The sequence below is a fragment of the Miniopterus schreibersii genome, assembly GCF_964146895.1.
Source record: "Miniopterus schreibersii genome assembly, chromosome: 20".
Classification (NCBI taxonomy): domain Eukaryota; kingdom Metazoa; phylum Chordata; class Mammalia; order Chiroptera; family Miniopteridae; genus Miniopterus; species Miniopterus schreibersii.
Genome location: NC_138122.1, coordinates 26505024 through 26781487, shown reverse-complemented (window position 1 = coordinate 26781487; position 276464 = coordinate 26505024). Strand labels below are relative to the sequence as shown.

General features: G+C 59.5%; 4 protein-coding genes across 30 annotated transcripts in view; 3 read left to right on the top strand and 1 right to left on the bottom strand.

Annotated features, from left to right (window-relative positions):
• Nucleotides 1-2851: 2851 nt before the first annotated feature.
• Nucleotides 2852-5721, top strand: UBC (ubiquitin C). Its single transcript, XM_081123237.1, has 2 exons — nt 2852-2914; nt 4044-5721. The coding sequence occupies exon 2, from the start codon at nt 4049-4051 to the stop codon at nt 5648-5650; it is 1602 nt and encodes a 533-aa protein (XP_080979363.1). The 5' UTR covers nt 2852-2914; nt 4044-4048; the 3' UTR covers nt 5651-5721.
• Nucleotides 5722-23320: 17599 nt separating this feature from the next.
• On the top strand, nt 23321-64454 carry SCARB1 (scavenger receptor class B member 1). Of its 2 annotated transcripts, XM_081122799.1 has the most exons (13): nt 23321-23686; nt 42655-42812; nt 43910-44051; nt 44824-45027; nt 46183-46278; nt 47507-47622; nt 49155-49321; nt 53068-53186; nt 54475-54548; nt 57925-57976; nt 58945-59091; nt 60977-61116; nt 63563-64454. In XM_081122799.1, the coding sequence occupies exons 1-12, from the start codon at nt 23561-23563 to the stop codon at nt 61103-61105; spliced, it is 1530 nt and encodes a 509-aa protein (XP_080978925.1). In that variant the 5' UTR covers nt 23321-23560; the 3' UTR covers nt 61106-61116; nt 63563-64454. The 2 variants fall into 2 exon arrangements, with proteins under 2 accessions (XP_080978925.1, XP_080978924.1); XM_081122798.1 differs by lacking the exon at nt 60977-61116.
• A 61848-nt stretch (nt 64455-126302) lies between these two features.
• NCOR2 (nuclear receptor corepressor 2) lies at nt 126303-270279 on the top strand. 26 transcript variants are annotated; one of them, XM_081122406.1, is made up of 49 exons: nt 126303-126592; nt 143703-143749; nt 165092-165291; nt 169658-169785; nt 170823-171000; nt 174746-174925; nt 177520-177633; nt 182600-182656; nt 188339-188391; nt 195346-195412; nt 196866-197038; nt 197406-197499; nt 200061-200239; nt 203336-203390; nt 204693-204791; nt 211869-211972; nt 213376-213548; nt 215722-215784; nt 227200-227342; nt 234423-234570; nt 236706-236756; nt 237446-238040; nt 243096-243216; nt 244113-244284; nt 247076-247237; nt 248224-248345; nt 249065-249167; nt 249395-249499; nt 249773-249876; nt 250669-250819; nt 252668-252808; nt 253141-253227; nt 253899-254197; nt 255552-255903; nt 256929-257150; nt 257695-257946; nt 258592-258741; nt 258917-259078; nt 259171-259357; nt 259864-260405; nt 261500-261649; nt 261795-261940; nt 262329-262522; nt 263257-263406; nt 263983-264128; nt 264798-264851; nt 267217-267435; nt 268387-268566; nt 269125-270279. In XM_081122406.1, exons 3-49 carry the CDS (start codon nt 165187-165189, stop codon nt 269304-269306), a joined length of 7614 nt encoding a protein of 2537 aa, XP_080978532.1. In that variant the 5' UTR covers nt 126303-126592; nt 143703-143749; nt 165092-165186; the 3' UTR covers nt 269307-270279. The 26 variants fall into 26 exon arrangements, with proteins under 26 accessions (XP_080978532.1, XP_080978537.1, XP_080978531.1 ...); XM_081122411.1 differs by having other exon boundaries at nt 257692-257946; nt 263980-264128; XM_081122405.1 differs by having other exon boundaries at nt 211866-211972; nt 244116-244284; nt 259171-259348; nt 263980-264128.
• Nucleotides 270280-274842: 4563 nt separating this feature from the next.
• The window catches only part of RFLNA (refilin A), a 9281-nt gene continuing 7659 nt past the window's right edge, over nt 274843-276464 (bottom strand). Inside the window, exons 2-3 of the mRNA XM_081122722.1 lie at nt 275574-275683; nt 274843-275190 (exon numbers count right to left, since the gene is read on the bottom strand). Of these exons, the coding sequence (XP_080978848.1) occupies nt 274872-275190; nt 275574-275683 (429 nt within the window). The 3' untranslated portion in view covers nt 274843-274871. The remainder of the gene's footprint in view (nt 275191-275573; nt 275684-276464) is intronic.

The following is a 276464-nucleotide window of genomic DNA, read 5'->3' as shown; positions in this document are numbered from 1 at the left end:
GCCAATCAGGCCCCTGTTGCTGGGCCTGTGTCGCTCTCCCATTTGTGGCAGCTCCGAAGCCACTGTTTCTGGGGCGTCTGCAAAAGGACGGATCTGGGGGGGGCGGGAGGGGGGGAGGAAGGAACCGAAAATGGATCCAGTGACTCATCCTGCTTCTGGCACCTTCTAGCGCGCTGCATTCTAGGTCAGGGGACTTTAGGGTGAGGAGCGTGACATGAGGCCTGATTCCTGAGGACCCAGTGGGGCACTGGACCTCAGGAGCCCTGCTCAGCAAATAGAGCAGCCGTTGCCACCAGGACAACGACAAAAACCCCGTCGACCAGGGGTTCTGAACATGGGCATGACTGACATTTGGGGCCAGGTGACTGTGTGTTGCCCGAGACTGTCCGCGGCAGGGTGTTGAGCCGAATCCAGGGCCTCTACCACTGGCTGCTAGTGGCACCGTTCCCCATGGCTCCCCAGTACCCCACCCAGTTGGGACAACCAAAGCAGTATCCCCAGACACTGCCAGCATCCCCAATCCCTCCTGGTTGAGAACCCCTGGCCTATACAGAAACATCCGTCACCTCTCTTTGGGGAGGTCATTTTCTCTCCTTACCTCGGTGCTCTTGGATCAATGTTTACTTCTATTTACTGGAACAAAACACACTGTTGGGCTTCGGTTAGGGAATGCGGGGGGTATTTCAGAATTTTTTTTCTGCCCACCCCCTTATAATCACGTTGTTTTTCTCTTTGGAGATAACCCTGGGCCCAATGCCCACCTCTGAGTGGGTCTCCTTCCTCCCCTCCTCTCCTCCCTCCCCGGCCTCTGAAATCAGGGCTGTTTTTCCTCTCTACCTTTGGACTCTGAGAAAAGCTATGTCTCAACAAAGCGCCTGACTCAGCCTTTAAACAACATTAATCACAAGGCTCGCAGCAAAACAACAGCCAAAAAAAAGCAAACACAGGGTGTGGTTTGGAGCTGGGCCTGGTCACCTTAGAATCTCCACTGTTCCTCTAAAACCTTCCAAACTTCTTGAAATTCAGGAAGAAATAACCTTATAAAGAATCTCAATGTTTTGTTCCTTTAAAACCTCTCGCTGGAAATGTAGAAAGAAGTGATCTTTGTAGAAATCTCTATTGGAAGTCACTGGGGTCTCCTGCTAACCGGAAAAATGACTGTTTATCCATTTTAACTCCCCAGTAATCAGTTCATTCTCTTTGAAAAATGTTAAAAATAACAGAGGGTAAAGTCTATTTTCAACTGCTCAGACCTTTTTCATAAACACAAACATACATTGGCTGCCAAAGAAAATATAGTTTTGTTTTGGTTGGGTTCACATTTTAAGCGTGATGTTGAAATAATATAATGTTTACCGTATAAACCAGGAAGATAGTCTTTTGTTAATGGCAAAATTTTTTGTAGTCGCTTGGGGATTAGGCCAGGGGAATGGGCCCACGGTTAGTCATTTTTTTGCTACTGCTTTAAAAAAAAAATTTTTTTTTCTTCTCAAAGGCCTTATACAGGGTAGAAATGAAAATACGCCCTTTCTTCCTCATTTTCAGGAGTAGGAAAAGTTTCTAGAAGAGTCCAGAAGGAAAAGTGACTAAGGAAATGAGGACAGGAGGGGGAATTTTTCCTGCAGGCTTTTAAAAAACCTGTTCTACATGTTCACCGCGTTCATATATCTAAAAGCACTTAAAACTACGCTGAAGAAATGACGCATAAAGACCCCAGAATAGGTCATTGTAAAAAATGAAAATGACCTCTTTTCACCTTTTTTTCCCCAAAAGGAATTTGTGGAATTAAATTTCATAGTTGGGATATTACACGAGACAATGTTTCCCCCTTAGAAACACACGGGGCTGAGCGTCAGCTCGTGTCTCTTACAAAGTCAGGCTGCAAGAAACCCCAACCCAGCTGACATGTCCAGGGCAAGGAACCTCCGGGAAGTAACAACAGCCCAGCTTTCAGGTCCCGCTCAGGTCGTTTGTACAAAGCTGTGTTCAAGTTTCCACCTTTCCTTTTAAAAATCCAATCCCACGTCCCCGATGGAAACATTTTTTGAGCCCTTCCTGCGGTGCCAGGCCCGGAGGCCAGCGCGGCGGAGGCGGCCCGGCGGCCCTGAGCTCAGATTTGCAGCGTCACCCGCCTTGTCCCGCTGCCCGCCGGGGGGATGGGCCGGCCGCCGAGTCCGGGGAGGGAGGGGGATGCGGGGCTGAGGCTCGGGGAGCCCTCGCGACGGGCCTGGGGGGGCGTGGAGAGAACGTTGGGGAACAGACACTCTCATAATCGTCAATGTGACCCCCAAATAAAGACTCCTTTCGTTTCGCGGAGGAGGAGGGGGGGAGGGGAGCGCGCCCCCGACTCTGCACCAGGCGCAGGGCCGGACCCCTGTCCGCCGAGGGTGGGTCCCCAGAACGGCGGGGAGCATTCGTGTTGAAGGCAGCGGGGAGTCGGGGTCAAGAAGCGGAACAAAAAACACACGCGGGGTCCCCATCCGCTCCGGGCGCCTGCAGAATCCGCTCCAGGTTTTCGCTCCCGCCGCCCGCGGGCTCCCATCCCCCCCTCCCCCTCCCCCGAGTCGAGCGCCGGCCACGTTCCAGGACGCAGCGCGCATCGGCCGCGCGCTGATCCCTCCGCGCGGCCACTCGGGAGCGCGGCCCCTTCCCCGCGCGACTCAGCCCACAGCTCCCGCCCTCACGCGAGGACGTGCGAGGGGGGCAGTTAGAGGGCGCTGCGAGCTAGCTGTCCCCGCGGACGGCGGAGGCGCCGAAGGAAGTAGTCCCTTCTCGGCCTTTCCGCGGAGGGATCTGGGTGCGGCCGCCGGACGCTATATAAGGCGGCGCCGGGCGGGGCGCGGGCAGATCGGAGCCGGCCGCGAACCCAGTTGTCGTCCTTCTCTGCGCGCGCAGCTTCCTTCACCGTCTCTCGGTGAGGACGGGCGGGGGCCTCGGGGCCGCCGGGCTGCGCGGGGGCCGGAGGCGTGTTGTCCGCCGCGAGCTGCCGGCAGCCGGGGGTCCCGGCTCACCAGGTCCCGCGAGCCGGGCGGCCCTGGGCTGGGGGGCGGGGGCGGCGCAAAATGGCGGCCGGGGCCGTCCCGCCGGCGGCCTGTGAGGCGGAAGCGGAGGGTGCGGGGGACCGTGGGTGGAGGAGCGCGGCCGGCGCTGAGGCCTTAGCCGCGGGCGACCGCGTTTTTTTTGGGGGGGGGTGGAGGGGACCAGGTAGAGCGGCATTTGGGGGGGAATTGAACGTGAAGTGTGTCCCGCGGCCTGGCCGGCTGCAGGTCGCGGTTTCTCGCCGCCCTGAGGGGCCGCGCGGCTCCGAGCAGCCCTGCACCCGGGGCGGGGCGGGGGCGGGCGCGTGACGTCACCCCCTGTGCGCTCACAGTGGAGGGTGGGCCCCCGCCGGCGTCCCGGAGGCCCCGTGAGGCGGCGGGACGCGGGGGTTGGGCCCGGGGCGGTGCTTAGACCTGACCGGAGACGGACGTCCAGCGGGTGAGTGAGGCCCGGGGTCCGCCGGGTCCCGTGTCCCCGCTGGTCTCCCGTGAGTGCCTGGAGCTGGGGTTTTCACTTTGTGCAGAAGGTTCCATTTCACCCCCTGAGGTTTCTTAGGCAAGTTCGGTGTTGATTTGTTTCGTTTTTAAATACGTGTTTTTATTGATTTTAGAGAAAGGAGGAGAGAGGGGGAGAGAAAAACATCCATGACGAGAGTCATGGATCGGCTGCCTCCTGCACGCCCCCTGCTGGGGATCGAGGGGCCCGCCACCTGGGCATGTGCCCTGACCCTGAATCGAACCTCCATCCTCCTGGATCCTAGGTCGATGCTCTCCAGCCGCTGAGCAACGCCTGGCGGAGCTGGAGCTGTTTGTTTTCTAATGGGGTGGCAGTGGTTAAGGTCATACAGGTTTCAGGTGCACATTCCTGTGATATGTGATCTGTGCATTGCGTTGTGAGTTTTTGTCTTAGTCACTTGACCAATAGAAAATGACGTGTAACCATTAGAAATGTGTTGACCTGCTGAACTCTTGGGTTCTTTGTTTTGTTTTTGTCTTTACTAACAGACGAGATGCAGATCTTTGTGAAGACCTTGACCGGTAAGACCATCACCCTCGAGGTCGAGCCCAGTGACACCATCGAGAATGTCAAGGCCAAGATCCAAGACAAGGAGGGCATCCCCCCCGACCAGCAGAGGCTGATCTTTGCCGGGAAGCAGCTGGAAGACGGGCGCACCCTGTCCGACTACAACATCCAGAAAGAGTCCACCCTGCACCTGGTCCTGCGCCTCCGAGGTGGCATGCAGATCTTCGTGAAGACCCTGACCGGTAAGACCATCACCCTCGAGGTCGAGCCCAGTGACACCATCGAGAATGTCAAGGCCAAGATCCAAGACAAGGAGGGCATCCCCCCCGACCAGCAGAGGCTGATCTTTGCCGGGAAGCAGCTGGAAGACGGGCGCACCCTGTCCGACTACAACATCCAGAAAGAGTCCACCCTGCACCTGGTCCTGCGCCTCCGAGGTGGCATGCAGATCTTCGTGAAGACCCTGACCGGTAAGACCATCACCCTCGAGGTCGAGCCCAGTGACACCATCGAGAATGTCAAGGCCAAGATCCAAGACAAGGAGGGCATCCCCCCCGACCAGCAGAGGCTGATCTTTGCGGGAAAGCAGCTGGAAGACGGGCGCACCCTGTCCGACTACAACATCCAGAAGGAGTCCACCCTGCACCTGGTCCTGCGCCTCCGAGGTGGCATGCAGATCTTCGTGAAGACCCTGACCGGTAAGACCATCACCCTCGAGGTCGAGCCCAGTGACACCATCGAGAATGTCAAGGCCAAGATCCAAGACAAGGAGGGCATCCCCCCCGACCAGCAGAGGCTGATCTTTGCCGGGAAGCAGCTGGAAGATGGGCGCACCCTGTCCGACTACAACATCCAGAAGGAGTCCACTCTGCACCTGGTCCTGCGCCTCCGAGGTGGCATGCAGATCTTCGTGAAGACCCTGACCGGTAAGACCATCACCCTCGAGGTCGAGCCCAGTGACACCATCGAGAATGTCAAGGCCAAGATCCAAGACAAGGAGGGCATCCCCCCCGACCAGCAGAGGCTGATCTTTGCCGGGAAGCAGCTGGAAGATGGGCGCACCCTGTCCGACTACAACATCCAGAAGGAGTCCACTCTGCACCTGGTCCTGCGCCTCCGAGGTGGCATGCAGATCTTCGTGAAGACCCTGACCGGTAAGACCATCACCCTCGAGGTCGAGCCCAGTGACACCATCGAGAATGTCAAGGCCAAGATCCAAGACAAGGAGGGCATCCCCCCCGACCAGCAGAGGCTGATCTTTGCGGGAAAGCAGCTGGAAGACGGGCGCACCCTGTCCGACTACAACATCCAGAAGGAGTCCACCCTGCACCTGGTCCTGCGCCTCCGAGGTGGCATGCAGATCTTCGTGAAGACCCTGACCGGTAAGACCATCACCCTCGAGGTCGAGCCCAGTGACACCATCGAGAATGTCAAGGCCAAGATCCAAGACAAGGAGGGCATCCCCCCCGACCAGCAGAGGCTGATCTTTGCCGGGAAGCAGCTGGAAGACGGGCGCACCCTGTCCGACTACAACATCCAGAAAGAGTCCACTCTGCACCTGGTCCTGCGCTTGAGAGGAGGTGTCTAAGTTCCTCCTTTTAAGCCTTCAACCAGTTTAATTGCACGTTTCTTTGAATAAAGTTGTTGCATTCACAAGAAGTGTGATTTCTTTTTTTCCCCCCTCTATCAGTGTTAAGGAAGTTTTTCTTAATTTAGAATGTGGTGTTGAGGGACCAAGGTTTTCCAAGTCTAACATAATTTTGTGGTAATGAGGAATAATGTAAGTGTAAGGTGGCCTTAAATAAGATGGGTAAGAATGAGGTTGCAGTTAGGATTTTTCACATGTACACACAAATGTAGGTTTACTAGGAAACTACTGACTAAAAATCTGAATTTGGATGTGGTAGTAGGTGCCTGAGAATGGGGGAGTTTCTGGAATACCAGAAGGTGAAGGGTGGGGTGGTTGACAGGAATGCAGGAGAAATCAACTTTAATATGTAGCTTTATTTAACGTCAGTTGTATAGAAAATCATTGGGCCAGACTTTGAAGGAAGGGTAGTGTGCATTATGCTAGTGGCTACTTTGAGAAGAAAAGCTATTGGAATAATTGATCAAGTGTGTGCTTCAATTTCATGGGACTACAGATGCAGGTTCTTGTATAACTTAACTGGTAGTGGGTGAAGCAGAAGTAGTTGGCCCTTGGTCTTCATTTACAGACATTCATAGTAGTGGCATTTGCCCAATCAGATGATGCTGGTAAGTGGTTCTTTATATCAGTACTAGAACCAAGGAAGGAAGTTGCAGGGAAGGTGGTTTAATATAAGTAGGCAGCCCCGAAAGTCAGCCGCCTTAAAGATTTTCTCCAGAGAGCACCAGCCCTTCCGCTCCAATTCCTGTTTTAGGGTATCACGGTGTAGAGAAATTTTGCTCATTAAGAATGGCCACAACGTGGGGAGTTAAAAACCTCAAATCACTTGAAAATAACCACTGCCGGACAAGCATCGCAAAGTTCCTGAGTTGACAAGTTTTTAGAGTCTGCAGGTACAAGTGGTTCAGTAGCTAGCAGTAGTTGAAAGTGTGGGACTGGGTCATTTCGTTGCACCCTGATGTCCCTTACGACAAGTGGAGACCCTACCTGCGTTCCCCAGGGCTGGAAGGGTCTTGGGATTGGAGCACCAGAGCGTTAGTCTAATGAAGCTGTGGTGTTTCAGGGTGGGGTTGCTCAGCTGAGCTCACTGAACACGGCTCCTTGAACTACAGTGCTTCCTGTCACCAATCACAGAAGAACCAATACATTAAAATCCAGGTGTAGAGGACCGTGCAAGCTTGCTCCCAGGAAGAGTGAGTTAGGAACATGCTTGCCTCATTGTTTATAAGGTGTGTGTTGTGTGTTACAAAGCCAAAGATAACCCATCTAAATTCTTAATCAGCTACCCATTTTTACTTCCCAGTGATAAAAAAGCTTTTAATTAAAGTTGCAGTTTTTTGGATTTTTTCCCCTGTGCAATGTACACACCACATTTATTATATACACATGTATACACACAAACGGCCATTCACAAGTTTCTGAGCTTTTTTTAATAGTCCATGAAAAGAGTATATGCTGCTGTTTTTGCTCAGTTTCAACTTGCAATCAAAATTCAATAAATTTGATTCCTTGGTCATAAAAACTTGCTTTACATATTATTTACATGTCACCAAAATCTACAGCAATACCAAACGTGACAAGGACTTGACTCTGGTACCCTCAGCTTTCCTTTTTTTGAACTAGTTCTGAACATTTTTTTCACACCAGTATATCTGGACATGCCTCATTCTTGCTAATACTCTAGCCTCCCATCCACCCAGTCAGGATGCACTTGGCAGTTTTTCTATGCGTATACAATTCCCCGCTCACAGAAGACAGCATACCGCACCTTGCCTTTTATGTAATTTTCTCGAGCAAAGAAAGCAACAGTCCCTAGTGAACATTTACAGGACCCGCCAACAAATACAAGCATGTCCGGAATTACAGCGATCCAATGATTAATGGGAAGGGTTTCTGCCATGGAGGAGTCCTCAGTCTAGTATTTAAATAACAGATGCTAGATGTGATCAGTTTCAGAGTGGCTGGTAAATCTGCAAGCACCCCCAAGTTTGGTTTCACACTTGAATTAATACTATGTAAGGGTTCACTTAGGTAGATGCAGTTGTGTGAGCCTCGAATAAACCAGAAGAAAATTTAGTTGTTTAAAAGTAGTGTTCCTTTTTATGTTTTATGTGAAAGCACAACAAAATCCTCACCAAGCTACTTACACATACGGCTTTCGCAGAGGTGAATTGTTTACAGATCGGCAAGAGCCTTTTGACTTAAGGATGTCATTTTGGTCTGCAGCGTCCATTTCTGCCGGAAGAGGGAGCAGCTGGGACGGACTGGCTTAGGCAGGCGGCCTGCAGCGCCCCCTAGCGGCTCCAGGTAACTTGTTTTTCCGCGTGAGGCAGGCCCCTGGAGGGCCTTTCGCAGTGCTCTTCTCTACTTGGTCATCAGCAAACTGCGTCGGTCACATCCGGGGGCCAGCCTGTGAGTTTAGAGACAAATAAGAGAAAATCATTTTGCCCAGAGGGCAGGGGTGGGCAGCAAGTCACTGCTGTGAGGAACTGACTTAAACACATCCTCGTTAGGATTGGAAACAACTACTTTTATTTTTTAAAAAATTTCAAATGTGTATTCTTATTTATTTACTAGATTATGCTTAGATGGAAGGAACCTATTGTTTTACACATACCAGCAGGTGTGGCTCAGTTGGTTGAGCGTCCTCCCGAGCACCAAGAGGCCACCGGTACTATTCCTGGTCAGAGCACATGCCCGGGTTGCCAGCTCGACCCCAGTAGGGCCATGCAGGAAGCAGCCGATTGATGTTTCTCTCTCTCCTTCGCTCTCTAAAAAATCAAAAACACATTTTTAAAAAAATGAAGTAATGCACGTGCATGTAAAAAATTAAAAATGGGGCAGAGTAGAATTTTTCTCATGTCCTTGGCCCTCTGTTCTGTCTCAGGCTGTTGGGGCGGCTGTGACAAAGCACCATAAGCTCGTGGCTCAAACAACAAGCGTTTCTCGCAGTTCTGGAGGCTGGAGGTCTAACATCAAGGTGCTGGCTGATCTGTGTCAGGTAAGGCCCACTTTCTGGCTCACCAATGGGGAATCGAACCCACAACCCTGGTGTACAGAATAGAAAATCACATCCCTTACGAAGTGTCCCCCCGATATTTCCAGTGCCCACCTGGCACCATGCACAGTTATTACAGTGTTATTGACTATGTCCCCTATAATTGGCATCCCCATGACTGTTCTGTAGCTATCAACCTGTACTTCTCAGTCCCTTCACCTTTTCACCAACTCCCCCACCCCCTCCCCTGCGGCAGCCATCACTCCGTGCTCTGTGTCTATGAGTCTGTTTCTGTTTTGTTTGTTCATTCATTTTGTTCATTAGGTTCCACGTGAATGTGAAATCATGTGGTATTTGTCCTTGGTGGCTGTCTTTTCTATGTATCCTCATATGGCAGGAGAGGCAAAGGAGCTCCTCCATGGGGTCTCATAAGAAGGGCACCAATCCCATTAGGAGGGCTCCACCCTTATGGCCTAATCACCTTCCAAAGGCCCCATTAATTTAAAACACCCAATTGAATTTTGGGGGGACACAAACATTCAAATTGTATCAGTTCCCTTGCCCATGATCAGCAGTTTCTTGTATACCCTAAATATTCTATGCATTCGGGAGGCTACTTGCATGACCCTTTTTCTAACTACATAAACTGAAAGCATACCATACATACTCTTTTTTAACAAATATCTTTATTGATTTCAGAGAAAGGAAGGGAGGCGGAGAGAGAGAAAGAAACACCAATGATGAGAGTCATTGATCGGCTGCCTCCTGCATGCCCCCTCCTGGAGATCAAGCCCGCAACCTGGGCATGTGCCCTGATGGGGAATTGAACCTCAATCTCCTGGATCCTAGGTCGATGGTCAGCCGCGGAGCCACCCCAGCCAGGCCATACATACTCTTTCTACCTTGTTTTTTTTCCACGTAAGAATATTAATTTTAGCCCTGTCAGGTGTGGCTCAGCGGTTGAGCGTCGACTTAGGATCCAGGTGGTTGGGGTTCGATTCCCGGTCAGGGTGCATGCCCAGATTTAACACCACAGCCACTATTCACATGTGGCTATTTAAATTTAAATCAGAACAGAATGAAATTATTTTCTCAATTGCACTAGCCACATTTCAGGTGCCCAACAAAAAGATTTGACTGGGGCTGACAGACTGGACAGCGCAGATACAAACCAATCCCATCCCTGCAGAAAGTCCTGTTGGACAGTGTGGGGGCAGAGGGGCCATAATTTAGTTAAGCAATCCCCAATTGCTGGAGATTCAGGTTGCTTCTAATATTTTGCTACCGTAACCAGTGCAACAAGACTGTTCTTGCCCATAGGTCTTTGCTCATGAGTACTTGTATAGCTGAAACATAAATTTCTCGAAGGGGGCTTGCTGGGTCAAAGGTCATATGCATTTTACATTTAGCCAGGCTTTTTCCCAATTCCCCTCCAACAAGGTTATCCAAATTTACACTTCTGCCAGTGTTAGTTAGGCAACAGTACCTGTCTCTCACACCCACACCCTCGCTGGCACATGGGCTTCTCCAGCTCGGATCTTCTCTCATCTGCTAGGTGGAAAATGGGAGCTAATAATAGTTTCAATGTAGCTTACAGTTGTTTTAATAAGAACCTCGTTAATTATTTCATTTGACAAAATCACTTTCAATGTGGAAAACCTTTCTTGAAGCTTTTTATGTCTCACTGGGGGACTTTGTCCTCTGGGAGGGCGTCTTGTTGATACTGGTTGCCTCATCCATCATCTGTGTTGAGCTGTGTGCTGCTAATTATTAGCTATGGTGGGTACAGAGGGAGAGGCAAAATCAGATACAGAGTATCCAGAGCTCTGACAACGGGTAACAGTGTCTCACAGGACATTATCAGGTACAGCTTGTTCATTTACCTGGACTAGTAAGGGGCTGTCACTGGCCCTTCTCAGTGACTGGTTGACCAATCTATTTTTGGAATCCAAGATTCAGGCAGGAACAGACATGGAACTGTTGACTTAGCTGAAGTATGTAACATTTAAGAATGATGATGATATGTTATGTTCATAGCAGCACTGTTCCAATAGCCAGAAGGCGGAAACAACCCAGCGATAGACGATAGATGAATAGATGAGCAAAATGTGGTCCCTCCCTACGGCGGAATATTGTTCAGCCATGAAAAGGAAGCTCTGACACAGTGAACCTTGAGGACAGCATGCTAAGTGAAAGAAGCCAGTCACAGAAACAAATACTACATGATTCCACTTACATGAGGTTTATAGAGTAGTCAGAATTGTAGAGACAGAAGGTAGAGTGGTGGGTACCAAGGGCTGGCAGAGGGAGGACTGGGGAGTTCGTGTTGAATGGGGACAGAGTTACAGTTTGAGAAGATAAGAAAGTTCTGAAGATGGGTGGTGGTGATGGTTGTACAACACTGTACTTAATGCCACTGAGCTGGACACTTGGAAAATGGTTAAAATGGTAAAAAAAAAAAAAAAAAAAAGTATGTGCAAGGCATAGAAAAGTGTTTAGGAGGTAGGTGGAGACACAGGAGATGGTCAGAGTCTTCCACTGGGGAGGACTTTTAAGTGCCTAGGAGATGAGCCATCCAGCGATCACCCAGCGTGCAGGTTTTTCTGAGCACTCAAGGGCATGAGGGTGCAAGGGGGGAGGGGCAGAAGAGGACCCTGGTTGATAGTTACACAGTCGAAGTGGGGCTCCGTGACTCGAAACCCACATCACCTGCTAGCTGTACACGGGAGTGTCTTGGCCCCCCCACTTCTCTCCGAGGCTGGCCCAAACTTCACCAGCCACAAGAAGGGGTGATGAGGTGGCTGAGCATCACAGAAAGGTGAGCAAGGACAGCCTCTCTTTCCTTTCCTTCCCTCTCTCCCATCACTCCCTCCCTTCCTCCAGTTCTTTACTGTGTTTAACAGGCATAGGGGTTTATTTTGGGCCGATGGAAAAGTTTGGGAACTAGAGATGGAGGTTGCACAACATTGTGAATGCCACTGACTTGTTCACTTTAAAATGGTTAAGTTTTGTGTTGTTTCACTTCGGTTTAAAAAGGGAAATAGCCTGGCGGGCGTGGCTCAGCAGTTGAGCATCAACCTAGGATCCAGGAAACCGAGGTTCAATTCCCGGTCAGGACACGTGACCGGTGTGGGCTCGATCCCCAGCAGGGGGCGGGCAGGAGGCAGCCGATCAATGACTCTCATGAGTGATGTTTCTCTTTCTCTCTCCCCCCCTCCCTTCCTCTCTCTGGAATCAATAGAAATGTACTTAAAAAATAAAAAGGGAAGTAAACCTGTCACCAAAACATACCTACTGTGTGATCCCACTTATACGAGGCACCTAATGTAGTCAGATTCATAGGTGGAGTGGTGGCTGCCAGGGGCTGGGGGCGGGGGTAGGAGTTGCTGCTTAATGGGGACAGAATTTCACTCTTGCAAGATGCAGACATCCGGGAGCTCGGTTGCACAACCTCGTGGATGGAGTTAACACTCTGTGCACTTAAAAATGGTGAAGACGGCGAACTTTGTTATGTTTTTGTTTTACCACTTAAACGTTTTTAAAAAACCAAGCAGAAGCAAATGTCATTATTTAAGGTTTGTTAGAGCTGGATGCTAGGTCCATGGTGCTCACTGTGTCACTCTGTCGTTTCACGAACATGCAAAATATTCCACAATCAGGAAACAATTCTGAAAGCAGTTCCTTAGGATACATGAGCCAAAAACTGCGATCTAGGAATGTTTTTAACTTTTATGCAAATCTTTAAAAGACTTTAAAAGCAGCAAAGGGGACTTAATTATCTTTTTAAAATTAAAAGCATTCCTTATACAGATATGTGGTTTAAAAAATTCAACAGTATTGTTTTGTTGTTGTCTGTTGCTCACTAAATCATCCCAAACATCGTGGGGATCGAACCCCCAACTCGGGCATGTGCTCTGACCGGGAATCGAACTAGTGACCTCTTGGTGCATGGGACGAGCCACACAGCTGGACAAGACTTACTCCTTAAAATATATATATATTTTAAATTGGTTTTTAGAGGGAGAGGAAGGGAGAGGGAGAGGGAGAGAGAAACATTAACTTGAGAGTGAAACAAGAGAACTCTTAGCAATGGGATGGGGAGGGAGGCCGGAAACGAATGAATGGAGGGAAGAATCACTCCAGGGCCCTGGTGTTACATAAATCATGGGGGAAAGCCGGTGTCACGGTGTCACCTTCCTCTGAAGGAGCGCCTCGCTATCGTGTTTCAGGAACTTGAGTATCTTGGAGCCAGTAAACACCTTGGTGAAATCAATTCCTTCCCACCTGCCGACCTTTCTCACTTCTCTGTGGGGCAGGGCGGGGCCGGGTCCCCACGCAGGGCAGCCGATTGCACCAACTTCAGCTCAGATGACACTTTTGAGCCCAAATCAAGTGTGAGGTCCCAGGGAGGCCTGACGCTCCAGATCTCAGCAGCCGGGAAGAACGTTGTGGGAGACAGCCTGGGGCTTGCCTCAGGGAGGGGGCCCTGAGGGCCAGGCTCAAAGCCCGTGCCCCTGGGCGGCCTTGTCCCCCTCCCCCAGCGGCCCAGGGGTCTGTCCTCGCTGGGCCTCACCCCACTGCTTCCGAGTCAGATTCGGTCTGGGGAAGGAGCGAGGAAGTTGTATTTCTGTTTCATTGCTCCTCACCTGAGGATGTTTTTTTCATTGATTTTTAGAGAGCGGGGAAGGGAGGAGGGTGGGCGGTGGAGACAGAGAGAAACATCCCCGCGAGAGAGACATTGGTTGGCTGCCTCCCATGCGCACCCCGACCAGGCCAGCACCCCGACCAGGCCAGGGATCAAACCTGCAACCCAGGCACTTGCCCTTGACTGGGAATCGAACCCACCGCCATTCAGGGCTCAGGCCGACGCTCTAACCAATGAGCCACGCCGGCCAGGGCAAGAACCTGTATTTCTTTTCTTTTTTTTTAAAATATATCTTTATTGATTTCAAAGAGAGGAAGGGAGAGGGAGAGAGAAAAATCAATGATGAGAGAACCATTGATTGGCTGCAGCCCACAACCCGGGCATGTGCCCTGACCGGGAATCGAACCCCTGATCCCCTGGATCCTAGGTTCAACTCTCAACCGCTGAGCCACGCCCGGCTGGGCAAGAACCTGTATTTCTAACATGGTCCTAGGTGGCCGGCAGCTGCTACTCTTGAAGAAGCCACAGCCCCATCTGCACGTGGGGATCCCACAGGGAGTTAACCCCCACCCCCACCCGTTCCGGATCCCAGGCCCCAAGACTCTCCAGAGGTGGGGCCCAAGGTTGGCACGCTGTGCTGTGTAGCCCCCTGGACCCTGGTGGTTGGCCAAGTTTGGGGTCAACAGCCCAATCCCTCCTTGTCCGTCAAATGTCAACGCAGACAGCAGTTTTTCTGAAAGCCCCCCCCACTCCCCCAGATGCGGTCAGGTTCCTCATTCATTCGTTCACTCACTCATTCCACAAAGCACGGTGCCTCCTGCATACATTGGGGCTGCTGTGAGGATGGGCAGGGTCTTTGCCCTTCTGATGCTTTCATGCCAGTGGACAACCAGACTGGACAGTGTCCCAGTTCAAGGAAAATGGAACAGGATGGCTTGCTAGGGAGCGTTACTTTAGGTGGGCTGGCCAGGGGAGACCTGCCTTCCCGTGCAGACCTGTGAGGAACATTTAAAGCAGCGAGCACAGCACGTGCCAAGGTCCTGGAGTGGGCACGAGCTGCATGTGTCAGAAGAGCCACGAGAGGCTGCATTTCCGGGAGTGAGGGCCAGCAAGGAGGGGAGGGGAGCCAGGGCCAGAGCCGCAGGGCCTGCGGTCCGGGAGGGGTCTGAATTTTTATGCCAGGGAAGGGTGGAAGCAGGAAGTTATGGGATCCCCTTTGCTTTGAGAAAGGTCTGCTCCTTGACCTCTGTAAATACCCTCATGGAAGAGGATTCCTTCTCCTGAAAGCATTTTCCTCAGGTGTCATCACAGACTCACTGGTGTGAGAGTAATATCTTTGTCCCCACTGGTCCAAGACCTGGATGAGGCCGTGGCTTGTGCATTAGGGGCCCTGTTGCTCATAACAAGTGCTCAGCAAACTCAGTTACACGAGCAACCCTGTGGGGGAGCGTCCAGGGGTCCCCTCGGCACTGCCCATCCAGGCCCAATCCCAGGTCTAGGAGGCTGGCAGCCGTGTCTAGAATGGTGTTGCCATTCCTTGCTTTCCAAAGAATATTTTTAGGATCTGCTTCTACCTGGGTCCCAGCCACCTCTGGCACACACCTCAGGCCAGTGCCAGGAACAGTTCTGGGACCCTCAGGAAAGAAATGGGCATCTTTGCTATAGTTCTATAGTTGAGAGACTTTTTAAAAAAAGGACAGGGGCCTTTTCTGTCTAAAGCATCCTTTGGCCTGGCTGCACTGTGGCTGGCCTCCTGCTCTGACACTGTGGACCTGTCCCCAGGCTTTGATGGGTCGGGGCCCAGGCCGAGGGGGTGGCAGAGGAGGGGACAGGGACAGGAGCTGCAGTTTACTGGGCAGGACAGAAAAAGTTGCTCTGGCAGGAAAAACAGAAAAACAGATGGGGACTGGCTGCCCCTGGGACTGTTTACTGAGGCCGAGGCACAAAAATTTGGTTTTTATTTAAAAAGCCTGGGTACCTCAGGCCCACGCACAGGGAGAGTTCACGTGGTTCTCTGCAGTCAGGAAGAGAAGCCCAGGTTTCAATAAACCAGAGCTCGTACACTTCAGACCTGGGAACAAAAACCCTCAGAAAAGAAGGAAAGAGAAAAACAAAAAAAGATGCAGAAAGAGGGAGGGAGGAGAGGCACTGGGACTGTGGGCCTTCTGTGTAAGCTGCTGCCACAATCACCCCACCCACATGGCCCACCTCTCAGCTCCTTGGACACTCGAAGTTCCCCCCCACCCCAGGGCCTTTGCACGTGTTGTGCCCTCCACCTGGGATGCTTCCCGGTTCTTCACGTGGCTGGCTCTTCCTCCTTCAGTTCTCTGCTCAAACGTCATCTTCCCAGAGGAGTCCCACCTCATCTCACTCTTTATCAAACCACTCTTTTCTTTCTTTTTAAATATGTTTTATTAATTTTAGAGAGCAAGGGAGAGGGACAGAGAGATAGAAACATCGATGAGAGCCATTGATCGGCTGCCTCCCTCCTGCACCCCCCCTACTGGGGATCGAGCCCAAAACCCAGGCATGTGCCCTGACCAGAATCAAATCAGCGACCTCTTGGTTCATAGGTCGATGCCCAACCAACTGAGCTACACCAGCCGGGCTCAAACCACCCTTTTCTCCCTCCGCAGTGATCATGATCTGATATTTCGTTCGCTTATTCTCAGACTTGCTTTCGTGTCTGTCTCCATCCACGAGAGTGCAGAAGGGGCCTCTCTCGTGATCGCCAGCACTGTCTGGGCACATGGAAGGCGCTCGGTAAAGATTCGCCAAATGAGCCAGTCAGTAGAGGTGTTGATTGTGGCTGCTGGCTGCTCGCCACAGGGCTTTGTGTCTGGGATCATTGAGATGCTTTTGCCTGGAAGTACTCAAGAGCACCGACTCCAGGGGTTTAACAGCAAAGACATTTGTTTTTTCCCCACCAGGGGACGTCCTGAGATGGGGCAGTGATGCTGGCCATTCGGACACGCCGAGGGGAAGCGGGAAAGTGCTTCAAGTGAAAGGTGAGTCAGTGTAATGAGAGACCACGTTCCATAGCTTTTCTTACAGCGCATTGTTACAATTGTTCTATTCGGAGTTACTGTTCCTAATCCCTTCCTGTGCCTGTATGGAAAAAACACAGTATATAGTTCAAAGAACAGCGCATACAGTTTGCTGCTATCTGTGGTTGGAGTCCACTGGGGATCTAGGAACGCTAGGCCCCCAGGACTAAATCAGAATTCTCGCCCTGGCCAGTGTGGCTCAGTGATTAGAGCGTCGACTACAGACTGAAGGGTCCCAGGTTCAATTCTGGCCAAGGACACGGGCCTCGGCTGCAGGCTCGCCCCCTGACCCAGGGCGTGCCGGAGGCAACCAATTGGTATGTCTCTCTCACGCTGATGTTTCTCTCTCTCTCTTGCCCTTCCACATGGAAAAATATCCTCAGGTGAGGATTAAAAAATAATAATAATAATTTAAAAAAAGAATCCTTTACCGGGGCCTGAGAAACAGGAGACAATAACTCACTGTACAGACATCAAGAGTGAAAGAGGTGGTATCAGTGATGCTGCTGGGACAGGAGGAATGAAGGGGGTGGGCGTGCTGTCTCAGGGGCCTTCACAGAGCACCTCTGCTTATCTGCTCCCTGAACAAGCTGAACATCTTACCGCAGGGGCCAGGGCCTTTGCACAGAATGATTACTTAGCTAGAAATGTCCTCGGGAACCTGTCTGTCTTGCTCACGATGCTATCCCCTGGCATACAGTAGGCCTGGCATCAAGTGGGTGCTTAGCAGGTCTATGTTGCATGAATGAATAAATGAATGAGTATATGCATCTCTTCTCTAAGGAGGTACAGCCAAGCCTCCTGGGTCCTGGGACAGGAACCACACTCATGTCTCCCACTGCTGTGGGCTGAGGGGACGGCTAAGGCCTCTCTGCTCTTGTGACCTGGCAGAAACGGAGTTGTTTGCTCACGGCTGTGGCCCGAGGGTCCCCACACACTTGCACCTTTGTCCTAGAAAGTAGTTTTGTGCTGGAGGCTTAGCTCTCGACAGAGAGGCTGTGTCTCAAGTCTGGAGAGCTGGGGGCAAAGGTGATGTTCAGCTGCCAGCTCTTAGAGAGGGAAGGCGGCTGGAGACACACAGGCCGCGGGTGATTTTCCAGGAAGTGGTGATTTGTTGGCAGCTCCAGAGACCTCCGGGAATAGTCAAAATGTTGTGGGGTCATTTTGTGTGAGAATTAGCACCTTGATTAAAGTCTATCAGGGCACACTCCTGCCTCAGGGCCTTTGTACTGGCTGTTCCCTCTGCCTGGTAAGCTCTTCCCCAGACTTCTGCCTGGTTCCTCCCTGCACTTCCTTTGGGTCTTGACTCAAATGCCATCTCCTCACAGAGGCCCTCCCCAACCACCCCCTTTCAGGAGGATAAAAAAAGTATCCTCCTCAGCCAGGGTTAAAAACTGTCTTCTGGGTGGCAAAGACTCCCTTTCAGCTGAGTCCCCTCCCCACCAGTGGCACTTACTCTGTTCTGTTTCTCCCCTAGAGCATGCATCCTCCTCAAACAGCATCGTCCAACAGAAATGTGATGGGGGCCACAGAGGCAATGAGCATTTTTTTTTTAGTAGCTGATTTTAAAAAGTAAAAGAGAAACAGGCACCGTGGCAGATGTGGCTCAGTGGTTAGAGCGTCGGCCTGCACGCTGAAGGGTCTTGGGTTGGATCCCCAATCAAGGGCACATACCAGCCCTAGTACCGGAGGGAACCAGTTGATGTGTCTCTCACACATCGATGTTTCTCTCTCTCTCTCTCCCTTCCACCCTCTCTAAAAATCAATGGACTAGCTGGCTTGGCTCAGTGGTTAGAGCGTCGGAAGGGTCCCAGGTTCAGTCCCAGGCAAGAGCATGTACCTCAGTTGCAGGCTCGATCCCCAGCGCTGGTCGGGGCACGTGCAGGAGGCAACCAATTGATGTGTCTCTCTCAAGTCTGTGTTTCTCACCCCCCCACTTCCACTCTCTGAAAAGCAATGGAAAAAAGTACCCTTGGAGAGGGTTAAAAAAAAGTATCATCCTCCAGTGAGGGTTAAAAAAAGTATCACCCTCAGGTGAGGGATAAAAAAAGTATCCTCCTCAGCCACGGTTAAAAACAGTGTCCTGGGTGGCGAGGCTCCCCGCGGCTTTCCCTCAGCCCCGCCTGCCCCCCCCCCTCCTTCCCTCCCTCCCTCCCTCCCTCCCTCTCCACTTCCTCTTCTCCTTTCTCCCCTCCTTCCTTTTCCTCAGCAGGAAACCGAGGGATTTCTGTTGGGCTCCAGAGCCATGTGACCCCGCTCTGCCCCTAGCCCTGTCACTTGGTGCAGGACATCCCGAGTGTTGCCCTGGGGCTGATAACGCCCCTCCCAGGGTGAGGTGGCGCGGGCGCGGGCGGCTGCCCTGACGTTGGCACCTTGCTAAGTGTGTAACCCAGGGAAACTGACGAGTCCTCCTGATGCCCCCAGGGGTGGGCACCTGACGCCAGCTGCCTAGATAAGGAAGCTGGGGCCCAGAGTGATCAAGCAACTTACCCAAGGCTACCCAGCTAAGCAGCCTGTCAGGGGATGCCGGTTCATAACCGCTGGGCTCTGGCAGCTGATGTTCAACAATACCTATCGATTAAGGACCTACTGTGCGCCAGGCACTGTTCTGGGAGTTGGGGACGCAGCAATGGACCAAACAGACAGGTGTCTGGTCTCATGAAGTTTTTTCATTTTCCAGCGGAAGGGAGCCAATAAGAAAAGACGTGTGCTAGGGGGTGTGTTGGGTGGTGATAACTGCTGTGGGGGGAAAATAAGGCAGGAAAAGGAACTAGAGAGCCTTGTGGGGTGTGGTTGTAACTTAAAGAGGGTAGAGAGGAAGGAAGTCCCTGCAGAGAGATGATATTTGAGTGAGGACTTGAAGGAAGGGGGAGCACATGGAGGTTGGAGAGAAGAGTGTCCAGCAGAGGGACCAGCAAGTGCAAAGGCCCTGAGGCAGGGGCAAGGTGGCTGGTGAGGAACACCCAGGAGGAGGTCAGGGAGATGACGGTGACCTTCTGGGGGGTGGTGAGGACTTTGGCTTTTTTTTTTTTTTTTTTAAATATATCTTTATTGATTTCAGAGAGAGGAAAGGAGAGGGAGAGAGAGAGACAGAAACATCAGTGATGAGAGAGTCATTTTTCAAGCCCGCAACCCGGGCATGTGCCCCGACTGGGAATCGAACCCCAATTGCCTGGATCCTAGGTCAACGCTCAACCGCTGAGCCCCGCCCCGCCGGGCAGGACTTCAGCTTTTACTCCAAGGTAGGAGCCATGGGAAAGCATTGTTTTGGTGTTTTTTTTTTTAAATAATATTTTTATTGACATACAATTCATGTAGCACACAATTTGCTCATTTATTTATTTAAATCCTCACCCGAGGGTATTTTTTCCATCACTTTTCAGAGAGAGGGGAAGGAGGATGGGAGAGAAACATCGATGTGAGAGACACATCCATTGGTTGCCTCCCGATTTCGTATGGACCAGGGCTGGGGATGGAGCCTGCAACCGAGGTAGGTGCCCTTGGCCGGGAATTAAACCCAGGACCCTTCAGTCCACGGGGCCGATGCTCCAACCACTGAGCCAAACTGGCCAGGGCTGTTCACTCATTTAAAGTGTACAATTTGGTGGATTTTAGTCTATTCACAGAGTTGTGCAGCCATCACCACAACCTACTTAAGGGCATTCTCATCAGCCCAAAGATGCCTCATACCCCTTAGCAGTCGCTCCTGATTCCCTCTCCCCTCTCCCCCCCAGCCTCGGCAAACACTGATTGGCTGCTTCCTGTCACTATGGATTTGCCTGTTCTGGACATTTCCTATCGATGGAATCACACACGATGTGGCCTTTTGTGACTGGCTCCTCTCACCCAGCATCACGTCCTCAAGGTTCATCTGCATCCTGGCATGTGTCAGCGCTTCATTCCTGTTCATGGCTGAGTAATATTCCACTGTGTCCTGTTCCATGTTTCACTTATCTCTTCATCCACTGAAGGACAGTTGGGCGGCTCAGACCTTTTGGCTGCCGTGAACAGTGCTGTGAATAGTGCTGTGACGAGCATTCGTGAGCACATTTTTGTGTGGACATAGTTTCCATTTCTCTAGTACAGACCTAGGTGTGGGAAGTCTGGGCTTGGCCTGTTGAGGGGCTGTTTCCCACAGCGGCTGCACCCCTTGGTACGCTGCCAGCTGTGTATGTAGGAGGGTTCCAATTTCTATTATTACTATTATTTTCATTGTTTTTCAGAGATAGTGAGTGAGAGAAAGAGAGAGAGAGGGAAAAACATCAATGTGAAAGAGACACATATCAATTGGCTGCCTCCTGCATGATCCCTGACCGGGGCTGGGGATCAGGCCTGCAACTGAGGTACATGCATTTAGTCAGCATTGAACCCGGGACACTTTAGTCCACAGGCCGACACTCTAACCACTGAGCCAAACTAGCCAGGGCAGGAGGGTTCCAATTTCTGCACGCCATTGCCTGCACTCTCTCTGGGACAGGCCAGGCAAAACCCTGTCACGCGAGGGTTTTGAGCCCAGGAAGACTGCCACCCGATGCGGCTCTTGTGGGGTCCCTCTGACGTCAGGGTGGAGACTATTATACTGTATTCATCTCTCTCTCCAGCATCCTGGCCTCTCCTCCTCCGGGCAAGGCCTCTCTCTAGAACATGACGCAGTCTTCCCCTTCTTAGGCCGCCCCCCCTTCGTTGGAAGTGCCCCCCCTCATGGAGGGAGGTCACGGGTGGTCATGTGTCGACCATCCTTTCTCCACCGCCTCTCCCTCTCATCAGGTGACAGCGTGGTGTGACATGAGGGCCCTCCTGCCGCAGCCTTGGGGCTGTCTTGGGCAAGCACCACGCACGCACATTTGGACCTTGGAGACTTGGTAATAAATAAAAGTTAGACTGGGTGAGATGTTCAAGGCGAGCGGGTCCTTGCTGAGGGAGTGGGGGGTGGGGTGAGGGGGAGTCAGGGCCAGTGCAGAGCCCAGATTTTAATTCATTGGCTAATTCCCAAGAACTACAAAAGTAAAAAAATATATATAATTAAAACAATCCCCATAGCTGAAGGCCTTTCGGAATTTGATGCGATATACTAATCAGTGCATTACAATTAATAAATTAATTAGCTAGTTGATGGCCACAAGCTTTATTGAGTAACGACTGATGCTTTGTACAAGGGCATTCTGTTTCCCAACCCCCTTCACCTTCACAACAGCCCCTGGAGGGAGGCCTGTATCATCCCCATTTGACAGACAAGGAAACTGAGGCACAGAGCAGGCCAAACCACTTGCCCCTGGACTTTGGGGAGTGGGAACCCCTGGAGGAGAGATTTTTTGGGGATCTGTTCCCACCTGGTGCCACAGCCTCTCCCTAGCCACTCTGATCTAGGTCTGGGTTGGGTCTCCTGAGGGGGAGACGTGCCAGGCAAGCCTCTCTGGCCACGTATACAGTAGGTGCTCAGTAAGTACTGACTCAGGCCAGGGCAGATCACTTAGGACAGGCCTGGGAGAAGGCTGCTTCCTTCCAAGGTGGAATGAGAGCGTTTCAGGAGGCCTCACTCTGAGCCCTCAGGGTCCGGCCTGCCTTACCCAGGTGGCAGGGACACTGCCCTCCCATCCCCGTGGCACCTGGGGGTCCCTGGCCCTCCTGATAATCTCACCTAGAGACTGAGACCTTGGGCCTGCATCTGGGGTCCAGAACTGGGTGCGTGTGGGGCCGCCGGCACTGGCAGGCAGGCAGGCAGGCGCGAGGCTGCAGGGGAGCCCCGGCCAGTGTGCTCAGTGGTTAGAGCGCTGGCCCACCCACCAAAGGGTCACAGGTTGGCTTCCCGGTCAAGGACATGCACCTGGGTTGCAGGTTCATCCCTGGTGCCCACTGACTGAGGCATGCGCGGGAGGCAGCCGGTGGATGTGTGTCTCACATGGACGTTTCTCTCTCCCCTCCCTTCCTCCCTGGAAAGCAGGGGAGAAGATATCCTCGGGTGGGAATTTAAAAAAAAAGACTGCGGGAGCCTGCTTTCACTCCTCGGAGCCTCACTACCTGCGCTCACCCCCGCCGTCGTTAGAAAGCACAGCCTGCGACGCGCGGTTCCACCCCCGCGGCGGCTCCCTCGTCCGTGACGCGCCCCCCGCGCGCAGGGCGCCCAGCCCCCGCCCGCACCCGGGAGGCTCCGCGCGGTTCGTGCTGCGCGCGGGGGGCGCGAGCGCCGCGGGTCCCTCCCAGGCCCAGCTTCCGTCCGCAGCACCCCACTTGGGGGCCGCGGCCCGAGCGCCCAGCGCACAGGAAAGGGTGCCAGGCCAGGTGGCGCCGGGCGATAAGGCGTGGGGTGGGCCGGGACGCGCGGCGGCGGGGGGCCTTGCCGATAAGGCGGCCCCGCAGCGCAGTCCCCAAGGAAGGAGCCGGGCAGACACCGGGGGGAGCAGATTCCGAGTCCAGCGTGCACAGGACCCCGAGGCGGGAGCCCTCGGCGGTGCCGCGGCAGCGAGGCTGGACTGGGCCGTGTGCGCGTGGGGGGCGGGTGCCGCGGCGGCAGGAGGCTGCGGAGGCCCCGGCTGGGGAGCCAGGACCTCCCCCGCAGTTGGGAAACTCCCAGCTAAGCGGGCACAGAGACGACCGTCAGGATGGGGGAAGCGAGGGGGGGCGGGGGCGGGAGACCCGAGGGAGCGCGGGGAGAAGCGCGGGGAGGGGTGCGCAGGGGAGGGGTGCGCTGGGGAGCGGAGCGCCGGGCGCAGGGGGGAGGGGAGAAGGTACAGGCGGGGGACGGGGGGAGCCTGGCCCGGCTGAATCCCCGCGCTCGGGACGCGGGGCCCCCGCGACCCCCCCTCCCGCGCAAACGGAGGCGGGGCGTGACAGGCCCGCCCCTCGGACCGTCCGATCGGCGCCCCGCCCCTGCCGGCCCCGCCCCGCCGGCCCAGGCCGCGCCCCCGCTGTCCGCTGGCGGCGCCTGCCCGAATCCCGGTGCCCCTGGCGTGCCGGGGGCGGTCCGGCGGTGCCCTCGATGGCGCATAAAACCGCTGGCCGCCCGCCGGGCCGCTCCTCCGTGCGCCGCCGTCCCAGGCCCGCCGTGCCGCCGCGCCCCGCGTCCCCGGAGTCGCCGCCCGCCTCCGTCGCCTCTGCCCCCGACCCCGCTCCCGCCAGGCGCGGAGCTCCGGGAGCGCCGCGTGGCCCCGGGGCGCGCAGACATGGGCAGGAGCGCCAGAGCGCGCTGGGCGGCCGCGGCGCTGGGCTTCTTCGGGCTGCTGTGCGCCGTGCTGGGCGCCGTCATGATGGTGTCGGTGCCCTCCATGATCAAGCAGCAGGTCCTCAAGGTGGGTGAGGGGCGCCGGTGGGGCTGGAGGGCCCGGGGGCCCAGGAGCGCGTGGGAGGGGCCTCTGCCCACGTCCCCAGCACCCTCCCCGGACCAGGCGGAGGTTGGGAGCCGAGGGGAGCACCTAGGAGCTTTGCTGGAGGCGTGTTGGGGAGCCCGAGGGACAGGCCACGCGCGAGCCCGACCTCACCCTCGGGGCTGCCTCGGGGCCCGGCCTGGAGTGGGGCCACGTCGTGGCGCTGCGCGGGAGCCCAGGCGCCCGGGAGCGCGCTCGCCCGCCCGTGGCAGCGTCTGCTGAAAAACTCGGGCTGCACTTTCCAGTGAGCCCACGAGGACAGGAACCCGACACTCATGTGCTGATGAGAGGCTCCCATGGGCGCCCCGGCCTGGCCGGTGCTCAGCAGAGCGTTCCCGCTGCCAGCCTCCCCGCAGGGACCCTTCGCCGCCGCGCAGCGGCTCCCCCCTCGGCGGCTCCCTGTCGCGGGTGGGGAAGGATCGGCCGACTTTCCCCCCAGGGCTGACGCCGAGGCGGGCACCGGCGCGGGGCTGAGCCAGCGGGGCCCGCGGGGAGCCCGCCGCCGGCCGGCGCTCCTCCGACCTGCCCTCACTTGCACAACGCTGCCCTTTCCGCCGGGCGGGCAGGTGGCCTTCCGACGGCCGGGCCTGCCCTGCTGTCCGAAGGAGCCTGGAGTTACTGAGCCAGCCCTGCCCGCCGGGGGGAGCAGGGGCAGCGATGGGTGGGCACTGCCTCTCGCCGAGCCCCCTCCCCGCCTCTCAGGCGGGGCCAGGAGTGGAGGCGCACCCACGGCCCCGTCCGTGCCCCGCGGCAGCCCGGGAGGTTGGGAAACGAATGAATGAATGAGCGGAGGAAGGAGCCCATCTCCTTAGACCTGGCCCCCCTTCTCGGGACCCCGCTGGCCGGCCCTGAACATGGGGCAACCGGAGGCTTTTCTCAAGGTCTCTGGGGGGCAGTTGTCTGAGTCACCCGGGCCACACTGGGTCTTTCTCTTTTGATTTTCAAACCTTGTCCTGTGAAATCCTGTAATCTGATTGCGTGGAGATCCCGTACTGAGCACCGAGCTCCGTTGGTTTTTCTTTTTCTTTTTTGGTTCTTTGGGGCCAGCTGGGGGTGGGGTGGGGTGGGGGAGGGGTTGGAGTGGGGAAGGAGAGCTTGGGGGGAACCTCAGAACATAGCATTGCTATTTTCAGGCCCTGTAGTCAGTTACACTTTTCAAAGTTGAGTCAGAGCATAGAATTGCTACGCGTCTGTTACACTCTTCAAAGTCAGAGAGTTTTCTCTCTCCTGAAAGCCTTCTGTAAACTCCCGCCGATGTTGTGGTTTCTGTACTGTGTGCACCCCGGAGAGACTGTCACTCAGGTGGCAGAAGCACCGGAGCCTTCTGCTTTGGGGGGATGGGGGCGTTTATCGGTGGGGAAGTCACTTGTTAGCTCTGTCACTCGTGGGCTTGTTTCAGGGGGTTTCTTTCTGCAGCTGTGGGTTGGGCTAAGGATGCCAGCTGTGTGTGTGCATGGGTGTGTGCCCCGACCTCTCACTCCTGCCATTGTCTTCAGCTGTCCTGCAGCTGGGATTTCTGGGCTTAGAGCTACCCGGCATCCTCCCGGACGGTCTCAAAGGCCATTGGCTTGGGGCTGAGTGGCGTGAAGGCCTGAAGGCGGCGAGCCGGGCCCAGCCCAGCCCCTTCTTGGACAGCCCCCCTGAGTCCCCGCCAAGTGCTTTCCCGAGGAAGAAAGGGTGCCAGTGTTCAGGGGACCGTGCGGGTGGGACACCAGGGGAGGGAGGGGCTGCCCGCTGCTGTTTTCTTTGGCTACACACCGCCATGTGCGACTTGAATGGGAGGCTTGTGCTTTGATTTCTGTGTTTTTATGTTTTTCGGCTACTTTTAAAAGAAAAAAAAAATCAAATGGAGGGAAAAAAATATAACGTTCCCCCCATTTTGCTGTGCTCCTCAGACAGGACCTCCATCGTCAGCGTCTCTCTCTCTAGACCCTTACCCATCTGCACGTCGCAGCACTTGCTCACACATACTCGTGTGTATCTTTTACATACCTTGAACTGTATTCTACGTACAAATACCCTGCAGCTTGCCTTTTAATTTCTGGATACAGCCTGAAGGTTTTCCGTGCCCGCACATACAAACCTGTCACAGTTTTGCTTCCCGGCCTTCCTTCGAGTGGCCAAACACTTTCTTACCTATTTCTCTGTTGACTGATAATTTCCTTTGTCACAAACGACTGTACAGTTTGGATTTACACTTCTGCCAACAGCATGAAAGGAGCTACTTCCCCACATCCCTGGAGATCAACCATTTATTATCATCGTATATCTGTTTTTTCTTTTTTGACTTTTAGAGAGAGGAAGGAAGAGGGAGAGAGAGAGAGAGAAAAAAACATCGACGTGAGGGAGAAGCATTGATCGGTTGCCTCCCACATGCACCCTGACTGGAGATGGAGCCCGAAACCCAGGTATGTGCCCTGATCCAGAATCGAACCCACCACCTCTTGGTGCACAGGACAGCGCTCAAACCAACTAAGCCACACTGGCCAGGGCACCATCGTATATTTTTTTGGCTACTCTGGTGGGTTCGATGTTCATTTCTCAGGTTGCTGATGGGGTCGAGTTAGGGTCGCGTATAGCTTTGCAACCCCGGCAAGTTCCTGGACCCAGCTGGGCCGTGTTCCAGGTGGGGGGACCTGGGGCTGGTTACTTCACCTGGTAGGAGTCAAACCTGGTTTGCCACCTGGCGAGACTATTGAGTGCAAAGGGGAGTGCATGTGTGAGGAAATGCCCGGGGTGTACCTGGGTTCCCATTTGAGCCTGATCACAGCCTTGCCAAATAGGCGGGGGCCGCTGTGTTATCCCTCCCTGCAGATGAGGAAACTGAGGGAGCGCAAAGGTGAGCTGCTGGCTGGGGCTGACACAGCTGTGGTGGTTTGGGAGCAGGAACCCCAGTCACCAAGTCTGGGCCCTGGGAAATGAAGCGGGAGCTCTTCGTGGGATGGATTTCCCGGCAAAAGACAGGAAGGAGGAGCTAGATGGTTCATATGTTTTATTTTATTTTTTAAAATATATCTTTATTGATTTCAGAGAGAGGAAAGGAGAGGGAGAGAGAGAGAAACATCAATGATGAGAGAGTCATTGATCGAGCCCACAACCCGGGCATGTGCCCTGACCGGGAATCGAACCCCGATCGCCTGGATCCTGGGTCGACTCTCAACTGCCGAGTCATACCCGGCCTGGCGGCACATACGTTTTAGCAGGGATCGGTCACAAAAACACATTGCTGATTGAGAAAAGCTCTGCTGCTATTTGTGATTTTAAAAAACAACAACAATCCACAAACAATATTCTGTATTTTCAGTGGGTTAATATTAGTGCCTGTAATCGCTCAGACTGACCAAAGTGGAGGAGGGGACGGAGCTGGGAATGTGGCCCAAGTAAACTTGGGCTGTATCTGTAACGCTCCTACTTTATTTTTTTTCCTAAACAAAGAGGATGTTTTCGTGTATTACACATTTAATTAAAAATTAGTAGCACCTGGCCAGTGTGGCTCGGGGTTGAGCATCGATCCAGGAGATCGCGGTTCGATTCCCGATCAGGGCACATGCCCGGGTTGTGCGCTCGATCCTGAGCAGGGGGTGTGCAGGAGGCAGCCGATCAATGACTCTCTCATCATTGACGTTTCCATCTCTCTCTCTCCCCCTCTCTCTGAAATCATTAAAGACATATTAAAAAAATTAGTAGCAAATCTGTAGCTTCCCCCAAAGAATGGTCAAATGGATCAGACCCGAACACAGCAGGCACACGGCAGAGCCCTGTGTCCTGAGGTCTCCTGAGGTTTCCCCAGGAAGCCCTGGGGGGAGAAATGAGATTCATTTCTTCTCTTTTACCCCGAATGGGTAGGACTGAACAAGAGGTGTTCAGACCTCGCACACCTCAAGGAACATAATCACGGGTCACCGTGTACCGGGCATTGTTCAGACAGACTCCCCATTAGTCCTGGGGGAATTCAGTGACATGCGTCTCGTCATCATCGACAGTTGGGAAACAGCTTCAGGTAGTCACTTGCCTCAGGTGGCCTTGCTGGTATGTGCATGCCTGTGTGACAGAGAGAAACTATCCCAGAAGCAGGGAGGTCGGGGACTTCTGTATCCACCGCCCAGACTGAGCCTGCCATGCGTGGCTCATCCCACAGGTGGCTGGGTAGCTCGCCCCTTACTGTTCCCCTAAAAGACGGCCCCGTTATGTTACATGTGTATTCGTGGGTTCTCTGTCTCCCCCATGAGGATGGGAGTCTGCTGGGGCTGGGGCTGTGCTGTCATTGTCACTGTGGTGTCCCCAGGGGCCAGGCTGGAGCTCACGGTGGTCTGGCGGCGTGAACAGAGGGAGGGTAAGTGCTGTGAGGTCAGCTTGTTCCCTTACCTTCTCCCCGCTCCCAGCCCACACTCAGACTGTTTTGCCACCGCCAGCCGCCAGCCGGGGCCACGCCCTGCCTCTTCTCTCCGTGCCCTTTGGCAGATCTCTGCCCATCAGTTAAAAGGTGAGGGCAAGTGACAGGTAACAGTAATGGGCGGCTCCTTATGCCAGATGCTGCTCTAAGTGTTTACGTGTATTAACTCACTTCTGTTTAGTATATAAATAGCTACTGTCACCTCTGTCCTATTGAGGGACAGGGAATCACAGACTCTTGAAGTCACCTGCCCCAGGTCACACAGTCGAAGTGGTAGAACCAGGGTTTCTATCCAGGGATCCCGGGTAGACCCAGCCCTCCCTTCTCTGCATTTCCAAGCAGCTTGACTTGATATTTGGAGGCAGGGCAGGGCTCCCCCATATTCTCTGCTGGGTCTACTTCCCAGTTTCCTTTCTCTGCATGGCCAGTGGGTAGTGGGGTTCACACCAGGCCTTTTTCCTTGTAATCTTCCACACCTCCCTTCAGGGGGTTGTTCTAGGCTCACAGATGTCAGGGGAGCTGGGGAGGCCGCCTCTCCATCGCCTGTGGTGCCGGGCTCCCATCTGTCCTGCGTCCTGCAGCAGGGCCTGCTGCACCTGGGCTCCAGGAGGCCCCGGGGTGAAATCTCGGAGGGCAGTGCCGGTCAGACTGACGGCTGGCTGCACCCCAGATGGCTGGGTGTTTCCTGCAGGCCTGGTATCTGGCCGCTTAGGGAAAGCTGTGGAGCTAGTTCGTGGCTCTGGAACTGGGCCATGGCTGTGGCGCTGGTCCGTGGCCGTGGCCAGGGTGGGGGGGGTGCTCCCTCTGGGGGCTGGGAGGTCTGGCTCTGTTGGCTCATAGGTGTGCTCCAGCTTCGCTGTTTTTCCTCCTGGCCCAGGACTTCCTATTCCTCCAGCACCAAGAGGGCCGCTCCAGTTTGCTCCTTGGGGAACTGAAGCACACGCCTATTTTTAGTGTCCCTGAGTTGAGTTTATTTTCGTTTCCTACTTTGTTCTTGGTGGATTTGCTTCTCTGCTTCATGGTGTGTGCACCTGCGCACGTGTGTGTTGATGCGTGCACGTGTATTGGTGCATGCACACACATGCCAGCTGTGTGTGCATTACCAGTCACCCGTGAACCTGTGTAGCCATGTGCACATGCATGTCTGTATGTGATCACACACCAAAGCACATGCACACATGTTGACTATTGCAACACATGCCTCCGTACTGGTATATGTGTATACACGGACACACATGTACACACGTGTTAACGTGGGCCCTGTGTTGGTGAGTGTGATCAATACATGGACACACATGTACACGTGTGTTGGAGTGTGTCCGTGTGTTGGGGCGTGTGCATACCTGTGGTGGTGTGTCCCAGTGTGGTCTGGCCTTCCCAGGGCCAGTGCTTCTCATTCTGGGAAAAGTCCCCAGTTTTTCCTGGAAAGACTGAAACTGGCCGTGCTGGGAGATCCACTGTGATTACCTAGAACTTTCCAAGCTCAGTGACCTGGAACCACCTGGCTCTGGCCTTCAACTTGTAGCAGCCGGGTCAGAGGGGCTGCTGTCGAGGACTTGCTCAGCGATGAGTTTCCCAGGGGTGTGTCCTGGCACAGGTGTATCTGCTCTGCCCAGGTCTGTGGGGCCTCTTGGTGGTAATTGGTGCCCAGAAAGCTGTTCCTGAATCCTTGGTCCCTGGAAGAGGGGCCCCAGGGGTCATGGCCACCTCCCAAGTCTGGTTTCCAGTATGAGGCTTACACTGCCAGACTTTCCGGCTCATAATCTCAGAATTAGAGGATTATTAGAGGGTGAGGAGTGCTCGGCCCCAGCCTTTCGCACCATGAAGCTCTTAACACCTTCAGCCCCATAAACACATTTATTGTGCAGAGAATTCAACCGTAGGGCTCTGCCAAAAAACACACAAAACCCCACCAAAACAAAACAACCAAAGGCCAAGTCCTTTTATGTAGCTCATCTCCCTCCTCCTTGGTCAAAGGCAACCTTGGCCTCCGCTGGCCTGGGGAGTGGCTGGCAGGACCTGAAATGCAAAGAGAAACAAAACAATACAAAAGAAGTTCATTTGGGGCTTCAGAGCCCGAGCCCAAGGAGCTGGGGATGTGCAGCTGGTCCGGCAGATTCGATCCGATCCTGGTTTGCGGCTCGGAGCCTCCCTGAGCCCAGAGGCCAGGACCCCGTGGCCCCAGCAGGAGGTCTCCATTTTCTGTTCCCTTCTCCGCACCCCCCTGTTTCTTCCTGTTCACCCATCGGTCGGGGAAGGGGAAGGAATGGGAGTGGCCTGACCCTTGCTCTCTTCCTGGCATTCTGGGCAAGGTTCCTCCCACCTTTTCTGAGGCTCCTCGGAGGGCACTTGAGACACCACATGTGCCCCCCGCCTGTCGGGCTGCCCGCTGTGTCTCAGCTGTCTGTCTCCCTGACCTCTCGGCCTTATAGGACGTCACGGGGCCCAGACACCCTCCATGCGCTCACGCGTTCCCTGGCCGAGCTCGCCCAGTGCCGCTCGGTCGAGGCTGCCTTCGTCCCAGCCACTCCCAAACTGGTCTCCTGGGGCCCACACCTTTCCCCTGAATCCCAGCGGCTGACTCCAGCTCCGTATCTCCGCGCCGCGGTCAAAGGCAGCGCACCCTGGGCAGCGCCGGGCTCCGCATCGCTCCCACGCCCGGCCCTCTGGCCTCCACCCATCTCAGCGCGGCTCCCACGCCTCCAGCTGTCCTCCAGCGCCCAGGCGGACGTCTCAGACTCAGCCTTGACCCTGCTCTGCTACCCACGTCAAACCGCCAGGAGCTTGTTTTTTGGTGGTTGTTAATCTTCAGCCAAGGATATATATATATTTAAAACATGTCTTTATTGATTTCAGAGAGAAGAAGGGAGAGGGAGAGAGATGGAAACATCAATGATGAGAGTCAGTGATTGGCTGCCTCCTGCGCGCCCCTTGCTGGGGAGCGAGCCCACAACCCGGGCCTGTGCCCTGACCCGGACTCGAACCTCCATCTCCTGGATCCTAGGTTGACGCTCAACCGCTGAGCCACGCCGGCTGGGCACCTGAGGGTATTTTTCCATTGATTTTAGAGAGAGTGGAAGGGAGGGAGGAAGGAAGGCTGGAGTTGAGAGAGAGTCATTGATGTACAAGAGACACATCAATTGGTTGCGTCCTGACTGGGGCCAGGGATTGAACCTGCAACCCAGGTACGTACCCTTGACCAGGAATCGAACACACGACCCTTAGGTCTTTGGGCTGACGCTCTAACCATTGAACCACACTGGCCGGGGCTGTTTATTGTTTTTTGCCTGTTTCTCCCCATGAGAATGGTGGGCCCGGGAGGGCATGGACCTCAGTTTTGTCTGTCTCTGTGTCCCAAGTGCCTGGAACGAGGCCTAGCGCAGTTGTAGGTCCTCAGATATTGATTGAATGGACGTTTAGAAGACGAGGCTGGCTTCACTGGGAGGCTCGTGACTCGTGACAGGCTGTGGTCCCGTGCAGGGCCTTGGGGCGGCTCCTCTTCCCCCCACCTGGGCCCCACTCGAGACCCAGCTGCCCCTGCCTCTGGCGCGCTGACCAGGCTGCCTGCTCTTTCCTATTTGTGCCACTCGGCTGTCGGTTCTCCCTGCTGCAGCCAGAACGCTCTTTAAAACGCAGATTGGATCATTTCACGACCCGATTGAAACCTCGCATGTGGTAAAAAAACCTGTCTGGCCTTACGGCCTGTAGGTACCTTCTTCACAGGCCCGTGCCTGCCTCACAGGCCTTCTCCTTCAACATCCCGTGTTCTTTCCCACCTCAGGGCCTTTGCATAGGCTATTGCTTCTCCCTGGAATGCCCCCTCCCACCCCCTCCCCCGGTCTTATGCTTGATTCCTATTTTACGTTAGCAGAAGTAGGAAAGGGCGACAGGCAGCAAGAATGGTCAGTGCGCCCTTTGCCCCAAAATGTCCTTCATGTCTTCACATTGCCCCTCAGTGGCTCTTACAGTATTAGCGATTATTTTGTTTGACTCTATCCAAGACCTCTTGAGGAGGTGGTAGCTTAATGGTTCATTGTTTTTATCCGGAAAGCTTTTGTAAACACTCCAGTGGTTAGATCCAGAACTTGGCTTTAACTCAGAGCCATCTTTTATCTTTCCTTTGGGGAAACCAAATCCAGAGGGGAGCAGGGACCTAAGTAAGATCACAGAGCAAATTAGCATTGGGTGCTGCAGGACGTACTGTACTGTCGAGCAGGGGAAGTGGGAAGCTGGGTGGAAGCCCAACGGGTGGAGGAGGGGGCTTGGAAGAGGCCCAGGAGTTTCAGGCACAAGTCACTACAGGTGATCTTCAGGCAGAAAGTCCGTGGGCCCCACGTCTGCACCCCTGCCGCCCACGTCCTGGTGGCGGGATTGGGAAGAGGTGTTTTTTGTTTTTTTTTTAAACTGGGAGAGGTGTCAGGGCTGGGTCTTGCCAAAATTCAGGCTTTGTCCTCCCAGGGTGGGAGGCTCCTGGTGCGTGCTGGGGGGAACGGGGGCCGGCACGGATGAGCCTGAGACGCCACACTCTTAATCAAAACCTGCCCAGGTACTGATGGGGAGGAGTTGCTCTGGAACCGTAGCCAGCAGGTATATTCTGCAATGTGACCCAGCACACCTGTCAGCAACAGTCCTGATCGGATGGCTGCCAGCCTGCTGGCCCTTGCCCCACACCCCGGGGCACACCCTTCTTTACCTGGGACGGTGCAGAGGTGTGGTGGGGAGGGGCCTACCTGGGCTGCCAGGCCCCTGGGAGCATCCCTTTGGGAGCTGGGAGGTGCCCTGGGTGCCGACATGGGCACCTTCCACCTGGTGAGAGGTACTGACCAGCAGCACCTCCATCTACCTGTCGCTCCAAAGTGAAGCCCCCTCCCCTTAGCGGTCACTGCCCCCCCCAGCCACCCGTTACCTTCTGTTTCTGTGGATCCGCTGCTTCGTACACGTGGAATCACACTGCGTGGCCCTTCATGTCTGGCTTCTCTCACTCAGCATCGTGTTTTCAGGTTCATCCGTGTCGTAGCAGGTGTTGGTGCTTTGTTCCTTTACATGGCTGCGTGATATCCCCTGTAGGGGTGGACCCCATTCTGTTTGTCCATCACCTGGGGGACGGGCACTGTTTGCACCTTCTTTGTTGTTGTTTTGTTTTGTTAATTCTCACCCCAGGATATTTTCATCCATTGATTTTTAGAGACAGTGGAAGGGAGGGAGGAGGGGAGAGAGGGAGAGAGAGAAGCATTGATGTGAGAGAGACACATCAATTCCTTGCCTGCCGCACACCCCCCGATCGTGGCTGGGGATCGAACCTGTAACCCAGGTACCCATCCTTGACGGGAAATCAAACCCGCTACCCTTTGGGGCGCAGGCCGGCACTCTAACCACTGAGCCGCGCTGGCCAGGCTTCCGCTGTGTCCTTTTACCTCCCCCTGTTGCCTGAATCCCACTCATGCTTCTCCCCTGCTCACCCTGGCACCCATCCCTCTCCTGGGTGGCATGCGCTGCTGGGAGCCTGCACACTGGAGCCAGGCGGGCATAGGGTCAAATCTCAGCTCTGCCTCCTGCCCGCTGTGTGACCTCGGGCAAGCTCCTCCAGTCTCTGGGCTCTGTTACAGGTCCTATAAAATGAGGTGAACCGAACAGTCCCGTAGGGCCGAGGTGAGGATCGTGCCCGGGCTAGTAGGTGGCCAGTGCTGTGAGCTGGGTGTGGCTGCCAGTGGGCCACCTCTGCTCGTGCCTGCTCCCTCTGGCTGAGGCCTTTGGAACCTCCCCACGTCGCTGTGCGTGTATCTGGCTCGTCGCCTCTTGCTGCCGCCTGGGTTTCTGAGCTCACAGCCCTCCAGGTACCGCGCTCCTGCCTCCACAAGCAGCAGGCGTCCTGGAGCCCTCCAGCGGACGGTTCCTCGCTGGGGACTGCGGGCAGTCCCTGTGGCGTCCGCTCCGGCCCTGATCCCATCGGGCCTTCTGAATGTCCCGGGGTGCGATGGGCGCAGGCCTGGTGTCTTGCTTTGAGTTGCATTTCTGAGTTTGTAAATTGGAGTCTTTTCCCTTCTGTAACTCGGTGCTGGGGGTGGGGCGTCCAAAGCTCAGAGAGTCTGAGGATCTTGTTGGGGGGGAGGTCACAGCAAACCAGGGTGAGACCCCAGGCCTCGTGTCAGAAATCAGGCCCCCATGACCGAGGCCAGGCGCAGGGAGCAGATAGAGGACAGGAGGTCAGGGCTGTGGGATGGGGTGAGAGCGTGGCCGGTGTGGCCACCGTGGTGTGGAACTGTGTGCGTGTGTACTAATTTACTAGGCCCGGTCCTCCCGTGGCCGTCCCCCGTGTGTCTCCGTGTCCTCTTATGAGGACATCTGTTATCGGATCCAGGGCCCCCTGTAAATCCAGGGTGACCTCATCTGAAGTCCTTAACTAGTCACATCCAAATAAGGTCACACGCTGAGGTCCCAGATGGACATGAGTTCTGGGGGACACCGTTCAGCCCCCGCAAGCAATGTGAGTGCCGGACCCTCACACCCCACACCCTGGTTCTTGGGCTCCCGGGGAGGTTGCTTTTCTCCTGAAAGCCAGTTTCCCCTTCTGCAGACGGAGCTGGTTTTCCCAGCTCTCACAAACTAAAGGTCAGCGTGGCCTCGGATGGTCAGGTCACTTGTGACAGGTGGACTGGATATGCCCAGAAAGCCCCTGCTGGTATCAGAAATAAGAGGGAGAATAAAATAGGGGTGTGATGGAAAAAATAGAAACTGTGCAGAAGGGTACAACCTCAGAAAAAAAAAGGCACAACATGAAGTCACTGCTCCCTGGCCCACAGCGGGTCCTAGTCCCAGAGGGAATGCGGTTAATAGTTTCCTCTTGAAAAGGTGTTTGCGTCCACAGGATACCCCCTCCCAGGACATACGGCCCATGTTCCCTGTGCCTGTCTCCACCTTGGGTTGGCATCTTGGTGGATCTGGGACATAAGTCACCTGCATTCGGGCAGGCGGGAGGGTGGGAGGGCCTCCCTGTGCGCCCCCCCGCCCCGCCTTTTACGCAGGACGCGGCGAGGGACAGAGCTGCACGTCCCCGTTACCGCCAGAGCCGGGAGGAAGGCCAAGGGAGGCCTGGGAGGCCATGGAGGTTGGGGTCCAGGATGCAGGCAGTGGAACTGAAAGGAGGGAACAGACTTGAGATTTCTTTCGCAGGGAGAGTCAACAGGGGTGCTGCTGGGCCCGGCGTGGGCTGTGAGGGAAGGAGAGAAATAGGACGGTCCTGGACTTCTGTTGGAGGGATTTCGTGGACAGCGGGAGCTGTTTCCCAAGATGGAAAGACTTGGGGTGGGCAGTGAAAGCAGACGGAGGGTGTGGGTCTTTAATCTGGCCTTAAATCCTCGGTAGGACAAGTCAACCACCAAAAAAAAAAATCGCACAACCACCCGATTTAAAAATTGGCCAAAGACTCAATAGAGATTCTCCCAAGAAGACAGACAGCTGATTCGCAAGCTCCTGAAAAGATGCTCAGCACAGTAGCCATAAAACTGCCAATCAAAGCCGGTGAGAGAGCACCTCACACCCGTCAGGGCACTGCTGTCAAATTAAAAAAAAAGCAAGTGTTGGCTGGCGAGGATGTGCCCTGTGGGTGGGGATGTGAACCCCACTTCTAGGCACGCACCCCAAGGAACTGGAAGCCGGGGCGCTGGAGGAGGTATCTGCACACCCACCCGTGTTCGTAGCAGCAGCATTCACAGTAGCCAAGGGGTGGAAGCCGCCCAGGTGTCCACTGACGGTTACGCTAAATGTGGTCCTTCCACACAAGGGAATATTATTCAGCCTTGAAAAGGGAGGAAATTCTGACATGTTAAAACGTGGATGAACCTGGAGGACATTTGGCGGGGTGACATCAGCCAGGCTCAGAAGGACAAGCACGGGGGGGGGGGGGGGGGCATTGCTTAATGATTACAGAGTTGCAGTTTGGGAAGGTCAACGTCCTAGACTTGGTGGTGATGGTCGCATAGCACTGTGTCATTGACGCCACTGAACTGTGCACTTAAACACGGTCAACTTATGTTACGAGTATCCTACCCCAATTTTAAAAAATTGTGATGGAGGACTGACCCCAGGTGGCAGTCAAAATATTTTTCCTGCCACCCGAGGATATTTTTCCACCGGCCCTTTCAGTGGGAGGGATTGGCTGTGTGCATGGTAGACCCTGTGGCCCAGACCCGTGGCGGTGGGGAAATTACAACACACTGAGCCTCTTGCAAAAGATTAACCTGGAAATCTTCAACCGGTGAGCTGCAAAAATTTTTAAAACATGCACTACCTGACTGTTTTAGCCAGGGGCACTGACCTCTTTCCCCTCAGATTGTCAAGTAAACAAAACAACAGCAGCCAACACAAAAATAGCCTTCCGGTGTGAGCGAATGAAAATTATACCTTTTTTTTTGTCAGATTGGCAAAAAATATATTTTTGGTGTGCTTCAGAATTTTAGTAATTAGTTTATGTGCCTTGAGGTGGGAAAGTTTGGAAATCGCTGCATTGAGCCTCTGAAGGAGGCAGCCCCGAGCTTCTGACTCCCACAGGTGTGGACAGCGGCTGTCCCGTCTTCCGCGACCGTGGCAGGCTTGGCCGTGTGCTCCGGGACCCGGGCCAGGGCGACAGGACGGCGCGTTGGACCGCGGTCCTTGTGGTGCCTCGGCGCCCGGCGGCATCTTCAGAGCAGGCTGGGCCCGAGCCTTTTAATTCTCTCCGCACTGCCCCCGGGGAGGAGGGGGCGATGCCCACGTCCCCCTGTGGCAACCGGGCCCGGGCGGGGACAGGGCTCGGCACGCTCCATCCCTGATGGCACAAACAGCACGTGTTTTCGGCTTTCGGGCCGGGCAGGTTCTGTCTCAGCTGCTCGGTGCGTCCGTGACCGGGCGTGGCCGTGGCCACTCGCTGACCACCCCGGGGTGACCACACCATACGGCCAAGCTTCGTTTCACTTGGTTTTATCCCACAGCAGCCACCCGTGTGGTCTGACTTCTTGTTTTATTTTTGTTAATCCTCACTAGAGGATATTTTTCCCCCCAATGCTTTTTTTTTTTTAGAGAGAGAGTGGGAGGGAGGGAGGAGGACGGGAGGGGGGGAGAGAGATGTGAGAGAGACACATGATTGGTTGCCTCCTGCACACACCCTGACCAGGGCTGGGGATCGAACCTGCAACCCAGGTACATGCCCTCGATAGGGAATCGAACCCGCGCCCCTTCCGTGTGCTGGCTGACACTCTACCCACTGAGCCACGCCGGCCAGGGCGCTCTGGCTTCTCTTGCTCAACCGTGGCTTTGCTGTGAGTCGCCCACGCCCCGGGAGCCACGCCCTCCCACAGCTCCGTGTGTGCGGGCTCCGTGGGGTTGATCCCAGTTTGGCGCTAAGCAGAAAAAAGCCGCTGGGGACGCGTGTATACGCCCCGTGTGGACTCGTGTTTTCATTTCCCTGAGGTCACAACTAGGGATGGAATGGCTGGGATGTGGGACACGTCCAGGTTGCGTAACAATACCCCAAAGCGCTGGTCGCCACCCACACTCCAGCCAGTGGCAGGTGAGCCTCCCGGTGCTCGAGCACCCACGTCAATGGAGACGCCGATGCCCCTAAGCCCTTCCTCCTGTGTGTCTGGGTCACTAGTGAGTAACTTGTCCTCTCCCCCACTAGCTGCTCAGCTCCTGTTGGATTAACTTTGCCCTCCCAGCACTAAGCACCAGTTCTGAGCATCTAATCTGCTCATGCAGGGTTGGAATGAATGAATGAATGAAGGAAGGAAGGGAGGGAGGAAGGGTGGGTGCTGTGTATTCATCCTGCGTTACTGTAGGGCAGGCACTGCAACCTCAGACACATGTAAGCGCCATGCGGCACAAAGGCGTGAGGCAGCCTGGTGTGAGGCGACAGGGAGCGGCGGGGCTTGCGGCAAGCTGCCGAGCCAACCCCGCCTACTGGGCAGCTGCTGCTCACACAGCCCTGTGGGGATGGGGGCCCAGTGCTGGCTCATCTTCCAGCTGGAAACCCCAGATTTATCCGCTGTTTTTAAGATATTGCTGACAAATTCAAATATTTGGAAATTCCCACTGGCCGCATCTGACCTTGGGCTAAGAGTTTGTGGGGTTGGCTTCAGGAAGATAGAAGACTCAGCTGTGTTGTGTGGGTTTTTTTGGGTGTGTGTGGGGGGGGTGTTGTTTAAGAAATCTTAAGTGATTTTAAAAACTTGTTATGAAAAATTTTAAGCAGGAATGAAAATCGAGAGAACCATATAATGAATGCTTCCCGGGTGCCCCTCACCTGCTTTCACAGACGTCGGGTCACGTGCCTTCCAATCCATCTCCCCTTTCCCGAGTGACATCGGTGCACCATCCTTGTCTTGGACACGGTGGCTCTAAGTGTCTGGAGCAGCAGATTCCCCGGGGGCCTTGTTAGAACATAGATGGCTGGACCCCATCCCTGGAATTTGATTTTTTTAAAATATGTTTTTATTGATTTCAGAGAGAGGAAGGGAGAGGGAGAGAGAGAGAAACATAAATGATGAGAGTCATTGATTGGCTGCCTCCTGCACGCCCCCGACTGGGAATCGGGCCTGCAACCCGGGCCTGTGCCCTGACCGGGAATCGAACCAGCGACCTCCTAGTGCCCGGGACGATGCCCATCCCACTGAACCACGCTGGCCGGGCTGGTGATGAGTTTTTGAAATGATCAACCTGCTTAATGGTTCGGGTATTCCCTGGAGCCTGCACCCCCAGAGGCCCCTGCCCCTTGCGCGTGGTTCCCTTTCGGTTGGGGGGCTGAGGAAGTGTGTCTCAGTGGTTAGTTGGTCCCTGCCCAGCTAGGAAGCTTCCTGGGACCCCTAGGGCTCCTGAACCCCTGTGACCTCTGGCCTTCGCTCTCCCCCATCTGTCCCAGGGACGCCGCGGGCTCTCGGAGGCCTGCTTTGGGGAGAGCTCCCAGTTGCGGAGGGCGGAGGCCACCCTCCAGGGCCCCGCAGCGCCCCCCTCGCGCTCTGGCTGAGCTCTGTGGGGTGTGCCCGCTTGTGTCCCACGCCCTGCTGCCCTTTGGTCTCCGAAGTCCGGAGGAGGCCTTGGTGTGCCTGCAGCCGGAAGGGGCTTGCTCTGCAGGGGTCTCAGTGTGAGAACAAAGGGCCCCCCAGAGTGTATCCTGCCCGGTGTCTTTTTTTAAAAATTATTATTTTTTAATCCTTACCCAAGAATATTTTTTTTGTTGCTTTTCTGAGAGCGTGTCCTCAATTGGTTGCCTCCTGCAGGCACCCCAGTCGGGGCCACGGATTGAACCTGCAACCGAGGTACATGCCCTTGGCCAGAATCGAACCCGGGACCCCTTCAGTCCGAAGTGGATGCTCTAACCACTGAGCCCAACCAGCTAGGGCCTGACCAGTGTCTTATTGAAGCAGCTCAGGCTGCAGATGTAGGAGGGTTCCCAGAAAGGGGTGGGGTGGACCCCGCATCCTGGCCAGAGATCGGGGTCCCTTTGCCACACAGCATAAGACCTCATAAGTCGTTACGGATTTGGATTTTATTCTGAGATATATAGGGAGCCATGGGAGGCGTTTGAGCAGGGGAGTGACCTGACCAATGTATCTTTTAAAAGGATAAGTTGATTCCGTGGAGGGAGTAGGCCAGGTACTGCATTGGTCCAAGCAAGCGGTGCACGGGGCCCATGGTGCTGGGGAGAAGTGGGTGGATTTCAGGTGTGTCTGGGAGACAGCAGCCACGACTTGCTGACGGCAGGGTGTTGGGTGGGAGGGAAATGGGGGAGTCCGGGATGACTCAGCTCCTTAGTTTCAGCAACCCACCCCATTGACTGTTCAGTGTGCTTGAGTTTCCTTCCAAAAACTTTTCTTTCTTCTCGGCGGCTTTTAAAATCTAAAAGAAGTCGGAACATTAGCCAAGGGTGTGGTCCAGTCCCAGGTTGAATCAGCCCTGGCTGCAGTGCTCCCAGAGTTCATGGACCCCCCGGGGCTGGAGGTGCCTCTGGGGCCCTTGGATTCAGGGGGTGGTGGTGAGTGAGTTGCTGGCCAGCCTGGGGTGGGCAGGGTGAGGTCCTGGTTCCTGTCCCAGGACCAGGGCCTCGTACGGGCGAGCTGGCTCTTGGCCCTTCTGGTCAGAGGTGTTTCCTCGGGAGCCTGTTTTCTGTTATCGGGCAGGGGGTGAGGGTGAATTCGGTTTTGTAATTCAGTGGCCAGGTTGGGTTAATGATTAACTTCAACGTGTGCTCAGGGCCCCGTGGGCTGTGTGTGGACCCTTTAGTCCATTTGAGCCAAACCCTCTAGGGCTGTCTCTGTCTTTTTAAAAACTCTTTTTTTAAACTGGGCAGCCCTCCTGACTGCCCAGGGATGGGCGGGTTGGATAAGAGGGTCACACTGACCCTCTCTCCCAGTCTCCCTGTTCTGGGCCGTGACCTCTGGCCTTGGGGCGGGGGCGGGAAGCAATCAGATACCTAGGAAGAAGGCCGTGGCATTTTCCAGTACTTGGCCGCTTGTCATGCCCGAGTGCCGTTCCATTGTCTGGCTACACGGCAGTTTACTTGTTGTGGCCATTCGGGCTATTTAAGACAATGTTCTTAAGGCGTGTTTGTTGCTGGCAGACATCTAGGTAAGTCGTGCTGCTGATGGCTTCCTTCCTGGCCTTTGCACAGGCTGAGTCCAGGGCCAGGAACCACCGCCCCGGCCCCCCATCTTCTTTTCCTGACAAAGCCCAGCTTGTGTCTTCAGTGCCCAGTTCACAAGCCCCCTCTTCTGGGCAGTCCTCCTGCCTGTCCAGCGATGGGTCGGATAAGAGGAGTTGGCGTCCAACAAGGGGCCGCCTTGGCCCTCTCTCCCAGTCTCCGTGTTCTGGGCCGTGATCTTTGACCTTGGGGCCGGGGCCAGGGATAGAATCAGGTATTTAGGCAAAGGCTGTGATCCCGGCCAGGGCACCTTGATCTCCTCAGCTGCCTGGTCCCGATGCCTCTGTTCTTGTGTGATCGAAAGAAAGCCACCCTGCACGTCAAGAGCATTGCCAAGCCCGGTCCCCACCCGAGGTGGGCTGGGGGCAGCAGCCGGGGAGGAGGGGTCGTTCGCGTTATGCCTGGTGACCTCGTGGGTGACCAGACGTCCCGGGTCATGCACTTGACCTCTGAGAGCTCATTTAAACCTCACACCAGCCCCGTGAGGCGGATGTTATCGTCACTCCCGTTTTATGGATGAGAAAACTGAGGTGCCCAGAAGATCAGTGACTTGTCCGCCGTCCCGCAGCCCAGCATCGGGTCCTCAGACACTCCCTGTGGGCGGTGAAAGCCCGGAGCCCCGAATTCCCTTCTGTTGGAGAGAGAGAGAGACACGTGGCTTTATCTGGTGACTTACTGGTTTGGCCGATTTGTCCCCAAAGCAGGGTGAGGAAAACACAGTAGGATTCCGGGATTCCAGAGGCTTCTCCGGACCCAGCTGCCTTTGCCAGAAAACGTGGCCGGGAAGAGAGTCAGGCACCGGAAACCGTTTTGGTTTTTGGTTTGTTTGTTTGTTTTTAAACCGCTTGATTGAGGTGCGATTGCCATAAAGAAAAGCTGTAGGTCTTTAGTGTACACAGCTTGGTGAGTCTGGAGACAAGCGTAGGCCTGCGAAGCCCCCCACAGTCTGTGCGGGACGTGCCCGGCCCCCCAGGGGTTTCCTCTGCCCCTTGGTTTATGACCGTTGTGTTAGCGTTTTTAGCTCAGCAAGAGGAATGAGTCCTAGAGATTCACTGTGCGCCCCAGAGCCCGTGGTGAAGCCCTGCGGTAAATATTTGCTAAGAGGGTAGATCTTACCTGTGCGCCCTTAGCACACAAATGCACACACAGAAAGGAGGCAGCTGGGATTGTCACCTTTCCTGCCTGCGGAGTGCGCCAAGGGAAGCCAGGACAGGCGGGAGCCCTCGTTACCAGCCACGCGGGTGGGGGCGCCGTGGAGAAGGCGTGATGGGACCGCCTCCCTCTGTCGCTCCTCCCGGTGGGCCCGTTTCGGGTTAAAATGTGAGGATTCCAGCCCCCGTCGGTTTGGCTCAGTGGTTAGAGCGTCAGCCCACAGACTGAAGGGTCCCGGGTTTGATTCTGGCCAAGGGCACGTACCTGGGTTGCAGGCTCCATCGCCTGGTCGTGTGAGTGCAGGAGGCATCCCATCGATGTGTCCCTCTCGCATCAGTGTTTCTCTCTCTCTCCCTCTCCCTTCCACTCTGAAAAGCAATGGGAAAAATATCCCCGGTGAGAACTAAAAAAGAGGAAATGGGAGGATTTCCACCCTGGGTAACACCCCTCCCTGCCAGCAGCCTGCAGGCCGAGGTCCGATCAGGCCGTTGTTACCAAAACACAGGCAACACCTGCACGATTAGCTTCCCTGTTACCTGCATCACGTGAACGCCCTTCCCCGGCGCGCTGCGGGCCCGGGGAGCAGGCCGGCCCCGGCAGCCGTCCCGGAGCTGCGAGGCGGGCTGGCGGGCGTAGGGCCCGGGTCGCCCCCTCACCCGCCTGTTGTCTTGTCCCCAGAATGTGCGCATTGACCCCACCAGCCTGTCCTTCAGCATGTGGAAGGAGATCCCCGTCCCCTTCTACCTGTCTGTCTACTTCTTCGACGTCGTCAACCCCAACGAAATCCTCCAGGGCAGGAAGCCGCGGGTGCGGGAGCGCGGGCCCTACGTGTACAGGTAAGGACACGGGCGGCCCTGGCTGGGCGGGGCGCTCAGAGCAGACCAGGTGTGGGGGCTGCTGTCCTGAGTCCCAGAGATTGTTGTTAATCTTCACTTGAGGATATTTTCTCCATTGATTTTTAGAAAGAGAGGGAGGAAGGGAGGGAAGGAGGGAGGGGGGAGGGGAGAGAGAAACATGGATGTGAGAGAGACACGTCGATGGGTGGCCTCCCGCACGCATCCCGACCAGGGCCGAGAATCGTGCCTGCCACCCAGGTACATGCCCGTGACTGGGAATCGAACCCGTGACCCTTCCGTGTGTGGGCTGACTCTCTAACCACTGAGCCACACCGGCCAGGGCTGGGCCCCAGAGATTATTCGCAGGCCAGGCGCAGAGGGGGAAGTGAGGGCGCTGAGAAGTCCTGTGTGGAGCAGCGAGGCAGCTGCGACGTGGGCGAGGGAGAGCACACACACACACTGCAAGCAGGGACCTGCTCCCCCAACCGGGGCCCTTGGAGGGTCTCACAGCTCTCCCCTCGCCATTCAGTCATCCAGCACATTTATTGAACACCTACTACGTGCCAACCACAGTCCCAGGCATGAGGGTAACAGCAGGGACTAAGACAGACACTCATTCAACAAACGTCCGTTGAGCACCTAGTGAGTGTCTGTGACTGTCCTCGGCACAGGGGACCCAGAGATGCACCCTAAGGCCCTGGGCGCCTGCAGTCGAGTGGGGGAGGTGGGATGAAGAAAAGTAAAATCCTACCTTAGTGTCAGGGGGAAGGGGCACCTGGGGGTGGAGAGGGGTCTGTACTTTAGGTCTGAGATGACCGGGGTGGGCTCTCTGAGAAGGCGACGTGTGAGCAGAGCCCTGATGGAGGCAGGTTGGCCAGGCGGAGGGAATGCGTTGGGCTTTGGGGTGCGCTCTGGGGTAACCGATGAGCCTTACGGAAGCTTTGTCGCCGTGTCCTGCGGTGGGCAGACGGCGGGAGGAGGGACCTGGGGGTGGCCAGGCTCGGCTGTGGCGTGCGCAGACATCAAGGGCCCCCCAGGAAGCCTGGAGTCGCCCCACTTCCCGGCAGGCCCACTGACCACCAGCCTTCTCTCCGCAGGGAGTACCGGCACAAGAACAACATCACCTTCAACAGCAACGACACGGTGTCCTTCCTCGAGTTCCGCAGGTTCGAGTTCCAGCCAGACAAGTCCAGCGGCTCCGAGAGCGACTACATTGTCATGCCCAACATCCTGGTCCTGGTGAGGCTGCCCGAGGGCCCCCTCACCCCGCCCCACCTGCCCCACCCTCTTCCCAGCTTGCCCTTCCCACACCCCTCCCTCGTCCCTGCCCCCTGCCCAGCCCATTATAGACTCAGCTCCCAGGGTATTTATCCGGGCTGGTCACCTAGGCACCCTCTGCCTGGCAGGTACCCAGATCCCAGACCCCCCGGACGATGGCAGGTGTCAGCAGAAACCACATGGTTTGTGCAAACAGTCCAGTCGCAGGAAGCCCCTCTTATCAGGGAGCCCCCCCCCTGAAATCCAAGTTCCCGGATGCCAGCCAAGGCCAACCTCGCTAGGGCAGCCTCGGGCCGTCGTGTTAAGGGCTCCCTGCTAACCCTCTGCGTTAGATGTGTTGGTTTTATGCTCTGGGAGATAGGCCCGTTTGGGTGGCTACAGCCTTGCACATCCCAGGTTCAAGGCCAGCAGGGGGACCGTCCCTCTCTACCCCACAGCCTCAGCAGATCCCGTGGGCTCTGACGGGCCACACCAATCACTGCTGGAAGGTGGCCGGTTTCTGATTGGCCAGGCCTGAGCTGTCTCGGGCTGGGGGCGGACTTAGCATGAATCCAAGAGCATACCTGGCCCTGTTCCCAGAGGGTCAGGGACCCCCTCACGTCCGCTGCAGGGTCCCTCCCTCTGCCCAGACATTTCCCTGGGTGGGCTCTTTGCCTTGAGGCCTGGCTTCGAGTCCAGGGGGATGGAGCAGCTGTGCCTAGCCCCTGACCCAGGCTGTCCCCTTGCTCTGCAGAGTAGTGCTGTGATGGTGGAGCAGAAGCCCATGGGCCTGAAACTGCTCATGACCTTGGCATTCATGACCTTCCGCCAGCGCGCCTTCATGAACCGCACCGTGGGTGAGATCATGTGGGGCTACGACGACCCCCTCATAAGCATCATCAACAAGTACTTCCCGGGCACGTTCCCCATCAAGGGCAAGTTCGGGCTGTTTGCTGAGGTAAGTTCAGGGCCTATGTCTTGTCCTCCGTGACTCATCCTGGAAACCAGTTCCCGGCTTGCTGTGGGAGCTGGCTGGGGAGCCCTGGGGGCTGGGGGTTGTACATGGCAGAAAGCCTAGCTCATCGTGGCTTCAGTAAAATAGAGGATTTTTGTCTCATGTACCTGAGAACTCTGATGGTGGATTCAGGTACGGTTTGATTCAGGCTCAAATGATGTGATCGGGGCTGAACTTAGACAATCGACATCTGTTGCCGGAAGACATGGGAACAGGTGCCCATCAGGCAGGTCGTATGTGCCAACCGTCGCATGGATCCGAGCTGCCCAATTTTTCTTATTCTTGACCCCTGGTAACCTGGTGGGGTCAGTGATAGATCTCCTGAGCCATGACCTGTTGTAGAATCCGATTCCTGACCTCTGACCCTGACCTTGGCTCCCAGAACAACAGTTTTTAATGAGCCCCCAGGGTTGCTCCAGCTTCAGCCTCCTCTTTGGGCTCTGCTGATATCTTGTTGGGGGGAGTGGGAGGGAGAAATGGTGATTTTGTCCCTGGTTCATTGTGCCGAGGCCTGGGGCTCGGTGTATAGAAAGTGTATCTGTCAGGACAGGCAAGTTATGCTGCGTAATGAGAGCCCCAGAATCTCAGTGGCTCAAGAGTGAAGGTTTGTTTCTTGCTTGTATCGGGCATGGGTGCCCCAGGGGGCCTCTGCTCTGTGTGGTCACTCAGGGACCTAGCCAAGGGAGGCTGCCATGTGACACTTCCATGGTGAAATGTGGGTGAAATGTGCACGTGCCGGGCGTAAAGCTGCCCCCAGGAATGACATGCCACCTCTGGTTCTCTTTACTGATTGAAGGGGTGACATGGCGTTGCTTTGTTTTAAGTGTGTGTTTGGGGGGTGGGGAGACCCTATTACTCACCTGACAGGAGAACCAGACTCTCCTTGAGCCGGGAAGGGGAATGGACACTTCCCAGAGGGACACTGTCATCAGGAGGGCGTCCCTCCTAGAGAGTCCTCAAGTCCTCCTTCTCTTGATCCCCAGGCGTGGGGATGCGGGAACAGCCTGTAACAAAGCCCGCAGGCTCGAGGGCTGGCCCCGGGGTCCCTTTCCCTTCCATCCTGAGGCTTAAAGATTCTGTTCTCTGCTGTGTCCGCAGCTCAACAATTCTAATTCCGGTCTCTTCACCGTATTCACGGGGATCAAAGACTTTAGCCGGATCCACCTTGTGGACAAGTGGAACGGGCTCAGCAAGGTGAGAGCCAGAGGGAATGGTGTGGGCCGCCTGGGCCACCTCCCCGCAGCCCTTCCTCCTCTTAACACTCGGGGGCAGTCACATCTGCGAGGGGGACATTCGGAGCTGGGGTGTCACCTGTGGTTAAGGCTCAGAGCTCGTGGTTCTGGATGGGTGTGGCGGAGAAATCAGACATATTTAGCACCCAGTGTATACTAGGAACTGAGCGGTTATCCCGTGGTTCTTTTATTTTTTTCAATTACAGTTGACGTTCGATATTATTTTATGTTGGTTTCAGGTGTATAGCATAGTGGTTAGATAATCATATACTTTACAAAGTGTCCGCTCCAATATTTCCAGTACCCACCAGGCAAAAGACATAGTTACTACGCTGTTACCGACTGTATCCCCTGTGCTGCACTTCACACGCCCGACTGTTGTGTAACTACCAATCTGTACTCCTCAGTCCCTTCCCCTTTCTCACCCAGCCCCCAAACTCTCCCTCCCTCCCATCTGGCAGCCGTCAGTCTGTTCTCTGTGCCTATGAATCTGTGTCTGTTTTGTTCTCTAGATTCCACGTATAAGTGAAATCATGGTGTTTGTCTTTCTCTGACTAATTTGTTTCATTTAGCACAGTACCCTCTAGGTCCATCCATGCTGTCGAAACGGTTATATATATATAATTTTTTTTAGTCTTCACCTGAGGATATTTTCTCCATTGCTTTTCAGAGAGAGTGGAAGGGGGGGCAGAGAGAGAGAGAGAGATTGGTTGCCTCCTGCATTCACCCTGACCTGGGCTGGGGATCAAGCCTGCAACCGAGGTTTATGCCCTTGACTGGGAATCGAACCCGGGACCCTTCGTCTGCAGGCTGATGTTCTTACCACTGAGCAGCACCAGCCAGGGTGCAAATGGTCAGATTTTATTCTTTCCCCTGGGATCCTAATTGACAAAGACATTTCAGAAACATTGCACTGATGATATCACCATCCATAGCATCAAAAGATAATATTGGGTAAAATAAAATAAAATTACATTAGAAACAGAGGAAGACACATTTTAAAAAAGGAACACTAGAGACAGGCACGAAGTGTTTTATCTCCCCTCACACACTGGGCTCCGGCCACCGAACCGCAGAGGAAACCACGGCTCCCAGCCCGGGAGTGCGCTTCCTGTCTGTGTACCGTATTGGGCTTCATCTTCCCGTTTCCACTTACTCCCTCTGTGCTGTGTCTGAATGCTTCCCTGCAGGTCAACTTCTGGCACTCAGACCAGTGCAACATGATCAACGGGACGTCCGGGCAGATGTGGGCGCCGTTCATGACTCCCGAATCCTCGCTGGAATTCTACAGCCCCGATGCCTGCCGGTGAGTGGCCTCCTGGACCTCCTGGCCTCCCGGCCTCCGGGCCTCCTGGCCTCCCGGCCTCCGGGCCTCCTGGCCTCCGGGCCTCCCGGCCTCTGGGCCTCCTGGCCTCCCAACCTCCGGGCCTCCTGGCCTCCGGGCCTCCTGGCCTCCCAACCTCCGGGCCTCCTGGCCTCCGGGCCTCCCGGCCTCCTGGCCTCCCAACCTCCGGGCCTCCTGGGCCTCCTGGGCGTTGAGACCTTTGGGTGCTTCTGTCTTGGCCCGTCTTTGGAGTTGCAGCCACGGAGGTGGGCTCAGGGCTGAGCAATTCCGGCGGCCCCGGCGGAGGGCGAGCACAGGCAGTGGGTCCTGTCTGTTCTCCTTCGCCTGGGACTTCTCCAGTATGAACTTGAACTCCTCCGCCTCCCCAGCACACCTTTCCGGAGCCCATGGTGGGAGATGCTGGGGATGTGGCAGTGACGAGCTGGGCCAGGTCCCTAATCCTCAGGAGCTATATCCTGGCAGGGGCACCCAGCCCAGCGTGCCCACAGCGAGTGTCAGAGCGAGAAGGGATTTTGCTCTGCGTGTATCCACTTTTTACAAGTAGAAATTCCAACCTAGAGAAAAATTGCAAGAAAAGTGTTACTAGCCCCCAGTACCGCCTTCCCCCAATTTCACCGGCCCTGTCTCTCTCAGGGTAGGTTTTCCCTGGGCCATTTGAGAGTAAGCTGGATGCCTACACACATCAGCGGGTATTTTGTAAACACAAGGATGTTTTCTTTCGTAACCACATTGCTGTCTTAATGACAAAATTTAGCATCAGTGTAATACCACCAGCTGGACCCGTGCTATCCAATAATAATGTAATAACGAAAGTACCATTTCACAATTTTAAATTTACTACTGGCCACATTTAAAGAAGTAGCAAGAGCCCAGCCAGTGCGGCTCAGTGGTTGAGCATTGACCCAGGACCCAAGAGGTCACAGTTCAAATTCTGATCAGGGCACCTGCCGAGGTTTTGGGCTCGATTCCCAGTGAGGGGTGTGCAGGAGGCAGCCGATTGATGTTTCTATCTTTCTATACCTCTCCCTTCCCTTCTCTCTAAAAAAATTTTTTTTTTTTTTTAAAAGTAGCAAGAAATAATAAGTGAAATTTTTTTTTGTGTGTTAACCCCCACCCAAGGATATTTTTTCCTTTGATTTTTAGAGGGAGTGGAAGGGAGGGAGAGAGAGAGAGAAACATCAATGTGAGAAAGAAACATTGACTGCTTGCCTCCCGCACAGGCCCTGACTGGGGCCAGGAGTCGAACCTGCAACCCAGGTACAGCCCTTGACTGGGAATCGAACCCGTGACCCTTCCATGCACAGGCCGACGCTCTAACCACTGAGCTGCGCCGGCCAGGGCTGTCTATTCTGTTCTTGTTTCAAAGCTCCGTGATGGCTGCTGGGACCCGAGGGTGGCAGAGCAGGTCGAGGGAAGTGGCTCAGTGTGGATCAGGACCTGGTGGCAGCCACCAAGCTCCAGGTGTCACCCTCCTCCTTGTGTGTCCCCCACAGGTCCATGAAGCTCATCTACAAGGAGGCGGGGGTGTTCGAAGGCATCCCTACTTTCCGGTTCAAGGCCCCCGAAACCTTATTTGCCAACGGGTCCGTCTACCCGCCCAACGAGGGCTTCTGCCCCTGCCTGCAGTCCGGCATCCAGAACGTCAGCTCCTGCAGGTTCAGTACGTGTCACCCAACCCCGGTGACCCGAGGGCCCGGGAGCCAGACTGGTGACGGCTTATCTGCCGTGTGCCTCATTCTGCCCTATGCACTCTCCGTAAGCCCAATAGGCCAGAGATAACGAGGGTGGTAGAGATAATTTGGGGGGGAAAAAGCCATGTTTATTAGTTGCTGTCATAATACTTTGCCACAAACTCGGAGGCCTGGAGTGAAAACCACAGTTGTACACAGTCCTGTGGTTTGGGAGTCTGACATCACGGCTCCGTGAGCCCATCCTGCAGCCACATCTCTGACTCGTATCGCCCGAGTAGCCTGTGGACCATGCTGTGTCCACCCAGATAACCTGGGCCATGTTCCCAGTTCCCCTGAGCTGCGTCCCCCCATGTTAATTCTGCCCCCCACACCGAGATGTTCAGCGTGAGAATGAGGCTCGCGGTGGGGGACCTGCCCTCCATCTCAGGAGGAAAGGAGGCTGGTTCGATTGTTTTGGAAAATCTCACTTGGCCACCTGCAGTTGTGGGGTTGGGTGTGACCGTCGGGCAGGCACAGTGTTCTCTGGCCTCAGTTGCTTGATTTGGACGCTTGGACATCAGCTCCATTCCCCTCTCCTCACCCTCCTCTGGTTGGTCAGCAAGCCTGGTGGGCTCTGCCTCCGGATTAACCCCCAGCCCTTCCTCCCCACTGCACCCCCGCCCCTTCGCAGTCCAGGCCACAGCGTCTCTGGCCACTGGGCCGGGCCTCTTCGCTTGGCCCCCGTTGCATTGTTGCTGCCCTGGCACAGTCCATCCCCGACTGTCCAGCTTGGTCGTCACTGACCTTGTGTGGCTATTTCCATTGGAATGGGCTTGAATGAAATAAAACGAAACAGGCAGTTCTTGGTCGCACTGGCCACATGTCACACGGTCACCACCCACACGTGCCTTGTACAGGGTGCGTGGCTCAGAGAGACATTTCAGCATCGTAGAAAGCTGACTGGACACCGTTCCGGAGAGCAGCCCGAGGGACCTTTCACAGTCACGGCGGCCGCTCAAGCCCTCGCTTCAGATGTTACCGTCTCCCCGGGCACCCGTAACACAGGCCTTGGCGCTCTGTGCTCGGCAGGACCTGGCCCCTCCGGCCTCTCGAGGTCATTTCTTCTCATGCTTCCCCCATATATTGTCCTTCAGTCCTGCACGACCACATCTCAGCACCTCTCCCCAAAGGGCCTCAGAAGGGAGAGGGAACGTAAAGATATTTATGTAAAGTTTTTTTCTATTTTGTTGAAATAAACACGTAGACAGAAAGGTGCTCCAATGGCAGGTGCAGTTTGAAATTCCACAAAGTGAACATGGCCCTGTAACCAGCATCTTGATCAACAGAACAGGAGCAGCCCGGACTGCTCCCCAGGTCCCCTCCCGGTCGCTGGCCACACCCTTGCCTGCCTTTGGACTTTGTGTGAATGGAATCAGAAAGTGTATAACCGCTTTTATCTTTTTCTGGCCTCTTCTGCCCATTGTCAAATTGGTGGGGTCAGTCCCTGTTGCTGTGGGTATTGTTGGCGTCTTCTTCATAGCTGTATAGTATTCCATCCTGGGAGCATGCCTCAATTTCCTCACCTCCTTTACTGGTCACAGGCATCTGGGATTTTTTTTTTTTAAACATGATCTTAGCTCTGCTGGGGACATTCTTGCGTGTGTCTTGGTGCACTTATTTCTGCATTTCTGTGGCATTTTATCTGAAGATAAGAAATACCCACCTATCTCCCTTTCCAAGTCTTGAAAATCTGGACCCAGAGAACTCTGTCCTCAAACAGCGCCGTGTACGGAAGGGCCTGGGACTCGCCCAGTAGAGTCTCTTAATTGTAGTCTGCAATGATTCCAGGCAATTAGATATGGTTCAATGTGCCATAAAACAATAAATTAATTAGCACGTGTAACCTGGTCAGGTTTGTCTCAGACTGTTTGAAAATAAAATAGAAACATATGCTTGAGTGCTGTTAACAATCCAGGTGGGCCCTGTCCGGTGTGACTCGGGTTGAGCATCGTCCCATGCACCAGGAGGTCACCTGTTTGATTCCTGGTCAGGGCACATGCCCAGGTTGTGGGCTCAATCCCCAGTAGGGGGCGTGCAAGAGGCAGCCGATCCATTTTCTCTCTCTCCTTTCCTCTCTCTAAAATCAACACAAATATAGCCCGGCCGGGCGTGGCTCAGCGGTTGAGCATCGACCTAGGATCCAGGCGATCAGGGTTCGATTCCCAGTCAGAGCACATGCCCGGGGTTGCAGGTGCAGCCGATCAATGACTCTCTCATCATTGATGTTTCTGTCTCTCTCTCTTTCTCTCCCTGAAGTCAATAAACATATATTTTAAAAAATAAAATAAATAAAGTCAATACAAATATATATATTTTTAAAAAGCCAGATGGACTTATTGTCCATCGTCTGGACAGGTGGTGGCAAATAGTCCCTGTCCAATTCCTTCTCCCCGTGGCCTTGGAGACACGGCCAAGGCCTGGTTGAGATCCAGCACCTTCAAGGGCCTCTCTTGGTGACCGCCTCCCTCACCGAGGGCCCTGGAGTTTTGCCAGCTGTGAAAATGGGGTCCTCGCCTTTGCTCTAATGGTCTCCTTTCACACGGGAGATGGGATGATGGGAAGCGGGGTTGTCCAAATTGTGGGACCTTGTCCCTTGGGGTGCTTGAGATGATGTCAAAGGTTCAAGGCGGTGGCCTTAAATTTTTCCCCCTCTTTTTTAATCCTTACCTGAGGATATTTTTTCCATTGACTTTTAGAGAGAGCGGGAGGGAGGGAGGGAGAGAGAGAAACATTGATGTGAGAGAGACAGGGATCGGTTGCCTCCCCCGTGTGCCCCGACCAGGACGGGGAATGGAACCTGCCAGCCCTTGTCCATGACCTGCCTGCTCTGGGTCCTCGGAAGGCCTTGAGAGGCTCGCTCATTCTTTTCCTCGCCACTCACTGCCCATCAGGCCTGTTGTGCATTGTCCTGAGCTCACGAGGGTGTGCTGGTGTTGGTCTCGCTCGGTCAGTTGGTGGAGAGGTTTGACCTCGCGTTTCTGGGTGTGAATTTCCCACTCGGAGGCCCGAGTCAGTGCCTTTCACAGGCTGGCGTCCATCCTGCGGACCGGCTGCTGGGCGAGAGCGAAGCAGGTGTGTCTCCTTCCCTCCCCTGGACGTTGGGGAGACCTGAGCGCAGGTGTGCACACCTCAGCCCGTCTGATTGTGGCTGCATTGCCTGCAGAAGACAGTCGAGGCTGCTTGGCTTGGCGATCGAGAGGCTCCTACCCCCATCCAAGTTCAAATCTGGCCTGGACTTACCTTTGTACCCACAGTTCCCCTCCACGGCGTCTGCTTCATATGCATGTCCCACCTCCTGCATTTGCTTTTGAACCCCCTTTCTCCTGGAATGCCACCCCCGACCTCAGCCTGGCGTCCGCAGCCATCTCTTCCTTCCCCAGGTTGTACCCACTCCAGAATCAGCAGCTCCTGTGTCACCATTCGCCTGGCCCAGAGCTTGCCCCCTGCTGGGTTCCCACGCCCAGGGCCTCCCTGGCACGTCTCAGACTGAATGAAGGAACCCTCTGTCTAGTTATTGTCGTTTGCATCTTGTCATCATCACGGGGTGCTTGGCAGATGGCGGCTGCGTTTCCGTGTCCGTGCATCCCCGCTTCTGGCTCCGGGATTGGCATGAAGCCTCCAGATATGGCAACACCCTCTGCTTGTCTGACACCCCTCTCTGCCCTCTGCCTTCCAGATGCACCCCTGTTCCTCTCCCACCCTCACTTCTACAATGGCGACCCGGTCCTGGCAGAGGCGGTGCTCGGCCTGCACCCTAGTGAGAAAGAGCATTCTCTGTTCCTGGACATCCACCCGGTGAGTGCTGCCCGTCAGCCTGTGGGGGGAGGATTTCCGGTTGGGGCATGGTTGGCCCCATCCCCAGGCACCAAGCTATTGGGGGTGGGGAGGAGGATGGGAAGCCCGGCTTTGATAACTTCTAGAATATTAAACCATCAGAGATCTCTACTTTGCCCGGACTCCATAGTTCAGGAACTTGATTATCTCTGTGGAAAGGAATCACGACTGTAAAAGGACCATAAGACAGTATATTAATTAGGGATTATCAGCCTGCAGATTACCCACAGCCAGCCCTCTGGCTACTGACGTACCATAAAGATGTTTAGGTACCAACGAAAACATCTTGCAAATAAATTGACTTCCGGGGAATTCCAGGAAGAGCGAGGTCTCGTCCATTCTCACCGGGGACTCTCACTTGAGGGTGCGGGTCCCCCCATCCCACGCTGGGAAACAGGCAGTTAGTCCAGTCCCAGAGGCCAGAGAGAGGCTCCCAGCTGTTTCGCAGCAGCCTCGGGCTGGCCGGCCTCCCCTCTCGGCGCAGGTCCGCGCGGAGGCAGGGAGAGGAAGTGGCCTTTCTTTGCTGAGTTTTTCTGGGCTCCGTGGGAGGAAGGTCCTGAGGGCAGTCTGTTGCTTATTGGGCATTAGCCCCAGAGGAGGACTCCCCTGGGAACTGCTTCCGTGGTCGCCACCTTTCTGCTCCCGAGTCCTGGGGAGGTTGGGTGACGGCGGTGGGCTCCTGGGGCCTCATTTCTGTTCCCTGAGGTGCTGGGAGCAGGGGGGCGCTTGACCCGCTGCGATGTGACCGGCGGCAGCTGGAGGAACATGCCAGGGAGGGGAGGAAGTGCCCAAGTCCAGTGGAAGGACACACAGTCGGGTCACAGAGGGAAAGGCCCATGGGTGACGTCTAGGAGGACCGGGCACAGGGTCCCAGCGGTCACACAGGTCGCCCTTAATTCCTCCAGCCACGAGTTGAGACAGCAAATCTTTTTTATGGAATTCAGAGGGTGGAGGGCGGGCGGTGACGGAAAATGTCACTCTGCTTGGGGAAGCCACACTGTGAGAGGGCGGACTAGAGGCATGAGGGTTTTTCCATCCAGGGAGAGGCCTGCTCTCTGGAGGGGCCCCCGGAGGTGTTTGGGAAGCACGTGTTTACCTTTTAGGGTTCAGAGTGAGTTGAGGAGACCCCAGAACATGGGCCTTGGAGCTGGGACTTGCCCCCGTCTCCAGCAGGACCAGGGAGAGGGGCCTTTGCAGGGGGTCCCCAGACTCCAGGCAGGCCAGGCCCTCACTGTGTGTGTTACCACAGGTCACCGGGATCCCCATGAACTGCTCGGTGAAGCTGCAGCTGAGCCTGTACATTAAGGCCGTCGAAGGCATCAAGTGAGTGGGGCTCGCTCAGGGATTGGGGACTGGGGACTCCAGCCATCTCCCCTGGGACAGAGGCCCCCCCCCAAGATATGGCACCTGGTTCCTGCCATTGGTCCCCTAACAGGAGTCATAGCTCTGTACCAAGGCCCCACCCGCATCCTGACATTCCTGCCGCAGAATCCCTTTGAATGTCAGCCGAGCCCTGTGCCTGCCGCTCAGCAGAGTGGCAAAAATTAATCCCTGGCAAAACCTAGTGTTTGACAACGGGAACTTACTAGACAGTGTTTCTTCACTGTGATGGTTCACTTTATGGGAGGAATTTTTTAAGCACTGATTTTGGTTTTTTAATTTATTTTTATTTGGAATAACAGCTTTATCAAGGTTTAATTCACATACTATAAAACCCACCCTTTATTTTTTATTGATTTTTATTTTTTTAAAATACATCTTTATTGATTTCAGAGAGAGAGAGAGAGAGAGAGAGAGAGAGAAACACCAATGATGAGAGTCATTGATTGGCTGCCTCCTGCATGCCCCCCACTGGGGATGGAGCCCGCAGCCCGGGCATGTGCCCTGACCGGGAATCGAACCCCGATCGCCTGGATCCTAGGTCGATGCTCATTCACTGAGCCACACCCGGCCGGGCTAAAACCCACCCTTTAAAAATCTACAGTTCAGTGATTGTAGGAGATTCACAGTCATGCAACCATCACCCCAATATTGGAACATTTCCATCAACCCCAGAAAGGAACCCCATACCCCTCAGCCCCAGGCAGCCACCAGTCTCTCTTGTCCTTACATTTCCTATAAACGGGATCCTGTGCTACGTGGCCACCTGCGTCTGGCTGCTTTCACTCAGCATCATGTTCTCAAGGTTCATCCACGTTGTAGCAGGTGTCGGGGCTTCAGGGCTTCATCCATTTTCATGGCCGTGTAATATTCCACCGCCCGGCCAGAGCACGTGTTATTTATCAGTCGACGGACATTTGGGCTGTGTCTAGGTTTTGGCAGTCGTGAACCGTGCTGCTACAGCTGTTCACGGACGCGTTTCTCTGTGGGCACGTGCGCTCACTTCTCTTGGGTTGACGCCTAGGAGCAGATTTGCCGAGTCAGATGGTAACTGTTTTCTGGTCTGAGGAACTGCGGGCTGTTTCCCGCGGCGGCTGCGTTCCCCCCGCCGTGCGGGCGGCTCCGGCTTCCATCCTCGCCAGCTCTCGTCACGACGTGACGTTTTGACTGAGCTGAGTGCGGGAGTCCGCAGGTCACCGTCACCGCGATGTCAGTGCCTGTACTTGGGAGCACGTTTCAAATAGTTCCCTTTAACAACTCTCACCCTAGAAAGGTTCCTGGGTGGCAGGAGTGTGGGCTTCTGTGCAGCTCTGTGAACCGCCTCAGCTGGGAAGAGCAACACGTGGTGAGCCACAGGGGATAAATACGACCCTCGTCTTGCTTTGTGTTTTGTAATCCTCACCTGAGGATGTTTTTTTCCATTGTTTTTTTTTTTTTTCTTTTTTTAGAGAGAGAGAAACATTGATGTGAGAGAGACACATCCATTGGTTGCCTCCCCGATGCGCCCCAACCAGGACTGGGAACGAACCTGCAACCCAGGTACATGCTGCCCTTGACCTAGAATCAAACTGGCGACTCTGCTGCTCAGGCCGACGCTCTAACTACTGAGCCACACCGGCCAGGGCCTCGCAGGAGCTTTCATCAGCACATATGGAGGCTGCTCAGGGGGTTAGTGCTTGAGGGATTTGTGGGCTGTGATGGACACCGTGCCACCCAGGCCGGATGGAGCTCCTAGGCCCAGGCATTCCGCACCTCGTCCTGTGGCTCAAACTCACCTGGGCAGGCAGGTGACAGAGCAGAGGGCGGGCTGGGTGGGGCTGGGGCCTAGGGCCTGGGGCCAGCCCCCGCCCAGCCTCTGCCCAGCCTCTGCCCAGCCCCTGCCCAGCATGAGGGGAAGGGGCTCCATGTGTTCTCATCAGTTTCCAAAATCTGGATTTTTACATGAGCTCCCTCAATTTTCACCTGTTAGGAGTGAATTAAAATTCTTGACAAACGCTGTCCCTGGGGGGCTGGATTCTGTCTTTTGAGGGCCTAGGGCTGCGACCCTGATTTTCCTGGATTGTGTCTCGGTCTGCCAGGAAGGGGGTGCCACACAGCAGCCCCATGGTCCCTGCCCGCAGGAGCCCTGGTCTAGAGGGAGCTGGTCTCCACCGCGGCGCTTACCGCCACCTGGAGGGCGGAGGAGGAACTGGCCGTGGGAACGGTCTGGAGACGCAGCTGCCCTGAAGCAGAGCAGTGACCAGGACTGGCCCGGGGGACTTCTGGGCTGTGCGCTCACAAGATCTCTATCTCGTGATGCAATGCTATTTGCACCGAACTCATCAGTTTTCACGAACGTAGATAAAAGAGGCCAACGTGTATTATTTCCACGGTGTTTTCCGGGTCTCGGCTCTGAGGGAGATGCTGTGTGAATCCATTGCACTGCACAGAACCCTGCGCAGTGGCGGAGGGCCTGAGAGACTCGAGAGCTTTGACTCAGGACTTGGCTCTTTGCGCCGGGTGTGGTCCCTGTCCCCAGGGTCAGCGCCGCGCGTCTCCCCTCTGTGCGCAGACCCCGGAGTGGGAGAGTTCGGAGTATCCAATAGCAATGAGAATGAGGAAGAGAACTGGGGGCGCTTTTTCTAGACTGGGCGTTTTTGTAAGCACTTTGCTCACGTGGTTCAGGCCTCACCAGAGCCCTGCGAGTTCTGTTAGGGTCCCCATTTTACAGAGGAGGCACAGAGAGGGTAGGTAGATGCCCGAGGTCACACAGCAAGCTGGTAAGTGGCTGTGCTGGGTCCCTAAGACCACCCACTGTTGTGACTTATTCCAGCGAAAGGGGTGAAGTCTTGGGGAGTCACACAGGACACCAAATTCCCCAGCAAGGAGTTGAGACAACCCGTGTGAAATGTCACCAGGGAAGCCCCTTACAGACTCAGGGTCCAAGGTGTTATCAGGGGCTGGTCACCCAGGCATCCTAGCCTGGCATGTCCCCAAACCCAAGACTCTCCGGAGGACAGCAGGTGTCAGCATCAACCACACCCTTTGTCAGCTGGGTGCGCTGCCATCCTGAATAAAATTGGGGCTCTGTTTCTAAAAGGAGCGACTAGGTCACGGGCAACCCCTGCCACTCAGGTGTGAGTTCCTAATTGAAAGAGATCTCGTCCGATTGTTAGGTTGCTCCCTGCCGGGAAATGCCGATCCCTCCCTCTGGCCGGCACCAGCACCAGCACCAGCGGAGTCCTTCGAGCCCCTGGAGCTCACGACCGCCAGTCCACACCCACCCGGCGGAAAACGCCCTGACGAAACTTCTCACTGGCTCTGTCTCGCTTATTTCCAGACAAACCGGGAACATTGAGCCTGTGGTGTTGCCGCTGGTGTGGTTTGAGGAGGTGAGGCTGCCTCGCTGTCCCTGTATGGGGCTCCCTTCGGTGTGGCCTCTGCAGTGGGGAGCCCGAGTGGGCATCGGAGGGAGGGGGGCCATTAGTGGAGGGGGAAGGCTGGGCTTGGGGAGCCGACCGTGTGGCCTAGAACAAGCCAGAGAAACTTCACACTCTGCTGGCACTTGCCGAAGACAGAAGCTTCTAGAAACTGTAAAAGCCCAGCCTCAGGGTGTAATCATTTTCTGAATGTACCCTGACTGCTTCTCCTGAGACAGGGGAAATTGGTTTTCAGGGTGTCAGCTTTCTTTTCTCTGGTTTTTCAGGGTTCCTTCTGGCCTAGCTCCTTTTAGTCATTGATTGATTGATTTTACAGAGAAAGAAGGAAGGAAAGAGAGAAACAATTTGTTGCTCCACCTATTGATGAATCATTGGTTGATTCTTGTATGTACCTTGACCAGGGATCGAACCTGAAACCTTGGTGTGTCGGGACCGTGGTCTGACCAACTAACTGAGCTACCCGGCCAGGCCTGGCCTGGTTCATTTTAAACTAGGGTGAGCTCAGGGCCAGAACAGGCGGCCTCCGAACGTGAAGTTCAGATGTGGGCGGGTGGGAGGCAGAGCTCTCTCTGCTCCACTCAGCCTTCCAGGGCCGCCGGGCTCCTTCCGTCCCGTGGGCCCACCCTCTGACGCCCTCTGAATCCATCCGGTTCCGTGGGTGGGGAGAGTGATGGAGAGAGCCCTGGGGGAGGCTTTCACCCGCCAGGTGCGGGAGTTAACATCACTGTGCCCACGTCCCATTGGCCAGAATGCAGTCACATGGCCCTGCCAACTGCAGGGGATTCTGGGAAGTGTAGTCCCCCTGTGTGGCCCTGGAGTAAGCGGAGGCCTCCAGCCGGCTGGGGATGGGGATGAGGAAGGGGCCTGGGGTGGCATCTGCAGGTGGCCCGGCCACGTGTTGTGTCTTCCTCTCTCGGCAGAGAGGGGCCATGGAGGGTGAGACCCTGCAGACGTTCTACACCCAGCTGGTGTTGATCCCCAAGGTTCTGCACTACTCGCAGTATGTCCTCCTGGCCCTGGGCGCCGTCCTGCTGCTCATCCCTGTCGTCTACGAGATCCGCAGCCAAGTAAGTGGCGGCCCGAGCAAGGCCCAGGCCAGGCAGCCCACTGCTTGCTTCTGGGGGAAGGAGGGGCTCGGATGGGCCCCCCCGAGTCGTCCCTTCCCGCTGTCCCCGCGGACGGACGCCATCTGCCCGGAGCTCACCCCGGGCAGCGTCGGGGTCTGTGCTGGGGGCAGGGGAGCTGTCGCTGGGTCCTTGCATCTCCTGCCTCCTGCGTGCCACCTCTCTGCTGGTTCTGGGAGGCCTGAGGACCCTCCCTCGGAGGGGCTGCCGGTGGGCTTTGGCTTAGGAGACCTTCATTCATTCATTCATTCATTCATTCATTCACGACACCCCTTTGATGAGCAGCTGTTTTTCGAGGCATCGTGCACAGTTTGGGGGACACAGAAATGGCTAGAACATGAATCTGAAGACCCGGGGGCAAGACAGACTTTACTTTGTCACAGGGCGACAGGCCTGCGATCTTGGCGCCCCAGGGGTGGTGGGGAGGGGTGAACAGCTACTGGTGGAGAGGGGACGCTGCTCAGTGGCAGGGAGTCTTGAGAAGCCATTTGGGATCCACCTTGGTGGCCCCCGCCTTGTCCTGGGACCCCAGTCTTTCTTCTCATTCTCAGGGCAGCCTGCGCCCTTGCTCGCTTGCTGGGGCAGCGATGACCCCTCCCAGGTGCTCGGCCTGGGCTCTCACACCCTTAACCCTTTGCCTTCCAGCACCCCCTCCCGTGGGGGAAAAGGTTCCCACTGGTGCGAGCGAGGGTCCCAGCTCTCGCCACGTCGAGGTCCCTGGTGTTTGAGCCCCGACGAACATTGGGTGTCACAAGACCGCTGGGGGCCTCTGTGCTCTGCCACTGCTCCGTGACAGCCAGGCTAAGCGGGGCTCTCCTGTGAGCCGAAGGGAATTCCCTAAAGTTTCCTTACTTAAATTACCCTGGGAAGGTGGAAGGGACCAGAAGCCAGAGCTCCCACACATGGGGCCTCCCAGGGGACCAGCGGTGAGGGGCTGGGCCAGGGGAGGAGGCCGAGGCAGCCCGTGTCCTTGTCCCCTCTGTCTCTCCCCTAACCGTGCATCGGGGGGGGCAGGAGGAGAGTGAGGACTCCATGAGACATGCTGGTTTGGACCCCTTCCCTGCCTCACCCCCAGATCTGTGTCTGGCCCCCAGACCCAGTGAGATTGCCATTGATGAGTCAGCTGGGGCTCCCTCCCCGCAGGTTTCATTGGAGGCCACATAGGTGAACTTCACCCCATTATGTGTGTCTCCGCTTAGCCTTAACGTTGCTGTTTGTCTCGTGCGCTGGTGAACTCAACATATTTTATTTTATTATTTTAAAAATATATCTTTATTGACTTCAGAGAGAGGAAGGGAGAGGGAGAGAGCGATAGAAACATCGACGATGAGAGTCATTGATCGGCTGCCTCCTGCAGCCCCCACTGGGGATCAAGCCAGCAACCCGGGCATGCGCCCTGGCCGGGAATCGAACCAGTGACTTCTTGGTTCATGGGCTGATGCTCAACCAGCTGAGCCACCCCAGCCGTGCAAATCAAAAGTCTTTTAACAGAAAAATCTCTGTTTCTGGTTGATTTAAAACACCACCTGCACCACCCGCTGCTTCCTGGCCAGTCCACCTGCCCCGATTTCTAAATGTGCCAGTGGACAAACCCTTTCCAGCTTGGCCTGCCCGCCCGGCCAAGCGTGTCTCCTGAAGATACCGGTATTTCCGTCTCTGATGAAGGGTGACATGACTCCCCCACACCTCAGCCAACCCCAGTCACTCATGGGGTCGGACTCGAGAATCCTGCATTCCACCCTGTGCTTCTCAAAAAATCAAAGAGCCACTTAAAACCTTTCCCATCCAGCTGCAACGTCTACTGTAAATCAATTTGGTTGTCTTCTAGGAGAGATGCTATTTATTTTGGAGTAGTCATAAGAAGGGCTCCAAGGATCCGGAGGCCGTACAGGCCTATTCTGAATCCCTGATGACTTCAGCTCCCAAGGGCACTGTGCTGCTAGAAGCAAGGCTGTAGGTGGCTGCCAGGTAACACCCCCCCCTCCTGCCCCTCCCGTAGCGAGTAGTACTCCTGGGGCCCCACACAGTTCGCCTCTGACTCATTTCTTCAGCCTGAACTCCACCTGGAGTGTCGCCACACTGAGAGCATATGTTTGTGTATTTTGTTTTGGGGGCGCCACCCTTCTTACTTTCCAAGCGAGCCGATGGCAGCTTCTTCCACCCGGATGCCTAGAGCTCTGCGGGCTGGTATCTTTGCAAGGTTGTGTTAGCAAAGGTGGAGGACGGCTGCCTCTCAGATCAAACCTCTGGTGCAATAGCCTCCTCCGGGGATGTTTGCTAAAAATGCAGCTCCTGCAGGGCCGGGGTGGCTCCGTTGGTTGAGTGTAATCTGTGCACCGAAAGGTCTCCTGTTCAATTCCCAGCCAGGGCACGTGCCTGGGTTGCAAGCTCGATATATATGTATAATTTCACCCCATACAGTTTTTAAAATTTTTATCTATCTGTCTTAGAGAGAGAGAGAGAGACATGATTTGTCGCCCCACTTACGCATGTATCATTGGTTGATTCTTGCATGTGCCCTGACCGGGGATCGAACCCTCAACCTTGGCCTGTGGGGAGGACACGCTAACCAACGGAGCGACCCGGCCAGGCTGTTGTTTTGGTTTCTGAATATCGTGCCGCCCCCTGGAGCTCCTGGGCCCGCTTGGGTTTAAGTCGCTTTCTTGAGCCACAGAGCCCAGGGTGAGGCAACACCCTGCAGTTTGGGGCCAGCTGGCTGCCTCGGGTTCGCCTGATTGCCAGGCTGGAGGAAGGAGGAGAAGAGAGCATGCAAAGTGTGGGCAGGCCTGTGCGTGCTGGCAGATGGTGCGGGAGGAGGGGGAGGGAAGGACAGACAGCTGTGTCCCCAGCCAGGCTCTGGGGGGCTCCTCCTGCAAGCTGAGGATAAGAGAGGAGGGCCCACCAGGTCAGGGATGAGCATTAAGGTGACCCCCTGATCCCCAGGCTTGGGGGCAGGGCACCCCCCTTTCCTTCCTCTCCCAGGAATTCCTCAGGGACACCTCATCATATGCAGTTTGGCCCCTTTGGCACCCCTGTCCCCTTCCAGTCATGATTCCCTTCTGCAGAGACTTGCTTAGTACTCTCGGGGTGCAGGGTGGGGTCGTCAGGCACAGGGAAGGGGTCAGTCGCTTCAGCCCGGGGAGCGCTGGTGGCCATGAGGTCAGAGCCCCAGGGCGCACCTCCCTGGACGCAGCCAGGGTGTCCTGCCCCCTCCCTTCCCCCAATAAAAACTAAACTGAGATCTCTTGCTTTGGCCGACAGAATCCAGTGTTCAAGTTACTGGGGAAGTTTTTGACTTAGATTCTGCTGCTCTGCCTTCTGGAGGCAGGTCAGCCTCCACCGCAGAGGCCGCCCTCTGCCCCGTCACGTATACTTGGGGAATGGGGTGTCCTGTGGGCTTTGGTTCGGGGGCCGCGCCTGGGAAGCGGCCGGTGGTCTTGGAGACCTGGAGTCCCTGCGGGCAGCTTCCAGCCGGGGCTGAAGATCCACCTGGGTCCGGGGGAGGCCCCACACCTTGCCCTGCGCCTGGGCACCGGGGTGGCCCCGAGGGGCCACCTGGCGAGAGAGAGGGCAGGAAATGCGGCGGCCGCGAGCCCAGAAGGGTGTTTTGTGTGAGGAAGAGAGACAGCCCTCGGTGCCACACCGGCAGCTCCAGGGCGGGCGGCTTGGCAAACGCACCGACAAGCTCTGGCAGCGAACGGACACGGACGGGGCTCCGGGAAGGGCAGCCCCTCGGCGAGTGTTCCGGTCCTTTCTCACCTGTCTGCCGTCCAAAGGCCCGCAGCTAAACACGCGAGCAGGGAGCGGGGAGGGCGAGCAGGGGCCCGCCTCACGCTCTGGTTCCCTGAGAGTTTGTGACATGCGTTTATGGGGAAAAATACGTTTCCCTTTTGACTTTTGACAGGGCCTCTGTCACGTCGTGGCTCTTTGGGCCCACGTTGCTGACACTCTGGCTGCCCCTGGGTGTCTCCTGCTGCCCCGGTGGCGCGAGTCTGGGGAGGGGCGTGTGGGGGGGGTCACACCCTCCCTCAGGAAGCCTGGGATCTGCCCCAGAGTCCAAGGGACAGGAGTCCTAACCTCTGCTCTGTCCCGTGCACAGTGGGGGACTTACTCTCCCTCCCCCACTCGGTGAACAGGCACCAGGGACGTGAGCATTCAGGGTGCTCAGACCACGGCTGCCTCCCGCTCGCCCCTGCTGGCGATCGGGCCCGCAACCCGGGCCTGTGCCCTGACCGGGGATCCAGCCGTGACCTCCTGGATCCGAGGTCGATGCTCAACCTCTGAGCCACGCCCGCGGGCGGCTTTTCTCATCTTGAACTAGATAGATGGGTGCTGCTCACGGGGGGGGGGCAGGGCAGGGCCGGGGATGTGGGCGGGGCTGGAGGTGGTGACCCGGCTCCCCCTTTCTCCACAGGGCCCCGGAGATGCCCAGAGCCAGCCCAGCCCCACCACTCAGCCAGCCCGGCTCCCCAGCCCCTGCCGCTCCAGCGCCCTCTCAGCCGACAGCCCTCCGGTCCCAAAGTCTGAGCCACACGCGTGTCCGCACACTGCACACACCCCTGACACGTGTATGCGTACGCGTACGCAGGTGTGTGCAGACACGCTCGGGGCCGGGGATGCTGCTGAGGGGACTCAGAGAGAGGCTCACCAGCAGGAACTTTCTGGAGCCTTCCGGAACCTTCTCTGCAAGGCACCCACAGCCATGCGGGTGAACCTGTTCAGCCGCTGGGCCACTTGTCCCCAGCCACCCTCTCCACCGGTCTGCAAACACCACGGCCTCCGCTCGGCTCACCCGGCAGGACAGGGCTTTTACTCCTAGGGTGACCGCTGTCCGAAAACCCAGCCCAGAGTGCAGACTTCTCATGCCAAAGCCAGTGGACAGGGGCCATGGGCTCAGGGCTCAGCCAGACCCAGAGCTGTGGCCTCTGTGCCCATCTGAGCGGGGGCACAGCCCCTTCACGGGCCTCAGAAGCCAGCGAGAGTGAGATGCCCCGTTGGGTGTCGGGGCCCCTTCCCCCCAGGGAAACTGACATCGTGCTGTATCCTGCGCCAGCTACTCCTGGCTGGGGTGGCAGGAGGCTGTGCCCCGAGCTGCCCCCCATGAGGGCCCCCATCCTTTAGGTGCCGGCCCGAGGTGGACAGGTCTGGGCCCTGCAGCTGGACGTCCCGCCAGGTGGGAGGCCCGTCCGCCTGCGGCTTCTGGTCTCCGGGGCTGCCCCGTCTCTTTTCTACTGGAAGGAAAATGAGTTTTATCATCTTTTAAAAATAATTTACTATTGAAGTAATAAACCTTTTTAAAAAGTGGACACTCGGGTCCGTGACGGTCTGTTTGCTGGTGGGGGTGGGGGGTGGGGGGCAGCTTCCTGGCACATTCTGGGCTCTTCTCAGTCAGTGGGTCTTTCTTGGAAGCTGCGTCTCTCAAGGGCTGAGCTGCTCGCCTGCCTCTCTCGTTTTACAGTTTCAACCACGGGCCTGGACACATGGAGCACCTTTCTGGGCTCGCTCTTCTTGCTACATAAATGGCAGAAAGTAAGCGGTTGAGAGAATGGGTGGGCGCTCTGCCTCTTACTAGCTTTACTAGTGATTTTAGGCAACTCCCTTGACTGCCCCGTGCCTCAGTTTCCCCACCTCTAAACTGGGGATAACAGTACCTGCCTCTTAGAGCGGCAGTGAGACTCAGTTCATACCCGAGATGCTTGGTGCAGCTGGCACACGGAGGGGGCAATAGACATTTGCCATTATTAATATTTTTGTTGTCAGTCCTCACCTGAGGATATTTTTTCCATTGATTTTTTTCAGGGAGAGTGGAAGGGAGGGGGGAGCGGGGAGAGAGAGAGAGAGAGACATCAACAGGTCGCCTCCTGCTCATGCCCCAACCGGGGATCGAACCCGAAACGGGGGTACGGGCCCTGACCGGGAGTCAAACCCACTACCTTTCGGTGCCCCGACTGGCTGCGTGGTCTCCACGGTTCCGATGACCACACGGTCCCTCTCCGTGGCACCTAGGCTGTGTCCAGTTTCCCCGTCGCAGACGCGCTCAGCGTTCTCGCTCTTCCCCACGACCCCTGAGGCACCGCGCCAGGCGTCGGGCCGCGGCGGCACCCAAGCACGGCTGCTTGGAGGCGTTTCCCGGGGTGAGCACTCGGGCGTCGCCGAGGGTGCCACAGGGCCCTGCGCCTGCAGCCGCCCCCAGAGCCCGGGTGGGGATCGCGCAGGAGAAAGGGCCACACGCGGAACCCGAGGCGCTCGGGCCCGACAAACTCAGAGACCTGAAGCAAGCACACAGGGCGGTCTGAACGGACGACTGCTCGCCAAGCCCGTCGTGGCGGGCAGTCGCGTCCCGGGCAGGCGTCTCTCTTGACAAAGGTCCGTCTAACTTACGAGGCCTGTCTAGTGTGTTTTCGCATCTGCGATAACCTATCTTTGAAATGTCAGAGTAATTTCCTTTCTCCAGACCCCTCGGCACAACCTCCCACCAGAGACCACAGGACCCCTCATTGTCAGCCCCGGATACCATCTCCACGTGCCACAAATGCTGGTTATTAACTACCCAGCACCCACCGATGTAGAAGCAGCGTCTCTCTGTTCTACTTTTCACCCAGCCCCAGGCATTTTCCCTGCTTTGCATTCTCTGCTCCCCATAATTTACACCCATGGTGTCCACGTAACCTCCTTCGGTCTCCTTGGAGTCTCACGTGTAAAATAAGCTGTAAAGCTGCCGTTCTCCGGAGCGTTTTCTCAGTCCCTTGAGATCGCTTCTTGGCCAGAGGCCGTCAGCGCGGCTCAGAGAAACTCGGAGACTCTCTATGGGTTTTGTGCGTTTTTTGCGCAGACAGGGTGGGCTCCCAGCTGGTGATGGGCAGCTGGGGTTCTGTCCCCATAAACCCCTATATTCATTCCTGAGCAATATTCCTGGCGCGGCCACTTGGGGGCGAGCTGTGCACACAGGTTGTTCAGAGGCCTGATTGAAGAGGTGCTGCGGGTGACCCCTTATTAGGGCTCCTTAAATTGGGACTGAGTGTCACCTGAGGCCACAGCCTGGCTCCAGGAGCTTGTAACCTTAAGCAATTGCATTTTATGCATGTATCTGGGCTTTTTTTTTTTTTTTTTTGTAATCCTCACCTGAGGATATTGTTTCCCACTGATTTTTAGAGAGGAAGGGAGGGAGAGAGAAACATGGACGTGAGCGAGACACGTCCGTTGGTTGGTTGCCTCACCCATGCTCGGACCACCAGGGCCAGGGATGGGACCTGCAACCCAGGTAAGTGCCCTTGCCCGGGAATCGAACCCGCGACCCTCCAGGGTGCAGACCGATGCTCTAACCCCTGAGCAGCCCCGGCCAGGGCAAAAGAGCACTTTGGGGACCGGGAGCTGCATGTGCAAAGGCCCTGAGGCCCGAACCGGAACCGAGCGGGGCGTGGCTGGAGCGCAGTGAGCTGAGAGGGACGCGAGGCTGGGGGCTGGGCGGGGCTGAGTGCGCAGGACGCTGTGGGTCGGGTGGGAAACACGGTGGGAAACCGCCGGGGGCGTGTGTGTCGCGGTCGCGCGGGGACCGCGCTGCGCGCAGGTGCGGGTGCGGAGGGAGCCGGCAGGAGGCGCTCTGCGGGCTCCACAGCCTCCCTGGCCCCCGGCCCGCGCCTTGGGAGCCTCGGGCGGGGCAGGAGGCCGAGGCGAGTTTCACGGGCGGGGAAACTGAGGCACGGTCCTCGCTTCTCCTTCCTTCTTGCCCCCTAGGGGAGGCCGCTGCTCCTTGCTTTTCCCTCTCGAGGCCCCAGGTACCTGCCCTTCGCGCTTTGATCTTCATTTGGTTTCCACGCTCCCGGGGTGCGGGCGCCCTCTGCGGGGTCCCCCCGCGTCCCCGGCGCCTGGCGCAGCGCCCGGCACCTCCAGCGCGTGCGCGCGGGTCTCCGTCGCATAAGTGATGGGGGAGCAGCGGGGCTGTGGGTGTGGCCGCAGGAGGAGGGCGCGGGGCCCGCGTGGGTGTGGCCGCCCCTCCCCGCGTCCCCGCAGCTCCCGCTCCCGGCTCCCGCGTTCAGGCCCCAGAGTCCCGCCCCGGGTCCGCCAGAGGCGGGCAGTGGCCGCCAGGGGGCGCTGTGGGCCCGCCCTCCGCAGGCGCCGGAGTCCAGGGAGCCAAGGCCCGCGCCCACCCTGAGCCTGCAGAGGGCTCACAGCCGCTGGATTCCGAGGCTCTGGATATGTTAACGGTAAAAAATAAAATAAAAGAAAATAAAACCTAGATGGACCAGGGCCGCACAGACCGTGCGCCCTCGTGTATGTTTACATTTAACTAGGTAACAGTTTCCACGCATAGAAGCGCCCGGCGCCCCGTGCCAAGTGATGGCGTTTGTGCAAATATACTAACAAACAGCATCCAGCCAGGGCTTTAAAATATATATATATTTATTGGCTTTTAGAGAGAGAGAAACACTGATGTGTTGCTCCACTTACTTGTGCATTCATCGGTTGACTCTTGTACGTGCCCTGGCCGGGGTTCGAGCCCAGAGCGTTGGTGTATGGGGACAATGCTCTAACTGACTGAGCTTCCCAGCGCCGGGGCCTGCCCAGGACTTTTGAGTAGGGGCCACTGCTTTGGCGGGGACTGTTTTTCTGATGTTCCTCTCTGGAGTCTCGGGAGACAGCTCCGAGGGCCCAGGCCTGTAGGCAGTGTCCTGGATGTAGGCAGTGTCCCGGAGCCTGGAGTCCTGACCGTTTCCAGATTTCACTGCAAGCGCGACAGCCTCCAGAAGTCCTCGGCTGAGGCCGGAGGGGGCCTTCGAGATGGGGCTGTTTGTTTTCTGCTTTAAGGAGCAGATGTCTGAGCAGCGTTGGCCTTGATGCGAATTTCTGCAAACCAGATCATTTACCTCCTGGACGTCCATGACGCAATGGGCTTCCCCTCCCCGGGGAACACAGCTCAGCAGATGGGTCCGGAACAGCGTGGCGTGGAAGGCATGAGGGCCGCGGCCAGCCCCGAGGTGGTTTTTCAGAACCGTGGAACATCCTTCTGGTCTCTGGGACACTCCGTCTGTTTCCGTGACCCGCCCCATCTGCCCTTCTCTGGGCCACAGGAATTTCTTCCGTTGTAGGGGATGGAGACTCCCAGATGGGGCATCTCTGGCCCTGCCTTGGGCTGTGCTCGGCCCTGTGGTCTCTGGCTCCAGCAGGGACAGCTGTTTGGGTGAAGGACGTGGCTCCTCCCACGATACCAGCCGAGGGGATGAGGCAGGAGGCAGGGGTGGGAAGCTATCGCTGTTTGCTCAGGAGGCCTGACTACACCGTGTCCCCTCCGTGTCCAACAGGAGTTCTGCTTCCCGCCTCGTTCATGTCACAGGCCGTTGTTAGGACTGTAAAGAAGGGCGGTTTATGCCCTTGGGGCTGGAAATCATCAGAGAAGACTTTGAAATGTGTCACAAAGTAGTTTGGGGACAAACGGTAACATCCAGGACACAAGTTAAGTGAATCCCCACTTAATGTCCCGATAGGTTCTGGGCAGACCAAGCGTAAGGAGAACCGTTTATTGTGGGCTAATTGCGATAAACCGGCGTTAGGTCCCTACAGCACCTCGTCAGCGTGGTAACTGAGCCAGGTGAGGTTCCAAACCCAGGACCTGACGAGGGCTTTTGGAGCTGGGCTGTCATGCGGGTGTCACCAGGAGGTGTCGCTGCCGAGCACCCGGTGCGAGTACTTGCACCTGTCCGGCCTCGAGAGGCTTTGGCTTAATGCGTAGAATTACCTGCTTCCAGCGATGCATGTAGAGCGGCAGAGGGGCGCCCGGGGGCCCGCGGAGCCGGGCAGCAGGTGGACACCCGGGAAGGCCGGGGGTTTGCTCGCCCAGCGGCAGGGTGGCCGGAGCTTGGCCGGGGAGCCAGTGGGTGTGCAAGGCCCTGCCTCTTTCCGCGCTCACAACGACCCTCAGGGGGGCTGCCGTCCTTCCTCCCATTGCACCGCAAAGGTGACCTGGCCTCGCCAGGCGGCCAGCAGGTACGGGCTGGCTCTGCGCGGAACTCAGGGCAAGAAGGGGGGTCAGAGGCGGGTAAAGGGCCAGTGAACTCCAGGTGTCTGTCCCCTGGGGGCCCATGGCCAGGGAGCCGCCATGGTCTGTTGTCTCTGGCCACGATCCCGGGGCAGGGCCAGTTCTAGGGTAACTCCGGGCCTGTGTGGGGTCACCTCCCAGGGGACAGCAATGGCCTTGAGCCAGACCAGAAGGTGCAAGCTAGTGGCCTATAGACCTGTTGACTTTGGCTCACACGGTGTTTAAAAAGAGGGAGAAAATCCCCCAAGGAGTGGCCAATAGTTAAAAAGCAAGGGATTTCACATAAAAACCTGCATTTCAGCTCCTTTTGCAAAGTCAGAAAGTCCTGGCCTCACTGGGCCCTCACGCCTGCCTGGAAGCTGTCCCCCGGGGTGGCTGTGGCTCTGAGGAGGGACGTACGTTCTGCGTCACATCCTGGGCCAGCCTCACTCACTAAATGCGGCTGCGACCTGGTGGCATGTGAGCCGGTGACCCCGCACTGAGCATGAACTCTTGCAGGAGGCTTCTAGGAGCTGGCGGAGGGCCCGTGGGCTGCGTGTGTCCCCCATTGTCCCACAGCCCAGTAGAGGTAGAGCTGGGCAGTGAGGTGCGAAGCAGGTTGAGGGGGAGACTTCCTGGAGCCCCTAAAAGCTCTCCCACCGCCCACCTGTCCTCGGGACTGCCCGCGTGTCCATCCCCACTCGTTCCAAAGCAGCTGTCGCCCGGTCCCCGAGCACCTCACCCGGAACCGTTCCCTCCGAACTCGGGGTGACTGTTTCTTCTGCCCCGAAGGACCCAGAGAGGTTGCAAAGTGGGATTCCCTCCAGAAACTTCCCTCGACCTCTCTGCCCCGGACAGAATTAATTTCCTGAAAAGCCATCTCCTCCCGTCCCCTCGGTGCTGAACAGCAAACCGAGTGCGGGGCCGGGGCTGGGGCTGTTCACTGCCGGTGGGTGAGGTGCCCTCTGATTCTGAGAGGGGCGGGAGAGGGGCTGGGGGGCGGGCGGAAGGCTGGCGGGCGCCCCGAGGCCCTCGCCTCCCTGCCACCCCCCAGCTTCGCCGTTGCCCAGGCGGGATGCACGCAGGCCCCAGACGCCCATTTGTCTTCCCCCATTTGCAAGGGCTGAATGTCAGCATCTCCTGACAGGGCCGAACGCAGCGACTCCAAGCGAGCTATTTATGGGCCATTTTTTTCCGGCATAACTTGCATATTATAATTAAGAGATAATGTCAGTGGAATAGAACATTGTCATCGGGTAATGGTCCCCCGCTGCTTCCCAAATGTCAAGGCAAAGTCACAGCATTTATCAAAAATAAATGTTGGCGGGAAGACGCTACGTTTGTTTGCACAGCAGGGACATCAATCCCGGGACAATGATATTGCAGCGTCTGCACCGCTCGTCCCCAGTGATGGATGCCAGGGGACCGTGCTGTCTGGCGGAGGTGGGGTCTTGCTGGTGTCTGGGGGTCTTGCCGGTGTGTGTGTGGGGGGGTGTCTTGTGGGCCAGGCAGCCACATTTCGAGCGGTTGGCGGGAGGGTTCAGCCACTGCTGGGACCAGCAGATTCACTCCCCACGCGTGGGAGGTGGCCCTCGGGGCGCCCTGGTTCCCCGTTGGGCGAGGCGGCTTCTGCAGTGGGTGAGGGCCCGCTGACTGACGGTTGGCAGAGGTCCCCCTTCCTGCCAACGCACGGTCCCCGGGGCAGTCGGCATGGTGATGGAGGGGGGGACCCCGGAACAACCTCAGTTTCCGCATCGCTACCCAGGAGGGAGCCAGCGTGGGAGAGGGCAGCTGGGCCGGCCGGCCAGGGGTGACTCCCGGTGATCCGGGGACCTGGGGACCACTGGCTTGGCACAGGGACCTCACCCTCTCCAGGCAGCCTCACGGTCATGCTGAGTCGCAGGATCGGCCGGCATCTCTTCGCACCGCTGCCCGGAGCGAATTTTCTCAGCTGCGGGTCTGATCAGGCAGCCGAGGCCGGAGTCCCCCCCGGGGCCCTCAGGATCCAGTCCCGGTGGCTAAACAGCGGGCACGGCTTTCCCGACGTCCTCGCTGCCCCGGGTGAGCCTGCTGGTCCGAGGAGAGAGACAGGCGCTCAGCCAGCTGGCAGGTGCCCGCAGGCGAACGCGCGGCTGTGGCTTTAAGCCGCCGAGCCCGGGGGCATTTGTTAGGCGGCACATCCTGGCGGCAGCTGACCCGTACACCCGGCGCGACGAGCCGCTGCTGCCGGCAGGGAGGCGGGGGCCCGGGGATGCCGCGAGGGTTCGAGTGGCCGAGCCCCCGGAGGGCCCGGCTGCTGGAGTCCCGCCGCTCGGCCGTCCGCCCGGCGCCGCACCGAGCTCCTACTGCGCGCCTGCCGGGGTGCGGGAAGCTGGAGCACAGCCTCTGCTGACAGACGCCTTTCCTCGGGTTTCAGCGGGCGGCTGAGGTGGGGTCCCGTCGCCCCGGGGTGCATTCCCGCCCGAACTAATCACGGCAGGGACGGGACACCGGGCTCGGGTTGGCCGGGCTCGGTCACATGTCCCCTCCCTGCAGTTAGCGGGGGGAAGCGATGACCCCACCTGAACCCCCCCGAGAGGACGGAGGAAGGGCTGTTAAACCTTGAGAAGGGGAACCGGGGCCGGGCAGAGAAAACCCCAGCGATGATCACACAACCCTCTGGGGTCCTGCAAGGACCTTGCGGCAGCTCTGCGGTCCCTCCCCTGCCCCCGACGTTCCGGGGAGCTCCCCCCGGCTCTGGGAAGATCCGACGTGATTTATCCCTGGCATCTGTGCCGCCGCTGGCTGCGCGGCGCTTCTCGGTGGAACAATAAGTTGCGGGGCCATTTATCTTGCCGGCTGCTCCTGATAAAACCGGCAGCCTGGGCCGACGGCGCCTTTCACCAGCACGACCAGGGTGTTCATTTAGAAACCGGGAGACCTTGCAATTGGCTTGAATTGAAGGGGTGAGCGGCGAGGGGCTTGGCTGGGTTTGTTCAGAGCGGAGACACCCCACCTCCGGGAAGGTCGCAGCGGTGGGCAGACCCGGCCTGAGCCCCAGGCGGTGCCCCCCCGTTTGACTCTGGGAAAGCTGCGTGACCTCGTCCGGACTTCGTTCCCTCCTCTGTGAAGTGGAGACGGATCGGCCAGTCCTTTTTCATGGCTGAGTAATATTCCGCCAACCAGCTAGACCATGTTGTTTCTTTGCCAGGTGATGGGCTGTTCCCGTTCGCTGGCTGTTGTGAACAGAGCTGCCAGGGACATTCCTGTGGGGTCCTATCTTTTCATTTCTCCTGGGACTGTCGACATTTGGGGCAGGATCATTGCTTTCAGCTGTCCCCGGGCCTTGTGGGACGCTTAGCAGCATCCCTGGAGCCTACTAACTAGATCCCAGCAGCACGTTACCCTCAATTTGTGACAACCAAGAAATGTCTCCAGATGTTGCCCAGTGTCCCCTGGAGGCCAGCGTGCCCCTGGTTGAGAATCACGGGTGTGGAGTGAAAATATCTAATCACAGAACCGCCCTCCCCCCCGCCACACACAACACAGTGCTCTTGAGGTGAAGTTTAAAAATGACCATTCAGTTCCCACTTTACAGATGAGGAAACTGAGGCACAGAAAGGTGGGTCCAGGGTCCCATGGCTCCGAAGACCAGGGGCCCGGAAGGGTGAACCCCTCCTTTGGGAGGAGAGACTCCGATCGGGGCTCTATTTATAGCTCCCTGGGAGAGGAGGCCCGCGGGCTGTTTGCAGGCCTCTGCCCTGCCGTTTCTCGGGGTTAGCCAGCCCGGGCAGGCAGCTCCGTCCACACTCCGCCGGGCCAAGGAATGTCACCGGCTGTGGCTCGGCAGGGCCGGGCGGGGGCAGGGGAGGGAGCCGCGTCTTGGCAGCGATGACAAATAGAAAACAGATTGTGTTTCCCTTTGCTTCCACCCCCAGCCGGGGGAGGGGATGAGCCGGAACCCAATTACCCACTTACAATGGACGCTCTATTGTGGGCCGGGGCAAGGTCAGGGGCAGGCGGGCGGGGCACAGTGTCCCTGGCAGGGCCGCTGGCTGGGTTCCCGCCGACCTGGCTTCCTCCTGCCAGTTCCCGCCAACCCCCTCCTGGCGCACAAAGACCCAGCGTCCCTTGTCCAAGCCGGGCTTTGCTCTCCAAGTAACCTTCACGCGCTCACTGCCCAGGACCTTCCGTAGGAGCCGGTGGCCCTCAGAGACCCCAGGCCCCAGGAAAGGTTTCCGTCACTCGCTCGGTCCTCCCTCCCCGTCTCTGTGTCCACCTACTATCTGCTTAGTGACCTGGAAACGTTTGGGCAGCCAGCCAGCTTGGCTTCCATGGAGATTCATCCGCTTATTCACTATGTGTTAAGCACCTACTAGGCGCAGGCACTGAGGTATGTTCTTTCACCAACTAGCTGTGGTGCGCCTACTATGTGTAGGCGCTAGAGATGCTTTTTCGTCCATTTATCAAGTACTTGTGGTAACGTGTTTACCCACGTGTTTGCGCAGGTGTTTATCAAGTATCTGTGGAGCACCTACTATGCGCTAAGCGCCAGGACTATATGCATTTGTTTGCCCGGTGTCTGTGGGGCACCTCCTATGTGTTAGGGATGCTGCGGTGAGGGAGATGGACATGGTCTCAGCTGCCGGGCATCTTGTGGTCCAATGGGATGGCCCTACTGTGTGCAGGGTCCTTGGAGGGCAGGGCTGGAGACTCATGATGGTCGGTGTGGGCAGCAGGAAAACTCAGGCTCGGGTTGAGTTTGTAACTGAGAGGCCTCACCTCCGGGACCTCAGTTTTCTCATCTGTGGAACAGGTGGCGGTGGGACCCAGCAAAGGGGCCCAGAAGCATCCGTGGGCTTCTGTAGGGACAGCAGTTGCTTTCGACGGCTCCGTATCTGTTCCTGCTCCTGGGCATCCCCTGCCCTGGTTGCTCTGGGCATCGGTGCTCTGCTTTCCTCTCCGCACCTGCTTTCCTCCCATCTCGCTCCCGGAGGAGCACGTGACCAAACCTGGCCAATCACATCACCCCATCCCCTGACCACGCCATTGGTTAGCGGGGGAGTCTCCTGATCCAGGCAGGGCCCCGCGGGATTCAGCTCTGGGACCATCTGGAAGTTCACCTGCTGGGGTTGGCAGGTGGATGGGGTGTGGGCCCCTGGTGCCAGGCTGCCTCCCTGAGAATGAAACCAACCCAGAAGGAGGGGACAGAACCCGTCCTGATGGTGCCATGCGGAGCCCCTGGATCCAGCTATGCCTGAAGCTTGCTCAGCTCCTGGACTTTTCAGTAACACGGGCTGGTAAGTTATCTTTTTGCTTGGGCCAGTTTAAATGGGGACTTTATCACTTGGAAACAGGAACACTGACTCCTAAATAGGCCTTTTCTTTCCCCAAATTTCATAAAACAGAAACCTCAGGATGTCGCACTCGGAACAGGGAAAACGAATCCCCTCATTTCCTAAAAAGCTGATGAGAAGTGGATAACGGGAGAGGCTGCACAACCACTCCCGTGTCCTCGGGGCGTGGGACACCCTTTCTCCCCTGGCTCCAGCCTCGCCTCGCTGAGCCGGGGCAGAAATCGCCTAACCATCTGGGCCTTGGCTCTGAAAGGCTTATGAGGAATGGCGCTCGGCCTCGTGGGCGGAAATGGAAATTTCTGAGCTGTTTGGCCTGTCCCTCGGCTCTGCCTTCACAGCTGGCCGGGGCGGGGACGGTGGTGGGAGCTCTGGCTGGTGGGACTCAGAGGGGGCTGACTTTTTCTGTAAAGGCCGAATAGTCCATGTCTCAGGCTTGGTGGGCCAGAAGGTCTCTTGCATACTTTTTGGTTTCTGTCTATTTTGTTTTCTACAACTCTTAAGAAATGTAAAAAAACATTCTTAGTTCATAGGCTGCCCCAAAACAGGCCACCGGCTGGATTTGGCTCATGGCTCTGACTCGCTGACTCCTGGATTAGATTATAGTTACGGGACTGAGCATCCCTTTTCTCCCTCCCTCCCTTATTTTTTTCTTTCTTTTTTGGGACAAAACCCTTGTTCCCTCAAACCCAAGAAATATCCTGGAAATTCTCATGTTTTGGTGTCAAAATTCACACCTACCAGTAGCCCACATCTCCTCTGCCTGCCCCTTGTCTCCACAGGGCTCACCACAGTCTGTAACTCCAGCTTTATTCCTTTGATTGTTTTGGGCATCTCCTAAGTCTAAAATAGGAGCCCCATGAAGAAGGAGAGCCCTGGGCAGCCTGGGGTCTGGGGTGCCTGGCACTTTGGGGCTGATTTCAGTGACATGGGGCTGGACGTGACGAAGTGCAGAGAGGCCGGGCTTCCAGCTGTGTGGCCGCTGGTGGCTGCTGGGGTCCCCTCTGCACAGGGAAGCGGAATCCACGGTCCTGAATCGTGATCTCAGAAAGTAGTGAGACCCCCGTCCCTGAAGGTGTGTAAGCTGAAGCTGCCTGTCTGCCACTTACAAGTTGTGCCAGTTTCCTCCCGTCTTGGGCTTTCTGTGTATGTGTATCTGTAGTAGATGCAAGAGCCTGTTTCGTCCTAAGCGCTACGTACATGTCATTAATTATATTTATCAATCCCAGTTGATGAAATAAACAAAAATCGACATTTCAGCTCAGTCTCTGAGCATCTGTGGGAGACAGCAGCCAGGCAAAGGTGTAGGCGTGTGGGGAACCGTGTTCCGGGTGTGAGAAGCAGCAGGTGCAAAGACCTGCACGACAGGCACGCAGAGACGCGTGAAGAGCTGAGTGCGGGGCTCAGCACAGGTGTGGCGAGGCTGAGCCCCGCCCTTTGGGGTTCACAAGGGTGCATCAGACCCGTTAACGTGAGGTGGGAAAGGACCAGGCAGGTGTGTCCCAGCGGGCTGAAGAGCAGAGGACCTGCCCAGCGGGGCGGGCCTCAGGCATTGAGCATCGACCTGGGATCCAGGCGATCGGGGTTCGATTCCTGGTCAGGGAACACGCCCGGGTTGTTGGCTCGATCCCCAGTGGGGGGCGTGCAGGAGGCAGCCGATCAATGACTCTCATCATTGATGTTTCCATCTCTCTCCCTCTCCCTCTCTCTGAAATCAATAAAGATCTATTAAAAAAACAAACAGAGGAAGTGCATGGGAACAAAATTGCAGGGACCGCCCTAGCAGGTCTGGCTGAGTGGTTGGGGTGTCGGCCTATAGACTGAAGGGTCCCGGGTTTGATTCTGGCCAAGGGCACGTACCTCAGTTGCAGGCTTGACCCCGTTCGGGGTGCATGCGGGAGGCGACCAATCAACGCGTCTCTCTCACATTGACGCTTCCCTCTCTCTCTCAGTCCCTTCCACCCTCTCTGAAAAGCAATGGAAAAAATATCCTCTGGTGAAGATTAAAAAACAAAACAAAACATTGCAGGGGTCTTGTTAATTAAACCAATACCTCAATTCTGGGGACAGAGATATCCAGGTCTTCCTGGGAGATTTTTTTCCTCCCCCGCTCAGTGGAAACGCTCCTCGCGAGGCCTTGGCTGCCCAGCCCTGTGGCTGTGGAAATCGAGCCTGTCTTTTCTGGGCGTGCAGAGGGACCCGCTGCGACTCTCATTTAAGAGCCAGGCACTTCCTGACCAGAAATGACTCAGATAAATGTGTTGGCGGAGGGCGGCAGCTGCCATCCTGGGATTCATTTGCAAGTGCTGGCTCAGGCCCGCCGGCTGCCGGCTGCCCCTGAAGGTCAGGCCTTCTCCCAGCCTCCTGTCCGGGTTGCTCTCGGAGCCTCTCTGCCTGCAGAGAGGGGGTGACTGGCCGGCATGTCGCCCCTGGAAAAATTCTGCTGCTTCTCCCTGCCCTCCCGTTCTAGAGATGGCCCCCGAGGGAGGGCGTTGGAGGGGGCATCCACTCAGTTGTTTAATCATCAGCATTGTTATTATTCAGTCAACAAACGCTGGCCCAGCACCTCCTACGTGCCGGGCACGGAGCTGGGTCTGATGACCGTTAAATAAGGTAGTGCCCCTCCGGCTGGCGTGGCGCAGTGGTTGAGCGTCTACCCGTGAACCAGGAGGTCACGGTTCGATTCCCGGTCAGGGCACGTGCCTGGATTGCAGGCTCCTCGATCCCCAGCAGGGGGCGTGCAGGAGGCGGCCGATCAATGCCCCTCATCACTGATGCTTCTGTCTCGCTCTCTCCCTCTCCCTTCCTCTCTCTGAGGTCAATGAGAACATAAGGTGTTGCCCTTGCTTTCAAAGAGCTGCAGCCTCCCACGAGAGAGGCTGCGAGCTGGCGGTGACTCGCAGTGACCGTCCTCCGGGTCAGCAGCCGGATCAGCCAGGCTCCCTTTGCAAGTGCTAGAAGAAAACCAGACAAACCGCAAAGGAGCTGAGGCAATAGGTCGCTCAATAGCCATCTCGTAACGGAAAAGTCGAGGACACAGCTTCAGGTAGAGCTTGACTCAGGGGCTCCGCGCCGTCACCGGGATTTCCTTCCTTCCCGCCTCGGAACTCTGTTTCCCGTGGTTTAGGAGAGTGGCCTCCCCAGGGCTGTTCACGTCCTAATCCCAGGGAACCCGCGTGGCCTGACGTGGCAAAGGGGACTTTGCAGATGTGGTTCAGTGAAGGGTCCTGGGACGGGCAGATGGCCCTGATTAGCATACAGGTGATGTCATCACAGGGGTCTGCGTCGGGAGAATGGGACTCAGAGAGGTGACAACAGATGGAGAGATGGGAGTCATGCCATTTCCGGAGGGGCCACGGGCCACAGAACGTGGGCAGCTTCTGGAAGGGGCTGGGAGAGGCGAGTCGTGGATTTTTCTCCCAGAACCACCGGGAGAGGCACAGCCCGGCCCGCATCTTGGTTTCAGCCCAGGGAGACCGGAGGCCGCGTTGTCCGAACTGACTTCTCCCTCGGTTTCCAGTCCAGCAGAAGAGATGGGATGTTTTCTCCCTGGCAACTCCCGCCCAAGTCCTGCTCCCCGTTCTGATTGGACTAGCTGGGGTCACATGCCCGCCTCTGAGCCAATCACCTGGCTTGCCATGCTCCGATTGGCCAGGCTTGGGTCACAGGCTCCGCCCTTCGAGGAGGTGGCCCCCCACCAGCACCTCCTGAGCTGAGTCCTGGCAGGTGGAGGAAATCCAGGGTGACGCTCCCACTGAAAAGGGGAAATGGGTGCTGTGTGGCTAAACTAGCAGCTTGTCCACGGCAGAGGCCGGAGAAGTCTCACCCGGCTCCAAGGTAGGAGAGAGCTGGGGGCCTTGGGAGCCTTGGGCCCAATCTTCCGTCTCCTGAGCTGTGTGACCTTGGGTAGGTGGTGCACCCTTTCTGGTCCTCTGTTTCCTCGCCTGTGAAACGGGGCTGTGGCTCCCTCAGGGATCATCCTCGAGCGACAGGCCGGGTTTGAGCCACTACTGTCACTGTCAGGCCAACCCCAGGACGCCGGGCGGTGCTCGGGCTCCAGTGCGGCCGGCTCCTGGGTTTGCTTTCTCGGTGGTCTTGCTTGGTTCGGTCATTAAGCGGAATCTTGCTTTGGTGACTCAGACTCCCAAGGAGATTGAACTTCTGGGCGAATCCCCCCGGTCTGCGGGTGGCTCCTTCCGTTCGTGGTCTCGTGGCTCCCGACCCGTCTGCGTGTGTCTTGCTGGCGTGGGTCCCGCCGTCTTCGTGCCTCAGGGGTTCCTGGCAGAGGGAAGCTGGGACCCGGGCCCACTCGTGGAGAAGGGAGGGGCTTCTCCAGGGCCAGCGGCCTCCTGCTTTGACTCGGCTCAGGTTTCAAGGGTCACATGATGTTTGGATGGGGACAGAATGGCCACAGTGACAAAAAGTCAAATCCACCCCGGCCAGTGTGGCTCAGTGGTTAGAGCATCAGCCTGTGGACGGAAGGGTCCCGGTTCAGTTCCAGCCAAGGTCACGTCCATACCTTAGGTGCAGGCTCGGTCCATGGCCCCCGGTCTGGGCACATGTGAGAGGAGACCAATCTATGTCTCTCTCTTCTCCCCCTTCCACTCTCTGAAAAGCATTGGAAAAAATATCCTCAGGTTAGGAAAAAAATAAAAATAAATAAAAAGATCAAATGGGTTGAAATCCCAGCTCTACCGCTCACTCGCTGTGTGACCCTGGGTAAGTCACGTAACCTCTCTGACACTGGTTGCTTAGTCTGTAAAAGGGAGGTGACCTTCTGTGGGCAGCTATGTGTGTTTTCCATCTATAGGGTGCAGCCACTGAGCATTCCCTGTGGATCCCTGCCCCGTCCAGTAAACGAGTTTTCTATTACATGCACCTGAATTTAATCCTGACTCCTAACTGCACCTCTCTTTGGCCCCTTGTCTCTGGCTCTGAGGAGCGGCACCTGCTGGCCTCCTCCCAGGCCCTTCTGGAGGCTGCACACCTGCGTCTGGCCTCCTGGCCTGACCCTGCCCTCCTTCACCTGTCCGGGTCACCTGAGAGCCTCTGCTTCGTGCAGGGTCAGGAGTCAGCAATTTGTGCCGGAAACTGGCCAGTGGGGGAGGATTCCCGGTCAGACTTTAGACACCACCCCAGGGAATTCTGCACCCTGCTGGGATGGGGCGCCTTGGGGGTCTGTGTCAAGCCTCCACCCTAAGCTTTGTCCTAAAATGACCCCGAGCTCGCCCCCCTCTGTTGAATAATCACCGTCCTTGGAGTGTAAATAGGATGGGATAGGCGCTGCCCCGATTGGGCGATGTGATGTCAGAAAATGGGAAGGTACAGCCATCCCCACGGCCACGCTGTATAAAAGCCGGTCGTAGAGACAGGAGAGAGACTCCCCTGCTGGCTCTGAGGGCCTCAGAGAGCTCAGAGCGGCCCCTGCTGACCACCAGCCAGAATGTGGGGCTCTCGGGGCTGCTTGCAAGAGGAACCCGGCAGAGGAACCCGAGGCCTCACCAGGCTGCACCGTCGCCCCGGCAGGGAGCCCAGCTAAGATGACCAAGTGCGTGTTCTCGTGGTCACGGTCCATCTTTTTCCAGGAGAATGTCAGCCGTGATGTCGAAATGTTGGGGGCTTGTTCCCGCTATTTACTGGGGAACTCGGAGGAGCAGCAGGCAGGCCCAGCTTCCCCTAGTCCGCCTCAGCCACACGAATGGAGGCAGGCGCACGGCAGACACCCCACAGGCCGCCCTCGCCCCCTCCACGCCCCGCAGACACGTGCTTCGCCCGCACACCTGAGCGTGTGCCTCCGCAGGCAGGGGTTCGAACACCCTCCCGCCCCACCTGCTCTGCCCCTCCCGCTGCGGGAGGAGGTGGGACCCGCTCCAGGCTGACCTTGCTCTGCAGAGCCGCTTTCTGGAATTGCTGAGACGTTTCCCACAGGGAAGTGAAAAAACCAAGCTTTGCAAGAGAGAGAGAGAGAACTGGCTGAGCTGGCTGCTGGCTGGGCTGGGCCGGTGCCAGGAGTGGTTCCAGCAGCCACCCAGCCCAGCCCAGCCCCCAGCCCCATCCAGAGGCCTCCCCGGGTGTGGACAGTGGGGCCGGGGACCCTCCCTCTGCTAGCCTCGGAGGGAGGTGGCACTCCTGGGACTCACACCTACTCCCAGCTTGCCCCTCCCCCCCCACTGGGCCCTTAGAGTGGCCAAGACGGACACGTGAGAATGAAATCACGGTGTTTGAGATGAGGCCACCCGGACTGTCCCCGGTTTCTGCCGCGTCCCCTCAGGCAAATTCTCCCAGGCCCGCATCCTAGACATTCCTGAGCTGGCGGCCAATTCAGTTAAACAGTAAGCTGGGAGCCAGGCGGGCCTGGCGGTCACCTCGCCAGCAGCCACTCCCTCCTTCTTGGATGGGAATTCAGCCTCCACGCTGGGCTGGGCCACGAATGTAGATTCCACAGTGGATTTCCAAGTGTTCACGTGAGAGAGAGAAAAAAGTAAATATCTCACTGATAATCTCTCATGTGGATTTGATGCTGAAGTGATGATATTTTGCACTGATTAGGTTAAATGAAATATTAAACTTGATTTCCTCTGTTTGTTTCTCCTTTGGATGTTAATGTGGCTCCTGGGTAATTTTAAATTCCGCACGTGGCCTGGGCCAGCCACGCGTCCTCTGGGACGCCGGCTGGGTGAGGCAGCGAGTGGTCTCTGGGTTCTTTCTTTCTTTTTATTTTTAAATATGTCTTTATTGATTTCAGAGAGAGGAAAGGAGAGAGAGAGAGAGAAACATCAATGATGAGAGTCATGGATCGGCCGCCTCCTGCACACCCCCTGCTGGGGATCAAGCCCACAACCCGGGCATGTGCCCTGACGGGGAATCGAACCGCGATCTCCTGGATCCTAGGTCGATGCTCAACCGCTGAGCCACTCCGGCTGGGCAGGGTTCACGTCTTTCTCAGTGTCATCTAGAACTGGGCCTACTGTGCGCTCTGGGTCTCCGTCGTCCCTGCCTTGACTTGCGGACTGTGAGCCTCTGTCCTTAGCACCGGGACATTCCCAGCCCCCAAGGGACAGCAGCTGCTGGGAGGGTGCGGGCAGGGTGACTCAGTTCCTGCTCTGGGGAGGAGAACTGGGGCGTCTGCTGGGAGCTTGTCACCGTGGCTTCTACCCGGTCCTGTTTGCCCGGGCCCTTCTCCCTGCCGCCCAGCCTGGGCTCCGCGGCACCTCCCCGTTGGCTGCGGAAACGGTTTGCATCATTTGTACCCACGGCCCGGGGGCATCTGAAGTTCAGATTCACTGGCAGGAAGTCAGGCCGGGCCTTGCTCTCCCCATAAAACGCAGATCAATAGGGCATTGATCCAGAGGAGGCACCTCCCTCCCCTGCGCTGCCTCTGAGCTGAGCCGGACCCTCCAGAGCCCAGCCCGGGGGAGGCTCAGACATGGGCGGGGGGGGGGGGTACCGGCGCTTTTCCCGTTTTTTGTTTTTTACAAGCATAAAAAAATTATGATCAAATACACATAAAATGGATCGTTTTCACCGTTTTTAGGTGTACAGTTCAGGGGCTTCAGCACATTCGCAGGGTGGTGCCGCCCTCAGTCTCCAGAACGCTTTCATCCGCCCCAAGGCACTGGCTCTTCATTCTTTGTTAACCTTCACCTGAGCGTATTTTTTCCATCGACTTTTAGAGAGAGTGGGAGAGTGGGTGGGGAAGAGAGAGAGAAACGTTGATGTGAGGGAGACCCATCCATTGGTTGCCTCCTGCATGCGCCCCGACTGGGGCTGGGGATCAGGGATCGGACCTGCAACCGGGGATCAAATCTGAGACCCTTTGGTACACCGGCCACACCGGCCAAGGTGTCACTGGCTTTTTAGACTTGGGGATGGGCAGAGGTGCCTGGGGGGCTGTGCGGTGCAGGATTCACCAGATGGCATCTGTGAATGAAGCCAACAGGGAGGAGAGGACAGGCCAGAGAGGGAGAGACTCAGGCCCAAGGACATTCTCTCAGCCCCTGGATCCAGCCATGTCTGAAGCTGACTCTATTCCCGAAATTTTAGTTACTCGAGCCAATGCATCTCTTTTTATTTTTTTTTTTACTTAAGCCATTTGGATTTGCACCGGCTTGCAAGAAAGACTCCTGACACTATCAGTTTTTCCTTTTTTTCATTCTAAGCAGGCTACAGCTCTGATTCTGTCATTTTTCAGGGATTTTTTTTCCCCCCCCAAGTTCGGCAAGAATGCTGAGCAAGCGGCAGATGTGGGAGCAGCAAGCCGTCTGCTGCCTCTGGCCTTGTGGGTCAGCATTACTTCAGCCAACGGGGAGGGATGGGCCTGGGAAGGGTGGCGTCTGGCAGGACCTGTCCGGCTACACTGGATGTGGCTCTGGCTGGGGCCCGGGATCGAACCTGCAACCCGGGTACACACCCTTGACTGGAAATCAGACCCATGACTCTTCGGTGGGCGGGCTGACGCTCTGACCATGGAACCACACCGGCCGGGGCTACCCACATTTTTTCAGGTGAGAAAACCAAGCTCAGAGAGGTTAGGTAACTTCCTCAAGTACACAGAGCTTTGAAGTAGCTAAGCCAAGGACTCGTCCCATGTCCTCAAGAAAACCTTCCTGTTTCTCACTCATGCCAGGCTGCTTATGGCCTAGTCCGGGACACACACACACACACACACACACACACACGGCAGGCGAGGCGATGGTCTGGAGCCTGTGGGGCTGGGAGGGCCCCTGCACCCGCCCCTGCTCACCCTGCGGCTCAGCTGGATGGCTGCGATTTCCTGGTACTTTGTAATAATTTATGGCAAATCTAATGTGCCTGCTGCTGCGTGAGCTGGCCCGCACCCCCCTCTATTGTCTGAGCCTCCTACCAGGAGCCGTCCTCCGAGGGCCCGGGGATCATCGCTCTGTGATTTATGGCACCAGCGTCCCCGCCGAGCCGGGCTGACCCAGTTGGAGGCTCAGCGCTCGGGAGAGGCGGCGGAGGCGGCAGGGAAAGATCTGGTCGGTTTGTTTTATCCCCGGAGGAGAGCAGGCCTGAGGAGCGAAGGCTTTCAGACGCTCAAACCCGACGGTGGATCACATCTGCTGCCGCTGTGCCCTCGGAGGGGGCCCGGGCTGGGCTGCCGCGGGCTCGGGCCTCTCGCACTGACCCGTTACGCTGACCTCAGGCCTGCTCCCCCGCCGTCTCCGTCTCCGTCTCCGTCCCCGTCCCCGTCTCCGTCCCCGTGATGCTGACTTGGTCTTCCCGGTGCTGGGCTCAAAACCTCGGGGTCATCCCTGCCGCTGGTCCTTTCAGGGGACACACTTACTGTCATCCGGGGACCCGGTATTTCACGTTCGTACGCAGATTGTCTTAGCGAAGGGGTCAGAGCGTGAAAGCGGGAGCTGCGTGCGTCTCTGAGACGCCTCGACTCACTCTCCGCCCCGAGAAACGAGGTTTCCCGCACCGGCCAGGCCCTTTGGTCCCATTCCCTGTCCCCCAGTGCGTCTGGCTGAGGGCACGGCTGTGCCCGGGAGGCGAGAGTTCCCGGCCACGGTGTGTGATCGATGGAGTTAATAAGCTGCGGTTCGCTTCCGGAGCCGTGGGCAGGAGGAGCAGGGGTGGGGGGCCTGGCCGGCATGGCTCAGTGGTTGAGCGTCTACCCACAAGCCAGGAGATCGAGGTTGGCACGTACCTGGGTTGCAATTTCTACCCCCAGCAGGGGGCGAGCTGGAGGCAGCTGGTCAATGACTCATCATGATGTTTCTCCCTCCCTCCCTCCCTCTGAAATCAATAAAAACATATTTTTTGGAAGAAAGAAAAGGGTGTGGAGGCAGAACGCCACGGACTGTGGTTCTGTGTCCTGCCCCCGTGGCCCCTGCGCCCTTTCCCCAGCATGCTCTTGGCCAAGGCCTGCATCTCTCTGCCCCTCGGTCCCTTTTCCTTCGAGGGCAGAGACTCCAGCTACTGCACGTGTCGAAGCTGCCGGCGCCCTGGGCTCGCGGGCAGGTCTCGCCCCCTCCCGGAGACCCTGCTGGCCGCCTTATTTTAAAATCACAGCCCTCCTGACCCAGGCCCTGGGAGAGGCATTATAGGAGTGATTCATGGGGGAGGGAGGCGGGGGGAGGCCGGATGGAGGGCAGGAAAATTTGAGCAAGGACTGTGGTCTCAGCTGGAGGCCAGCCTCAGCTGGTTCCCCGCAGGGCCCTGGGCTCTGGGCTCCAGAGCGCAAACTGCACCCGGATAGCCTGTCTTCTGCCAACTGGGTCAGGGTTTGTGTGTGTTTTACATGCCTAGTGGGTTGGGGTTGTTGTTTTTTTTGCTTTATTATTATTTTTTTTTAATTTTTATTTATTTTTAAAAATATATCTTTATTGATTTCAAAGAGAGGAAAGGAGAGGGGGAGAGAGAGATAGAAACATCAGTGATGAGAGTCATCCGTCGGCTGCCTCCTGCACGCCCCCTACTGGGGATCGAGCCCACAACCCAGGCACGTGCCCGACCGGGAATTGAGCTGCAGCCTCCTGGTTCATAGGCCAATGCTCAACCGCTGAGCCACACTGGCCAGGCTGCTTTATTTTTTAAAAAATTGTGATAAAATGTACATGCTACAGGCTGAATGTGTTTCCTGCAAAATCCATATGTTAGAATCATATATTTGTCCTTTGGCGGCCGGCTGACTTAGCACAATGTGCCTCAGTCTCCCATCTGTAAAATGGGGGTGATGACAGACCTACCCCTTGGAGTGTGTGTGTTTCCTGGGCTTCCGTAACAGACATACCGCAGACTGCGTGGCTTAAAACAGCCAAAATCTATTCTCTCCCAGCTCTGGAGGCTAGAAGTCTGAGACCAAGGTGTCGGCAGCGTTGGTTCCTTCTGGGGTCGCTGAGGACGAACCTGCTCCATGCCTCTCTGAGCTCCCGGTGGCCCCAGCCATCCTTGGTGTCCTTGGCTTGTGGGCGCATCGCTCCCATCTCTGCCTCTCTCATTACCTAACGGTCTTCCCTCTGGGTATCTGTGCCCAAATCTCCCTCCTCTTATAAGGACACCAGTCACTGGCGAAGGCCCCCGCCCCCCGAATCAGCATGATCCCATCTTTAGTGGAGCAAACACCCTGTTCAAATAAGGTCCTATGCCCAGGTTCCAGGTCAGTGTGAATGTGGGGGGCACTTTTCACCCCACACAGTGTCATTTGCTGCCACTGTTGTCCCAGGGAGAAATGGAACCTCCTGCTCTCATTTAAGCCACCGTTGGGGGGGGGGGGTCCCGTTACCTGCAACCCAATAAAACTCGACAGGTCTGTGCACCTCCTGGGTCTGGCAGAGTCCTGCCCCTTCCCACGGGTCCTCCTCCTGCAGGCCCCTCTCCCGTCCTCACTCCCCCCCGCCCCCCGCATTCAGCTGCATAATTCAGCCGGGAAGGGTGCAGGGTGCAGGCGAGAGCCACGGAACAGAGGAAACTGCTCCAGTTCTGGCTTTTTCAACAAGGCGGGCTTAATGAGGCAGTTCAGCAGGACTGTTTTCTCTTTATTCCCCCCCCTCCGTCTTCCCCAGAGTGCCGTCCGCGCCTGGAGCCCGCAGGGCCCTGAGGAGGAGAGGGGACCTGTTCGCCCCCTTCAGGGGCAAGAGCGGGACTCAGGGGGCAGCAGCCGGGCCTGCGTAACACAGCGAGCTGGTGGGACCAGAGCTGGGGGACCCCAGAGCCTCAGGGCCCCGGCAGGTGAGGGGAGCAGGACGGGCCGGGCGGGGACTGCGGCACCTTTTGCATCTGTACCACACCGGGCCCGACGTTGCTGCCGCGTGGAAGTGTTTTCTCTCTGCTGCCGTTGAAAGCCGCCCCGTCCGTGTTCCGTGATGCCCGGGGGGAGCGCTGTGTCTCCCACACACGTATCAGTTGCGTGGCTGCTGCCACAAACTGCCACAACTTAGTGGCTTAAAACAGTACATACGTGCCCCTGGCCGGTGTTGCTCAATGATTAGAGTGTCCGCCTGCGCACTGGAGGGTCGAGGGTTCAATTCCCGGTCGAGGACACGTACCTGAGTTGGACCCTTGCCCCTTTTATCTATCTTCAAAACTGGTAACAGGGCCTCTGGTTTTTTGGGAGGGACTTTTCCTCTCCTGCTCTTAGTCCAGGGGCTTCATGTGGATCTGACCACCATCCTCCCCTCTCCAGCTCTTGGGTAGGCCAAGGGCCCGAGCCTAGCCCATCAGAGCGGCTCATGACCTTGGCCGGGCCAGTGAGAGCGTCCCTGGACTTGGGGTGGGTTGTTTTTCTGTGAGGTGGCTAAGCTGGTATATTGAAAACCTGGCACTGCTGGTGGTTTTCCTGCCTCCAGGTAGGAAGACGCTACTCGATCGTAAAGTCTGCACAGAAGAAAGCAGACTAAGAAACAGAGAAAGGCCAATTCCTATGGACCTTGAGCGCCTGGATCCAGCTGTACCTGAAGCAAGCCAGGCCCTTGAGAGTTTTCAGATTCTGACATAATGATTTCTCCGTTTGGCTTAAGCCAGCTTGAATTTTGAGTTTCTAATTCTTGCTGCTAGGAGTCCCGGCTGGTCCTCCCTTCCCCAGTTTTGAACGCCCAGCCCCAAACCTCAGAATTAACATGCTGTTTTGGGGAGGAGGGGGCACCAAGCTTATGTGGGCCTCACTTGCTTTCCTTCCTCTCCCCTCTCTCCCCCTGCCAGCGATGCTCTTGGGTGATACATCCTAATGTATATTTAACAGTGGTTTAAAATCAAATTAATTTAGATTGGTTAATAAACTGTAACATCCGTTTCTAAATCAAGCTCCGTTTTCCTCTTGAGCAACTAAATTCATGCCTGTTGGTTTAATTTGTTGCTATTGTAATCTTTAACGCTGATGAAATTATGGAAAGGTTTCTAGTGAAATTACCCAGATTTGATTAGGGTTGAACATACTAATATTTCTCCTTCCCAGGAGTCTTTGGAGAGAGACCGGCCGAGAGTACGCGGGCCCCGTACGCCGTGGAGGGTGATCTCAGGACGCAGACTCATCCTGTCCCTTTTCAGGTCACTCTTTGGATGTGCATTTATTGAGCACTGACTGTCTACACAGCCCTGGACATTAACACTCTCCATGGAGCCCGGCCGGTGCGGCTCAGTGGGTTGAGCAGCATCCAAGGCACCAAGAGGTCGCCAGTGCGATTCCCGGTCAGGGCACATGCCTGGGTTTCGGGCTCGATCCCCAGGAGGGAGCGTGCAGGAGGCAGCCAGTCGATGTCGATGTTTTTCTCCTCGACGTTTCTATCTCTCTCTCTCCCTTTCCCTTCCTCTCTCTCTAAAAAGCAATACAAATATATTTAAAACAAACAAACAAAGAACTCTTCATGGAGAGTCTGCAAGAAGAGGTTCCCGGGCTCCTATGCAGGAGCCGTGAGGAATTTAGGGGCACCGAGGGTCCCCTCAACTTTGCCTCCTCCTGAAGGCCCCACCTCCAGCGGCCATGGAGCCTTTGCCCTCTCGTGCTCAGTTCCTGCCCCAAGTAGGTGCCCGCATGCAAATTAGCTTGACCTTGAGCTTGACCCTGAAGAATTTCCTGCTGACAAACTGCACCCCTGCAGGACCCCATGGGGAGCAGGAGCAGGTTGAGGCGAGAGGAGGGAAAGGGTGAAGGTCAAAGCCAGCCCCAGACGTGGCGGAGGGGAAAGAGACCGGGGCAGGTGGGTCTCCATCTGCTCCCTCCGCCCCCCCCCCCCCCCCCCCCCCCCCCCCCCGCCGCCCGCCGAGGCCGCGGCCTGCTGCTCGCTCGTTGGCCACGGAATGCGCCAGCCTCGCCCCAAACAGCACATAATAGCCCAGGAATCCGAAGTGCGTTCCCAGGTTCCTCCTTCAGGAAAGAGTGGGTGGGGGCAGGCCCCGGAGTGGGTGACGTCAGGCCCAGAGAGGCCCCTGGGAGGGCCCCCAGCTCAGATTTCCAGCCACTCCTTGGTTCCCCAGGGTAGCCTGGCTCACCCTCCCCTGCCTGGCATTCTGGCTGGTGATGCCTGAGCCTGGTACCGAGCTCCCCGGGAGGGCTGCCCCTTTCCCCACTAGGATGCATTATATAATGACCGCCCGGTGTTGGAAAGCGGGGTCCCGCAGCCAGACCTCTGCAGGCACTGTCTGTGTCGTCCGCCCCCCCCAACCTGCCCTTCCCCTCCTCCTGACCACACGCCTGCTCCCAGAAACTCAGCCTCAGGGCTCAGCTGGCCCATCGCTTCCTCAGAGAAGCCCCTTCTCCAGCGTCTAAAAGACATGAGTTCACCCATCCTCTGTCTCGCCCGCTCCCTATTGCCTCCCCGGTGCTCAGAACAGAACCTGGCACATAGTAGGTGCTCAGCAAACGAAGGAATGGTAGGAGCACCTTCCCAGGCATTTGCTCATGGGAATCCCACAAAGGGAGCTCCTGTTCGCAGCCCTTTCAGGGCCAGGAACCCAGAGGAGAGGCGGAGAGCAGGAGGGATGGGCCGGCGTCCGCCCAGCTGCTCGGGTGGGGCCCCGGCTGAACCGGGGCCTCTTCCTGCCCCAGCCAAGGACCAAAAGCCCCGGCTCTCCTCTGTCTCCCTCCCCGTGTGCAACTTGAGATTTTTTTGCACAGGGGACTTTCGGAGCCGGTGGTTGACACCCCGACGAACAACCAGATGCCTCTCGTAACAGTAACGACGTCAGCACGGCCCTTCTTGGCCACCCTGGGGAGGGGACCTCCCTGAAAAGGGGGTGCCCCCCCCCTTCCAGGAAGAGCTTCATCTGGCCCCCGGGGCAGCGTGAACAGGTCGCTCCTGGAAGGTATTTCAACATTCAGCAACTGTCGTTATTTCCCCAAGTGAAATATTTAAACAGAGCGTCAAGGAATCCAAGAAAAGAAAATTAGTTTTAGGGGAAACGCACGCAAGGGCACACAGACAGACAGCCCGACGCGCGCACACGCACGCACACACGCACACGCCGAATTCTTTCCCCAAAACATAAGCTGGAAGGATTTTATCTGCTCTCAGAGGGAAAATTCAAGAGGTTTCATTTAAAACTTGGGCGGGCTCAGGGCTTTTCAATGGGGCGATTGTTCCATAGTCGGGGGATGAGATAAGCAAACGTTTTCCAGCCAGTGTTTGCTTTGGCCTCCGACGGTCCATCGGGCGGACAGGCGGGCGGGCGGGCGGGCCTTCTTCCGAGAGCTCCCAGGCCCCGAGCGTGGCCTGGGCCGGTGTCTCCCGGCTCAGAGACCGGGTTTGCGGTAACGGTCCTGCAGTCGGAGGCTTCCAGGGGAAGGCTGAGCCCGGGCGCACGCCCGGAGCGTGGCCAAGGACGCGCTCGCCTCTCCGGGCTGCCTGGGGCCCAGCTGCCAGGCGCCCGGACCCTTGGCGGGCTGGTAAAATCCGCCCAGGGAAGACGTGAGAATAGTCAGCCGTTGTCTGAAAGCCCCCTGAGGCGAGAGCGTCCTGGGATCTGTCGGGAATCCAGGCTCTCCCGCCCTCGGGCCGCCGCCCGGGTGGGAAATGCAGACTGAGCTTCCCACAGGCCCAGCTTCCCCGACTCTTCCTGCCTGAGCTTCGTCGGGAATGAGACCTCGTGCCCAGGACCCCCCCACGCCCCGCCTTTGCGCTCTCCTGGGAGAATGTTCGTTTAATAAGAGAACAGAGCGGCCTGGCTGGTGTGGCTCAGGGGTTAGAGCGTTGGCCTGCGCACCAAGAGGCCGCAGGTTCCACGCCCGGTCGAGGGCACGTACCTGGGCTGCAGGTTGGATCCCCGGCCCCGCCAGGGCGCAGGCTGGAGGCAGGCAATTGGTGTGTCTCTGACATCGACGTTTCTCTCGCTCCTCAATCTCCTGCTCTCTCTAAAAATCAATGGGAGAAAAGAAAGCATCTGATGGGAATAAGAAAAAAAAGAACAGGGCTTCCCAGAGCCCAAATTCAGGGAGAAGGGCAACCGAGTGGGACATCGAGCGGCTGTTGCTCTGGGAGTGACCAGTGTTTTGGGGAGAGCTTCTGATTTGTGGGTGGCTCCCCGGGGCCTCCTCAATTTTGGAGATCAACACCCTCTGGAGAACTTTGCTCGTGGACATCGCGGCATCCCGCCTGGCGAGCCCCCACCGTGTGGTGAGGGGACCAGCCCCGCATTCCAACGAGGAGGCAGGGCTCCTGCTCAGAGGGCAGGGAGCCCCCACCCCTCACCCAGCAAAACCCATCCTTGACCCTGACCTTGCCCCCCTGTGAGGCCCGGGCAGCCGGTGGTGGGGTCTGGCTCTCGTGATGGCTGCAGAGTGTCCCCTCGGCCCCGCTCGGGTCCCCCCCCAGCTGCCTGCCTGCATCCGGAGCAATCCCCACGTCGCCCAGCCGGGAGGCCGTGAGCGGCTGCGGAAAGCGACCGTCGCAGCCGATCCCGCCCTCAGGCCCTCCCCGCGCGACTTTCTCCAGGCGGCCATAACTCATTAAGCCGCAAGCTGGGTGGTTTAGCTCAACGGAAATGTGTTCTCACAGCTCCGGAGCCAGAAGCGGGAACCCGAGGTGTTGGCAGGGCGCGCTCCTGCTGCAGGCTGGGGGAGCCCCGCCTGCTTCCCCCCGCCCGCAGCTGCCAGCAGCCCTCGGCCTGCCCCGGCTTGTATGTCTCCTCCGGGTCCCTGTGTCCTCACGTGGCCTCCTGATACATTCACCAGTCATCGGGGCAGGGCCCCCCCACTCCTGATTCCATCTGCAAAGACCCTGTTTCCCTAAAAGATCTCGCTCGCAGGTTGGGGGTGGACGCGATTTTGGGGGAGGGGGGACACTATTTGACTCAGCTTGCTCCCCAAGGGCCTGCACTGGGCTGAACTTCCTGCGTCCCCCACGTCACGCTCACCGCAACCACGGAGGCAGGTACGGTTGAAATGCACTGATAAGGAAACCGAGGCCCGAGGGCTCACGCGGCCGGGGCCTGGGTCTGCGCGGCTGAAAGGCCGGAGCTGCGACTTCATCGCACGTCAGCCGGGCTCCGGAGCTTTCTCTCGGCTGAGCCGGGGCCGGACCTCGCGGCCTGAACGCTGCGGCTAAGAGCAGGCCGGGCAGGAGCGCCTGCTGCAGACTCGCCTCCCTCAGGCACGCGGGTTTTAGAGCCCCATTTAAAACACGGGGAGCCCGGCCGGGCGTGACTCAGCAGCTGAGCATCGACCTAGGATCCAGGCGATCGGGGTTCGATTCCCGGTCGGGGCACAGGCCCGGGTTGCGGGCTCGATCCCCAGCAGGGGGCGTGCAGGAGGCGGCCGGTCAATGACTCATCATTGATGTTTCTCTCTCTCTCCCTCTCCTTTCCTCTCTCTGAAATCAATAAAGACATATTTTAAAAAATAAAATAAAATAAAACACGGGGGGCCTGGCCGGTGTTGCTCAGTGGTCGAGCCGGTCGCGTGCACCAAGAGGTTGCTGGTCTGGTTCCCGGTCGGCGCACATGCCCATGTTGCGGGTTCGATCCCCAGTAGGGGGCGAGCAGGAGGCGGCGGATCGATGTTTCTTTCTTGTCGATGTTTCTGTCTCTCCCTCTCCCTTCCTCTCTCTGAAATCAATAAAAACATCAAAAAAAACCCCACACACATGGACCCAACCCACTGATGTTGGGGATCCTGGGGATTAAAAGTTTTTCTAGGCAAGTCTGTAGAGACAACACAGGTTGGTGGGTGCCAGGGGCGGGGGAGACGGGGGGCGGAGTGACTTTGTAATAGGAACGAGGTCTCCTTTGGGGGTGCTGAGGATGCTCTGGAACTAGACAGAGGTGGCAGGTGCACAGCGTCGTGACAGGACCAAGTGCCCCTGCCCTGGGCTTGTTAACAGGGTTCATTTCCTGTTATGTGACTTTTACCTAAAACACTGGTTTTTCGGTCTCGGTATCTTCCCTTTACCTGGAGTCTCGCCGCCAGAGCTCATCTTTGGTCTTGAGGGACCGTCCAGGTCGCTTCCTCTGCCAGAGATATTGTGTCCGGAGAGCTCGGCCCAACGCGGGGACGCTCCCCGAGGCGGGGAGAGAGCTCGCAGCGTCCCCCTCGAGGACGAGGGGGGGTTGGCTCCCGGCCGCTGTCTCTTTAGAACCCGAGGGGGTAGGATGCAGGCAGGTGAGTTTTGCTTAATTGTGTGTGTTTTTGGGGGGGGGGGGGGAAGGGATGTAAGAAAAGCGAACGCAGCCGAGGATGCTGAAGTTCATCCGTTTTCCCCGGTTTCCCTGCCGACTGGTCCAGGGCGTCCCGTCCTCGCTCCATCCACTGTCCCCGAGCCCCTGGCCCTGCCCGCGGGGGGGGTCGCGGGGCCGCCGGACTCTGGGCCCCGGGAGCACAGCCCCCCGCCTATTTGCCAAAAGGCCCAATGCAGCAATAGCTCAGTTTTATCGATCGTGTCGAAAGCAGTGATTCAAGAAAGCGATTTCGATTCTCCGGAGGAAGCCGGAGCACTTCCCTGCGTCTGCGTCAGCGTCCCCATCATTTCTGTTGCTGGCTGTCGGGCTGGAGACAGGCTTTCTGTAGGAGGCTGGGTGGCGACGGGTTAGGGTTTGCTCGCAGCCGGGGAAAAACTCGTAATCAACAGTTTGCCACCTAGAAATCGACAGGCAGGAGGGTTTACGGGGTGTGACCGCGGGGGGGGGGGGGTGCGGGCACCCAGGGGCGCACGCGGGCGCCCTCCCTAATCCCTTCGGCAGATCCCCGCAGCCTCCGTCTCGGCGACAGTCACCCCGTGATTTGTGGCGGAGCAGGTGAATTTTTTCGCAGCCTTCCCCCCGTGGTTAAACTTTAATGAAAGCTTAAATCACGGCAGAATTCTCGCGGGTGCCAAGCAGATGAGCTCGTGGAAGGCGCGGCGGGGCTGGCTGGGTGGGTGGGCGGGGGGGGGGGGGGGAGACAGCCCCACCCACCTGCTGTCACAGGGCCTTGGACCCCGGCCCGCAGCATCCTCTCTGCGCAGGAGCCGTGATTAATTCAGCTCCGAGTCCCCGGCGCCTGGCATGGAGCCTGGTACACAGCAGGTGCTTGGTGAATAATTGAATGAATGCTCGAGCCGGGTGAGCCGCCTACCTTTTTTTTTTATTTCAGAGAGAGGAAGGGAGAGCGGGAGAGAGAGAAAGAAACATCAATGATGAGAGTCACGGACCCGCTGCCTCCTGCGTGCCTCCTGCTGGGGATGGAGCCCGCAACCCGGCCTGCGCCCTGACCGACCGGGGATCAGACCGGGAATCTCAGCAGCCTCCCCTGGTTTGTAGGTTGACGGCCAACCACCGAGCCCCTCCGGCTGGCGTGAGCCGCCTGCCTTGAATTGTGTGCCGGGCTCAGCGGCTCCTGCAGATCACCGGTTGTCATGATATTTTCTGTCTGTGCGGGACATCTTCCGTTGGCCTCTCCAGGTCGATCAAGGACTCACCATTGGGAAACTGAGGCTCAGAGAGGCAAAGGGACTTTCCCAGTGGCACGCAGCCTGTTAGGGGTAGATCCGGGGCTCCGCTCTGAACTGTAAGAACCCCAATCTGAGCCTCTGGGCGTCACACATGGCATTTCCCTAGGACACTGAGAGATGCCTGGGGGACGACCCTAACCTCAAAGGGACCAATGGCTTGGAGTCTACCAGAGCCTTCTGAGGTGCCTTTTTAAAAAATTTAATTTAAATTTTTTTTTTTAGGTGCTTTTAATTATCTACATTTCCCAGGAAAGGAAACTGGCTCAGAGAGGTGAAGCCGCTTCTCCGTGGTCACACAGCTTTGTGCAGAGCGGGGGTTCAGACCCAGATCCGTGGGGCTCCAGAGGCTCAGTGAGGCGGCTACAAGGGTGGCGGGGGGAAGGGGGTAGGCTAGGGTGCGGGGGCCGGGGGGCCTGGGCTCGCAAGGACGCCGGCCTTCACTGCGTCCTTCCTGCCTGCGCCTTCCCGAGCCCCTCACGGTTACGAATCCCGTTCATCTTCACGGCCCTGCGGAGCGGGTGCTGCTTTTGACTCTGTTTTATGGGCAGGGAAAGCTGCTCAGATAGAAGAGAGAGCCCCTGAGAGGGAGCCGGGAGGGGCCGGGTTAAGAGACCCTTCAGCATGGGGGGGGGGCGGCTTTGGACTTGGTTCCCGGGTGGGAATGGGCGGGGGCCCCATTCTTGCTGTACCTCGGGGACTCTCCCCGCCCCGCTCGCTCCGTGCTGGGTGATAAAGGAGCCACCGGCCCTGGTGCGCTGAGCTGCCCAACAGCTCACGTGGGGTTGAAACGCTGAAAAACGGACCCAATCAAGCTAACGGCCCCCTGGCTGCCCTGCAGTGAGCGCTTTGTGCTGAGCTGGGGGATCCGGCCGGTTAAGCTGTTAAGCTCCCCACTCTCCAGGGAGCAGCTGCGGGAGGAGGGGGTGCGGGGTGGACTGGAGAGTCCCCGAGGCTGTGGGCTCACGCCAGGCGGCCCGGTGCCCTCCACGCCCGCCGGGGCCACGCCCTCGTGTTCGTGGAGACCGTGTCCTGTGTGTAGGGGGGTCTCACGTTGCCCCGTGGTGCAGGTGAGGAAACTGAGGCTCAGAAGGGAAGTGACCCACTCAAGGTTGCGCGGCTCATTGTGGGTGTTAGCTGCTGCTCCCCCCGTCCCCCTCCCAGTCCCTGTCACCGCTGAAAACGGACACAGGTCAAGCTGCCCTGGTTTCCATATGACTCAAATGCGCCAAAAATGTACCCAGGAGGACCCTGCAGACCTGGCCAACCCCACGGGGCATCCTAGAATCGCCATGCGAATCCTTCATCTAAATGAAGCCGGGAGCTCTGGCCGGGTGGCTCAGTGGTTAGAGCATCGGACTGAAGGATCCCTCGTTCGGTTCCGGCCAAGGGCACGTACCTGGGTGGCAGGCTCGATCCCCGGCCCCGGAGGGGGCACCTGCGGGAGGCAACCAATGCTCTCACGTCAATGTTTCTCTCTCTCTCTCTTCCTTCCACTGTCTCTGAAAGGCAATGGAAAAAATACCCTCGAGTGGCGATTAAAAAAATATTTAAAGCCGGGAGACGGGCACGGCTCAGCCTCCTCCCCTTACAAACCAGCCGCTCGGCTCCGTGGCGGGCGCAGGGCTGCAGACGCGACTCGGAGGCTGGACCGGGCGCCCAGAGCCCGGCGCTGAGAAAATTACCCTCAACCCCGTTCTCCTGGGTTTGAAGCCGACAGGCTCCCAGCGATGACAGGCTCGCCCAGCCTGGCCCTCCCGGTGCCGGAGCCCGTTTGGGCCTCCAGCCGGGTCCGGGCCCCAGTGCCAGCCGCCCTCGCTTGCTCTTCGGCAGGCGGCGAGCTCTGGCCGGGGAGGGCCCTTAGAAGCCGTGTGCCCTGGGCCGGCCTGGGGACAGCGGCGGCTGGCCCGCTGTCTGCTGACTTCCAGGGCCCCTTTTTTCTGAGCTTTCAAAAAACAAAGGCTGCAGGGAGAAGACAGCGCGTCATTCGCAGGTGCCCGGGGAACATGCTGGCAGGTTCTGGCTCATTGAAGCTGGACGAGGCCCAGATCCTGGAGGCCGTTTTGCAGATTCACACTTGGAACAACGCTCTGGGTTTCGCAGGGTGAGTCACTCCCGAGAGACGAGAACTGTGCCGTTGGCAGATCTGCTTAGACTTTATGACAACTCCTGCCCCTCCTCGCTCCCTTTCCGCCGGTTCTCTGGGTCTGCTCAGGGCGGGCTCTGCGTGCGGCCGACGCGGAAAAGCCGTGGCGTGCGCGGGGCGCTTTGTGAGTGACCGAGCACCGCGGTGCCGGGGATGAGTCACCACGCTCTGCAGGGCTGACCTTCTGAAGTCCTTCCAGGTACAGCCGGACCCGCACAGGACGCCGCGCCTGGCGCTGGGAACAGTCTGGACCGAGGCTGGGCCCTGCGTGTCCTTTCTGCACGGCCGGGTCTCAGACAGTCTAGCGTCTGGGTGACGACTCAGGCCTCTCCTGCCCGAGTGGCCAGGGAGCGCTGGTTTCCCCGAAGGGCTCGCCGTGTTCCCAGGAACCGTAGGGTACGTTTTTCAAATGAATCATGTCCCGAGAATTGGAGATGATAAAAAACGGGCCATTTTGACCCCAACAGTCGTATTCTGTACTGTGTGCCGGTTGCAATGGGGTGACTTGGGCGTGTCTGCCGTGAAGTGATGTCCCAGCCAAGGAACTCATAGAACAGAAAATGAGGGGGGAGGGAGAGGGGTGCCCTGGCCAGTGTGGCTCAGTGGTTAGAGGTCAGCCCTTGCCTGGAAGGGTCAAGGGTTCAATTCCGGTCAAGGTGAGTAAGCGGGTTGCCCGGTGGATCCCCGGCCCCCATCGGGACCTCACACAGGAGGCAACCAATCAGTGCGTCCCTCTCACTCCCTCTCTCCCCCCACCTCCCTCCTTCCCTTCCACTCTTTCTGAAAATCGATGGAAAAAATATCCTCGGGTGAAGATTAACAAAAACAAATTTTTTTAGAAAAAAAAAAGGGGAGGGGAGAGTTTTTAAAAAGTGGTCAAAAGGGAGGGTGGAAGCCGGACTGTCTGAGGGTGACCGTCGTTGGCTAAGCTCTGTTTCTTTCCCCGCCTCAGTCTCCCCATCTGTAAAACGGAGTAATAGCAACAGCCGCGGAGGCTGGCCCGGGCCCGTACAGGAATTGGGTAAATGAAGGGGCCCAGGAGTCACAAAGGGCGCCTGCCACCTCTGACTGTGGTTGTCAGCTCTACGCCGGGGGTTGGAATGGGCAGGGCGAGGACATCCTGTCCTTTTATGTTCTGGAAATTTCGGGATTTTACAGCGTCAACACGTGGGTTACACGGGTAAATATTTAACTGGGGGAAAGAAAGGAAAATTAGTAATGCTATTTGTAAAGGGTTAATGTGTGGGACGTTGGAAGGCCCCGGGACCTGCCCAGGGCATTACGGCAGTTTGGGGGCTGGGCTGGGGAGTGAGCACGCGGGCAGGGCTGTGGGCAGAGGCTGCCCTCCCGGAGAAGGTGACGGGGCCGCGGGGCATTTCTCGGGAGTGAGGTGACCTCTCTCGGGTTACCTGATGGCCTCAGGACAGAAGTCCTTCAGCAAAGCAGGTTCCTTCCTGCCCGGTGGGTGCGATGAGCTGAGATTAAGGGCTCAGGTGACGCACAAAGGAACTGTTTCATCGGGAAAATTCCACGACAGGGCCGGGCTTGCCAGGCCTTGAATGCAGGGGCCAGGGACTCCTTCCATGTGTTCACTGCGAGCTTAGCAGGCAAGTAGCAGATTTTTATTGAGCACCTACTATGTGCTGGGCACTGTTCTGGGCACCGAGGATGTGGCCAATAGAGAAATAAATAATGCGAGAAATCCAACTGGTTGTCAGTTCTGGGAAAACCATAGAGTAGTTTGTTTGTTTTAAAATATGCCTTTATTGATTTCAGAGAGAGGAAGGGAGACCGAGAGAGAGAGAGAGAGAAATATCAATGATGAGAGTCATGGATCGGCTGCCTCCTGCACACCCGCTGCTGTGGTTGAGCCCAAAACCTGGGCATGTGCCCTGACCAGGAATCGAACCGTGACCTCCGGGTGCGTGGGTCAATGCTCAACCAACTGGGCCACGCTGGCCGGGCTGGACCTCAGTTTTTTCATCTATCAAGTGGGTTACGTGAGAATTAGGCAATAAATAATCAGTGAAGGGCTGTGTACTCAGCGCAGGTTAGCTGGTGTTGCACACGTCACTCAGTTATGACCCGTAAAGGCCAAGGTGCAAGGAAACCTTACAGCTGCCAGAATGCATGAAGAGCCCCCCCCCCCAGTCTGAGCGGGGGGGGGGGGTTCCCCGAGGCCAGCCCCTTCCCCCCGCAGGCCCCGCCCTCTTTGTTGCCATGGGTCTGTCCGGGAGGCTGGAGGGGGGGTGGAGGTCTGGATCCAGCTCTGTCACTTTCTAGCTGGGTGGCCTGGGGCAAGTTATTTTATCTCTCTGGGGGTCAATTCTGTTATCTGCAAAAAATAGCCATCACGGACCCGGGCCTGACAGGGCCTGTATGTCCGGCTGCTGCGAGGACCGAGTGTCGCCGGGGGCTCTGGGCAGACGGTCACCGATAGGCGTTCAGACTTACTGAGCTCTTGCCGTGGGCCAGCCGCACGCTGTTCTGAGCACGTTGGGAACCGGCCCTGGAACCTCCCAAGGGGAGGTCTTGGCTCTGTCCCCTCTGCTCCTATTTAACAGATAGGGAAACTGAGGCCCCGGGAGGTAAGTCACCCGCCCCTGCAAGGCCTCTGTGTTCCCCAGCCCTTCTCTATTTCACTAAGCAGGAGTCCTCGGGTAACCCCCAGGACTCAGGAGCAGGCATTTATTGGGCACCTACTGGATGCAGGCCTGGTTCTGGCCTCCGGGGCGAGTGGAGGTGAATCGAGGGGGAGCTGGGACCCTCAGAAAGAAATGAGCGGGGCCAGCCGGCGTGGCTCAGCGGTTGCGCATCAACCTAGGATCCGGGAGATCGCGGTTCGATTCTTGGTCGGGGCACAGGCCCGGGTTGTGGCTCGATCCCCAGCAGGGAGCGAGCCGGAGGCAGCCGGTCAGTGACTCTCATCACTGGTGTTTCTCTCTCCCTCTCCCTCTCCCTTCTTCTCTCTAAAGTCAATAAAAACATATTTTTTAAAAAGAAAAAGAAGTGAGCCGCCGGCCCAGAGACCCCCCCACATCCTTTGTCTCCTCTGGGATTTCTGGGTTCTGGCTTAGAGCGGGGTCAAGTGCACCCCACGACAAATGCCCTCCGAAGGCCGGAACGAGGGCCGCCCGGCCTGGCAGTCACAGCTGCTCTGGAGTTTCTTTTGGGTAAATATTAAGTGAAATCAAACTTCAAACTCCCCACCAGCCTGTCTATGTCCTTCTGTGACCTCAACTCCCCAGCCCAGCGAGGCCTCCCCTCCGGCTGCCTCCTTCCTGATGGCAACCTTTGATATGCGGGTCCTCAGAGGGGAGAGGCCCAAGTTCAAGGGCTGGCCTCGGGTGGGGTCCAAGGCATGGGCCCAGGGGTCCCGGTGCCCAGGGAGCTGGGGCATGTCCACTAGAGGTGAGAGCTCCCAGCCGGGACCATGCCCAGCCCCTTGGTCACCCCCAACCCCTCCTCTCGGAGTCTGCTCCTGCCCACTGCAGGCCGTGGAGCCCGGGCCAGGTGCTGCTCCCCTCGGGGCCTCGGTCTCTTCACCTGGAAACACGCTGCCAACCCCGCTCCGCTCTGAGACACCCCCCGCCCCCCTTCACTGCAGGAGCCGCCAGCTCGGCCGCCGGAGCTGCGGGCGGCGGGCGGGAGGGGGGAGCTCCCTTCTCTGCAATGTCACGGTCATCTCAGCACTTTTCATGTTCAAAGTGCTTCCTGGGCGCCAAGTAATTAATTCTCGCCATGCTCCTGAGCAAGGGAATAAATAAATGTCACCCGCGCGGGGTGACTAAGCCCGAGGGGAATCAGGGCTGACAGCTTTGGGCGCCAGCAGAGGGGTCGGCCGGGGACGTTCCCCCGGAGGCCAGGGCTGAAGAGGAGCCGCCTGGAGCGGGGCCAGCGCGGGTGCCGGGGGGGCTCGAGTCTGGGGGGGCTGCGGACGCTGCTTGGCTTTCTTTCCCGTGGATCAGGGGCACCCTCGGGCAGGACTGCAGTTTTCCCGTGTGCCTCCACCTTCCTGTCTGGGAAATGGGACCACCCTGGTGTCCCCTTCCCAGGCTCCCTGGGACAAGTCCAAATACCGCCTTGCTGGCCCAGCCGGCGTGGCTCAGTGGTTGAGCGTCGACCCTTGAACCAGGAGGCCCCGGTTGCCGGCTCCATCCCCAGTCGGGGGCGTGCAGGAGGCAGCCAATCGATGATGTTCCTCTCTCATCAATGTTTCTATCTCTCTCCCTCTCCCTTCCTCTCTCTCAAAAAAAAAAAAAATCAATAACAATACATTTAAAAAGAGGTTGGGCCTGAGGAGCGCCTCCTGCATGGGGTGTCCCCATCCCACGTGCCCACTGGATCCCACCCCCAAAACCCTTGAGGTCTTTTCCTAGGCCTCACTGTCCTCCAGACTCCTCTCCAGGGCTCCACCCCTCCCCAGCTCACCTGCCCTGGTCCAGGGGCCCCGAATCCCCGCAGCTGTTTCAGGCACACCAAGCCCGTTCTCACAGCTGGATCACCCCCTGGCTGTTCCCTGCGCCCGGAATCTTCTTCCCCCAGGAGCGTGAGGGCTGGGTCCTGGCTCTATCCAGGTCTCTGCTCCATGTCACCTCCTCTGAGAAGCCTTCCCTGACTGCCATTGTCCTTCCCCTCAGCCCTTAGTTTGCTTCTGCTGTTGCATTGTCACTGTTGCTCCCCTGTCCACGGCCCCCCCCCCGTCCGGGAGACCATGTCCCTCTTGGCCACCACTGTGCCCCCGTGTCTGGCACATAGTGGGTACTCAACAAATGTTTAGTCTGTTCACTGCTGTGTTCCCAACACCTGGGACAGCTCCTGGTACATAGTAGGTGCACAATAAATATTTGGTCGCTGTGGCCATCAGCCTCGTGCTGGGTGTATGGTGAGTGTCTCATGTGCATTTGTTTTGTTCAAGGCTGTATCCGCTTCCTAGAAAAGTAACTGGCACATAGTAGGTGTTCAATGCATATTTGTTTCATTTGTTATTGGGCCTCCAGTGCCCGGCGGTGTTCAGTGAATGAATGAATGGTTGAACGGATGGAGGTGTACCCTCCCCCAAAGCCCCAGAATCTTCCAGAACAGAGGTGCCTGTTATGGGGTGAGAGGCAGGGCCATGGAGGGAGCCAAGGTGGCCGGCGTGGGAGGCCCACCCGTGCCTCTCTCTGAGGAGCAGCCCCCCAGCCCGCCCGCCCGGTGCGGCCTGCCAGGCAGCACATGGCTCCAGCTCGCTCTGCCAGCTCCGAGGAGGCACCAGACCTGCCACGCTGCGAGGAGGAGGGACCGCAGATGGCTGGCCATCTGGCCACGCAGGAGGCTGGCCGGGCAGGCGCCCCTCGCCCCCGCCCCACGCCGTGCTTCCTCTTCATCTCTGCCTGGTGGGGCCAGTGGGGGCTCCAGGATGGAGAGAGGGGACCCCGTCCCCTCCCAGACTCTGGGTCTCGTCTGAGCACCCCAGTGTGTGTTGGGTCTGCATCTGGACCCAGGGTCCGGCATGGACTTGGCCGTGCAGGTATCAGGAGGAGCGTGACCAGGGTACCAAGGGCCAGGCCAGGTGGGCTCTGAGGACAGGGCTGGGACTGGCCCTGCCTCCTCCCTGCGCCCCCACCCAGCAGGCGAGGCCGGGCAGCCACTGTAGGTCCTCCCCAGGCCACCCCAGACCAGGGGGCGCTGGGGTCGGCCCCCAGGTCTCACCCCTGCTGGAGCAACAGGGAGGCCGGGGACGGAGGCCAGGGGCCCATCCGCGTGCGCACCGGCCTAGGCAGGTGTACCCCTGCGTGTCCGCGATGCCCGGAGGAAGAAGGAAGTTTGGATCTTCCTGGATTTGGACTCTTCCGTGTTTGAGTTACATGTTTTCCTGTCTGTGATTGAGTTCATGGTACAAATGACTATTTATCTATATGTGTGAGGATACACACGTGTATTTGTGTGTGCCTCCGTGTGCCATCCCAGTGGTGTTGACATAGGTGTTCGTCATGCCCCACACGTGTGCACCGCAGACTTGCGCGTGGGCCAGCGTGTGGTGCGTGTGCAGGGAGGGAGCCCGGGCAGGGGCAGGTGCGCCCGTCTTCTGTGTGTGCGTGTGCGTGTGCGTGTGTGTGCATACATGTGCTCACACGTGCGTTCAGTGGCCACAGTGTGCCGACGAATGATCGTGAGTCTGTATGTTCATAGTGAGTGTGTGTAAATGTGTGTACGGGCCGAGAATGTGTTTCGAGGATGTGCATGTATGTGGGTGTGCAAACAGGCGTGTGGAAGTCGCTTAACCTCTGGGTCCCTGTGATGGTGACGGTGGCCCCGCCTCTGCCCAGGACGGTTGTCTTGACGACTAAACGAGACAGAGCCCGGGAAGCTCTCGGAGTTGCCCCAGGCCCTGCTCCTGACGCCCTGTCGAGAGGACTTACGGTCTCTCCCAAATCCTCGGGAGGGCCTGGGGTGGGTGCGAGCTGGCCCAGTCATCCTCCGAGGCCACTCCCTGTTTCTCTCGGTTCTGCCCGAGGAGGGGGGTCTGCGGGGTGGGGAGCGGGGCTCTGCAGGGCATCTCCCTCCAGCTGTGCGGGCCTGTGGACCAGGCCAGGGTAACTCTCATTGCTCATCCACTCACCTGCTCAGGGACACGGGGTAGCTCCCAGCCAGCCCCCTTCCATAGATGTCACCTGGAGGTAAGCAGTAAACTCTGAGAGAGCCCTGCTGGGCTGGCTGGCTGGGCCAGAGTGAGTGAGTTCTCAAAGTCAGACCCGCCTGTCCAGGGCCACCGAGTCCCCTGCAAGGAGCGCCCGCCGGCAGGGCCTGCGGAGTGGGGTCCGAATAGTGATGGAGCCAAGCTCCCCGCCGGCCCCTCCTCACCCCAGAGAAGCCTTCAGGGGGCTGCTCCTGCTGCCCCGCCCCCCCCCCCCACCCTCAGCGGGTGGACATTGAGCCCGATTCATCCGCCTTCAAAGGGCTCCTGTCTGAACCAGGCTCCCCGGGAACCCCCAGCCAAACCCTGGCCCAGGGACACACACCGGGCTCTTGTTTAGACGGAGCCGGCCCAGCTTCCAGGGCAGACGCCCGGCCGGAGCCCCGCGCACCCAGCCCCGGCGTGGCCCCCACGGCCCCGGCCTCCCCAAGGGGACACACGGTCCATTTCACTTTCTCCTCTTGGGACCTGTGCTCCTGCCCAACCAGGTCCTTTCCGCGAGGTGCCTTCCAGGCCCCAGATCTTCAACATCCTCCCGGTCAGGAGCCAGCCTCTGCCACACTCGGGGGGTGCAACACCAGAGGACAGGGGTCCTGGGGCATCTTAGGGTCTGCCCACCTCACTGTTCCTTCTCCACCTCTGGGGGTCCCCAGGCTGTCAGAGCCCCTCCCTGCCCCACCCACACCCACTGCCCCAACTACTCCCCTCCATGTCACTTCCAAATTGATATCTCTGGTGCAGGGCTTTCTTCTGGGTGGACGGTCCACCTGTCACTTGCTGTTGCCACCTGGATGTTGCCAGTGTTCCGGTGGCTAAGCCGGGGGACCAGCCACTGTGCTGTCCAGTCCAGTCCTGGGCTGTGAGATCCTGCGGCCTCACTACGCGCCCCCGCCTGGTGTCGTCAGTGGGTGGAGGGGGCCCAGACTCGTCTGCGGATGAGTGAATGGGTCCCGGCCTTTCCTCGGCCTCCCCTTCCGTCAGACTCTCTGCGAAGAGGCGGGCGGGTGGAGGAGGGCAGCACTGGGTGGGGGGACTCACAGGAGGGTCCCAGGGAATTGCCAGGCGGAGAGGGGAAGGTGGGAGCCGGGTCCTTCTCCGGTTGCTAAAAGGAGGGGGGTGGGCATCCTGCAAATTTGCAGGCCTCCCCACAGGCCTTTTCCCCGTGAGCACAGTGGAGGAGTCCTGCCGCAGCGCGGGCTCGTTAATTAAACGGACAAGCAGATGTCGCCGTTCATCAGGCCCCGCGGCGCCTGCGCGGCTCCTCTCCAGACCCCGCTGCCCCCGGCGCCCCAACTTAATTACCCGGCCCCGGGCGGCCGGCCCCGGAGGAAGAAGCCGGGAGCCTGCGGTTCCCAGAGCTCGGCGGGGTGGAGATGGCCCCGGGCCCTGTCAGCCGGGCCCGCAGCAGGACGCGAGGTGATGGAGACTTTTAATTTTCATCACGCCCGTCCATCCCAGCTCTGTTTTAAATCACTTTAACGGCGGATTAAAAATATATAAGTTGATATTAAAGGACACTCTTGGTGCCTTTATAAGTGTCTTAAATCAGGAGTGCGGCTTAATTGTACGTGGGTGGTTCATGGTTCAGGGAGGCTGGCAGGAGGGGGTTGTCAGGTGAGTCCGCCTCGCGGGGTGGGGAGGGGAGGGGAAAAGCGGGAGCGTGGGAAGGAAGGTCCACAGGGCTCGGAGCTCAAAACAGGCCTCCAGTCAGCAGGTGACGACTGAGCCCTCCCCTCTGGTCCAGCCGGGGTAGCAGCAGGTAGCCCTACCTCCAAACCCTGAGCATTTTCTTCAAGAATGCAGGGCGAGGTCAAGGGCACGGCCTCCTCTCCCGGAGTCCCCACCCCCAGCCTGGGGAATTAGACCCTGGGCCAGGCCATCTGTCTGAAAACAATTAGCAATAAACGCCGGCGAGCTGGGGCTCCGGGTCACGGGGGACGGGGCGGTGGGGGTTATAAATCCAGAAGGCTCCCAGCTGAATCAGCCTTCCTGTCCGTGGGCCAAGAAAAACCCTCCAGGCCCCGCGGGAAGGGAGCTGCCCGGCGCCCTTGCGGGACGGAGACGAGCCTCGGCCGCACGAAACGGCCTCAGCTGGGAGGCGGGCGGGACCATCTGGCGGAGTGCGGCCCGCGTCCGTGTCTGCTGCGTATTGTGTGCGCCCCTTTCTCCAAACGCGCCAGCCTGTGCTCCAAGTGGCGGCTGGCAGCCAGCTGGGACCCTGGGTGGCTGGGTGGGGCACTTCCGAGCCCGGAGGAAGGAGGCTGGCGAGTCCGCAGGGCAGGGGCCGCTCACCCCCCCTACCCCTCACTTGGCTGGGTCCCCACCCCTCTTCCCTGCTTGGCCTGTGTAACGTTCCCCTGTTAGGGCCCTCAGCCTGCTCAGATGTCACCTCCCCTACACGGGAAGGGGAGCCCACTTTGCCAAGCCCGGCTGAGTTTATCTCCATACGGTTTGGCTCACAGAGCTGTTTTTTAATTTTGGTGATTTGAATGCATTGCTAGTGCATTAAAAAAAAAAAACCCAGGAGATTCTACATAAAAATCTTGGACATTCAGCTCCTTTTGAAAAATGAAAACATCTGGAGGCCTGTGTCGTCAGCGTGGCCTGAACCAGCCGGGTGGGGGTGGGGAGGGGTAGCTGCCCCTTCAGCCCCCAGTGGCTTCTCTGTTCCGTGGTTCACTCATTCATTCACCCCTCAGTAGTGCTGGCACCTGTCACTGAGCCAAGGGCTTTACAGGGCCAAGCGGGGGGGAGGGGGCACGGGACAGACATGCACAGCGAGGATTCCAGGGGTAAACCTCCATAGACTTGCATGCTAACCTCCTCAGAGTCGGCACCCCTGAGCGTGCAAACGGAGATGCTCTTTCTTCAAGAAAATTCTAGCAAAGCCAAGGTCAGCTGTGTGCCCTGCAGGCAGGCAGTGCAGCGACACTGGGCAGATCCACTCCCAAGATAACTAACTACTGCTCATCGCTGGCAGATGTTCCTCCTAGGTGGTTTTCCGCCTCACCCCCTGCCCTGCCAGACATCCAGATGGTCCCTGTCCTTTGCGCGGGCCAGCTGCTAAGCTCCCTGTTTCCAGTAACCACACCTGGTTTTCCCTTGGAGCCCCCCACCCCATGACCTGACTCAGTGTACTTGTCCGTCCGGGCCGTCAGATGGGATAACTGGGAGAGTTTAATGAAGGGGCAGTTTCAGAGGTGGAGACAGGTGTATGTGGGGGAACCAAGAAGAAAGGGTGCAGGGCCGGGCCCAGCAAGAGCAGGGAGCTGTTACCATCTTAGCCGGGAAGAGGTGGGGAGGGAGCAGCTCCTGGAACCCAGAGGGGCCTGAAGCTGCAGGAAAGGGGTGGTCAGGCCAGAGTGACCTCCAGGAGCTGGACATAGTCCCTGTAACAATCCCCCCAGCCTCTCTCTCCTCCCGCCCCCCAGTGTCCTATCTGTGCTTCCCATTGGCTGAGCCCAGCAGGAAGCATGGTGCAAGGGATCCTGGGAAATGTAGTCCACACCCTCCCCGGGCAGGGAGCAGGGAGGGCGGGGCGGGGCCATGGCAAGATGAGCAGCAGACTTAAAATGAGGCTGCGGCAATGGAAATGGAAGTGGGAATGGTAAGGGGACAATTAAGTTGTAAGCGGATTCTCACAAGGACCCACTGGACACTTGGCTTCCTTTGTCCCACTGCCCGCTGTCCTTGGCTTCTGGGCCACCTTTGTCCCTGAATCCCCACTTTGGCGTCACATCACCAATTGCACCAGCCGTCTGCCTCTGACTCGGGGACTCTGGGGCCCTGGCATCGCCTCCGGGAGTGGTTTTGGCCGTGGGAAGGCCCGTCGTTTCCAGAGCTTTCTCCCAGCCGGCCAGCTCCCCCGGCCTGCCCCCCAGGGAGCCCGGAGCTCTGGCTGGTTCCCTGTGAACACAGCTGGCACGGTGTCAACAGGCCGTGCTGGGGGACTGCCTGCCAGGCGGAAGAGGGTGGAGCGAATCGGAGTGTGTTGGTGCAGAGGAGCGGCCCCCGAAGGTCCACATTCCTGTCCTCAGCTCGACGTGGCAGAAGGGACTTTGCAGATATGATTAGCGTGAGGACCTGGAGATGAGGAGAACAGCCTGGGTTATCAGGACGGGCCCGACCTGTGGCCATGAGTGTTCTTGTAAGAGGGAGACAGAGCTCTGGCTGCTGTGGCTCAGTGATTAGAGCGTCAGCCTGCATACTGAAGGGTCAAGGGTTCAATTCTCGGTCAAGGGCATGCACCTGGGTTGCAGGTTCCACCTGGGCTGTGGTCAGGGCACGTTCGGGAGGCAATCAATCAATTAGTCTCTCTCACCTCAATGTTTCTCCCTCCCTCTCTCTCTCTCTCTCTCTCTTTCTCTCTTTCTCCCTCCCCCACCTCCCTTCCACTCTCTCTGAAAGGCAATGGGGGAAAAAATATCCTCGTGAGGATTAACAAAGACAAAAAAGGGAGGCAGAGAGACTTCACAGCAAAAGAGGAAGTAGACGTGACAATGGAAGCCAGCGGCTGGGTGGCTCAGGAAGAGGTGCTGAGACAGGAGTGGGGGCGGCCCCCAGAATAGGAAGGGCCTGGAGCCGTGGTTCCCGAGAGGCTCCAGAAGGGGCCGGCCCTGCCAGCATCTCCGCTTAGCCCCGGGAGACTGATCCTGGACCTCTGGCCTCCGGCCTGCAGAGAATACGCTTGTGTTGTTTAAGCCCCTGAGTTCGTGGTCATGTGTTACTGTAGCAACTCGAGACCAGCGCAGGTGGTCACAGGAGCTGCAACCTTCAGCCGAGGACACGGCCACTGCCCAACCTCGGCCCTGGGGGAGAGCCAGGGCATAAATCCCCAGCCTTTCCCTCCTCCACCCTCCGGTCTATTCTGATGCTCCCCATTGGGTGACCCCACCAGAGGCTGGAGGGTTGGGGTCTGTGGATGCAGCGCACATGGGTCCGCCCTGCAGACGTGGAGAGAGGAAGGCGAGGCTGCGATCAATAGAGAGAATCACCGTCACTTTATGACTGAGCGTTAGGCTGAGAAAGGTCAAGTTTCTTGCTGAGGACACTCAGCTAACAAGAGGCAGAGGCAGGGTTTGAATCCAGGACCATCTGGCACCCGAGTCCCAGCTCTCCGCCAGACACCGGGAGTGGGGTGTGTCTGTGTTGGGGGCCCAGCCAAGCGAGAACACGCCTCTGTGTGTGTGTGCATGCGAGTGTACTTGCTGCTTTGACACCCACCCGCCACACCTTGTCCCCGGGCACGTGTTTCTGTGGGCGCTCCCTTTCTTCTGATCTGTTACCACCAGCAAGAGTGACGAAATGACATTTTAATTAAACAAGACCCATCTCCCACCTTCTCTGCTCGCTCTCGCAGTGCCTCTGTGGGTAGCTTGGGGTGTGATGGTGAGATGGCTGCTCCCTCCGCAGGTGGCGGGGGGCTGGTGTCGGGAAGCAGACACCCCACCCTGTGCGGGGAAGCGGGGCTCCTCCGTGGGTCCTGCGAGGCTGCGTGGGCTCCTGGAGTCCCTGGAAGCACCTGATACAAAGTAGCAGATGGGCCATGTACGTGCTAATGGGTCTGTCTGAAGCGGGAAGTGCCAGGCCTTGTCTATCAGTGTCATTGCGAGAATGTTTCCCTGGCTCTGCGGTTTGGGGCGATTTCCTTGAACTTGAGTGGAAGGAGGGAACAACTGCATTAGATTCCATTTCACCCTCCCAGCGTCCAGAGAGCTCTGGTTACAGCCAGCAAGAGTGAGAGAAGGGCCTGGGGTGGAGCTGGGATCAGGAGCAGCTTCAAAGCCCTGCACGTGGCCCTTGGGCCCAGTGGGGACCTTCTCTGCCTGTCACTCGGGCCACCTGCTCGGGGCTGAAGCCTGCAGCCTATCCCACAGTCCCAGCTGCTTTTCATTTGGGGCTTTAGCAGATGCTAGTCCCGCTGGTGAAAATGCTGTTCCCTGCTCTCCTGAGGAAAACTACTACTGACCCTACTCATCTCTTGGGCGTTAGGACAAGGCAGCTTGCACTGAGGGTGGCTTTGTTGGGATGAAATACGGAATCATTGCACCCACTTTCCAGATGAGAAAACCTAGGCCCAGAGAGGCTGGCCTGGCCCAAGAGCATGGGGTGCTGAGTGGGGGAACCTGAGTGCTGGGCGGGGCAGTTCCCATCCCCACTGGGTCTTGCCACCTTGGAAGGTGCCTCCCACTATCCAGAGCCCCCAGGCACCGGCATCCCAAGTGCCTCGGTGACCCAGCATGCACTTGGGTGGGACACAGCCCTGGGCACCGTGACTGTCTTTCTATTTATTGCCCTGGTGACTAATGCTCGGTCTTCCCAGCAATGCTCTTGGAGGCCAGCAGATTTTTATCTTCAGAGGTGGAGATAAAAGGCACCTGGCTGTGGACAGGTAACCGCCAAGCACGTCCACCTTCTGCTGAGGCCCTGGGGCTGGGGCAATGGGGCAACAGGATGCAGGCTGGCTGGCTCTGCGTGACTACCGTCCTGGGGCTGGATTCCTCACCCCGTCCCCCCCCAGGCTCCCCGCAGAGAGGGGAGGGCCGTGCGCCGACCTGCTCAGACGCGGAGGGCCAGGCTGGGCCCTCGCCCAGAGCTCTGGTCCGTCTCTCATCAGGGGAACAGCAGCTCCCTCTGTCTTCCTCACAGGCTCCAGCGTCTCTGGAATCCTCCTTCCTGGGCACCGCAAGGCGGGGGGGTGGGTGGGGGGAGCTCCAGGCAGCTAGAGGCAGGGCTGGGACGGGCCCTGGAAGAGAAGAGAGCAACGGAAGGACAGACGGAGGCCTCCGGTGGGGTGTCCTGCCTCCCGCACCCCCTCTCCTTCCCAAGGCCTGCCAGGTGGGCCCTGGGCCCTGGTTGGATGCCTGCTGCCTCCGGCTCCTCCTGTTTGCTCCAATTATCATTTCCCATTTCTTAGGTGAATGTTTTAGCTCAAAGGCACAGCAATTAGCCAACGACTGGGAGTTTAATGAGTCTGGACAATAGCAGGGAAGGTTTTCGAGGGGGAATCTTTAGAAAGGCCTGGTGGCTGCCGCCCTCCTTGCAGCCCCTCAGCCCCAGGGGGAGAGGCTGTGGATGGGACATGCAGACCCGGTGAGGGCACAGGGTACCGCCGTTCTGTCCACCAGCCCAGGACCGGCCACCACTCCAGACTTCCAACAGCCGGACCTCCTGTCACGTCCTGCCCCTCTGGGTCTCTACCGAGAAATACTCTCCCGAGAAATACTCTCCCGTCCACCCTTTTCTTGGCTGTGCCTCACCTGTGCCTCGCACCCAGTAGGTGCTTAATAAATGCTTACTAATTGAATGAATGGCAGAGATTGCAAACTGGTGACCCCTGGGTGAGATCCCGCATAGACATGTTGAATTGAGCCAGTGCGAATGAGCTGCTAACATGGATGGTGAGGGTGTTTTTCCTGCATCTAAACATCCAGCTGCTACAAAAGTTAGGATTTCTGGCCACACTGGGTCATGTTCCCTTGTAGCAACAATTGTTGGAGGTTGAATGTGGCTCCCCTGTCCGGACAGGGTGTGGCTGCCATGTGCCACAGTCTCTACCCCTCCCTATCACCTCCCACCCAACCGCACTAGCCCACGAGCTTCGTACTACTCAGTGCTCGTGATTTAGAAAGTCTCCCCCGGTGGCTTCACACAGCAGGGTTTCTTGCTCACGTAACAGTTCAGGGTTCAGGGTTTGGGATTTGCGGTAGAATTTAGGTGGAGGGGGGCCCTCCTTCCTTATGTCATTCACGCCTGTCGTCTTGTGGTTCTACCATGTCCCTGAGCTCCAGCGCTATTGCAGTTTCCAGATGGTGCAAAACAAAGGGACCAAGGTGCCTGGGGGGGGGGGGGTTGGAGGGTCCGCCTGCCAGTGGCCCTCACCTGCCATTGGCAGAGCTCAGTCACATGGCCCCTGCCCACTGCAGAGGAGGCTGGGAAATGCCATCTTGCTGTTTGCCCAAAGGGGAAGAGAGCAGGTTCTGGCAGCCTCATGCATGTTCCCCAGATCTAAGGTTTGGGGCCGTCACCTTGCTTTCCGAATGCCCGTGGCTGAGGCTTTGCAGCCCAAAGCCCAGGCTCGTGCAACGCAAAGCCTTTGGCTCCTGACCCTGAGCAGCTTTGCTCTCCTCCCCTCTTCCTCCCGGGCGGTGGATGCCAAGCGCGAGGCGAGAAAGGAGCCGCTGGGATCAAAAAGACACCGGTTGGTTAGGACGAGCATCCTGCCAAGTCAGCTCCTCTCCTAGGCGTTTGCCCAAGAGCAGTGGGAACACATGACCCACGTCTTCGCACACACAGCATGCGTGGCGGCTCCATGTGTAACAGCTGAAAATGGGAAAAAGCCCATGTCCACCCAAGGGAATCAGTCCCATTCAGCAATAAAAGGAACCTCAACATCACTATACGAAGGTGGGCAGCCTTTTTCTGCATGGGAACTACTCTTTTGATATTTTTCAGCCATGAAGAAATGTAAAAACACAGGCACTCTCATTCATCAATAGCGGGAAAGTCACTTTGGAAGACAGTTTGCAGTTTCTTCGAAAACGAAACATACTCTCACCACACGGTCCCACAATCACACCTCTTGGCGTTTGCCCAAATGAACTGAAAACCAATGTCCACACCAAAACCTGCACATGGGTATTTATAGCAGCTTTTTTCCAGGTCACCCAGAGTGGAAGCAGCCAGGATGTCCTTCGGCAGGTGATGGATAAATGCACTGTGGTCCATGCAGACAATGGAGCCTTGTTCAGCACTAGGAAGAAAGGAGCTATCACGTCAAGAAAAGACGTGGAAGACCCTTAAATGAGTATCAACAAGTGAAAGAAGCCCATCTGAAAAAACTGTATCCTGTACGGTGTCAACTATGGGACATTTTAGGAAAAGGCAAAGCTCTGGAGACAGAAAGACCAGCGGTTGCCAGGGGCTGAAGGGGAGGGAGGGAGGAATTGGGAGCACATAGGATTGTCAAAACCCACAGAAGGTACAACATCTTAAGGAACTTTAATCTAAACTGTGGGTTGTAGTTAGCAACAATGTATCAATACCGATTCATGAATTGTAACAAATGTACTACAGTGATGCAATATTTTAGCAACAGGGGAAACTATGTAGCGGAGTAGGGGGTTGGGGTGGGGGGGTGTACGTGGAACTCTCTGTACTATCTGCTCAAATTTTTTGTAAATCTAAGGCTGTTCTTAAAAAAATTCTGTTAATTATTTTTTGAAGAACAGAAAATACAGAAAATAGAAGCCATTCTTAGCTCACAGGCCTTGGGAAAGCAGGTCTCCACCGCCCATGTCAAGGACAGGAGAGGCCAACAGAGCACAGCGTGTGACCCCGCTTCCGTTAAACTCTAGGGAAGCCGAACCTGTTCCATGCGACATAGAGCAGATTGAGGGTGGCCTGGGCGGGTGGGAGTGACCTCATGGGAAGGCACTGGGAGCTCCGGGGAATGACTGAAATGTCTGTGCTGCGTGGGGCGGCAGTTACACGCAGTCATCAGATTCTTGGAACAATGCACTAGGAGCGGCTGCGTTTTATTAAAACACCCTGGGACCCCCGGACCGCCCGCTTCCCGAGGTCTGGCTGTGTCTGTCCGTGAGAACCAGCCCTGGTGGGCTGCGTGGATGGGCTGAGATTCACTCAGCGTTCGGGGCAGGCAGGCGGAGCAGGCTGTGGCCGGTGGGGGACTTTTGAACTTGGGGATGAGTCAGGCACCACCACGGGATGCCCAGAAGAGGAAACAGCCGGCAGAGGCTGGGAGGCAGGAAGGTCCTGGCCAGTTTGAGGAAGCAGCTGGGTGTGGCCCGAGATGAGGTCGGAAGGTCAGCGGGGCAGCTGAAGGTTTTGCCATCTTGTCCCCAGCAGAGAGAAAGGGGTCAGGTGCTGTGTGGTCACGCGTCCTTTGCATTCAGATGCACCCCTGTAGCCAGAGTCCCCCTCGTCCAAGGTGGTGACCCCAGGCCTTCGGGTCCCTCTGTCCTGAGGCTGGAGGCAGAAGTCTCTGATCCAGAGACAGGCTTGGAGGTGAGCTGGTCCAGGGAAGGAGTGTTCTGTCCCCTCCTCGGGAGGAGGGGACAGAGGGTAACTATGTGCCCACCGAGGCAGGAGTAGGTTTGGGGCAGTTTCTACAAAGATGGGCATTTGGAAGGTGTGTTCGTCTCCTATAAGCAGCACAAATGTATCATCTTACAGTTCTGGGCATTGTGGGAAAAAGACCAGCTTCCCTGAAGGGTTCTCTGAAGGGAAACCAAGAGCTTCGCCGCCGCCTCCCCGCACCCCCGGCCTCCTGCCCCTTCGGCAACGTGGGGAGCGCCAGCTTCAGAGCTTGGCTGCCGGGCGGCGCTGTGGAGGCTGCAGGGTCCCCAATGTGGCCATGCAGGGGCCCGGGAGGGGGGGGCACCCTGCAGACGCAGGGCCTTGCTGGGCATGTTGCTGTGAACCCCCAGCCCAGCCCCATCACTTGCACTCACTCCCCTAGCTCACCCTGTCCGTTCGCCCTGCGCCCTGGGCAGGGGGCTGCGTGGACAGACCCTAAACCAGGCCGCGGGGGAATTCCGGGCTGTGGGAAGTGAGAGCTCCATAAAATGAGGTGAGAAGACAGGCTGACGGAGGGGTGCGGCTGCTGCTCTAGAAAGGCCCCTGGGGACCCCTGTTGGACGTGATCTTTGACCCAGGGTGTGCTGAGGGGGGGGACTAACGGCAGGACCAGGGCCTGCAGCAGGACCCCCAGGCTGTCCCACAGCTCCTGGTTCAGCCCACCTCCCCGAGGGCCCCCACCTCCCCCACAGCCCTGCTCTCCAGGGCCTCCCAGGGCGTCCAGCATCCTGGCTTCTGCTCCTATCTCTCTAGGATTCCACTTGAGTTTTTACACAAGAAGCAGCGAATTCCTTAGGAGGAAAACACTTCTCAGAATCACTCCCCCAGGGAGAGGCCGGAAGGGCAGCTTCTGGGCAGCCACCCCCCACCCTCCCCACCCCCTCCACCCCCGGCACAGATGGACGGATGGACAGATGGCGGGGTGGGGGCGCTGGGAGAGGCCGAGGGAGGCCCGTGGAGCAGAGTGGGGGCCGCACAGAACTCCGCACCCCAGCACTTTGCCATCTCGCTGGGACCCGCCTGCGGGGGATCCCCGGCAGCTGGCACCCGGACCTTCCTTCTTGTCTCCCAGGTGCCCCCCCAGCCTCTCTGGGGGGCTCTGTCACCGTCAGCTCGGGACTGGTGCCTAAACAGTGAAGGGGCCTGGGTCTCCTTTTGGGGGGATGGAAATGTTCTGGAACTAGACAGAGACGGCAGCCACACGACCACGTGAGTGTGCTCAAACTGCTAAATTGTTCACTTAAGAACAAAACCAAACGAGTGGCTGTTCTGAAAACTACTATTGTCCCTTTTACGGAGGAGAACGCTGAGGCTCAGGCTTGATGACTTGTCCCAGGAGCTAGAGGCAGCGAGCGGGAGGGCAGGGATTTGAACCCAGGCCGGTTCTGCCTCCAAAGCCCCGCAGGTGACCCCACACCATGAGGGGCTCCCCAGATCTGGGGCGAGGCTCCGTGCCCCTCTCGGCCTCGGCCTCCGCGTGGGTGCATTGGGCGCACTGTGCGGGCCCAGGGCAGATGCTGCAGGCGACACAGCTCCCCCCACTCCTCTCCCTCATGGAAGAACAGAAGGGAGCCCACTGCTTTGCAGGGCCAGCCGGGGCGCTGGGGAAGGCCGTGGTCGCTCAGAGAGGCTCAGCCACCTCCTGGCAGCTGTCCCCACGCTGGGAGAGAGGCCACAGCACTGTGTTCCTGGGCCAGGGTGTGGGCGTTTCCTGACACCCCCTTTTGTGCAAACACATCCCTGGTGACGTCCCCGTTGCCATGACGAGAGGCACCTTCTTCTGTCTAGAGTGACAGTCACCACCTCCCGGGACAGGAGCCAGTGCAGCCCAAGGGCAGGTGAATTCTGCCAGCTCGGGAAGGCCAGCTGCCCGGTGCCTTCGCTTCCCGCTCTCTGCTCCTCCCCAGGGGCTGACAGGAGGGGGCTGTCCTCTTCCAGAGTGGCACCCTGTTCCCCGAGGTGCTCCGGGAGGGGACAGGGCAGCTGACACGGGCTCGTGTGACCTTGAGCCCCAGTTTCTGTCTGAAAAGTGTAGCTCTGGCTGCCTCCCTGAGCACAGCCTGTTTTAGGGGGTTGCTGATTTGTTCAACCAGCATTTGTTGAGCCCTGAGTAGATGCCAGGCACTGGGGTGGAAGCTGGGGACCAGAGGTGAGGTCCCTGTTCTCCTTGCCACAGAGGAATGAACACTAGAGTCCCATCTGTGAGCAGTGAGAGCAGGAGGCGATTGTGGCTTCAGGCTGGGTCGGGGGCTGGGGAAGACCTTTCTAAAGAGGCAGCCATGAGAAAACCTGGGGGACAAGCACTGTGGGCTGAGGGACAGCGCACGCAAAGGCCCTGGGGCAGGAGAGGGCTATTAGTCTCCGGCTCTTGTTTCCTGCAAACCTTGTTCAAGAAGAAAAGACTGAGGCTGAATTCTGAGGGGGCGGGGAAAGGAAAACAAGCTTAGGTGACAGCAGCCCCCCCCAAATATGCCACCCCTTCCCCCTACTCGGCTCCACCTCCGCTCACTCCCTCCCTCCCCCTTCCCATTCAAGCAGCCAGACTCTCTTATCACCAGAGCACACAGCTTCCTTTTCAGCCCCGAGGTCGTTATTTTAACACCTGCTGGGAAAACAGGCAGGCCCTGGGGGTGGGGCAGAGGGAGCCCAGGGGAGGTGCTGCTTGCAGGGCCGGCCCTCAGGCTCAGCGAGTGGGCTGGGTGCTGGCTGGGCCTGGGTGGCCCACATGGCTTTCTACCCACAGCGTCTGGCACTTGTGCCGGGCTGGCCGGAGGGGCGAGGCCTGGCGGGGCCCCTCTCCACCTGCAGACTCTCCTTTCCTCAGGCTTCACCTGTCTGTGTGGCCCTTGGCCTTCTGGAACTGGGCCTAAGCTGCTTTGTGTGGTGGCAGCTGGGTGCCAAGATGGGGAAAAGCAGGAGCCGCCGGTTCTCTTCAAGGCTTAGTCCCAAACTGGCATGGAATCACGTCTACTGCCTCCTACGGGTCAAATACAGAGCCACCCGCTTTCAGGAGACTCCGCCTCCTGCTGGGAGGGGTTTCAGGCACCTGAGGGAGGCCATCTTTGCAGGGAACCCTCACTCCCCTCCGGCCTGGTGAGGCCTTAGAGGCTGCAGAGGACAGCAGGTCCACCTGTGAAATGCCAGCAAGATGCATGGGCTCCAAGGAGTCTTGTTTTATTTTTTTAAAAAGCAGGAAGGGGCTGTGATATCCCACCAGAGAACACCGGGTACTACACTCTACCTGGGAGGCTGAACACACAAATTAGATGTTTATGAGAAAAAACAGTCACTGGAGCTCGAGCACTAGAGGGAAAACAAACACCGTCTCCAAATATTTTGCTGATTTGGCTCTGAGCTCTGCCTGCCCCTGAGTCGGCTGGTTTCTGGCTTGCAAATCCATTATGACAGCACCTGGCGCCTAGTAGGTGTTCAGTAAATGTAAGCTACAGTTTCATTCATTCATTCATTCATTCACTCATTCATTCATTCATTCATTCAGCAAATGCTTAGAAGGCCCCGGCCAGAGGAGGCCGTCTGCACAGTGTTAAGGATCGAGCCGATGCCCCACACAGAGGGTGCCCGGGACAGGTTTCTTAGGAATGAGTGAATGGGGCATGGCCTTTGTCCCCTAAAGCTCCCACCTGGAGAGGAGACCGACTTGTAAATAAATCACTGGAAAAATTGCGATGAGAAAAAATGCAGAACAGTTCAAGGTGTGGGTTTCACCTAAAGGGAGCAGGACTTTGGTAGAATTTCAGGTGGGGGAAGGCTCTGTGGGCAGGACCCGCCCCTGGACCCCTTTAAACAGGACCTGGTAGCCCTTGGCCGCTGCCCGCAGTCCAGGGAGGAGCGAGCGGGCGGGGAGGCCCTCACCAGGGGAAGAGCTTCGGGCTTCGGGCCGCACCCCGGCCCCCACGCCAGGCCCTGGTCAGGGACCCCCGGTTCCCAGGGCAGGAGCTGTGGGCGGCAGGGAGGGGCTGGGCAGCTGTGGGGACGGCGGGCGTTGTATCAGGAGGGCTTCCAGGCCTGTCTGTGGAGCAAGTTAATGACTGAGTGACTCTGGCCATTTAATCAGAGCCAGACATCACCTCCCGGACGTCTGCTCTGAGGCGCTCCGGCATCTGCCGAGGTTCTTCTGCAGCCAGGTGGGGCGGAGGCTTTCTAGCCGCTTCTGGGCTCCCGTGGAGGGGGGCAGGGGCATCTACAGCCACAGCAGCTGGGGTCCCGAGCCGAGGCTGGATCTCAGATCTCCCCTGGCTGCCGAGGACTCTGTCTGCGCCTCTCGAATGGGGCCCCGTCCAGGCGGCCACGCAACTCGCAGGGCCTGGTGCAAAACGCATACCCAGGGTCCCTGGTTGGAAAATGACGAGAATTTCAAGACGGCAACAGTGGACGGCGAAGCCAAGGGTGGGCCCTTCCGAGTGTGGTCCCCTGTGTGATTGCACAAGTGACACACTTGGGAGGCTGGCCCTGTCCCCATCTGCCCCCCGTGGCCGGGGCACGTGGCAGGGTGCGGGAAGCCCAGATGTGCACGGACAAGTTGGCCACACAGGGGACGAGGCAGGAGAGCTTGGATTCTGGGACCTAAGCCGCCTCTCTGGTCTACCGAGTGGGTCCCATCACCTTCGTCTCCCCTCCCTGCCCCCCAGGGGACACAGGCCTGGGCAGGAGAGCAAAGCAAACCTCAGGGGCCATAAAAATACAAAAGGGTGATTGTGTGGCTCTTCCCTTGCGCCTCAAAGCAGGTGTTGCCGAGAGAGCGAGTGGCTCGGCTGGGAGCTGAGGTCAGTGCCTCGCGTCAGGAGGTGCTGAGCAAGTGCTGTTCCCAGAACTGAGCCGCATTGTGCGGGGGGCGGGGGGGGGGACACAGCCCTCACCCCGTGGGCCCCTGCGCCTCCCTGCCCCGGCCGCCCGGCAGGAAGCATCAGTTCTTCCAGCCCAGCAGTGGCCGCTTTGGCTCAGTGGTTAGGCCGTCAGCCTGGGGACTGAAGGGTCCAGGGTTCGATTCCGGCCAGGGGCACGTACCTGGGTTGCCCATGTGTCTCTCTCACATCGCTGTTCCTCCCGCCCGCCCTGCCTCCCACTCTAGCTGGAAAGCAGTGGAAAAATGTCCTCAGGTGAGGATTTAAAAAGAACAAACTTCTATCCCAGGCCCCAGCACTCACCACACTGTTCCCCTGATCAGCGTTTTCTCTCTCGCTCTCCCCGCAGCCTCCTAGAGGCAGACGCCCCGCCTGGCCCACTGCCGCCTGCAGAAACACCCCGTGGCCCTGGCGCTGTGCCGCCTGCGCCCGAGGGGTGGCCGGTTCCATTCCGAGCTGGGGCCCCGATCCCCAGTAGGGGGCGTGCAGGAGGCAGCCAGTCGGCGTTTCTCTCTCATCAATGTTTCTCTCTCTCTTCCTCTCTCTGAAATCAATATTTTTTTAAAAAAGGACAAGTCGGGGAGAATGGCCATTGGGTGCCTAAAGGACACCGTCGCCACAGGACCTAACTGCCGGGTGACCCGCCACCTGACCACCACTGACCACTGTGGCCAGGCCAAGAGGAGGCAGGAGTCCCCCCCTTCCCGTCCCTGGGGGACTCCCCCACTTGCTCACCCAGTGTCCTCGGCTCCTTCCCGCCAGAGAGGCTCCCACCAGGAAGGGACGGTCTGTCCCTAAGTCTCAGGGGCACTGAGGTGGAAAGTCCCCTGACTCCCACCTTCGCCGGGTGCCAGGAGAAATGCGAGGTTCCAGATGGATTACCGGCCGCGGTCTATTAGTTCCCTTAAACCCTTTCTCAGTAATAAAGGGGAGGCTATTAACGTGGGGTGGCTGGTAATAAGCTAATTACGGTGCCAGCCGATCAGGGGCGTGGGGACAGGCCGTGTCCGTGCCCGGGTTTATCGGAGCCAGCAGTTTGGAACCATTCTGGATGTGACAGGGCCGTCACCGGCTTGCTGTGTGCCACCGAGCTGTTACTTACTTGGCAGGTTTGCCGGGGCACGATTACCCAGGTGGACACCCCTGAACCCCTGGGCCCCGAACGCTTTCTTCTACCCCAAGCTACTGGGGAAAATGCGGACGCCCGAGGAGACCGATGGCCGAGTTTTCCTTCTCCATCCTGACTCAGTGACCTTGGCAACGAGGCCGGAGGCCAGGAATGGCTCTCTCCTCGCTGACGGACGGGCCTTTGGCTGGCCTCCCCGCAGGCTGTCGTCAGAAGGCCTCTCGGGGGCTGTGTGGGCTGGAGATTTGGGACAGAGGCTGCACAGGCCAGAGTGTGGGGGAGGGCAAGGCAAGGAAGGGTCAGGGCCATAGGTTCAAGTCCCACCCAGGTTCGTGGGCTGTGACCCTTGGCTCCCACGCGGAGAGGCACAAATGACTCGTGACAGAGTGCCCCCAACGCAGAAGCTGGATGACTCCCCAGCCCCCAGTGGGGTGACCAGCTCATCCCGGTGTGTCCCGGCCTTTCTACCACCTGAAAGCTCAGTTACTGGGCCAGTTCTGATTGGCGCAACTGCATCTTTTAAAAAATATATATCTTTATTGATTTCAGAGAGAAAGGGAGAGGGAGAGGGAGAGAAACATCAATGATGAGAGTCATGGATCGGCCGCCTCCTGCACGCCCCCTGCTGGGGATCGAGCCTGCAACCCGGGCCTGTGCCCTGACCGGGAATCGAACCGCGATCTCCTGGATCCTAGGTCGACGCTCAACTGCTGAGCAACGTGGGCCAGGCTGCAACTGTGTCTTCTACCCACTCCTGAAAAAATCACCATGACTCTGCCCGGCTTGGGCCACATCCTCTATTCGCATCACGTTAGAGACTATTTCATTTAGCTGTGAGAAAAGAAAGTTTCCCTAAGGGAACGCGGAGGTGCTGCTATAGTCACGCACCCCCTAACGACGCCCCTAACGACGTCTCGACCAACAGCAGACCACGTGGCCGGTGTGGCTCAGTTGGTTGAGCGCCGTCCCCATGCACCAAGAGGTCGCCGGTTCGATTCCAGGTCAGGGCACATGCCCAGGTTGCCACTCCGTGCCCAGTAGGGGGCGTGCAGGAGGCAGCCGACTGACGTCTCTCTCTCTCTAAAAGAACAAATGAAAACCTACTTAAATTGCTGAGGCATAAGGTGGGCAGGCACATATGTTCAGACATGGTAGAGAGTTTTCCAAAGTGGTTGAACCATTTCACACAGTGAGAATTTGCCTGGGCTTTTTAGTGTGTGTGTGTGTGTGTGTGTAATTATTTCAAAGGTCGGAGTGGCGGGATCTAAACTCACTTCTAAAAGGAAACGGCACTGTCCTGAGAACAGGACGGCCCTGCAGCCCCAGTGTGTGCTCCATATCGGCTTCAAAGGAGCCGCAGGGGTCACTCATTGGGTTTTTCCCTCGGTGCTGCCGCCAAAGCAAACTGCTGTGCAGGCACAGACAAGCCCCACCCCCTTCGCGCCCGGACTTGTCCCCACACCCCGCCCCGCAGGCCTCCCCCGTGCTGGGACCCAGGCTGGGGGCGGGGGCATGGGTTCCTGCATCCTGCCTTCGAGCCTCTCTGGCTTCCGTGTGCTCCTCTCCGTGGCACTGCCTGGCCTGACACATCGTTTCTCACCTCGAGGCGCCCCCCTCGTGCTGCTCAGGGTCCAACCGCTCTGAACCCTGACCCCGCCTGGCCACAGCCCTACGGAAACCCTTCAGCGTCTCTCTGGGGCTTAAGGGGAAGGCTGGACTCCTTGCTGGGGCGTTCTAGGATGTTCATGCTTGCCAGGCCCATCCAGCCCACCTCAGGGCCTTTGCACGTGCCATTTCTCCAGCTGGAAGTGCCTTCTCCATGGATATCCTCGTGGCTGGCTCTCTCTCTTCATTCAAGTCTGCGTCCCATTGTCACCTCCCCGAGGAGGCCTTCCCTGGCCACCCTCTGTCACCCTCGACTTCCTTTTGCTTTCTTCAACATGAGCTGAAATTACACACAGCATGCTGTATGTACTGATTTGCTTCTTGGTCTGATGCCCCATCGTAGACCATGGTCCTGTGATGTCAGAGGGATTGTCTCAGGTCTCCTGGTGGTAGGTTGTACGATTAAGCAGGAGAGGAGAACTGGAAGCTTTGGAGAAGGGCTCGTTTTCGAAAGAGCTGGCAGATGATATTTCTCAGGGACGTGCAGGAGGCGAGGGGCAAGTCACAGCCATCTGGGGAAAAGCGTCCTAAGCAGAGGGAACAGTCAGTGACCAGGCCCAGAGGCATCGTGGACGTGTTTGAGGAGGCCAGCGTGTTTTCTGACTCCCTAAATCTTGCATGGAAGAGAATGGGCTGCTGTGGTTGAAGGGATTCCATTCCCGGTGTTTCGTGGCCGATCCCCTCGAGGCAGAGCTTCTGGGCAGGACACTCAGGGACACACCGCAGGAACCGCCGGCCCCGCCCCGGGCAGGAAGCCGGTTCCCACTGCTGCATGCACCCAGCCCGACGCTGGCCCCTCTCCCTACTGCGCTGACTCCTTTCGGGAATTCTAGCATCACGTATAAATTCCTGGAATCCATTCAGAATGTTTGCTGCAAGGGAGCCGGGGAGGCACCCTGCTCGGTTCAGGGAGGAGGGGGCACCGAACATGCCCAGCCAAGGCGTCCCTCCATGGCCCACCAGAAAGCTAGCCCCGTGGGAGTGCCGTGCTGGGCCCCGGGGCCAGCCCCATGCATGTTTGCTGAGTGACTAAAAGGTGTCAGAGTTGGGAGTTGAACCAGGTATGTCTGACTCAAAACTGTGCATTTTTGCCTGGCTGGAGTGGCTCAGTTGGTTGAGCACAGAGTCCTGTGCACCAAAAAGTTGCTGGTTCAATTCTTGGCCAGGGCACATGTCTGGGTTTTGGGTTTGATGACCGACCGATGTTTCTCTCTCTCTCTCTAAGCATGTCCTTAGGTGAGGGTTAGAGAAAGAATTTATTAAACAAAAACCTGCATTCTTTCCATTTTAACTCGCGTCTTGCTCGCTCGATGGCCCTCCCCTGGGGTGTGAGAGCCCTTACACTTTGCACACGCAGTGCTGGGCTTGCAGAGGTTCCTGAGGGTGCGGGGAGGTCCGGAGGGCCCTTCTGAGTCAGGGGACCCTGCCACACTGATGTTTTCAAAGTGACAATTATTACTGGCTCTGTCCAGCGGAAGCCATAGGGGACCCCGAGGGACACATGTTCAAGTCTGAGACCGCAGGTGTTGCCGGCTGTGAACAGGCCTCAGGCTTCTGACCCTGCCTGGCCCGGGGACCTGAGCTCTGAGACCGCGATGGTGTAACCACTGCATGTGGGCTCTCCCACCGTGGGACATCCCATGGCCGCCGGCTGCCACCCTGGGAAGGCAGGGCTTGTGTCGACTTCCCAGGCCCAGCCGGGAGGTCAGGCCACCCAGGGGCTAATTCCTGACATTCTCTGGGAGGCTGAGAAACAGCAAATGTGGTGCAAAGATGCCAGAAAGGAGACCTCCTTGAATCTCAAGAAAAAATCCAGAAGCTCACACAGGGACGTCCAAAACCAGATGTCCAAGCTTGAAGAAAAAAAAAAAGAACTTTCGTTATGCATCTTAAACAGTCCACAGGGATATGGTCAACACAAGTCGCCCCCCCTTCAACCCCAGCTCCGGGGCAGCCCTGAGCATTGGCTTGTCAGATGTCCCATTACCTCCCCGAGCTCCCACTGCACCCCCGCCCCCCACTGCCCACTCCGTCCACTCTTCTCATACCTTGTTCCTTGACTACACCAGGCATGTTCCCGCCCCAGGACCTTTGCACTGGCTGTGCCCACACACTGAGGGGCTCCCTCCCTGTCATGCTCTCAGCAGGGCCTTCCCTGACCTCCCGGCCCTGTCCACGCTGCTTTGCCTTTTCTCGGACCACTGGCCTTCAACATTCATTTGGTTTCCTTGTGCATCTATCTCCCCCATTAGACTGTGAGCTCCTGGAGGGCAGAGACTTTGCCCATCTGTCACTGCTGAATTCCCTGCACCTAGCGTGGCACCTAGCACACAGTAGGCACTCCTGAACTAAAGAATACCCTTCCCGAGGCTTCCCTGTGTAGATTAACACGTATGTGCATATTTACCCCTCCCCCCGTTTTGCACAGCAAGGGCCACACTGCACGCCTGGGTCTGCGCCTGCTTTTGTGCTGAACAATGTACTTGGAGCTCTGCCCCCGTCAGGAGGCTCTGCCTGTTCCCCTGCTTGTCCACAGCTGCCCTGGAGGGATGCCCAGGGGCCATGCCGCCTGCCCCACTGACCGCCACTCCTCCGGCTGGGCCTGGGCCACCGTGTGTCCCCCACCCTGCTCTGCTCTGTTCCCTTCTCACTGCGCCCAAGACCAGAGACTGAAGCAGCATCCCACGGGGGGGGGGGGGGGGCGGGTGAACACCCCAGAAGCGGCTTCCTGGGAGAAAGCGGCTTGTTTATCTCCAGAGATAATCAGGCCTATCAGACCGGGTTTGACCTTGGTCCCTGCTTCCTTCTCTCTGAGTGTCATAAACAAAGGTGCAGACATCAGGGGAAGCTGGGGGTGACGATGCAGTTTCGTGCAGCCAGGGTGAGGGTGGCCGGGGGGGGGGGGGGCTCTGAGTGACATCTCAGTGATATTTTGCAAGACTGGGGCCTGCAGGGGCCCCTGGACTCCTCTGTGCAGGAGAGGAGCCCCGTCACCTCCCAAACCCTTTGTGTCCTGAGACCTGCGTTGCGTGGATTCATTTGTTCATCTCTCAGCGCATTTTAATTGAGTGCCTACTATGTGCTGGAGACACAGCAGTGAGCCATCAGATGGGGCCTCTGCTGCATGGAGCTGACATTCTGGTGACAAAAGCCAATATGTCCAAGATAATTTTAGGGGGCGAGAAAGGGTGAAGGAAATGAATTGGGTGGCATGTTAGTAAGCGCCTTGGGGGCTCTAGATAGAGGGTCGGGGAAGGCCTCTCTAAGGAGGTGACTTTGGGCTGGGACCTGAAGTGAGAAGATTGTTGTCTCAGGCAGAGGGGAAAGCAAGTGCAAAAGTCCTGGGGCAGGGATGAGTTTAAGAGTTTGCCGAGTATTTAGGAGGGAAAGGTTGTGTGTGACAGCCCTTCACCCAGTTCTAGTCTGGTCAGCGCCACTTACTGTGTGCTGCCCAATGTCCTTGGGTCACTCCCCTAACAGTCTCAGTCCCCTCACCTATGAAGTGGGTATATTGGAAGTTTTTCCCTCGTGAAGGCTTAATGAGATGTTTGGGAAGCTCTTAGCTGACTCGCATTCCTGGGGGTTCAGGGGCATCCAGAGGGGCTGTTTGGGGTGCAGTGTCCTTGACAGTTTTTCAAAGCTTCTGTTCCCATCACTGGGGCTCCCACTCAGAGCCCACTAGCAACTGGGCTCTGCACAGAGTAGGAATTGGGGTATGGGGTGCCAGTCTAGGGGTGTTGGGGGTGGGCAGAGGCTCAGCTGAGACCACCCCCTTCCAGCTCAGCCCCTCAGAGACAGGGTTTGGAGTACCCATCTGGAATCACTAGCTAAATGAGTCTAGAGATTTAGGTTCTTAATCTCCCTGGGCCTCAGTTTCCCCACCTGTAATTGGGGTCAATCGCAGGACATCCTCCCCCCTCCACCCCTGAGGGTTCCTGGGGGGAGCTGGTGAGCTCCTAAGGACATGGGCTGGTGTGGTGCCCTGCAGCCCAGGAGGGGATTAATAACCTGAGACAGGAGCTGGAGAGAGACCCAGCAGATCCTCTCAGGAAAAATGCCTCCCTCCCTCCCTCCCCTTCTCCTGGCCTCAGTGTTTCCATCTGTGATGTGGTCGGTCCCAAGGGGACCCCTGGGACATTACAAAGCTGCCAGCCACCCAGCCTTCCGGACCCTCTCCTAAGCCCACAGCCTCAGCCTCAGGGCAACCTTGGGGGGGGGGGGCGGGCTGGGAGAAGGAGCCCCTGAAGATATCCCGCCCCTCCCCTGAGCTGAATCTCAAGGAGATGCAAATCCCAGGAGCAGTCTCAGGTGACACCATGGGGGGGGGGGCTGAGGAGGCTGCCTGGTGGGGAGGGCTCCCCTCTGCTGGCACTCTCTCCCCCCTCCCCCAGTCCCCCAGTCTCCCCCAGGCTGAGCCTTCTGCAGGTCTAGCTTTTTGCTTGTGGTTTCTCACGGTCTGCCTGGCAGCTGGTGGGGACGGAGTGGGGAGGGTGGGGACACTGACCTGTGACCCCCTCCTGTTCCCAACTGCACACTGCTCCTCACCCCTCCACATACACTTCCCTTTTTCTAGATTTCATGAGCCCCAGGTGCCCCCCCCTCTACCCCCCAATGAACACCAGCAGCCTGAAGGGGCGAGAAGGGCAAATTGCTACCGGGGAACCGGGCAACCCCGGGCGCTGGCAGGAGGCGGGAGCAGGCCCAGGCCCTGCAAACTGTGAGGCCGCCTCCCACCGCAGCCATTCCCCGCTCCCCCGGGGGCTCTCAGATGTTGGCAGATGGCAGAACTGAATCTGCTGAGACGTCGCTCCAAAAAAGGAAAGTTGAACTGAAAAAAAAAAAAAAAAATTCAAACTCTCCAACATCTTAGGGGAAGGCGGAGAGGAGAGAGGCTGCAGGCCTGGCGCTCCCCTCTGCTATTTAAAAAGATCCCCCGTGGTCTGGGATGGGGCTGGGGGGGTGCAAATGAGGGGACACAGCCGGTGGGGCTCCTGGGGAGCTGAGGGACTGCGTGTGTCCGCGAGTGTCCACGCGTGTGCTGGTCTGGGAGCCTCCGAGCGGTCCACAGCCTTGCAGCATCCAGCCTGTGCACCGTGTCCCTGAATGTCCCCAAGTGGCCGTCCACTCAGGACACACTCTCGGTCCCCACTGTGTCAGAGCAGTGGACACACAGACCCCCACCCCCGGGGGGGGGGCAGGAACCGGACATCGCAGCGCGTGGGCCTGCGGGCCCGTGAGCGCGCGCGGGTCCCAGCGCTGATCCGTGGCTGACCTCACACCCGCGTCTGGGTCCCAGCCCGCGCTCCCCCCGCGTGGGGGCCGCTTCCCCCAGGTCCCCTGAACTTCATCTTCCATCTGCCGAGGCCCAGTGCGCACGGCCCCCGGTGCGTCCCGCGTCCGACTGTGCGCTCGGCTCCCGAGCGAGAGGGTGCTGCCCGCGCGTGGCCCTGCGCGGCTGTGTGCGCGGCCCTCCCCGCGCGTCCCCTCCGCACCCCCGGCCACTCCGGAGTTATCGCTTCATAGAGGAAACGCGCTTCCCGGGAAGCGTCCGGGGCTGGGGAGGAGGGGCGGGATGGAGAGGGGCTTCCTCCCTCCTTCCCCGCGCGGAGAGCGGCTGAAAAGAAACTCGGCGTCGCGCGCGCGGGTGTGCGTCCGGGTGGCATCGAGCGCGCGCGCGGGTGGGTGCGCGCGGGACCGAGGGAGGTGCCGCGGGCCCTTTAAGGAGCCCGAGGGGGCCGGGCCGGCGCCTCGGTGCGGGCGGGGAGCTGGGAGCAGGGTGGCCGAGCCACCGCCTCCTGGGCTCCCGCCCCGCCCCCTTCTCCCCCTCCCGCCGCCGCCACCGCCGCCGCCACCGCCGCCGCCGCCGGGGAGCGGAGCCGCGGGCAGGCCGGGCCGCACTGGAGACCCGCGTCCGCCCGCGCCCCGCCCGAGCCGTGCGCCCGCGCCCTGCGCCCCGAGATGCGCGCCAAGTTGCGGGCCGGGGACCCAGGGCTGGCGCCCTAGGAGGCGGCGGCGGGAGGATCGCGCCCCGGCTGGAGGCCGGGCCTGCTGCGCGCCCCTGGCCCTCGCTGCAGCGCCACTTGCCTGAGCGCCCCGGCGGCCCGAGCGCGCCCTGAGCCTCGGTGCCGCCGCCGCCACCTCCGCGAGGTGAGTTGGGGTCGAGGGTCCCCGCGGAGGGCGGGGGGTGGAGGCGCCGGGCGCGCTTCCGGGGGATGGGGGGTGGAGAGCGAGCGGCGCACGCGGCGGAGTTGGCGGGGCCCCTGCGCTCCCGAGTTGGCGCTCTCGGGGGCTGGCCTGCTGGGGAGCGAGGCGCCCCATCGATACTGCGGCCCGCGTGCGTGGGGGCGCCGGGGAACTTAGGGGAACTCCAGCTCCCCAGCGAGGGGGCGGGAAGGAGGGAAGTGGCCTGGGGGGGGGCGCCCTGGAAATGCGGAGGTCAGCCCCCCACCTTGTGGGGCATGGCCGCCATGCGCCTGCCTCCTCCCGTAGCAGCCCCAGAGTTGGGGGTGACACTGCGCCTTGTTTTTCAGCGGGCGGTGCGGGTTTGGGGAGTCCCTGGAGATGGCACCCCCCCAGCTCCCCGGCCTGGCTGCTATGGAAGAGCGCTTAGGGGGGGTTCCTGCCAGCCGGGGAGGGGTGGCCGTGGCCGCGGGCGCTCCTGGGCATGGGACCAGAGGGCGCTGGGCGGGGGTCCCCCCCGGGAGAGGCGCCTGTTGTTCCCCCTCCCCCGCGGCCGGGGTTCCTGGTGTCTGGGCCTGCCTCCCGCGGCTGGTGACGCCTCATTGGGCCGCCTCCTGGTCCCTCCCCCGGGCTGTGCAGATACTTGGGATGCCACTAGTTTGGGAAGTTGGAATTCAGAGCTGATCCCACTTGGGCTGCACCCGGAGGCCCCAGGCCATAGCTGTGGGGGCGCATCCCCGGGGACCCGCGGGGAGCGGGGGGACCCGTGGGGCGCGCCTTCGCCATCCCAGGCGCTGGCAGGAAAAACCGGGGGGAGGAGGAAGGGCAGGCGGGCGAGCGGGACACGCTGTACCCGGGCGCCGCGGCCGCCGGGGCCCATTAGCGCGGGGCGCCCGGGCTCTCGTTACATTGTAGCCGCGTCTTCGGGGGAGCGAGCGGCGCCCGCGCCCGCGCCCGCCGCGCGCGCCCGCTCCCCGTGCGTCGGGTGCCGGCAGCGAAGGCGGGTCCGGGCCGTCGGCTCTGCCTCCTCCCTTCCTCCCCCTCCTCCCCCCTGTTGGTGAGAACTGGTTTTATTATGATTATGATTTTTTTTTTTCGTGTGCGGATTTGGAGGAAGGATGTGTGAGGGAGGGAGGGAGAGGGGAGAGAAGGTCCTCGTGGGCTGGATGAGGGAGTTCTGGGCAGGATGGGCTATGTTATCGGTGGCCTTGACTTTGCCCTTTTAAAACCAAGATCTGGGTCTGGCGACAGCTTTGAACTGAGGGGCTCTCTGGGCCCGGAGGGAGGTGGAAGGGGGTCCACAGGCCTTGTCTTGCCGGTCGTTGTGGGTGGCCCTTTTTTTTTTTTTCCGATTTAGGGGGGCGGGGGGAGAGCAATGGGGAAAGGAAGAGGTGTGAACCGGGATGGCCAGCTGTTCCTAGCCAACTCTGCAGCTCAGCTCCCTAGGTTCAGTTTTGCTTTGGCCACTTTCCTGGCTGTGTGACCCTGGACAAACTACTTAACCTCTCTGCGCTTCAGGTTTCTCATCTGCAGAGTGGGATAATCATAATAGTACCGAGGTCACAGGGTGGTTGTGAGAACCCAGGGTGACAGTACAGGGACGGTATTTGTACGTGTCACTGTGACCACTGTTGTCATTTCCCCCGGTTCTAAAACTTGGCCTTTAATCCAGCCAGGAAGTCCCATGAGGTTGTGCGTGGGGAGGGGGGGACTTGGCGAGGGGAGGGCGGCTTTCTTTCCATCCCTTTGGCTGTTACCCTTGAGAATGGAGACCGGCCGGTGGTGCCCTCTCTCCATTGAACAGATACCCAGACTGAGTCCGCTGTGTGAGCGCTTGGTGGGGGAGGGGGGCCTGGAGCCAGCTGTGCGGGAGCCAGCTGTGCATGGTGAACCGGTGGCGGGGCTGCGAGGGGCATCTGGGGCGCTGTTTGGCTTCCCCACGCCTGCTGCCTCGTCCCTGCTTGGAAATTTACCGCGGCCGCCGGTGCCCAGGGAGTCTGTGGTGCCCAGACGTGGGGGCGGGAGCGAGTGGGCCGCAGCCCTGGCCTCTTCCCGCTGAGCTATTTACGCTTGCTGGGGATCAATACTATTGACGAATCCATGTAGATGGTAATGTGGCTGTCAGGTCCCGGTGAGGGATGGAGACCCCTCCTGGGGCTGTGCGCACCCCCCTCCCTCGACCAGGGTTTGACTACGTGGGAAGGATTTATTTGGCATAATCTGCTCTTTTCCCCCAATTAATAACACTCATACCACCTCCGAAAGATTTCTGAGAGGTCTGCAAACATGAATTCAGCTGCATAAGAGCCCAAGCTGGGGAGGCTCGATTGTTCTCTGGGCATGGGCTGGGGGGTGGCTGCTGGCACGCACCCGCTGGCTGGCTGGCTGGCTGGCTGGCTGGCGCGTGGGAAAGCGGCCCCAGGAGCCCCGGCCCCCAGCGTCTTGCCATTCAGGCTGGGTGTGGAGGCTGCCAGGCCTGGTTCCCCCCTGACTGTGAGGTGGGGATGTGCCTTGTTCTCTGTTCCCACCCCCACCGGAGGCCTGTGGGTGGAGAAGTTGGTGGTTGGATCAGATTTTGGGGGAGAGGGTTGCACCTACACCTAACCCTACCAGAAGCAGAGGAGCTGGGCTCTCCCCCTTCCCTCTGACAGCTCCCCCAAATGAGAATCCCACATCCAGTGCTGCTCTGACAATAGGGGGTTGAGAGCATGTGTGTGCATGTGTGTGCACGTGTGTGTGCTTGTGTGTGTGCTTGTGTGTGTTCCCTCCTCTGTTTCCCCTTCATCTCTCAGAGCCAGCAGCAGCCTCCCTGGGTAACACCTCGGAGACTGGGCTCCTGAGAGAACAGCTTGCAGGAGCTCGTGGTTCCTGCTCCAGGCGCCAGGGGAGGGAGGGCTAGGCCAGGAGTGTCATCTTAAAAGGCCTTGTCTCTTCCTATAGGTGGGCACGGGAGGGTCCCCAGGGAAGTGATGCTTAGGAAAAGGCCAGCTGGCATCCTTTGAAGATCCTGACGGTGGGGAATGGGCTTTATAGCCTGCCAAGTGAACTTTTAGTCTAGGAGCTGGAAAATATTGTATATATGATACGTGACATATATCTACATGTATCTATGTATATACATATCTATGTAAAGTGCAGTAACAACAACAGCCAACGCATATCGAACACTTACTATGTGCCAGGTTCTATGCTCAACAGGAATCCACTTGTTTATTTTTTGTTACCCCCCTGTGAGGTTACTGCCCTCTCATTTTATGGATGGTGAAATTGAGTCACAGAAAGGTTACGTGACTTGCCCAAGGTCACAGTTTGGAAGTGGTAAACCTGGGGTTATTCAAGGTCATGTTGGTACAGCAAGAATTTGCTGCAGAGCTGCTCAGTGGGGAAGAAATTCTGTGTCTTATTTGAGCACCTAAAGGTCTGTGCCCTCCCCGGGGGAGGGGTAGGGGCAGGAGACTGAGAACCTGTCCCCGGCAGGATTTGGGGAGGGGGCCAGCGCCGGCGGCAAGCCTGGCATTTCTTTGAAGTGTCATTTTATCTTAAACATTCATGCACATTTGGCATTCCTCTTGGCGACAGGGCTGTGTTTATCTGGAAATGAAAACGTGGCTTTGAATTATTTAGCGTGGCGCAAAAGCGGGCTCCAGGAAGCTGCACCGGATGAGCACCTGCACGCTGCCCACGGCCCTGGGGAGCTGTAGCTGGAGGCCTAGAGCCATCCTGGCCTTTTCCATTTCACATGGGAGGGCTCGGGTCGGGGGGGCTCAGGCTGGCCCTAGAGGAAGGGTCTTTTGGTTCATAGTTAAGTAAAGAGTCATTGGAAACAAACAGTAGAGCACAGTCTGGGAGTGTTCAGTTAGCGATTCTCAGGAGGGCAGATGGTGGACGGAGTAATGGAAGTTCCTGTGAGTTCAAGTCCCGGCTCAGCCATGTTCAAGCAGTATGCACAGGGGCTGTCCCAGCTTCTCCTGGGTGCCCTGGTCTATAAAATGGGCCCGTTGCCCACTGCCAGTGGGGTCGTGGGGAGGACCAAGGGGAAGAAAAGCGTGAGCGTTGGGTTTGATGTTCGGCTGTTTGACTTTGGGCAAGTTGCTTCTCTGAGCCTCAGTTTGCTCATCCGTAAAATGAGACCGGTGCCAGTGGTACTTCTGAGCTTTTGTTGTCAGGGCCCGAAATCATGACGTATGTCGCTGGAGCTGCTGTTTTGGGCCACCCCTTAGAATTTGTTCAACCCAGGACCTCTCCCACCAGCTGAAGGGACACGACCCATTCCTCCTTCTGAAGGGCAGCTGGGAAGGATCCTCTCGTGGAGCCATCTCTTACCTGAGCCCCAGGCCTGGGCTTGTTGCCCTCTGGAGACAGCAGGCTCCTCTCCTGATGGGCTGGTCTGTGATTCGCGGATGGGCCCAGCTCCCTTCTGATGCCTTTTCCATTTGGGACCTTGGAGGCCTGGGGTAGACTGGAGAGTGGGGGGCCGTCTGGTGGGGAAGATGGGGTGGGCCTCCTGAGGGCGGGCCGAGCTCCCCTCCGCTGGGGGAGATTCTAGAAAGACCTTCTTTGAAGTCAGACTTGGGTTCAAATCCTGCTTTGATCAATCCATTACTTGCGTGAAGCCTCTCACATTCCTTATCCTTAAGTGGGTGGGTGTGGGGAGGGAAACGGTGCCCACCTCAGAGGCCAGCCTGGAGCAGCGCCATCCAATCTGTGCCCCTCGGTTGAGGAGAATGTCCCAGATCTGTGCTGTCCCCACCGGAGCCACCAAGCTCATGTGGCTGCTGAGCACTTGCAGTGTGGCTGGTGTGACTGAACTGGTAATTCTATTTCATTTTAATTAACTTACATTTAAGTAGACATGTGTGGCCGTGGCTAATGGCCGCCTAATGGCCGGCACAGGGCGGGACGGCAGAGTGAGACTCCGTCCGTCGGAGCCGGGCCTGGCTCTTAGCATCTGATGTGTCTCTTTCTCGAGTGTTTTCCTCTGCCTGGGGCTCTCCCCGGGGCTGCCCCCGCTCCCGATCTCCCCCTCCTCGCTCCCAGCGGCTTCCAGGACAACTCCGTCCCGCAGACCTTCCCGTGGTGGGAGGACGTTGTGGATCCGCCCTGTCCAGGCCGGTCACCGCAGCCGCACGTGGCATCACGGCCGCCCGTGGCAGCGAGCTCTCGGAGTGAGGCTAGAGCTGCCGGGCAATGGAGTCTTATTTTCCTTAATTTTAATAAATTTGCATAACCCCCGTGGCCTCCGTGGCCTCCGTGGGCAGCGTGGCTTCAGCGCTTCGCCTTCTCTGTTCAGGCCCCTGGCTGCTCATCTCTTCTTGGCCCTGCAGGCCACTGTCCCTGAGACCCGGGGCTCTGTGCCCTGCGTCCCCACTTTTGGTGGCCGTCATTTCTTGAGCACAGGAGGCGACGCGAGGCCTGCGCGGAGCGGACACCCCTGCTCCCGGGGGCTGAGCTCAGGCGCGTGGGCAGGGCCTGGCCGGGAGGGACCCTTGGGCCTGTTAAAAAATCCACCCAGCGCACAGAGGTGTCGAGGGCCGTCTGGTGCCCGTCCTGCCCTCCCGTCCCGTCCCCGGGGCAGACGGCACCGGCTCAGTCCCCCTCCGGCGCCCGCCCCGTCGCACTGCGGCCCCGGCCCGGGGGCTGCCCGGTCAGGTCGGCGAGCCCGGCGCGGGTCAGCCCAGCGCCTTCCTGTTTTCAAAGGGTGTGCAGGCCAAGAATGGTGTTTACGGCGTCTCATGGTTGAAAAAATAAAAAAGACGGCGGCTGTTTTGTGACGTGTGAAGCTACGTGAAATTCAGATGTCACTGTCGGCAGATGAAGCTCCGCTGGGACGCAGCCCCGCCCGTTGGTTCCCGGCTGTGTGCGGCCGGGAGTGTGACAGAGGTCGCAAGGCGCGCGCCTCCGTCGTCGGTCTGTGGCCCTTTAGGGAAAGCGCTCGCCCAGCCCTGGCAGGGAGCGGCCTCACGCTTTCTTTTATTTTTAACTTTTGCCTTTTTTTAAAAAAAATTTCACTTTGCAATGACAGTTGACATTCAGTATTATTTTATATTAGTGTCAGGTGTTCAGCATAGTTGTTAGATATTTATGCCACTTACGAAGCGATCCCCTCAGTAAGTCCAGTGCCCACCCGGCACCATGCACAGTTATTACATTATTGACGGTGTCCCCTGTGCTGTACCTTACCGCCCCGTGACTGTTTTGTAACTTCTCAGTCCCTTCACCTTTTCACTCAGCTGCCCAACCCCCTCCCGTATGTCAGCCGCCAGTCTGCTCTCTGCACCTGTGAATCTGTTTCTGTTTTATTAGCTCATTTATTTTGTTCTTTGAATTCCACACATAAATGAAATCACATGGTTATTTGCCTTTCTCTGCCTGACTTATTTTACTCAGCACAATACCCTCTAGGTCCATCCAGGCTGGTAAGATTTCATTCTTTTTTATGGCCGAGTAATATTCCGTAGCTCAGCCTAACCTTCCAGGGTTTTCACTGTGGAAGAAACGGGGGCCCAGAGAGGATTGTGGGTTTGAGGGTCACACTGAGGGCCCTGAGCCCCTCCTCCTGGCTGGCTCGCTGTTCTTGCTGAGTTGTGCTTGTGCTCATGGTTATAATTTGCTGCTGTGGAATTCAGCTGGGAGAGGGGAGCAGTAGGCAGTAGGGCTGACTTTTGCCATGATTTTGGCCTCATATGATGCCTGAGGCCAGAATCCTTTCTGTACCGGGACACATGCACCTTCTGTACCGTGCTCCACAGTTTCTGTAAATTTTGCAAAGTTACTTATAACCCATCTTGTTTCCCTCTTTGCTTTGGCTGGTAGGAAACTCAGAGTCAAATATGCAGCCTGCCTTCAGCAGTGTGGTCTGGTCTGTGCCTTGGTTTTATGTAGTTGGTCCTGACTCCAGATGACTTTGTCCCCGATTTTCCCCTTTGTTCTCTGATTTTATCTTATCACTTGCATTCCTGACAGTCTCTTAGCTCCCGAGGAGCGGACTGGAGTGGGGCAGACTGGAGCGGGCAGGAGTCAAGAAAACACTTTGCAAAGTGTTTCCATGCTTGTTCCCCCACTGAGTGTCTGTGGAGTGGTGGGTGGGTGACTCCTGACAGAAGATTCCAGGAGGAAACCTCTTTACCAAGGTCAGAGTCTGGGCAAGAACTGGGATCTGTGGACGTCCATCAGACTCGGGATGTGTCGTGGACGGTGAAAGGTGTCCCTGTTGGAGACCTGTGTCCCTTGAGAACCACTGGGCCCCAGGGAGGGCCCTGGTGTGGGGCAGGTGGTGAGCTCACCGGGGATGGAGTGTCACATATCTGGGGCCTGGGGTTCAGGGATCTTGGCTTGTTGCCTTGTCGGTCTTGCAGGTGTGTCCACACTGAGCAACAACCTCGATGCTGTGCTGATGCTTTCCGGGATGTTGAGCCAGGAAGGAAGTGGGGGAGAAAGCAAGCGGACGGGAAGGGGGGGGTGTCTGTGAGCCCCCCTGGGGTTCTGTCATCCCTGGGCCCTGCCTCCTGCCTCTGGGGGTCGGCTTGGTTTCTGGTGACCCATGTATGTGTTTCAGGGCTTGTGAACGAGCCTGAGGTCCCGTGTCTGTATCTTGCAGGCTGTGTAGTGCAACCCAGGACAAGTCCTGGAGCTTCTGCAGGGCTCCTCAGTTTACCCAGCAGTGAAATGGGAGGAAGAATGACACGACCTCATAGCTCAGGGGACTGAGGGGCCGCTTGAGGTGGGAGACGGCTGTGTCCTGACCCCTGTCCACAGCTCACAAATCTACAGGGCCAGGTAGGCAGATCTGGCGGGCCTGTCCCAAGTGGGACCCACAGTCCCCCCTCACCCCAGACCCTCCTCCTGGAGTGTGTGGCACAGGCCACAGATGTGGGGGTCGCTCTCGCCCGCCCTCCTGCCCGCAGCCTACATAGCCTCCTCCCTGGTGTCCCAGAGTCTGTCCTGCCCCTGTGGCCATTCTCCGCATGCAGCTGCCAGGTGAGGCCACAGCCCGCAAGTGACCTGACCTTACTCAAGGCCCCACAGGGCGTCTCCCCACTTCTTGCACAAAATACAGACCCTTTTCACCACCTTGGGGGTGTCTGCCAGGTCCCAGCCCACCTCCCACCTCCCGTCTCCCCCTGGCCAAGCTGCCCCGCGGTCACTGTGTGCAGGCAGGTCTGGGGGTTGGGGAGGGGATTTTTCTTTGTGGCCCAGGGGGACCTCTCTGAGAGATGTTGTTAGTTGGAAGTCCTGGAGGCCAGGCCCCAAGGTGCCCATGGAGAAGGGTGCCCTGGAGGCCCCTGCTTGTCCCCATGTGTCCTCATTCTGAACTCTGGGCCGCTGCAGACCCTCTGGGAGCATTGCCTGGTGCCAGAGTGGTGTCTCTGTGGCCATGGCAACCGCCTGGCACCGAGGCCTGCTTGTTAGCCTAACGAGGCCAGCCTGCTGGGCTGAGGGGGAGCCAGGGACACACTGCCCCCCACCCCAGGTCTCTGCTGGGCGTCTCCATCAGGCCCTGGGGCCAGAAGTGGAGCTTGGGGAGCAGGAGCGGGTGTGGGGGAGCCCATAGCAGCAGGGGACACATGGAGTGTTCCATGACCTTGGCTTTGACCTGGGGCTCTGGGTGAGGGGCACGGAGTGAAGACAGGGACTGCAAACTGTGAAGGGCGGTGCCGGAGGAGAAACACGCAAAAGGAACACCTGGAGCAGAGAGAGGCCGCCGGGAGGCTTCGAGCGGGGAGAGGGTGTGTGGGGTAGGGGTGTTTGTGTTCATTTTCCCTGACCTCTTAGTTCCTGCAAATCCAGTGTGGGCGCCTGGCCCCAAGGAAAAAATGTCCCCAGCCTGTCCCCCACCCGTGACCAGCCAGTGATGATTCTCTAGGACCAGGTGTCTCTTGCCACGGCCCTGTCCCCAGGGGACCCGTGTTCCAGATTCTCGGAGCTGCTTCCTTCCCGGCTTCGCCCAAAATGGTCCTGGCCTCGCCCGAAGGCCCTGGGCTCCCGTCCAGAAACCTGAAGCTTGCAATTAAAAGAAACTCGATCCTCAGGTGAGGAGAGCTGCTGCCCGAGGGAGGAGTGGACGCCAGGCCCCAGGGACCGCGGCTCCCGCAGGGCTCGGTCCCGGAGCCAGCGGGGCCGCTGCGGGTGAGGGAGAGGGTGGCACGCACCTCCCAGCCTCGGTCCAGGGCCAGGTGGGTGACTTTTACTTAAAAAAGCCCTGCAGGTGACCTTTGGGTCACCCAGGCCCCCTCCCCAGAGGCAGCCACTTCTCAGCTGGACGTGTGGCCTTCTCAACCACGTTTCCGGGCTCCCACGTGCGTGGCCTGGGGCCCTGTCTCGCCTCCAGGCTGGAAAACCGCAGGTGGCCATGGGTTCCCGCTGACATTTGGGTCAGATGATTCTGTTTGGGGGTCTGTTCTGTCATCGTAGGACGTTTATTTAGCAGCATCCCTGGTCTTTACGCCAGTGGTTTCCCCTTCCTGCATTGTGACAACCAGAAATGGCTCCAGATGTTGTCCTCTGAGGGGGACAGTCACTGCCCCATCCAGGCCCCTTGTGATATGTGAAGGGACCTCAGAGCCTACGGTCTGGAGGGCAGAGAGGCCCCCAAAAGCCTTTTCTTCAGAGTCCATGCCCAGCATATAGACTCCATTCTTTCGGATGCTTTTGTTAAGTACCTACTCTGTGCCCGGAGCTGTCCCTGGTGCTGCGACAGGGCTGGGAACAAGGCAGGCACCTGGCCCCACCTTCCCAGCCACATTGGGTCACCGTGGTGACTTAAGGCCCGTTCCTGCCTCTGTCTTCCCTTCTGTGAAATGGAACCAGGGTTGCAGGTGATCCGTGAGGAGCTCAGTCACCTGGACTGGCTGTTTCCTGGCCTCAGTTTCCCCATGTGGTAGCACTTGCCTCCTGGGTGGCTGTGGGGATTCAGGGAGTCACTTTGCCCCGGGCATGTGGCTCGCAGTAGGTGCTTTGTGACTGCAAGCAGACTGCAGGAATCTGCCGTTGGGGCCACCAAAGTGGGTGGCGCCCGGGGTGTGTGTGTGGGTGGGACGCCGGTGGGCATCCTCTCTACATCTGTCCGGACGGAGCTCAGCTGCCCTCCTCCCGAGGCCCCAGAGGAGCCAGCTCAGTGGAGATCCCTAAGGCGATTAAGTGGGTTCATTTGATCCTGAACGTGAACTTGAGCAGGCGGCTTATCTCCTGGAGATGGAAGCCGGGCGGGCAGCGAGCCACCTGCCCCGGCGGGGAGTGCGGGGTTTTAGCCTCACCCCCCGCCCACCTGGGGCCTGCGCTGGGGGCTTCGGTCCACTCTCCTCCCGCCCCCCCGGCTGCTGGGGCTGCCTGGGGGCTGCGTGCTTTCTGCTCGCATCTAACAGTGGCCGGCACCGGGCCCGTTGATTCATTTGATCTTCTCAATCTCGGGAGCTAGCAACCGTCATCACTTTCCTCGGGTCCCGGGCGAGCAGCTGAGGCTCAGAGAGGTCAGCCAGCTTGCCCGGTGCCACACAGCGTCCCGACAATATTTACATACTCACCCTTGAAAAATCCCCTTTACTTTTTGCCGCTGAAATTCCTCCTTAATGCCGTTTTGACTGTGCACGGAAATAACAACACAAACCAGTGTGATGCCCCTACGTGCGGTGCAGAGGGAAGTGAGAGGAAGGCGGGGCTGCCTGGCTCCCACGCAGGATGAGTAAGTGTAGCCTCGAGAGAAGTGAGAGCAGGATCCTCTCGGTACTGAAAATACGTGAAAGTGACGCTAAAAAAAAAGGTAGTGTTTTGGATTGGTGCTGGCAGGTTTCTTTTTAAAGGGCCAGGTCATTTGAAAGTTGTGTGGGGAGGGTGACTTCGGTGGCGTGAGCCTGTCTCATGGGACAACCCCAAAACATTCCTGCATGTTCTGGGGTGGGGACGCGGCTGTGGAGACCCCTTCTGCCCCGACAACACAAACAGTAACTAACTATGTTGCTCTGTGGAACGGGACCAGGAAGGCCGGACCCTCTCTGTTTTCATATCAATTATAAGACGAAGACGGTAACGGCACCAGGCACTGTGATGAACCCCCCAGCCCCCCACTGTCTGGTGAGGACATCTGCCTGCAGCAGCTTCGCCCTGGCCCCTGAATCCACTCTTGGGCAGGGTTCCTAGGCATCCCCGAGTTGCTTGTCCTTGCTGTCACCAGCATGGGGTGACCTGTCATCCTTCCTGGCTGTCACAGCCTCTCATTTCCCCAGGGTCGAGGGTCACTTGGAGAGTCTGAGAGTCGCAGGTGTCCAGGTGGGACCTCCCTGCTGAGAGTATCCCCTTCAGTGCCCTTGTTTACAGACGGGGAGGCCGCGGCCCAGAGAGGGCGAGGGGTTGGCCTGGGGTCACACAGCACAGCAGGGCCTGGACTCGGGAGGCCTGATGTTTGAGCCCGATAGCTGGCTCTTCCCACCAGCCAGATTCCACGCCATCAGTTATTGAGGTCATCTGTTGTATAACTTAACCATTTTTGACTCTTTGAAGTCTCGGTGTATTCATATATTTTGCTGTGTTGCATTTCTGTATTGTCTGTCCGTGCAGCAGAATCCTATCCAGCCATGAAAAGGAAACCGAGTGTTGATACCTGTTCTGTGCGGCTGAACCTCGAAAACATGACGCTGAGTGAGAGGAGCCAGGCACGCAAGGCCACACACTGTGATTCTGTTTGAATGAGATCTTCAGAACAGGCATAGCCGCAGGCAGAAAGTGATTGGTGGTGGCCAGGGGCTGGGGGGGGCTGCAGAGACCGCTCAGTGGGGAAGGGGTTCCCTTTTCTTGGGGGAGCTGGAAATGCTTTGGAACTAGACAGAGGGAGTGGCTGCACAAGCCTTGTAAATGTGCTAAATGCCCCTGACCTGTTCACTTTTTAACGGTTAATTTTATGTGAATTTCACCGCAATAAAAAAACAGTTTGGGAACTGGAAAAGATGTGCATTTATTGAGCTCTCGCTGCATGCTCGGCACTCCGTGTGGATCTCCTTGCTGAGTTTCTAAGTCACCCTAGGAGATGAGAGGCCCCATGTCACAGGTGAGGAACCGGCTCAGAGATTCCGGGGTCAGACAGCCAGAAAGCTGTGGACCGTCCCGGGTCTCAGGCCACACCCTGAGCTCACCACGCTGTGCTTGGTGGCCTCCCCGGTTGCTGGTGGGGAGTCAGCTGTCACTCCGAGGCCAGGAGAAGGACAGTGCTGGCGGTCACCTTTCGCAACAGGCCTGGTGGCTGGTGGTCATGAAGAGCAGTGCCCAGACACACACAGCCCTCCACTCGGATCCTCCAAGGACAGGGCACTGATTCCCCCCACACAGCCCTCCACCCAGACCCTTCAAGAACAAGGCACGGGACTCCCCGTGAGGCTCACTTGGCTCTCAGCCCCTCGTGTCTGCACCAAATCCCTCCACACGCCCCGGGCACCTGCAGCCCCTCGCATCCCCTGTGTGAAGTGAGAGACGCCAGTGGGCCCCTCCCTCGCTGTCCCCACTACACAGGTGGGAAAACCAAGGCCCGAGGCAGCTAGTGGTGGGCAGCCTCCAGCAGGCTCCCTGAGGCTCCACAGGAACACGGGCTCGGCTCAGCAGGTGCTCAGAGGCCCGGGGCTGGGGGGGTGGGGGTGGTGCTCTTCTGCTGTCTGCCTGGCAGCCACAAACACCGCCGAGGGCCCCTGCTCGCGAGGGCCCCGCGCAGCTGGAGCTGACAGCCCCGAGGGGCACTGGGCTGTGAGTCTGGATATGATCCATGACTTAGGCTGGTTCCTGGGCCCCAGGCCTAGTGGGGGTTCTGTGCCCCTCGCCCCCCACCCCCACCCTGGCCACAGAAGCAGGAACTTTCCAACACAGAGCTGGGCGGGCTGCTGACTGTGAATCAGCGAGGTTCACTCTGGGGAGCTCGCGGGGCCCCGGCGCTGTTTTCGGTTTCCGAGGACTTTCTCGCTCTGACTCAGCGCCGTCCCTGGCCTCCTGGCCTCAGTGACCCCGCTTCTGAGCACCTGCTGAGCCGAGCCCGTGTTCCTGTGGAGCCTCAGGGAGCCTGCTGGAGGCTGCCCACCACTAGCTGCCTCGGGCCTTGGTTTTCCCACCTGTGTAGTGGGGACAGCGAGGGAGGGGCCCACTGGCGTCTCTCACTTCACACAGGGGATGCGAGGGGCTGCAGGTGCCCGGGGCGTGTGGAGGGATTTGGTGCAGACACGAGGGGCTGAGAGCCAAGTGAGCCTCACGGGGACTCCGTGCCCTGTCCTTGGAGGATCCGAGTGGAGGACTGTATGTGACTGGGCACTTCTCTTCATGACAACCAGCCACCAGGCCTGGGTGCGAAAGGTGACCACCAGCACTGTCTTTCTCCTGGCCTCGGAGTGACAGCTGACTCCCCACCAGCACCTGAGTCTCCCATCAAGTCCTGCTGCAGAGGTCGGGTGGGGGCCTGTGCTCAGTGCAGTCTCATCCTGGCCTGGCTCGGGGCCTGGAGTCCCAGATGAGTGGGGAGCACTATAGGGGCCTATAGGCCTACAAGGAGGCCTATAGGGGCCCATAGAAAGGGAAAGGGGGTGCTAGAGGCTGCATGGAGGGCCCTGCTCTCTGTCAGGGCCAGGTCAGCAGGAACCGTCCTCCCGCCTGGGTTGCCAGACTAGCTGGACTGTCCCCTGGGCCCGGGTGACAAATCTCCTTCACTATCTCTTGACCCAGACAATTAATTGCTTCTGGCGATCGATGGCACCTTTGCTCTCCCAGGCAGCGCTCAGCCTGCCCTGCGGCCACTAATGGCCAGACCCCACTCCCGGGCAGGGACGGATCTGTGACCAGCAGCACCCAGAGCCAGGACCCCCCCCCCCCCCAGGGAACCTAGCAGCTAACACTTTGGGGCGCTTGCCTTGGACTCCTACATGCAGAACTCGAGTTATCTTTACAAGGAGCCTGTGATGGGGCTGCTGAGGGGCATCCAGAGGCTTCTGGAAGCTTCCACCCCACCAGTCTGTGCACCATTCCCAGGGAGCCTGCCCTCTGGTCTCCCTCCCGCCCGGGGCTCGGGGCAGGGTGTCTGGTTACAGGCATCCACCTGGGAACCCCAGGGTGAGCTTTCTTGTCTCTGCCTCGCTGCCCCCATCTGCACAAAGGGGCGCGGGGGTCAGGGCAACTTGTGCGGAGGGCGGGTGTAAGAATTAAATCAGTTAATAAGCGTGAAGGGCTTAGCATTGTGTCTGGCGCAGTGAAGCCCCTGGGAGGGCAGCTCCAGGTCCCTGTGGGCTCTGAGTGCTGGTGGCGGACAGACAGGTGGACAGACAGATGGTTTCTCGGTGCTGCTGCCTGCAGGGGCCTGGGAGCGAAGCCCCCGGCCTTGGCCCGAGCTTGGCCCGGAGCCCAGACGCCGCCCCCTCCCTCCAGAAGCGGTCGATATCCCAGCTCCTTCCTGGCGTCTGATTGCTCCCGTCGGCTCTGTCCCTGCAAAGGAGGCCCCGCACCCTGCACCCCGCGGCGAGGGGATGGGTGTGGGGGGGTTCTGAGAAGCATGTTCTCAGGGCTACACTGTGGGTGTAAGAGGCAGAGGATGGGCAGCTGAGGGCAGACGCCTGGCGTCCCCTGTCCCCGCCCCAGCCCAGCCGGCTTTGTGACTGGGGGAGGGTTCCATTTCCCGGTCGGTGAGACGGTCGGGACGGTGCCCGCTGGCCGGGCCGTGAGGTGCCCCAGGGCCTGGCAGTGCGTGTGTGTGACCAGGGAGCTGTTGCTGTTGTGATGAGCGTCGTGCTTGTGCCTGGTATGGGGACAGATCTCCCCGGGAGCCTGGGCGGACGGACTTGGGGCTGGGGTGCCCGTGGGCAGGCTCAGGGGTGCTGACTCCGGGCCCCAGCGTTGGAAGGCTGCCCTCTGCGTGGGGCCACAGCCTCCTGCCCCTTCCCTCCCGCTCCAGGCCTGTCGCTCCCTCCCGTCCACGCCGCCCGCCGCCCGCCTGCTGGCGGGGAGTCAGACCTTGGTGAACTTGGTGATTGCCTCTCTGGCAGCTTCAAGTCGAGCCTGCGTGGGGCTGGGCACGCCTCTGCTGTCACTTGAGAAGGAAAATAAAATATCCTAGTGGCTTCTAAATGGAAGCCTGCCTCCCGCCCACTCCGGCTGCCCGGGCTGCTCTCTGCCACCGTGACAGTGACAACGGGTGACACCTGGCCTCGGGGACCAGGGAGGGTCCCCGTTCACCTAGCGTGAAAGGATGTGCCAGGTGGGCCCAGGTGGCTAAAAGAGTGGCGTTAGGTCCTCCCCTACCCTCTGACCCCCCCAGTGCCCGAGGTCCCCAAATGCAGCCTGTTGTCGCTTTTGGAAGGTGCGACTTCCCTCCGAGGCCTGTGCCCAGGTCTGCCGGGTCCTGGGGTCCAGTTTAGGCTTCTGCAGAGCAAGGCCTGTGGTTTTCTCATCTTGGCCTGGTGTGGTTCACCCTGCCGGCTGTGGCAGCCACGTGGAGGCTCACGTGGGTGTCACTTCCCTTTCTTCAAAGCGGCAGGCGCTGCCTCAGGCCCCTGGGCCCCCCTGGTAATTTTGTAGATCTTGACCTGACTTGACCCCACTGAGGGTGTGCGATGGGGCGGTGGGGGCTGCGGGAAGTACCCTCGAGACTGAGAGGTGTTGGAACTACAGGCCTTGGAGACAGCTGAAGGGAGCGGGCCCATTTTCTGGAGGAGACGGCAGAGCTCAGAGAGAACTGGGGGCTTGCCCAAGGTCACGGCCGTCTGTGGAAGAGCCGGGACCACAGCCAAGTGTTCAGACTCTGTCCGGTGCCCTGCCTACCGCACTGTTTTTTAATTTTCTTCATTTTTTTCTGCAATTGCTAACTCCATAAAGACCATAAACGTACAGGTGCAGATTAATGAAAAATGATAAAGGAGACACAGAGTAGCCAGGCTCCTCCCCAGAGGTGATCAGCGCCCTAACTTTCCCGCGAATCGCCTGCTTGCTCGACCTCTGTGCCCCCCCGTACACGGGAAGGTGAGCAGCGCCTTTCCCAGAGCCCCGTGTGTGTAGGGTGGAGTCGGGCTTCGGTGCTCAGCCCGAGTCTGACCTTCCTCCCTGTGTTCACGGGCCTCTGCAGTTAGTTCCACGTCACCGTGGAGTGCTCCTCGCTCGGTGTGGCTGTGCCACCTTTTCTGTTGGTTCGTCCCTCACTAGCTGATGTAGGTTTGGATCATTCCCAGTTTGATCTGATCGTGAGCAAAGCTGTGATGTCACGTGCGAACGTTTGTGTGGACACAGGTTTTCATTTTCCCTGGGTAAATACCCGGGAGCAGAATTGCTGGGTCCCGTGATCGCCCAGCTGGGTGCTTGGCCCGCGGGGACTGCCAGACTGTTTCCCGAAGCAGCCTCGCGGCTTTGTATCCAACTCGCGCCGCCTGAGGCTCTCCGCTGGTCTGTGTTCTCTGCGGCACTTGCTATTGTCTGTTTTTATTTTAGCACCACATCCACACGGTGGGCAGGGGTCTCTCGGGGTTTTGATTTGCACTTTCCTGATGATTAATGGTACTGAGCGTCTTTTCCTGCGCTTATTGGCCGTCGTGAACTGTCAGCGAGCCTTTCCCCCGTTTTCCTATTGGTTCGACGGGCTCCTGTTTACCCGCGGGTGTCCGTTCTATGTTCTGGACGCTGGCTTTCACTGCACTGGTTCTGGCTTTGAATGGAGACTCAGAAATGCTCAGATGAGGATAGCAGGCCCACCCGCTCTCAGGTGTCACTCACTCGTTTGTTTATAGCGTCCCCTGGGAAGCTCCCCGGGGAGATTCACGGTGACACTGGGCTATGGGCCTGAGTCCCCTGGTAGCCTTGCCCGTATGAGGGCTGCCTTGATGGCCCCGGGGTCCGACTGGACTCCCAGCTCTGTGACTGCCTAGCTCTGGGACTGGGGGTGTGAGACTGACTCTCTGAGCTCAGGGGTGTGCGGAGCCTGTGTCTTGAGGCGTCGTGGAGAAGTGCTTGGCCTGGTGTGCACAGGGTGCCCGGCCTGTGGGCCTCGCCCTCTCTCCCCACACGGGGGTGCGTCCTGTCGGAGCCCCTGTGTGGAGGACGAGATCTTTACTTACGAAACCCCTGTTTTTCCCTGCAGGTTCCCTGGAGCCTCTGAGGACACTGTGTTGCTGGCAGCCGTTTCGGGTAAGTTCCCGTCTGTCCCCCGACTCCTCGCTGCCTCTCGCAGGTTCTTACAGCCGGGCCGTCTTGCGGGCAAGGGGTGAAGAGTCATTGGGGAGCCAGATTCCACCTGGCAGATGTGGCGGGGGGCTCATTGTGACCTTGTGGGGCTGGGGCTGGGACCCAGAGTTGCCCAGGGTGGGGAACGGCAGGAGGGTGTTGGGGGGGTCCCCTGAGGAGGGGATATTTCCTGGCCGAATGCAGTGATTTGAGGGCCCTGCGGGGCACCCAGCGGACATGCATCGTGACCTGGTTCAGGCTGGGCTGCTCCCAGGAGATTTTGGTCCTCGTGCAAAACATCCATTCATTGCACGATTACTTCTTTTTTTAAATATATCTTTTATTGATTTCAGAGAGAGGAAGGGAGAGGGAGAGAGAAACATCAATGATGAGAGAGTCATTGATCGGCTGCCTCCTGCATGCTCGCTGCTGGGGATCGAGCCTGCAACCTGGGCATGTGCCCTGACCGGGATTCGAACCCCGATCGCCTGGATCCCAGGTCGATGCTCAGCTGCTGAGCCGCACCCGGCCAGGCTGCACGATTGTTTCTAAAGCACCTCCTGTGTGCCAGGCCCGGTTCTGGGTGCTGTAAGATGGGCAGGCACCCATCCTCCCTGGCCAGACAGACAGTAAACAAGGCAGACACACAGTGTGTCCTTCGGTGGGAGGTGCTGGGGTGAGGAACCAGCAGAGGGGCTTGGGGAGCGTGGGTGGGCTGGGGTTGCCGTTTCACATGGGGGTGCTCAGGGTGGGCTTCCCTGGGAAGGTGGCGTTTGGGCAGAGATCTGCAGGCGGGGGGAAGGGAGTGTGCAGGTCTCTGCAGGGTGTTTGGGAGGGGGGACAGCCCTTGCGAAGGCCTTGAGGCTGTGTGGAGGGGCCTGCTGGTTTGTAGGAGTTGGCAGGGGTCCTGCGGGTGGGGTTTCTTGGGGCGGGCCTGTCTCCTTTGTTCCTGAGCCGCGCCCCGGGCCCCACAGTGGTGGGTTTCATCTTGCAGGTGGGGATCCCGGGCGACACCGGGGTGGGAGTCCCTCCAGGTGATCAGCCCAGGGGCCTTTGAAGTTGGAAGGCAGGTGGCCTGGCTGGGTGTTTTCCTGCCCTCCCGCCTCTGGTCCTCCATCAATCCCCGAGCCTAATGGGGAGCCCTCCCTCCGAGGCTGAGTTATCTGCTTGTCAGGCCAGAGGCCCACCGAGGACCTGACGATAAAAGGGCTTTTTGTCCGTGAGCTTCCTCCTCTGGGGCGATCCATCACCTCCCAGGGAGGCGGGGGGGGGGGGGGGGGGGCAGACAGATGGGGAGGGGGAGGGGTTCTCTCCAGTGCTCCCAGGAGCCCCCTGGGCCCAGAGACGGGCTTGTCTGGTTGTCTGGGGAGGGCTGTGGGGGGGATGCTGACCCTCCGCCGCAGCGGCAGCCCTGGGCCTTGCTGAGCCCCTTGTCCTCTGGGGAGACCTGGAGGCCGGGCAGGGGGGAGGTACAGGGGTCAAGGGCACCGTGTCTGGAACAATAGCCGACCCGCAGCGGCCGCCAAGGGCGTCCATACTCGCGGCGCCGGAGCCCTTCTCGGCACTTTGTGGGATCGTGTCCTTTAATCCTCAGAGCGACCCGGCGAGGGGGGCCCTGTCGCCGTCCCCATTGTATAGCTGAAGCCCAGGGGAGGCGACAGGATGTCCCCAAGCGTGCGGGCGGCCGAGGGAGGATTCCGGGACCCAGGCGGCCGCCGGAGGCCCTCGGAGGAGGTGGTGTTTGGTGGGGTTCTGATCCCCGGAGGGGAGCTGCGCGAGCCCGGGGGGCAAACCGTGGTGCCCACGGGTGAGGGGTCCGATGTGGGTGGAGGCTGACAGGGAAGGGGGGACCGGGGCGGCCAGGCTTTCTGGGTACCCTGAGGGGGAAGATTTAGGAACCAGACAGACAAGCAACCAGGTGTGTGTGTCATCACACCGCCTGGACTCTGCCGCTCCTGGGCGACGGGGCCCTTGGAGGGGTCCCTAGTTGGAGGGGGCCCTAGTTGGAGGGGGCCCTAGTTGGATGGGGCCATAGTTGGACGGGGCCCTAGTTGGAGGGGTCCCTAGTTGGACGGGTCCCTAGTTGGACGGGTCCCTAGTTGGAGGGGTCCCTAGTTGGACGGGGCCGTAGTTGGAGGGGGCCCTAGTTGGACGGGGCCGTAGTTGGACGGGGCCCTAGTTGGAGGGGTCCCTAGTCGGACGGGCCCTAGTCCCTCCACTGGGCGGAGGAGGGAAGAGGGGAGCCCAGGGCGGCCTCTTTCCTCCCAGCTCAGCCCCGGGCAAGCTGTTCTCCCTTCCCCCAGGGCTCCCTCTTTCCTTCCCCTCCCTCCGCCCACTCCTCCCTAACCCCCCTCTTCCCTTCCCCTCCCCTCCCCTCTCCTTCCCACAACCCCCCTCCCGCTCCCCACAGGCCACCCTCAAATGACAGCAATTAATGGAGCCTCTGATGGCGGGCTGGGAGGAAGGCTGACAGTTGAGCGTGTCTGCCGGCGGCTGGCCCTCTAATCGGGCCCGGGGGACGCCCCTCCCGCCATGGCTCCCAGGTGCCGCCTGCCCCCCTGTCACTCAGGGGGAGCAGGAGCTGGCCCCCGATCTCCCCGTCCCTGCAGCCCACGCCCGGCCATCCTTTTATTATATTTCTTTTATAAGTGGGTGGGCTCTGGGGTGACCCTTGTCCTGCCCCAGTTACCAGAATGTCTTCTCCTGGGGCAGACGGTGCTGCCCTCGGGGCCAACCTCTCCCCACGGGGCACCCACCTTTTTGCCCTTGGCTACCTGGAGCCTTCGGTGGCCGGGGCGGCCACCCGGACCTGGAATTTTGTCTGGTGGGGCCTTGTGCACGTCAGGGGGACAATTCCGGCCAGTCCCGTTCACCGAGGCCTGGTTCTGCAGCAGCATTAATGAGGCCCCTGCTGTATGCCAGGGACTGCAGCTGGTACTTGCCCCCTGGTTCATTTTTCTCCACAATGGCTCTCGGAGGAGCACTATTTATAACCCTGCCTTTGTAGACGGGATCTTGACGGGCAGGGAGGCTAACCCCCGCCCTTCCTGGCCCTGCGCTCATAAATCAGGGGCTTGGGGACCTTGAGGGCCGGTGACAGAACCAGCAGATCTGAACTGGAAGTGGGGAACAGTCCCTGGGCACTGGGTCGGGGTTAGTGGTGCTAATATAATACGTCTATATTTTCCTGTTATGGCCAAAAAAACCCCAGCCTTATGGAGATGTAATTAACCTGTAATGAGAGTCACCCATGAGTTTTGACAAACGTAAACGTTAGTTTAACAACTAACGCAATCAAGATACAGTGTTTCCATCACCCCCAAAAGAATCCTCATCCCTCACCCCACCAGAAGCACCCACCGATCTGTCATAGGACTGTGTAGATTTTCGTAATAAAATGATAAAGTATGTAGTTTTTTGTATTTGGCTTTTTTCTGCATGTTTTTTTTTTAATTGATTTTTTTTAAGAGTGAGAGGAAGAAAGTAGAATGTGAGAGTGAAACATCAATCGGCTGCCTCCTGCATACCCCCTCCTGGGGATCGAGCCCACAACTCGGGCATGTGCCCTGACCGGGAATTGAACCAGCGACCTTTCAGTGTGCAGTACGACCCCCAGCCAACTGAGCCACCCAGCCAGGGCTCTCTGCATGTTTTTGAGATTCATGTGTGTCGTTGCACACATCCGGAGTTTCTTATTTTTTATTACCGAGTAATATTCCATTGTATGAATGTATCACAGTTGGGTCTATCCATTCACGACCAGGTGGGCATTTAGTTTGTTTCCAGTTTGGGGCTATTACAAATAAAGCTAGAAAGTCTTAGTGCCTCTCATTGCTTTTTCTTGCCCTATTGCATTGGCTGAGGCATTGGGTGGCGCCAAGTACCGGCAGTTGGGTTTTTAGTGCTAGCTGGCTGTGGGTGTTTTTACACTCCCATTTTACAGATGAGGTAACTGAGGCTCTGGGAGCTCACGTGACATATCTAAGGTCATTGGGTAAGAGTTGAGTGCTCCTTGCCCTCCCCCAAGCTGGGAAATATCAGCCCTTTTGCTGCTCCGATGTGTTTGCTGGTCCCGAGGGTCACGCCGGAGCCAGAACGACTGGTCTCCCACTAGGGCCTCCTCTGTGGGAGACCTGAGAGTTCGAAGGAGGGTCCACTTCTGGGTCAAACGCTACCCACTGGCGCCAAGACTGGAGTGCATGCCAGGCCTTGCGTGAGCCTGTTGTCTTGGGCAGTGTCACCTAGGCCTTCCTGGGAGCTGTTCTGGAGCAAGGCAGGAGCGTGACATGCAAAAGCCTAGGGACAGAAGTGGGGACAGACCCGGCCTCCTTTCCCCTCCTCCCTCGCCTGAGGAGTGTTCGCTGAGATGGCTTTTCGGGAAGGAGGCCCGCAAATTAAATAAGCAATCCTGTAAATAAATAAGTAATGAAGTTAGCGGGGTGCCTAATTACATCAGATTCATAATTATGGATGGATGCCTGCCCGAGAATGGTACTTATTTCTAATCTCCGGCTCTGACATGTGTCTCTTTCCATCTGATAGTAATCCCTGCCCCCAGCCGCAGGGAGGAGGGGGGCACCGCCTTCCAAGGGTCCCCGTGAGCCCCAGGAACCCAGGTGGATTTGTGTGCATCCTGCAGTCGGGGTTATACACCCACGTAAGGTTTGAAATGGTCGCAAATGACAGCAGTAATGATAACAGTTTATAATAGTAACTGTGTTGCAGTTTGCATGTTATGATTTACTTAATTTCCTGGAACCCCACCCCCCCCCATGAAGTAGAGATTATGATTATCTCCACTTTATAGGTGAGGAAACGGTGAGCTAGGTGCTGTTATTATCAGCCCCGTTTTATAGGTGGGGAGGCTGGAGGCACAGAGAGGTTAAGTGACTTGCCCGAGGTCACACAGCTGTCAGAGCTGGGATTTGAACCGGGGCAGCTTGACTCCACAACACCTGTTGTTCATTGTGGAGATTGCGCAGGCGCCACCTGCAGCCCTTTCTCAGCCCGGAGCTACACTGGATCTCTTGGCAGGGCTGCACTGGTCTCGGGCCAGGCTCCATGTGCCACGTAGGGCCCCCTGGGCATGCAGCAGCTGCTCCGCTCTGGGCAGGTCTGGTCAGGACACGAGGGGTCTGTTCCTGCCTCCCTGCAGCCAGCCTGGTGTCCCTGTGGCCTCCTGGGGGAGGAGGGTACTTAGCAAACAAGATGAAAGGCCTTGTGAATCCCTCCGCCTGGTGGGAGATGGGCAGTGCAGAAATCAAACGTGGTTCTACCGAGCCAAGAAATGAGGGCTGTGGAACAGCCCAGGGTGGGGAGGGGGGCAACTCTGGTTTTGGGGGGCATCACTTTAGGTAGAAGAATCAGGGGTGGTCTCTGAGGAGGTGGCGTTGGAACTGAGGAGGAACCAACATGAAAGGAAGAGGGATCAGCCTTCTAGCTGGGAGAACAGCATGTGCAAAGGCCCTGAGACCATCACGCGCAGGAATGCTGAGGAGCCCGCAGGCCTGGGAGCACCCGGAGTGGTTCTGGATCTGAGGCTGTTCTGTGGGCCTCAGGGGTTGGGCCCTTTTCCCCATTTAAGGCAGAAATGACACATAAAGGCTTTTGCTTCTCCTTTTTGTTCCTTTACTAGTTGATTAATTTACTTTTATTGGGCACATGGAATGTTCCAGACATTTGTAGGCCACTGGGATCATAACGCCTTTGAGGAGTTTAGTGTCCAGAGAGAGAGTGTCAGTGAAACCAGTGCCATCGAGAGTGGGAGGGTCATGGGACAGAGCTCAGGTCCCTGGAGCGCAACGAGATCTGAATTTGCGGTCAGGGCAGGCTTCCAGGACTAGTGTGGATTAAGGTGAGACCCGAGGGTGATTCATTAGGACTCCTGAGTCGTGGCGGAGTCTGGCTGGTTTACGCCGCAAGGGGGAATTGATGGGTGCTCATAACCACAAGGTCCAGCGTAGGATGTGTTCAGGCATGGCTGGATCCAGGGGCTTAAACCATGCCTTGGGGAGATGCCTGTGTGGGCTTTGTTCCCAGGCAGGTTCATGTCACCAGCACAGCCAGACAAGATGAAGCAGAATCACATGAAAGTCCTAGAGTGTCACTTCTTTCCCTTGTCCATTAAAAAAAAATAAAAAATGTTTTATTGATTTTAGGGAGAGCGGGAGAGAGAGAGAGACATATCAATGATGAGAGAGAATCATTGATCGGCTGCCTCCTGCACGCTCCCTACTGGGGATCGAGCCCTCAACCTGGGCATGTGCCCTGACTGGGAATCGAACCGTGACCTCCTGGTTCATGGGTTGACACTCAGCCGCTGAGCAACACGGGCTGGGCCTCTTGTCCATTTTCTGGCTGACTGAGGCCTTTAACACTCATTCATCCGTCTTCAACAGCAGCGGGGAGGTGGCCAAGGTGGGGGAGGAAAGGGTGTCCCAAACTCAGACACAGTCAAGGAAGGGAATGAGGCAAAAGGGAGGGCTGAGGATTGTGGCTAACACATACTGGATATTCTGATTTTCTTTCCCCCAAGAAAAGCTGAAATCTGGATTTTATAAGCAATGTCCTAATTTTCACAAAAACATCGTGTGAGCCAGAAAGAGCTTCCCTGTTGGCCACAGCTGACTGTCATCATTCTGTGGCCTCTGTTCGTAGCTGTGACTTCTATCTGAAAGTATTTTGCCCTCTGTGGTCTGGGCAGATTGTCCCTTGGAATGTACCAGAAGGTCCCAAGGCTTGGGAAGTCACGTTTAATGCCTCTGGAGATGCACTCGCTGAAAGTCGGGGTCTGGGGGCCACAGCTCTTTCTCCGAGAGCCCTCCAGGGTGGCCCGATGTATTCTGAGAGACAGTAAATTTAGACTCGGGTGCCACACTCCCTGGGTCAAACCCCACTCTGCCACCCCTACTGCATGCCCTTGGGCCAGTCACTTCACTGCTCTGTGCCTCGGTCTCCCCATCTGTAACACGGGGATGGTAAAACCCCATGCCTCGGGATTGTTGTGAGGGCTGAGGGGCATGTGGGGAGCCTGTTTCCCAGCGCAGGCTCGTTGGGAGCGTGCGTGCACCCAGCTGGTAGAACCTGCCCTTCCCGGCTTGGGTCCCATCCTGGGAGCCAGCGGGTGGTGGCCTGGAGCATTCCCGAACTCCTCCTCCGTCCTCTGCTGCCCCGGGAGTGGGCTCCCAGGGCCCCGGGCAGGCAGCCGCTGACCCAGCCCCAGCCCCAGCCCCCTGCCAGGCGCTGCTCAGTTAGCTCTGCCGGCCGCCAGCTCGCAGCTGCCTCTGGTGGGGACGGCCCCTTTAAAAAACAAAAAGAGCACACAGAAAGGAAAACAGCCCCGGGGGACAGCGTGCTGCTTGGGGTCAGCTTTGACGCTTGGGTGCCTGCGTGAAGGGACGGGGAAGGCAGGATCCCTCCTGCTCTGTGTCTGCATTCAGGGCGAAGTCGCGGCCTGGTCTGGCCTTCACGCCCCGGAGCCCTTTCCTGTAAGTGCCCGAGGGGCTCGCGGGTGCCTCTCGCAGGGAAGGGGACCTGGGTGCCTCGGGGCCTGTTTGTGGCCGGCTCGGGTGGGAGAGGGCTGGATGCGGGACTCCTCAAGGTGCTCAGGAGTCTCTCTGAAGCCCCCAGCCTGGCTGCCTGGAATCAGGCGGAGAGGAGAGGGGAGGCCGACACAGACCTGGGCGTTTTGTGGCCGAACTGCGAGTATTGACTGTGCTGGAGTGTTGAGTGGTGGCCCCCAGAGGATATGTGTCCACTCGGAACCGTGAACGTGACCTTGTTTGGACAAAGAGCCTTTGCAGACGTGATCAAGTTAAGGACGGAGGTGAGATCATTCCAGCTTACGACGGGCCCTGGATCCGATGACGAAAGTCCTTAGAGGAGAAGACACAGAGGAGAAGCCCTTGGACCCAGAGGAGCGATGGGAGTGACGGGCCACCGGACGCGGGGAGCGGCCTGGAGGGACCCTGTCCCGGCCCCTTCAGAAGGAGCTCGCACCTGCCGACACCTTGCTTCGGGGCGGCGGGCCTCCCGAAGGAGGGAATGAATCGCTGTGTTTTAAGCTGCCCAGTTTGTGGTCTTTCATTTCAGCAGCCCCAGGAAACTAGCGCAGGTGTGAATTTTATTTGAATAACATTGAGAACGTAAAGACCTGTTTGTGGCCTGTGGGAGCTGTGACAGGGCCGCCGGTCCCTGCCACACCCTGCCTTCCGAGCCATTCCAGCCGCGCGGGCCTCCCAGTGGCCCACAACTCCCCCAGGACCTTTCGTCCTGGCTGTTTCTCTGCCTGGGACGCTGTTCCCGAGAAGTGTCCCCACCCCTCTCCCTTACTTAGTCCAGACGCCGGCCTCGAAGGCCACCCGTCCACAGCCATCCGTAGCGGCCGTCGTTACTCGAATTGCATCCTGTCTTTACCTGCTGGTCAGGCCCTCACCTCTTTTTTTTTTTGGTTGCTCCCCAGCCGAGGATATTTTTTCATTGATTTTTAAAAAAAAATTTTTTAAGAGAGAGGGAGGGGGAGAGAGAGAAACGTCATTGTGAGAGAGACACGTCAATGGAGAGAGACCGCACTTGCCTAGACCGGGGCCGGGGATCACACCTGCAACCCAGGTGCGTGCCCTTGACCACAGATCAAACATGAGCCCCTTCGGTGTGAGGCCGACTCTAACCACTGAGCCGCACCAGCCGGGGCTCCTCACCTGTTTTCATTGTCAGCCCCACAAGGGCAAGGAGCTGTCCTGTTCCCTGCGGTGTCCCCAGTGCCCAGTGCATACACTCAGTGCTCAACCCATGCTGAATGTCTGATGGTTCCAGGCCTGGGGTCAGGGCCTTTTATTCAGAAAGAGAGTGAACAGCCGGAACGGTGACCGTGCAACCAAACCACCTTTTTAAAAATGTCAAATCACTTAAAATTAGCCATTTTAAAGTGAACGGTTTATTAGCGTTTAGTACATTGGTTTACAGTGTCATAGAGCCCCCCGCTCTGTCCAGTTCTAGAATATTTTCATCAGTCCTAAAGGAAACCCCATCCCCATGAGCAGTCACTCCCCATTCTCCCTTGGCCCAGCTCCTGGCTCCCCCCCCCCCTTTTCTGTTTCTGTGGATTTGCCTGTTCTGGACATTTCCTAGCAATGGAATCACACAGTATGTGGCCTTTTGTGTCTGGCTTCTCTCACTCAGCATCATGTTCTCAAGGTTCATGTTCTCAAGCTTGTAGCAGGAGTCAGTGCGCCGTTCCTGTTCACGGCTGTGTAATATTCCACCGCGAGATGTACATCAACAGAAGCATCTCCTAAGTAGCTTTTCAGATGAGGGCACTGAGGCAGCCCAGAAAGGGGGTGGTCACCATCCGGAGGATTCTTGCGCTAAGCGGACAACCGTGTGCTTTTTCTGCCGCGAGCCCAGTCTCAGCCCCTGGCTGTGTCTGGAGGGCGCAGCGTGCGGCTGTTTCAGGGTTTCGATGGTTTGCCGTCTCTGTCAAGTCACTCAGCTGCCCAGCTTTCTCCGGGGAAGACACCAGAAGTGGCCGTGGAGTGACACACAGCCCAACCTCGACCCTGCCCGCAGCACAAATAGCTCTGGGGGATTTGGGTGCATTTCTCCAGATTCCCTGCGGGCCTCTGCGAAGGCCTGGGCGCAGGTCCTAGGCCAAAGCAAACAGAGAAGAACAAAAGGAACCGGTGAGTCCTGCCCGGGCTGCCCCAGGCTCCGCTTCCTGGCGGGGCTTGGTGGGGCCGGTTTGGCTCGTTCCTGAGTGTTGTGGTCTCCTGAGGGTCACGGCCAGACCCAACAGGCGGGAAGAACGCAGCGCCTGGACCTGTGGTCTAAAAACGGGGCTTTGGGCCGCTCACTCGCTTTTCTATGTGCCTCTGTTTCCCCACCTCGAAAAGAAAGCTTTGGGGTGGAAAAATCCCTGCTGTGGCTTTCGGGGCAGGTGTTTTCTTGGGAAAATCTGGAGGGCGAGCGGGTGAAAGTTGACACATCTGTGGCCCCCACGGGGGCCTCGTCATTGGTCTCCCGCTCTCGTGTCCTGGCTAGTTCAGTGGCCACGGACCTTCGTTGCATGCCCAGCAGGTCTCCCCTAAGTCCCCTTGCTCATATACCACGTGTCATTGAGGGGGGGGAGCAAGCCAGGCTCACCCAGTTCAAACCACAGCCACTTTCCAGCTGTGTGACCCGGGGCAAGCCACTTAACCTCTCTGAGCCTGTTTCCTTCCTTGCATATGGGGGTTCAGAATTGCACCTGCCTTTCGCTGTGCTTTTGTGCGCATGGATGGGTTAACAGGCAAGTGCTCACACAGCACCGGGCACACAGTATGTTATTATTATCGTCACTTACTCTTAGGAGCGTCCCCCAGTCTATGGAGTTAAGGGACTTGCCCAGAGTCCCCATGAGTTACCCCTCCCCCCCCACTTTCTGTTATTCTCTGACCTCTTCTAACTCTACCCCCCTTGCCCACTGCACTCAGCCCCACCAGCCTCCTCTCTGCTTTTGCAACACACGCGCCTCGGTCCAGCCCCCGGGCCTTTGCACATCCAGGCCTCCCTCCCGCCTGTGGGGCCTCCCCTGCATCTGTAGGGCTAGGGATGCCGTCCTGGGCATCTGACGCCTCCGCCCTGGCCCAGCTCCTGGCTGCTGGGGGCAGGGGAGGGACTCCAGAGCCGGCTGCGGGGACGCCTTGTCGCTGCTGCCCGCCGCCCGGAGCACTGTGGGAAGCCTAGCTGGGCCTGTCAGGCCGCAGATGGGAAGTTGACACCCAGAGCAGCGCAGACTCGTCTGATTCACACAGCCGGCTGCAGCCAAGGTTCAGGCCTCTGGCTGACCACCAAACCATCCGCGCTGGCCGGCCCGCGTGCGTGCGTTCGTGTGGCCGTGTGTGTGTGTGTTTCCACCCTCCGGGCCTGCCACCGAGATGACCCGCGTTTCAGAAAACCGACTTGAGGGTCATGTTTGCTTTTCCTGAGATGACAAGGACAGAAATATGTTCGAGCAGAACTGCCCTCCGGCCGTGTCACCCTGGAGACTGGAGCACGGAAGGGACGGGGGCAGCCGCTTGGGTTTGGGTTTGGGTTTGGTGCGTGGCAGGCCCAGGCCCGCGGGGTGGGGGCGAGGTGGGGGACGCGCGCTCCAGCTGGGAGGAAACGGGTTAAAGAGGGGAATTCGGTCGGGAGCTCGCTTCCCCGCGAGCGAGCGAGGGAATAGTGAAGTGGTTTTTCTACCTTGCTATAAAAAGGCCTCCCAGTGTTTCAGCTCCCCAGTGTCGGCTGGAAGCCCGCCAGGGTTACCATGGCGATGAGGAATTATTACTTACTGCCAAGGCTGGGAGAAAAGGCTCCTACTTTTGGCTCCCCAACAAGAGGAGTGGACTTATGTAATTCCCTGTGTTTATAGCCGGAGTGGCAGGAGGCAGGGAGGACTGCGGAGGCCTGACCTCGTGGGCGGCCCTGCTGCGGGTCGGGCGCCCGCGGCGTGTCCCCGCCGGCCGGCGGGCCCGTCCTGGGGGGCATCGCGGGGGCTGGGGGGCGGCGTGGCCGCCGCCGGGCCCGCGGGGCCTCCCCATCCCGGGGAGCCCGTAGTCTCGCGGGAAGGCGGCGGCTGGAGGGGCCGCCCCCTCGGAGCGGGGCCTGCAGGAAGGATGGCTTGACATTGGACGCGGTGTGGCTGCTGGAAGCCAGCGGAACAGGCTGTGTGGACTCCGCTGACCCACGGCTGGCACGTTTTCTGGTCTTGTCTTTTTTTTTCTTCTTGTGGGAGAGTTACTTCGAGTTGTGTTTGGAGCCGACGGGAGTGGAAGCCCGGTCATGTGCTCGGTAAGAGAAGTTTCCGGCTCGGGGGTGGGCAGGCCGGGAGGCAGGGTGGGCAAGGACGAGGCCGGGGCCCGCGGGAGGGCTGGGACCCGGCCGGGGACCCCGCTGGGGCGGCCGACGGCTCCCCTGGCCGGAGCCTGGTTCCGCCCGATGCGGGGGCCCGGGACCGGGCTGCGTGGACCCTGGGCTGCCGGCGGGATCGGACAATGGGCCGGACACCTTATCGGCTGGAGTGGCTGCAGCCTGGGAAAAGGCACGGAGGGGGAGGGTGGCCTGGCGGGGCCGTGCCTCTTGGCTGCTGTCGGTGAGAAGGGAGACGTGGGGCGGGGACCTCGGGCCACAGGCAGAGCCAAGGGTCTGGGTGGTCCCCGTCTGTTCTTCGGTGTTGGCCCCAGAGGTGGTCTGGGAGGCACGGGGTTTGGGGGTGCAGCAGGGGAGGGGGCCAGGTGCAGGCAGCCCTTTGGTGTCCCAGGCGCCCGGCTCCCACCACGGTGGCGCTTGGCGGGGTGCCCGTGTCTGGTTTGAAATCAGCGCCACCGGCCCAGGCTTGCCCAGGGCCCTGGCAGCCAGGAGCCGGGATAAACACTGGAAAGTTGGAAGGGCTTCCCGAGCTCACAAGGAGCCTTTAGTTGCAGGCGGCGGGGGTGAGGGATCGACGTGTCTCGAGGTCTGGGTGCGCCTGGACTGGTGGGCGGCAGTGGCCCCGCGCGCGGGGGCTCCAGCCTGGGGCCCTGGGGCGTCCGGGTCCAGAGGGCACCTTTCGCTTGCCACGGCCCGGGTTTGAATCCTGGTTCCCTCCTTCTTTCCATCCCAGGCAGCCTCACCTCGCCTGTGTGAGCCTCAGTTTTCTCATCTGTGAGATGGGGGCCGTGAAGGGGGTCACACGGGCGTGGAGTGACGTAAGAGGAGCTGCAGCCCCCTGGTCCACTCGGGAGCCGGACTGCCAGGCTCCTATCCCAGCCAAATGCTTCCTGGCTGTGGGACCTGGGACGAGTCACCTCCTCCAGCCTTAGTTTTCCCATCTGACAAATGGACGTGCCCCACAGGCTGTTCTGTGGCTTACAGGGGTGAATGAACTGTCCCAACCCGCCCCTCACAGACAGCATGACCTTGGGCAGGTCCCGGAGCGTCATGGACCCTCCCAGAGCCTCTGTTCTCATCCCCGCAGTGCCAGCCACCCGTAGGTTTGCCCGGGGAAACCAAGACCAACCTGTAGGGCCCGGCTTGGTTGGTGTCTGCGGTGCCCTGTAAGTGTAGACAAAGGCTTGGGTTTAAGTGAGTTAAACCTCCAGTGATTTTTTTTCTTCCTGGGAACACTCCCATTTTACAGATGCAGAAACCCCAGCCCGGAGAGTTAGAGGTGGCTGGGCCCCTAGATCCCATCTGCATCTGGTCCTGGGCCGTGGTCCCTGGGTCTCCCCCAGCACATCCCTGTTCTGTCTCGTGTTCCACCCAACCTGGGTCAGACACCCAGATAGTACCCCGTGTGGTTTGGGGGCCGGGTGGGCAGGGCCGGCTCTCCCACCGAGGGTGGCAGCCCTGCTGTGTGTGTAAGTGACAGTGGACGCTGGGCTGGTGGCTGGCTCGGGGCCCCTCCTTTCGGGCCAGCAGAGGCCGGTGGGGAGTTCCCCTCACATCCAGGTTGCCCACACCAGCTGCTTGCTGTCCACTGTCCTTCCACCCTTGCTGAGGACCTCAGGAAAGGCCTCTGCACATGCGCCCTCTCCCGGGGGTCCCACGGGTGTCCCCTTGCTGCCCCCAAGTCCTCCTTGGTGGCCGCCCCTGCCCTGCCCTGCCCTGAGGGGCTCAGGACTTGATCCCTCCCATAGGTCACACGGGAGGAGCCTTCCTGGGCTGACGGGTGGCCACACTGCACCGAGGTTACAGTGCACAGGGCTGAACTCACTCGTACTCCACACACACGCTCACCCTCGCAAGTGAGCGCGAGTGAAACGGGTGAGATCTGAGTAAGAGCGACCACCAGTGTCAGTTTCCTGGTCACCCTGTTGACGTTGACCTTTGGCTCTGTAGGGATGGCACTGTTCGGGGAAGCTGGCTACAGGGCACATGGGGCTTTTCTGTACTATTATTATTGTTATTATTTTTGTTAACTCTCACCCAAAGATATTTTTTCCATTGACTTTTAGAGAGAGTGGAAGGGATGGGGAGGGAGAAACTTGGATGTGAGAGAGACACATTGATTGGGTGCCTCCCACACGTGCCTGGACCTGGGCCAGGGATGAACCTGCAACCCAGGCATGTGCCCTTGACCGGGAATCGAACCTGAGACCCCTTGGTGCTTGGGCCTACTCTCTAACCACTGAGCAACACTGGCGAGGGCTTTGTATTATTTTTAACAACTGTATGTGCGTCTACAGTGGTCCCATAGAAAGTCTAGGCCCTGGGGGCCAGGCTGTCCTGGGTTCGAGTGCAGATCTACCCCTCAGTAGCTGTGTGAATTAGAGCCAGTGGCTCCACTGCGCCAGCCTCGGTTTTCTCATCTGTGAAGTGGGGATAAGTGTTGAGTACCTCTTAGGGCTCGTGGGAAGGTTAAATGAGTCGGTGCGTAATGAGTGCTTGGCGGGGGACCAGCTCGTGCTGAGCGGTATTATTGCCGACTGTGATGTGACCGCTGCAGTGTGTCTGGCACTGTCTCATCTATTCCCGCCTCAGCCATGGGAAGGAAGGATGCTCATGATTCCCACTGCTCAGGTGGTGGGACTCAAATCCCAGGCCAGGGCCTGCGTGTGGTGGTTCTTTGGCTGGGTGACCCTGGGGAGGTTGCTTGCCCTCTCTAAGCCTCGGTTCCCTGCTTTTCTCCTCACCTGTAGGCCAGGACAGGTGGCTGGGCTCAGCCTTGACCTCTGGGCCCACCCCTTCGCAGCCACCTCCGCTGAGACCTCTGTTGGTAGCACCCAAAGTGGGACCTGGTCTCAGCGTTGTCTGTGGGGTCTGAGCTCCCTCTCTGAGCACTTTGCCTCTGGGCTGTCTTCTTTCCTCTCCTGCTGTTCCCTGGATAGGTACTGGTTTCTCTCAGACCCCTTCCCTCCTCCAGCGGTGGTGAGAAGGCCTTCGGGATGTGACTCGTTCATTCTAGAGTGAGCTGGGCTATCCCTGGCTGTCTCACAAGCATGGGAAATGCATTTCTAATGCGAGGGTAACCAGTTCTCCACGGGTTCTTGCAAGAGGGCCTGGGGACGGTTGTCCCCCTTACAGCTAGCTGGCTGGTCACTGAGCCTGGGCCCTCTGGTGTCTGGGAGGGCCAGGCAGGGCTTGCTTTCTGCCTGAGGATTCCAGAGTGGACAGGTGGGCACTTGCAAGGCCTGGTGTGCCTGAGCTGCTGAAAGGGAGCTTCCACCGACATGTTGGGGTGATGGAAGCTAGCGTTTGGGGCTAGGGTCTCAGGCTCTGGGCTTTGCTGAGCAGAACCTGGAGGGGCAGGGAGCGGGGCTGGGGGCGGAGGGTGTTCCAGTTCTACGAGTCTCTTTGCTGTTTCTTGGAAGCTCCAGTCCTGGTCCTACCTCAGGACCTTTGCGTGTGCTGTGCCCTATTCCTGAAACACCTTCTCTGAGTTCTTGACACCTTTCGCTCTTTTAGGCCTATGCTCAAATGTCATCTCCTAAGAGAGGCCCTGACCTCCCTGTCCTTACTCCCTGTCATCTTGCCACTGTCCCCACCTGGGATTTATCACAGGCTCATCCGCCATGTCCCTCCAGGATTTTGTTCATTTTGGTTGCCACTGTGTCTCAGTGCTGGGTACATAAGTAGGTGCTGAGCAGACAGTGGTGCCTGGCTCAGTGTCCCTCACAGGCTGTGGACCGGGGCTTGCCCTCTCTCAGTGAGTGGGGCCCCTGCGTTGGAATTCACATGGTGCTCACCTCCCTTCACCGGCACCCTGGAAGTTCTGCATACGGGGTTTGAGAGTGTGTTTTGGGGCATGCCTGGGAAACTTGGGTCTTCCAAAAAACAGTTATGCCCTGTTGTAGGAATCCAGCAGCATTCCCAGAAAGTCTGCATTTCCTAGATAAACTCAGAAAGGTCAGGCTTGCGAGCAAGGAAATTGGGGGGCCCCTAGAGACAAGGGTGATGGGAAGGGGTGCACTGAGAACTGACGAGGTGTGGCAAGCATTCTGCGGGCCTCAGTTTATTGAGTCCTTCTGACAACCCTGTGACAGGGGCCCTGAATCTTGCTGTTCGGATGAGGCACAGAGAGGGTCAGCAGCTCACCCAGAAACACACAGCAGTAGGCACGTCGCATCCATAGGTATTATTTACAGTAGATACTGGCATTTTGAGTGCAGTGGTCCCTGTGCCCAGCGTGATGCTTAGGGCTGTAAGTGGGTAATTCTCTTTCCCCCTTTTGCTCCCTGTCTCACAGGGCAGTGGCTCAGCAGGGGAGGAGGCAGGATTTGAACCCAGGTTCTGAGGTCCGCCCTTCGGGGCAGGGACTGTTTTCTGGGAATCTGGCTCAGGCCCCTTTCTCAGTCTAAGAGAGCCCTGTTCGGTCCAGATCTGAGGCTGGAGATGCCCACTCTTCTGGAAGGCGGGAGTGGATTTCTCCTCTTGGCTCAGGAGCTGAAGGCAGGAGGGGCTGCCCCTTCCTGAAGTCTTGTATTTGCATCACAATGAGCCCTTTGTCCCCGGGTGCAGCCTTCTTCCCAGGCTAATAACATAATTCCCGGCCTGTGAAGTCATAATGGGCCCTTTCTGCGCTGGACGGCCAGCTGTGTGGGCCTCGGGTGGGGCTGGTGATAAGCGGAGAGGCTGCGATTGCCGGGGCGGGACGCACCCCTTCACCCCTCGGAGGCAGGGCCTGCTCCCCTTGACACTGGAGCAGACTGCAAGCCTTGAGAAGTGTCCAGCCCCTGCATGGAACCACTTCGAGCCGCTTCTTGGGCTGTGAAGTGGCGGTGAGTCATCGCCACTGGCCCCGTCCCCAGCGACGTGGGTGTGAGTCCCTTGTTTCCCTTGTAAAGTCCAGTGGCTCGGTGGCAGGACCACTCGGAGAGAGCGGTTCCAACCCTGGCACGTGGCTTCGGTTTCTGTGCCTCTGTTTTCTCATTTTTGTGGACATTCTGCTGGGACTTGGCTGGGGGGGGGCGGGGTGCAGGCAGGGAGCCAGCAGTCAGTAGAAGAGCCATGTCGGGCAGAGCCGAGGCCCCCAGAGCACACCTGCACCTGTTCACCCCCAGCTCGGTACGTGTGACCTGCTTGGGAAAAAGGGTCTTTGCGGATGTATCTCGAGGTGAGATTACCCTGGATGACTGGGTGAACCCTACATTTAGGGATCAGTGAGTGACCTTATGAGAGACAAAGAGAAGACACACAGAGGGACTGGCCTCCTGAAGACGGGCCGAGACTGGAGTGATGTGGCCATAAGCCAAGGACGCCTGGAGCAGCCAGAAGCTGGAGGAGGCAGGAAGGATCTCCCCCGCCCCCCCACCCCCGGTCTTCGGAGAGAGTGAGGCCTTGGCAAGGCCTTGATTTTAGATTTTTGGGAATGTAAATTTTTTTTCTTTTTAAATATATCTTTTTTGATTTCAGAGAGAGAAAGGGAGAGGGAGAGAGAGATAGAAACATCAGTGATAGTCACTGATGGGCTGCCTCCTGCACGCCCCCGACTGGGAACCGAGCCCACAACCTGGGCATGCACCCTGACTGGGAATCGAACCTCGATCTCCTGGATCCTAGGTCCACGCTCAACCGCTGAGCCACGCCCGGCCGGGCTGGGAGTGTAAATTTATGTTGGCTACAACTAGTGCTGATTGGCCAGGCCATGGGGGTGGACCAGCCTCCCCCAGAGTCCAGGACCAAGGGTGTGCAGGTGGTAGCTCAAGGAACATCGGCCTGTGGTTTGCTACAGCCAGCTTGCCCCCCCGCCAGGTTGGGGTCCTGCCCAGCCCCCCTTTCATGGCCAGTGTGTGTCCGCTGGGGTGGGGGGGGTGTCACCAAGGAGTTACAAGGCAAGTGGGTCCAGCTCCTCCCGCTCACTGCCTGCTGTAGTTTGGGGCCTCTCGGGGCTCCCCTCCAAGGCTTTGGTCTCTTTGGAGAACGTTCCCGCCTGCCCCTGGCTACTCCTCTTCTTCAAGCTCCCCCGGGCTTTGCTGGCCCTTTTTGTGGCTTCCAGCTGACCACAAGTCACAAGCCACGGTCACATCTGGCAGCCCGTGGGGCTGTGTTTGGGTGATTTATTGGGTTGGGTGTATAGTTAGTTTTTAAAACGAAAATTGCGAATCGAGCGATGTCTCCCAGTGGGACTTCCTTCTCCTGAAAGAATCGGAAGCTCTGGGTCCCCCGAGCAGCAGTCACCTCCTTCCGGTGCCCCTCACACACTCTGCCCCCACCTGCCTCTCTCCTCGTAGCCCAGACTCGCTCCAGTGGGGTGGTCGTATCTACAGCCCTCCTTTCTCCTCCCCCCTCCCTCCTTCCAGCCTGGGACCTTGTGGCCTGGAACCCAGTTCTTGTTTCCTCCGCAGACTGATAACCACACCCAGGGAGGTGCTTAAGGCCCCGCTGCCAGTCCTGGGCACCTCAGCACCTGTCGTTGTCTCTACTCCTGGCTGCAGAGGCCGGGGGACCTTTGGGATCTTGACTTCTCCATCATCACACACTTACTGACCAAGAGATGCCCTGGGGGTAATGAGCTCTCTGTGCCCGCGATCCAGCACTGGACCGAGCGGATCAGAGTGGGTCCTTCCCCGCCACAGCCTGGGCGTCTGGTGGGTGCGGGGCTCAGGCCTGTGGGAGGGGGCCCCTTGGTCTGTTGGCGTGCTGGGGGTTGGGAAGGCGGATTGCATGGGAAGGCCGCTGCGGGGCGGGTGGGCTCCAGGCCCTGGAGGCCGTGTCTGGGACCCTGCTGCGGACGACCCTATTCTTACCAGCGGAAACATTTGTTCTTTTTTACATGTGGTGAAGGAAGCTTCCCCAGAGACCTGCCCTGAAATTCTCAGGACGACCCCGTAAATTCCTCAGAAAGCTGTTCTCGAGGGCCTGCGTGCGTGCACAGAGGAGGGGGCGGGAGGAGGCATTTCCGGCAGCTGCACAGCTGTGGACACGGTGGCCAGATGTTGGTGCAGGGAGGTCGGCGGGAACCTGGGGCCGCTGCCTTCCTTCTGAGGGCCGGCCCCGCTCCCCTCGGGGTCTCGGCGGGAGGCGGCCGCGATGGGATGGAGGCTGGAGACGGGCAGGCAGAGAGAGGGCGGGCGGCTCAGGGCCTGGCCTGCAGCTGCCGGGCCCAGGGGCCAGGGCCCGGGGCCAGGGGCCAGGAGGAGGGGAAGGATTGTCGGATCAGCGTCAGGAGGGAGAGCCAGGAAAAAGCCGGGCAGTGCCTGTGGGACAGACACCCCGTGGCCCTGTGCGGAGCCCTGTGACCTGGTGTGCTGGGAGGGTTGTCATGGCTGTGGTTTCTCTTTCCCTCTCTTCCTTTTAAAATTAAATGGGGGGGAAAAAAGAAGTCGAGGAGGAAGTGATTTTGAGCAGATCCCCGTGGCGGGGGAGCAGGGCCAGGCCGCCTTGGCCGCAGTCCAGCGGACACAAACGTACCAATTAAATTGAAAACAAACGGGCCTCCTGGGCGGCTCCAGCCAGCCCCACTTCCCTTCTGCTCGCCTCGGAGGGGCCCGTGGTTTTGGGGATCGGAACCGAGCCGGGCTGCTGCTTTCTGGCTGTGGGATCTTCAGCAATCTGCGCCTCAGTTTCCCGGCCTGTTGAATGGGACAGTCCTGTTTGGTGAGGGACAACGGAGCCGCCCCTGCGGGTGGCCAGCTTGCTGATAGTGAAGGGATATGAGGAGCCTGGGAGGGTGAGAGGCAAAATCGGGGGCAGGGGGGTCATCCCAGTGGCAGAGATTGGGGTGACGCAGCCACAAGTCCAGGGCCACCTGGGGTCACCAGGGGCTGGGAGCGGGAGCTGGCCCTGCTGACACCCGCCCAGACATGCCGGCTGTGGGCCCCCCGCCACCGCCCACCCCAGCTCTGCCCCCTGCAGGTTGGCATCCTCACGCGGTGCCCAGAAGCTCCGCGCTTTCCTGCTCCGGGCTCCGAGCCCCCGCGGCGCGCGCCTGTTCCCGGTTCCGCCAGCAGGAGGCGCGGGGCAGGCTCTCATTGGCTCAGATTGGGTCACGTGCCCGTCCCCGGCCCTCTCACTGGCTCAGGGCGAGCAGGAGCCTGATTGGCCAGGCCCGGGTCACGGGACTAATTCTGGAGCCGGGAGCGGAGCGATGGTGGGTGGGAGCCGGGGTGCAGCCCGGGCCCCGGGGAGCGGCGGGTGTCGTCCCTCCTCCGGGCGCCACCGTCTCCATCTCCCGGCCCGGCAGCTGCGCGCGGTAGACCCGCAGGGGCAGGGCACCCACGAGGGCAGGGCACCCACGAGGGCAGGGCACCCACGAGGGCAGGGCGGCCGCGCAGGGAGGGCAACGCCACGCGCGAGGTCCCTGCGGGGAGCCGGGGACCTGCTGGTCGCCTGGTCACGTGAATCGCGTGGGAGCCCAGCAGGCGCGCCCCTGTGCCGTCCCGCGTGTTTCATGTTCCTGGGTGGGGGTGGGGGTGGGGGGCCTGGGGGACCCACCTTTCCAAGGGGCTGGGTGTGGGGCGCTGGGGCGTGGGCCAGGGAGCCCCTGTGACCCCGCGCAGGGGGAGCGGAGCAGGGGCCCGGGAGGGTGGGGACCCGGAGGCCTCTGAGGGCCCCCTCGGCCCGTGTCTGGAGCGTTTTTCTTCTCTCTGGGCCTCGGTTTCCCCGCTGCCACGCAGCGGGTGTTTCGGGAGGTGGTTTCCACGTGGACGCGGTGGTTTCTCTCTCCTTCCCCCAGAGCCGTTGGTGGCCCAGGTGGCTCTAGTCCGTGTCCTGGGCTCCCCCCCCTTGTGGCCCTGGGTGTCCCAGTTTTCCGGTTCCAGCTGAGTCTGGGCCAACCTCCTGTGTGTCCTGCTCCCGCGTCATAGTGTCACCCTTACGCAGAGGGTCACCCCGAGGCCTGGGCAGGCCGGGCCTTGCCCGGGGTCACTGTGACCTGTGTCCTGCCCGAGCTGACAGCATCCACTACGCCCCCCACGGTGCCTCGGTGCCTCCCCGGACAGGGCCTCGGCTGCTTCCCACGAGCTGCCGGGTGCTTTGGAGAATTGCACCCGGTGACTCAGGGGCCCCCGGAGGCCTCGGCGTGAGGTCGGCGGGGCCAGGGGGGCTTGGGAGCCATTGGAGGTGCCCACAGAGTTGGGGTTCCATGGAGTAAGGCTGGGTGTGCCGAGTGGCTTGGGACACCTTGGGGATGGCGAGTGCAGTTCCTATGTGGTTAGGTTCCTGCTTCTGCTGAGTGAGGGCCTTGGTAGTGGGGTGGGCGCCAGTCTCCCTGATGTGGCTTCTGGGCAGCCACCGGCCTAGTCTGTGGCTCAGCGTTCCTCCAACACCACATCTTCCGTGGCAGGGAGGAAGATCAGGAGGACCTGCGTGTCGCGCTCCCTCCCAGGCTCCGTGGCTGACCTCGCTTCTTTTCTGGTTTTCTCACAGGTGCCTGGGACAGGGCTGCCTGCGAACAGATGACGAGGACTGGCTTTTAATCCTTGGTGGCCTCTGAGAGGGAGCTCATCTGGACGACCACCGTCATGTCGGGGTCCACGCAGCCCGTGGCGCAGACGTGGAGGGCCACCGAGCCCCGCTACCCACCCCATGGCATTTCCTACCCGGTGCAGATCGCCCGGTCCCACACGGTAAGGGGTGCTCGGGGCCGCCTTTGGGGCATACTTCCGTCACCGAGTCTGCCTGATTCCTTTTTCTCCTCGGAGTCGGGGTCATTGTGGGATTACACATGATGATTTGTGTTTTGTCCCTAGGGCAGTGCCTGGCACACTCAGCCCGTGTGTCCACTTGCTGTGTTGTTACTGTCACAATTAGCCGCCTGGAGGGGCTTCCTCCCCAGGGGGGCCCTGGTTGGTGCCTCCCTTCCTGCTGAGTTCACACCCCTCTCTTCACCTCTTCTCCATAGGCCCAGCCTCAGGGACTCCTCTTGTCCCCGTAGCCCCTGCCCTCCCGCTGACCCTCCTGCCCTTTGCCCTGGCTGGGCCCTCTTCAGTCATTTGGGGTCACCAGCTAACCCCAGACACCTCCTGCTGGGCCAGCAGTGACGCAGGATGTGGCTGGACAGGACCCAGCAGTCACCACCCCCTCCAGGCAGGAGGCTGCGGCAAGGGGGAGTGGGGGCCCTGGTGGCAGCAGTGGGGCCCTTCTCCCTGACCATCTGCCTCATGCTGGGATGGTCCAGCTAGGGGCTCTGCTTGTGCTCTCCTGGCTTGTGGCCTGGGCTGGAGTCATTTCTCTTGGGTGGTGGGAGGGGACTGTTGGGTCTGTAATTGGGAATCCCCTTCCCCCAACTGTCAGCTCCATGTCCCCCAACTCCTCCCACCAGCTCACTTTTCAGGCAGGCAAGGTTTGGGAGATGTCCTCCTTTATGAGTCTTTAGGAGACGAGAGTGGAGGAAAGGGGAAATCGAGGCACAGAAAGACAGATGCCCTGTCCAAGGGCCAGCTGAGAACCTGAGTGTCCTGGCTGCTGGGACAGGAGCCAAGACAGGTCTGCTGGGATGTGGCGACAGGGCTAGGGCCCAGTGACACATCAATTGGTTGCCTCTTGCACACACCCCAACTGCCGCCGGGGATCGAACCTGCAATCCAGGTACATGTCCTTTGACCAGGAATCGAACCCTTGACCCTTTGATGGGCAGGACGATGTTCTGTCCACTGAGCCACACCTGCCAGGGTGACCGAGGTGGTGAGATGGTGAGCGTCCGATCAGTTGACGTGTGCTGGCGCCTTCACTGAACGCCTGGGCAGTTAGCACCTGCTGCTGTGATGTAGCGACAATGGCAATGTGGGTGATGACACAGCCATGAGTGTCCTCTTCATTCCGCCCAAGGACACACTGGGCTCTTGCCCTAGAGGAGGGGTGGCTGACCTCCCCTGTAAATATTCCAGGCTTTCCAGGCCACGTGTCTCTGTCACAATTGCTTGTGGCTGCTCCCGTTTTCTCGCGAAAGCTCAGCCCGGACGTAAAGCTGTGGCTGTGGCCAGGAGCCAGTGACACGTGACAAAACCAGCCTGGCTCTGGCCTTGGGTTTGCTGTCTTCTGCCCTCGATCAGCGCTTATCAGACTGTGGGAAACACCCGTCTGTTTCATTTCCAATCTGTCAGAAACGGATACGTGGCCCTATTGCCCGCAACCCAATTTGTGGACTCGGGTTGGGGGGCTCTGGGCAAGGCCAGCAGGACACGGGCCAGCTGTGTGCTTGGATGTGGCGGTTGTGCTGATGAGCCGCAAAGGGTCTGAATGCTCAACTCTTCTGCTCCCACCTCGTCCGGCAGGTGGCAGTGTTGGGGACCTCGCCTGGGGCCAAGGGTCGTGGGCCTGGGAGCCAGCCTGGGCTGGAGGGGCACCTGCACGGTGTGGGGGAGCAGGCTGGTTGGAACGCTGGGTTCTTTGCCTGTATCTTGGATGCCGTCTGGGGTGGTCTTTCCCTGAGCTTTATGGTCCCTCGTGCTTGGAGACGGCTCCAGAGGGATGGTTTGGCCTCCCACAGCGAGCCTCTCGGGAGCCCCTGTGCTGGGAGCCTCGTTCATTCACTCCCTCACTCCCTCACTCACTCAGACAGTCAGCAAATGCTTCTCAGGCATCTCACGTGCAGGGCTCATCCCTGCCCGGCAGTGTAGCTGGGAACAGAACAAGCAACCCCCCGTCAGGGTGCGGATGTTCCTGTGGGGGGAGTGGGGGGGGTCAGTGAGCGGGGGAGGAGGAGGGATGGCTGGCTGGGTAGGAAGTTGGGGGTCCAGGGAACGAGGGCTTACCAAGAATCCGACGTTGGACTTGAAACCTGGAGGCAGCTCCAGGGCCAGGCATGTGAAAGTCTGCCTAAAGAATGTTCCAGGCAGAGGGAACGGCACGTGCAAAGCCCCAGAGGTAGGAGCTTTCTTGACTGGAACCTCCGTCACTGCAGGAGGGGTCTTTGAGTCCAGGGTCTGGGAATGGACCCAGTGCTTCCTTTGCCTGCTTCAGACGTTTCCTCAGCTCCTTCTGGGGTAAGGAGCACCCCTTGTCTTACCCCAGCCACAGAGAAAGCCCTCTTCCCAGCTTTGCCCCCCTTGTGCATCTCAGAACCTACCCTCCCCCCCCCGTGTGACCCAGGCAAGTCACTTTTTCCCTGTGCCTCAGGTTTCTCATGTTTGCGTAGGGCAGGGGTTAAATTAACATATATGTAAAGCATTTTGTGGCAGGCACACAAAGTAGGCAGTTTATGAACGTGGGATACTGTTGGCATAATTCCCTTTTTGTTACAGGCGGAGAGCTCTGCTCTGAGATGTGGCAGGGAGGCTGCCCCCTGAGGGCCTGGTGATTTCAGGCTCACGTGACCACAGCGAGCCCCACCTTGGTCTCAGGGTCTCCCTGGTTCTTGCCTTCCCGTAGTGCATCCGGGTGCCCTTGGGGGCTCTTGGGCTCAGCCCTGGAGACGGGCTTTAGGCCCTGGGGTGGAGATTAATGTGGGCACCGCAGGAGTGGCCCCTCAGGTGCTTCTTAGTGGGACTTTGCCGATGAACTCGTCCCGCTTGGCTCCTGACCTGGGAAACAGGCCAGAGAGCTGGTGCAGCGGCCTCCCCGACCCCGCAGTGGGGCCCCATGTGCCAAAGTGCCCCTTCCTCCTCGTTGGCAGCTGTGGGCACCGACTTGCCCGGCCCCTCCCGAGGTGGACTCTGCCTCTCCACCGCTTTGTTCATTTGCTGTTGTGCGAAGGAGCCAGCGGGAGAAACTCCCTCCTGGCAGCGGCACGGCTTGCTTTCTCTCACACCTCTGTGCGTGCGGGTGAGAGTTCTGCCCGGCAGCTTCACCAGAGTCATCCTGGAGCCTCCCCTCGCCCCTGCCCTGCCTGCGCGTGGGCCCGGGCCTGCGAACACCTGGTCTCTGTGCCAGCCGTCCCGGTGGGGGCGCAGGAGCCCTTCTGCCTCCTGGAAGCTGCCCTCGGTCTTAGGAGACGTTCTGGGAAAGGTAAAGGGATCGGAGGCAAGGAGCACGGAGGCCTCCTTTTATCTGCGTCGGTCGCCTGCTTCAAAGACGAAACAAGCTCAGGGGGTTTGCGTTAGGCCCTGCCGTTGGGTGTTCACAACCCAGCCTCTGAGGTTGACGGGGTCCCGTGGATTCCAGTTCTCAACCTCGTAAGCTTCTGGCCTCCCAGCCACTTACACGCTTGTTTTGGAGGGTCTGACACACATACATTCTCAGCCCGGTTACCTGCTATCAACTGATTTGTTTTGCAGAAATAACTGCTTAACTAAATACACCAGAGAGCAGAAGAATGACTTGCTTTTTTTATGGAAAATTGGGAGAATGGAGAAAAGTGCCAAGAAGAAAATAAATCGCCTGCACCCCCGCTCTCTCCTAGGCCTCACCCGTGTCAGGCATCGCTAATGGGTTGCCACACGCAGTGTACTGGCTGTTCAAGGCAGACAGAGCGAACCGATTTGGATTGGCACATGGGGACGCCTGTCCCGTCTTCTTGTTGGAAGGATGTGTTTCTGTTTGTTTCTAAAAACCGACAGTCGGGGTGCATCTGATTTGTTAATGTTTAGTTTTTCCTGGGTGATCACTGGTAATGAATGGAGTTTTACTAAAGCGGGAGGGTTTTGCATGAATTTCATCTCTTTCTGACTTTGAGTTTTGCTTACATATGTGACACACGTGTGGGGTTTTCCTTCATTTGGAGCCTGGGCTTTGAGCCTCACAGACGGAGCCTCCCTGTCGCACAGGGACCCCGTGTTCACGTAGTGCCCAAAGTAGACACCAGGCTGTACTTTTCTTCCCAGTCGTCCCTGCTAACACCCAGGCTCAGTCGTCTCATCCGGGAAGCGGGCAGAATCGCTGAGCCAAGTGGGGGACTGAGTGCAGCGCCCACCCAGAACACCCATTAGCTGGAGGTGCCATTTCTCCTTGTCAGCTGGCCCCAAGGATGCCCTTGGACACACTGGGCCTTGAGGGCCGGGTGAGGATGTGGATGGGTCCAGCGTCATGCTCACCCCCTCTGTCCTCTTGCTGCAGGACGTTGGGCTGCTCGAGTACCAGCACCACCCCCGTGACTACACCTCGCACCTGTCCCCCGGCTCCATCATTCAGCCCCAGAGGAGGAGGCCCTCACTGCTGTCGGAATTCCAGCCCGGGAACGAAAGGTGAGAGGAGAGGCTCCTGTGCCTGCTCAGAGCCGTGGAGCCGTTTCTCAGGTGGAGAAACGGAGGCCCAGGGAGGAGGAGCGGAGCTTGCTCGGTTGGTGTTAGGGTGGTCAGGCTGTGTTTGCCCTTGTCCTTGGGGAAGGTCAGGGATGTGCAGCGAAGAGCCACGTGGCCCTCGGACTTCCCACCGTGGGTCTTTAGTGTGACCTCTGGGTGTTTGGCTCAGGCAGGAGGGGGTGGCCACCAGGATGTGGGGCAGTGGGGCTGGTTCGCTGGTTGGAACGGACACGTCCACACCTGGGTGCTCACTAGAGCCCCCTTTTCTCTGAGTCCTCTCTGTGCCCCAGCTAGCGGGTGAGGCCCTCTGGTGTCTGCCTGCTGTGTGCGCTCAGCCAGGCTGGGTCCTCTCCGGGACAGTTTCCTCCTCTGCAGACTGGGGGGGCCTTAAGGGGAGCCAGTCAGGAGCGATTGGGCTGGACAGCTCCCCGCTCTGCACCTGGCAGCTGGCGCCTTTGCAGCAGGAGTGCTGTGATCAGCCGGTGATGTCTGCCCGGGGGTGAGGTGCAGGTGGCATCCTGTGTGTTCGCAGACTGCTGTGATTGGCTGGTGATGTCTGCCCTGGGTGGGTGAGGTGCAGGTGGCACCACGAGTAATATTATCTGTGTTGGACCCACAGTGCTTTTCGGACTTGACTGTGCCCATGAGTCACCTGGGATCTTGCTTAAGTGCAGAGTGTGACTCAGCAGGCCTGGGGTGGGACTCAAGATTCTGCCTTTGTCACCGGCTCCGGTAGGGGGGCTGAGGCTTCTGGTCCCTGGGCCACACTCAGGAGCGAGGGGGTGCGGAACCAGGGTACATCCCCTCCTGATAAACGTGGTTAGTGGATGTTGACTCGCAGGAAGACAAGTCTGGGTTTGAGTCCCATGTGCCCTGGACAAGTGGGCACTTCTCCTGCAGGACTGAGGACGGCACGGTGCCCAGTAGGTGCTCAGCAGGGAGAGCAGTAGACGTGATGCTTGTGCCCTCACCTCCCGCAGGTCTCAGGAGCTTCACCTGCGACCCGAGTCCCACTCGTACCTGCCCGAGCTGGGCAAGTCGGAGATGGAGTTCATGGACAGCAAGCGCCCTCGCCTGGAGCTGCTGCCGGAGTCCCTGCTGCGGCCCTCACCCCTCCTGGCCGCCGGCCAGCCTGGGGGCTCGGAGGACCTGTCCAAGGTAAGGCCTAGCCCCCCGGGAGCTCCTAAGGATATCTGGGTTTTGTTGCAGTTGGGCTGCGTGCAGGGGAAGGAGGAGGCGTGCTGGGCTTGGGGACTGCTTGGGCCAAGGCTGGGCAGAGGCTGGGCAGCGAGAGGAGGGTCAGGGACAAGGTTGGCTCTGTGGGGCACTGCTTGGCTGGAGAGGGACAGCTGCCATCTGCGTGCGCCCAGACTGCAGGGCCAGCACGCCTCCGATGTCCTCTTTAAAAGAGAAAGTTGAGCCGAGATGCGGGGTGGAGGCTGTGCATAGGTTAAGCACCTGTGGTTTGCTGCTGTGGGGGGCAGGGTTCTGCTGTTGACTGCAGCTCAGAGCAGGAGTCTGCAGGCTCCTTTGACCTCCATTTACCCGGAGGGAGCCAGTTGAGGTGCTTCTGGCCCCCAGGCTCACCCAGCTGCCTGGGGTGGGGCGGGGCCTGTGGCCAGGCCGGGTGATGGATGCCCCTCCAGGGAGTGCGAGCAGTTCCATTAGGTTTCTTCACCACCTCGGGGACACACACTGGCTCATTAACGGCCTCGGGCTGCTGGGTGAGGTCAGGCTCGTCTGTCTGACTGCGGCACTGGTGGGCGTGGCTGGGGACTGGGCGCCAGGCAGGGGAGGGAAGGTTCCCCTCGGGCCTGCTGGATGACGCCCGGTGGGACTGAACCGTGGGATTTCAGGCTGAGGCAGGTCCTTTCCTTGGGAGCTGGCACACAAGGGTCATCCCGCTGGGTTGGTGATGGTGGTGACAAGCTCACATTAAGCGAGTGCTGGCCCTGTGTCAGGCAGCGTCTTCTCAGCTCCATGAAGTCCGACCTGCGATCCCCTTGGATGCTCGGAGTCCCAGGCTCGGTGGAAGCCACTTGCCCATGGCCATGGGGACAGGGGGGAGGGCACTGAAGCCCAGCCCTGCCCACCGGGCTGTCCCGCTGTGGCTTCCCCTCAGCTCTCCCAAGCAGGCCGCTGCCTCCCTCCCCCCAGGGCCTGCTGCCACCCCGCCCCCAGCCCTCCGGCCCCCGAGTCTGCTTCCTCCGTGGTAGCCTTGGCCGCTCAGCCTCCTGGGAGGGACGCTGCCCTAGGAAAAGCTGCTCCCTGAAGTGGGCCTTGGACAAGCAGGGGAAGGGGTGTGTGGAGAGGCACAGGGCCACACCAGGGAGGCTGTCCTTCCTCCCCGGGGACCGGAGCCTGTGGGCTGTGCCCCACGCTGATGTCCAGTCTGCCAGAGAACGGGCCAGTGGTCGTCTCTGGCCCCCCACAGACTGGCTCTCCAGAATGGGGGCTCGGAGCCCTCCTCTGGTTCTTGTGAGGGCCCGAGCCTCACCGGGCTCTGGGTCCATCTGCTTGTCTATTTCCTCGTGGCTCCCTGGGGGGCCCCTCTCCCTCTGTGGGTCTTTTTCAATCTCTGTGTCTGTCTATCAGTCTCTCTGCCTGGGGGTATGTCTCTGTGTGTCTGTCTTTCTCTTTCTCTCTCTCTGTCTGACTGCCTGTCTGTCTGTCTCTCTGTGTGTGTCTGTCTGCCTCTGCTGGGTATGTGTGTATGTCTATGTCTGTCTGACTCTCTTCTCTCCCTGGACCCCGGGATAATGGGGAGGGATGGGCCCCGCGTTGGGGCCTGGCTGGACCGGCTGCTGTAATTGCTCCAGGCTGCTGAGAGCGTTGGAAACTCTGAGCACATTTTGGGCGGGGAAGGGAGCCCGGGAGAGCAGCTCTGAGAGCCCTCAGATGTTTTCTGCGTTTGCCGTGTGGAATTCAGCTGGCAGCTCTGGATGGGAATTCGATGGGATTTCTTTTCACTCCCTGCAACCCCCAGTTGTGTTCCTTTTTCATAGAAAAATGTTCTGTTTTCTAACGCTTGCTCCCCTGCCCTTGGGCCTCTGGAGTCCTGTGGCCTTAGAGGTTTCCTTTGGAATTCACCCAACTATGTTTTAGGGGACTTTAGAATTGTCCCGAACAGGACTGTTTCTGAAAGTCTCTCGGCCTGCTGGGGCTCTCTGTTGGCTGAAAGGGACGGAAAGCCCATGTCGGGCTGACTCGAGTCAGCCCTGAAAATCCAAGGGTTGGTGGACTTCAGGCACAGCTCACTCCAGGTGACGTGGTGTTTATTACCAGGTCCCATTTTTAAGTGGAAGAGAAGGGGGGGAGAGAGAGAGAAACATCGATGTGAGAGAGACGCATCGATTGGTTGCCTCCCACACCCGGTCCCTGTTGGACAGCAGTGGATGTGTCTCACATCGAGTTTCTCTCTCCCCCTCCCTCCCTCCCTCCCTCCCTCTCTAAAAATCAATGGAAAAAATATCCTTGGGTGAAGATTAACAAAGCAAAGCTAAGCCTGGACCTTAGGGAAGACACTTCTGCCCGCCGGAGTTTACGGAAACGTTTCCGGCGCCTGTTCTAACCGATGCCGGCGGTTGCCAGTCGCCTCCTCACGCTCGCACTGCCTCTACCAGCTTTGGGGGTGGAAACCTCCTTTTTGCTGATGTTGCTTTTGAGAATTATTCCCAGGTTGGGCTCACATTTTCAGGGTCTCCTGCCCCCAAAGCCTTTCTTTCCACAGCCCTTGTTCTGTTTACCGCCCTTCTCGGTCCTGGTGGAAGATGAGAGGGGGGAGGAGATGTTTCCTGCAGCAGATAATGCTGCTGGGGTCCAGGAACCGTGTCCCCACCCACCTCCCGACTCCCAGGAATCCCGAGAAATGAACAAGGCTGCCATGTGTCCTAGGGGCACGGAGGGAGGGTGGACCTCGGCAGGGGAGGGCGAGTCCGACGTCCGCTGGCACTGAGGTGCAGAGCCAGGCACACCGGCAGAGCGGACGGCTTGTGCAAGGCTCCCAGGTGCTAGAACGCACAAGCTGCTTCTGATTTGGTGTTGGAGGGAGTCGGGTGCCCGTAGTCCCTGGGTCCCGGTGGGGGGGGCAGTTGGCAGCCACCGTCGCTGCAGTTGTCCCAGGGAATAATGTGCCCTCTGTCCTCCAGTGCAGCTGCCATGGGGGTGGGGAAGCAGCAGCAGCCTGGAGCTCCTCCCGGGGCCTCCCCTGCCAGCAGCTGCTGGCTTGGCCTTGAGGATGGCCCTGGGCAGGGCTGGGTCCTGCCTGCGCTACCAGGGCTGCAGCCGGGGGCTCCAGGGGCTCATGGGGCGCTTATAGTGCCAGGCTCTGAGCTGAGTGCTCTGCACATGCTGACTCATCCAGCCCCACGACAGACTGGGAGGTGGGAATTGTCCCATTGTGCAGATGAGGAAACTGAGGCAGGGGTAGTGCATGATGTGCTTGAGGTCACGGAGCTGGGAGGAGTCAGTGGGGATGGGGATCTGAATCCAAGGCCTTAGAGGTGAGCGATAATAAACTCTAGTTGGTAGAATGGAATCAATGAGTAACCCAGTGAAGGCTTCTCTTGTTTGTTTAACATTTTTAAAAACTTTATTACACAAAGAGTAACGCTCAGTTAATGAAAAAGCAGAAAAATACTGGTAAATTAAAGAAGACTGGGATTTCTTGTTTTCGTTGTTAACCTTCACCCGAGGATATTTTTTCCATTGATTTTTAGAGAGGGAGGGAGAGAGAGAGGAACATCCATGAGAGACACATCCGCATAGCCAGGTCCGTTTGTTTACATGTCGTCTGTGGCTGCTTTTCTAGTAAAATGTCAGGGTCGAATGGTCGCAGCAGAGACCCCGTGGTCAGCAGAGTCAAAAATATTGACCGGGATGCTCCGTTTTCTCTCCACCACAGGACCGCAGCCTGACTGGCAAGCTGGAGCCAGTGTCTCCTCCGAGCCCCCCCCACGCCGATCCTGAGCTGGAGCTGGTGCCCCCGCGTCTCTCCAAGGAGGAGCTGATCCAGAGCATGGACCGGGTGGACCGAGAGATCACCATGGTGGAGCAGCAGATCTCCAAGCTAAAGAAGAAGCAGGTGCGGGCAGTGGGGGGGCAGGCCCGCGGTGGCAGGTCTGAGCTCCTGGTCCCGCAGCCACGACCGGGGTGGTAACATTAGTCGCTCTGAATGTGCGTTGAACACTGTCTGCGTGCCGGCACGTTTTTATGTCCTTTACGTTTATTGGGCAAGGTGCTGTTTGGTATGGCTGCCCTGCTGTGCGGTGGAACTTCCTGTGCGGACGGAGATATTCCGTGTCTGCGCCGCCAGGTGTGTGACTGTCTGCCACTGGAACTGTGCTCGGTGTGGCTGAGGAACTTAACAGTGTAATTTGAATCAAATGAAATTTACACCTGAAGAGCCGCACAGCTTCTGGGCAGACACATGGAACAGTGGGTGGGAGGGAGGTCAGGATTTGCAGCAGGCTGTCCAGGTTCAGGTCCCATCTCTGCCTCGTCCTGGTGATGTGGGGCTGGCAGGTACTTCTCTGCTTCACTTGCCTCCTCCATCACGTGGGGGAAATATCACCTGACAAGGGCCCTGGCTCTGGAATCCTAATGGGCTAGGCCTCCTAGCTCTGCCTCAGTTTCCTTGTCTGTAAAGTGGGCACAGACGTGACACCCCTCCCCCCCATAGGTTGTGAGGAAGGAACAGGGTAATGCCCTGAAAATCAACCCTCACTGTGACTGTTGAAACCAAAGTTAACATAAACGCTTGTAATACTGATTTTATAATTTCATTTTTAATACTGATATAAAATGGATTGATAGTCTGCCTTTTCCCAGCTCTTTACATGTGACCCTCTCTGGCACCTTCAGGTCTCTGCTCAGATGCCCCCACCACAAACAACCCCCCATTCTCCCTGCCTTTTCCAGGAGCCCTCACGTCAGCCCTCCTCTCTCCCAGGGCCCAGCAAACCCAGACTAGCTGGGCTCACTGCCTGCCTTTGTAAATAAAGTTTTATTGGCACACCGCCACGCCTGTTGGTTTACATATTGTCTGCGGCTGCTTTCCTAATACAACATCAGAGTTGAGTGGTCACAACGGAGACACTGGCCAGCAAAGCCGAAAATATTTACTATCTGGGCCTTGACAGGAAAAGTTTGCTGCCCCCTCTGTCCTGTCTCCTCACTTGATGTCATCACCATGTGAAATAACACCTGCCCTGCTCTCTCGTGGTCTTCTCCCCATCACGTCACAGCAGGGTCCTTGTCTCCCTGTTCACTGCTGTGCCTCGGGGAGGGCCACCTTCACCGATGGGAGAGAATCTCCGCCCACCCTCTCTGGCTGTGTAATTCTTCCTTTTCTTGGCTTCGTTTGTTTCACACTTTTTTGGAGAGATTTCGATGCCATGCCAGGGGCTGGCTGCTCTTTTGGACGCCACCACCGGGGGTCGCTGTGGGGCTGAGGCAGCTGGGCTCCCCCAGCCAGGCCTTTGCCTGGTAGGACCCAGAACTGGATTTTCTGGTTCTTTCCACGTTGCTCTCTCTTGGTGGCGTTTTGGGTTTATAATGGTTTGCTGCACCGTCACAGGCAGGCTTTGTGAGCATTAGAGCAGAGAACCGTGTTCTAATCTCCTTCAAGATTTCCCGTCAGATTGCACACGTGTGTGATGGCCTCCTGTGTGGCCTTGGGCCAGTGTCTTTAGCTCTCTGGCCCTTACTTTCCCATTTGATACAAAACAGCAGCACGAAGGAAAGTGCTTAACGGTGTCTTATTGGGAGGGGGGTCGGCTGTGAAGACCTCGGCAGATGACGATGGCGGTGACCATGGAAACCAGTTGCTGAGTGCTTTGCTGACTCGAGGGTAGAAAATGTGATTATCCCCATTTTCCAGATGAGGAAAGTGAGGCTCAGGGAAGGTTACAGAGCAGGGACATTGTGGGAATAGAGTTCCAGTCTGGACAGTCTGGCTCCAGAGCCTACACGTCCTCTCTGAGGATGACTGTCCTTGTGATGAACATAAAGGGCTTCATAATAACAGCTGGCTTTTCACCCCGGCTGGTGTGGCTCAGTGGTTGAGCGTCGACCCAGGAACCAAGAGGTCACGGTTTGATTCCAGGTCAGGGCACATGCCCAGCTTTCCGGCTCTGTCCCCAGTAGGGGGTGTGTAGGACGCAGCCAATCGATGTCTCCCTCATCAATGCTTCTCTCTCTCTCCCTTTCCCCTCCTCTCTAAATTCAGTAAAAACATATTAAAAAATAATAATAATAAATAACGGCTGGCTTTTAGCGAGTCCCAGTCTGTGCCGCATACTCACTAACACCCTCTCCTCGCCGCAGCCCTGTCAGGGCAGCACAGCTGCAAGCCCCATTTTACAGACGTGGAAACTGAGGTGCAGGGGTTAAGCTGCTTACCCTTCCCTGGCTGCTAGGTCCCCAGGGCGGGAGGGACCCTGGGAAAGGCGGGCTGCAGAGCCCGGAGGCCGGAGCTCGCCCTGGGCCGGGCCCTTCGCGCTGGGGGAGCTGGGGCCCCTCCAGGGCTTGGAGTCCCTGCGGGTGACTCAGAGGAAATGGTTAGCAGCCTGACTTCCTGCGCGGCCACCAGCTCCTCTTCGCGGGCCGCCCCCCGCCGTGGGGCTGCCTCCCCTTCCGCCGGCCCGGCGCTCACCGCCCACCGCGCTCTCTCCACAGCAACAGCTGGAGGAGGAGGCGGCCAAGCCGCCCGAGCCCGAGAAGCCCGTGTCGCCGCCGCCCATCGAGTCCAAGCACCGCAGCCTGGTGCAGATCATCTATGACGAGAACCGGGTAGGTGTCGCCGCCTCCCCGCCCGCTCCCGCCTGCCCTGTGCCGGCTGCCAGGGGCCCCTCGGAGGATCCCGCCCTCCCCCGGGCCCGGGGTTCCCACCGTGACCTCCTGCACCCGCAGAGATGTGTGCGCGTGAGCGGGAGGAGACGGGCTGGCCAGCGCGCACCCACTTGGGGCAATGTGAAAATGTGGGCATCGGGCTGCAGGAGGGCATCGGGACCGGCCCAGCGGGGGCTGAGCAGCCGCCCAGGCACTCAAGCAGGAGGAATCCCTGATGCTGTGACTAACGGTAGCGGCAAACACAGAATGAACAGCTCCTCCTTCCGACGGGCCGGGTTTTTTAGGTAGTAGTCTTAGGAGGGTAGGTACAGTAATTGTTTCTGTTTAACACGTGGAGGAACTGAAGTCCAGAGAGATTAGGTGACTTGTCCAAAGTCACACAGCTAGTAAGTGGTGGACCTGGGACTTGAACCTGCTGCGGTTCATCAGACCCCAGGGCCTGATTCGTCAGCACTGGCCTCTGCTGACATTCAGCCCTGGACAGGGCCTTTGGGATGGTTGGACACAGGATCTATAGCAGGCTGTGGGGGCTTCTAGGGGTCCCTGGGGGGCAGCTACTGGGTGTCTGGAGGGGGCTTAGTCTTGGGGAGGAGCTCAAGGTACCCAGAGCAGAATGTCTCCAGGGGCTGATCCCCAAGGTCTGAGCTGTCCTAAAGGGGAACCTGGTGTCTAGTGAGGTGGTGAGCTCCCTGTCATCCCAATCAAGCCACTGAGAGCTCAGCTTCAATGATTTACAGTTGACTTTTTCCAAGGGTGCTCTAGGTCTGTGGGTGTTGAGTTCCCTCCCTGTGTTACAGATGAGGCAGGAAACTGAGGCCCAGACAGGGACTGTTCCTTATCTGAGGTCACATAGTCAAGTGTGACTGATGGGGGATCTCCCCTCCCTGCCTTGGCCTTCCTGTTCCCCCTCTTGCCCAGGGCTTCTCACCATCCTTCCCAGCTGTCTCTGCTGTGGAATATGCTCTTGGCTACTGGATCAGTGCACAGAGTTTAGATGGGGGTTGAGACGTACCTGATGTCCTGGGGCCTGGGAACATGTGACTAGTGCCTATGGCTGTAACTCCAGGCAGGAAACTATTGGATCATCTAGTTTGCTATGTTTCCGCCTCTTGAAGCAGCAATAGTTGCAGGATGAGACTGAGCCTACTGCGACCTGGGAGCTGGGCCTTGTGGGGCTGGTCACCGATCCCACACCCTGACTGTACACCCCAAGTAGCACATAATAATCATTAACAATAGGAGAGGTAAGAGGCCACATGTACTTGAGCCAGACATCTAAGTTCGGCTCCCATCTCTACCACTTCCTGGCTCTGTGACCTTGGGCAAATCACTTAAACCTCTCTGTGACTCACGTTCCTCACTTACCAAGTGATCACAGCACCCATGTCTCACAGCGGTGTGGAGGTTAAGAGAGTTCATCATGTAGTTCCCTAGAACAACGCCAGGCACCGGGTAAGTGCCGCCCGTATTGCTGTTCTTGCTCAGGTGCGCTGGGCGCATTGCACGCGTCCTATTCATTCATTCACTCAGCAGCCAAGTAATGGGCCGCCTGCTCTCTGCCTGCTACTGTTTCAGGCACTGGGGACACAGCGGTGACCTCAGCCCCAGCACACACAGATGCTTCCTGGTCGGGGACAGAGTATCACACCCACAAGTCCCCATCCCTGGGCATACCCTTGATCTGAGGAGTTTTGTCGTTCCTGTCCCCGATCCCCTTTCTGTTCTTTCATTCATTTACCCCTCTCTCTGCTGCATGCTCCTGCCCCAGGGCCTTTGCCCAAGCTGTGCCCTCTGCCACAGCTCTTTTTCCCCATGGGGCTCGCTCTCTCACTCCTTCAGCTCTTTGCTCCAATGTCCCCGTTTCCGTGAGGCCCATTTTGACCTTCAGTTTAACCCTGCAAACCCTTCAACCCCCATTTCTCTTTCTAGTTTTAATGTCTCCTTTGTCCCTAATCCTCTGGGCATGATTCATATTTAATGTTCTGTTTCCTGGGAATGGAAACTCTGTGAGGGCAAGGGTTTGTGTCTCTTTTCTCTCTCGGCTGTGTCCCTAGCACCTGGACAGTGTCTGGCACATGGTAGGTGCTCAGTAAATGTTTGTTGACCATGTGAAGGGATGGCAGAGGGAAGGGGAGAGGAGACTTCCCCCTGGAGCAGTCCTCGGTTTTGGGGACTGTTCCCAGTGGAGGTTGGGTTGGGGGGATACTCCCTCTGCCTGGGCTGAGCCTCGGGCTGGAGGCCGGGTGGGCAGAGGCCCCTCCGCTGCCCTTGGCAGGAGCAGCCAGGACTCCCCGCCCCTTGGGGGGATCAATAGGATTAAATTTTAATCCTCTCTCCTTCCCTGCTGGTTCCTCGGAGAGGCTGCCGAGAAGGGCCTGTCTGTAAATGCCGCACTGGCTGGAGGACGCAGCTTCCCCCAGGCAGGGCCCGCCTGGCGCTTCTGCGCATTGGACTCGGGCTCATTGTCCATTCGGGGCACACGGACAAGGCGCCAGCACGCAGCGGGGAGCCGGCTGAGCCAGGCTCCTCCTGCCTCCCAGGAGCTGTGTGCGGGGTTGGGCAGGTGCACACAGATGGCGGAGCAGGAGGCCCGGGGCGGGAGCGGCGGGGGTGGGAGCGGCTGCTTGGAGGCCGTGGGTGGGCCATTGGCCCCAGGAGGGCGTTCAGGTGGGTGTCAGCACAGGCAAAGGCTCAGAGAGGGGACAGGGGTCCTGTTTCATCTTCAGAGGGAGTGTGTGGGGGCAGGAGGTGGAGGCCTGGGAGGACGCTCGCCTCGGCTTCGAGTTTAGATAAAGCACATACGCACGCAGCACTAGGAAAGGATGGATAAGTAAGGGACAGTTTGCCTGGTGCTGACACTGTAGGAATTCAGGGCAATGGGCAGTCAAGGTAGACCTCCTGGAGGAGGCGGGGACTTGAGCTAGGTCAGCCATAGTGGGCACTACTGGGATCCCACCACTCCAGCCCTGCCCTGCCTGTGTCTGGCATCACCCCTGTATCTAGTTGCTGCTGATCCTCACAGAGCCTCATGAAGGCGCACAACCTCCTATTCATCCCTCAAAACCCAGCTTATGTAACCCTCCTGTTCCCTTTCCAGAGAGGGTGACTTAGTTCCCATTTCATGCCTGCCCGGTATAGCACACGTGTCCTCTTCCTGAGTGGACAGACCTGCTGTCACCCTCTGGACTAGCTGCTCACTGGACTGGGCTCCTTGCAGGCATCACTGGGTTTCATGCTGTATCTCACCCTGGAGCTTCGTATGGAGTGGGTGCTCAGGGCGTGTGTGTGGAGCCACCCTGTCCCCTCCCCACCCCACACCTAGTCCCTCACTTGGCCTGGCTCAGGAATTCTCCCATCTCTAGTCCCCCACAGCTGGCCCTGTTTTTGCTTCGAGGTGCGGCCAGGGCAGGGTCTGCCGTGACTGTCAGGGTGGCGTCTGCCCCCCTGCCCGGGAGATGCCAGCTTCCTGGGTAGAACCCAGCCCTTGTCTTTCTCCCTCCTCGAAGCCCAGAGATCAGAAGGATTTTTTCCTTACGTCATCTCCCTGTGCCTCAGTTTCATCATCTGTGAAGCGGGGCCGCGTCCTGCATCTGCCTCGCGCTGTGTTTATGTGTGATGTAAATGTTGGTATTGCATGCAGTGTACGCAGCGCTTGGCTCATTGTGGGTGCTCAATAAAGTGGCAATGATCATAATCACGTGCCCCCGATTTCCTGGCCCTGGCCACACTCTGAGCCTGTTGGCCTCTGCATGGGTGTCGGCTCTGCATGAGGGGGCCCGAGAAAAAGGCTCTGTTCAGGGTGGGCTGGGCCTAGGGCTCTAGGAGGAGCTAGTTCTAGGTGCCAGCTTGAGCCCACCCACATGCTCACTTCCTGTCACTGGGGGCTGCCCTCGGCACCCATCCTCCCTGCGTGACACCGGGGACCTGATTCCCCAAGGCTCCAGCTCACCCCCTTTTAGTGGGTCTGGACTTGGGGCTCCTTGGGGGACAGTTCGATTGGGTGATGGTGATATACTTGGCCTGTCCTCCTGCCCACACCCTGAGTTTGGCTGAGTCAGGAGCCCCCCCTTTCTTGGCTCATGAGGGGTGGGGGGCTCAGGGCTTCCATGTGCACGCCTTGGACCCCACTTTCCCCATCACACACTGTGGCCCAGGTCCAGCAAAGACCCTGCTGAAGCGCCTTCCGCAGCCCTGTGTGCATCCCTTTACCCCCGCTGGCCTGACCGCCCTCCTCAGCAGCCCCTGGCGGCCCCGGGGGGGGGGCGGGCAGGGCCTGGTGGAGGGCACAATGCCGCCTTCACGGCCAGCTGGGGCCCCGAGGTCCAGCCTGTTGAATCCACCGCCATGGAGTCCTTTCTGCCACGTGTTCCTGTTTCCCTAATAAGTCCGGGGTTGTGAGAGGGGAGGGAGGCGGGGAGGCCCTGGGGCAGCTGAGAAATAGTCACATGATTGTGAAAGACAAGAATCCTAGAAAGGGTATCTCCTAGCGGCTCTATCTGCCCTCCCGCCCTCCTCCCCCTGGCTGGCGGCTCCAGCTCCGAGGTAACCGAAGACACCCAGCCAGCTTCCAGGGCGCAGGCAGGCACCTCGCTTGGCACTGTGGGCTGGCTGGCGAGGAGCTGTGCCCACTCCTCGGGCCGGGAGCATCGGGCCTGGGGGCCTGCGGGGGATGGGGGACGTCACCAGAGAACTGCGTTTGTTAGAATCGAAACTTGGCGAGCTGGCAGGGATGCCGTGTGGGTGTTTAGGCCCCTGCGTGTTGGTTTCCAGCCCGGGGAGGGCGTATGGGGGCCACCGCCTTCCCACCCGCTGGGCCGGGCAGCTGCCTGCCGTTCCCGGAGGCCTCTATTTATACTCCATTCTGTGTGTGTGTGTCTAATTCCTTGTCTCCTCCATCATCCTGCAGAAGAAGGCCGAAGCTGCCCATCGGATTCTGGAAGGCCTGGGGCCCCAGGTGGAGCTGGTGAGCCAGGGGACGGGGTGGGAGCTCGAGGGGGGGCGGCTGGAGATGTGGGGGCGGCAGGTGGGTGTGGGGGCTGTGGGAAGCGTGGAGGGAGGAAGTCCTGTATTGCCAAGCGCTGCCCTGTCCTCGGAGGAGGCAGGAAGTACACCCTGTGATAAGAGGGAGGGCAGATGGCCGGTGGGTGGGCCGGGCATGTCGGGGGGTGGGGGGTGGAGTGGTGGAGCCTTGGCACTCCTGCTGGGCTCCCACCCTTCCCGCTCAGGCAGCAAGGAGAGCCCAGCCGGTTTGGTCCCACTAAGCATGGATCTGAGTTCAAGTACTAGATCTGCCACCTCATAGCTGTGTGACCCTGAGCGGGTCTCTTAACCTCTCTGTGCCTTGCTTTCCTTGTCTGTAAAATGCACCTAATAGCAACACACATCCCACTGGGGTGTAGACGTGATTAATTATTAGTATTTATAAAGCACCTAGCACGGTGCCCGATGGACAGTATGTGCTGAGCGTTAGCTGTTGTTACTATTACTGTCGTCGGTGTCATTTCACCAACGGGAAGATGCCACCAGTCGGGGCAGAGCCGCGGGGCAGTGTGCAGGCATGCTGTTGACCCACACATGCACGCAGGACAGATGTCAGGTCCTTGTGCCCTCGATGGCTCTGGGGTGGGCGTGGGCATGCCCATGGGGCAGAAATAAAGTCGCATACATTCAGAACTGACTCTCAGCTCGTCTCCACCCTGAGTTGCCGAGTGGCCTTGGAAAGGGCCTGGGTCTTCTCACCTGTGCAAGGGGAATCGGGATTGAGGGCTAAAGGAAATGGCTTGTGGCGCAGGCTCCCGTAGCAAGGCTGGTGGCCCGTAGTGAGCGCTCAGCCAGGGGAACACTGAGGAGGGTGGAGCGGGGTGGCCCAGGAGCTGTTTCCTGCAGTGTCAGCTGCTCCCAGCCAGGGGTTGTCTGCTCAGGCCACCGCTGGATAGCGAGCAGCGGCCTTTCCCGGCCCCAGTCCCTCCTCTCAGAGGGCAGCCACGCGGGCTCTCGGGGGGCGGGGGGGGCTTCTACGGCTCTGGGGCAGGTCCCAGGGCCCCTCCAGGGTCGGGGACAGGCTCCCAGCCTGGGGCACGAGCTCGGGGATGTCTCTAGCAGCTTTTTTTTTTTTAGTAGCCTTATTAAGATGTAATTCACATGCCATACAATTCACCCATTTAAAGTGTATACAACTTAGCGGTTTTTAGCACAGTCACAGACGTGTGCAACCATCTCCGTGATCAGCAACATTTCAGCATCTCAGAGGAACGCTGTGCCCTTAGCTATCACCTCATCTCATCCCCCCACCCCCTCACCCCCACCCCCAGCACGTCCCGTCTCTATGGATTTGCCTGTTCTGGACGTTTCCTATCAATGGATCACACACTATGTGGCCTTTTGTGCCTGGCTTCTCTCCCTCAGCACCACGTGATCGAGGGTCATCCACGTCGTAGCAGGTGTCAGTGCTCCACCCCTGTTCACGGCTGCGCAATATTCCACCGCACAGTTGGGCCACATTTAGTTTATTCTTCATCTGCTGGTGGGCGTTAAGTTGCTTTTGCTTTTGGCTGTTATAAATAAACGGGCTACACACGTTCACATTCCCGTGCCTGTAGGGACCCGTGTTTTCATTTCCGGTGGGTGTCTACCCAGGACCAGAACTGTGGATCATGGTAATTCTATGCTTAACCTCTCGAGGAGTTGCCAGACTATTTTCCAAAGTTGTTGCACCATTTTCTGTTCCCACCAGTAAGCCGCTGCTTTCTTTTTTTTTAAAAAAGGTATCTTTATTGATTTCAGAGACAGGAAAGGAGAGGGAGAGAGAGAGAGAGAGACATCAGTGATTAGAAAGAGTCATTGATCGGCTGCCTCCTGCACGCCCCCGACTGGGGATCGAGCCCCCAACCCGGGCACGTGCCCTGACCGGGAATCGAACCTTGACCTCCTGGATCCTAGGTCGATGCTCAACTGCTGAGCTATGCTGGCCAGGCTGCTTCTTGCCTCAGTTTCCCTTTCTTAACGGGACTGCAGAACTAGAGGTGGTACCCAGCCATTCACAGACCCAGAGGCTCTCCCTCTCCTCTTTCCTGACCTAAGTAGTCCCGGGGCCTCCTGAGTGGGGGACATGATTGGAAGTCTCTGTCTGGGGGCCCAAGGCATGTCATGAGGGAAACAGGGCCGGTGTCCCTGGGAGTCGGCAGGAGTCTGCTGGGCTCAGAATCTGAGTGGTTGTTTTTTTCCCCATTGATTTTTATAGAGAGTCAAAGGAAGAGAGGGAGAGAAAGGGGGGGAGAGAAACGATTGGTTGCCTCCTGCACATGGATCGAACCGACAACCCAGGTACATGTCCTTGACTGGGAGTGGAACCTGCCACCCACAGGTGCACTGGCAACACCAGCCAGGGCCTGAGCGATTCCTCCTGGGTCATCCCCTGCATGGGGTCCCAGAGTACAGGACCCCTCAAGGCTGGCGGCCTAGGATGCTGAGGTCTGATGTCTGGTGGGCTTCCTGGCTGTCACTGGAGTCCCCGGAAGCCAGTGGGCTGTTGGCTTGGTGGCCTTCAGTGAGCCTGTAGAGGAGACTCACGGTGACAGGGTACATGCTGTGTGTCAGGCCTCGTGGACGTGTCGCTGTCCCTTTTCTAGCTGAGGCACGGAGAGGGCAGTGCCCTGCCCAGGGTCACACAGCGAGAGATGAGGTGAAGGTGTCCTGAGCCTGTGGGGTGTGGCCAACGAGTTCTGCTCAGATCTCTCCTCTGCCTGGTCACCTCAAGGCCCAAGTGGCCAGAGGTGTCCTCCAGAGGGGGGCGGGTCAGAGGGGCCCTCTCTGCAGGGGTCACTCGTGCCACCCAGGAATCAGAGCCCAGGAGGGCCTGGGGTCGGGGCTGCACCATTGGGAGTCCTGTTCCCCGCACATGTCTCCCGGCTGCAGCCTCAGGGACAGTGGTGTGGGCTCTGTGACCGCTCCGGAGGGACGTCTGGGCACAGGAGAAATTTGCATGTGGCAGGGACCCTCCATTCCAGCGCCCGGGGGACGGCGGCCTGGCCTGGCGCAGGGCCGCGCGAGGGTGTGGGCAGCCGGCTCCCCCTCCCGCTGCCTTGAGTCATGGCTTCCTTCCTGTTCCGAGGCGTTATTTTAAGAACATGGTGTCACCACAGGGTGAGGGCCGGGCTGACGCTTCACTTCTCAGGGCGCGTCTACCTGGGGTTGCTGACTCTTGGCCGCCCCACCGGCTGGCTGAAGTCAGGCCCGAGGGCGACCCCACCCCCCTCCTTGCCCCGAGCCCCAGCTCTTCTCTCTGAGTCACGGGAGTGTCTCGCTTCTGCCCGGGGGTTTTGCCCAGGGCTTTGCCGTGGGCGCCCCGGTCAGGCACGTCCTCCCCTCTCCCGATGCCTCTGCCCCTCGTTGGCTGTGCCCCCGCCTTCAGGCAGGGAGAGGGAGGTGGGGGGACGGCGAGACAGGCCGGGCCCAGCCTCACACCCAGGTCTGTGGGTGGGACTTTCCGCAGGGATTGGGGCCCTGGTGGGGGGGGTGAACCCTGTCAGGCTGCGAGAGGCAGGGGAAGCCGGGCCCCACTGGCTGCCGTGGCCGTGGGGCTGAGGTCGCCTCGCGGCCGTCGTGTTGGGACTCACCTCATGGGATAGAGGGGGCCCTGCCTGGCCTCCTGCAGCCCCCTCCTGCAGGTGGCTCGGAGGGGGCCTGTGGCTGCGCTGCTTGTGGGTGGTCCCCATCAGCTGGTATCATTGGGAGGCTTGTGGGTGTCACAAGGGGTGTCCCCTTTGTCCCCAGGAAGAAATTCCAGGGTGGAGCCTTGTGTGCCCTCTTCCCCCACCCGGGTCCTGCCTGAGGCTGCAGGACACCCAGTCCCTGTCCTTCCCGTCCTGCTTGACCCCTCACACTCTGTACCTGGTTCTTCTAACGCAGTCACCCATGGCTGTCCCCGAGGTTCCTGCTGCGTGTGTGGGCCCGTGAGAGTGACAGAGGGTGGGAAAGGGAGAGGGTGGCTCAGAGACACATATGTATGCAGGGGGTGCAGGCAGAGAGAGAGAGGTGGGATCCTAGTGCCAGCTCATCTCCTACCAGCTGTGGGCAAGTGCTTTAACCTGTCAGGGACTCAGTTTTTCCATCTGTAAAATGGGAATGAGAATGGAGTTAGTTAGCTACTGCCATGTAACAGGACAGCCCCACATGTAGTGGCTCAAGACAACCACCGTTGAACTGTTTGCCACGAGGGTAGAAGTCAGCTGAGCGTTTCTGTTGATACGAGCCCAGCTCGCTCAGGTCCACGGTCAGCTGGGCGGTCAGCAGGCGGCTGTAGCTCAGCCTTAGCTGGGCCGGCCCTGCTGTAGTCTGTGTTGTCGTCTGCCTCCAACAGGCCAGGCTGGGCTGTCCTCTCCACAGGGACAGGCCACTCAGAGAGGAAGCAGGACTGCAGACACACGTTTCCAAGCCCCTGCTTCTGTTACATTTGCACCTGTCCGGTCGGCCAAAGCAAGGGTGTGGTTGGATCCAGGGAGGCAGGATAAATTGGTGCGGTGATGGTGGCGACAGGGATGCTGGTGCTTGGGCATTTCTGCCAAGCACTGGTTTAAGAACTTGCAAGTACTGCCTGTTTCATCTCCACATCAGACCCTGTGAGTTTAACCCTGGTTATAGATGAAAAACCAGGGGTCCGGATGGCTCAAGTAACTCACCCAGAGGCACAGCCAGGGCATGTTAGGACCAGGCTGTGCCCCTAGGTTGTGCCCTGAGCCCCTGGCGGTGGTGACGGTGCCATGCACGAGGCACTGCCCAGCAACTAGCCAAGCTCTGGACCCATCGCAGACCCCACAGCCACTTGCTGCTTTCCTGTGCATGCCTGCCGCTGTACGTGGGCCTGGCCGTTCGTTTTTCAGTGCTGTGTAGTATTCCGGACGCAAACAAATCCTCACTTCCCTGTTCATCCCCCTGCGGGCGGGCTTTTGGCTTGCTGACGGGTTGCTCTTGGGAGTGGTGCTGTCCCGACATCACATTCTGACGCTCGCCTCCTGGTGGGACGCAGGGCCCCGCGGTTCTGGGGCTTCCGCAGGAGGGCTGCAGGTTGCAGGGCGGACACACGTTCACTCTTTAGCACAGGCGTCTTCACTGCTCCCAAGCCCGCTGCCCGCGCACATTTGCATGAGCCATGCGCCAGCCTTCCTGTCTCCCCCACATCCTCGCCAGTACCTGGCCTCCCTCAGCTTATCTTCTGTCGTTGGTGGCTGACGTGGCCTCTCAGTGGTTTGCACACTGAGAAGCTGAGGAGTACCCCCTGTTGGAGATCACTGCTGACCTCAGCTCCCCCAGGACGGGTGTGATCGTTCCCGAGGCTTCGGCCATCGCTGCCCAGTGCCCTGCAGAACAGCCTCAGTGGCCTTGGCAGGAAGTTGTGGTACCACAGCTGTGCCCAGAGGGTTAGTCTGTTCCTGGCTGGGGCCGTGGGCTGGGTCCCTGTGTTCCGTGTCCTGCCTGCCGGCGGCTGGTTCCCACGCCGGTGGACAGGCGGCTCACAGGTGTCAGGGCCTTGGGCGCTGTGGTCGAGGGGGCTCGGGGGCACTGGCTGCCGGGCACCGGCTGCCGGGCGCCCCAGTGGGGCTGCGGCCCGCCTGGCTCTCACTCTCACGTGCTTCCTCTCCCTCCGCAGCCCCTGTACAACCAGCCCTCTGACACCAGGCAGTATCATGAGAACATCAAAATGTGAGTACGTGGGCCTCGTGCAGACGCCCAGGGCGGGGGCCAGGCTGTCCGGTCTGGGAAGCCTGGGGTGGGACGTAGGTTCTCAGCTGGGGCTAGGGTCGGGAAGGGAGGCAGAAGGGGGCAGTTTGGGCAAGAGAGCCGGGCCAGGCAGGACATAGATGGGGTCCGAGCAGGCCTGGGGCAGGGAGGAGGCAAGGGAGTGGCCCCATGAAGCTTCGGGACACAGACCTCAGGTCGGGGAGGACACTGTGTGCACGGCCTGTAGAGACAAGGTGGAGGGTTGGGAGTCCTCGCCCCGTGTGAGCAGGAGGACCCTGCCAGGCAGAGGAGAGTAAGCTCAGGAGGATGGCATGGCCCCGTGGTTCGGGCTGTGATCCGAGCATACTTGCAAATGTCCTGTGGTCTGCGCAGCGGGTCCGTCTGTGTCATGGCCCAGTATGGGCAGCTGGGAGCCCTTGTCCCGACCCAGAGGCTTTGCAGGTGGCCAGAACGATGGCTCCCTGTGAGGGGGCCTTTCTTGGATGGGTGCTGGGGCGAAACAGCATCAGTTAGGTGCTACATGCGCTTGGCCGCCCGGTCTGGCACAGTGGGGTGCCAGGACCATACTGGGGCCTGGGGGCTCCGTGTCTTCCTGTTGGGAGCGAGGCATCGGAGGGGTGGCTGCAGAAGGGGCTGGCTTTTTCTGGGGGTGCGTGAATGGGAGTGTAGCCTCCCTGGCTGAGGAAGGGCTGTTACCGCTGCTTGTTACCCTGGAACCTGGAAGGTGAAAGGGGTGCAGACCTCACCTTTTGGGGACATGTGGCCGCGAGCACTCCGAGGGGGGGTTAGGTTGGAGGCACACTCTGGAGTCACAGCCTTTGAGAGGGTGCAGGCTTTTTTGTGTGACTTCTGAGGGTGGTGCTTAGCTTGTCCAGTGGGCAGTCCAGCCCATCTTGTTGTCCGAGTATCCCTGGGGTACAATTGCAGGGTGCACATGCAGTAGTGAGCTCCCCATCCCTTGAGGTATGCAGCCTCCTGATGGTGTCCACATACCTGCTGGGGCTGGACTGGTGGTTGGCGAGGTTTCTCTCTTGTAGTTTCTGGACTCACCTGACTGGTCCAGGCTCAGGTGATCAACTCACAGATGACTGTATTTCAGTTTAAAACACAGAGATGAGTCGTTTGAGATTTCTTAATAAGTGGTCAGCTTTATTTTAGAAAAATATACCCATAAGTAAAGTATTTGAATTTAGATGTCCTTAGAATTTTAATGTTTTAAAAACGGTTTTCCATGAAAATGACCGCTTCTGTGTATTAAATTTCAGCATGATTGTCATTAAATCGGTGGAGTCGTTCACTTTAGAAAATGCTGTCAAGATGGCAAATGGGGAGATGGTAGAAAATGTGAGGGGTGGCTTTAGCCAGGAGGATCAGGGCAGGGTAGGGCCTGGCAGTTGAGGGAACACTTGCAGGCTGAGAGGCGGCCGGCAGTGCATATCTCCCAGGCAGCTGGAACAGGCCGTGCAAAGGCCCTGGGGCTGGTGCACTGGCGGGATCCCAGAAGGTCAGCAAGGCCCGAGGGGGTAGGTGAAGGGGAGAAAGGTGCCCAGGACTGGTTTCATTATCTGCACATTGAGGTTTATTCTGGGAAATGACGTGCTTGGATTTTTTTTTTTTTAAAGCTCGAGCAGGTGGCTACAGGGAGAAAGGACTGGGGGTTGGGAGACCTTGGCAGAGGCCACTGCAGCTGGTGGAGCTTGATGCTGTGGGAGCTGTGGGGGTGGGCAGGGGTAGGGAGGTCCTATGGACTCCAGGGTTGGGGGCCTGGGCAGCCCTGCGGATAGACGGTGAGGCTGCGTCCTGAGGTGGAAGCTGACGGTGCAGGGACAGGGTTAGGGCCACGGACATCTGGCCCTTGTGGCTGCTTACTCTCAGTGGCTCAGTTTCCCCATCTGTGAGATGGGATAGGGTTGCTGTTGAGGATTCAGTGGGCCACTGTCCCTGAGGCGCAGAGGAAGGGATCTGTGGTTTCTGTCCTTCCTGTGCAGACACCAGAGCTACTGCTCGTGTGTCCACTCTCCCACTGGCATTTTGTTGTTTTTAAATCTTCACCGGAGGGCATATTTTTTCCATTGCTTTTCAGAGAGAGTGGAAGGGGAGCGTGTGGTGGGGGGTGGGGTGGGGGGGGAAATACGTCAATGTGAGAGAGAGACGTTGATTGGTTGCCTCCCACAAACACCCCAACCGAGGCCGGGGATCGAGCCTGCAACCCAGGTACGTGCCCTTGACTGGGAATCGAACCCTTGACCCTTTGGTGCGCAGGCTGACGCTCTAACCGCTGAGCCACGCTGGCTGGCTCCACAGATGTTTATTAAGCACCTGCCATGCGCTAGGCCCAAATTCTGGGGAAACTGCAGTGGGTGAGGCCTGCCGATCCGGGGGTGCAGACAGGTAATACATCTGTGGACATGGGAGCTTGATAAGGACAGTGAGAGGAGCGGCAGGGCTGTGATGCGGAGCATCTCCAGGCTCCCTGTCGTCCTCTGTCCGCCCCCTGGCCTGGCCTCCTCCCAGCCCCTCCCTCTTGCCGCTGTAATTGCCATCAGGTGGGAGGTGACCCTTCCCCAGAGGACCTCGCCCTGTCACTTTAATTCCTCTGTGTCTGCACGCCAGGGCTGCGGACTCGAAGTTAATTTCACGCTTGACTTCCTGCGGCTCTGGCAATTTCGGATGTGTTCAGGTCACCTAGACCCACCTCCGCGGCTCTCCCACCGTCACCTGCCGCCTCGGGGGTGAGGGAGGGCCACCTGGGCCCCGTGGTGGGGACTTGCCGCAGGATCTTCCCCCCGAGGCCTCAGGAGGGACTCCTCAGACCTCGCCGACCCTGAGGACACAAGGGAGGGGCTGCGGGTGACCCTGAGCAGCGTAGTGGGTGCTCTGTTGAGGGAGGGGCCTGGCCAGAGTCTCCTCGGATGTCCAGAGTTGCCGGTTCCTCGTTCCTGCCTGGTTCACGCTTCTCCCTCCAAGTCCAGGCTCCTCCCAGGCCCCTCCCTCCTGCTGCTATAATTGCCACCAGGTGGGAGGTGACCCTTCCCCTGAGGACCTCGCCCAGGGGATGAGGCCTGTGAGCCCCTCACGGGTTATGCGTTTTTACTGAAGACTAGCTCCCCTTGGCACCCCGTAAATGCCCGCACCAGGGAACTCACGGTGCCGCCTGTGTGTCTGCCCTTCCCGGGCCCTCGCAGAGGCTGTTCCTAGTTTTGCTGGATGGAATCTCAGGAGAGGAGGTGTCTCTGCAGAATGCTGTGTGCATCTCCAATATCAAAACACTTCTCAGTTAAAAATAAACACCCAAAAAATGTTTGCTGGACGGATGTAGAACAAGTGGACACCCCAAGCCAGGCATCTAGGGGAGGCTGACTCGCTTGTGGGTGTCAGACCTGGAAGGAACAGCCCAGCGGCGAGTGCCCAGGACTGTGGGACTATAGCGAATGAATGGTGGGCCATCTGGGCCATCGCCCCGTTTAAAGGGGCCCCCCTGGCCTCCCTTCCCAGCAGGGGGCAGGAGGGAGCACAGCCAGACCCCAGCATTTCCAGAGAAGCTTTAAGTTGAGCTTTTCATGCAGCAGCTCCTGGTTTTAGTCGTGGCCACGGGTCCGGAATTTTTCGAATACTCCTCAGTCCAAACACAACGCTCTCACGTGCCGCCTCCGCCGGGCGGACTGCGCCCTGCGCCTGTTCGCGACCTGCGGATGCTTATCCCTTCTGGCAGTAAGCAGAGGCCTCCGGGTGCCCCCTGGGTGCTGGGCAGAGCACTTGCCCTGGCAGGAGACGCGGACCATGCCCTCCGCCGCCGAGGTAAACGCTGGCAGCTGTCCCGTCCCCTCTGCCTGCACGGGACTTGTCCTTACCGACCTTTCCTTCTGCGACTCGTTAAACGCCGTAGGCACCGCGTTAGTGACGTGGGGCGGCCGGGGCTGGGTGGCTGCAGACAACACCCGATTCTCTCCAGGTTTTGGAGGCCAGAAACGGGAAATCGGCATGTCGCCGCCCCGGGGGGCTCCCAGGGAGGCCCTGCCCGCCTCTCCCAGTCGAGCCTGTGGGCCTCGGGAGTCTCGGCTGCGCAGGGCCTGCGCTGTCTTCCCAGGCCCTCCGCCCTCCGTGCGGGTCTGTCTTCGTGTCCAAACTTCCCCCTTTTTGTAAGGACTCCAGCCACACGGGATGAGGGCCACCCTGATGACCTCTTTCCAATCTGATGACCTCTCTAAAGACCCAATTTCCTGGGGGTCAGGACTCCAGCGCCTTTTCTGGGGAGAGGACACGTGTTACCCCATAGCTCACAGCAGGCCCTCTGCCAGCTGCGAAGTCAGTTACACGTGACGCTCGCCAGGGAATCTCGAATAGGTCGCGTCCCTCTGTTTTTCTATTTTTTTGGTTATTCCTCACCTGAGGGTATTTTTCCATTGATTTTCAGAGAGCGCGGAAGGGGGGGGGGGACGTCGATGTGAGAGAGAGACAGCGGTCGGTTGCCTCTCACAGCCTGGACCGGAGCTAGGGCTTGAACCTGCAACCCAGGTACTTACCCTTGACCGGAAATCGAACCCACGACCTTTGGGTGCCTGGGCTGACACTCTAACCACTGAGCCACACCTGCCAGGGCTGTGTCCTTTTTTTAAAAACGACTTTAAAATAGCTAAACTTATAGAAGACCTGCAAACACAGTACAGAGAATGTCTCGTAGCTCCTTCCCATTTTCCTATGAATGTCCATTTTCTGGTCCAAGATCGGACCCAGGCTCCCACATCCCGCTCTGTCCTCGGGTCTCCGCCATTGTCAGCCTGTGCTGGTTCCTCGGCCTTCCCTTGGCTCTCCTGATCCTGACACTCTGGAATAGGACCGATCAGGGGTTTTGTAGAATGCCCCTTAGTTTTAGTTTGTCTGATATTTCCAGGAGGAGGCGGGGCTTGTGGACTTGGGGAAAAGTCCTGCAGAAATGAGGGAGACCCCCGCCCTGTCCCATCCCATTTGAGTGCAGTGTGGGCTCTCCGGGCCCGTGTCCCGGTGTGAGGTCTGCATGACTGCAGGTGTGGGCTCTCCAGGCCCGTGTCCTGGTGTGAGGTCTGCGTGGCTGCAGGTGTGGGCTCTCCAGGCCCGTGTCCTGGTGTGAGGTCTGCGTGGCTGCAGGTGTGGGCTCTCCAGGCCCGTGTCCTGGTGTGAGGTCTGCGTGGCTGCAGGTGTGGGCTCTCCGGGCCCGTGTCCCGGTGTGAGGTCTGCGTGGCTGCAGGTGTGGGCTCTCCGGGCCCGCGTCCTGGTGTGAGGTCTGCGTGGCTGCAGGTGTGGGCTCTCCGGGCCCGTGTCCCGGTGTGAGGTCTGCGTGGCTGCAGGTGTGGGCTCTCCGGGCCCGTGTCCCGGTGTGAGGTCTGCGTGGCTGCAGGTGTGGGCTCTCCGGGCCCGTGTCCCGGTGTGAGGTCTGCGTGGCTGCAGGTGTGGGCTCTCCGGGCCCGTGTCCCGGTGTGAGGTCTGCATGGCTGCAGGTGTGGGCTCTCCGGGCCCGTGTCCCGGTGTGAGGTCTGCGTGGCTGCAGGTGTGGGCTCTCCGGGCCCGTGTCCCGGTGTGAGGTCTGCATGACTGCAGGTGTGGGCTCTCCGGGCCCGTGTCCTGGTGTGAGGTCTGCATGGCTGCAGGTGTGGGCTCTCCGGGCCCGTGTCCCGGTGTGAGGTCTGCGTGGCTGCAGGTGTGGGCTCTCCGGGCCCGTGTCCCGGTGTGAGGTCTGCATGACTGCAGGTGTGGGCTCTCCGGGCCCGTGTCCCGGTGTGAGGTCTGCGTGGCTGCAGGTGTGGGCTCTCCGGGCCCGTGTCCCGGTGTGAGGTCTGCGTGGCTGCAGGTGTGGGCTCTCCGGGCCCGCGTCCTGGTGTGAGGTCTGCGTGGCTGCAGGTGTGGGCTCTCCGGGCCCGTGTCCTGGTGTGAGGTCTGCGTGACTGCAGGTGTGGGCTCTCCGGGCCCGTGTCCCGGTGTGAGGTCTGCGTGGCTGCAGGTGTGGGCTCTCCGGGCCCGCGTCCTGGTGTGAGGTCTGCATGACTGCAGGTGTGGGCTCTCCAGGCCCGTGTCCTGGTGTGAGGTCTGCGTGGCTGCAGGTGTGGGCTCTCCGGGCCCGTGTCCTGGTGTGAGGTCTGCGTGACTGCAGGTGTGGGCTCTCCGGGCCCGTGTCCCGGTGTGAGGTCTGCGTGGCTGCAGGTGTGGGCTCTCCGGGCCCGTGTCCCGGTGTGAGGTCTGCGTGGCTGCAGGTGTGGGCTCTCCGGGCCCGTGTCCTGGTGTGAGGTCTGCGTGGCTGCAGGTGTGGGCTCTCCAGGCCCGTGTCCCGGTGTGAGGTCTGCATGACTGCAGGTGTGGGCTCTCCGGGCCCGTGTCCTGGTGTGAGGTCTGCATGGCTGCAGGTGTGGGCTCTCCGGGCCCGTGTCCTGGTGTGAGGTCTGCGTGGCTGCAGGTGTGGGCTCTCCGGGCCCGCGTCCTGGTGTGAGGTCTGCATGACTGCAGGTGTGGGCTCTCCAGGTCCGTGTCCTGGTGTGAGGTCTGCGTGGCTGCAGGTGTGGGCTCTCCGGCTGTGTTTCTGGTCGTGGATGTGTCTCTGGTCACTTTGCCACAGCAGGTGTAGCTCATGGGCAGAGTAGAGCCTACATGTGTGGGGGGCTAATGGCAGCTCCAGGGGAGGGCAGGATGCCACAAGCACTTCTCCCTCTTCAGAGCCCCCTTTTCTGCAAACGAAACTCATCCTAATCGTGGGTGGGGAGCACGTCGGGTTGGGAGAGGAGAACGGACTTGGCAGTTGGGGGCTCGCTCCGAGGGGTACGGGCATCTCTTCCCTCGCTGAGAACCAGCACTGGCCACTTCGGGGCTGGCTCTCGGGACCAGTTCAAGGTGGACAGGATACTGAGCCCCTCGGTACTGACCCGCCCCTCTCGCTGTCCTCCTGCGTAGAAACCAGGCGATGCGGAAGAAGTTAATCTTGTATTTCAAGAGGAGGAACCACGCTCGGAAACAATGGGTAAGTTACCCCTCAGCCCCTTCCCCACACCTTGTCCCGGCCCCAGTGGGCCAGGCTTCCTTGGGAGCTGGAGACAGTCCATGCCACGTCAGGCCACACCTGCCGGGACCCCTTGGCTTTGCAGCTGTCCTGTTACCGAGTGCCCAGGCTGGGAAGAAGTGCCAAGGACAGCGACAGAAATGGGAAGAGACGGTAGCTGTCTCTGTGAAGCCGGGGGCTCAGAACACAGCTGCCCCATGGAGGCCTGGGGGTGGGTTGGGGTCGGGAATTCCGTTCTCCTTCCCACCCAACCTGGATGGGGAAAATCTGGTCCCTTGTCATTAGAGGACCCGTTGTGGGTTTCCAGGTGGAGAGAGAGAGAGGTTTGTGGTAAGAGTTGGAGGACTGGCATGGGCCGTGAGCTTTGCAATTGCAGGGAGCTCCCTTATAAATGAGGTTGGCCCAGCAGGCAGTGGCTGCATGGAGACAGACGGGCACTAGCTCCCGCATCCTGCCTGGAGAGCACATGAGAGGGAACCTGTGCAGCTGTGGCTTAAGGTGGCCGTGTCCGTCGTGGGGACATCAGGGCCGAGTGATGGAGGGGGAGTTACCTGCTGGTGTTCTTCCAGCTCTGAGGGGAAGAAGAGCTGATTCAGATGTGCTTAAAGAGTAAAGGCATTTGTGTAGCTCAGAAAGTCCACTGGGTGGAGTTCAGGAGTGGTGCGATCAGGTTTCGCCTTCATTTCTATGCAGTTCTTTTTGCCCAACTCTGTATGTTAATACATTGGCAAACTGGTTTCCCTGTGGGACCTGAATTCCTACAGCAGGTTGGAGTGTTCTAGAGCCACAGAGAGAGCACTTTCTCAGACCATTTCACCAGTCCTGATAGAACCACTCGAGGGCGTGAGTCCCTCTGAGCCAGTTCCTAAACTCACTCTGCTCTGGTCCCAGACCTCAGCTGGGCCCTCAGAGAGAGGAGACACTTCTGGCCCAGATACTCCGTGACTGGGAAGCTGGATGGGCGGTGTTTGGGACCCCCGGGGCCCTGTGGGACAGAGACCAGGAGCATGTCTGTGTTGCCGGCTGCTGTGGACGGGGCCCCGGCCATGTGTAGCTGCTGAGCGCTGGAAATGGGGCTGGGTGACCAGGAATCTAAATTTTAAATGTTACAGAAATTTACACGAACTGAACAGCCACACACGGCCAGCGGCATCCACTTTAGATGCGGCCTTTCTAGAGGGCAGCCAGGCAGGGCGGCCACTACCCAAGGAGGGAGGTACCCAGGCCCTGGGTGGAGAGAAGCCTCTGGGTTTTCTTCAGGGCCCGGGTATGCCCAGGTCTCACGTGACTGTGCATATCTGCTGTGTGACTGGGTGTCTGTGTGACCCCGAGCCCATGTAGAGTGGGCAGCAGTGGGGAGGCTGCAGGCCGGGTGCAGGGGGACCCTCAGCAGTGCCCCCCGTGGTGCCCCCAGGAACAGAAGTTCTGCCAGCGCTATGACCAGCTCATGGAGGCCTGGGAGAAGAAGGTGGAGCGAATCGAGAGCAACCCCCGGCGGCGGGCCAAGGAGAGCAAGGTGCGGGAATACTACGAGAAGCAGTTCCCCGAGATCCGCAAGCAGCGCGAGCTGCAGGAGCGCATGCAGAGGTGAGCGGGGTGCCTGCCTGCTGCCCTCCCTGCCCCTGGGACTCACCGGGGACCTGGGCCAGCTTGAGGCCTGGTCAGCAGAGGCGCCCCGGCCTGTGTGAGACGGAAAGCCCAGCAGGGTGTCAAACTGGCGGCCCCTTGTAGTGTTGGGGTCCCGACATTCCCGGGCCGGACTGGGGGCTCCATGCCCTCCCCGGTACCCCTCGGTGTGGGGCTGTCCCTGTGGGTGTGGGAGCCCCAGCCCCTCCCCGCTGCCCACGGGCTGTCTCAGGGGAAGTTGTGGGCTCGGGTCTGTGCTGAGGTACCGGCCTCCGGTCCCTCCCTGGCTGCCGAGGCCTGGTCCTGAGCGTGTCCCTCTGGTTTCCAGTAGGGTGGGCCAGCGGGGCAGTGGGCTCTCCATGTCAGCCGCCCGCAGTGAGCACGAGGTGTCTGAGATCATCGACGGCCTCTCGGAGCAGGAGGTGAGTCCCCGGCCTTGACTTGATTTGTTCCTGGTGGTTGACGTCAGGGCTTGTTACTGAGGTGTGGGCAGAACCATCGTGGGTGTCAAGGTGCCCGGGGGTAGCCATCCCTGTCCCTCGGCCTGAGGGATGAGCAGAGACAGGTGTTCCTGGCCTCCTGATCCCCCTCTTCCTTCTGTGCCACCCGTTGGCTGAATCCCACTGGAAGCCGGAGGGTGGGGTGGGGGCCCTAAGAGCTATGGTGTCTTAAGTCAGCCTCCTGCTGCCTAGAACCAGGGGCAGAGGGAGAATCCCCACCACACCCACTGTCCACACGGCAGGGACCTCCTGTGAGACCTCCCAGCCCCACCACCTCGAGCTGGGGCCATGCCTGGACACCTCAAGTTCAGCCTGGGTGACCCTGGCTGTGGTCACCGGAGCCCAGAGATGGGCAGTAAGCAGAGAGAGGAGGCCTTTTCACCTGGGGAAGGACTGGTGTTGGCCTGTCCCCTCCCTGGTCGCGTAGGTCAAGTATGTCACGTGCCCACCCCCCATGTCCCCAACACCACAGTAGACGGGGAGCCTTCAAGGAGGAGGGGCTCATGCGTCCTCACTGGGGACTTTTGTCCAGATGGGACTTATTATTGCTCTGACTCAGGGCAGTAGTCAGTGGCTATTTAAGTTGAAATCAACTAAAATTAAAAAAAAATAAAAATCCAAGTCCAGTTGCCCAGGGTTGCTCGGTCGGGCATTGTCACATGCACCAGGAGGCTGCTAGTTCAGTTCCGGGTCAGGGCACACGCCCGGGTTTCGGGCTCAGTCCCCAGCAGGGGGCGTGCAGGAGGCAGCCGGTCAGTGACCCTCTCACCACTGATGTTTCCGTTTCTCTTCCCCTCTCCCTTCCTCTTCCTGAAATCAATAAAAAACATTAAAAAAAAAAAAATCCGGTTTTCCAGTCACGCCAGACACATTGCGCGTGAGTGGCCGCCGTGCGGGACGGGGCGGTGGACTGTTGTACGGGGCAGTGCTGCTGTGGCCCAAGTGTCCAGTAGGACAGCAGAGAGCCTTGGGGACCTGTGTCTGGTTTAAATGGTGGCGTCCTTGGCCCCACCCCCCACCCTGGAGGTCCCGACTCGGCTACCCTAGGGCGGAGCCCAGGAGTGTGTGTTTTTACCAGGCTACCCAGGTGATTCTGATACAGGCAGTAACCCACTCTGGCCAGTAGAAAAGAGCATTCGTTTTAAAACTTTGCACAATACGTCCCTGTTTTAAACATTGTTCAGCCAACAGAAAGCAGAACTCAGGGTGCCTCTGCCCACAGCCCCACCAGCGGGTCTGCCCCAGTTCCCGCCCGGATGCTGTGGCCACGGGCAGGTCCCACAACAGCACAGACAGGCTGGTTTTGCCCTGGAAGCCAGAGGAGGGAGGCCCTTCCCCATGGGTCCCCTGCCTGTTTCAGGGCCTGGGACATCGGGGCTGACTCAGCATCCCCAGGTCCTGGCCACGTGAAAATGTAGCCACTGGCGTCCTCAGGGGTTGTGGAAGGTGTAGCACCCAGAGGATTGAGACTTCACCTCAGGCCGACCTGAGGCTCCCCAGGAGGGCGGGAAGGGGGACTGGGCAGGAGGAGAGAGATCTACCCCTTCTTTGGGGGGGCTGTTGGCAGATAGGGCGCAGGCCTCATGTGGAAGAGACAGGGAGGGAGCCCCGGAGAGCAGAACAGGGTTCTGCTGGTGCCGGTGACCATGGCTGTGGTCCGACAGTATTTTCCTCAGGCATCTGGGGAGGTGAAGATATTGGATGGCTGCTAGGATGCTGGGGAGGCTCAGGGCTCCGCAGGGTCCCTTTTCCCAGCAGGGTCAGGACTGACCTCCCCACCCTCCCCCACCACTGAGTGGAGAGGTCAGATGTGGGAGGCTGGGCTGGTCTCCTTTGAACCAGCTGACCTCGGCCCAGCTGGGTCTTCACCGGCCCCCAGAGGTGGGTAATTGCCGGCCAGTAACGGGCCGCCGCGGAGATCTGGGGAGATGAGCCCAGCTGAGTGGCAACTCAGCCCATTTAGGCCGCCCCGATGCGTTATGGGCGACTCCCGCCAGCACCCAGGTGGGTGCTCCGGGGGCAGCTGGACGCCAGGGCTGGGAGCACATGGTTTTGCCCTCTGCCCACAGCCCCCGCCCCACCCCGTGTGCCCTCTGAACCCAAGCCCCTTAGGCCCAGCTGCACCAAGCATCTCCCCGCGGTGGTTTACGGCACCTGCGTTTCCAGAGGAAGATTCACTGCTCCCCTCTCACGACAGATGGGCCACCGCCACTCTGCGCTGATTTACAGCCCTGCCCACTGTAAACCCGCCTGGCGCTGCCTTTAAACTCTCCCTCCCCCAGCACCGGCTGCTATTACTTTTTTGCTCATCCCTCTCTCCCTCCCTCTCTCCCTCCCTCTCTCTCTGGTTCACGGTTTCCCACTCTCGGAACATCCGTCCCCTGCGCAGGTCCCCGGGTCGCCGGCGTTGGTTGGCGGGGACCCCCCTCCCCGCCCTGGCCCCGTCTCCCCCTGACCGGGTCCTCTGCCTCCCCTCCCTGCAGAACCTGGAGAAGCAGATGCGCCAGCTGGCGGTCGTCCCGCCCATGCTGTACGACGCCGACCAGCAGCGCATCCGGTTCATCAACATGAACGGGCTCATGGGCGACCCCATGAAGGTGTACAAGGACCGCCAGGTCACCAACATGTGGAGCGAGCAGGAGAAGGACACCTTCCGGGAGAAGTGAGTGCGCCCCTGCGCCGGCCGCGCTGCGACTGACTGCGAGCTGACCGGGCGCTTACGCGGCAGGAACGCGTAACCTCAGCGCTGGAGGCCGGAGGTCTGAGGTCGGGGTGTCGGGGCCGGCTCCACCTGGAAGCCCCGAGGGAGGCGGCTCCCCTCTGTGTCTCCTGAGTTCCGTGGTTCCTGCAGCCTGTCGTTCAGTGGCTGGTAGCTGGATGGCTCCTTCTCCGCTTTTGTTTTCATGTGGCCCCTTTTTTGTGTTTTCGTGGGTGTTTTTTTGTGGTCCTCTTTGTGTCTCTTACTCTTCTTTGGAAGACACCACTCGTACTAGATTTGGGGCCCACCCTACTCCAGTGTGATCTCATCTAACTCACTACATCTGGGAAGAACTCATTTCCAAGTAACGCCTCATTTTGAGGTTCTGGGTAGACGTGAGTTTGGGGGACACTGTTTGACTCAGGACGTGGTCTGGAGGCGGCCTCACGTGAGCCGAGGCCACGAGAATCGGAAGCACAGGGCCTTCGGGAGGGTCTCTGGGGCTGGGCTGCAGCCTTGTGCAGGGATACGTGGCTGGCCTCTGGCTTTTTGGTTTTTGTTTTGCTTTGAAAATGGGAATCTGTCGAGCATTCCGTCCCAGGCAGGCACTGTGCCAGTGTTTTCTGGGCATTTTCCTTATTTTTTCTTTTTATCTCTCATAACAGCAATGTCAGAGCGGCCCCATTACATAGGTGAGGAAATGGGCTCAGAGACATGAAGACATTTAATGAAGGCCACACAGCTTGCAAGTGGTAGTGGTAGGATGGCAGGATTTATACTCCCCCCAGATTCAGGGACTCGGCTCAGTGGGAATGAGGGGCTCATGGGGGAGGGGACACAGGGCCAGGGAGCAGAGGGCTTTGGAAGCAGAAGCAGGAGCTGGATGCTAAGAAGGGAGGCTCGGGGCCTCTAAAACATAAAAGCAGAATGACAGTGTTTTGGGGGGACGGATGGAAAAAACCCTCCTCCCCCGTGAGGAAGGAGGGTGGGAAACTGAGGCACAGGCAGAGGCCCCAGTGCTCCACCGGGAAGTGTGTTGGAAACAGTCTCTTCCTGCCTCACCACTGGCCTCTTATCTCCACCTGTGCCTCTGGAGAAGGCCTCATGGGCAGGAGAGTTTCTTCAAGACATGGGGCAGGCTGGGGGCAGTCTCTGCCCCTCCCAGGGGCGGGGGCTGGGGCAGGTTAGCCAGTACAGACCCCAGGACTTGACAGTGCAGGAGGGGCAATTGGGAGGGGCAATGCAGGGAGAGGGTCCCAGGTGACACCGATTCAGCCATCTCCAGGAAGTGGCCCTGTGGGGAGCAGTTCCTGAGGCATGTTTATTAGGGTTTAAGCTCGGAGACGGAAAAGCCCAGGTCCCGGGGTGGCTCCTGCCAGGTCCTCGCTGTCACAGGGATGATTGCTCCACAGTTGAATCAAGTCCTCCCTCCGTAGGAGGCATTATGCACATTCAGGCCAGTGAAGTGACTATAGAACAGTGAAGGATGCTGAGAGTTACTGTTGCATTAGGTATTTAAATCTCCCTGGTATGTTTGGTATTTATGCTATCTCAAGAGGAAAAAAAAAAGGTGTTTCTGGGTGTTTTCTGTGTTTCAGCCTTTTTAGAGATTTCATGTTTCTGTTCAGACCTAGTTAACTCACTATAAACTCGCAGACTGAGGCTGGGGCTGGGCTGACATCTGCAGCGGCCTGTTTGGGGCACTTACCTTTCACAGACTGTGGTCCTGGTTGAGGTCTCATTTTCAGTTGGATTGGTAGCTCAGGGCCTTTGACAATCCCGTGTGGGTGGCGTAGATCTTTGCCACTCCCCCTCTGGGCCTCAGTTTCCACGTCTGTAAACTGGGTGAGCGACAGTCGCTGTTCAGCTGTACCGAGGTGCCCGGTCACAGTCAGTTCTCGGTAATCGTTCACAGAGGGTACAAATGTCGATTGGAGGGGGAGGTGGACAGGTGCCCCAGGAGATTTCCAAGCTCCATTCCTGATCTCCTTAGGGGCCCATCTCTGCTTGGGGAAACCCTGCAGAAAGGATTTGGGGGGAAGGAAGTGTCCTGGGGCAGGGAGAGGGAGGGGACCGGAAGCCTGTCTGTCTGGAAAAGGAGGGTGTTAGGCCTGCCCGAGGCGGGATCCCAGGCGGGGAAGCCCGCCATCCACTCCTGGCTTCCTCCAGGAAGAGAGAAGAGGCCATTCCGGATTTTCCGGTATCTGGTTGGGGAGCGGGGGGAGGGGCCCCTGGCCTCCTGCCCAGCCATCTGGAGGGCCAGGCGCTGGACCAGGCTCCCTCTGGGGGACCCAGGGCCCCTGCCTCTCCAGCAGCCTCTTCTTTCCCTGCGGGAGGCTGCGGAGCCTTGGCATTGTGGGGACAGCCAGGCTAAGGCTGGGCCCATGCCAGTGACTCCACCCAGCATCCCTGGAGCCGGAGCTGCCCTGACCCACATCTCCGCCCCCACGGCCCGCCTGCTCCCGTGGCCCTGACATTTGAGGCTGGCTGAGGTCTTTCCCAGTAATTCTCCCGGCTTCCCAGGAAGCCAGTTGGTGGGGCGCCAGCTCCCCGCCACCCCTCTGGCTCAGTCCCTTCTCGCCGCCTCCTTGGCCGGCCTGCCTCCGGCCCCCCTCCCCGAGGGCACTTGGAGCCTGTGCTCCCCACACTCGAGACCTGACCGGTGTCCTGGCTGGTGGGGGCCCCTCATGGGCCCGGCGAGGCCAGCTTCCCAGGCCCGGCTGGAGACAGAAACAAAAGCAGATTTTAAGAGGTGGGGGGGAATCCCACCAAAGAGCCGCTTGCTATGTCCTCATTTTTCCTGGAAGCGGCCTCCAGCAGGACAAACAAATATATTTTCAAAGGCGCTAAAACCAGTGACTCACTCCAAGGAACGCCCTCTCTTCGCCCTTGGCCCGCCCGCCCAGCCCTTCCCACACCCCCCTGGGCTTAATTGCTCTGAGTGGGGCGGTGCCCGCCCAGCCGGGCCAGCGGAGATGGCAGGCGCCCGGGAGCTCGGCGGCCGCCCAGCCGGGAAGCCCCCCTTGGCCGGGTCTCAGGCCCACCTCTCTCTCCCCGCAGGTTCATGCAGCACCCCAAGAACTTCGGCCTGATCGCATCTTTCCTGGAGAGGAAGGTGAGTCACAGCCCGCCAGCCCGGCCGCCCCGCCCTGTGCCCTACTGGCGTCCCCTCCTTGGGGCAGCTGCTGGGCCAGGGCGAAGGGCCTCCCTCCCCACCCACGAGGCCTCTGCCCGTGAGCCCCTTGCTCTAGTCCTGTATCTGTCAGTCCTTCCCTCCTTCCCTTCTGGGAGAAGCAGCCGCAGGCCCCGCCCCCGCCTCCCGGGCCCAGGGGGCGGAGCTCCGGGCTGGGAAACCCTAGGAGGGAGCCGTGCGCTGGGCTTCCCTGGAGCCGGCGCCTGGTGCGTGGCTGCCAGCGTCCTCGCCAACTGGGCACAGGTTCTGGGAGCCACGGCGTCCTAATTAAGGCTTTATAGGCAAAGTGGCGTCCTTCTAGGGGGCCGGACGGAATGACCTTTCTGGTCCCTTATGCTCACTGTGTATTTGCTGACACCTGATGCCAAGCCAGGCATGTGGCGGGCAAGTCCCCATCCCCTTCAGACACACCCTCACCTGGCACTGACTCTCGAACCCCACCTTGGCCCAAACAGCCTGGGGGCAGCGTCCCTCTCAGGCTCCCTCTTGTGCCCCCCCTGAGGCTGGCAGAGCAGAGCAGTGCCCGCAGTGGCCGCAGGTGGGGGACGCTGGTGAGGGGGGCTGAATGTGGCCCTGTCAGCCTTGGGACCCTGGGGTCACAGGGCAGAGTGGGAAAGGATTCCCACGAAGGTTCACCTCCCGGGGCCGCTGTTCTGGGTGTTGTAAGCGGTGTCCCCCTAAATCTCGTTTCTCAGGTGGGGCGTTCACGTCTCCCCCCAGCTTTGCAAATGCCCTTCAGACTCCAGGAGGGTGGTGGAGTGGGAGCCAGGTTACTTACCTTATAGGGTCCCAGTTGTCCCCAGGTCTGCCTTTAATGAGCTGATAACCAAAGGAGGAGGGGACTGGGCAGTGGGGAAGCGTCTCCCCACCTGAGAAACCAGCGTGGAGAAGCAAGCCCCCTAAGTAGCCTCCCCCCCGAGTTAGTGTTGTCGGTGCAGTCACCAGTAGCAGCAGCAACAGTTCAAACAGGTGACAATTCTATGGTGTGTCCTCTGCTCCGGGCACCGTCCTGGGTACTTACTCACTTGGTCTTCCTGACAACTCTGGAGTACGAGCTATTAGTATCCTCATTTCACAAATGAGAAAACTGAGACACAGGTCAGGTAGCCTGGCCAAGGTCCCGCAGCTGGGACATGGGGAGGCGGGATTTGAACCCAGGGCTCTGGCTCCTGGCTGCCCACACTATGCACCTGCTCAGTGTCCCGTCCCCCCCCCCGCCCGCAGACGGTGGCTGAGTGCGTCCTCTATTACTACCTGACCAAGAAGAATGAGAACTACAAGAGCCTGGTGAGGCGGAGCTACCGGCGCCGCGGGAAGAGCCAGGTGAGAGGCGGCCCGGGCGGGGGCCTCCGGGACTGGTTCCCAGCATGCTCAGCAGCAGGCTCCCTCCCTTTGGGGGCCCCCTCCCTGGGGGCGTCTGGCCTCCCCCAGCAGCAGAGAACAGCCGGGAGGAGCAGCCACTTGGTTCTCAGCCTGGAAAATTCTAGAACTCAGCCTGGTGACCCGTGGGCCCTGGGGTTAAAGGCTGTGTTCTCAGAGCAAGGGCTGGGTTCCTGGGCTGATGGGGGCTGGTCCACAAACTTAGCATTTTAAAAATTTTAATAGTTTTGTGTGTTTGTTTTAATGCATGTTTGAAAGAAAGCTTGGCCGGTACTTCAACCTGTAATTTTTCAGACTTCGCTGCTCGGGGTGAGACTGGAGGATTATTTACTTTAGAGCAAACTCTGGCCCGGCAGCTGCTTTTGTGAATCAAGTTTTATTGGTACACGGCCACGCCCACTTATTTGCATGTTGCTGTGGCAACAGCTGTGTTTCGGAGACTTGACAGAAACCGCAAAGCCTAGAAAATCAACTCTCTGGTTCTTTGCAGAAGTCTGTCGACCTCTGAATGAAAAGAAAAAGGGTTTGGCATAAAAAGTGCTCAGGAGATGAAGGCAAAGATGACGGGGTCATGGCACAGAGCCGGAGGGGGTCATGAGGGTTTGGTGTTTGGGAGAAGAGGGAAGGGAGTGGGTCTGTCCCGCTTCCCAGGGAGCACCCAGCGGGAGGCAGCGCCAGTGCTCGGGAGCCGCGGCCTGTGGTCGGAGGGGCTTGGGCACTGCTGTGCCGGCCAGGAGCTGGTCAAGGCATGTCCTTCCCTACATGGCCTCAGGGAGCCCAGGGGAGTGTGACAAAGGCCAGCAGACTGTGCCCCGTGGGGTCCTGGAGGGGTGAAACTGAGTCGCGGACCCCGAGACATGGCTGGCGTCCGGCGGAAGCAGTCGCGCTTTCCCCGGAGGGCCGTGAAATCGCAGAGGCTGGTCGGCACCCTCAGCAGGGCCTGGGAGCCCGTGTTTCTAACAAGTTCCCAGCCAGGGACACTCTCAGAACCTCAGCCTGCAGGAGGGCTCTGGGAATGCCCCGAGGATAAAGGAAGGGAGCAGGTGGCAGAAGGGAAACAGGCACAGTGCAGGCCCCTGGCTGCCCTGATTGGCCGTCGGGCGCTCTGGAGCTGGGATGGCCTTCGAGGTTTCCCAGGTGGGCTGAGAGGGTCCGGTCCTGGGCCACAAGCCACGGGAACCCTCCATGGGTAGGGCAGCAAACTCCTCTCTGGAAGGGGACCTGGCCAGTCTGTCTTGGACAAATCGTGTGTATTTGCATATTTGCAAACTATAGCACGCAGCACTTGTGACCTTCGTGAATGCTTAACCTCAGCATATTTGCACTGGGCCCCTACATCCATTCAGGTGACACCCCGCCGTGCCACACACTCACCTTTCACCCTGTGCCAGGCAGTGTGTCCATCGTTTGTGGGCTACATCTAGAAAGTGTGGGTGGGTATAAAACTCCCTGATGAACTGCATCGGCTGTCGGGAGTGTCTGGGGTCAGGCCTCAGACCTGCGCCTCCCCTCGGCTGCCCTCCGCCCTGCCCCGAGGAGAGCAAGGCCCGTCCGAGGTCCTTGGTGCGCTGCTGCTCAGCCCTGTGGCCGGCTGGAGGCAGGGGAGGCCTGTACTTGGACTGCTGGGATGGCTTTCTTGTTTGCGGGGTGGTGCTGCCCGCCTTCTGGAAGCTTCTCCGTATTCTGCCAGTGAGACTGGGCCTTGCCATAAACCTCTGGGAGGCTGGCCCCTGCACGCCCACCCCCACCTGAGCCGGCATGCCTGAGCCCTGGCAGGAGAGGGCTGAACCCCCCGATCTCCTGGCTCCTGCGCACTGGGACTCAGCCTGAGTGGCTGGTGAACTTGTGGTCTGGGCCGTGGTCCGAATGTCCTCTCCTGAGGTGAATCACCAGCCGAGGCAGGGCCAGCCCCGAGCCCTGGGTGCCGGCCCAGTGGTTTATAGTTCATGATTCATGGGCGAGGGGGCCGAGCTATCTCAACCGATGGCAAAACCCGAGCCCAGGAATGCTGTGGTCAGTAGTTGGCCTAACTATGCAGACCGTCGGGGAGCCGGGGATGAGGCTGATGCCGGCCAGGCAGCAGGGCAGGTCTCAGAGGCAGTAGTGACCACGAGGCCTGGCCTCCCAGTGATGGGAGGGCCGTGCTGTGGAGGGAGCGTGTCTCCAGGGGTGAGTTGCCACTGGCTGGGTATGGAGGGGAGAGGGGGCGGCTGGGGAGCAGGGCTGGTCGGGTCTTCTCGTGGCTGCGTGGTCTGTGATCTTTTCTATCTGCAGAGCTGGGCAAAGGGCAGGAAACATCCCTCCTGAGCGCCCAGCCCCTGGCCTGCCCCTCCCAGGGCCTGAGCAGGGAAGTCCAGGGAGGGGACGCTTCCTCCCTCCAGCTCCCAGCCTGCCTGCCTCGGCTGCCAGCCCTTCCTGAGGGGCAGGCCCCTCACCCCCAGGTCTCCTGCTTGTTTCTGGATTGACCTCTCTGTTTCGTTTCCCTGTCTCTTCTCTGCTTCTGTCTCTTCCATCTCCTTTCAAACCAGTGCGCGTACGTTCACACACACAGGCACGCACACGCAGACACGCACACACACGCACACAGGCACACGCACACACACGCACACAGGCACACACAGGCACGCACACACACGCACACAGGCACGCACACGCACGCACACAGGCACGCACACGCACACAGGCACGCACACGCACACAGGCGCACACAGGCACGCACACGCACACAGGCACACACAGGCACGCACACGCACACAGGCACACACAGGCACGCACACGCACACACACGCACACAGGCACACACACGCACGCACACAGGCACGCACACACACACACAGGCACGCACACGCACACAGGCGCACACAGGCACGCACACGCACACAGGCACACACACGCACGCACACACACACAGGCACACACAGGCACGCACACGCACACAGGCACACACAGGCACGCACACGCACACAGGCGCACACAGGCACGCACACGCACACACACACACACACACACACACCCCAGTCTGGATCTCTCGCTTTCCCTCATCTCCCCTCCTCTCCCTGACCCTGCTTCCCACCCCTCCCCCAGCCCCCTCCCAGCTCCCCGCTGAGGGACAGGTGACCTTGTTCCGGCTGCTACGACACTCTAGAGGCTACTGGAATAGGGACAGAGTGACCCGGGAAGGTGTGCCAGGGCAGGGCCATTCAAGCGTGGTCCACGGGAGGGAGGGGGCAGCCGCTGTGTAGTTAGTCCGCCCTGGTTCCCAGGGCCTGGCTGCCACCGCCCCCGACGGCTCCCGGGTGAAGTCTAGCAGGGACATGTAGCAGGCCACACGGGGCCATGTTGCCTCCAGGCTGATGGGCTGTGCTGCTCCTGGCTGAGTGCGATCTTCTTGTGTCTCATCCCACCCGGCCACCCGGACAGGGATGGGCGTCCAGCGGGGGGTGGGTCCCTCTTCCCTGGCAGCCTGGGTTGCAGGAGGCAGCAGCTTCCACTCTGCGGGGGGCAGGCCGGGCTGGGCCGGCTTGCATCTGGATTTAGGGCTCGAGCGAGCAGATGTCCCCGGCTCTCCGCCCAGTTGTGTGCTAAGTGGGAACAGGCCTATGGGAGGGAGGCTCCTCCGGGTCCCCAGGCCCCAAGACACATCCCAGGGGATGTTGTTCTCAGCAAGGCAGCTGGGGGGCGAGCCCCGGGGAGGCAGGAGAGGCTGTACCCTGGGGACCAATCAAGCTGGGCTGCTGTTTTGGGAGAAGACAAGCATGGCCTTGTGGGCCGTGATGGGGAAGCAGGGAGACCACGTCAAAGGGAGAGAAAGACTCACATGAATCACATGAGTCCCGCCCAGAAAACTTGAGGCATCAGTGAGACCCCAGGGGGCGAGGGGCTGACAGACCTCGCATCCAGGCACCCCAAGCTGGGCTGCAGAGCTGGGAGATAGTCACCAGAGGGTAGCGTTCGTGTGGGGCCCACACCAGCTTGACAGCTGGCGGTGCGTCCTGGGCCACGTTGGAGTCCTTGTTTCATGTCTTCCCAGTGTCACTGTTCTAGGTGATTCCGCGGTGAACAGTACAAACGAGGTCCCCCAAGCTGACTCCCATATGGGAGGCGGACAGCATACAAGTAAATCAGCATGGTTGTTTCTGTGGGAGCCTGGAGGCTGCTGATGAGGGAGGGAAGCTCTAAGAGAGCTGACCCTGAAGGCTTCCCGGAGGAGGTGTCATTTCAGCTCAGAGCTGAGCGATAAGAAGGAACCGGCCAGGCAGAGTTGGGGGCTTGTCCAGCACTCAGTGCTCCAGAAGCAGGGTCCCTTGGGGATTGGAGCTGAGGTCTCTGGCTGACCATAGACCTGGTCAGGTTTTCTGCAGAGCTGTGCTGTGGTTTGGGGGGCACGTTCTCAACCAAGCCCCAGGCAGGAAGCCCATCGTCAGTCCATCTGAAAAGCAAAGCGGGACCCCTGCCGTGAGTGGCGGAGCCCTTTGAGATGGTGGAGTTTGGCTTTTGGCTCTTCCCCCAGGTCCCCAGGCATCACTTATTGCCAGGGACCAGGGGCCCGGGTGAGTTCTGTGGTCCAGGGACCCCAGCCTCATCCTGCCCTGGGTGCTGCCCATAAATGCAGAGTCTTAGCCTGCCCCAGCCCCACCCAATCAGACCTGTATTGTCCCAGTATCATCAGGTGGTCCGATCCAGTTTGAGCAGTGCTGGTTTGGAGCAGGGGAGGGCAAACAACTGCCCCAGGGGGAGGGGGGCAAAGCCTGTTTTTGTTGATGAAGTTTTATTGGCACCCCCCCCCCCCCCCGGGTTTGCTTACAGTTTGGCTGCTTTCACGCTACCAGGGTAGAGTCGAGTGGTTGTGATGGGACTGAGGAGTAATGGCCCTAAAGTGTTTACCAGCTGGGCCTCAGAAAGCGATTCCCAGCTCCTGGTCTGAAGCACCAGTTCTCACACTTGGGGGTTTAAACCCCCCAGTGCCTGCGTCTCACCCGAGATTCCCACGTGGTGGGTGTGGGCGGGCCTGTGAGAAGGACTTCCCGGAGCCCCCGGGTGCTCTGTGGGTGCAGCCCTTGGGCTGTAAGCGCCAGGGCTCTGAATTGCCCGGGAACCCAGCCCCTGCAGGTGTGCGAGCCAGGGCACTGATAGGTGATGACCTAGCTCTTTCTCCCAAGGTCAGCCCAGGTTAACGGCAGCATTTGCCAGGGGCTCTGCATGGTGCCGGGACTGCTGTGTTTTTCACCCTCCTGGTCCTCAGGACGTCAGACAGGGCAGGAGCAGATGGACAGGACTATGTGCACAGATGCACAGCACAGCAAGGACACATAGTAGGCGCTCGGGAAACCCCAGCATCCTCTGAGGGGCATTCCAAGGATTTTGGAAGGGAGGCACTGAGCACCGTGCCGGGTGCAGGTGCAAACAGCTCCGTGCCAGGTGCAGGTGCAGCCCCCTGGGCTCAGCTGGTGCAGCCAGCCGGGATGCATTAGCACGGGCTGGGAGGCTGAGGCTGGGCCAGCTGCTGCCGGGGCCTCGGTGGGAGCCCCATCTGCTGGCTGTGTCGGAGGTAGACAGAGGCCTGCAAGAATGAGACCCCTAGGTGCCTGGAGACCCCACCAGCCTAGACCCAAAGGACAATGACAGGGGCTCCAGGAGGGACAGCAGGAGATGCTCCCGAGTGAAGCTGCAGCCACGGGGGTGGGGGTGGGGGGTGGTTCTTGGCACAGCTCAGCCCAGGGTGGCCTCAGGAGATGCCAAGCTCCCTGGGGTTGGAAAGCCCCCGCCCTGCCTGGCCCCCGTCCTGGGTGTTGGGTTCCTAGGTGTGCCAAAGCCGGCCAGTGTGTGGCAACCATGCCAGGTGGCCCACGTGGCCAGGGAGCCCTCCTCAGTCAGCAGAGCCATCTCAGCCAAACTACGCAGAGGGGCTGGGCTGGGCTGGGGGTGGGGGGTTTGCCAGCCGAGGTAGCTTTGTATGTTGGCGGGAATGTGTTCCTGGTACAGAGGAAAGATGGGGGGAAGGAAGCCCTCTCCCCATCTTGTCCATTTGCTGAGGTCTCTTTCCCTGTGGTTTGAAAATCGGTGTGACTGTGTCCCTAGTACACACCAAGTAGTGGGTTTGTTTCCACTTGGTTCAGCAGGATGGCCAGATGGTTCAGTTTGGCCGCTGCCCGCAGGGAGGGCTTTGGGGTGGCCCAGAGAACCCCTGAGCTTTGGAAGAAATCAGGCAGGACAGAAAGGAAGTCGGGCGGTGGCGCGGGAAGGAGCCGGCGGAGGCTCCCGCTTCCTCTCCCGTCTTCTGAGGCCCAGAGTGGTGGGCAGGCTGGCCCTGCCCGGTGTCCACCTCACCTGCCTGGCCTGCTTGGGAGGAGATGAAAGAAAGAGGCCCTCAGAGGAGGCTGGTTTGCCTGTGAGCGTCTTTGATCTCCCTGTAAAACGGGGAGAGCGCCCGCCCCTCCTAGGGCCCCGTGGCAGCAGGGTGGCCTCATAGACACAGCCACGTTCCATGGGCCGGGAACGTGGAGACTGAGGCCGGGAGAAGCGCCTGAGCTGTGCCCGTGATGGACAGGGCTGGGGTCAGGGGTGTACCCCAGGTTCCCCGATGCTCGCTCCGCTCTTGCCCGAGGCTGAGCGGGGCACCTCCCGCTGGCGTTCGAGGGCTGTGCTTCCCAGAAATACCTGTGCCAGACGCCAGCGCTGTGGGGTTCTCACGCTTCAGCCTCCCGCCTCCTGGCGCACGTGGAGGCTCCCGGAACACCCCTGCTTTCAAGGGGGAGGAATCCGCGCACAGAGGGGTTAAGATCTTCATTGAGGGTCACAGAGCCACCAAGTGGAGGAGGCGGCGCTTTCTACACCTCGCCCATGGCTCCTGTCCCCTGGCCCTGTGGGCTGTGGCCTGGGGGTCCCTGAGTTCTATGACCCCCCCCGCCTCCCCACATCCCTGCCCCCCAGTACCCTCTGCCCACCCTCTCCCTCCCCTGGCCTGCCCAGCCCAGGTGCAGACTCACCTGCCTCACTGTCCCCCTCCTGTGCTGGCAGCAGCAGCAGCAGCAGCAGATGCCCCGGAGCAGCCAGGATGAGAAGGAGGAGAAGGAGCCCGAGAGGGAGGAGGAGAGGCCCGAGGACGACCGGGAGGAGCTGACCAAGTAAGGCCCGGGCGGGCGGGCGGGCGGGCGGGCGGGGGCCAGGACTGGGCGGCCACGTCTGCGGGGTGCCTGCGGGGAGAGGGGAGAGAGGCGTCTGGGCTCCGTCCCTCACGGCCCCCCTTCCGGAAGCCGGCTCCTCTCCTCCCCTCCCCCTCCCCCTCCCCCCTCCCCTGCCCCCCTCCGCCTGCTCTTTCTTTCTCAAACTCTCCGGAGACCTTGCAGACTGATAGCTCATTTGAGCGCCACTCCTGAGCTAATAAATCCAGGCAATGACTTTGGAACTCTGCCCCCTCCTCTCCTCCCCCTGGTGGGGCTCGTCTCAGGAGACGCGGGAGGGGGAGGGCGCTCCGAGGAGCTGGGAAGGACTAGGTGGGCAGCCCTCACCTCTAGAATTACCGCTGTCAGCGTGAGTCCTTGCAGATCAAGGCACAGCCTCGCCTTGAGCCCCGCAGCTTCCCGTGGGCCTGCCAGGGGCGGAGGGAGCACAACCAGCTGGAGAGTCACGCACAGAAGGGGGGTGGGAGGGGGACCAGCACGGCCTGGTGCCAGGTACCTGGAACGGGCTCAGGAAGGCGGTTTCAGAGAACATCTGGCTCCCCCCCCCCACCCCAGACCTCCAGGGTGGAGACTGGGAGGCAGAGATGGTAACCCCAGTAAACCCCCCTGAGGCGGCTTCTGAGAAAGGCCTCGCTCTGGGTATGGAGGCCACATGCACCCCCAGGCCCCTGGCCCCACCTTCGTGAGACCTGCAGGGGACTGGCCCCTTGCTTCTCCGAGGGGCGCACCGGCCTGTTAGTGCCGCTCCCAGAGCCCGCTGGGAACATCTCCGCGGAGTCCCATGGCTCTGTGCCCCTTGCGGACAGCGGAGAGCTCCCCTCTCGGCTATGAGCCGGCCCTGCACATAGCAGCCAGCGAGGGGATGGAGCAGCCGTCCGGTTACACTGGGGCCGGTTCCTCCTTCGGAGAGGAAAGCCGTTGAGAGCTGCGAGCTCACAGCGCCCTTTCGATAAGGTGGCGTTGCAGACAGCTGCCCGCCGCGTGCCCCCGTCGGGTAAGGAGGCCTGGCAGGGGGCTGCCCGCTGCGCTCAACCAGCTAAAGAAACAGGTCTCGACCTGGCCAGTGGGCTCAGTGGTTAGAGCATCGGCCTGAGCACCAAAGGGTCTTGGGTTTGGTTCCCTGTCAAGGGCACATATCTGGGTTGCAGGTTAGATTCCCGGTCCCGTTTGGGGTGCATGTGGGAGGCAACCAGTCGATGTGTCTCCCTCACATCGCCCTCCCTCCCTCCCTTCCACCTGCTCTAAAAATCAATGGCAAAAATATCCTCAGGTGGGGATTCACAAGAAACGCAGGTCCCTTGCCCCGGCCGCCGGGTGACTCGGTCCCGTCCCCCTCTGGCCTCCAGGGAGAAGACGGACGACACCTCTGGGGAGGACAACGACGAGAAGGAGGCCGTGGCCTCCAAGGGCCGAAAAACCGCCAACAGCCAGGGGAGACGCAAGGGTCGCATCACCCGCTCCATGGCCAACGAGGCCAACAGCGAGGAGGCCGTCACTCCGCAGCAGAGCGCCGAGCTGGGTGAGTCCGGGCCGGGCGGGGAGCTGGAGCACGGCCGTTCAACATGTCCCAGCTTTAGCTGAACCCGCTGTGTGACCCGGGGCAGGTTCCTTAACCTCTCTGTGCACAGCGGTTGCCTGTAACCTTGACTCTGTGTGTGGGAGGGGCCTACAGAAGTGCTTAGGGCATGGACCATGCTCCGGGGCCCTCAGCAGCGGTGATCCCAGGGTGGAGAGAGTTCCCATAAAAAAAAGTCCAGATCGCCAGCTTTGGTTTTGCTGTTAAATCAGGTCGGGCTGCACGTGGCCTCCGTTTCTGTCAGGTAGCAGCTGCTGGCGCAGAGTAGCCACCACCTCCTTTCAGAAGGACCTGAGCGCTAACTGCCCCCCCTGCCCTGACCCGCGGGCGCCTGGGTTCCTGGAGCACTCACCGCTCGCTGTGCGCTGAAGGGTTGAGTAGCAGTTCCACGTTCAGCCACAGGGGGGCAGCCCGCGCGTGCCTGTCGTCTGCACCCGTTTGCTCTTTGGGGTCCACCCTCCTGCCTCTGTGGGGAGCCCCCACCTCTGCCCCGCGTGCTGGGACTGAGGTCCCAGCCACCAAGATGCCTTCCCAGGGTGGGAGTTGATGTTTCCTTTGTCACAGATACCCCTCCCCCCCACAGCAAGGGTCTGTTCCAGGCGCCTGTCCCTTCTTCCCGTGGGAGGTGATTTGTACCCATTTCACAGATGAGCCGTTTGAGGCTTAGAGAAGGGCTGTTGCTTATGTAGAGTCATGGAGTTTGTTGGGATGCAAACCCAGCCCAGCTGACCACAAGTCCCGTGCAGCTCCTTCAGTCTTTGGCCAGCCACCCCTTGGTGATGGCGTGCGAAGCGGCCCAGGACAAAAGGCGTCCGTTCAGGAGTAGACTGGTGTGCCCGACTTCTGGGGAAGTTCTTCGGGACCCCAGGCCGATATTGGGCCTGCACCCAGTCTCAGACTTCACAGCCTCCCCCGGGGCCCCCGAGGGAAGGAAGGGGGAAGTTGGCCCTGGCAGCTGGGAAGGGGGAGGCTGCCCGTGAGGGTAGGGCCTTCTCGCTCCTGAGCTGCTGCTTATAGTCCCCTCCTGCCAGGCTTTTCCTCCCTGATCAGCCAGCCTTTGTCAGGCACACGTTCTGTGCCCGGCCCTGTTCTGGGTGCTGAGTCCATGGAGCTGACGTCCCCCATGCCCACCCTCCTCCCCGGGGTCTTAAGTCAGAGACTTGCAGGGGAGGACCCGGCTCACGTGCCGGGGAACTCAGAGGAGAGGCTCACCCCAGGCCTCAGCAGAGACCTGGCCAGCCCTGCTCCCTCCAGGGCCAGCCATATCCCGTCTGAGAAACACAGGAAACCTCTGTACCAACGAGTCGGGGGCGAGGGGAACAATCGCCCTGCAGGGCAGGATCTCAGTCAGGGCGTCTTACCCCAGAGGACAATGGGCTATGTCTGGAAGTATTTTTTTGTGTGTTAATCTTCACTCAAGGATATTTTCCCATTGACTTTTAGAGAGAGTGGAAGGACGGGTGAGGGTGGGGGGAGAGACAGACAGACAGACATCTATGTGAGAGAGAGACATTGATTGATTGCCTCTCGTACTCGCCCCAACCAGGGCCAGGGATTGAACCTGCCACCCAGGTACGTGCCCTTGACCGAGAATTGAGCCTGTGACCCTGCAGTGTGCGGGCCGACGCTCCAACAACTGAGCCACACTGGCCGTGTCTGAAACATTTTGGGCGGTGATGGTTGGAGTGGGGGCCTCTGCCATCTATCTAGTGGGTGGCGGCCAGGGATGCTGCTACCCCCCTGCAGGGCCCAGAACAGCCCCCTGGCAGAGAATTACCCAGCCTCCAATGAGTCCCTGCTCAGATGAGCTCCCCGCCTGCCTGAAGCCTGAGTTTCTCATCCCTGTTTCCCCCCTGATCCCCATCCTCACAAAGCCACTGTGCTCCCGGGTGGGCCACCTCCGTCCCACCAAGTGCATAAGGTAGCTGTGTTGGTCCAGGCCCTGGGCTGCCTCAGTTTCTCTGTCTATAAAATGGGGTGATTGTACCCCTTGTAGCCCAGCGGGGTGCGTGGAGGCTGGGCTGGGTGCCAGGACAGCCCAGCACAGTGCCCGTAGGCCCGGGACGGAGAAGGCGTCCCTTCCTAGTGGCGCCAACATGCCGTGTCCCCTTTGCAGCCTCCATGGAGATGAACGAGAGCTCCCGCTGGACCGAGGAGGAGATGGAGACGGCCAAGAAAGGTGAGAGCATCGGCGGCCCCGACTGCCCTGCTCGCATCCGGTCCTGAGGCCGTGAGGTGGGGGGGACGTTGACTCAGGGCCCGGATCGGGGGGCCGTGGTATGGTCTGGAGGTGCTGGGGGCAGGCTCTGCTGCTCGGACGTTCTCAGGTCGTCGCTTCCCCTCGGAGCCTCAGTTCTGCCCTCCAGAGCGTGGGTCTGTGTGGTCGCTTTTCAGGCTCCACGGTGCGTCCCCAGGGCGCCGTGTGACATGTGGTTGGTGGAGGGCTCCCGTAGCGCCGGCCCACCGTGACCCTGTAGACGGCGGCGGTGCACCCAGGCGCCTCGGCGGAGGTGCAGGACCACGGTGGGGTCATAAGGTCAAGCTGTCTCCGCAGGGCTGCAGGTGGCCAGCACCTGGGTGCTGGGTGCTGGGGTGCCGACCCCGCCTCCTCCCTCAGCACGTTCATTTGAGCCAGAAGAGCTGGGTCCTCCGCCTCCTGGCTTAGCGACCTGTCCTTGGGCTTCCGTTCCCCCACCGTGAAGTGGGAAGGGTGCCCCGGCTGGCTGTGAGGAACGGAGGACGGGCCCTCGCTGTTGGGCCGGGTCGGAGTTTCGCCCCCGTCCCTGGAGAGCCTCCCGCCGGCCCTCCGGCCCCCGTGCCCAGCAAGGGGCTGTCAGGTCAGCGCCGAGAGGAAGGCTGACGCCGCCACTCCGTTACCTTGGCCCCAGCCCGGGGGCTTGTTCCCGTCCTTGTTTTACTGCCCAGGAGGCAGGGGCAGAGGCTGAGCACTGCCCGGGCCCTGGAGCTGGAGCGTGGGGGAGCTCGTACCTGGGGGGGCGGGAGCGAGCGCTCCCTGCCCTTGTCCCCGAGGCCCCGCTGCCGACACGTGGCTCCTTTGTGTCCAGACCTCCTGGGCCGTGACTCACCAGGGAACAGACAGCCTTTCTCGTGAAGGACCCGGGCAGGCTCTGGGGGCAGGCGCGTGTGGGCGTAGCTGGGCCTGGAGGCTGAGACCTGGCCCACGGGCTGCCTGCCCGCCCTGTGCCCACCCCCACCCCGGGGACAGTGCGCCCAGGGGCCTGGGTGTTTCAGACACTGAGCAGACCCCCCATTCAGGGCTCCTGTCTGGGCGGCCGCACCCTCGGGCTGCTTCCTCCAGCCTCCGCCCTCCGGTGAGGCGAGTCCTGGACCCTCAGCATCATCCGGATTCAGGGGACGAGCCACCTGCCTCCTCCCGCAGGTTCGGAACCTCCCGTCGGCTGCTTGAGGGGCTCACGGGGGCCGTGGGTCTCGCTACCTCACGGCACGGGTGCTTTCGGACGCCCCGAGGGGCCATGCTGTTGGTCTCCTGCGTCCACTTAGGTGGTTTCCGTGGATTTCACTGTGGGTGCAAATGTGGCTGTGTGTGTTTTCTCTCCCTTTAATTTTGGTAAAACGCACGTTAAATTTACTGTTTGCCGTGTGCCGTTGAGTGGCTTGGAAGTCCTTCGGCGTGGTGCAGCGAGCCCCACTGCCGGGCTCCGGCACTTGGTCCCCCGATGGAGGTGCCCCGTCAGCAGTCGCCCCCCAGCCCTGCCGGCCTCACACCTGCCTGTCTGCTTTGTGTCCCCCGGGACCTGCCTTTCTGGGCCTTCACGTGGGTGGAATCAGACAGTGGGTGCCCTTCTGCGTCTGGCTTTTCTCTCAGAAGCACGTCTCCGAGGTTCAGCCGTGGGGAGCGGGTCGGCGCTCGGTCCTTTTCACGGCTGCGCCCTGTCCTGCGGCGTAGATGGACCCCGTGTTACTCATTCATTGGCTGATGGACCTGCGAGTCGTTTCCACCTGTGGGGGTCGTGAACAGCACTGCTCTGAGCATCTGTGTATCGTGCGTGGGTTTTTAACCACACGGGAGGCCCTGGGGTCTCGCTGTTGGCAGTGGCATTGCCCTGGGACCCACCTGTGGGGGGAGTAAGGGCTCCACACGCAAGTTCCAGGCCTTCTGGCTTGAGCTCCCACGGCCTCTTACTCCCCGTGGTGTCGTCTGTCGTCACGGCAGCCCCGGCCCTGCCTCTCTCCCTCCCTGTTGCCGGGGAACAGGGAGTGAGCCAAGTTGGCGGCTGCCCTCTCCCTCCCTTTGGGAAGGGCAGATCTGGGGACCGGGAGGACAGCCGGGGATGACTCACCACTGAGACAGGAGTGTGCCCCAGCGTCTCAAGGTTGGGTCCTCGGCGGCGGCAGTGAGCTCATCCCGGTCCTGCCCACGGAGCCGGCAGCGTGAGAGCCCTGCCGAGGCGCTGCTCAGTGACATTTGTGATAATGCAGCGAGCGCCAGAGGGCCCGTCCGCTGTGAATTACAGCAATCCGCACAATTACCGCCCAGGGTGGCTGCTAATGGCTGTGTGTTCCAGGCAGTGGCGGAGGCGGGGAGGCGGGGAGGCAGGTGCTGGCAGCCCCAGCGAGTCCTTCACGGTGGGCAGGGGTGGGGAGGCTGCGAACATTCGGTGCCTCCTGCCCAGCCCTCAGAAACCCAGGGAAGGACCCAAGAGCCAGCTGTGCACGAGGCAGATGGCACCACCATCCTTCCCAGCATTTAAATCAAACTGCCTCACAGCCTGCAGGCAGGGCTGCCCGGAGCGGAGCCGGCCCTGGTCCCTCTCTCAGGGAGCCCAGGGAGATGAGCGGCCAGTGTCCCTGGCTCTTGGGACTGCTGAGCCTCTCCTGAGCATCAGGGACACAGCCGCCAGCCCAGCCTGAGGGATGAGCTGCACAGGGTCCCCATCCCCGGGAGAAGCCAGACCCCAGCCTCTGCATCGCTTAGGTCTCTGACCTCAGGCAGATCAGTCAAGCTCGCTGTGCCTCAGTTTTCTCATCTGTACAGTGTGAATCAGTGTCAGCCTCTGCATTCATTTCCCGGGGCTGCTGTAACGAAGTACAAACTGACATGCATTCCCTCACAGCTGTGGAGGCCGCAAGTCCAAAATCAAGGTGTCAGCCAGCCGGGCTCCCTTCGAAGCCTCCCTGGGAGGAGCCCGCCTGCCTCCTCCAGCTCTGGCGTGGCCAGCAGTCCTTGGCGTTCCTTGGCTTGGAGACATGACTCTGCCTATCTCCACGTGGCCGTCTTCCCTCTGCGTCTGTCTAAATCTCCCTCTTAGAAGGACCCTCCCATCTAGTATGGCCTCATCTCACTTGCTTATATCTCTAAGACACTTTCTCCAAATAAGGTCATGTCCACAGGTTTTTTTGGGGGGGATACTGTTCACCCCAGCACAGCCCACTTGATGGGGTTTTGGTGAAAGAGAACAGAAGAGCTTAGGGCAGCGATGTCTTGGAGGTAGTGAGTTCCCCGTCACCCTTGGTAACTACGACCAGCTCCCTCACCGTGTGCCTCCGGCCTGGCCCATCCCTGTCCCGGCCTTGTTTTCCCTTGTGTCTGAAATGCAGCTGGGGTCCCATCTCCCGGGGGTGTCATAAAGGTGCGTGAGCCATAGGTGTGCAGGAGGTGCTCAGAAGTGGCAGGACCACAGTGTGGCACACACACTTTGGAGCCTGTCTTCATGGGCACAAGTCCCGGCTCTGCCCCTCTGGGTGTGTGTCCCCAAGCAGGTGGCCGCACCTCTCGGATCCTCAGCTGCACCTTGGAGAAGTGGGTGGGAGGTGAGCGACCTGCTGAGCAGGTATAAACTGACACCTGAAGAAGGTCCTAGGACACTGGGACTCACCTGGCCAGAGAGGGCTCCCCTCTGCCCTGAGGAGTGCACCTTGGGCTGGCACCCAAAGCATGAAGTAACAGTGCTAAGTAACTCGCTCCCTGGGACATCTCGATACCTGTGGGTGCGCAGGAACTGCTAAAACTTTTACGTGTGTTAAGCTGCTTTGTCCCCACCAACCTTACAAAGCAGGTGCTGTTCCTTTTTCCAGAGAAGGAAACAGAGGCCCAGAGAGGCTGTGTGAGCTGCCTCAGGTCACACAGCTGTTAAGTGGTGGAGCTGGGATTTGAACCCAGACTCTCTAGTTACAGAATGGAAATGGGGCTGGTGTGAGGACTGAATGTGTCAGTCTACGGGCCAGGCTGCTGTGAGTGAGGTAGCGAGGAGGGAAGGGCATCCTGCAGAGGGAAGAGCGCGTGCAAAGTTCCTGTGGCAGAGCATTGTGGCTGTAGGAGCTGTTGAAACCCAGAGAGTGAGGGGGAGGCGGGTAAGGAATGGGGAGGCCATCGGGAGGGACCCTGGCCTTCCCACTGTGGGATGGCATTCGACTGTTCTGCTGAGAGCATGGGGAGGGGGACAGGGCAGCCTTCCCGGTGGGCAGGCAGACGACTTCCCTTCCTGTGTGATAGAGTCGGGGCTGCCCGCCCTGAGGCTCTCACCGAGCTGGGACTGAACGTGTGCAGGAAGCTGGCTGCCCGCCCTTGGGCCCAGTGCCACACCAGGCAGGAGGGGCAGGCCGGGATGTGAGGCTCTGGTTCCCCTGGGAAAGGTCAGCCTGGCCTGGCTCAGAGTCTTGACCCAGCCATTTCGGGCAGCTCCTCCCTGTCCTCAGCCCCCCTTCTCTGGTGGGCAGGGTGCCAGCTGTGGAGGGGGTGGGGAAGCCCCTAGGTCCCGCTGTTCCAGACCAGGAATAGGCCCTGGCCTGGCTCCATGCTGCCAGGTCCTGGTGGCCCAGGCAAGCCCTGTCAGGCTGACTGGAGTCCAGGCTGACCCCAGCTCCCCCGAGGAGCTCCAGGCCAGCTACCTGCAGGACATGCTTCTTTTCACGGAGTGAGGGAGAACCCACAGGTGGCTTCACACTTCCTGAGCACTGGTTGGGCTAGTTTTCACGGATGGGGCGTCTAATGCTTGGGGAGTAGAAGTGTGAGCCCCCCCACTGTGGGGACACATCTCCCAGGCTCACAGCGGGGGGCCTGCCGGGGTGTTGCACAGGGTTGGCGGCTGACCTGCCGGGTTTGGGGGTGCCGGGCACTCGGGATGCGGGCATCAGAGTGGGTGACTGAGGAGGGTTGATGTATAGGGGCATTAGGGTTGTTAGAAGGGACAGTGTGGTGTCCTGGGAGACTGCTGCTACCCTTGGGCTGGAGCTAGACTGCTAGGGAGCAGCCACGTTTTGGTCCCGTTGCTTCCGGACCCGAATGCCCCTGGCCCGTGAGAGGCTGTTGCGATGGAAAAAGTCAGGGGGACAGCCAGACCCAGGGGCCTGCTCCAGGCCCCCCTCTCGTTCCTCATCAGCACCTTGAAGGTAACGTCAGGCAGGCGTCAGCCCACTTTCCCCCGGGAGGAAAATCCACGTGAGCGCACAGGTGCCTCCTTCCTCAGGGAGAGAGACACGGTTTACGCAGTAACGAGGCTGCCTGTTACCACGTGGCAGGTGCTCACTGGTGGGCACTTTGCATGAATTATCTGCTCTTCCCGTGGGACCATGGGGGTGGGAGCTCCACATGTGTGAACATGCACCTGCACCCATGTGTGCACACACATGCACACACACGCGTGCACACAGGCATGGCTGCTGCCTTGCAGATGAGGAAACTGAGCCCACAGGCTGAGTGAGAGCTGGGCCAGCACAGCCCGGGAGTCCCTTGCTCGGCTCCGCTCTGCGGAGAACGTGGCGTTGGAAGGCGTCACGCGGCGTCTCCCTGGAGTGGTAGACGCCCCGCGAGATGGCACACAGGTGGCCTCTTTCATCTTTGCGAGTGTGTTTTATTGTGTGTCGGGGGAGGAGCAGCCGGTTCGCAGCGTATCTGTGATTCGCAGACGTAATTGCCAAAACTGATGCTAAGGGAGGCATCACGGGGTATTATTACTATTATTATTTTTTGTTGTTGTTAATCCTTACCTGAAGATATTTTTTCATGGATTTACTTTTTTAGAGAGGGGGTGGGGGGAGAGCATCGATGTGAGAGAGACACATTGATTGGTTGCCTCCCACATGCACCCCGACCGGAGCCGGGGAACCCAGGTATGTGCCTTTGGCCAGGAATCGAACCCGAGACCCTCTGGTCCAAGGGCCGACCCTTTAACCACTGAGTCAAGCTGGTCAGGGCATGGAGTATTTTGAATAGACAAAGACACCCACCCAGAGCCTGGGGTTTCTGAAATAAGGAAGTGGCCTGACTCAGGGCCCCCTCCTTTGATAGTGTTTTGGGCAGAAAAATCTGTTTCGCAAACTGGAGTTTCTTTTGGACGTGGCGGTTGGTGGGAGGGGTGTGGACGGGCCCCTGTGCTCTACGTGGAAGGAGGAGGAAGGTTCTGGGCTGGAGAGGCCAGCGGGCTGGGGAGCACGTGTGCTCCACGGACGGGGCTACTGGTTTCCAGGGAGAACGGCTTGAAATTCCCAGGATGCAAATGGATGGCGATGTAGGGCCCATGGGTGCTCGCAGGGTCACCTGTCCAGTTTACCTGGACTTGGATGGCCGGCTGGCTGTCGTGCAGGTTCCCACCGGGAGAGCTGCCTGTGGCAGAGACCCTGAGAGGGTGGTAGCTTGGCGGGGACCTGGCAGGGACGGGGCTCTGGGACAGTTTGTCACAGGTCCCTGGACGGTGCACACGGAGCTCCCACGAGGGCGGCCAGAGCAGTCGTCGGCCGGGGTGAGCTCCCCGCAGGCCCCGACGTGGAGAGACACCGTCTCTCGGCCACCCGACGGCCACCGCCGGCCCCTCCGCCTCACTCCAGGCCCGGAGTCCGTGACTCAGACCTCCCGCCTCGACTTCCTGTCTCGGTCAATTTCACTTCCTGGTTCCTGCCCCCTGACTCTTCGGAACGAAACTCCTTCCTTAGAAATTAGAAGTGGGGCTGGAGAACCCAGACCGCAGGGGACGTTGGCAGCCGGCTGGGCACCTCTGGGCACCGGTGCAGGGTGTGTGGGGGTGCTCCTGGGGAGAGGTGGGTGCTTCCTCCAGCCTCTCCTGGGACGGTCCCCCGTCCAGGACGTGCTAGAGGGAGAAACGCTCAGGCCCTTCCTCTCTGGGCCACCGCTTCTCAGGAACCCACAGAGGGAGCAGAGGCACCTGTGGGATGCCCAGCCAGCCCCCAGACCCAGATGCAGACGCTCGGAGTGTCTGCAGCTTTGTCCATGGGCTGAGCAGCACCTCTTGCAAGCCTGGCAGTGGCAGGTGCAGTCAGTTAGCAGTGGAGCCAAGCAGCTCAGGGAGTAATAACCGCCCCAGAGATGACAAAACCCCAAGACAGCGGAGTGGCTGGGAGAACAGCTTTGGAGAAGGTGGTTAAGGAAGGCGGCTCAGAGGAGGTGTCCCTTGAGCCCAGAGCGGGAAAAGAGAACAGAGATGGATCTGTGCAAAAGCTATGTCGGCAGAACAGCGAGTGCAGGTGTCCTGGGGCACATCCCAGGGCCGGGCTTGAAGGTCCCAGTGGCTGGAGTGAGCGAAGGAGAAGGTAGGAAGCTGGCCCGGCAGGTGGGCAGGGCCGGCTCCTCGAGGAAGCCTTGGATTTTATTCGAGAGCTTTGGGGCGTCGTCATCGGAAGACTTGAAGCAGAGGAGTGACACAAGTGGATTGGCATTCGTAGCTCTGCTGGGAGCTCCCGGTGGAGAAGGGAAGTCCTAGATCCCTGACACGGTTGGGATCGGCTGCCCTCCCTTGGCACGGTGCCCCCGGGCAAGGGCTGGGGGCGCCAGGCCAGAAATAGGGCATTTGGGAGACCTATGGCCTGTTGCTTTCGGGTTTCCATGGGCAGGATGGAAAAGTCCCAGGGCTAAAGGGACCAGCAGGTCAGTGACCCCAGAGCTGGAAAAAATCGGTCATGACCTGGATCTAGCTCCAAAGTTCAACTCAGTTAACTTTCAACCTCCCGGGAGCTTTGGGGCATCCGTGGCAGGTGTCCATAGGGAGCCGGCTGAGGTGCTTGTCAGGGGTGTCCCGGAAAGGAGGAAAGGGGCCTGGGTCCGAGGGCAGCAGAGAGCCCTTTGGGGACTCCGAACCTGCCCCCGCCCTAGGTGGGTGGAAGTCTCTTTGCTCTGTAGTCTCCTCAGAACCTGAACTATCCCCCACAGCGGCTGAACCAGCTCTGCCCACCCCCTTCCACCCTCCCAGACCCCCGAGTCCCCACGGGGCGGGGGAGGCGGGCAGACTGCAGGTGGATCTGACGCGGGAACGGCGGCGGAAGGCGCTGTTTGCTCCGTCTGCCTGCGGGGCGGAGAGGCTGTTTTTCTGAGCGCTCATCTGTTCTTACCGCTGCTGACGCGCCACCGCCTGGATGGGAAGAGGGAGGGGAGCCGGTGCCAGGCCGCCCGCCCCCTCTGAACCTGGGCTCCTGCCACGCTCGCTCCGCTCCCCCGCCCTGCGGCTCCCGGACCTCCGTCTGGGTCTGGAGGTCACATTCAGCCCCGAGGCGTCTCGCTGGGCCAGGCAGCAGGAAGACAGCCGCCTGGTGAGGCTGCTGGGGCACCGCGGCCGGTGGACTTGGCATGGTGGGAGCAGCGGGGGGGAGGTCCTGGGGGCTCCAGGCCAGTGCTCCTTGCTGAGCACCGTTTGGGGCACTTCGGTGCCCAGAGGAGCTGCAGGACACTGAGCCCTGGTGACGCCTGGCACGGGCCACTGAGCACACCACTGACAACTTCTCGCTCGCTGGCTGCCCTCAGCGGCGAAGGGCACCTCACTCGCCCGCAGCTGTGGGGGGCAGAGGGAGACCGAGTCCGGTGGCAGTGCCGGACCTGCTTCCCCACCCTTCAGCGCCAACCCTGGTCCCTCCCCCTCCCTCCCCCTCCAACCCTCGCTCCTCCCCCTCCCTTCCCTCCTCCCCCCGCCCCCCTCCTCCCTCCTCCCTCCTCCCCCCTCCCTGGCGCTGTTGGAGAAGAAGGATGTGAGGCTGAGCTGAGCTGCCAGCAGACGCCAGAGCCGGCACCGCGGCCGCCCAGCCTCCCGCCTCCCAACCCGCTGCTCCCAGCTCCTCTCCCTGGAGCACCCTCCAAGCCTTATGTTTCCGGAAAACTTGGCCGAGGGGGAGACGCAGATGAGAGGATGTGAGTGAGTGGCCCTGGGGGTGGGGGGCTTTGGGCCACGGTGACAGGGACACGGGGCTGTGGCAGCCCAGGGTCCGGGACTCGGCGGCTCTGTGTCTGTGGGGTCCCACCTCCACCTTTTGCTGACTCCCCTCCCCTGCCCTTGTGGCGTCAGGCTGGGGCCCTCGGGGAGAGGGCAGGACCTGGGTCTGAAGGGAGGCCTTGAGGGCGGCCTCGGGGTCTTGGTGGGCGCGTGCTCGAGGTGTCCTCCAGGTGGAGTGTTGTGGGGGGGCTTCGGCTGGGTCTCGTCCGGGTGGTCTCCAGGGCAGGGTGGGGTCTAAAGCGCCCCCGTGCCTGGTGCCTGCAGTGGCGTTTGAAAAGCAGGAATCAGAGAGGAGCCTGAGCTTTTCTCCCGCACCCCGGCCCTGTGTAGGGCAGTTAGGGAAACTGAGGCCCACACACAGTGGGGTGGCCAAGACCACACAGGACGCTCTGGCCAGGGCTTCTGGACAACTCCTTCCGGTGCTTTTCCTGAGCTCTTGTTTCAGGAAGGCCTGGGGGACACCCCCCCCAATCCCCAGCTGGACTCCCGGCCACCTCCTTATTTATTTGCCCAGCTCAGAAATGCCAGCCTCCCCAGGGTCCAGCCACCCTCTGGGTGCTCACCACCCCACCCCACCCCACCCCAGGAGGCCCAGATGGGAGACCCACCCCTCCCGCCCAGGGTTCCGGCCCGACGTGTTTGCCTGGGCTCTCTTGGCCCCGGCTGGGGAAATATAAATAAACGCGCGTCCCGGTCGCCCTCCGCCAGGTTCTGTGGAAGTGGCAGCTGCTGCTGGCGCAGGCAGAGGGAAAGGTCAGGGGGCCGGCTCGCACTTGATCCCACGCCCTCCCCTCCCCTCCTCCTGTCCTTGAGGAACCCTGAGGCGCCGTGGAGCCACGTGGCCCTGTGGCCTCCGCAGGGGAGCAGGTGGCCTGTCAGTCCAGCGCCACCCCCACCCGCTGGGTCCCGCGGCGAGGGGGGGGCAGAAACCCGGGTCCCCGTGCCCGTGCGACCCCTGGGCCTGTCCCATGAGCTTGTGAGTTGCTGTGGCCCCCGAGTCTTGGTTTCCCCCATCCTGGGGAAGGGAAGCCAGGAGGGATGCGAGGGAACCGAGGCTTTCAAGGGCTGTGCAAGCCCCAGGTCCCTTGGCCACGCAGCACGGTGGTTTCTTCATGTTGGTTTGCTGCTGTTTTATTTTTATTAGAACCTTGTATGTAGCAAGCCAGTAGCACGTGTTTGAGTGGATGGAAGGACGGATGGAAGGGTGGGTGGACGGATGGAAGACAAAATCCAACACAGACTGCCAGCCCCCGGCTCCCGCACCCTGCAGGATTCCCGGTGTGGCCCTCCCTGTCTGCAGCGTGGTTTGATTCAGGGAAAATGGGAAATCTCTCGTTAGTCGTTGCGAGTGTAGCTCTGGGAACCCGAGGCCACCGAGTTCGTTCCCAGCAACGTGACTCAGGCTTCATGCCTGCAGCCCTCCGGCCGGTCCTGCCCTCAGCCCCCGGAGGGCTGGAGCCCTCCTCCGCCCCCTGCTGTGCCGTCCGCGGGGAAGTGGGCCGGCGGGCTGGGCGGCTGGAGGCGTGCTGCTGCCCGGAGACCAGGTGTAAACGGAGAGGCCGCAGCCCGGCCGCGTGTCTGCCAGCCCGTGTGTTCCGGAGCTCTGCGGGCAGATGGGCTGCCACCCAGGGCCGGGCTCCCGGGGCACCGCCTTGGATCCGGGGCCGTGGGGGGGGTGTTTTTCCTGAGCTGGTTTAGGGCATTGGAAATAGAAGTGGGGGTGGGGGTAATAGCTCTGGCCCGAGTTTGTGAGGATTGAGGAAACTTTCTTGGACTGCAGTCGGTTTGATGTGAGGTTTTCCAATTTCTGGGGGCTTCTCCCCACATCAGGAGACGATGAAGCTGTGAGCTCACCGAGAGAGGGGGGCTGTGATTTGGGGACAAGTCCACTCCCAGCCCCTGGACTATCCAGTGTGTACACATCCAGGGCAGTGGGCCTTGAGGTGTCCACGGGGGCCTTAGAGCCCTGGGGTGCCCCAGAGAACCTAGGTGCAGAGGCTCCTTGCCCCGGCTCATCCCCACCTGGACCTCATTGTTGGCCCCCCCCCCCCCCCCAGCCGTTCCTTCCTTCCCCAGCCCGGTGCAGCCGGAAAACAGCCCGGTCTCCTGAGGCCACATCTGCAGCTGCAAGTGCGTGTCAGCTCTGGGTCAGGACAGCGGGGAGGTGGGGGCCTGGGCGGGGTCTGCACCCCAGGCCTCAGCCCTCAGCCCCCAGGCCTCTCCATGCAGCCTCTGGAGGCCAGACCCCCTGCCCTCACTCTCTGGTGCCCCCATTGCTTGTTTCAGGGCCTGAGACCCAAGCAGGGAGCCTCAGGCCTGGTGTGGGGGCTGCTGTTTGCCCGGGGCTCCGTCTGCCTCCCAGGCCATGGTCACAGCCCCTCACCTGCCGCCCTCTCCCCCAGGTCTCCTGGAGCACGGCCGGAACTGGTCGGCTATCGCCCGGATGGTGGGCTCCAAGACGGTGTCTCAGTGTAAGAACTTCTATTTCAACTACAAGAAGAGGCAGAACCTCGATGAGATCCTGCAGCAGCACAAGCTGAAGATGGTGAGCCCCCCGAACTCCCCACTGCCTGCCTCCTGAGGGTCCCAGCCAGACCGGGGGCCTTGTGGAGGCTGCAACTGGGAGCCTCTCTCAGTTCATGCCCGGTGATACCCACAGGACACTGCAGGGTTGCTCTGTGCCATAAACATCCCTCCTGGGTATGGGGACAGGCAGGCATGCCCACTGTATGCCAGGCCGCCCCTCCTCCACCCCAGCACCCCTCTCAGACACCTCTGGGGGCCTGGTGAGCCGGCTGGGGCTGAGGCCGCTGACTCACCCGGGGTTTGTGGTTGTCAGCGCATTGGAATGAAGACCCAGAAGCAGATGAACCCCGAGTGACCGTCTCCCCCACCCCATTTGACTTCACAGTCTTAGGACTGCCTTGGGGAGGGAAGGACAGGTCAGGGAGCAGCCGGCCAAGCCCTGGCCTCTGTGGGCCTTGGGGGAGGCCGAGTCCTTTCGCTCCCCCAGGAGCACAGAAGGGGCGGGCCCACCTCTCTCAGCGAATAAATGGTCTCCAGAGGGACTACTTCCTCCACAGCTGTTACTGGAAATGAGGGCCATTTGGGGCAGCCTCTGCTTTCTCTGCGTCTCTCTCCCATCTGTCTGTCTGTCTGTCTCTCTGTCTCTTTCTCTCTGGCTCTGGCTTTTTCTCTCCGTCTCCCCATCTCCCCATCTCCCCTCCCCCCCCGGGCACACTTGACCTGCCAGGCAGTCACCATTGCAGATATGGGGAAACGGGCTCAGCGAGGCTCTGCAGCAGCTGCTTGGGTTTGAACCCAAAGACCCATGCTCTTAACCGGCGGGCTGCATAGGGAGGGTACACAGCCCCCCCCGGCCCACCCCCATCGGCCCACCTGTTGCCATTTAAAGTTCGCGCGTCCTGTCCAAGAGCCAGTGCAGCCCCTGAGGTCCAGAGAGGGCGAGCAGGCTGCTGCAGTGGCGCCGCCCACGGTGGGCCAGGGCACAGTCACGCGTTCGAATTCTTTGAGCGCTGTGCAGAAGTTAAGGGCACCCCTTCCCAGCCCCGTGTGTTCTGGGGGACACTGGCCGTGCCCCTGCAGTCAGGCCAGCCCCCTGCCTGCGCCCCATTCCCCGCCACACCCAGTTAGGCCATGCCTCCTTCATGGCCCACCTGCTGTTCGGGGGGGGCCCTGGGATGATGGGTCCTGGTGCTCCTCAAGCTCTGGGCAGCACGCCCTGCACACCAAGAGCTGTGCTTTTCCCCAGATTTTCCAGGACTCTGATTTCCACGGGGAAGGAGGAAGACTCCGTGAGAGTGAGGGCACTGGGTACCTGTCCTGACACTTGCTGAAATCCCTTAGATCAGAGAGGGTGCTGAGCCCCAAGCAGCAGGAGGGGCAGAGGGGTGGGGTGTCGGCCAGCCTCTGCATACCCCAACTCAGAATTGTGGGGGGGGGTGCCCCTGAGCATCACCCCAGGCACACAATGATGTCTTCCTGTGCCCTCCCGAGCTCTTCCTCCCTGCCTCCCCGCTCCCCTCCCCCAGTCCCTGCTCCTCCTGGCCCATGTCCGCGGCGTGGCCTGCACAGCCCAGGCTATTGGGTTACTGGCATCTCCTCCCTCCTCTCCCAGCCGCTGGCCCCAGGCCTCACTTTCCAGGTTTCCTCAGGGCACAGCCCCCCCGTATCCCCAGGATCCCCTGAACTCGAGAGCATAGTTGAGGGGACCAGAGACCCTAACAAGGCGGATAGTGAGCTGGGGCTCAGGGCAGGGGGGGTGGACAAGTCCTGGCTTGATGACTGGGCACCTGTGTGACTCTGGGCAGCGGCCTCGCCCCGCTGAGCCTCAGTTCCCTCCTCTATAAAGTGGGGAAGTAGAGGCCCTTATCCTGAGAACTCAGGGCAAGTGCCTGCCTGGGGCGGGGGCACTCAGTGAGGGTTGGCTCCCTTCTGATTACCACTGTAACCCATCCCTGATTATTGCTCCTGTGAATAGCAGTCATATTAGTGTCATCGTCGCCATCATTTTATTTCAAAGCCACCGGCCCCCTTTTCCTCTCCTGGGCCTTGGAGTCACTCTCTTGAAGGCTGCTCAGCCAGAGCAGGGACCCTGGGCCCAAGAGACCCGCGTTCAAATCCAGATGCTGCCACTTACTAGCGATGTGCCTGAGGACTGGTGGCTTGACCGCTGTGCCTCGGTTTCCCCACCTCTGAAACGGGGATAGTAATAGAACTGTGGTGGGAGTGGTTTGAGTATAGGCCTGGCCGGTCTCCAGGGCTCTGTGATGGAGAACCCCCACCGGTGGTGGTGTGGTGGCCCTTTGACATCAGGTGCCTGGTGGCTGGGAGTCACAGGTCCCTCTTTTGTCAGTGGCTGTGGAGTCTGTCGGCTCCTGGACTGACTGACTGACTGGTTGGTTGGCTGGTTAATGGATTGATTCATTCATTTGCTCAGAGCGTCCACCTTGCAGAGTGTTGGAGGGCGGGGCTCTGGGCCAGTGTTCACACCTGGCTTCGCCCTCGCTGGCTGGTGCCTGAGGGTATCTGGCCTCCCTGCTCGGTTTCCTCTGTGAAACGGGTCTCCTAGGACCCTCTGGCAGGCTGCTGTGAGGAGCAGATGAGTTCCTGGTCTAAAGGGCTGTGCCTGGGCCTCAGCTGGTGCTCTGTGTGGACACGATCCTGATTGTGCATTCAGCAAGCCTTTACTGGGCGCCCTCTGTGTGCCCAGGAAGCAGTGACAGGTGCCCAAGGGTCGATGTGTAGGCGAGGCTTTTATCTGCACTGGGAGCTGGTCATGTCTTCCACAGACAGTGGGAGCCATGGAAGGTTTGTGAGCCAAGGGGCAGCCCAGCCCAGGCTGAGGGGCAGGCATGAACAGGAGAGGACCCAGAGGCCAGCACGGGCCCCTTCCCAGCCCCTGAGATTGCCTCCATTGTCCTCATTCCCCGGGTGTAGGTAATGAGGCCCGGAGCAGGTGGGTGCCTGGTGAGACCACAGAGGGACTATGAACCTGGCCTGTAGGAGCCCTTGGCTTCCCTTGTGGGCCTGACTCTGTGTCCCTGTGTCACACAGAACTGCGCAGAGGGTCGTCCTGCCATGGACCCCGGGTGGGGGGCTGTCCGGCTACAGTCAGGCTGATGTACAGATGGACCTTGCTGGTGGCTTAATGGACCTTGATGGAAGAGAGTGATTTGGAGCATGGGGCTGGCCCTTGCTCAGCTGCCCTTGAAGGGCAGACTCCCATTGAGGGCCACAGAGAAAACTGAGCAGACGCAAGGACCTGTCATAGGAAGTTGGGCTTAGCCTGGGTCCCTCTGTCCTGACCGCTGTTGCTCCCGGGCAGGGGTGAGTTCCTCTGCTACTGGAGTATGCAAATGGGCCTTATGCGATGTTGATGATGATGATGCTGGTGCTGCTGAACCCAGTGACCTCTGCCTCCTGCCCCTCCCCCCCACTCTCCCGTCCCCAGGAGGAAGATGGGTCCTTGTGAGTCCTGAAGCAGTCGCCTCTGTCAGGCTGCTGGCCAGACCCTGTCTGGAGCTCAGGAAGACATGTCACCCTGGGCCAGCCCAGGAAGGAGCGGGGAAGCGGAGGGTCAGCGGGTGGGTGTCCCCTTCTGCCTTGCAGCAGGCCTGGCCTGAGCGTGGCCGCTGGCGACGTCAGCAGGAAGCAGGATTGGGCGGGCAGGCAGAGCTGTCCAGGGTTATGTAACACTTGGCATCGCTGTCCTCTCTGGGGCTCCCCCCCTCTGGCCGAAGGTTACCCTTCTCTCCCATCTGTGAATCCAGGCCCTGGGGCTCAGCTTCCGCGTTTCTCCATCTCTGTTTGCCTCCGCCCAGGCCCGGCCTGGCCTTGTTTCCCTCTGTCATCTCTTTCATCTGAGGCCTCGCAGGCCTACGGAGAGAGAGAGATGATCTGGGCAAGGAAATAGTGCTTGAACGTGACCTGCTTTCGAATCTAAGCTCCTCCACTCAGGAGCTGTGCGGTCCCAGGCAAGTGTCTTAGCCTCTCAGAGCCAACGCAGTTAGAGCCGGGCCCTGTGCCAGGGGTGCTGGGAGGACAGCTGAGAGCAGGCCTAGAGGAGCTGGTTCTAGTTTGAGAAACAAATTAACACAAAAATAATTCCACATTGTGGCCTGAAGATGGTAAGATGAGGGACATAGTAGAATGTGATTGATGGGTGGCAAGGATTCACTGATTTTGACAGGGTAATCAGGGAAGGCCTCTTGGAAGAGGTGAGAAAGTGAGTCACTCAGGTAACTGGGAGAAGGGTGTCCAGGCAGAGGGACAGCTAGTGCAGAGGCCCTGTGGCTGGGATGCTGTGCCCACTTCTGCAGGAACAGGGCAGCGAGTTTGTGGTTGAGTGACCGAGGAGGTGAAGGGTGGACAAGCAAGTTGGAGAGGCGGGTGAGGTCCAGATCTAAATTACATAGGGCTGTATGAACAGGTAGGACCCGGGGTTTTATTTCAAGGGCTGTGGGGGATCCCCTAGAGGGTTGGAAGCAGGAAACAGCATGCTGACTGGCTGTGTGTCCAATGAATTAATATCTGGAAAATGCTTGGGATATATTAGCTGCTTAGGAAAATCACCTGTAACTATTATTACTGATACCCAGCACCTACTCTGTGCATACCTCCCGATTCCAAGGTGCAGGGCTGTGCAGAAGGATTTGATATAATTCCTGGGACACTCAGTACATCCCAGCCTCTCAGACCCAAACAGTGTTGACACTATACTGACCCCACTTGGCCTGAGTGACCTGGGGGACCCTCCCAGAGAGACCCTTCGTCCCCAGGAAGACACACGTCCTGGCCAGGCCCACAGGAACCCTTGTTCCCTGGGAGGCTCAGAGCTTCCTGAGTCCCACCCTCTGCCCAGGCAGCCAGTCACTGCCTGCCCCAGCCCTGGGCACTGGAGAGAGTCCCTGCCTGCTAAAAATAGGAAGAAGAGGGAACCCTTAGCCTCACCCACAGAAGCCACTGCCACACAACTTTCTGGCACCTCCATGGGCTCCAGCCGGGGGCCCCCAGGGGGAAGCTTGGGGTTTGGGGCAGCTGTGGGAGTGGGTGAGTGGTGGGGCTGGGTGTTCCCAAACGGGTGATGGACATTGGGCAGGGTGGGGCTGTGGTCCTCTGGCCCAGTGCTGGTGACGGAAACCGTGACTAACGGGCAAATGGATATTTCCCTTTTCCTCCCAGTGTTCCCAGCGGCTGTGCCCCGAGGACCCCCATTTGCTCTGGGAGGAGGCAGGACAGGAAGTGATACTGCCCTGGGGCTGGGCCTTGGGGACCCCAAGGCCTGTTCCCAGCCAGGCCATGGTGAAGGGCCAGGGTGGCACCTGCAGGCGACCTGTGTCTGCCCTGAGAGCGGCTGTGCCAGCCGTGTGGCGATGTGGGCGGCTTTCCCCTGGGGCCTGGCTGGGGAATTGGTGGAGGGAGGAGGTGTGTTAGTTTCTCGATTCTTGTACCAACCAACCAGCCAGGTCGCTTGAAACAGCAGAAATTCATTCTCTCACAATTCGGGAGCCAGGAGTCTGAACCCAGGTGTCAGCAGGGCTTGGCTCCCTCTGCCGGCTCCGGGGAGGGTCCCACCTTGTCCCTCCAGCTCCGACTGCCTAGCTGTTCCCTGGCTCGGAGATGCAGCACTCCCCTGTGTGCCGCTGGGTCCAAATTCCCCTCTTATAAGGACACCAGTCATTGGATTCAGGGCCCTCCCTAATTTAGGCTGACCTCATCTTAACTAATTACATCTGCTGAGAGCTGATTTCCAAATAAGGTCACGTTATGAGGTTTGGGTGGACGTGGATTCTGGGGGACAGTCTCTGGCCCTGGATGAGGGGCTTTGCTGAAAGCTGTGGGCACATCCTGTAGTGCCCAAGGGTCCGTCTCCTTCCTTGGAGACTCCCAAGAGCTCAGGATGAACCCCTACCCCTGTCACATGGGCTGTGTTGGGTGCCCTCTGAGGGTCCAGTTCACTCCCCCAGGAGTCCCTGGTCACCTCGAGACCCCCAGCACACTCTGGCCCCACACATACCCCAACTCTCTACTGTGGGTTTAAGCCCAAGAAACTGCCAATTTTCAGTTGCTCTGTAAGTCGATCAACAAACACCTCTGAGCATCTGCCTGTCTCAGCCTGGTCAGGTGAAGAGATGCCCAAGATGTCTTTTCTGCCCTCCTGGAGTGCCCAGCCCAGTGCAGTGCAAAGAGGGAGCTGCCAATGAGGAGTGACATTTGTACCCAAGCTGCAGGCTGGGCTCCTGGCCCCTGTCTGAGGAGCCAGGCTTCTGGGGACCAGGGCATGGTGCAGGGGGAAGTGAAAGACTCCGCAGTGAAGGCCTACTTTTTGTCCCACCCCTGGACCTTTGCACTTGCAGCCTCTCTACCTGGACTGCCCCCCTCCAGAGCTTTGCCTGGCCAGCTCCCTCTCGGCACCACCTCGGAGAAGCCATCCTGGATCCTCTGTCTAGAGTAGCCCCACCCTTTCTCACCCTGCCCCATCTGACCTCTGAAGCCCTGTGTGCACCCGAGTCTTCTTTTTAAGATGTGTTTGCTGGCCTTCCTGACGAGAAGGGACGTCGTCTTCCCTGGGTCATGTGTCAGCCCTGGCGCAGCAGCTGTGCACAGTGGGTGCCCTGTAAAGACTGGTGGAGTGAAGTGATGAGCTTCCCAAGTTAGCCTGTCTCCCGGGGATCCGTGGGGGGCAGATGGGACGGGCAAGGAAAAGCTCGTTTCATTTAATTTGCTCCACGGACTGATGGAACCCAGCAGGGTGTCCCTTGGGGGCATGGTCACGGCCCTGGCTAGAGCCACCGGAAGGGCTGTAGCGATCATAGGGCCTCTTTGGGGAGAGGCTGCCCTTCCTCGCCTGTTTGGAAGGGTGTCGGGGAAGCCGACAGGGGAGGCTGCACCCCTGAGGGTCTGGGACACGGTGGAAGAAGAAGGCCCTGAGTAAAAAGAACCACTAGCAAGTTTGGCCACTGCCGTGGGGAGCAAGGGGGAAGGGCCCCCTCAACCCTGTGGCTGGGGGCACTGTCCCTCGCGGCTGTGGCGAGGCCTCAGGCCCGGTCCCCAGGCTGATGGCCCAGCCCGAGCCCTGACCTGAGCTCCTCCTGTGCCGCAGGAGAAGGAGAGGAACGCGCGGAGGAAGAAGAAGAAAACCCCGGCCGCGGCCAGTGAGGAGGCCGCCTTCCCGCCCGCTGCGGAGGACGAGGAGATGGAGGCGTCAGGCGCGAGCGGGAACGAGGAGGAGATGGCGGAGGAGGCGGAAGGTGAGGCGGGCCCTGGGGACTGGCCTTGGGCACGTCGGCGTCCTTCTGAAGGCGCCTTGACTGCCCTGAGGAGAGCGGGATGGTGATGGTGATGATGGTGGTGGTGATGGTGGTGGTGATGGTGGTGATGGTGATGGTGGTGGTGGTGATGGTGGTGGTGGTGATGGTGGTGGTGATGGTGATGGTGGTGGTGGTGGTGGTGGTGGTGGTGGTGATGGTGGTGGTGGTGGTGGTGGTGGTGGTGATGGTGGTGGTGGTGGTGGTGGTGGTGATGGTGATGGTGGTGGTGATGGTGGTGGTGGTGGTGGTGGTGGTGATGGTGGTGGTGGTGATGGTGGTGGTGGTGATGGTGATGGTGGTGATGGTGATGATGGTGATGGTGGTGGTGGTGGTGGTGATGGTGGTGGTGGTGGTGGTGGTGGTGGTGGTGGTGGTGATGATGGTGATGGTGGTGGTGGTGGTGATGGTGGTGATGGTGATGGTGGTGGTGGTGATGGTGATGGTGGTGGTGGTGGTGGTGGTGGTGGTGGTGGTGATGGTGGTGATGGTGGTGGTGGTGGTGATGGTGGTGGTGGTGATGGTGGTGGTGGTGGTGGTGGTGGTGGTGGTGGTGATGGTGGTGATGGTGGTGATGGTGGTGGCAACAACAATAATGATAATTGGTTACTCTGCTCCTGCTGGGCACTTGTCCATTCAACCCTCCTGACCCCCGTGAACAGCCCAGGACAGCTCTAATGATATCTGTTGTCCTGACATCTCATCTGCTGTCACATTTTAGAAAAAATGTATATATATTTTTGAAAATAGATTTTTGATCAGAACTGTTTACAAATGGACCAGTATAAGGAGAGCCAAGCTATTGGTCAATAAATATTTTGAAAGTTGAATAATTATAGTGCCTCCCACGTGTCCCAATCACACAACTGTTTTCTGGGTGGGGAACTGAGGCTCGGGCAGTTAAATGTCCTGGCCCAGCCTGCAGTTGCATTGAAGCACCTGTCTTAGGTGAATTCTCCCGTCAGGTGAGTGCTGCTCAAGAGACAGTGAGAGTTAATCATCTCAGTTATACCGACGGACCTGCCCAGGTCTCAGGATTTTGACCACACGAGATCGGTCCCCTTTTTAACACTCGGCTCCACTGTATGACAAGTGTTTGTAGATCCAGGAATTGCCCCAGGCTGCCTGACACAGGCCTTATGCTCCTGATCACTAATTAGTCTGCCTTTGCCCCCACTTGGCATGGAGCCCCTGAAGACCCCAACCCCTATACGCCCACCGCCAAGGCATGGAGCCCCTGAAGGCCCCAACCCCTATATGCCCACCGCCAAGGCATGGAGCCCCTGAAGGCCCCAAGCCCTGCTTAGCTGAACGTCTTTGCCTCTCCTTCCGTTGTCTCCCTGCCCGGAGCTGTCCCTGCTGGGCCCTCAGGCTCCTGGTGATTAGAACCTTCCCTCCGCCTGCCCCTGTCTGGGGGTTTCTTTCTCTGGCTCCCCTCTGCCTGTCCCTGCATTTACACTCCCGATCTCCCACCATGTGGCAGAGGAAGTTGTGCGTCCCCTCTTGGCTCTGTAAGCCAGGCCTGCTAACAAATGCAGGCTTTCCCAGCCCGAGAGGACTCACTAGCCCACATCCTACGTCCCTGTTGAGAGCGGACAACGGGACCATTTCATGGTCTCAGGTTGGGGATGGGTCTGGAGTCTGAGTCTGGCCTCGCCAGCGCTGGGTCTCTCTAGCCGAGTTGGCAGACACCTGGCGAGCATCCGAATCCTATGGAGCCCTGCAGGTCCAGGTTGGTTCCTGGGTTTGTACCAGGAAGAGGGAAGCCTTAGGGAGCAGAAGCCTGAACCCCCTGCAGATACCCCAGCCTCTGTGTGTGGGCAGGATGCAGGCTCTGTGGGAACGTTAGAGGAAACCAGGCCGACCTGTGCAGGAAGAGGGCTCAGCATTAGTGAGCCCTGGAGGGAGGAGGTGCATCGGCTCAAGGACCGGAGCGCTCAGGACAGGGCAGGTGAGCGGCCAGTGGAGCCGCTGTAAGTCCTGCCGCTACCCGCTGGCCCTCGGCCCTGCCTCCCTGACCACACCGTCCCCCCCGCTCACGCCGCCCGGCTCCTAACCCGTCTCTCGCTTCCTTCCAGCCTCACACGCCTCTGGGAACGAGGTGCCCAGAGGGGAAAGCAGTGGCCCAGGTATGAGTGTGGCCGTCTGGCCGGGGGGGGCACACTGAAGTCCCCGTCCTCTGCGAGGAGCCCCACTCCCGTCTGCACGCTTCGGCCTGTGGGCACCTCTGTCTGTGCTCCCGCCACCTGCGCCCACCCTCCCGGGGCAGCAGCCGTTCCCCCTGCTGTTCCCGCCTCACTCCCGCAGATCAGGGCCCTCGGCTCAGCTGTTTGCTGATGTTCACTGGTGTTTCCGTCCATGACTCTTACCTGGTTTGATTTCCCAACAAGTGTGGGGATTTTTAAATGTACCCACTTTACAGAAAATGGGGGAACTTGAGACCCAGAGAAGTGGCAGGGGTGATTTTGTTCTTTTTAAGGCTCAAGAGCCAGGTCTGGAGCCGAGGTCCACACAGTCCCTCGGTTCTCACTCGCTGTGCTCCTGCCGAGTATCAGTCCCAGTGGGAGACGGTGGGGGTGCAGTCGCTGCGGCTCCCCCTTCCTCTGAGTTCATTGCTCCCAGTTTTGGTGCCGTTTTGTGACAATGATGACACAGCGGCAAATAGCCACTAGGCCAGTTACTAGGAGCCTCTGGCTGTTTGGTGTCAGGAGATGGGGCCACTAACCCAGAGCCGGGGGGCGCAGCTGGGGGAGTGGGGAGAGCAGCGCCCACCTCCCCCGCGGCCCCGCAGCTCACGCTCTGCCCTCTGCGCCCGCAGCGGCCGCGAACAACAGCTCGGACACCGAGAGCGTCCCCTCTCCCCGCGCCGAGGCCTCCAGGGACACCGGGCAGAGCGCGCCCCGGACCCCGCCCGCCCCGGGCGCCGAGCCGCCCCCCGAGCCGCCCGCCCCGCCGCCCGAGGACGCCCCGGCCCCCGCCCAGCCTGCCCCGGCCCCCGAAGCCACTGGGCCACCCACGCCCCCACCGGCGCCCCCGGTGCCCGCAGCGCCCCCCGGGGCCCCCCAGGAGGAGAAGGAAGAAGACGTGGGGACCCCGGGGGCTGGAGGGGGGGCGCAGCAGCCGCCTGGGGCCCAGGAGCCCGCCGCCGAGGCGCGCAAGGAGGAGCCGGCCGAGGCGCTGCCCGCGGAGCCTGCGGGGGCCGAGTGCAAGGAGGAGGCCCCAGGGGAGGCGCCCGCGGAGGCCGCAGTGGAGCCCACCCCCGAGGGCGCGGGCACGGGGGACGCCAAGGAGGGTGCAGGCCCTGGGGGCAAGGCCCCGACCGCCAAGGGCTCAGGCGCCCCCCAGGACAGCGACTCCAGCGCCACCTGCAGCGCCGACGAGGTGGATGAGCCGGAGGGAGGCGACAAGAACAGGTGAGTGGACCTGCCAGGCGGCCGCTTCTGTGCTTTCATCCTGCAGATCCTCGAAGAGCACCAGCTGGGCACCGGGGAGCATGTGGCCGATTCTCTGGCCGCCCTCCGGGAGCAGCGGTCTGGTCGGGGAGGCAGGCGCTGAGTGGAGTCCAGATGCAAGGGTTCCATGGGGGGGCAGGGGGGACCTCCCCCAGGAGGTGGCACGTGTCAAGAGCTGAGTCTTGGGGACATGTTCCTACCTTTCTTCCCTCTGCTTTGCTCCTGGCACAGGGTGCTTGTCTCCCCCAATCCCGGGAATGCTAGATTTTAACCACTTTTGGCACAGATGCTTAGGGACCCCGAGGCGCCAGCTGGGAGGGGCAGGAGCTCGTCTGCCTGAGTTGGGGCCCACGGCACGCAGCCGAAGGCAATGGCATGGGCGCCGCTCGCTCAACTCTGGGCCGCGTGAGGAATTGTTTTCTAGTGAGGCGGGCGGGCCGTTTTTATTTTGACTGAAAACAGTGTGGTCTGTTCTCTCTCCTTGCGTCTGTTGGAAAAGTTCTGGGCAGAACGGGAGGGAGGAAAATCTGACTTTCAAATCTGATGCAGTCACTCGGAGCCGCTTCCTCTGCCCTGTGATTCACCTCCGGACAAGTTCTAGAACATTCCATGGGAAAATCAGATTCGGTCAGCGCTCTCTGGGTCTCCTGCATACGTTCCACAGAGTAGTTGAGCCACATCAGCCTCCGCTTCCCATGTCCTAGGGTCCTCAGTGGCCACCATTGGCCCCATCTATGTGGGAAACAGCTGGTCTGGGGGTGGCCCTTTGATGACCAAAGGCCTGGCCGGCAGGCTCCTGAGGGTGCAGAGTTCCCAAGACTCTTGCCCAACAGGTGCAGCTCTGAAAACAGTGCTCACGGCGGCTCAGTCTGAGGGGAGGTCCCTCGGCCATGGTCTGGCCCATCACTCGCTCTGTACCTGGGCAAAGGTGTCAGGGACAGTCATGGAAACGTTTCTGCTTTAGAATGAGTGCTGAGCTCTGGGGCAGTCACACTCATGAGCAGCCTCCTGGAGTCTGTTTTGGGTCCACGTGGCTGTCCAAGGCTGAAAAGCTGGGAGGGTTGGCCTGAGTCCTGCCAGCCCCCCGGGACCCCTCGGGCCAGGCCTGAAGCCCCATAGCTACCTTTCCGCCCCTCCCCGCTCCTCTAGCAGCCGCACCCAGGGACACGTCCTTCCCTCCCGAGCTGGGTCTGGCTTTTGTCCACTCTTCCTGCCGGAATGTCCAGCATTCGATCCCCTGGGAGCAACAACCCTGGGCGGAGAGTCAGGACACCTGGTTTGTCACGCCCTGTGTGACCCAGGCCAGTCCCCCGCCCTCAGGGTGAGTGAGGCTGGACTCAGGCCAACCTGGTGACCTTTTCCTGGCTGGCCACCCGCCACCCAGCCTGGCCGAGAGCTGCGTCAGAGCGGGTCCTGGCAGTCAGGGCCTCCCGGAAGGGCCAGTGGGATGGGTGGGCTCCTGGATGACCTGGGGCCTAGCTGCCTGCCCCCCACCTTCCTTCCCACCTGGCAGCCCCGCAGTGAACTGGGCATCCCTGGACAGACCCAAGACGATGCTGGTCCTGGCTCTTGCCCGGGCCATGTCCTGCCTCTGCTCTCTGTCACTGCCAGGCAGCTGCACTGGGCAGTTTTCCTGGCCCATGACCAGAGATAGTGACTGTGATTACAATGGCTCGAGCTTGCTCGCCCTCCCCTGTCCAGTTCCCGGGGAAGGTGCCCGGTTACTTTTCGGGAGGGGAGGGCCCTCTGAAACCCCTTCCCTGGGACTCAGCTTTCCCATCTGTAAGGTGGGTGTTGGTGTCCCCCCTTGTGAGGATGATGGAGTTACTAGTCGTAAAATACCAGCTTGGTGCTGGGCTCAATAAAAAACTTGCTGCTCTCCTTTGGAACTGTTTTGGGAACCCCCCGAAAGGTGGCTCCAAGAGGGGCCAAGAGTACAGCTTCTTCCACTGAGCCCCTCCCTGGAATTTTGAAAGAATCATAACAGCAATTTCTCTTCAGTTTCTTTATTCCATAAGTGATAAATTGCGCACCAGTGTGCACCAGGCACGAGTCTAGGTTCGAGGGGTGCTGGGAATAGGACAGAGGAGGCCCTGCGTCCAGGGAGCTTACATTCTAGTGACAGCCACTTGTCTGAGCCTGTAACAGTAAAGGAATAAAGTGGATGTTCGTGAGATAAGTGGACGGTGGAAGGATTGGGGAGGTCGAGGGCAGGGGAGTGGGCAGACATTCTGGCATCGGGAGCCCTCATAAACTGTGCCCATGCCTCTGTCCCCACTGGGCCCGTTTCCCATCTGCCCCCTGCCTGGGTGTGGAGCCTGGGAAATCCAAGGCAGGACCCAGGCCTGGATGGGAGGCCCTAGCTCATTGACAGTCCACGGGACACAGGCATTTTGCTTCCTGTGTGTTGTGAAAACTTTATATCTCTACAGGATTACATTTACAGAGATACAGAATTTCCTGTTTTAACTAAAATTTTATAAAGCAAATAATGTAACATTGTTACTTTATTGTTCTTAGGTATAGTACAGTTACTGTAACAACCCCTTGATTTCCTGGCCAGCGTAAACTAAGTATCTTCTTTGTTTTTGTTTTGGTAACAGCTATTGGGTTATAGCCCACATACCATATAATTCAGGCATTAAGGTGTACAGTTCACTGGGTTTTAGTGTATTTACAGTTGTGCAACTATCACCACTATTAATTCCAGAACATTTTCATTAACCCTCACTTCCCCCCCCCCAGAAAAAAACAAAAACCCATTAGCAGTCACTCCTCAGCCCCCAGCCTCTGCAACCACAAATCTACTTTTAGTTTCTATGAATTTGCCTATTTGGGACGTTTCTTATAAATGGAATCACACAGTACGTGGCCTTGTGTGTCTGGCTTCTCTCACTCGGCACCATGTTTTTGAAGTTCACCCATGTGGAGTGTGTCGGTGCTTCTTTCCCTTTTCGTGGCTGAGTAATATTCCACTCTGCGGACAGACCGCATTCTGGTTCTTCGTACGTCCATTTTTGGATGTTTGGGTTGTTTGCCCCTTCGGTGATGGTGGCTGGTGCTGATGCTGTGCCCTTTCGTGAGCCAGTGTCTGTGTGGACGTGGGTTCTCTGTTCTCTTGGGCACACACCCCATGGTGGAATTGCCTGGTCAGAGGGTAACTCCGTGACTTGCCTCTTGAGGAACTGCCAAGCTGTTTTCTAAAGTGGCTGCAGTGTGTTTTTTTTTAACCTTAAATTTACAAATGCCAGTTGTTTTAAGTGGACGCTAATAAGTAAATGTGAGAGGAGGGGCAGCTGGGTTTGGGGGCAGTTGCCCGAGGTGGGGGTTGCCCGGGCAGGTGAGACGGGCGCAGGCCCATGCCCAGGGGAGCCTGCAAGGCCAGCAGCTGCAGGAGAGGCCTCAGGGGGTCCTGGGAGTGCGAGCGGGATCGGAGGGGTCAGGTGAGGTGAGGACCGGAGGCAGGTGCGCCCGGAGGGGGTGGGGGAGGAACGCGGAGGCCGTGGAGCATGGCAAAGTCAGATGACCTTCCCCTGCGCCAGCCCCACCTGCACGCCGTGGGCAGCGTGTCTGTCTCCACCCAGCCAAGCCTGTGGCAGATGCTGGTGGAGGCTGATGCCCTCAGGACCTGCCTGTCACAGGCCGTGGTGCCCCCGCCGAAGAGGGAACCTAGGCTGAGTGTCACGTGTCTGCTCCGCTCCATCTGCTCCTTGTCGGGCATCAGGCACTGGCAGCTGGGCACTGAGTGGCGTGAGCGTGTCCCTGTTTCCCTGGTCAGACCTCGAAGTCAGTGGCTGTGACCGACATTCCGCATGTGGCCTCAGTGTGGCCACCGCGCACAGTAAGGGCTGTGCCAACAGGACCCTCCGTCTTTGGGGAGCTGGCCTTTGTTTTGCCATCAGGCCGAATCCCAGCCCATGGCTGACGTCCTCAAGTGCTGTTTGTCACCCAGCTGGCTCAGGGAACTTGCAGGCAGACACTGGGTTCGGGGTCTCCCCCGTGCACCTCACGATCAATGCCGGTCCAGTTGAGTGCCCCACAAGTGCAGGATGCCCGGAGGAGTCAAGAGCTAGGCCGGAACCTGGCAACCCCGTTGGGCAGATGAGGGAGCCAGATGGGGACCGTGACCCGGCACTGCGCCCAGTGTTTGGTGTCCTGGAAATCTCTGAAAGTCTCCTGAAGGAGGTGGCTCCCATGAACAGTGAGGAGCCACCCACAGGGCTGGCTGTGCCCGGGGGCCCAAACACCACAACCCTATCCTGGAGTGACCCAGGGCCTGCACCTGTTTTGGCCCCACGTGTGCCCAGTGCAGGTGCAGTGGGCAGCTCTGAGTGTAAGCAGCAGATGGGGGCGACCTCGCTGGGAGACGAGGCGCCCGCGGGCTGCGCTCGGCACCACGGCCACACTCGGGATGCTGGTGGACAGTGTCCACACACCAGGTTCCCCACCAAAGCCTGTGGCTTTAGCTTCTCAATAACTGGTGTGTGAGCGAGATCCAGTTAGTGGGACATCCTGGGTAAGCTGGTGGTCTCCCCGACTCCTGTCTCCAATGAGCAGGGTCCCCCCTTCTCCCTGCCCAAGGCCCTGCCCTGGTGCCTGAGCCCCTATTTGGTGGTGAGCCGCCTGCCTGAATCTCCCTCCCTCCCTCCCTGAGCCATCCTCCGGTTGATTCTGTGGCTTCGGCAGCTTCTGAAGAGCCCCGAGTGGCGTGGGCTCTGAGGCTGGGCCTCCCTGGGGCTTCCCTGGCCTCAGGCTGCCTTGGGCCAATGTCGGATCCCAACCCAGGCCTCTGGGCTGGTGTTGGAGGAGCTCGGGCCCTTCTGGGACCCGTGTGGACCAGAAGACGGGGGGCAGAGCGGAGCCCCCTCCCTACTCCCACACCTCGAGACCTGGCTGGTCTGGGCGGATGGCCTGGTGACCGGAGATTGGATGTGTGTCCTCCCTCCCCGTGGTCCAGGGCTTGAGCCAGGAGCGGCCAGCTGTGAGCCACGGGCCTGACGCTCGTCTCCCCCGCAGGCTGCTGTCACCACGTCCCAGCCTCCTTACCCCGACTGGTGACACCAGGGCCAACGCCTCGCCCCAGAAGCCGCTGGACCTGAAGCAGTTGAAGCAGCGAGCGGCTGCCATCCCCCCGATCGTGAGTTCCGGGCTCCCCCATTCTGCGCCCCATGAGGTAGCCACCCTGCCCACCCGACCTCCCGTCTGTTCAGGAAAACAGTGGACCCTGGAGCTCAGGCCAGGGCTGCTCAGCTCGGGCGCTGGCGGGCGGCACCTGCAGATCGGCCCCGCCCCGCCCGCTTCCTGGAGAAATCCCCTGGAGATGAGGCGGGAACAGCTCAGGGTGGGGCTCCCGGAACCAGGGAGCAGGGCCTGCAGGTTTCCTCCTTGCTGTCCCCCCAGCCCAGCTCCCTCAGAGGCCCCCCGCCCCCACCTCACCTGCTGAGGGTGTCCCAGTGCCAGGCACTGGGCTGTGGGAAGGCAGGAAGTCACCCACCCATCCCAGCTGTCACAGTGCCTCCGAGAGAAGGGGGGCCCTACCAGTTGTAAACGTGAGGTCCCTTAAGGAAGGCTGCCCCCCTGGAAGATTGTCCATGCCACGAAGGAGCCTCTTCCCCATGGTGGCCCGGCCTCTGCCCAGCTGCCCCTCTCCAGAGGTGGCCTGGTTTCCCATACGCAGCGGGGGCTGTAGGCCAAAGACTGAGCTGACAAGTGCTTTTCCACTGAGGGGCACAGGGCGTGCTGACTGCACTGCCTGCTCCTGGAGGCTGGGCACCATCTCGTTTGTCAGTCCCCATCTCTCTGCCACCCAGAGAGACCTAGCGCCGGGCTGGGTAGGAAAGTTTACCACCAGGCAGCTGGCTTCATGCGGAGACCTGCCCTCCTGACCCTTGAGCTCTGTGCCCTGGGCACGTCGCTGCCTCCCCCTGGCCTCAGGTCCGGGCTAGTCACACACAGGGGCCCAGGAGGCTTTCCCTGTTCTCTGTGCCCTGCAGACAGCCCTCGAAGACGCTCACTTCTCTTTGCTTCCCTCAGCAGGTCACCAAAGTCCATGAGCCCGCCCGGGAGGACACAGCTCCCCCTAAGCCAGCACCTCCGGCCCCACCTCCACCACAGCACCTGCAGCCAGAGAGCAGCACCCCCCAGCAGTCCGGCAACAGCCCTCGAGGCAAAAGCAGGAGCCCTGTGCCTCCTGCTGAGAAGGAGGGTAAGTGTGCCGGTGGCTGAGGGAGCAAGGGGCCGATGGGCAGGGATAAGGGAGGGGGCACTTGTGTGCCTAGAGCAGCTTTGCAAACTCCAAGCCTGTAGCAGCAGATCAGACCAAGTGAATGAGTGAAACAGCGGGAATGAGGCAGTAGGGAATGGTGGGGACTGCAGCAGTTGGAGACTTCATGTTCTTTCCAAAGGCACCTGTTGGCCTCAGCCAGAGCCACCATGTGGCAACGTGGACCTGAGGTTTTTCTTTCAGAGACCAGACACCTTTCTTTTCACGTGACATCTTCTAGTTTCTCAACATGGGCAACCTTTTTAAATTTTAAGTGCCTTATGCATGCACAGAAACATGCCTGTGCCCCAGCCCTGGTTTTGTGCGGTTCAGTCCTCTCACGAGCTCCTAGAAACACAGAGGAGGCTCTGTGCCCAACTGGCAGCAGCCTGGGCAGGAAGCTCTGCCCCGCCCAGCTCTAGTCCCAACCTTCTTCCAGGCCGAGGTCACTGGGTTCGCCGGGGAGTTGTGGGGTGATTCTCCGAGCAGCTGTGTTACAGCAACTGGCTGGGGTTGCTTCATTGTCACCATAGGAAGCTCAGGGTCAGCAGACAGGCAGGGTGTGCAGGGCATGGGGCTTCGGTGGTGAGCAGGGTAAATCCCTGCTCTGGGAAGCTGCTGTTTTTATAAGTGGGCAGGACATTACGCCAGGGTCTGTGGAAGGAAGCAATGTGACTTTAGAGTAGTCCACACAGTGAGATAAGCAAAAACGGGGAGTGATGAGGGGCCCAGGGACGAGGTCTCTGCAAAGAGGAGGAGTTGGTCATGGGAAAAGGTCAGGGAAGGGCGTTGCAAACAGAAAATAGCCCGATCAGAGGCCCTGGGGTGGAGACAGGCCCGGTGTGTTTGAGGAACTGCAGGATGCTGTGCAGGGGCTCCGGTTCCTGGAACAGCCCCCGTGGGAGACGGTGCTCCCAGCATCAGCCACCTGTGCATTTCTCTCGAGGTCGGGGTACGCTCGTGGTCTTGGGCACACGCGTGAACTTGGCACCCAGCACTGCCTCTCTGGTCGCCTGGCTTCTGAGCGCAGCAGCTCAGCCAGGCCAGTCCCTCGGGCTTCCCTGGGCCCTGCTGCAGGAACAGGTTGTCTCTCCAGGCCCTGGGCCACCTGCCGGGCCTGGCCCGGCCCCAGGCTCCACTTCCAACACTGGAGGCCCCCCTTCCCCACATCAGCACAAAGCAGCTGAGGCACACGCAGGGCTGGATAACTGGAGCAGCGAGGTCCAGGGTGTTCACAGGATTTCCTGGCACCCTGAGGTGGGGGCGGTGCCTGCACCGCGCTCGGGGGTGCTTCCCTGTGGCATGCTAGGGGCACTCGGTCTCTCCTTGGAGAGAAATGACACAGCACGCGCGCCTTCATCCCACCTGTGGTGCCCACAGCAGGCATCATCACGAGTCAGTGCCAGTACTCTCGAGTCGGGGCCTTCAGAGCCTCTCTTTTGTCTGGAGGTGGCCTGAGAGGTGACTGCTACCTGCCACCCTGTCCTAGGCCTGTCGTCTCCGCATCATGTCCCGTCCCCACTTCTTGGCCATTTATCTCCCTGGGATGGGGCCTCAAGCTTGACACCAATTCTCTGGGGAGAGGTTCTGAGCTCAGGACAGATTTCAGCAGGACACTGTGACAGCAGCCCCAAGCCCCCTGGCCCTTGGCTGTGTCTCCGTGGTGTCCCCAGGCCTGAGAATTGGGGCCGGTCATTGCCCCTCTTCCTGTGGGCAGAGTGCGCAGTGAAGGCGTCACATTCTGCAGCTGGCTCACGGAGGCAAAGCCCCCTCTGCCATGCGCCTGCTGTAGGCCTTCGACCAGATGACGTCCCCTCTCAGCCTCAGTTTCCCCTCTGTGCACTGGAGAGTGTGGCAGTCAGCTCCTTGCGGGTGTTGCGAGGGTAACGAGTCAGCGCACAGTAAGCCCCGGACGAGTGCCGCCTGAGGGGTCTCGGGGCCGCGTCGTCCTCTGCTGTCCTGTGTTTCGCAGCTGCATGGAGGTCAGGGGGTCAGATCCTGGCTTAGCTAAATAACTTGTTAGTAACCTCAGATAAGCCCACAGTTATGACTGTGCTCCCCCTCCCCCCACGCAACCTGGTGACAGTCCCTTCCTCACAAGCTCACGCTGGGGAAACCGCATGGCCACCAGCAGGCAGGGCTGCTCCCCAGCCCCCCCACATACGCATCCATGCAGCCATCTGACCACCCTCCTGATGTGTAGAGGTCAGCAGGCTTTTTCTGGAAAGGGCCAGATAGTAAATATTTTAGGCCAGACTCTGTGTGTCGCAACCGCTCGGCGCTGCCGTAGGTGATGAATAAATGGGCAGACGTGACCAGGCTCCAGTACCAATGTGTGTAAACATCAGGCATGGGGCCCTGGGCCAGTTGGACGTCCCCTAGCCTGAGGGTGTGTCCCAACCCCCCCTTGCCTGACACTGGGCCAGGGCCTGCAGGACCCAGTGTTAGGGCTCAAAAGCTCCCTGGGGTCTCGGGCCAACAAGGACCCAAGCCCAGCCCCAGGACACACGCCTGTGCTGAGCGAATGTCCCAGGGCCCAGAGCAGCACCCGGCTCACAGATTTGGGGGGCTTGCATCATAGATGCCCTCCCCCTTCCATTTGGCTGGGACCCTGCCCTTGGCCTGGGCCGTGCTGAGGGCTCAGAGAGGGTCACGTTTAAGTGGGGGCGGCCGTGTCCCTGGGGTTCTCGACTCTGGCTGAGCACAACTGACTGTCCTCTTGTCCCCTTGGCAGAGAAGCCTGTGTTCTTTCCAACCTTCACAGCTGAGGGCCAGAAGCTGCCCGCGGAGCCCCCGTGCTGGACCTCTGGCCTGCCCTTCCCCGTGCCCCCTCGCGAGGTGATCAAGGCCTCCCCGCATGCCCCTGATCCCTCGGCCTTCTCCTACGCCCCGCCTGGTGAGTAGCTCGCCGAGCTTGGGCTTCTCGGCCACCGGGCTGAGTTGGCTGGCGCAGTCATTGGGCGCCAACTATTTGCACATGGTCATTGAAGGCACAGGCGGGGAATCTGTGGAGATCTGAGAAGCCTGTAGGATTGGGGTTGAAATCACTGGTGACAGGGAGCCATAGATGGTGCGTGACTGGTGAGGGGCAGCTGTCTTCCTCCAGTGACTCAGAGCTAATGGGCTGTTGGAGAGGAAATCCTGGGGAGGGGGCTGCTTTGGTTTGTGGGTACAGTCAGGCTGGCTTTGAGGTCATTCCTGGGTTCCCCAGTCCTTCTGGACCCCACCAGCAGCTGATTAGGAAAGGCCGTGCTAAGCAGAACTGACCCTGAAGGACACATGGGCCAGATGAGCCAGGAGAAGGAAAGGCATGCCAGGCAGAGGGAAGAGTATATGCAAAGGTCCAGAGGCAGGAAAGAGTATGTTAATCTTGAGAAACTGAGTCAGGCTGCTGTGGTGGGAGCTCCCCATGAGCCTGGGGAGACCACTAGCACCAGGCCAGGTAACCCAGAAAGCCATGTTGGAGGTTAAGACTTTATCCTGGGGGCAGTGGGAGCCACAGAAGGTTCACAGCACTGGGAGGACATAAACCAGGGGACTTTGTACAAAGACCCCTCTGACTTCTGTGAGGGGAATGGACTATTGGAGGGTAAAGTGGAAATGGGGAGACCAGTCAAGGGGGATGGGCAAGAGTTGAGGGGCTGGGCCAGGCCCTGGGATGTGACTGGGTGGATCCCAGTCTTCCCTGGGGGTTGATGTCTGGACCAAGGACACAGACAGCTTCTGAGGACAGAAACAGGAGCACATAGGGGCACATGTGGATGGTCACCTGCCTGGGTAGGACAGGGCAGAAGTGGGGAGAGGCCTGGTCAGGGGGAAGTCTGTCCAGCAGGGGCATGCCCACGTGTGGGGACCTGTGATGGACAGATGTGTGCCCTGCAGGTCACCCACTGTCCCTGGGCCTCCACGACAGCACCCGGCCCGTCCTGCCACGCCCTCCTGCCATCTCTAACCCTCCACCCCTCATCTCCTCCACGAAGCACCCCAGCGTCCTTGACAGACAGGTGGGTGCCATCTCTCTCCCAGGTGAGGCGGGAGGGGCGGCCCCCCAGGAGCGTCAGTGCAGCCTGGTGCCTGGAAACAGCCCCTTCCTCTCCTGGGGGTTCAGTTTTGCTATCTGTAAAGTGGGGCCACTGGGACCTGTGATGTGTGGATGGGGCGGGGTCATCTCTGTTCATGGCTGGCTGGGGTCTGACCTGGCTGGAGCCTGCCCCGGACACTCAGAACCTGAGGAGGTCACTCTGTGAGGCAGTCAGGTGCACGTGCCCTGCAACCAGACTGTGTCTGTGCCTTCATTTCCACTTTGTGAAATGGAAGGTCGAGTGCACTAGGCACTAGGCTGGCATGTGCTGAGCCTTGGTCTGTGGCTTCCTTCACCTCCCTGCCCTGCCCCGTGCAGCACAGGAGGTGGGTTGGGGAGTGGGGTTGAGGCATCAGCTCAGCCCCTAGACTGCTTGTACCATTCCCCGTAAACCACACCAGGTCTCCATGGCCACTTCGCAGGTGAGGGGACCGAGGCTCTGGAGAGGCAGTGGCTTGTCCACGGCTGCTCTGTGGGGCGTCAGGGCCGGGACTCTAGCCCCAGGCCTCTTGGACCTTCTGTGGTCCCAAGGTCCCCCCCTCGGCTCTCATAAGAGGGGATGTCTGGGTGCTGTGGCTGGGCCGGGGCCTGTGGTGCAGGGACTGGGGGTGCTCTGTGACCCCATGACCTCTGTCCTCGCAGGGACTGTCTGTGCAGCTCCACATCCCGTACTCAGAGCATGCCAAGGTTCCCGTGGGCCCCATCACCATGGGGCTGTCCCCTGCCATGGACCCCAAGAAGCTGGGTAAGGATTGGGGCCTCCCCATCTGGGTGGCCCGGGCTTGGCTCTGGCTGCCCCTGTCAGAGGGACACCTGGGTTATTCAGCTGTCCTTGCTGGGGTTTGAGGGATGGCAGGTCGGCCCATGGGACTCCGGCGTGAATGTGGGGGTTGGCACGGTGGATCCCCCGGGCAGGCTGGGGAGGGACCCTGTCCCAGGGGCGCCTGGCTCACCACTCTTGCTTGTCCCCAGCACCCTTCAGCGGGGTGAAGCAGGAGCAGCTGTCCCCGCGGGGCCAGGCTGGGCCACCGGAGAGCTTGGGGGTACCCATGGCCCAGGAGACGTCTGTGCTGAGAGGTGAGGCCCAGAGTCTGCCCTGTGTCCCTAGCAGCTGCCCCTCTGTCCTTGGAAGGTGGAGGCAGGCGTGGGCCCGTGAACTAAACCCTGCTGAGAAGCTCCAGCTCCCGGAGGGTCCAGCAGCCCGTGTTCTCCATTGGCTGCCTCGCTCTGTGGGGCCCAGGCTCCCTGCGCGTGGAGACCCTGAGGGAGACGGCAGCACAGTGAGGGTGGCTCCCAGGCCTGGGGCCGGGCCACAGAAATCCTTTAGCCCCCACATCTCGTGTCTTCCAGGGACATCCCTGGGCTCGGTTCCAGGAGGCAGCATCAGCAAAGGCGTCCCCAGCACGCGGGTACCTTCCGAGAGCCCCATCACCTACCGAGGCTCCATCACCCATGTGAGTGCCTGGGGCACAGCAGGAGGACAGGGCGGGGCAGACCAGCGGGCGGCAATTTCAGGTGTGGTCCTGGCTGTGGACAGCAGTGGACCAGCCCCTCTGTCACCTCTGTGTCACCAAGCGGCGCCTGCCTCTGAGGAGCCTCTTGATAGGACGCCCCTGGCTCCCTGGCTGAGCGGTGGCTGCAACCTAGTTTGTCACCCAAATTCACACCCGTGTATCTACACGTCGGCACATGAACAGTTTAAAGTGCAGCCGGGAGGTTCTAACTGGAGTGTTAATTTTGAGAAGTCCAGGGGGAGCCCTGTGCATCTGGGCACCTTGCTCACCTCCCCCTTGCAGATGAGCATTCGCGAGAAAAGCCCAGGGCGGCCAGCTGCTGCCCTGTCCCCACTGGGGGTTGTTGCTCAGCAGAGAAAGTCCTGTGGGGGGCTTGGTGTTCACTGGTCCTGGGCCTGGTGCACAGTAGGGCCCCATGTCTTTGAATGGGCTCTTGGAGTCACAGAAAGAGCAAAGGAGCATCTTGATTTGTGGGCAGCTGGTCTGTGCTGGGTGCCTTGGAGAGTTGTAGATAGAGATGGTCTCTGTTCTGCGATGTATGGACGGGTTCAGAGGCAGAATGGCATGGCCACAGTCACACAGCAGCCCGCCTGGGAAGCTGCTGTTGGACATCCAGCAATCTGACTCCAGATTCTAGCCGGTCCCCACACTAGTGTTCTCGGAGGTCGCCTGGGCGGGCGTGTGGTTTGGAGGCCACATGTGGACACGTGCTCGCCCCCTCTGCGCCTGCAGGGCACTCCTGCTGATGTCCTGTACAAGGGCACCATCACGCGGATCATCGGCGAGGACAGCCCGAGCCGCCTGGACCGCGGTCGGGAGGATGGCCTGCCCAAGGGCCACGTCATCTACGAGGGCAAGAAGGGCCATGTCCTGTCCTACGAGGGTGAGTTCTGTCCCCGGCAGCTTTGAGAAGCTGGCGGGGTGGGCAAGGCTTCCCTTCCTCCCAGTCGTGGGCTCTCTGCTGCCCAGGAGAGACTCTCAAGGTGAGAGGACTTGTGGGACCTGGTGTTTACCGGGAGCCGACCACATGCAGGGCTGGGGACACAGCGTCTGAAGTTCCCCCTCAGACAGGACGTCACCTTGTTAATTCTGAGTCATGGGAACCTACCCCACCCAACATCGCTTGTCCACCCAACCCCAGGCCTTGGTGTTTCTGGAGCTGGTCAAGGTCACGGGGTGGGGTTGGAGCTAAAGGGCAGCCAGATGGGACACCGTGGAAGGGGGTGCCTCTTCCATCCAGTGGTCCATGGCCACCCTTTTGGCCCCTCTAGAGAAAAGAAGGCCCAGGATCAGGGGCGGAGGATGTTTCGTCCCTTGAGGTGGCTTGATAGGGGCAGGGCTGGGGTGACACCAGGAAGCACATTCAGAGAGGTGGTGAGCTCCCCGTCCCTGCAGATATCCGAGCCAGCAGCAGGTAAGGGTTGGCTTTAGCTGCCTCCCTCCTCTGCCCAGTTCTTTACAATTGAGGAAACAATTGTAGCAGGCATTGCTAGAAGCATAGTGGGGAAACTGAGGCCCGGAGACCCTGCTCATGCCCCAGGACCCAACTCCAGGCCCCCTCAGCCCTCCTCCTTTCTGGTTCTGGGTTTCACAGCCGAGGGGCCCTGCACAGAAGAGGTTAAGGGAGTTAACACTGGATGAGAATTTCCTGGCAGGCTGGGCACCCAGGGGTGTGGAGATAAAAGCTGCTAATGGGCGCCCCTCTCAGCCGCTGGCAGCTGCCAGGCCCTAAATTGCTTGTCCTCTGATGGGCGGGCACCTCTTCCTCTCCAGCCTCCTCCAGTCCTGGGGAGTGGAGGCAGCACCCTGTGGCTTAGGCACATGCTGCGCTGTGCTGCCAAGTTGTGGAGACAGTCTTGGGGACACTGCCAGCCTCCATACCTGGCCGAAGGCCCTGGGGGACAGTGGAAAACTGGGCGGGTGAGGTCTTGGGGGCAGAGAGCAGTGGGCGGAATCTCCGCTTGGGCTCCTTGACCAGTTCCTGAGTCTCTGTGGTTAAGTTTATCATCTGCAAAATGGTCTTTTAATTTCTCATATGCTTCCTGGGACCACGTGGCTGCGGGCAGCAGCCCGGGTGTAAGGCGTAGGGAATGGGGAGGACTGTGGCCACCTGGAGAGCGAATGCTGTCTCCAGGGGCACCTGCCTCTCTCTGGTCACCAGTAGCTGATTGTTGTGCCCTAGGAAGGTGAGCCCGCTGGCTAGACTCTGATCTCTCCATGGGTATCTGAAATCTCCCAATGTTTAAACATTAGCACTTAATTCTGAAAAGAAAAATTTGATAGCAGCAACTGGCCCCCAGTTTGCAATCTCCGGAGTAGCCAGTGCTTCGAGGATCCTGGGAGGGGATCCTTCATCTCTGCGGGCCGGGATGCGAGCCCTTCATCTCTCCCCAACCTGATAGGCGAGACCAGCCTTTTGCCCTCCCAGGGTCCTTGGCCTGTCCAGGGGGCAGTGAGCCCAGCCACAGGTCCTCGCCCCACTGGGCTCATCCTAGCTTTGCGAGGCCACCTCCGCCGTGGACACTCCTTGTCCCTTCCCTCCCTCCCCAGACACACACCTCCATGTGGACGTGGCATGGGGCACACACATTTGTGCACGTGGCCTCCCTTTGCCCTCAGTGACCCGCACGCCTGCACACACGCACAGGCCCAGCTGGTTTGCTGGTCCCAGGCCTGTGCCCACGATCGCCCTGTGGCGGGCCCCTCACCGCCAGCTTGGCCTGGTTTCCAGGTGGCATGTCTGTGTCCCAGTGCTCCAAGGAGGACAGCAGGAGCAGCTCAGGACCGGCCCACGAGACGGCCGCCCCCAAGCGCACCTACGACATGATGGAGGGCCGTGTCGGCAGGGCCATCACCTCGGCCAGCATCGAAGGTGGGGTGCTGCCCGGGCGTCTCCTCCAGGCCTCAGAAACGAATGCTGGGGCGCCCAGGGCTGCCTCCGCAAAGAGAGAGCGTGTCTCTCGGCGCCCCCTGGAGGGAGGGGGTGGGATGCTCAGCCCTGTTTACAGATAGGAAAACAGAGGTTGGGCGTCTGAGGCCGTCTGGGCCCAGGAGCTGGGACACTCGCTTGCTGGGTCCTATGCCCCCACCACCTTTATCTTGGGGACTGCTGAAGGGACCTACCACTGGGAGGGGTGGCCCCTGTCAGTGCCCAAGGCTGGCTCGGGGGACCCATGTAACGATGCTCTTGCCCTCTCCCCCCAGGTCTCATGGGCCGGGCCATCCCACCTGAGCGACACAGCCCCCACCATCTCAAAGAGCAGCACCACATCCGCGGCTCCATCACGCAAGGTACCCCCCCCCCCCCCGGGCCTCACAGCAGCTGTAATGAGGTTACAGTCCAGGAGGGGAGAGATGCTTGAGGCCGTGGGGGCTCGGGTCAGGGAACAGGGGCTGGGGAAGGCGTGTCGTGCACGTGTACGTGACAGGCACATGCACAGGTTGAAAAGAGAGCAAAATGCCACCCATCCCTCTTCACTCTGTAGGCGCCATTTACTGAGCACCCACTGTGTGCTTGGCACTAACCCAAGCGCTGCTTGTGTGTTACCTTGCAGAGCAGCTTGGAGGAGCAGTTGGTAGGAGGTTGGGGGCAGGCGCCTGGGCTCTTGGTTGGTTCGTGGCAGGCCAGCCACTGTGAGCCCGTTTACACTCTGTCCACAGGACGTCCCAGAAAAGGTGTGCACGCCCTGAATAATGATAAAGGCAGCGTTTATTAAAATACATTTCACTTTCAGAATGGAGCCATCCGCTGCTAAAGTGTGTACACGTTTTGGGGGGACACCCAGTATATTATCTCATTTGAAGGTTTGTGGTTGGGGGGGTGTCTCAGGAAATGTTCCTGTTTTATATGAAAACATTGAACCCAGGTAGCGTGGCTCCAGAATCCGCCGGTGTGGAGGCGCCGGGTTAGGATGGACCGGGGGGGGTACAGGCGTGATGTCAGTGCCTTGTCCTCTCGGCAGGGATCCCACGGTCCTACGTGGAGGCCCAGGAAGACTACCTGCGTCGGGAAGCCAAGCTGCTGAAGCTGGAGGGCACCCCGCCGCCGCCCCCGCCGCCCCCTCGCGACCTGGCCGAGGCCTACAAGGCTCGACCCTTGGAGGCCCTGGGCCCCCTGAAGCTGAAGCCAACCCACGAGGGCCTGGTGGCCACTGTGAAGGAGGCAGGCCGCTCCATCCACGAGATCCCACGTGAGGAGCTGCGGCGCACGCCCGAGCTGCCCCTGGCCCCGCGGCCGCTCAAGGAGGGCTCCATCACGCAGGTACAGGGGCCGGGATCGGGGCGCGCCGTGGGGACTGTGGGCCCCTGCAGATGGGGAAACTGAGCTCAAGATCGCACAGCTGCTGGCTACTGGGCATTTGCCTGTCCATTTCGGACCCCACGCTGTCGGCCTTATGCTCGTGACTTTTCACTGCGTTTACAGCCTATGAGTCCATGATCCCATCCTTCAGGTGCAGGCACTGAGGCCCTAGAGCTAAACTTACTGATAGTGGCCGCCCTCATTGAGCCCTTGCTGTGGGCCAGGGCCGCCTGGCCACGTGGCGTCACCGTGTGGTTGGCCTCCCTTCAGCGGCCCGAGGTGGTTCTTACCATCCTCATTTTGTTTGTGAGTCAACAAGGTCAAGGAGGTTAAGCTACTTCCCCAGCGTCATGCAGCAAGTGAAGGGCAGCGGTGACTCTCAAGTCCAGCTGCCCCCAAATCTGCAGCATCTTTGTTTCGCGGCATCTACCCCCCGAGAGGCTCCAGCCCGGTGGGGGGGGATCAGCTCCGACTGTGGGAGGCGCCGGCCAGTGGGAACCACGAAGGGCCACAGTCCCTTCCTGTGGTCCGAGGCCTGTGTGAGGGAGAGGGAGCCTCTGGGGGGACAAGGCAGGAGCAGTGGAAAGCTCCCCTCAGGGCCAGGGGACGGTGTGGCTCCCAGCTCTTAGGCACTTGAAGAGCCATCAGCAAGTAAACAGGGACTCCAGTCTGATTCTAGAATATTCTCTTTGAAACGAGGGCGTTTCCCCTCCTTATGAAAGTAATTAAAACATTCCTGAACAAACACGGAGTTGTGTTATTTGCAAAGACACAGGGCCCCTCTGTATCTGGGTTTCCCAAGCCTGTCTAAACAGGGCGGGGTCTTCTCCCAGGTGGCCAGGCTGGGACGGGACCCCTGTTTCTTCAGCTGCCCTTCCTGGCCAGAGAGCAAACATGAACCTCAGCCCTGACCGCCCAACCTTAGGCCTCGGGCGGTGGAGCCGGAATTTGTTGCTGAATCCCCTGGCTTGGCAGTGGGTGTGGGAGGGAGGGTCCCACACTGGCGGGAGGATTGTGCCCACGTGGGGTGTTGATCAGCGATCCAGCAAACCCCAGGGGCCAATAGCAGGTCCCCCACTTGCTCCAGGAAGGGCTGACCTCTGACCTCTCTGTGCCTTCTGCTGCTTCACCCCCATTCCCCACCCCAGGGTGGCTCTGGGGCCAGAGGCCAGGGCAGGGCAAGCAGGACAGCAAGGGTGTGCTCCTCTGAGGCCCAGCACACCCTTGGGTGTGGGATGTGGGTCCCCATTATGTGGCCGAGCAGCTGAGGCCGAGAGAGTGATGTGGCTGGTGCTCACCTCTCCTCCCCCCACAGGGCACCCCGCTCAAGTATGACACTGGCTCCTCCTCGGGCTCCAAGAAGCATGACGTTCGCTCCATCATCGGCAGCCCTGGCCGCACCTTCCCGGCCGTGCACCCGCTGGATGTGATGGCAGATGCGCGGGCGCTGGAGCGCGCCTGCTACGAGGAGAGCCTGAAGGGCCGGCCGGGGGCCGTCAGCGGCACGGGGGGCTCCATCACCCGGGGCGCCCCGGTCATTGTGCCCGAGCTGGGCAAGCCGCGGCAGAGCCCTCTTACCTACGAGGACCATGGGGCACCTTTCACCGGCCATCTGCCACGAGGCTCGCCCGTGACCACGCGGGAGCCCACGCCACGCCTACAGGAGGGTGCGTGGGGCGTGGGTGCAGGGTGGGAGGTTAGGGCGGTGGGAATGGGCTCCTGTCTCGGGAAACTGCCCCACTGCCCACTCTTAGCTCAGGTCGGAACCCAGGGGCACCCACCAGGCCACCACGTCTGTTCCGTGGGCCTTCGAATCCCGCTCAGCATTCCCCCCTCCCCGCCCCCTCCCAGACCACCGCCACTTGCACTTGGCTTCCCCGACTCCTCTCCTGTCCTGTAATCTCAAACAGCAGCCAGGTGCTGCTTTAAAAACTTACATCAAATTGCACTGCCCTTCTGCGTAACTAGCCCGGTGACTCCTCGCCAGTCTCAGGAGGAAAATGGACCTTCTCTGCCCTGCCCTGGGGAGCCTGCAGGCCGGGCCCCCCCTCCAGCTTCCTTTACCCCCGGGGCCCAGCCGGAGGGGCCTCCCCTTGGCTGCTTCTCCCAGGCCCTTTGCACGTGCTGCCCCTCTGCCTGAAACGCCCCCGCCTCCCGGGCCTTTACCTAACTTCTCACCCTTCAGTTCTCTGCCCAAAAGTCACATCCTTGGGGACACTTCTTTCCCGTCCTGTCACATCCATTCACGTCGTAAAGGTTTTTCAGACCGTTTCTCACTCCGCAGTTCTCGTTGGAGGGTTAGTCTGCCGTCCGCCTCCCGAGTTGGGTCAGCTCCGTGGGGGCCGGGAACTCTGCCCGCCGTCTGTTCCCAGGGGCGGCCCAGCTCCTGGCACAGTGCTTGGCAAGGAGTCGGGGCTCAGGAGCATTTTTTGATGGGTGGATTGAATGAATGGATGAAACCGGGAACAAATGAATGTTGTTGTTTTTTTTTAAGAATTAAAAAGCAAATGAGTAAAGGATTGAAGAACCAAAAACTGAGGCCTGTAAGGGGGGTGAAGGCAGATACCTGGTCCTGGGGCCCCAGAAACCCCCTCCCCCAATAGCTTCCCACAAACACGAGCCTCGGCGGCCCCTGCGTGGGGCTGGGACACGGGCACAGAGGTCTGATGCCGTCCCCGCTCTGGGTCCACAGGCAGCCTCTCGTCCAGCAAGTCCTCCCAGGACCGGAAGCTGACGTCGACGCCCCGCGAGGTTGCCAAGTCCCCGCACAGCACCGTGCCCGAGCACCACCCCCACCCCATCTCACCCTACGAGCACCTCCTCCGGGGCGTGAGCGGGGTGGACCTGTACCGCGGCCACATCCCGCTGGCCTTCGACCCCGCCTCCATCCCCCGCGGAATCCCTCTGGATGCAGGTGATTGTCCTGGACCCGCAGGACCCGAGGCTCGGGGCTGGGGCCCCGTCGGTGTCTCCCGAGGGCTCCCCGTTCACTAGCTGGGCTTCGCTGTTTGGGGAGACCGAGGCCTAGAGCTGGGGAACCCAATGGTGCAACCATGTGAACTGCTTGGTTGGAATTTCTCGTAGGAGTCAGAGGGACAGGCTGGGTTAAACATTTTTCAGTGGTTTTCTCTTCCTGAGGGACTTGTCAGCGCCTTTAAAGTTGCAGACGTATCTCGGGAAGGCCCGGGTGCGAGTGTTCCCCAAAGGAATGTGATCTGAGCACCGTTGGGTGCTCCCTGTGTCCTGGTGACCACGTTTTGGGTGCCGAGCATTTGGGGTAACTTCAGTCCAGAGAGAACTGTCCATAAGAGCCCCCGTGTAGGTTTTGGGGAGCGAGCTTCTTCCTGCTTAGAGGCCTCAGGTCTGGCCTGGGGTGTCTGGGGAGATGCTGTCGGTGTGGGAGTTGGGGGCACGGGGACGGTGGGTGGCGTCCTCTGACCCTGCGCCCCCCCCAGCAGCCGCCGCGTATTACCTGCCCCGGCACCTGGCCCCCAGCCCCACGTACCCGCCCCTGTACCCGCCCTACCTCCTCCGCGGCTACCCGGACACGGCGGCGCTGGAGAACCGCCAGACAATCATCAACGACTACATCACCTCGCAGCAGATGCACCACAACGCGGCCACCGCCATGGCCCAGCGCGCAGACATGCTGCGGGGCCTCTCCCCTCGCGAGTCCTCGCTGGCGCTCAACTACGCCGCCGGCCCGCGAGGTGGGTGGCCGCCGGTCCCCGAGCAGGTGGGCCGCAGGAGAGGGGCCACGCAGGCCGGCGCGAGCTCACGCGTCCTCGCGGGGGCGCTGCGGGCGTGGTGCTGTCGGTCCCGGCGGTGTGCGCCGCGGGCACCTGCATGCACGCCCGCGAGGGTGCCCGCGGGCTGTGTGCTCCTGGCATACGCAGTTTCAGGGTTTACGAGCAAAAGCAAGGCTGTCGGGACTTCTGGTTCCCACGACTTGCGTGCAGCCTGCGGTTGCCTTGCGTGTGTCTGTGGACATCAGCCTCTGGAGAAACTCCCAGAATGTCCTGAGACGCCCAAGTCCTCGTCAGGGCCCAGTTGGGGAAACCCGTCACACGGGGTGTTCCAAAGACGGGGCTGGAGTGTGGAGACCTGAGGCTGAGGTCCGGGCGGGGGCCTCGGGGCGCAGGCCGCTGCAGGCTCACCCGCTGCTGAGCTCGGGAGCAGCGGGGCACCGGGAGAGCCTGACGTTCGGAGAAGGGTCCTTCGGGGCCAGGGCGAGGACCCGGGAGGGAGCACCCGGTGTGTTGTTCGGGTGAGGACCTGGAGGCCCCCACTGCAGGGTGGCCCGGCCGGCAGGGCCCCTCCCACCCGTGCTACAGCCTGCCTCGCCGCCCCCGCAGGCATCATTGACCTGTCCCAAGTGCCACACCTGCCCGTGCTGGTGCCCCCGACACCGGGCACGCCCGCCACCGCCATGGACCGCCTGGCCTACCTCCCCGCCGCACCCCAGCACTTCAGTAGCCGGCTCAGCAGCTCCCCACTCTCCCCAGGTAACGTCTGCCCCGGCCCCGCCCCGGCCCCTGCCCGGGTCAGACCCTAGTGGCTGGGGAAGTGGCCAGATGGATGTCCGTGGGCAGATGCCTCGCCCTCTCTCTTTCACCCCAGAAGACAAATCCAGGCCCTTTCTGGACCCTGGGGCTGAGCCGCAGGCCTTTTGGTTTCCAGGAGGCCCCGCTCACCTGACAAAACCCACCACCGCGTCCTCGTCGGAGCGGGAGCGGGAGCGGGAGCGGGAGCGGGAGCGAGACCGCGACCGGGAGCGGGAGCGGGAGAAGTCCATCCTCACGTCCACCACAACGGTGGAACACGCGCCCATCTGGAGACCTGGTGGGCACCGGAGACCTCACCCCGAGCCCCAGGGGAGTGGGCCCCCCGCGGACGGGAGGCCGGCCCCTGACACCACAACCTGTCGCCTCCAGGCACAGAGCAGAGCGGCGGGGGCGGGGGCAGCAGCCGCCCTGCCTCCCACTCCCACCAGCACTCGCCCATCTCGCCCCGGACCCAGGACGCCATCCAGCAGAGGCCCAGCGTGCTGCACAACACGAGCATGAAGGGCATCGTCACCTCCGTGGAGCCCAGCACGCCCACGGTCCTGAGGTGGGCCAGGTTGGCACAGGGCGGGGACGGGCGGGCGGGCGGCTCATGGACACAGGTGGCTGGAAACACAGATGGACCCGTGGGGTGGCATGGACGGGGACGGTGGCTGGTGGGTGGTGAATGGGTGGCCGGTTGCATAGACCTGGGCAGGCGAGAGGATGGGTAGGTGGGTGAGCAGGAAACTTGGGTGGGTGATGGGCTGAAACAGTGGACGTGTGGGAAGATAAACAAACGGGTGATGGGTAGGTGGAGGGTTACGGGTGACGGGTGGGCGGGTGGATAAGGCAGGTGCGTTGGGTGGGTGGGCGGGGGGATGGATGGTGGGTGGGTGGGTGGGCGGGGGGATAGGTGATGAATTGGGTGGACAGGTGAGGACCTGCCTGGGTGGGCGGAAGGGCAGGTGGGCAGGCTGTCGGGCTCAGGGAGCCTGGAGGAGGAGAGACTGTAGGCGCGAGGGAGTGACTCAGGCCCCATCTGGCTCCCGCGGCCTCCTGACCCCCACTCTCCTCCCCCAGGTCCACCTCCACCTCCTCTCCTGTCCGCCCAGCTGCCACATTCCCACCCACCACCCACTGCCCACTGGGCAGCACCCTGGACGGGGTCTACCCCACCCTCATGGATCCCGTCCTGCTGCCCAAAGAGGCCCCGAGGGTCACCCGGCCAGAGAGGCCCCGAGGGGACGCCGGCCACGCCTTCCTCACCAAGCCCCAGGCCCGAGTAGGGCTGGAGCCAGCCTCCTCCCCGGGCAAGGGATCCGAGCCCCGGGCCCCGGCGCCCCCCGGCTCCGGCCACACAGCCATCGCCCGCACCCCGGCGAAGAGCCTCGCGCCCCACCACGCCAGCCCGGACGCGCCTGCGCCGCCCGCCTCGGCCGCGGACCTGCACCGGGAAAAGACTCAAAGTAAACCCCTTTCCATCCAGGAACTGGAACTCCGTTCTCTGGGTAAGACCACCCTGACTGCGGCCACCTTCATAGACGCGATAATCATGCGTCAAATTGCTCACGATAAAGGGTCGCGAGAAGGAGGTTCGCTGGCCAACGACTCCCCTCGCGATGGTAAGACTTCTGGCCCCGCCACGCCGCCCGCCCGCCCCGTCTTGTGGCCTAAAGATATTTTCAGATCTCTGCTTTTTACTCCCCTCCCCCGTTTTTCGTTGGTTTCGGTATTTGGTTTTTTTAACTTCGTCTCCATTGACTGCACGCTCTGGGGGCCCCCCGCCCCTCCAGGGGGGGCCCATCATCTGCACATTGTTTTATCGTGATTTTTTTTTTTTTTTGGATTTTCGCTTTTCTTCCTTAATGAATGGATCTGTGATTTGACTTCCACCGCGCCTCCCATCGCCCCCCTTGCGCCTTCGTCGGGGGAGCAGGGAGTGGGCTGCAGAGGGGCGCGGGCGCTTTGCCTGCCGCCGTGTGTGGATGGATGAGTTAGGTTTGGAGGATGCCCGCCAAGGAAGACGGGAAGGGGAGAGGAGGGGGGACACCCCACTTTCCAGGAGGAACTCGGGACCTGACCCCTGCATCCCTCCCAGGCTGTCAGGGAACCTTGGGGATGCCCCGACCCTGTGTCCCCCTTGCTGACCCACCACCTAGCATCCGGGGGAGAAGGGGGTCCTCTGGCCCCAGCTCTGGGCTCCTCTTTGCTGGTCCAGGGCTTGTGGGGGCCTCTGGGACCTGAACGTTTCTCCTGCCACCACCACCCCGCCCACTGACCTCGCTCCCTCCAGCCCATCGCAGCTGTTCCACACCCCCCCAGAGACTCACCCTCCCCACGTCTTACTCTCCCCCCGGCCCACACCTGGGGGTCTGTCTCTGTTCCTGCCCCGTCCGTATGTCTCTCTGTCCTTCCCAGGTCTGTCTCCATCTCTCATCCTGTCTGCCTGTGTCCCAGTCTCTCATTTTTTCTCCATCTGTCTCCCTCTGCTGTCTTCTCTCCCTCCCTTCTCAGTGCACCCCCACCCACCCCTACCCCCGGCCAACCAGCAGCCTCTGCTCTGGCTCACCCCCCGTCTCCATCTGCCCAAATACCACACTCTGGCCTGGGGGGTCCAGGGACCACTCAGTGTGGCAGGGCAGGGAAGGGGGGCTGGGTGGGGGAACCCAGCTTCAAGTCCTGGCCTGGCCTGAGCTTCGGCCTCACCCTGCTCTAGGTTACCATGGTGGCAGCTACAGCCCCGATGGGGTGGAGCCCATCAGCCCCGTGAGCTCACCCAGCCTGACCCACGACAAGGGGCTCCCCAAGCACCTCGAGGAGCTTGACAAGAGCCACCTGGAGGGGGACCTGCGGCACAAGCAGCCAGGTAGGGCCCTGCCCTGCCCCCGTGTCTCCATCACACAGAAGGAAGACAGGCTCCTGGAGGTAGAGGGATCGCACGTCCCCACAGCCGCATTCAAGGCCACCCCTTGCCCACCCCCACGCCCTGACCGGCTCTGCTCTGCCCACAGGCTCGGGGAAGCTTGGTGGTGAGGCCGCTCACCTCCCGCACCTGCGGCCGCTGTCCGAGAGCCAGCCCTCCTCCAGCCCGCTGCTCCAGACTGCCCCCGGGGTCAAAGGTCACCAGCGGGTGGTGACCCTGGCTCAGCACATCAGTGTAACTACCTCGCCTCATCCCCTTGGCATGTGGGGCGGAACCAGACCCTAGGGTGCTGGTCGGAGGGTGGGGGGAAGGCCACACACAGCCCCTTGTCTGCTGGGTAAACCAAGCCCTGGCGGTGTGGCCCGGGGATCCCTGAGTCTCAGCAGCAGATTCTGTAGCTTCCCGCATCCAGCCGACGGATCCTCAGTGTGAGCCCACGTTCCACGTCTTACACACGCTGGCTGGTGGCCCTGCCCTGGGCATGCGGGGCATTTAGGCTGCTGTTGGCAGAGAGCCGGGAACCGAGCTCAGTCTAGCCCTCACCCCACTGGAAGATTCTGGAAGGTTCTGGTGCCGTGGATGCCCCCTGACCCTGTGCCTCTGCCCCCACCCTGGCCTGCAGGAGGTGATCACGCAGGACTACACGAGGCACCACCCGCAGCAGCTCAGCACGCCCCTCCCCGCCCCGCTCTACTCCTTCCCCGGGGCCAGCTGCCCCGTCCTGGACCTCCGCCGCCCTCCCAGCGACCTCTACCTCCCGCCCCCGGACCATGGTGCCCCAGCCCGCGTCTCCCCTCACAGCGAAGGGGGCAAGCGGTGAGTGCTGGGGGGCGGGTGCCCCTTGCCCGTCGGCCACCCTCGGGAGGCCGGTGTACAGATGAGAAACGGGCCCGGGGAGAAGGGAGCATTTGTTCAAGGTCACAGCTGATAGGTAACAGCCGGTATCCGTGGGTTCTAGGCACCGAGCTAAACACCTAACACGGGTTAACCGGGATTCTCACCACAGCCCCAGGAAGTGTAGGCAGCATTGTCCCTATTTCACAGAAGAAGAAACTAAGGCATGAGAAGTGAACTCCCTTGCCCACAGGGACACAGCCAGTAAGTGGCGGAGCTGGGATTCTAACCAGAGCCGTGTAGTCTGAGAGCAGCCTCCTGGCAGCCTCCACACACTCGCACCTGGTGACCCCTGGGGGCCTGGGGGGTTGCAGAGCAGAGGGAAGGTTTCTAGCTCCGAGGATGGAGCCATTCTGGGTGGGGGGCACCAGCTGAGTGAGACACAGAGGTGGGGAGACTGCAGGATGTCTGTGGAAACAGTAGGTTACCTGGTACACGGTCCATGAGCTGAGGGTGATTTTATGTTTTTAAAGTGTTATTAAAAAGGAATAATACACAGCAGAGACCACAAGTGGCCACAGCACCTAAAATATTTACTATCTGGCCATTCCCAGGAAAAGCATGCCGAGCTCTGAGTTCCAGTGAGGCTGGAGCGGGGGAGGGATGCGTCCCCCTCAGGAGGGGGCGCTCTGAGCGCTGACCACTTTCTCCCCTAGGTCTCCGGAGCCTAGCAAGACATCAGCCCTGGGCAGCGGTGAGGATGGCATCGAACCTGTGTCCCCACCAGAGGCCGTGGCCGAGCCTGGGCATCCCCGGAGTGCCATGTACCCCCCGCTGTACCGGGATGGGGAGCAGGTGGAGCCCAGGTACCTACTGGCGCCCCCACCACCACCATGGGGGCTTAGGGCCCAGCCACTTGCCTGCCTGAGCCCTCAGGAGTTAACAAAGGCTTCAGGGGGGCCTTAGCGGCAGCTTCCCCTGCCTTGCACTGGTGTCGCTCACCTCAGGCCGGGCCCCAGTTACTGGCATGTGGAGAAGGTCTGAGAAGTGAGCTGAAGGTGCTGGGGCCGAGTTGGGGCTCAGGGTGGGGTGTAGGCAGAGAAAAAAGCCAGGCCTGCTGGCCTTTGGGAAAGCCGTGGTCTCAATCCACTTCTGGTTCCCAAGGCCCTTTTCAGAGGTGCGGGTGGGGAGAGCTGTTGCAGGTAGACAGATGTGGCCCACCAGGGCAGCTGGGATTCTCCAGAGGTGTCCCAAGTCCAGGGACAGGTGAGCTATGGAGACATGTGCAGGAGACGTGGTCCCTAAAGGATGGGGTTGCAGCCATGGGCGGGAGAGGCTTGGTTTCAAATTTCTAAGGCAGTCAGGTGGTGAGCGCCCCATCATCAGAGGCGTGTAAGCTCAGCACCGGGGGAACTGACCTGCGTGTCTGATCCTCGCAGCAGGATGGGCTCCAAATCTCCAGGCAACACCAGCCAGCCGCCAGCCTTCTTCAGTAAGCTAACCGAGAGCAACTCCGCCATGGTCAAGTCCAAGAAGCAGGAGATCAACAAGAAGCTGAACACCCACAACCGGAACGAGCCCGAATACAGTAAGGGCTGCCTGTGGGGCCCAGAGCCTGTGGGGCCCGGAGCTGGAGCCTCAGCAGAAACCCACGGGGGGGGGGCTCTCTAAAGCCAGGGGGCCTGCTGACCACCCCTGCCACGGCCCTTTGCCCCACGTTCAGGCTGGTCTCTCTGCTGTAGGCACTTACTGGCCCAGCATGTGGCACCTAGGACAGTGCCTGCCTCCAGGGGGTGCTCAGTGAATCCGTGCGTGAGCCATCTCGGCCCTGCACCAGCATTGGTGTCAGAGCCCAGAAGGGCCCTCTGTGCCCTCTGTTTACGGCGTTCACCCCATTCTTGGTTCCCCCATTTATGTAGTTAGTGCAGGAAACCCCAGGTGGGCTTTGCCACCCTTAGCACAGAGCCTGGCACGTGGCACCTCAGGACAGTGAATGGCAGGAACCTGTCACCGTCCCTGGTCTGAGGAAGCCGCACTGGCCAGGGAGTCAGGGCATCCCGGAGACTTTTCTCTTCCTGGGACTGGCCTAGAAATTCTGCAGACAGTCCCTGGCCCAGGCAGCACCTGCCCCGGCAGGAGCCCATCTGCATTGGCCAAGCACCCAGGGGTGCACCTTGCCTAGACCAGACAGGTGACCGAGCAGGGTTATGTCCTCGGGCCCGTCTGCTGTAGGTCTTACCCGTCTCCTCATCTCCAGATATCGGCCAGCCCGGGACGGAAATCTTCAACATGCCTGCCATCACCGGAGCAGGTAACCGCCGACTCCGGCCACGTGGCCACGGGCCCCTCCCCCCCTCCCCTTCCCCAGCTCGGCTGCTCCCTGGGGAGGGCAGACTGGACAGAGACTGGAGGACCCTGGCCTCGGAGGTCACTGGGGCCCTGCCCCAACCAGTCACGACAACAGGACCCTTCTTAGCTCCTGTGTGTCCCCTCCTCTGATCTGAACCAGCCCTGCAGTGGGGCCCACGAGGCTGGCGAAGGGTCTCACTTAGAGTTAAGTTCCAACACCCCAGGCGTTAGATGGTATGAGATGCCCTCACACTGTCCGGGAACCTACCTGGCTCGCCTGCTGCGTCTCAGGTGGGGACAGCGGAGTGGGCTCATACTTGGGGTGCACAGGCTTCCCTCGGGGTCCATGTGGGCACTTTTTATAGTTAGAGAGTCACTTTTACTTAAATTCAGGCCAGGGAGTTGAAGAAATGATACAGATGTTACAGAGATGGATCTAAATTCACACATTTAAGCTAAAACTTGAGCCTTCTATGACACTTTGGACTTCGGCTGGGGCTGGGGTTGGACCCCAGTCTCCGGCAGGGGCCACACTTACGCTGTGTATTTCTTCTGAGAAGGACTGGCTGGGGCTGGATCTGATGTGAGGGGTCCAGGCCCTGAGCGGATTGGTGGCTGGCGCCCCCGTGTGGTGGGGGAGCCGGGGTGTTTGCAGGCTGTTGGCTCTGTGCTCTCTGGGCCTTCAGGGGGAGCCTGAGGCCACAGGGAGTGGGGGAGCTGTGCTGACCCCCGGGGACCGTGGTGAGCAGGGGACCAGCCACGTGTGGGTCCTGACTGGGTTGTGTCTGTCCCCCCAGAGACAGTGGGGGCTTCGCTGCGCTGGGCCCCAGGCCACAGGGAGGAGACAATTTGTCCAAAACAAGATGGTTAGAAACAAACGTTTCCGGGATGTTCCAGATCTTGACAGGCAGCTAGTGTGTCTGCAGAAGTTCGTGCCGAGGGTGCAGGGAAGCTTCAGACTTTGTAACTGGAGACGGTTGAGCTTCCTGCCCAGCACTCAGCTCAGCTCACGGGAATGACCTTGGGGAGACGGCTCAGTGACCCTGTGATTGCTAAGACCAGAGACCGCCAAGGCCTGCCCTGTGTCGTCCTTTCCACTTTCCCGGTGTTTGCTGAGTGTGTAGGATCGCAAATACTTTCTTTTTTAGCACTCACCCCTGCTGGAAATTTGGCTTTTTCTTGAGGACATGGCTTATTTTTTTTTTTTTAAGTGCTGTTGAAATACAGCCGGGACATAGCTGAAAGGTTGGGGAGGGCGCCCCCTGGATGTGAAAAGAAAAACTGTAGTTGCCAATCAGTTGCCACGGAAATGGGATGTTGGCTCCTGGCCCCAGAAGAGGGAGGGTCTGAGAGGCGCGCTCTTCGCCGGGGATGGCAGGCGGCCTCCGCTCGCCCGCCCTCTGTCACTTGGTATCTGCACATTTCCTCCGAGCGGAAGGATTAAAATTCGTGGACATGTTGCCCCATGGCAGACAGACGGCTCAGGGCTTTGCCAAAAGCAAACAAACCGAAAAGAGACACATTCTCCAGGGTTTGCAAAAGTCCCCAGAATGGGTCACAAGAAAAAAAAAGGGGCAGAAAACCTGGTCGGCAGAAAAGGAGGCCTGATTAGCGTGACTTGGCAGAGGGTGTGTGGAAGGATCCGGCCGGGAGCAGTGTGTGGGTTCCACCACTTTGCAGCGGGGTGGCTGGGCCGGGGGCGGTCATGCAATTGTCTCTGGCTCTGCCCTGTCCCCCCCACGCACCATAACTGCATGGCTACAACCCTCACCCTCCGTCTCTGCACCTCTCTCTCCTCGTGACTCCCGGGTGGCGAGAGTTAGACCCAGCTGGGGGCAGATGGGGCTGAGGATCCCAGGCCTCGCGGGCGGGGGCATCAGAGGGGGGTACCGGCTGGTCACCTTCCTCCCCTGAGTCTTTCCCAGGCCCCTGCCGCCCCCGCCCCTTGCCCAGTACCAAGCTCTGGCTTGACTTAGTTTCCCAGCAGCCCCTTCTTCAAACAGGGTGGCCCTCTGGCCCCCCTTGGAATTTAAACAAAGAAGCAGCTTCAGCTAGGACTAGGGGGGCAGAAGGGGCCCCTGATTTCCCAGTGGGCAGAGTAGAAAGGAGGCCCCCAGCCCCACCTCCCCGGGGATGCCTGAGCGCCCCCAGGGCCCACGGCAGCGGGGTCCCCAGCAGCAGGAACACCGAGGGGCGGCGGGGATAAAGAAACGTGTTGCTTTGCCGAAATGTGCTCACTGTGTATTCTCTCTCCTCCCTCTCTCCCTGTCCGCTGCCCCTCCGTGTCCCTCGGCCCCCGTGTGTGTGTGTGTGTGTCTCTCTCCCAGGCCTCATGACCTGCCGAAGCCAGGCGGTGCAGGAGCATGCCAGCACCAACATGGGGCTGGAGGCCATTATTAGAAAAGCACTCATGGGTAAATATGATCAGTGGGAGGAGCCCCCGCTCGGCGCCAATGCTTTTAACGCTCTCAATGCCAGTGCCGGCCTGCCCGCTGCTATGCCCATAACCGCTGACGGACGGAGCGAACACGCACTCACCTCGCCAGGTCTGCAGGCCGCCTCCGCTCGGCCCGCCCCGCCCCGTCTGTCCTGCCCGCCCGCCCGCCCGCCCACTGCCCAGTGTCTTTAATCCTCGCGCCTCCAGCTCCTCTCACCGACCCCCCTGCAGCTTTAGAGCTTCTGACTATTTTTGTGCGTGTTTGACGTGGTTCTGGAGTTGGCTAATCCGTCCCCTAGCTGGGCAGGTACCCCCCGCGTGGCCACGGCACCCCGACCCGCCTCGCCCACCGGGCCCCAAAGGAGCCACTGCTTTTCTAAAATCACACTGCCGCCCGACTCCTGCCCTGCGCTCCTCCCCACGGGACACAGGGCTGCCCGAGTCCCTGCCTGTCCCTGTGTCTCCTCGGGGGAGATCAGGCTCTGTTCCCCCGCCCGCTCTGTAGATCAGGGGGAACCCCTGGGCTTGTGGCTGAGAGGCCTGTGGGCTCAGCGCCTACTGCGGCCACCGTGCGTGTCCACCACTGGCCCTTGGGCTCATGGGAAGAGACCAGTGTCCATGTGCTAGCCCCAAACTCAGAGGGGCCAGCTCCCTCTGCCAGGGGCACACTGCATATTGGAGCAAGGGCCAGGCAGGGAGGGCTCAGGTCTGTTAGTCTGACCTGGACCCCGTGGTCTCATAAAGCGTCTGGACCTAATGGAGGCCCAGGCCTGGCCTCGGGCGGGGCCTGCTGTTTGCCAGTTCAGCACAGTCCCGGGGCAGTGGTCTGGGCAAGCCAGAGGCCCAAGGCTTCATGCTCAGGTCCAGCCGCTGGGCGGGGAGCTGGGCTGCAGGGCAGCCTGAGGGGGCTTTGCAGATAATCAGTCCACCCCCTCCAGTAGAAACTCACCCCCAGACCCAGGCTTCTCCCTTGGGAGGCCCCACCCCACCCCCCTATCCCACCGCGGTGTGAGTGCGCCCTGGCAGTCCCACATGGCCCCCTCCTTTGTGTCTCCTGCAGGTGGTGGCGGGAAGGCCAAAGTCTCCGGGAGACCCGGCAGCCGAAAAGCCAAGTCCCCGGCCCCAGGCCTGGCATCTGGGGACCGGCCACCTTCTGTCTCCTCGGTGCACTCGGAGGGTGACTGCAGCCGCCGGACACCACTCACCAACCGTGTGTGGGAGGACCGGCCCTCGTCTGCAGGTGGGCATCAGGGTGGCGGCCAGGCCGAGCCCCTGCGCCAGGCCCAGCCAGCTGCCCGAGCACCTACTGTGTGCAGAGCATATGGTAGGGCCTGTGCTGGGAAACTGCTCAGGGGGTCAGGAAGCTTCTGACAAGGGCCCAGGTGGAGGGAAAGGGGGTGTGAGTAGGGCTGTCCTGGGAGCCTGGCCTCTAGGTTTCCCCGAAGAGTAGATGGAGGACTCAGGAAACAGGGCGGTGGGCAAGGCCTGATCCCGTGGGCTTGGCGGGCTGTTGGGCACCAGTTTTCTTTATGAGCAAAAGGGGACGCCGGAGGTTTAGTTGGGGAAGAGCAGGATCGCGGTAGGTTCAAGAGGTCTGTCGGCTACAGAACTGACGCGAGGGGCGGGGCACCTCGGTCCAGCCAGGGAACAGGTGGAGGTGGGAGAGGCGGAGAAACCTGCCAGGAGTTGGAAAGGGCTGGGCAGCTGCCGGGCTCAGGAGGCCCCGGCCCGGCGCCTGGCGTGGCGGGTGGGCCCGTGGGGGCTGCCTGGCTTACCAGCACCCCCGTCTTTCTGGCAGGTTCCACACCGTTCCCCTACAACCCCCTGATCATGCGGCTGCAGGCGGGTGTCATGGCCTCCCCGCCCCCGCCAGGCCTCCTCCCGGGCAGCGGGCCGCTCGCCGGCCCTCATCACGCCTGGGAGGAGGAGCCCAAGCCGCTGCTCTGCTCGCAGTACGAGACGCTCTCCGACAGCGAGTGACCGTCGCAATGGGGTTGGGGGCGGCGCAAGTGCCAGCGAGCATCCGAGCAGCAGGTGAGGATCGGGCGGCTGCCAACTCCCCCGACTGAGGAAGGAGCCCCAAAGTCTGCCTGTGCGTCCGTCCATTCATCCGTCCGTCTGTCCAGAGCCGGCATCCTTGCCTGTCTAAAGCCTTAACTAGGACTCCCGCCCCGGGCTGGCCCTGTGCAGTGACCTTACTCAGGGGATGTTTACCTGGTGCTCGGGAGGGGAGGGGGCCGGGAGGCAGCGCGGCCAGCGTGCGGTGGCCACACGCAGACGCTGAGATGGCCAGGGACCCAAAGCAGGATGACCACACACCTCCCACGCCACTGCCTCCCCCCCCTAACGCATTTGGAACCAAAGTCTAAACTGAGCTAGCAGCCCCTGCACCCTTCCTCCGCCCCCATCCTGCTTAGCGCTCCGGACAGATGGACACGGGCCCTGTCCAGCCCCCAGCGCTCTCATCCCCACCCCAGGGCTGCCCCAGCCGCCGAGACTGCTGGAGCCCATTCAGGAGGCCAGGTGGGCGGGCGAAAGGGCTGGGTGTGGCCTGGGGCCCGCGCCACCGAGGAACTGGACTGTTTTCTCACACATCGTTGCCGCGGCGGTGGGAAAGAAAGGCAGGTGTAAATGATGTATTGGTTTACAGGGTATATTTTTGATACCTGCAATGAATTAATTCAGATGTTTTACGCAAGGAAGGACTTACCCAGTATTATTGCTGCTGTGCTTTCAATCCGCTTACCGTTGGAGCGGCCGCGCAGGCCCGCAGTGGGTGAGCCCCTTGTCCCGGGCCGAGGGGCGGGGCCACCAGCTCGCAGCCCCCATGCCCGCCCGCCCTCCCTTCCTTGGGCAGAACGCGTTGGATGGGTGTTCCGTGACCGCCATCTGCGTGGGGCGGTGGCGTCTGTCATTTACACGTTGTTCTCATTAAAAAGCGAATTATACTCGAGCGATGGTGCTGCTTCTGTCTCAGACTGGGCACCGGGGGGCGGGCATGGGAGTCGGGGGACAGTGGGAGGGAACCTCGGGATTGAGGTTGGGGGAGGCAAGGGAACGTCCCCCTAACTCAGCAGCCTGGGCCCTCTGCAGAGGAGTGTTTAACCCGCGGTTAGAAGTCCCCTGAGGGCACCGAGGACTCGCCCGCGGGAGAGCCACACTCAGGCTGAGGGTGTCCCCGATGCCCTCGTCATGGACAAGCAGACGCTGCTGCTCCGCCTGCCAGACAGGAGGACGCGGGTCTGGGAGCCGCTGCCGGTGTCCTCGTGGTTCGCACCCAGGGCCCCTGCCCCTCCCGGGACGCCCGGCTGGGCCTCACGTTCAGCACTTCCCGCAGGATTTGGGTGGCAGCAGAGAACCAGGGTGCCCTGGAGGAGGGCGAAATCGCCATCCCCTGCCTGACCCCCGGGCTTCCCGGGGTGTGGACCCGGGAGGCCGGAGGGGGTGGGAGTGGGGGCGGGGCGCAGTCGCCCAGCCTTCCTGGCAGTTGCCCCGTTTGCTTTGTGAGCCTGCTCCACGAGGCGACATGAGCAGAGGGCTTTGGCGCTACACGGGGCCTGGCTGACATTCTGTGCCCTCGGGGCACCGGTGGGCGCAGCCTGGCTCCCGGGCTGCAGTACTGACGCTGACGGGCAGGTGGCAGTGCTTGGCCAGCAGAAGGCCCTGCCCTGGGCCAGGTTTCCCTCCACACAGGGCTCAAGTGCCCCCGCCCGGAGCCCAGGGTGGGTCAGGTGACGCTGGCCACACCAGCCTCCAGGTGTTAGCCAGGCCGGGGCCACCCAGGACCCCATGGCACCTCCCACAGCTGTGGTCAGACCAGGACGTACGTGATATGTGGGGGGGGCGTCCCCTCTGCCAGGCCCCCTCCCCCATCCTCCCATCTCCCTGGCCTCAGAGCGGGCACCCCCGTTGAGGTCCAATGACCCAGACCTGACACGGGCTGTTTGAAGGGTGTAGGGAGAGCTCACGGCCTCTTGGTGCCCTCGGGGTCCACCCCGTCTATTAGGCTGAAACCAGCCAGTCCCCAACCCCCGAGGAGGTCATCCCATCCCATCCTGTTTGGTTTTCTCACTGCTCTGCATTTAAAATGGAGGCCTCGCCCGGCCAGGCGTGGCTCAGCGGTTGAGCTTCAACCTAGGATCCAGGCGATCAGGGTTCGATTCTCGGTCAGGGCACATGCCCGCCCGGGTTGCAGGCTCGATCCCCAGTCGGGGGCATGCAGGAGGCAGCCGATCAATGACTCTCTCATCATTGATGTTTCTCTCTCCCTTTCCTTTTCTCTCTCTGAAATCAATAAAGACATTTTTAAAAAATAAAAATAAAAAAATAAAATAAAATGGGAGGCCTCAATTGTGCACCAGATCCCCATGTCCCTGGAAAACTCCTACACATGCTTCAAAACCCAGCTGGGGCACTGCCTCCTCTAGGAGCTCATCTCGCCATCTTTCTCCTTCTGACCCTGAGCCCCGGTGGCTGCTGCCCTGAACTAATCGTGTGAGGATCAAACAAAATTAGAAGGTGACCTGTAAAGTGAAGGACAGTTGGCAAATGTCCCCATGTCTTAGGACACTGGAAAGTTGGTTAAGATGCAGATTACAAGGCCCCACCTAGGTCCAGGGTGGGCTTGGAAATCTGTTTTCATACACAGCCCAGGTGTTTCTCATGGAGGTTGATTGCAGCCCAGGTGTTTCCAATGCAGGTAGTTTGCAGCCTCTCTATGGGGGTGGGGGTTTTGCACCCTCACCTAGAACCTGTCCCCTTCACCTTCTGTCTGGCTGGGAGATTTCCATAGAAGGAGGCCCAGGCCACCAGCCCCAAGAGCTGCCTCCCACCGAGAGGGCAAGAATGGCTGGTCCTCAAGGCCCCCTGGGGACGGCTCAGGACAGGCGTTCCTGGGGCCCGATAACTGAACCTGAGCAGAGGGAACCTGTGTGGGCAAAGGCTGGGAGGTGAGACCCAGCCAGGGACATTGGGGAGCCCAGGGGTGGCTGGACCTAAGTCAGTGCGGGGCCCAGGAGTTTGAGAAGGAGCCAGCTGATACCCAGTAAGGCTACTTCCTTTTTTTCTGCAATTGGGGTGGCCCCCGTCAGCCTGCAAGGGCCCTGGATGGATTGTGATGGAGAAACAGGCCTGGGAGACAGTTTTCCCATCTGTAAAATGGGTCCAAGGATATGTGAGGAGCACTGGGAAGCCCTGTGTAGACAGGGCCCACTCATCTGTGGGGGAGGAGGGGAGGCAGAGAACAGAGACAAGGGTCAGGTGGGGAGGAAAAGCAGGTGGTGGGCAACCGGGTCTTATTTGCGTAATCTGGGAGTAAACCTCTGGCAGCTGGTGGGAGGGCCCCTGGCTCTTCTGTCCTTGAGAAAGCTAAGGAGGGCCCTCAAAGGAAGCCACCAGGGTGTAGCTCTGGGCCAGGTGACTGGCTATCCTTCTGCAGCACTGGCGATTGGCCAGGTCCCACGTCCTCGTTAGAATTTCTCACCCGCTACCTCCCAGGGTCATGGTGGAGAGTAACCGGGTGAAACGCTGACCGCCGGGCCAGGCTGTCCGCAGACAGTACCTCTCGTCTGCTCTTGTCAATCCTGGAGGTGGGACTGGTCGAGGCCAGGGGGTGGGGGCACCTGTTTTGGGTGGGGGTGGGGAGACTGCTGAGTTTGACTTGAGGCTGGTGAGGGTGAACCCAGAGATAGGGAGGGGTGACAGTCGAGGCTGAACGAGGGGGTGGAGCTGGGTGTTTGGGGCCAGAGGCCCTGGGAGAGAGGGGGCACCTGGCCCTGCCCCTGGGAAGGGTCCGGGAAGGGTCTGGCCGGTTCCGCTGCACCTGAGGCTTCACGAGCATGAGTCCTGTCATCCCAGCCCGGGAGGCCAGGCCGAGGGCCCATTCTGCAGAGGCTAAGTAAAGCCACCTGGCTTTTTTGTAGTCACCGGGCCCCTCCCCAGCGGGGGGCTTAGCTCCTTAACCTCTCTGTGCCTCGCTTACGCCTCCGTGTGATGGAGACAGCAGGGAGGGCTCAAAGGAGACCACAGGATGCCCAACCATGTCTGGGCCACTGCCAGGCGAAGGTTCAGGTGGCAGGCGGCCACGCAGACCCTGCCATGGCCCTGCTGTGACCCACCTCCTCGCCGGAAGGATCTGTCCCCTGCAAAAAACCTCTATGTCCAAAGACGCCCCCCCCCCCCCCCCCACTTGCCTGACTCATGGAGGACACTGTCCCACAGGGGCCGTCTCCCCGGCTGCACTCACAATCCAGAGGCCCCTCCAAGCAGATTCCCAGGGCTCTCCTGGGATCCCCCCCGACCTGAGTCCGGGTGGGGCCTGGGCCTCTGCATTTGTTAACTCATGAGCGGAGGAGACGGACCAGGGCCTGCGAAGACCAATCTTACCCTCGCCCACCCCCAAGGGATGCGAGGGTCTCACAGAAGAGGGAGCCTCTTTGCATTTGCACATTTTATTAAGAGAATCGATTCTTAAGTTATCTCTGATCATTGGAAAGCATCTCTGGAGGGAACACGCACAGTCCGCGCAGATACTTAAAAATGTATCCCTTTTCCTCTCGGGACTGGAGCGCCAAGTGCCCCAGCTCGCCAGCAGGAGGCGCTAGAGCCCGGCCACTGCCCGTGGTGGGGGCGGGGGAGGTGGGGCCGCCCCGCGCACCGGGTCCATTCAGGCCTGGGGGGCTCCCGCAGACACCGCGGGGCTCCTGGGCATCTCCAGGGCAGCGCCGAGCCCTGCGCCCCAGCCCTGGCGTCCCGGTCTGTCTCCTCTCCTGACGTCACACATTTGAGGGGGACCCCGCGGCGTGGTCACTGCAGCCCCCCGCGCTCTCTCTTTGAGCCAGCAGCTGGGCCCCGGCCTCAGGCAGGTGGCGGCGGCCTTTCCGCGACCTTCAGCGCCTCCCCGCGGGCACCCGGCGCGGGGGCTCCGAGGCCGGCGACTCCCGGTTCTCGGGGCGTCGCGTGGAGAGGCCGGCGGGGGCGCCCTGCGGGCGAGGCTCCCCGCACGCAGCTCGGGGCCTCCACCGGGAGCGCTGTGCCCCAAATCTTCCCGCCCAGGGCGCGGGGCACCAGAGCGGCTCAGGCCCGCACAAGGTCTTTTCCAGGCTGCACCCCGCCCTTCCCTCCCCCCCAAACATACAGCCACCACCAGCCCCGGCACCAGCGTCCGGTCCGTGCCCAACCGCCCGGCTCGACGTCCACCGGGGGTCGCCCCGCCGCGGCTTCGGCCTCTGCGGGCCAAGCTGCGCGCCCGTCTGAGAGCCCCGCTTCGGAAACACCCCTTTCTGGGGGCAGCGGGTGTCCGGGCGGCACCCCTCTTCCGTCCAGGCCACCAGCCCTGGGCAGACGGGGTGGCCGGGGGTCCGCGGAGCTGCCGCGGGGGCTCCTCCTCGCCCCGCCCCGGGGTGGCCGGCACCCCCGCAGGCCCCCTGCCCGCGCCCCCGCCGCGCGCTCCGGGGGGTGATGCGTCTGCGCCGAGTCCGCCGCGTCAGACGGCGGGGGCCGGGCCGGGCCTCCCGCCGCGCTCCCTGCGCGGGCTCCCGCGCGGCGTCAGGGCGCGGGGGGCGCGGGGCGCGGGCCGGGCTGCAGCTGGACGCTGGCGGTGAAGCGGCGGCGCGCGCGGCCCAGGCTGCAGTGCAGGGTGGTGCGGAAGGAGCTGCGCGCGCGCTTGGGGAAGATGATGGTGGTGCAGCCGAAGCGCAGCGCGCGCGGCCGCGGCTCCAGGGTCAGCTGGCTGCGGTAGTTGCGCCACGTGCAGTTGGGCGCGGCCACGATGGTCTCGCTGTAGGCGGTGACCGTGGGCACGTGCGCGTAGTAGACGTTGTCCCGGAAATGCTTCTCGGAGGCGTAGGTGACCTCGGAGTTGCACCTGGGGCGGGGGGCGCGTGAGTGCGCGCGGGGGGAGGCAGGGCCCCCGCACGGTCCCGCTCCGCCCGAAGGTCAGGGCCCAAAGGTCAACGGCGGGCGCAGGGACCTGACCGCTAAAGGCAGCGCGTGGCCCCCGCTGGACCCCGGACCGCGAAGCACACGTGCCCCAAATGGACACTCGGGGCGGTCGGCGAAACTGGGCTCCCAGGGCGCGTGGCGCATTCACAGGGCGTCCCAGTGGGAAAGGGGCCCCCAGGAGCCCGTGGGGTTCCTTACACCGAGCACCCAGAGGGGTACAGGGGGCCCTGCGGAGCCGCGGCCTGGCCTCCCGCTCAGCCCCCCCAGGGTCAGGGGCGCCCCGGCCCCGCCCGCAGCCCCTCTCACCGGATCTCGTGTGTGGGTTCGGGGTTCACCTCGATGCCCTCACCGAAGAACACGGGCAGCAGCCGGGGCCGCATCTCCAGCGCCGGGGGGTTCTCCGGGAGGGGCGGGGGCTGCGGGGAGACAGACGCCCGGTTACAGCCCTTTGGAGCTCTGAGCCCCGCTCCCCCAGGCGCAGGCGGGACACCCGCACCCGCCAGCCCCAGCCCCAGCCCCCGCCCGTGGGCCCCGCGGCAATTGCACAGCCCCAGGCCTGCCGCCTGCAGCCCAGCCCCACGCGAGCCAGCGCTGCCCGCAGTTTCAATGCCCTCGGGCCCCTCTCCCCACTGTCCAGGAAAATCCCCCCATGACCATCCTGCCTGTCACCAAACCCAAGGGCCAGCCCAGAAAAACCGGGCGATTCGAAGCAGAAATCTGACTGGGACAGGACCTCTCCCCCGAGGCCTAAGGAGGCTCCCGGCAGCCTCCTCGGGGCTCTGCGGTGACACCGTCCGGTACTGTCCACCCCGTTCCTACAGTCAGGACAGATCTGACCCGGCTACAAGCGAGTGGTGAGCCGGGGCCTCTGCTCTTCCTCCTGTTTCACGTCCAGCACAGCCACTGTGGGCTCATTAATAACGACCCGCTCGTCACCAGCTCTCCGCCTTCCACACAAGCGGCGGGCACCCCCAGTCCCGGTCCCTCTGGGGGGTGCAGGGACGAGACGAGTTCTGCCCGGGACCTGTGTCACCTCCGGGCCAGTGTGAGGGTCCCCTAGAGCCCCCCTTCCTTCAGGTGCATCATGCAAAGTGGCAGCTGTGTCACCAGCCTTAGACGCCACTCCCCAGGCCTTCCCATCACGGGCAGCCCCTGCTCTGGGCCACAGCCTCCCGGGCTCTTCAGGGGACAACAGGG

Bases quoted from the DNA above. Each gene is read 5' to 3' on its own strand.
- SCARB1 (XM_081122798.1), top strand. From the start codon at position 23,561: ATGGGCAGGAGCGCCAGAGCGCGCTGGGCGGCCGCGGCGCTGGGCTTC. The intron at 53,187-54,474 runs GTGAGTGCTGCC...GTGTTACCACAG, and splicing joins TGTTCCTGGACATCCACCCG to GTCACCGGGATCCCCATGAA. The intron at 54,549-57,924 runs GTGAGTGGGGCT...GCTTATTTCCAG, and splicing joins AAGGCCGTCGAAGGCATCAA to ACAAACCGGGAACATTGAGC.
- NCOR2 (XM_081122390.1), top strand. From the start codon at position 165,187: ATGTCGGGGTCCACGCAGCCCGTGGCGCAGACGTGGAGGGCCACCGAG. The intron at 195,413-196,865 runs GTAAGTTACCCC...TGGTGCCCCCAG, and splicing joins ACCACGCTCGGAAACAATGG to GAACAGAAGTTCTGCCAGCG. The intron at 259,079-259,170 runs GTGGGCACCGGA...TGTCGCCTCCAG, and splicing joins CGCGCCCATCTGGAGACCTG to GCACAGAGCAGAGCGGCGGG.
- UBC (XM_081123237.1), top strand. From the start codon at position 4,049: ATGCAGATCTTTGTGAAGACCTTGACCGGTAAGACCATCACCCTCGAG.